General features: G+C 39.8%; 7 protein-coding genes across 10 annotated transcripts; 4 read left to right on the plus strand and 3 right to left on the minus strand.

Moving 5' to 3' along the window:
- The first annotated feature begins 15,592 nt into the window (after nucleotides 1–15,592).
- LOC134226115 (squamous cell carcinoma antigen recognized by T-cells 3-like) lies at nucleotides 15,593–19,814 on the plus strand. The gene is made up of 4 exons (XM_062706681.1): nucleotides 15,593–15,776; nucleotides 15,838–16,043; nucleotides 16,100–18,355; nucleotides 19,436–19,814. The coding sequence occupies exons 1-4, from the start codon at nucleotides 15,738–15,740 to the stop codon at nucleotides 19,587–19,589; spliced, it is 2,655 nt and encodes an 884-aa protein (XP_062562665.1). The 5' UTR covers nucleotides 15,593–15,737; the 3' UTR covers nucleotides 19,590–19,814.
- LOC134226116 (something about silencing protein 10-like) lies at nucleotides 19,726–21,239 on the minus strand. The gene has a single exon (XM_062706682.1). The coding sequence runs from the start codon at nucleotides 21,198–21,200 to the stop codon at nucleotides 19,812–19,814; it is 1,389 nt and encodes a 462-aa protein (XP_062562666.1). The 5' UTR covers nucleotides 21,201–21,239; the 3' UTR covers nucleotides 19,726–19,811.
- A 9,379-nt stretch (nucleotides 21,240–30,618) lies between these two features.
- On the plus strand, nucleotides 30,619–31,938 carry LOC134221616 (transcription initiation factor TFIID subunit 5-like). Its single transcript, XM_062700805.1, has 3 exons — nucleotides 30,619–30,674; nucleotides 30,731–31,303; nucleotides 31,572–31,938. Exons 2-3 carry the CDS (start codon nucleotides 31,053–31,055, stop codon nucleotides 31,936–31,938), a joined length of 618 nt encoding a protein of 205 aa, XP_062556789.1. The 5' UTR covers nucleotides 30,619–30,674; nucleotides 30,731–31,052.
- A 4,834-nt stretch (nucleotides 31,939–36,772) lies between these two features.
- On the minus strand, nucleotides 36,773–39,831 carry LOC134219817 (small ribosomal subunit protein eS24-like). The gene has a single exon (XM_062698681.1). It carries the CDS (start codon nucleotides 39,319–39,321, stop codon nucleotides 38,986–38,988), a length of 336 nt encoding a protein of 111 aa, XP_062554665.1. The 5' UTR covers nucleotides 39,322–39,831; the 3' UTR covers nucleotides 36,773–38,985.
- Nucleotides 39,832–40,276: 445 nt separating this feature from the next.
- Nucleotides 40,277–57,574, plus strand: LOC134226804 (RRP12-like protein). The gene is made up of 7 exons (XM_062707794.1): nucleotides 40,277–40,836; nucleotides 40,958–43,143; nucleotides 55,551–55,710; nucleotides 55,780–56,052; nucleotides 56,116–56,563; nucleotides 56,684–57,221; nucleotides 57,292–57,574. The coding sequence occupies exons 1-7, from the start codon at nucleotides 40,357–40,359 to the stop codon at nucleotides 57,404–57,406; spliced, it is 4,200 nt and encodes a 1,399-aa protein (XP_062563778.1). The 5' UTR covers nucleotides 40,277–40,356; the 3' UTR covers nucleotides 57,407–57,574.
- LOC134226808 (transport and Golgi organization protein 2-like) lies at nucleotides 57,475–238,351 on the minus strand. Of its 4 annotated transcripts, none has more exons than XM_062707803.1 (3): nucleotides 238,196–238,351; nucleotides 69,726–70,426; nucleotides 57,475–57,850 (listed from the first exon to the last, which is right to left on the minus strand). In XM_062707803.1, the coding sequence occupies exons 2-3, from the start codon at nucleotides 70,355–70,357 to the stop codon at nucleotides 57,634–57,636; spliced, it is 849 nt and encodes a 282-aa protein (XP_062563787.1). In that variant the 5' UTR covers nucleotides 70,358–70,426; nucleotides 238,196–238,351; the 3' UTR covers nucleotides 57,475–57,633. The 4 variants fall into 4 exon arrangements, with proteins under 4 accessions (XP_062563787.1, XP_062563788.1, XP_062563789.1 ...); XM_062707804.1 differs by lacking the exon at nucleotides 238,196–238,351 and adding an exon at nucleotides 70,738–70,893; XM_062707805.1 differs by lacking the exon at nucleotides 238,196–238,351 and adding an exon at nucleotides 70,692–70,839.
- On the plus strand, nucleotides 178,877–225,067 carry LOC134226788 (uncharacterized). The gene is made up of 4 exons (XM_062707775.1): nucleotides 178,877–179,303; nucleotides 210,124–210,772; nucleotides 223,899–224,151; nucleotides 224,220–225,067. The coding sequence occupies exons 1-4, from the start codon at nucleotides 179,113–179,115 to the stop codon at nucleotides 224,405–224,407; spliced, it is 1,281 nt and encodes a 426-aa protein (XP_062563759.1). The 5' UTR covers nucleotides 178,877–179,112; the 3' UTR covers nucleotides 224,408–225,067.
- Nucleotides 238,352–288,358: the final 50,007 nt, after the last annotated feature.

Genomic DNA, 288,358 nt, shown 5'->3' on the forward strand with positions numbered 1-288,358 from the left:
AACATATGTCCTTTTTCATTAACAGTAAAGCCATACAAGTACATCCAACAAATCAACATGGAATTTGGAAGCTGTCGCAGGACAGTAGTGAAGGTTTACTTCCCGATGGAGACGGTGGGGATGGGGAATAAATCAAGATCGGACTACGACACTCACGGAATTTCAACCAGAAGCATCACCTACCCATAGGAACTTTTATAACCGGCTGATTGATGCAAATAATGCTAAGTCATAACTTTCGTTCTATTGAAGAGGAAGACGGCAAACTAATTGGTACGTTGGTACCCAACTAATTCATTTTTATTGATTAAATGGAGCAATTTATTAATCACATATATTTTTTACATTCGTTTTCATTTTATTAGTTCCGCCCGGAATGCGATTTCCGTTAGAAGGACGAAAACCGAAGAAAGTTTTTTTTTTCTATAACTCCATTGTTGATTCGGTGAAGTTATAGCAAAACAAATGTTTCTTCAATTGGGTTTCGATTCGATAACGGAAATCGGATTCCGGACGGAATTTGCCATACTTCATCATTATATAAATATGAAAGAAAACACGAAATTCATTTGTTAACAAATGAAGTTCATCTCGATTATACTTTAAAGTCATGCATAAAGCAAGCGAATATGCCAAATAATTCAATTGAATTCGATTTGATTTACACGTTAACATCGTGTGGATGGTATACGAACGGATGATGAGTTTCGAATGATCGATGTCGTAAGTTTTACACATGACATTGATTTGCTTTGACAATTTGCGCAAATGTATGTGTTAAACACACGGTCCTCTCGTGTATTTTTTTTATAGTGTACGCTCATTTTGATTTTAAAGGCACTGTCAGCCAACCTTGCCCGAATAGAAAATATTATAGAAAAACAATACAATTTATTGTAACATACTATCAAAAACAATTATTTGACTATAAATTGTATTATAGATGAAATAATAGAAATACATTACAGTATCGTTACGAATCTTTTAATTAATTGTAAATAAAGTTTTTGCAATGTACATGCGGGGTCTGTTCACAAATTACGTAACGAAAAAATCCGAGTTTCTGACCCCCTCCCCCCCTCCTCGTAACAAAATGTAACATTTTTAGTACCCCCTCCCTCCCCCCATGTAACGCGTAACTGTGAAAATTTTAAAGGCAGATTTTTTTCCCTTCTCTGCAGCGTTTGGGTTTTGGAATTTTTTGAACACTGTTAGAAAAAGGGACGGCACATAATCAAAAATCAAGGATATCAAGAATGCAACTAGTAGAAACGAAAATAGAATTTAGAAAACGAATTGTGATTATAACCGTTTACATAGTTTTGCGAAACTGTGGTGTCGAGAAATACAATATTCGCTTAATTTTTGACGTAGAACTACGTCTGTCTTTTCTATATTGGGGTACACTTTACGATTGCAAAAATTCGAAAAACGTCACGAAAATATGATAGACTTTGATCGTTAATATCTCAGCCGTTTCTGGATGGATTTTCAATTTTCTTGGACCATTCGATCAAGGAAGAGTCAACGCTTCATACCCGATGTACGCTAAAGTCGGTTTTCACGCGGTTTTTTGTACACGAATCACTTTTCAGGTGATTTTTTTTTCACTCGGATTTTGGGATTTCCGCGGTTCGCTTAGACATATTTTGGGATTTACCCCTTTTCTCACGTTATTTTAATTTACGCGGCCCATATCCTCCGCGTATGTATGTATGATAATATTTACAATTCCAAACTTGCTAACAGTTGAGCAATCAGTTTCGGTGAATCAGTCAATCTCGTAAGTGCATCGCAAGCTTCTTCTTCCATAGCACTACATTCCAACTTGAACTTGGCCTGCTTTTCAACTTAGTAATCTTTATAGCCTATTCAGATTGGGCTATTTATGACTTTGTTAAGTGAGAGGGTATCCAATTATTACGAGGTGTTCAGACTGCAGCAAGATAATATATCTTGACGTTTCCATGTTTCCTCATTTGCACGCTAATACAGGGTTGAATTCAAGGAGAGTTTTATAATTTAACTAGCAGAAAATACCCAGCTTTGCCCGGGTGCTGCAAATGTCACAATGAACTTATTTTATTTGCAGCACCGTACTCTAGATCAATGTCCGTGTGTTTATTTTGTTTTTCTCAACAGCTGACCCAAAATTGTGTTCTAATGATTTTTCTACATTTCCCCGTTAAATTCCCCAACTTTTTGTATATACAAACCTTGCGAATCTCAAAACGAATCGATTAGGGAAAAAATCTTGCAAATCGGCCAACCCGTTCGCGAGTTAAATCGTCAGGAAGGAAATCTTAACTCATTTTTATTATATAGATTTGCGAAATCAAGCATTTGTGTGGCGACAATCGAACATTTTTTTCTGAACAAAGTTTCTACGAAAAAAAAATATTTAAAAAAAATGAAAAGGGATTTTCGAAGAATATTTGAAGCTCTCATTAAGGATAATAAGCGAAGCTACATTCATTAGTTGGGTGCGCCGTTCTTCGGGGAATCAGACTATTCCTCAATTTATTTTTAAGTTTAAAAAGTATTTTGATTCTGTACTATGATCGAACGGAGATTTGATAGAAAATTTAGATACTTTTGGGAATTCTCACAAATAAATAAAAAAAGGACGATTTTACCAATTTTCAAGAAATATTATCGAACTAAAATGTATTTCCACCAGTATCTCCAAGTATGAAGGGCAACTCAGCAATTTATTTTTTTTTTTTCAAAAATGGAAACTGAACCATTGCGTTCTACTCGACAATGAATGATACAGCTTCTAACAAAATCGAATCGTGTTAATGTGATATAATTTAAACTGGATTTTGGATGAATTAATGCATTACCAATCCATGTTTTATTTAAGGTTATTCTACTTTATATATACATCCCATTCAAATCGTACAGTTGTCCCACGTGAAAAATGTTGAAATCCAAAGTATATTAAGCCATTCAAGGAGCAGAATTGAAACAATTTATGAAATCAAATATATTCGTTTTACAACCATTCCTACGTTTTAAATTGTCTTCCGCATTGGCCCTTGAACCACAGAGAACAGACGTTGAAGCTGCACTCGTCATGTTGTGATAACTTTTTACTGTTCATTTTAAATAACTTTGGAATGTCGACGTTATCCCGTGCATAATCAGCGCTAGCGTCATCAAAAAATGCCACTGTGCGCTAGTGTCGTTATGCATGCAAGAGCATACCAGCGCCATCGTGTTGTCAAAATGAGATTGTGAGTTGCAATGTCGACGTCGATGGCGTTGAGGTTCGGTGATTTGTTTACACATGTTTTGCAAGAAATTTTGTTCGAGCCTCCATGTCTGTTCTCTGTGCTTGAACTTTGAAAATTTATTCGATTTGTTCTGTTAAATCTAGGTTTAAGTTAAATACTTCATGTTAATTCTAGAGAGCATCTGTTTTTTTAACAATTCATGTTAAATAAGTGGAGAATAAATAATTATCATCATAATTTTTCATCATATAAAATGCTTTCCACAAAACCATCACAATCCGAGTTATTCTTCAGCGCTCAGAAGATTTCCATCTAACATGCATTCGACCCTGCTGCGACAGAAAGAGCATGATTGTCAACTACGAAACGAAATGAAAACAGAGAGAATTTTCTCTCTGGCAAAGAGAGCGTGACGCTTGTCAGTTTTGTTTTGTTGAATTTCTCCCTGCATCCCAGTTAGAACGAAAACTCTCTCGTAATAATTGTTCGTAATAAATTCTCTATGACTCTTTTTAGCGGGCATCTTTTGACAGCGCAAAATGTATCGGTAATATTCGATAAATAATGACATCATAAAGCGTATTTACCCTGAAACGCCAATTATTATGTCATTAATGGCGTAATCTGAATAGGCTATTAAGCATTTATTTGATTATTAACTGAAAGTTTTCTATGTCCGTCATTGCATTAGTATGCATCTTTTGTTACAATACAATAGATACATTGTGACCACGGTGACGGAGTATACGCAAAGTTCGACGCAACTCACATGAAGAAATAATAATTATTATCAATAAACTGTCAAACTTCTTTGTCGCGTCTACTCTGACTTCCTCCATAGGATGACCACCGAACGCCATTGACAGCCCAGGTTTCACGATGGGCTTTTCTGTAATCAGCCACCGGGGGTTAGACTGATCTAGTGGTTGGTGCTTAATCTCTCTTCCAATTTGCGGTGGGAAAAGTAGGTGATAACATGTTCAAATTTTGGAATCAATTGATAATAAACACAAAATTATCATTTTAATATAAACCTCAACAATTACGTTCAATTGAATGTTTGGCATTGCGTGTTTTGATGTTACGTAGGAAAATAAGTTCAAAAGTAGCATTTACCATTGTTTCGAGATACAATTATCGAACGAATCTTACTTTTTAGCGAGTTTTTATCAATTCATAATTTGGATAAGTGGGGGCCCTCCTTAGCCGTGCGGTAAGACGCGCGGCTACAAAGCAAGACCATGCTGAGGGTGGCTGGGTTCGATTCCCGGTGCCGGTCTAGGCAATTTTCGTATTCGAAATTGTCTCGACTTCCCTGGGCATAATAGTATCATCATGTTAGCCTCATGATATACGAATGCAAAAATGGTAGCCTGGCTTAGAAACCTCGCGGTTAATAACTGTGGAAGTGCTTAATGAACACTAAGCTGCGAGGCGGCTCTGTCCCAGTGTGGGGATGTAATGCTAATAATAATAAGAAGAATTTGGATAAGTGGGGCCAAGATCTTTTTATGTACAGGTTATCCGACTTCGTCAGTAGATGGGAATAACCAGCGCGGGGGGGAACATACATTTTCAGTGCAAAACGTAAACAAACGAGCATAAATTCCATACAAAAATCCAAGATGGCTGAGTTGGGGATATTGACAAGTCGGATAACCTGTACATAAAAAGATCTTGAGTGGGGCCCTCCTTAGCCGTGCGGTAAGACGCGCGGCCTCAAAGCAAGGCTGTTGAATCCCAGCAAGGAGAATGAGCCTAACATGACCCGAACTTTAGGGTAACATGTTACCTCATGAGCCTAAAAAAATGATTCACGTTAGGGTAAACCTCGACTAAAATTACGCTATATTGCAACATCGTGTTAGGCGTTTGCTGATATCAAACGTCTGCGTTAGGGTAACATTAGTGTAACCTTACCCTAACGTGAGTCATTTCAGTGAGTCGACCAAAATAGTGTATGTAGTAGTGAGAACATGATTTGTGTTCACTAATACAACAACATTACATGTACATCTTCGATGACAGATCGATGTAAACAATTTAAAAAAATAAAGAAAAAATGTTAAATTCTGCCGATGCCATAAGTGAGAAAAAAAAGTGAAATTGTGAAGTGAAAATATCATGGTCGTCGTTCGCTGTGCCGATAGCATAGAAAAGGGGTTTTCTTCAGCATCATTTGCCACCGGTTTTTGGATTATTTCTATTCTCGAACCGAGGAATAATCCGCCATCGGCATTGGTTGAAATCCGCGAGGAAAATCCGTCGTACGGGAGGACGTCACCTACGACCTGAAACAGCTCGAGGCGGCTTCCACATTTCGGATCCCAAATTACGTCAGGTTCTGGTCGGTATGGAGCATGCCCACACCGCGAAAGGTTGGCATTCGTGGCGTTTTGGTGGAGGACTGGTGGTGGTGGCGAGTGCGTAGTGGTGCCGACGTGACGATCGTTTCACCTGAAGTAAGCGCAACAGGTAGTTATACACTCGTACGGGAGAATGAAAATATATATTGGGCGGATGGGAATGACGAAATAAACATCGAGAACACGCAGATGCGAATATAATTAACCTTTTTATTGTTTTCTCTGTGATGCTCTCACTCCGGTGTATGCAACGGAAATCAAAGTTCGTTTATGTTGGCAGGAGTGGGTAGGCTCGTGCCGTTGACAGCGTAAGTGCTGCCAGAACTGCTGCTAGGATATAACAGCTCTTCCCCGCGAAATAAGCTCCTTTCTAGTCTGTTACAAGTCGAGTCTCCGCGGTGGTTTGATCGTTCGCTGCGATCGTCGCAATCCTTGATCTGCTGGCAAGCTCATTGGATTCGCAGATCCACCAGCTTTGGCTGTTTCATTCGAAATTGACGTTGGCATTTCCGATGGAGGAGCGGAAACAGTCGGATTAGAAGGAAGGGATAAGTCCGCGGAAGTATTGATGTTTTCTTCCGTTGTCGAAGTCGGGGGCATATTTGAAGTTACTGCGATAGCGTTGTCGTAGAAAAATTGACAACCGATCTCTTCGCCGCGTGAAGAAGTCACGTTTATTGGGGAACCCGTTAACCCTGCACCAACGCTACGCAGTTGGTCTATATGGCGCTTCCAGACCCGTCCATCCTTAAGTTGTACCATGTAATTTAACTTACCAAGACGTTCTTTAACAAACCCGAATTCCCATTTGTTTTCGTGGACGTAGTCTCGAATCGCCACTTTGGCACCCACCGTTAGTTTTCTAACTTTAGACTGAACTTCGCTTCTGTTCGGATCGATTGAAGGAATCATTAGGCGTGAGCGGATCTGGCGACCAAAAACTAACATAGACGGAGAATAGCCAGTAGCCGGGTGAATCATTTTGCGGTACGCTAAGAGAATATTGCAAATTTCGCTTTGTACTTCGGAACGATTGCAATTTAAAGATTTCAATTTCAATTTCATTGTCTGTATGAACCTCTCGGCCTGGCCGTTTGTGGCAGGATGATACGGAGCGCTGAATTTGTGGACAATACCGTTTAGTTCCAAAAATGTGGCGAAGTCAGCTGAGGTGAACTGAGGCCCATTGTCACTCACAAAAACTGACGGTAGACCATAAGTACTGAAGAATTCTCTGCATTTGTGGATTGTAGTTTCGGTTGTTGTTTTTGACTGCATATGCCATAGGCCACTTTGAAAACGCATCAATGAGTATCAGATACTAAAAACCCGGGCCAGCGTAGTTCGCATGGATACGCTGAAATGGTTCACTGGGCGTTTCCCAACAGTGGAAAGAAACCTTCGGTGGATTAGCCTTAACAGCCTGACAAGAAGCACAGTCCCTAATTAGACCTTCTATATCCTTATCTATTCCTTCCCACCAGCAGTAACTACGAGCGAGTGATTTGATCCTGGACATACCGAAATGCGTTGAATGAAGTTCGTGAAGAACCTTCATTCTCAACGAAGGTGGTATATATACACAACAATCACGCATTATGCAATCTTTCTGTAAACTGAACTGCTCTTGATCTACACCGAATCTAAATTTACCGTCAACTGCTTTACCTGTTCTAAGAGCTCGTAGTAATTCGCGAACACTATCGTCTGACAGAGTGGCTGTGCTCAACTCATCTACTGTAAGTGGTAGCGTGTGTATAGCATTAATCTCAACAGCATCTGGTTCCTCGATTTCTGACTCGGAGTCAGTGAACGATATTGGTAAGCGAGACATGGCATCCGCATTGAAATGATCTGAAGATCGACGATGACGGATTTTATAGTCGAAAGCTTGCAAAAATGCGGCATAATGCTGCATCCGCATCGCAGACATTGTAGGAAGACCTTTGGATTCCGAGAATATCTGACTGATAGGTTTGTTATCAGTAATAAGGGTAAACTTACGACCATATAAGTATTGGTGGAACTTGCGAATACCAAAAATGATCGAATATGCCTCTTTGTCTATCTGGGAATACTTCTGCTGCGTTCCATTCTGCCGCTCAGTTCCATCAGGGTACTGATGACTGAGTACCGCGCCTACACCGTAAGGTGAGGCATCAGTAGCTAAAATCACCGGAAGCGACGGATCGTAGTGGACTAAGAATCTGTCTGACTGCATTTCCTTTTTAACCAATGCAAATGATTTCTCGCACTCCTGGTTCCAGACAAAAGGAACCTCGTTCTTTAGTAAGTTATTAAGTGGGTAAAGAATCGTACTTAGGTTGGGGAAAAAACGACCGTAGTAAGTGATAAGTCCTACGAAGGATCGAACTTGATCCTTGTTTTTAGGAACCGGTATGTTCTGAATGGCGTAGATCTTATCGCGAAGCTAGTGTATCCCAGCTTTATCTACCATGTAACCGCAATAATCGATACGATTTGAGAAAAATTCGCACTTCTCCCTATTAACGCGTAGATTGTATTTACTTAGCCTTCTAAATACTTCTTCTAGTCTACGCAAGTGCGTTTGGTTATCAGGACCGGTAACGCGAATGTCGTCGATGAAGACGGTAACCCCAGGGATACCCTGAAGTATTTCCTCCATTAACCGCTGAAAATAGCTGGGGCGGAACCGACACCGTACATGAGCCTCCTAGGGCGGAGCAGGCCTCTATGACTGCTCAACGTCAGCAAATCCCTGTCCTCTGGGCGAACCTCCAGTTGCAAATAAGCCTGAGATAAGTCTAACTTAGAGAACGTCTCTCCTCCTGCAACGGTAGCAAACAGTTCTTCAGCAGTGGGAAGCGGATGGTCATCGACAAGCAGATGCGGGTTCAAAGTGATTTTATAATCTCCGCACAACCGTACTCTACCCCCAAAATTTTTTTACTGGAACGACAGGAGTGGCCCACTCCGCATGCTTCACCCTTTCCCAGATGCCTTCACTGACAAACGCGTCGATCTCCTTATCGACTGCGTCGCGCACTGCAAATGGTACTGCTCTGGCCTTCACGTAAACTGGCCTTGAATCTTTTCGAACCGTCAGCGAAGCTTGAATCCCCTCAATTTTACCTACACGTCCTTCGAAAACATATGAAAATTTATTGAGCAAAACTTTTAACGCAGTGGCGGTGGATTGATCATTGCCGCCACAATAGGAAACCGAATGTGTACCGGGTCTAAAAACGCGATTGAAATCCAACTTCAATGCGAGCAACCAATCGCGGCCCAGCAAAGGGTGCCTGCTGGATTCCGCAATGTGCAGGGGCAACGTAAGCTCCTCACCATTTGCAACAACTTTAACCATAATCTTACCGAGTACACCGATATCATTATCGCAGTAGCTTACTAGCCGTGAAGTTGTAGGAAGGATTTTCAAGTCGTAAAAGTATTGTCGTTTGTCTCGTACATTAATAAGGGATGCAGGAGAGCCGGTGTCAACTTTGAATGTTAACTCTTTGTGATTGATCGTCAAATCCAAAAGAAACTTACCAGCAAGACCTCGAACCGCATGTAGATGGAATACGTCCTTAATAACGCAAGGTTCCTCCAAGTGGTGTGCGCCATCGGTGCCCCTCTTCTCCTTGAGCAATTTCTTTCGCCTTCGCCAGGATTAAGTTGCGAACTTCCAGTAACCGCGACTGTATCACACGATTCCGGATGCCAAAGACGAATTGGTTCCTCAGGGCTTTGTCCAGATGATCCTCGAAGTTGCACGTTTGAGCGAGCTTCTCCAAATCCATCAAATAGTCACTCAAAGACTCGTGATCTAGTTGCTTGCGACTGGCGAACTTGAAATTTTCCAGAATTTCTAGTGGATCCGGGCTGAAATGATCCTTTAGAAGTGTTACGATTTCGCCGTAGGTTTTGGTGTGTGGTGCGGCCCTTTTCAGCTTATTACAAAGTACGCCGTATGTGGCACCGCCCATGTAGTGGAGTAGGTAATCGCGTCTGTCGGTTGCCTGAACATGGTAAATCCGAAAAGAAATTTCCAGCCTCTCCAACCATCGGTCGAATTTCAATGTAGCAGGGTTGAATGGCTCAAACGAAAACGTAGCCGGCATGGTAGCAACGCCACCTACGGGATGACTCGTTGAACTATCGACAGTAAGACCAGTTGTACCACCGGTTGGAAGGCCCGTAGCACCGCCGGCCACAGCAGCAGATGGATTCACCATGATGCAGAAAAAAGTCGGCCGAAAACCGTACAGACATCAAAATAATCCGAAAACCACTTACGAATTAAACACAGCTTCACCGAATTACGCGCAGTTTCAAACTTCTCGTCGCCAAATTGTTGTATATTGGGCGGATGGGAATGACGAAATAAACATCGAGAACACGCGAATGCGAATATAATTAACCTTTTTATTGTTTTCTCTGTGATGCTCTCACTCCGGTGTATGCAACGGAAATCAAAGTTAGTTTATGTTGGCAGGAGTGGGTAGGCTCGTGCCGTTGACAGCGTAAGTGCTGCCAGAACTGCTGCTAGGATATAACAAAGACCATACTGAGGGAGACTGGGTTCGATTCCCGGTGCCGGTATATGTGATTTTCGGATTAGAAATTGCCTCGACTTCCCTGGGCATTAAAGTATCATCGTGTTACCCTCATGATATACGAATGCAACAATGGTAACTTGGCTTAGAAACCTCGCAGTTAATAACTGTAGAAGTGCTTAATGCACACTAAGCTGCGAGGGGGTTCTGTCCCATTGTGGGGATCTAATGCCAATATGAAGAAGAAAAAGAAGAAGAATTTGGATAAGTGATGGCTTGAGAGTGTTGTTCAGCCTCGATTATTTGAAAATATTATTTTTATCACCCTTTTCAAATGTTGGTCTAAAAATTTTTATACATTACCAGGGTTCGTAATGTTCACTCAATCTCAGCAGCACAGGATAAACAACGAAAACAGATTCACCCTGGGCTTTAAAAAGGCTTGCTTTGGTCTTATCGAACAGAAAAGTCGAAAACCTGTACATCGCATACAACTACGTAGTTCAACGTCACCTTTGCGTACAACCCGATTGGGCTGCACCTTTGAGTTTTTTACGCATATTAGTCCCGCTATGTCAGCATGCTTGATTTCGATAATGACCAATATACGATAACGATAAACAGCAATTACTTTAATCAGTGATTTAAAAAAATACATTCAAATAAATTTTTATTCGCGTTATGCGTAACATTTGGTAGTACCCACCCTCTCCCCCACCTTTTAGTGTAACAAAGAATAACGCAAGTTGGACCTCCCCCCTCCCCCCAGAAGCGTTACGTAATTTGTGAACAGACCCGCGGGTTAAGTATCGTCAGGAGGGTGAAACGCCTATCATCTGCGGTACAACAGCACTCTACCAAACAACGTTTTTGGTACTACTGTTTTTGGTACCCAGTTTCTGGGAAGTATACTCGAATTCAGCGCTCATTTTGGGTGATTGGGTCGTATTGCGCAGATTCCGCCTTATTAGACTCCTGCGCGAAAATTATTTGCGTGAATATTTTCCCCGTGTCAGACACACAAATGAATTAACACTGTTTGCTGTTTGTCCGAGTAAACAAAAACACGTGTGTCCGATGAATAACAACAACAAAAAACAATTACAAAGATAGCTTGAATGTATTGGTGTGTACGCTGAAAATTCAAAGCAAAAAGAAGTTGCGCCAGAGTCTAAAAATTGATGCAACGGGCAATACGCAGTTTGCTAATTATCTGCGATTAACTCCTCCTGGCGGAAACTTGCAATTGGTTGAAATACATCTAGCCTTTTGTATTGGAAGGCTTCGTTATGTCAAAAGATAGCTCGTCGATACTTCCGAAGTTTTGTTATCATGAATCGAACGAAATTAAAACAAAAACATTGTAGAGTAGAGTGGGGTAAGAGTACGCACTTAGTTTTCAATCGATCATGTGGCCCTTATGAAGCAAGCTTCTGCATATCAAATCAGTGTCGATGATTCATATATGTACTCTTCCTTTATGTTACCCAGTGGAAAAAATATTGAAATTATTGAGATTCGTTTTAGTAGAACCCTTATTGCAAGTCACGTGAAAAACGCACTCTTAACCCATCGGTGGGGTAAAAGTGCGCATCGGGTGGGGTAAAAGAACGCATTTATCCAATCATGTGCTTTAAGTATATTATATATTAGCCGTGATGAACTTATGTCAAACTTTAAAAAATAACGTGATTTTTAAAGAAATAAAAAAAAATATTATATATTAACACAAATAAGAGTTAATAACATTTAATTGATGTTTATTGAGCATATATTAGGGAATATTTAAAGATTACGTAACTCTTAAAGGGGGAGGGGGTCCTAAAAATGTGCACTTCCATACGAAAAACCATTGTTTTTTATATATACAAAAAACTACAGAGATAAAAATATATATCAGGTTTCGCGTGGCGTATACAAAGGCATTTTCCTTAAAGAAAGTCTACCAATCACGTAACGTAAAATTTTGCTATTTCATCACCCCTCCCCCCTATCTTACACTATTTGTATGAATCCTCTAAAACTTATATGGATCGTCACACATCTCACAACCCCTCCCAGCTAAACGCTGCGTAATTTATGGATGTTTCTTTTGATTAAATGAAATTATCATTTAAATGAAATTGTGTTTTCGTACTATGTTTAGGTGTACAACAAGTCCTAATACAATTTCATTATTTCGCTTCAGTGCTTTGTTCGCTAAGTCCTTTCTAACACCAAATTACTTCAACTTATCCTTAAAACTTGTGATAATTTTCGATTTCTGTCCCTTTTTTCTTAGTTGTGGATCTTTACGCTTTGGAAGTAGTCTTATTTCGGCCGGAGATACGGGTTTGACATCAGAACTTGAAGATTCACATGCGTACTCTTGCCCCACCCGTTCCTGCGTACTTTTACCCCACAGTCCCAAAATTTATTCAAGTAATGGTTCTGACTTCTTGGAAAACCAACCGGATTGGTGTTCTGCACCATTAAGTACTCTATACATTAGGTTATCGAAATGGTATAATGTTCACCTGCTTGAACGTATATATATGGTAATGAAATACTAGTTGCCAAAACACAATTATTTTTAGCAAAATGACCAAAAAAATATCTAACTCCATATCTTCCTTGTTGTTATATTCAAATCGTTCACAATTACACATGATAATAGTTGGGGCCCTCCTTAGCCGTGCGGTAAGACGCGTGGCTATAAAGCAAGACCATGCTGAGGGTGGCTGGGTTCGATTCCCGGTGCCGGTCTAGGCAATTTTCGGATTGGAAATTGTCTCGACTTCCCTGGGCATAAAAGTATCATCGTGTTAGCCTCATGATATACGAATGCAAAAATGGTAACTTGGCTTCCCAAGCAACCAGAAGTTCGGATAAGAAGGGCTATTTTGGCTTAATCAGCTCTCATTTTAAGTAATTTTTTGTATGTAACGGAACTTTAAGTGTACTTTAAAGTTCCGTTAACGATGCTTGGAACTTGATGTGAACCATAGTGAACTAATTAGTTCGGTTAAGAGTAAATTTAAGTAAAATCTGAACTTCTGGTTGCTTGGGTTAGAAACCTCGCAGTTAATAACTGTGGAAGTGCTCAATGAACACTAAGCTGCGAGGCGGCTCTGTCCCAGTGTGGAGATGTAATGCCAATAAGAAGAAGAAGAATAGTTGGCCAGTATACCTGTCAAACTGATGCAGTGCTGCTAGTTTATCTTTTTTCATTACTTTAAAAAATCGAAAACGTACTTTTACCCCACACGCACTCTTGCCCCACTCTACTCTAATGTACATATTCACATATGAGTTTTCACAACATTGTAAATTAATGTCCAAGTCGGGTGGTTTAATCCACGGAAATAGGCAAGTAACTTTGATTGGAATGAAAAGCAGACCATGTTCCAGCTGGAATATAGAGCCATTGAATAAGAAGCTTTTCAAGTAACCATCAAGCATTAATTGTTGCATGTAATCAATCACAGATCAGATTATTAAATGCTAATTGCATGAGATCAGTTTTAACGATGTAAAGATGCATTTATTCATCAACTATCAAGCAACGATACATTAGTTCAGCATTACAAATGCAGCGATGCATTACTTATGTTTTATTTCAACATGTCAAAGTAGTGAAGCATTATTTTGGCCGTAAAAGGGCCTTTTTCCACTTTAAGTCAACCTTAATGGCTGGATTATTTGCAAGTATATATATATAGCTTCATGGTTACCTGGGTTCCCTTCGAGAGGCTCCGAAGTCTCCTTTCAAGAGGCTCGGATGCCTACTGTCAAATGGCTCAGAAGGCTCCATTCAAGAGACTCGGAAGCATCTTTTCAAGCGGCTTGGAAGTCTCCTTTCAAGAGGCTTGGAAGCCTCCTTTCAAGAGGCTAGAAAGCATCATTTCAAGAGGCTCGGAAGCCTCTTACAAGCGGCTTGGAAGCCTTTTTTCAAGTGGCTTGGAAGCCTCCTTTCAAGTGACTCGGCAACTTCAACCGGCTCTAAAGCCACCTTTCAAGAGGCGCGGAAGCCGCTTTTCAAGAGGCACGGTAGCCTCCTTTCAAGAGACTCGAAAACCTCCTTTCAAGAAGCTAGAAAGCTTCCTTTGAAGGCGCTCGGAAGACAGCTGTCGCTGAGCATGTGCTCCAGCACTTTTTAATTTGAGGAGCTCGCAATACTTTTTTCAATAGGCTTGGAAGCGTCCTTGCAAAAAAGTATATCTTTTGTACCTCTCCACAAAAATTACCACAAATAAATAAATCTTTCCATTGTCATATGATAATGTGTTATACCAGTGTTTCTTAACCGGTGGGCCGCGAGCCCCTACTTTGTATAGTTATTTTTAGCAGTGTAGTCTTTTCAGGTGGCGCCTACGTCGATTGATTTTTCTTGTTGAAAATTTACTTTTTGCATGTCGACAGCTGGCAGGTCGACAGTATATATACTCGATTAAGTTGAAAACCGGAATACGGGACTAGCGAAGTTGGATCGTTTCTCGTAATCCGCACGTTAAACCTAAACTTTGCTAGTGGAGCGCTAGTCTAATTAGAGCCTAACTAGGGATATTTAATTTTATGTGTCAGTATCCCCTCGCTTATCCGGACCTCGCAGATCCGACGACTCGTTAGTCCGGATCTCGCTAATTCGGAATTTTCCGGATTGAAAAGTATCAACACCCATTTAAACGCATTAGAGTGAAATCAGTAGTGATTTAGTTTCATTCTAAATTTTCGACCACTATTCTAGTTTTAATTTGAAGCAAAATAGAACAAACTTGCTGGTTTCCCCAGCAGTGTTCCATCCATGTTTTTCAAATTTTTAATTTAATGAAATTATTATGTTGCTGGCAACAAAGGCGCCGTAACTGCAAAGTGGATTGATCCGTAGATAAAATGACGCGTTCATACACCAAAACAATTGAAAAATATTGGAATCTCGTGATTCGTGGTTCAAATCTGCAGAAAATAGAACGGAGCGTTATATATTAGTTTTACTTTTTTGACAGTTGACTGCGGTATAAAAAATGAATCTAGAACAGCTGCTGGGAAAATTAATGTTTCTGGGTCATATTCAAACTGACAGCTCCATACGATTTGAATCACTGCTGATTTTACTCTTATGCTGTCAGTTTTCAAATTTGTGCTGTGATTTTGTTTTCGTTCATTTGTATGGATTTGACAGTCGGATTAACGAGAGAAACCTCGATAGTCCGGCCATACACTTGTCGGATCAGCAGGGGTATACTGTAGTATCAAGAGCCCTCTCCCAGATAAATATAATTAATTTTTTACGTGGTTTTCAGGAGATTCATTCTATGGAATAAATTCGATTGGTTTACATTTGCGACCTTGGCCCCAAACAACTGTGTCGATTTTACTTTACGAATTGCCCAAAATTCGACCCTGTCATCTCGATCAAATGACGCAAACCGTTAACGATTCTCTTTTATTGTGCTCTGGTCGTTCGTAGTTTAACTGTCGAAGCAATCCGATCTATTTTTAGCTTTTAGGTTATGTGATTTGCTCCTGTAAAAAAAAACTGCGTCCCTTCGTCCGAGCGCAAAACGATTAGAAGACTATTTTGAACAGTAATCGAGCCACGGGTGGCCAGAATGTCCGACTCCGAAATGAAGGGAATGGAAGACTCCAACGTAAGTAAATATTATAATAAAAGTTACAACATGGATTTTAATCGAATGATCTATATGGAAGGACGAATCCATGGAGGAAGTTGAAGATGATCGTCGGAAGGAGAATGCGGGATCTGAAGAGGAAAGCTCCGGTAGCGATATGGACGATGATGACGACGACGCAGCGGAAGAAGCTCGACAGATGAAACAGTATCTGGAACTGTTGGGAAAGATCCAGGAAGATAAGTACAACTATGACACCTACGTTCAACTGCTGGATATTGCTCAGTAAGTGTTTTTGTTCTAGTATTTTCGGTCGTGTTGTAAAAATCTTTTTTTTTTAGTGAAATGACCGACCTGGACAAAATTCGTCAAAGCGCGGAGATATTCGCAGAAGTGTATCCACTCTCGCCGGAAATATGGATACGCTGGTTGAAAATAGAAGCATCGATGGCGTCATCAGCGGAGCAAATCAAAAAGGTGGATACCCTGTTCCGACGAGCCCTGGACGATTATTTTTCGGTGGATGTGGCTGTGGAATATGCGAATCTGACAGCTAAGGCGGATAAAGATACATCGGAAGCGATTTGGGATGTGCTCATTCCGACCTACGGATTGCACGTGATCAAGGGAAGGACCATCTTCGAAGCGTATCGAGAAGATTATTTGGAGAAGAATGAAGACTCGCCGGAGCGTTTGAATCAATTGGCCCGCATTTATGAGCAGGAACTAAAGATTCCTTTGAAAAATATGGAAGATTCTTACATTGAGTACAAATTGCTTTGCGAGAAGTATAAGGATGTCCTCAAGGACTTGAATCCGGAGAAATTTGAGCGGCGCTATAAGCAGGCAAAAGAGCTTTTGCAAAGGATGCTTCCGTTTGAAGATAAACTGACCCAATTGGAGCCGCATTGTCATCAAGAGCGGGCGGATCTTTTTCGGGAATACATCCGGGAATGTCGCTCTCAACTTGGGGATGATGAAACGCAGGTTCTGTATGAACGCATGGTGACGGAATGCTGCCTGGATCCAACTGTTTGGTGTGACTATTTGAAGTACCTAAATAAGTACCCGCCAGACGATGATGAGGATTCCGCTTCGCCAGTTTTCAGTCAGACTGCGGAGAAATTGGTCAACAGGGCGTTGAGAAATTGTCCTTGGAGTGCGGAGCTATATGTGGAAAAATTGAGGGTATTTGAGCGAGAGAAACGTGACAAAGCTGATGTGCTTAAGATCATGGAAGAAGTCGCAACGGTGGAGTTTCAGGCTCCGGAACCGGCTGTGAAAGTTTGGTTGGAATACTTGACCTATTTGAGAAGGCACGCTAATTTTGAGGACGAGAAGGAACGGGATATATTGAGGTCAAACTTTGAACTGGCATGGAATCAATTGGGAAGAACTTGGGGTGAGTTAGCAGATCCTGACTGCAAAATTCTGCAGTTTTGGGGAAGGCTGGAATATGGCTCGCTGGGCGATCCATTGAAGGGACGAGAATTGTGGCAGAATGTGATGGACAGTTCGGATAATTGTACGCGAGTAGGTCTTTGGATCGAATATGCTGAGTTGGAATCCCGACGAGGCACGGACTCGATACGAAAAGTTTATCGAAAAGCCATTGGAGCAGTTGGATTGAATGATCCGGAAACATTGGCCGCCGCTTGGATGCGATTCGAAAGATGCAACGGCTCTCTCGAACAATTAGCCAGCTGCCAGGAACTGTGCATGGCCACCATACAAGCCTATTACAAAACACTCAGTCATCAGCGATTGCCTAAAGGACGTCGATCGGATCAGAGAAAAGATTCCGATCCCAATGACTCGCCGAAGAAAAAGAACCTCAAGCGATTGTTCGACGAACAGGCACCAACAGACAAAGCAACATTCAAGAAACCGAACATTCCGGTAGGACCAGCGGTCCCGAAAAAAACTGAATCAACTCTTGAAGAAACGGCCAAGCGTATTCGTTTGGATGAACCTAAATCAGCCGACACAACCAACGACGGCAAGCGTCTTTTCTTCAGTAATCTGAGCTTTGATGCCACAGAAGAACAGATCAAAGATACTTTCCCGGAGCTCCAGTTTAAATCGATCGAATTGGTCCATGGTTCCAGTGGAAAGAGTCGAGGCTTTGGCTACGCAGAATTCGAAAGTGAACAAGATGTCAAAAAGGCTTTAAGCTTTGACCGAAGACCTCTTGATGGGCGTCCTGTATTTATCTCGTCTCTGGCCCGAGATAAATCAAGCCGACAGAACAAGTTTAAATATTCGGAAAAGTTCGAACCAAACAAACTTTTTGTAAAGGGACTACCCTTCGAGGCGACAAACGATGATGTTCGAAAATTGTTCGAACCCTACGGCACGCTGAAAGATGTTCGGATTGTTTATTACCGAAGTGGTAAGAGCAAGGGATTAGCCTACGTGGAGTATGAATCGGAGGCAGCGGCCAAAAAAGCTGTTATCCACCTTGACCAGCACGTCATGAACGGGTTCACTATAACGGTGGCTCTTTCTGCTCCTCCGCCGAGGGGTAATCCAACGGCTACGACGGAAGTGGAACATCCTGGTAGCTTGGGTGCTGGTAAACGCCATGTCGTTAAAGGGTAAGTGAAACCACAAATCGATAAGTTTATCTGCCTATTTTGATATTCAACAGCATTGAGGAAGGTGCATTTGTTATACCGTAGAACCATCCGAGTCCCGGAAGGTTAACTGTGAAGTTTGATGCTAGTACAAATTTTCTTATGCGATTTTAATACCAGATTTCCATAGCAGAAAATTTTCCATGCCGAATCCAGTCATATTCAGCATGGTCGGCTTTGTTTTGCTACGGAAGATCCCAATTTTTTTGATTCTTAAAAAATAAAAATAATCTTGAAACGATTATTTTTCTCACCCATCATTCAGTAGCTGTTCCACATAACAGTACGTAATATTATCAATTCGGTGCAAAACCGAATTATAGCCGCTAACAAAGTTGGATTTTTCTCACAATCCATACGTTAAATCTAACTTCGGAAGTGGTGCGCTGTTTTCATTTGGTGATGTGCTATACAGCGCACTACTTCCGAAATTAGGTTTAACGTATGGATTGTGAGAAAAATCCAATTTCGATAGCGACTATAATTCGGTTTTCTACTGAATTTATAATATGATCAGGTTTCTGCCAAACCGCACGAAGCGTTTTTTACTGGCGTGATATTTTGTTTATAAAAGGAAAACGGAAATTATTTCAATATCAATTCATGCATACTCTAGTTGTTGAATATCCTTATATATGAGGTTGAGGGATATTCTATACAATTTGTGATCTTAAATCTAATTCGGCACCAACATTTCAAAAGGGTAAAACTGCTTTTGTAAACACGTCGCTGATGGGCTAATTTGAGCCAACCCACGCAATCCAGCGCCATTGAATGAAAGAAAAAGATTCGCTGCTTCCATCAGTGGTATTGGATTTCGTGTGTGCGCCCAAATTAGCCCACCTGCGACGTGAAAAGTTTTTGTTTACAAAAGCAGTTGTGCCCTTTTGAAATGTTGGTGCCATTTAGCGGAACTCTGGCCTATTGTCATGGATATAAGTTTAGATTTCTATTCAATTCTAAAAAATTGTGTCTATAGGTAGAACAAAATGTCAAAATACAAACAAGCTGTAATATTTTTCTATCCTATTTTTATTCCAGTGACGCCAAATTGAAACTATCGTCAATGATTCCCACAGCACTGCTTAGGAAAAACCCCCCGGGTGGACAATCTGCAAGTGGTGCTGCTCCAGTCGCCACAACCAACAAACCCAAATCCAACGAGGACTTCCGAAAGTTGCTCCTCAAAAAATAACAGGCTAGATCTTGTTTTTGAATGTTCATTGTTTTTCCACAAATGTTTATTATGTTCCTAAGTTTGCGTAACCGTGTTACCGTCATCTGGACGTTTCTTTTCTGCTCTACCGAAAGCACTACCCCGGGTACAACCCTTACACACTACACTATCAACAATAAAGTGTATATTTCGTGAAAATGTTCTAATTCTACAATAAAGAATACAACATTATGCTCACCATTATTTGATTTTGATGCTTCTCTTGATGAACGCCTTGATGCCAGTGGCCTCACCGGCATATCGCGACGTTTCCGTTCGAACAGATCGAACCGCTCCTTTCCTTCGCACCAATGCCTTCTGGAATTTTCGACGGTTCTTAACCCGAATGTTTCGCTGGTCTTTCTTCTTCCGCACGGTAAGACCCTTGTTTTTGGCCATTTGGTAAGTGATCTTGCGTTTGCTATCTCCTTCCACGGCATTCTCTTCTTCAGCCAACTCTTTGTTATCCTCTTGATCCTCTTCCGAATCACTAACATCCAATCGCATCTTCTTTGCCGATGGTACATCCTCTGTTTCTGAAGATGATTCCTCCAATTCATGCTCTTGGTCCGACTGATCTTCCAATTCTTCACCGAGCTCCAAATCTTCTACCATCGCTAACTTCTTTTTTGGTTTCTCCGTCACTGGCACCGGAACATCGTCTTCAAACACCAATTCATCGTCATCAGCGATATGCCCTAAAAGCTTTTCCACCTGTGACTTGATCGATTTCTCATATTTCTGCTCTAACTCCAGCAAGAGTTGCTTCATCTGAACCAACCGTTTGACTACCGGATGATTTTTGACTTTGATTTTCTTCGACTTCAGTAAAAGATAGAAACTAATATTATTGCAATAACTCAATCCGAGCTTATACCGTGTGCTAAGCAGCTCCACAAACGGATGATCCTTGACATCCCTCTCTACCAGGTATTTCAAAACAGGTTCCAACACATCGTGACACTCTTCCAAATTCCGCTCGAAATCCTCCACCAACCCGTCAAACTCCGGTGCTTCCTTTCGGAACAGCTCCCTCTTCTGCCGATCGCTTAGATCCGACAAATCGGCCTTCAGCTTAATCTCCGTCTTTTCCTTTTTTTTCTTTGTCTTTTTCTCCTCACTCGATTCCTGCTCCGGAACGAACATATCCAGCGAAAAGTCCGCATCATTCAGCTCTTTGGCCAACCGTTGCTGAATTTCCTTCGCCTCGATCTCCTCCAGACGGGCCCGTTCCTCCTCCTGGGCCGTCAAACTGTCATAATCCTGATCGACGTAATCCGCCCCGTAGAAGTCCCTTGCCTTGGAACCCCACGCCTTCCGATCTGGCAAATCATCATCGTCCTCCTTGTCCTCAATATCGCTGTCGTGTTCAAACTTCCGGATATCATCGAACTCACCATCGTCGTCGTCATCGTAATTGTCGTCCTCATCGAATCCGAGAACTGCCTCGTCGTCGTCATCGGTCGCGCGACTGGTCCTGTCGGTGCGGAGGTTTTTGAGCAACTTTTTTTCTTGCTCGTCATACTCATTTTCCGACTCGGACATATCGTACCGATCACCCACGTCGTATATACTGATCTTATCCGGCATTTTTTTTAATGAGATAGATCCGCGGAACCGCACTGCTAAATATGAACAAAATATGACAGCAATCACGAATTCACAAATCAACTGAACAGTTTTGAACTTTTTGAGCTATCACACGCACGTGCTTAGTGCTTTGTTTTCATTTTTCATCATTGTTTATTTTTTTTCTTGCTGTACTAGCGTTACCCATCGTTACCTAAAATCCGTTACGTAAGTTACACTGCATCACTCGGGTCGAATCTGTTCAAATAATACATAACGCAAGGGGGGTTTGGGGGTTGTTTAATTTTGACGTATGTCTGTGTTTTCTATATTAGGCTTTCAGCAATCGTGTACGTACACGCACGTTTCACTCACACTTTTACTCGGTTTGTTTGCAATCACGAGCAGCTGTCACGGCAAAATCAAATGGGATTGTTTGCAACCACGAACCCGCGTTCGTGTTGGTGAGAAATGTCGTCGAGACCCTAATTGGGGTACACTTTACGATTGCAAAAATCGAAAAACGTCACGAAAATAAAAAAATATTTTAGTTACTAAATAAAGATTGTCGCTGTCATCGCTGTCCGGCGAGCTGTCCGGAACATCTTTTGCTGGCGAGGATAGGGGAGCTAAGTCAAAGAAGGATAATCCATACGATTTGACAGCTTGGTACCTGTGTGGCGTTGGACAGGCCTATAAACACGAACATAGACCCGCTGAGTGACAGCCTAAAGCGTTAAGCCCCAAACGCAATACAACGGAACGGCGACGGAAACGGCAAATTTGACAGAAAATATATGGGCTAACTGTCAAATTTTCCGTTTCCGTCGCCGTTCCGTTGTATTGCGTTTGGGGCTTTACCCCTTGGCTCTCTCCGCTTCTTCCGCCCGAATAGTCCGAAGATTGCAGGTTCGTGTCCTGTCACGCGCCCGCAAGAAGAATGGTGTTATTGTGGATCGGAATGATCGCAATTCAGCGTGGTGGGACGCCCGCATTCAGTAAATTCTTCCTCTGCGTTGGTGGGACGCCCGCAAGAAGAATGGTGTTATTGTGGATCGGAATGATCACAATTCAGCGTGGTGGGACGCCCGCATTCAGTAGATTCTTCCTCTGCGTTGGTGGGACGCCCGCAAGAAGAATGGTGTTATTGTGGATCGGAATGATCGCAATTCAGCGTGGTGGGACGCCCGCATTCAGTAAATTCTTCCTCTGCGTTGGTGGGACGCCCGCAAGAAGAATGGTGTTATTGTGGATAGGAATGATCACAATTCAGCGTGGTGGGACGCCCGCATTCAGTAGATTCTTCCTCTGCGTTGGTGGGACGCCCGCAAGAAGAATGGTGTTATTGTGGATCGGAATGATCGCAATTCAGCGTGGTGGGACGCCCGCATTCAGTAGATTCTTCCTCTGCGTTGGTGGGACGCCCGCAAGAAGAATGGTGTTATTGTGGATCGAAATGATCGCAATTCAGCGTGGTGGGACGCCCGCATTCAGTAGATTCTTCCTCTGCGTTGGTGGGACGCCCGCAAGAAGAATGGTGTTATTGTGGATCGGAATGATCACAATTATGGTGGAACGTGGTGGAACGCCCGCATTCAGTAGATTCATCCTCTGCGTTGGTGGGACGCCCGCAAGAAGAATGGTGTTATTGTGGATCGGAATGATCACAATTCAGCGTGGTGGAACGCCCGCATTCAGTAGATTCATCCTCTGCGTTGGTGGGACGCCCGCAAGAAGAATGGTGTTATTGTGGATCGGAATGATCACAATTCAGCGTGGTGGAACGCCCGCATTCAGTAGATTCTTCCTCTGCGTTGGTAAGACGCCCGCAAGAAGAATAGTATTACTACAGACCGAAATGGTGAGAGCTCTGTAGTAGAACGTCCGCATGCAAGATTTTAATTTCTCCACAATGGTAGAACGCCCATAAGAATTAAGATTTTATCGTGGATTCGTAAGGTGCTCTTGGAGATTGATTGCATTGGGAAAAGATATCCGCCTATAGTTAAGAACAGTTTATCGATACTATTCCGGATCGGTTTCAAGTTTTTGTTGCTGGTTGTTTGACATTTATAGTTACATATTGAAATAGACGTGTGCTCAAAGAAAGTAAAGGTAGTATTAGTACTGATGATTTTTACTAGAAGCAAAAAAGGGTTATTAAAAATGGTGTACCATTGCGAGTTACCACTGCACGGGAAAGTCTTGAGAATTATTTTCCATATTTAGTTGGGCAACCATAATGATGGTTTATCCATAGTGTTTTTCGATTACGAAATTAGACGCTCGCTGTACAATAATGCGCCGGAAGTGATCGTTTGGTTCAAGATGCCTTTCTATCATTGTGAGAGACTATTCCTATCATTAATAATATGTCGGTAAAGTTTTTTTTCTTTAAACACAGATGCCAGTCGTTATTTTTTTAGAGAAGAGGGGAGATGTGTGGCGTTGGACAGGCCTATAAACACGAACAAGTCTAGTATACTGTTCTTCAGTCACATGACAGATCGTAGCAGCTATCGCATGCAAGAGATACATTCGCGGCTAGTCAATTCTTCCTTCATCACGAGGTCAGTCGCGAGTGCCAGCAATGTAAACATGATGGGTGATTCGAATGTGCGATGTTGAATTGCACATGTACCTCACATGTTTCGGACAGCAGAACAAAGGGAACCGAAGCGACAATCTTTATCTAGTAACTAAAATATCTTTTCGAAAATATGATAGACTTTGACTGTTAATATCTCAGCCGTTTCTCAGTGGATTTTCAATTTTCTTGGACCATTCGATTAAGGAAGAGTCAACGCTACATACCCAATGTACACTGAAGTCGCTTTTTACGCGGGTATTTTCACTGGTACAGTGATCGTTCGCTAATTGGGGCATGACCTCACCCCAACTAGCGAATGCCGTTCGCTAATTGGGGCGTTTTGACAAGCGTCAATGTTGTTTACTTTTTGCATTGAACAAAGGAAAATTTTGCGCGCCAGAAAAAATCGATCCCGCCAAACACGGAAACAAAACGTCAACGCGTTTTTGACATCACATTCTGACGTTCATCTGCTTTTTAATTGGGTTTCACCCCAATTAGCGAACCCCCAAATAAAAAACGCCCCAACTAGAAAAAACCCAATTAGCGAACGTTCACTGTATCGCTTTTTATACGATTTTTTTCACTCGAATCTTGGGATTTGATTCATTCAGACATATTTTGGGATTTTCGCGGTTTTTCACGTTGTTTTAATTTACGCGGTCCATATCCTCCACGAAAAAACCGACTTCAGTGTGTTACAATATTTATGTATGATAATATTTACTATTGAAAACTTGCTAACAGTTTAACATTCGGTTTCGTTGAATCAGTGAATCTCGTACGTGCATCACAATTCGCAGGCTTTTTCTCCCATAGCACTACATTCCAACTGAAACTTGGTCTGCTTTTCAACTTAGTTATCAATTAGCATTTCTTTAGTTATAAATTGAAAGCTCTGCATGAGTATGTGACAAAGTCAATGGAAACACTATGCCCATAGTGTCGAGAACGTTTCCCACTCGAAAACATCCTAGATCAAATCAAGAATCTATCTCGCAATCTCTGGATTCTGCGCCTTTGTTCGCAAGGCTAACAAGGCACATAGTTTTCGGCTGATAAGATTCTATCAATAAATCCAAAAATACACAATTCAGCTCAGCCGAAAGCTAAGTAAAAGTTCATTTAGTCATTGTACTGCCTGAAATTTGATCTATACATTTTCAGCAATACAACTTTCACCTTCACTTTTGCTTCATCAGCAACGGCGCTCAATGAAGTAGGGTTGTGTGAGGTTGTGCCAGTTGTGCCAGGTCGTGTTGGGATCTGACGATCAAACTGGCACAACCTCACACAACCCTACTTCATTGAGCGCCGTTGCTGATGAAGCAAGTGTGTAGGAGCCGGACAATATTAAATACTCATCCTACTTGGTTGACATTGTGTACAAAAATACATTTGAGAGAGTTAGTTCTGAAAATGTATTGCGAGAGATCGGCTGGTACCTGGTGCTGGGAATTTGGTTTCATCAGTACCCGCTAAGTTGCGGTGGACGACGGAGGTCCTTCGTAGCTTAGTAGGGAAAGCACCTGTCATGCGAACTGGGGTCGTGGGATCAAACCCCACCGAAGGGCGGTTACCCTCCAATACCTTTTCCGAACTAAATCTATCACATGTTGTACATATGCATAATCAAGTTTCAGACATAGTAATTAATTTCCACTCCGGGTGGCTTAATACCCGGCATATAGGCAATTAACTTTGAATGTACTGATCTCGAGTGGCGATCTCTCTTCGCTTGTGTGGTCGTGTTGGGATCTGACGACCAAATTGGCACAACCTCACACAACCCTACTTCATTGAGCGCCGTTGCTGATGAAGCAAGTGTGTAGGAGCCGGACAATATTAAATACTCATCCTACTTGGTTGACATTGTGTACAAAAATACATTTGAGAGAGTTAGTTCTGAAAATGTATTGCGAGAGATCGGCTGGTACCTGGTGCTGGGAATTTGGTTTCATCAGTACCCGCTAAGCTGCGGTGGACGACGGAGGTCCTTCGTAGCTTAGTAGGGAAAGCACCTGTCATGCGAACTGGGGTCGTGGGATCAAACCCCACCGAAGGGGCGGTTACCCTCCAATACCTTTTCCGAACTAAATCTATCACATGTTGTACATATGCATAATCAAGTTTCAGACATAGTAATTAATTTCCACTCCGGGTGGCTTAATACCCGGCATATAGGCAATTAACTTTGAATGTACTCATCGTACAACGTTCTATGAAATTTTTCTGTAGCATACCAACTGCCCTTTTTGCAAATCTGGGCTCTATCGAGCAATCAGAACCACCCAAGCAACCAGAAGTTCGGATAAGAAGGACTATTTTGGCTTAATCAGCTCTCATTTTAAGTAATTTTTTGTATGGTGGGAGAGTAAAAGTGAACTTTAAAGTTCCGTTAAGCATACTTGGAACTTGATGTGAACCATAGTGAACCAATTAGTTCGGTTAAGAGTAAATTTAAGTAAAATCTGAACTTCTGCACTGAAAGAAAAATCATTAATAAAAATAAGAAAACCGTTGGTTAAAATAAAAAGTTTCGTTGGTTCTTTTTCGTAGAGAATTGTGTATGTTTGAAATAAAAGTGCGCCAACTTTTACGGCAACCATGGTTTAAAAGCTGCGTATCACTCTGAAATTAAAAGTTTGAATACTCAAACCAAAACTGTTGAACTGTCAAATCTAAATGTTCACACTGTGAAAAATATGAGTGGTATATTGCTTTTTGCATTGAAACTTTTCGTTTCGTCACTGAAACCATTGACACTTGACTTCAGCGACTGCTTCCGCGATAGAGCATTTGTACATTTTATTCACTCATACATCTATATTTCTGTCAAAATATGCATTTGACAACTAAATTTTCAGCTAAAAGCTCTATTTTTTGACACCGGTGCACTCACACAACCAATCAACATCAGTTGTCAAAAAATCAGGAGTACCAACATGACCACTATCTCCTTGTCGCCGAGTCTGGCGCTGAGTGCTCGGCGCGGAAACCAAAAGGTGGGAATAAAATTTTGGGGCTTATGCGCAATATTTATTTTCAATCCCAAATTAATTATTCATTATCCCAAAAAGTACATCCTAAACCCCATCGATTAATTCTTTTCTTCAAAATTAAATTATGTCTTAATGAATAGTATTTCCTTTTTATTGCTGTAATAAATTATTCCGGAGATTATTCCAGTATTTTATCCTGAAATGTGGCCGCTTCGCCAGAACAATGTAGGCAATCATTGGAGTGTGCATCGTAGTCGTCAACATGCACCATTTTTCCGTTAGTTTCGGCCTCCGAAATACGAAGATTATCTGGAAACAGAAAACAGAAATCTTATATTATGATATGCAAAAAATTCGGCCAGCGAACGTAGCACCCTTATTTGTTTGTTTTCGTCATTGAAACACTGGAGTTATTCGTTTTGGTTGGCTGGAATTAGTACCGCGACATCGCAATTTCTTTCTACACAGAAAGAAAAATCATTAATCAAATTAAAAAAATCGTTGGTTAAAATAAAAAGTTTCGTTGGTTCTTTTTCGTAGAGAGTTGCGTGTGTTCAAAACAAAAGTACCCAAACTTTTAATTCACCAATGGTTCAAAAGTTGTTTGCTGCTCCAAAAATAAAAGTTTATACTTTCAAAATAAAATTGTAGCACTGTCAAATAAAAATGGTCACATTATGGAAAATATAGTGCAAATTTTTTAATTCCAGAAAAGCTCACTTCATCCCTCATTCTTGTTTTTTCCCTTCAAAATCTTAAAATAATCAGAGTATACAGTTTCAGCATGTTTATTTCATAACGAGTTGCATAATTTATTAGTTAGCTTTGTTAAAATTGATCAGAGTTAGATCACATTAGATCCTTTGTCAGATTTCCAAACAAAAGGGCCAGAGCCTCGGCCAGAGCATCCGAACAGCTGCTAACCGACTTAAAATAATTCAGCTTTTTGGGGTGCGCTTCGTGCAGATATTTGGTCATTGCGCCATGGATTTCTCTTAGTCAGAAACGCCGAAATAAACAGATTATCTGTAAAAAAAATCTTGCATAAGTATTGATTTACACTACGCCATTGAATCATGGAAATTGGGCGCTTAGATAACTCCGATCTTTAACGTTTAAGATTAAAGGAATTGAAATTGACTTACCTGGAAATCGCCTGATGTCCTTCTTTATTCTTCGGCTCAAGATTTCGTTGAAAGTTACAAAAATAGAATACTAAATATGTACTTTTTATACCCATGACGTGGCTATACTTTGCTCATAGCGAGCGCTGCTGATTTAGTCGCTGTCATATATAGACACTGAAAGGAAAAAAGAGATGAGAAGTGATATTTTCCTTTTCTTGTTGTTAATCGTTTGATATGCTTTAAAAGTTTAACAACTTTCAGGTTGATAGAAAGAACTTTTAATGTTACTTTGGGAATAGGATAAAAACAACTTTTAAATAAAAAGGTAATTTTTAATAAGAATAATTTTACTCTTATTTGTAGGAAAATGAGGCAGCTTTCAAAATAAAAGTGCATAATATTCTATAAAACCATGTTTGTTCTTTGTGTGTACGGATCCCTTTTATGTTCATGTTTTAGCTTACCTTTTGTTCTGGCTCCGATAGATGAGCAATGGCGTGCCCGATGGTCTGACATTTCTGCGGCGTATTATGGGCTGGTCAACAAGCCTGAAATCCAAATGGGACATTTGTGAGGCACTTTTGCTAACTGTTAGCACTCGGCACCACCAGTTTTCCGCAATCGCCAACACCGAACTCTTATTCTACGGTTCTGCAGTCACTCTTGCTTGCTTCGATTGGAAACATATTTCTGTTTTGTTATTGTACGCTATGCGAATGAGAGGAGAGCCAAATCGGCTATCGATTTAGAGCGCACTGTGACTGACACTGAATCAATTAATGGTCAAAAATAATTTTAATCGATGCGAACATATATATTTTCTTGTGAAATAAGTTTTTTTTAAATAAGTATAGCATTTTTAATCCGAATGTATTGATATTTTAACAACAAATTAATAATTTATTAGCTAACTATCGAAATAAATGAGCTGGTTTGGTTTTTAACCACTTCATGTATTCCATAGTGGAACTGAGAGGAGCACTAAGTTTTTTTTTATTTTCTCTTTTTGCTCAATGGTTTATCGGTGATTGATTTGACACTTCTGCAATTTTCAGGTTGAAAGGAAGAACTTTTAAATATAAATAAGGAACAACAAAAAATCAACTTTTAAATAAAAAAATTACTTTTACTAAGATCAGATTCATTTTCATTTTCAAGAAAATAATGTACTTTTCAAGGAGAAAGTACAAAACATTCTTTAAAACCATGTTTGTTTTTTGTGTGTAAGGCTGTGCAGGCTGTCTGCAATGCTAATCTTATTTGCAAATCGCAATAGACCAATGCAAGATCTTAACTTAACCTCACTTATTTGACAGTTCACAGAGCTTGTTTACAGGGTGTTAGAATTAAAATTGATCAGCCGGAAATAAAAATCCGTAATTTTCGCTCAAAATCATATTGACTATTCTAGTGATATGCTTTAATTCCTAAATACCATAAATCAATCACGAAAGACATCAATATTCTTAATTAATCGCAAAGCAGTTTTTCCGGAAGCTGCTCCAGAGACTAAGTCCCTGTAAACAAGCTCTGTGAACTGTCAACCTACGTCATCTTGCACTGGTCTATACAATGTTCTTGATTTCTCGCTTAACTTTTCAAAAGGACCTAAGTAACATTTTTTTCATGAATTCTCGCTTAACTTTTCAAAAGGACCTAAGTAACATTTTTTTCATGAATTAATTTGAGTACATACTGCAATCAAAAGCTTTCATGTTGTTCTGTTGATTGCGCTATTTAAATTAATTCATGAAAAAAATGTTACTTAGGTCCTTTTGAAAAGTTAAGCGAGAATTAATCTGAATAGCGCAATCATCAGAACAACATGAAAGCTTTTGATTGCAATACTCAAATTAATAATTAATTTATTAATTATTCATGAAAAAAATGTTACTTTAGTTCTTTTGAAAAGTTAAGCGAGATTTTATCTGCATCGACAAAAGATATTTTAGTTACTAGATAAAGATTGTCGCTACTGTTCCCTTTGTTCTGCTGTCCGAAACATGTGTGGTACATACCTGTCAAATCGTATGGATTTTCCTTCTTTGACATTTAGCTCCCCTATCCTCGCCAGCAAAAGATGTTCCGGACAGCGACGACAGCGACAATCTTTATCTAGTATTGCAGTTTGCCTTAAAACATGGATTATCGATGCACTTCGATAATCACACTTTTTTATTGCGTGTACACAGTTGCCGAATTCTTTTTCGCGAATCCTACTAAATAATATTATTTTCTGAAGGAAATAATTATGAAAACTGCACAACTGGCAACCTTGGCCATCATTTAGAAGGAGAAAATGCAAGAAGTTGCAAAATGCGAAAATGTCAGAAAAAATGTTCAAAACAAAAGCACGTGGTTCTCACACCGTTTGCTTTCGTCTGACATTTATCGATGTCAAAATCCATTGTAATCGACACCGTCACACTTTTGGTCACAGTTTGGAACCGTCACACTTTCAAACTGTGTTGTTCGATTTAGTGTGAACAGCGCAATAACTAAAATATCCCAGCAACCAATCTGTGAGATGTTAGACACTGGTTAGGGTATGTTATTTATGCTACGGCTCAAAAACATAACCATTTTTATGATTTTATGCTGATTCTAATTTTCTATTCTACTTTGACAGTTCTTTCAATTTTCTCTGCCGGCCGGCATCTGACTACACGAGCGTTAAAAAACAGTTTTCAAGTGTTTGTTTCTCGCGGTTCCTGTTCCCTGATCATCTCAACAGAATTATTAAACACTCAGCAAGGCCACCATCATCAATAAAGTGGTAAGATTTGGTCCGAATAGCTAGGGAAAGTGTGCTAACTTCTGGAATTGTTTTAGCCCTGCAAGAGGCGGAAGCGAACATACGGTGAAGAAGCCGAGCGAGAATGTTTGTTGGTGATTTATTTTCAGCATTTTCAGTAACTCGTGAAAGTGATCCGGATATTTACGAAAATTCGTACATGGCACTCATCTGTACAAACAAACATCTGTTCTCCGACCTGTACGATGGAGTTGCTCGTAGGCCCAGTGTGATGCCACTTCCGGTGTGATGATCGGCGAGGCCAAAACACTCGACAACAAAGTGAAGGTTTAATATGGCTTGTTGAAGGAACCGGATGTTCAGACCCTAGTTCAAACTCCCCCTGAAGAAGATGACGACATGGATCCGAATGCTCCAGATAAGCCTAAAAAGGAGAGGCCAAAAAAGGATCATCTGTTTTCGAAACAATCGAAATCCGATCCCAATGCACCGCCGCAGGATCAAATTCCGTTGCCAAAGTTGAAGGACGTAGACAAGGTGGAAAAGATTAAGGCCCTGAGGGAGACTTCCAAGAGGGTCAATCTGGGACCAGACTGTTTGCCGCCCGTCTGCATGTACACGCTGCTTAACGCGAATTATACAGTAACTTGGTAAGTTTGATTGATGAAAATGTAACATTTTAATTGTTAGATTTTAATCAAGAAGCTATTTGTCCTTTTCGGTTCTGAAATTATTAACAAATTAAAGAAAAGAAAATAGAAATGATAAATTGTTAATCATATGCATTTAAAACATTGAAAATACTCGCCATTTTCGCAGCTGGCCCCCAATTTGATGCATTGTGCTTTTACTGTCAGTACTACTTATTGAAGTACAATTCTGAATCGGTTGATAAAACATTTTTTTTTATCTCAACAGCGCAGAGATATGCGAAGACTCCAGTCTTATTGCCATAGGCTTTTCCGATTCATCCATCAAAGTGTGGTCTCTGTCGCATATCAAGTTGCGAGAGATGAAAACAGCGGACATCTTGAAGGAAATCGATCGCGATGCCGACGATGTGCTGATACGGAAGCTGGATGATCGCAAGGCGGAAACGAGTCCGATGTTATACGGCCACAGTGGTCCCGTGTATCGCACTGCATCCTCGCCGGACCGCACCATGCTTCGGTCATGTTCGGAGGACAGGAGCAAAAGCAATGCGACGAACAGCGTCAGTGCACCGAAGTGGAAAAGTTGGAAAGAATACAAATCCATTCCGGTAAGTGGTGGCTTTGTGAATTGATTGAAGTGGATTGAGATCATGCATTAACCTTATCTACACTGCCTGTAATCGCATATCTGTCCCATGTTTGCTGAGTTTCCTATTTATATGGGACAGATATGCAATTACAGGCAACACTTAGAATTCCTCTGTGATTTACTCCATGATTTCCAAGATTCATTCCTGTGATTTTTTGTGTGTAATTACATGGTATGTTGTCTCAAGCTGGAATTCTTTTTTATTTTCTAGGTTACGCTGTTTGGAACCTGAGAAACCACGATTCTGGCGACGAGCTGACTGACGAAAAAACAGTACCGGAAGTTGGATACACCCTAGATACGCAGGAAAGTTTTAGTTTAGTTAGCAGTTTTGTTGTTGGATGGGAAGGATCTCAGGTCGTTGGACAGAGCGCCATTCTATACGTCTTAAAATGCAATGTGTGTTGCAACCACACATTGGCACAATTTCAGTTGCACAAAACAGTTCTTAACGGTACCAAAGCAAGGATTTTGCACTGGCTGAAGATGACTTGAAGCATCTTGTGCCTTAGATGTTTATTTAGTTTTAATTCAATTCAGTAGGTATAACTTTAATTTAATTTTAATTTAATTTTAATTTAATTTTAATTTAATTTTAATTTAATTTTAATTTAATTTTAATTTAATTTTAATTTAATTTTAATTTAATTTTAATTTAATTTTAATTTAATTTTAATTTAATTTTAATTTAATTTTAATTTAATTTTAATTTAATTTTAATTTAATTTTAATTTAATTTTAATTTAATTTTAATTTAATTTTAATTTAATTTTAATTTAATTTTAATTTAATTTTAATTTAATTTTAATTTAATTTTAATTTAATTTTAATTTAATTTTAATTTAATTTTAATTTAATTTTAATTTAATTTTAATTTAATTTTAATTTAATTTTAATTTAATTTTAATTTAATTTTAATTTAATTTTAATTTAATTTTAATTTAATTTTAATTTAATTTTAATTTAATTTTAATTTAATTTTAATTTAATTTTAATTTAATTTTAATTTAATTTTAATTTAATTTTAATTTAATTTTAATTTAATTTTAATTTAATTTTAATTTAATTTTAATTTAATTTTAATTTAATTTTAATTTAATTTTAATTTAATTTTAATTTAATTTTAATTTAATTTTAATTTAATTTTAATTTAATTTTAATTTAATTTTAATTTAATTTTAATTTAATTTTAATTTAATTTTAATTTAATTTTAATTTAATTTTAATTTAATTTTAATTTAATTTTAATTTAATTTTAATTTAATTTTAATTTAATTTTAATTTAATTTTAATTTAATTTTAATTTAATTTTAATTTAATTTTAATTTAATTTTAATTTAATTTTAATTTAATTTTAATTTAATTTTAATTTAATTTTAATTTAATTTTAATTTAATTTTAATTTAATTTTAATTTAATTTTAATTTAATTTTAATTTAATTTTAATTTAATTTTAATTTAATTTTAATTTAATTTTAATTTAATTTTAATTTAATTTTAATTTAATTTTAATTTAATTTTAATTTAATTTTAATTTAATTTTAATTTAATTTTAATTTAATTTTAATTTAATTTTAATTTAATTTTAATTTAATTTTAATTTAATTTTAATTTAATTTTAATTTAATTTTAATTTAATTTTAATTTAATTTTAATTTAATTTTAATTTAATTTTAATTTAATTTTAATTTAATTTTAATTTAATTTTAATTTAATTTTAATTTAATTTTAATTTAATTTTAATTTAATTTTAATTTAATTTTAATTTAATTTTAATTTAATTTTAATTTAATTTTAATTTAATTTTAATTTAATTTTAATTTAATTTTAATTTAATTTTAATTTAATTTTAATTTAATTTTAATTTAATTTTAATTTAATTTTAATTTAATTTTAATTTAATTTTAATTTAATTTTAATTTAATTTTAATTTAATTTTAATTTAATTTTAATTTAATTTTAATTTAATTTTAATTTAATTTTAATTTAATTTTAATTTAATTTTAATTAATCGACTGCTTTGAGCGTGCTTACAGCGGCACACTAGGAGTTAACTTTCTGAAATCAGTATGGCGAAAGGCATCTAAGGTTCGATTTCTCCAAATTAAGCACTTTAATCGAAAAAATATTTGGTAGGCGTAGTAGCGGACACCATCCCTCATAACCGGTACCAAATAGTTTTTCATGAAAAGTTTCTAATTTTGAGAAAACCAGCGTTAGATGTCTTTCGCCATACAAATTTCAGGCGGTTAACTCTTGCTGGCTATTTTGTGCATATACTATAGCGCCTGGATGTGGCTGCGGCGGGTAAAAAATCAGCCACTGCCAATAATTCATTTAATTTTAATTTAATTTTAATTTAATTTTAATTTAATTTTAATTTAATTTTAATTTAATTTTAATTTAATTTTAATTTAATTTTAATTTAATTTTAATTTAATTTTAATTTAATTTTAATTTAATTTTAATTTAATTTTAATTTAATTTTAATTTAATTTTAATTTAATTTTAATTTAATTTTAATTTAATTTTAATTTAATTTTAATTTAATTTTAATTTAATTTTAATTTAATTTTAATTTAATTTTAATTTAATTTTAATTTAATTTTAATTTAATTTTAATTTAATTTTAATTTAATTTTAATTTAATTTTAATTTAATTTTAATTTAATTTTAATTTAATTTTAATTTAATTTTAATTTAATTTTAATTTAATTTTAATTTAATTTTAATTTAATTTTAATTTAATTTTAATTTAATTTTAATTTCATTTCACAAACAGTTCTGCTGTTGAGATTTCGGTGAAATTTCACAGAAATCTGCGATTTATGCGGTAGCGGTATGGGTTCACGTACATTCATTTCATGCACTAAAAATTCACCGTTTCTCCAGGAATTCCTCCGATATTTTCCTTCCTTAAGGGATTCATCCTAGAGTTCCTTCAGGAATGCCTCCGAAAGTTCCTCCAGGAATTATGGAAGTTCCTCAATGGATTTTTCCATATGTTTTTCCAGAATTCCTTCGGAAGTTTCCCCAGAAATTCATCCAGAAGTTTCTCCAGAAATTCCTTCGCAAGTTTCTCCAGGCATTCCTCCGAAAATTGCTCAAAGAATTCCTCCGGAAGTTCCTCCAGGGAATCAAGGGCTGTTCCTCCAATGGTTCCTCCGAAAGTTCCACTAGGAATTCCTTCGGAAGGTCCTCTAGCAATTCCACCGGAAGTTCCTCTAGGAATTCCTTCGAAAATTCATCTAGGAATTCCTTCACAAGTTCCTGTAGGAATTCCTTCAGAAGTTCCTCTAGGAATTCTTTCAGAAGTTCCTCTAGGAATTCTTTCAGAAGTTCCTCTAGGAATTCTTTCAGAAGTTCCTCTAGGAATTCTTTTGGAAGTTCCTCTAGGAATTCTTCCGGAAGTTTCTCTAGGAATTCCTTCGGAAGATCCTCCTGGAATTCCTTCGAAAGTTCCTCCAGGAATTTCTTCGGAAGTTCCTCTAGGAATTCCCTCGGAATTTCCTCTAGGAATTCCTTCGGAATTGCCTCTAGGAATTCCTTCGGAATTTCCTCTAGGAACTCCTTCGGAAGTTCCTCTAGGAATTCCTTCGGAAGTTCCTCTACACTGACGAAAATCCAATCATATCCACTATGTGTGGCACACATAAATTTTGACTATAGCATTTCCCACATAATGGCTATGTGAATTCGCATAGCATATATGTGGAAACACATATAACCCTCATTAACTAATAACCTTTATGTGGATTCTCATATAGCGGGTGATTATTAACGCACACATAAAATTTATTTGTAATTTTCTTTAGATTTTTGCCAATAAAAATGTGTGGAATTTTATTAGTGTAGGAATTCCTTCCGAAGTTCCTCTAAGAATTCCTTCGAAAGTTCCTCTAGGAATTCCTTCGGAAGTTACTCTCGGAAATCCTTCGGAGGTTCCGATAGGAATTCCTTCTTTCGGAAGTTTTTCCAGGAATTCCTCCGGAAGTTTCTCTAGGAATTTCTTCGGAAGTTTCTCTAGAAATTCCTTCGAAAGTTCCTCTAGGAATTCCTTGGGAAGTACCTCTAGGAATTCTTCCGGAGGTTCTTCTAGGATTTTTTTCTTTCGGAAGTTCCTCCAGGAATTCCTTCGGAAGTTCCTCTAGGAAATCCTTCGGAGGTTCCTCCAAGAATTCCTTCTTTCGGAAGTTCCTCCAGTTCCTCCTTCGGAAGTTTCTCTAGTAATTCCTCCGGAAGTTCCTCTAGGAATTCCTTCACAAGTTCCTCTAGGAATTCCTTCACAAGTTCCTCCAGAAATTCCTCCGGAAATTCCTCTGTGAATTCCCTCGGAATTTCCTCTGTGAATTCCCTCGGAATTTCCGTTAGGAATTCTTTAGGAATTTCCTCTAGGAATTCTTTCGGAAGTTCCTTTAGGAATTCCTTCGGAAGTTCCTCTAGAAATTCCTTCGGAAGCTCCTCCAGGAATTCCTCCGGAAGTTCCTTCCGGAATTCCTCCGGAAGTTCCTCCAGGAATTCCTCCGGAAGTTCCTCCAGGAATTCCTCCGGAAGTTCCTCCAGGAATTCCTCCGGAAGTTCCTCCAGGAATTCCTCCGGAAGTTCCTCCAGGAATTCCTCCGGAAGTTCCTCCAGGAATTGCTTCGAAGTTCTTCTAGAAATTCCTCCGGAAGTTCCTCCAGGAATCCTCCGGAAGTTCCTCCAGGAATCCCTCCGGAAGTTCCTCCAAGAATCCGTCCGAAGCTCCTCCAGGAATTCCTCCGGAAGATCCTCCAGTTTATTTGCCTGGAAGTTCCTCCAGGTAATTCGTCCGGTAGTTTCACTAGAAAATTTCTCCGGAAGTTCCTTCTGGAGGAATTCTCAGTGAAACTCATGGAGGTATTACCTGCGAAACTTCCGAAAGAATTTTCAGAAGATCTCCTGGAAGATCTCTTTGCGGATCTCCTGGCGGGATTTCCAAAGCATGTGATGGAGGAAATTCCAGAGGAGTCACTGGTGGAATTCCTAGAGGAATTCACAGTGGAACTCTTCGAATAATTCTCAGTGAAATTCCGGGTGGAATTTCCAGGGAAACTCCTGGGGGAATTCTAAGTGGAACTCCTGGAGGAGTTCTCAGAATAACTTCTGGAAGAATTCCCAGAAGAACTCCTGGGGGAATTCCCAGCGGATCTTCTGGAGGAATAATCAGAGAAGCTCTTGGAGGAATACCCAGAGGAACCCTGAAGGAATTCCCAGAGAAACTTCCGAAAGAATTTCCAGAGGAACTCTTGTGGAAGTTCCCAGCAGAACTCCTGGAGGAAGAATCAAAGATACTTCAGGAAGAACTCCCAGAAGAACTCTTGGGGGAATTCCAAGTTCCCAGAGTTCCCAGAGAAACTTCCGAACGAATTTCCAGAGGAACTCCTCTGGGAATTCCCAGCGGAACACTTGGAGGAATAATCAGAGAACCTCCTGGAGAAATTCCCAAAGGAACTCCTGTAAGAAACTTCCGATAAATCTCTCAAAATATCACCTGGAAGAATTCCCTTAGGACCTCCTGGCGAAATTCCCAAAGCATCTGGTGGAGAAAATCTTAGAGGAACTTCTGGAAGAATTCCCAGTGGAGTTCCTCGAAGAATTCCCAGTGATACTCCTGGAGGAATTCTTATAGAAATTTTTGAAAGTATTTCCAGGGAACTCCTGGAAGAATAATCAGAGAAACTTCTGGAAAAATTTCCTGAGGAACTCCCAGAGAAATTTCCGAAAGAATTTCAAGAGGAACTCCTAGGGAAATTTCCAGCTGAACTCCTGGTGGAATTCACAGAGAAACTCCTAGGGGAATTCAAAGTGGAACTCCTGGAGGAATTCTCAGAAAAAAGTTCTGGAAGAATACCCAGAGAACCTCCTGGAGGAATTCCCAGAAAAACTTCCGAATGAATTTCCAGAGGAACTCCTGTAAGAATTCCCACCAAAACTCCTGGAGGAATAATTAAGGAAACTTCGGGAAGAATTCCCGCCTGAAGGAATGCCCATAGGAGCTCCTGGTGGAATTCTTCCATTAATATCTAAAGGAAACCCCCAGATAAATTTCTAGAGGTACTCCTAGAATTCCCAAACTAGTTTCTGACTTTGTTTCCCAAACTAGGGAGAATTTCTAGATGAGCTGCTGGCGCAGTGGGTCCCTGAAGAAATTAACTTATTAATTCCTAGATGAATTTACAGAGGAACTCCTGGAAGAAATTGCAGAGGAACTTCTGGAGGAATTCCCAGCTGAATTTTCGGAACAATCCTTAGAGTAACTCATGGAGGAATTTCCAAATAAGCTTCTGGAGCAATTTTCAGGAGGATTAATTATCAGAAGAACTCCTGGAAGAATTCCCAGAAGAGCTCCTGGAGGAATTTCATGAGGAACTTCTCAAATGTGTTTCTGGGAGAATTCATAGATGAGCTGCAGGAGCAGTGGGTCCCCTGGAGAAATTAACATACTCCTAGATGAATTTACAGAGGAACTCCTAGAAGAATTCGCAGAGGAACTTCTGGAGGAATTTCCAGGTGAATTTTCGGAGGAATTCCCAAAGGTACTTCTGGTGGAACTCCTAAAAGAATTCCCAAAGGAATTTCTTAACACTCGAGCTAAGGTCTAGGATTTTTTAGAGTACAACCGGAATTGTGGGATCTTTGCTTGAAGGAACTACCAGAGGTATTTCTGTTTAAATCATGCAAGAAGTTCTTGAAGAGAAAACAATGGAATTGATAAGGGATTTTATAAAGTGATTTGCAGAAGAATTACCGAGAGAATCTCGTAGAATTTCACGATGAAATCTTTATACAAACCTACGAAGAGATTTCTAAATTGATTCCTGAATCATAGAAGCATCCTACAGGAAGACACGATGTAGTCCCAGGAGAATTCAAGGAAGGTTCCTGTAACAATTTCTTGATAAAAATAGAATCATAAATTTAATTTAGATTAAGAGTGTTATATTTCCATTTTTTCCAATTCGACGGAGTGTAAACACAACTCCAAGCAACTCGCTTACTTCTATACTGCTTATCCGACCTTGGCCTTCTTGATATAGCACACCTTCATACGGTTCTTGCGTTCATTGCGGATCATCTTCTTCTCGGCGGCCCGATCGGTGCTTGGGTTCGAACTTCTTGGTATGTAGCAGATCAGCACAAAGCCGGTCGACTCACTATCACAAAGCTGGAATCCGAACACGAACACTACATCGGGAGTGGTTTTATGCATGGCTGCCAACTTGTCACGGATTTCCTTCTTCGGGACCCAAGCCATATCCGGATGCAGGATGTCGGAGATCATATGATTACGACTCAGCAGATGCTTGGTCATGAACCGGCGGATACGGATCGTTGCGATCGACATTTTGGTGCATCTCTTTCTTTTCTCATCACGTTTTCGCGCACGCACTTTTAGCAAACAAATTAATTAATTAAGGAGCACAATGAAAATTAAAATTGAACTTTGAATACACGATTTCAACATAAATTAAATTATTCTTCTAATTATTCAGTTTTATTTGTATCTAGCTGTCATTCGGAGCAGAAATGCACTTGTGTTGGTTAGATTTATTTCGCGCCAATACATGCACTTTTTGCTCGGATGACAGCTAGATGTAAATAAACCAGCATGAAATCCCACCCGAAACTACCCTAACAACTACCTAACCGCCCAAAGCAAAACATATCTAACGTTGATGTAACGTGAGTGTAACAGGTTAGAGGAAATTATGCACCAATCATAAACATACCTAACAAAAGTGTGTCATTCTAGCGTAACTTTAGCCTCACTTTACCCTAACCGTTAGTGAGAATGTTAGTGTAACTATCTAACAGGATAGACGCACATTATGCTCAAGTTAGAGTAACCTTCCTTGCTGGGATCTTTTGCATCGACAATAGGGTTGCTCAAGGGGTTGCTAGTTGGTCGGGCTACCATTCCGTAACGTATGTAACGCATAAATTTGACAGTTTCTGCAATAAATTTTGTTCTTCGTTTCACGAGCACGTTTGTTTTGTTTTGATTTTCAATAGACCAGTGCATGATGACGTAGGTTGACAGTTCACAGAGCTTTTTCACCGGGACTTAGCCTCTGGCGATGCTTCCGATAAAATTGTTTCGTCATTTTATTCGCATGTAGATGTCCTTTGCGATTGATTTCATGCTGAATGCAAAGAATATCATTGAAATATTCGGATCGCAGCAATTTTAAACTAAAAATATGAATTTTAATTTTCTCCTCATCGATTTTTTTTCTAACACCTTGTAAACAAGCTCTGTGAACTGTCAAATAAGTGAGGTTAGATCAAGATCTTGCATTGGTCTATTCGGTAGCCATACAGTTTTTGTCGTACGCCGCATGTGAATTGTCTGTAGTGAAAATTTCAATAAACTGTAAAAATGAGCAAGTTTCGTTCGAAATTGAAGAAGAAAACGGGTGGCAAGCGGTGGTCCCGTGGTCAGGCCTCCACTTCGAATCCGGAAACTAGCAAACATCGCGCGAAAGCTAAGAGCCGTTTTTTCCAGTCGAATCTGAGTTTGGCTCCTCCGGTGCAGCCGGATGGTTCCCCAGCTAGTAAATTAACACTGGAAGCAGTGATGAAACATGAAGCCATCCAGTCGTACAGTGGAACAAGCAAGAAAGTGGATCCGACGGTGAATGAAATTGCTGCCAGCATCCGGTCTTTCAGTATGAACGACGGCATGGAGGGCGATGCAATGACGGAGTCCCAATTAGGGGGTACGTTCAAGACTTTCCAAACGTTCGCGTCAAACTTCAGCGCCTGTAGCAACATGAGCTTTAAGAAATTGCTGAACAATTTCCGAGCAGACTCGCAGGTCCAGAAAGATATGTTAGCGATTTTAGCCGCACTGACCGAGGTATAAACCGTGAAAAGGGAAATTGAACATTACCAGACATTTTGACTAACAAAACTACAGAAACCGTTAATAATTAATTATATTGTGTGAAATTTAAAACGTTTGATAATTTTTCTTTCAGGTGATAAAAGAAAAGGGAGGATCACAGAGCAGCACGGAATACTTTTTGGCCTTGATGGAAACAATCGATGCAACGAAGGAAGAAAATGACACCGTTGCGGCGGTCTCGCTGTTGTCGATGGGAATTAAGTCCGTCCCAGAGGCAGTTTTGAGGAAAAAGTTTTCAGAAACTGGACAATCTCTGTTGAGCTTGCTGGAGCGTTACGCCGACTCGGATAATCAGAATATGGTTCGAAGCATTATTGGATGTTTGTCGGTATTGTTGAGAGCACAGGAATATACCCAGTGGAAGCTGTCTTCGACGTTGAAGTTTTTCGATGCGATTTTGGCATTTGCGATTCATGCCAAACCGAAGATCAGAAAAGCAGCCCAACACGCTGTCGTGGCAGTCATTCACGGAAGCTGCTTCATGCTTCCACCCAAGATGGCGTCGAAAGAAGGCGAACAGGATGATAAAATGGACGACAGTGAGCCCCCGCAACCGTTGGTTAAATGTCATCCAGTTGGTGGGCGGGTAGCCAAGTTTTGCGTCGGACAGTTCAGGCCAGAAAATATTGGAAACAATCAAACATTGGTGTTGCATACCTTGGGATTGCTTCATAATGCTTTGCCAGGATTCTCTAAGGATGATATAAAGCTAGTGGCAGAAAGTCTTTTGTCTATAATGACCGCCACAAATGTATTGATAAGGACCAACTGTTTCCAAACGTTCCATTCCTTGTTCTCTTCAAAAACCGAAAATCTTTCGCCAATGCTTGCAGGGAAGCTGATTGCGGCATTGTATGATTATCGCCCGGACAAGTCGGATTCCAAACAAACTATCGCTTGGCTAACGGTTTTAAAGGAAGGGCATTTGTTCTTGGCAAAATTCAATTTGACCATGTGTAGCAGTGCCCTTCCTCGTTTGGTTGATGTTTGCACTCAAGATTTCTGGGGATCGGATAAAATGGAAGTGGTCTCTGCTGCATCCAATGCGTTGAAGGACATACTCTACGAGTGCATTCAGCCATGTTGCGAGGATGAAGAAGTCGAGAAGCATCGTGTTTCAATAGAAAAAGTGCTTCTATCCATAAGCGAAGTTTTAACATCGTCTCCTTTCGGGCATGCCTCAAACCAAGTCTTGATCATTCTGGCCATTGCGTTCGATATTGCTGGGAAAAACTTTGGCCCGATTCTAGCTCCCGCTTTGAAAACTTTGGGCAATCGTTACGATCCGCAGTCGTCCACACGAATTCAGATCGAACACGCCGTACTCCAAGCAATCGGATCCATGGACACTGGTTTAGTGCTTGACAGCATCCCTCTGACGGATGCATCCGGTAAAATCGATCTTGATCGAACTTGGGTTCTTCCGTTATTACGCGAGGGACTCAATCAATCCCGACTGGAAATTTTCAACAACGTCATCCTAAAACTAGCCTACCAGTGCTATGTCCTCTGGAATAAATTCAAGGAAACCGACAACAAACAGCAAGCCCACATTTTTGAATTATTGTGCTGTCAGCTGTGGGGTCTTTTCCCAGGCTTTTGCCGTCGTCCCAAAGACATCCAAAATTTCCGCCTCATAGCCAAAACGCTAGGAACGGTCCTCAATGAAAACCCGGATTTGCGCTCTCCAATTCTTGACGGCCTAAAAGAACTGATTCCTCACTTGGAGACTGACACCGAAAAACTGGAAGTTGGCAAGTACGCCAAGAATTTCCTCCCGCGTTTGTTTAATATTTACACGACCAAGCCCAAAGGTAGTTACGAGAACGAAGTCCGCCAGGCTGCTTTCGATACCATCAAAGCTTTCCTCTCCGTTACTCCCCAATCGGTTCTGGAGGAGATGCACACCGTCGCGTTGAACGAACTGACCACCAAGGCGCCGGGAACGTTCATGTACGACATGCTTTTTGATGTGGTCGAGCAGCTATCGCTGTACCAATCGTCCGACAAGCTAGACGACATCTACGGGCGGTACATCAGTGTGATTTTGAAGCGCGACAAGTCGCAGGAGACGGTAGCCAAAACCAACGCCAATGTGCGGCGCCAGATGAAAAAAGCTTTCAAGCTACTGAAGGAAGTGCTGGCATCGGAAAATGCCGGTTGTGTGGAATTTATCGAGACCAAGCGGGGTAATATTGAGAAGCTCCTACTCGGAACGCTGCACGCGACATTCGATGGCATCCAGGCACCACGTTTAGCGTAAGTAACTTAGTATAGTATTTAGTTGATAGGTGGCGCGCATTTTTATCAAACACCGCTTTGATCGTAAATCTTTTTAACCTTCTTTAATGGCTCTATATTCCGTCTCGAGCTTGGCTTGCTTTTCAAATTAGTATTCTAATATTGGTTATCAATTCAGTAGAAAACAAAAATAGCTGCCAGCGAAGTTGTATTTTTCTCACAATCTATACGTGAAATCTAATTCCGTAAGTGGTGCGCTGTATAGCGCATCACCAAATGAAAACAGCGCACCACTTTCGAAGTAAGGTTTAGCATACGGATTGTGAGAAAAATCCAACTTCGCTTATCGTTCATTTCGCTTTTTTACTTAATTGATAAATAGCTAATCCACAGTTATTAATTGAAGCTTTTTCCGTTCACGTCTAAACGTCAACAAGGCTAGAGCGATTGTTTATACAAACTTTTCTTTTTTGTGTCTCGAAGTATAATCCTTCTTTTTAATTGGCTTTACATCCCCTACTGGGACATTGCCGCCTCGCAGCTTAGTGTTCATTAAGCACTTCCACAGTTATTGTTATGATGTGTCCATGTGTTATGATATAGAATAAACATTTCGTCAAGTCTGGCAACAGTATGCATCAGCTGGCATAGTTTTAACACCCCATTTTCACCCACCCCAGTTGTAAACAAAATTTATCTATTGCTGCTGCACTTTTCCGTACCAATTGCCTTACTATTACAAACAAGCGATACAGTCATTAATTTTCAAAACATTGTGATGGAGTCTTGAGCCTTAACTGCGAGGTTTCTTAGCCAAATTATCATTTCTGCATTCGTATATCATGAGGCTCACACGATGATACTTTCATGTCCAGGGAAGTCGAGTCAATTTCCAAGCCGAAAATTACCTAGACCGGCACCGGGAATGGAACCCGGGAGCCACCCTCAGCATTGTAGCCACGCATCTTACCGCACGGCTAAGGAGGGCCCCTAAAAGTATAATCCTAAAAACTTTGGTAACCGTACCATAGTCGGTTCGTGTAACGTCGCGAGTTTGGGAAGTGGTACTAATGGGCCACATGCCATAATGATCCGCAAAAATTATGACAAAAGCGAGGTTCGAATAACCTTAACTCAACCAGCGATCAATAATATGATCGAGGGAAATCTGCTACCGACAAATAGCAGACATCAATTCGCATCCCAACCGATGGCCGGTTGTAGTAATGTCAATAATACACTGGTAGCAGTTCCCAATGTGCCAACAGTAAACACATAGGTACGTCTCACTGATGGATGTTGGCAATGTACATTAGTTCGCACGAAACGGGTGCAACACCACAACCCACTGCACGGATTCATTGTCCACCAATATTCGTGCAGAATTCAAACGTGATTGAGATCAACAAGTCTATGGCCTCTCTAGAAGTAGGTAAAAAATACTCGCAGAAGATCATCAAGGATGGAATCCAACTGCAAATTAACGAGAAGGCGAAGTTCGTTGTTGCTGCTCTTAAATCGAAGGAGACAGCACTAGCGATGAGATCTCGATACGAATAGTCCTAGCGATATTTGACTTGAAGGATGTACAAAAGGAACTACAGCGCAAAAACGTCTTTCAGGGGGAAGTGAAAATGCTACACTCAACGAAAAAACGTGATTCCGCTTTACATCTTCTCAAGTTTTGTGGCGCGATAAAACTACAGGATCTACAAAAACAGAAGGGCCTTTCAACGTCATTGTTAGTTATTTTTCTTATTTTTGGCCACGGCATGCGGAAGTGCAACATGCAAGCCAGGTGTGTGAAGTGCGTCGAGTTACATCTCACGAATCAAGGAGCTAGACTTTACGCAGATCAGCGCTGCGTTCCACTATTTCTCTCTTTTACTCTCCCACTAACCTTATACAACGCAAATAGTGACGTCACTATTTGCGTTACATAAGAACAGCGGGAGAGTGATAGAGATAACTAGTGGCACGTAGCACTGATCTGCGCCACCTTAGTAAAATCTACCTCATTGCTCACGAATGATTGCAGCATACCTTCACGCTCAACACTTGACGATCAATCCTCCCGATCGAAGATACGGTGTGCGCACTGCAGCCAGAACCATACATCCAGTTTCAAAGTGAGTAATTCTCGCTGAAACCGGGCCACTATTTGCACGAGGTTCTTAAAAATGCCTAAATTTATATTCTTTCGAAAGCTTTCGGCGTACCATGTTAACCATAAAAATAATGTTCGTTGGTCAGATGGCCCTTCAAAATATAATTTGGTAAATCGTACATAACTTATGATAGAAAAAACATACACCTGAGATTTTCGGACACAATGCACAATATAAGCTAAGCTTTTCATCGATGTATTAATATTCAAAATTGGTGGTTGCAAACTTGGCGGAAAAATAGTTTTCAAAAAGAAATCCAAGATGGCGGTCAAATTCAATATGGCTGCTTATATTTTTATTATTGCAAATTGAGGATACACTCTTCCTCTTTCCAACGATATGCTGATTTCTATGATCGGTTGTAAAATGTTGGAGTTATGACAATTTTGGTAAGTCAAGAATTGACAAAAATCGAGGGGTCCATTAAAATGATTTCGTGTATAACTAACGAGGGGTTCTTCTTTCTGAAGAATTTAACTCGGATCCTCAATATACTCGCCGAAAGCTTTCGAAAGAATATACATTTAGGCATTTTTAAGAACCTCGTGCAAATAGTGGCCCGGTTTCAGCGAGAATTACTCAAGTATGCTCCGCAAGAAAAAAATATATCGACGAGACTGTAACTAAAAAGACACAGATCACACGCTGCAGCCAAATGGCGAGCGCTATGAGACGCACTTTTCGATCTACAGGGGTTAGACAAAAAGGTTGAGATAGGTAAAAATAAGTCGAAATTCAAATCAGTATAATAATCCGATTTTGATAAAACCAGGACCATCAGAAGCGGACACTCTTCTAGTATACAGTCCTGCTGCAAAACCTGAGATTGGTCCTTCATGGCTTTGCGAGACGAAGATTACAGAAACATTTCCAGAATGATAGTGTCCACTGCCACCCTTATAGCAGGTTCCATGGGCCTTCCAGGCGGGGCGTTTTTGGCACCATCTGGAACCATGCATATATGGGTGTCAAAATTCATGTTTTTCCTAGACGATGAATATAGGATCTTTATTAGAGATATATTTTGAGGACTGTAAGACTCTTTGGCCAATTTGTAACTTGTCTCTTGAGCCTCTTCCTATCATGTACTTCGTCTTCGACGTGTTGATGACTAGTCCAATCCGTTTAGCTTCGCTTTTCAGTCTGATGTAGGCTTCCTCCATCCTCTCAAAGTTACGTGCCATGATATCATTGTCGTCGGTGAAACCAAATAACTGGACGGACTTCGTGAAAATCGTACCACTCGTGTCAATCCCTGCCCTTCGTATTACTCCCTCCAAAGCGATGTTGAATAGCAGACACGAAAGAACATGACCAAGCCGTAACCCTCTACGCGTTTCGAAGGGACTCGAGAATGCCCTTGAAACTAGAACTACGCACATCACCCGATCCATCGTCGCCTTGATCAACCGTATCAGTTTATCCGAAAATCCGTTTTCGTGCATTGGCTGCCATAGCTGGTCCCGATCGATTGTATCGTATGCGGCTTTGAAGTTGATAAATAGATGATGTGTGGGCACGTTGTATTCGCGGCATTTCTGCAATACCTGACGTATGGCGAACACCTGGTCTGTGGTAGAGCGTTCACCTATAAATCCCGCCTGGTACTGCCCCACGAACTCCCTTGCAATTGGTGTTAGTAGGCGGCATAAAATTTGGGAGAGTATCTTGTAGGCGGCGTTCAGCAATGTGATTGCGCGGTAGTTGCTACAATTCAGCTTATCGCCCTTTTTGTAGATGGGACACACGACACCTTCCATCCACTCCTGCGGCAGAACCTCATCCTCCCAAACCTCAGCGCTCTAGCCAGTGCCTCACCACCGTGTTTAAACAGCTCTCCTGGTAGTTGGTCAACTCGAGGGGCTTTGTTATTTTTCAGCCGGCCGATCTCCTCCTGAATTTCCTGGAGATTCGGAACCAGAAGTCGCATGTCCTGCGCGCGCGCTCCTAGGTTTATTACCATACCGCCACCGTTGTCTGCCATATCACCATTCAGGTGCTCTTCGTAGTGCTGCCGCTACCTTTGGATCACCTCACGCTCGTTTGTAAGAAGGTTCCCGTTTATGTCCTTACACATATCGAGCTGTGGCACGTGGCCCTTACGTGAACGGTTCAATTTCTCATAGAACTTTCGTGCGTTATTAGCGCGGTACAGTCCCTCCGTCTTTTCACGATCCTCCTGCTGGCGCTTTTTCCTCCGGATAATCGAGTTTTGTCTGTTCCGCACCCGTTTGTATCGTTCCTCGTTCGCCCTCGTGCGGTGTTGCAGCAATCTCGCCCATGCTGCATTCTTCTCCTCAACTAACTGCTCTTATTCGCCGTCATACCAGTCGTTTCTCTGATCCGGAGCCACCGTGCCTAATGCAGCGGTTGCGGTGCTTCCAATGGCGGATCGAATATCTCTCCAGCCATCTTCAAGAGATGCTGCGCCTAGCTGCTCTTCCGTTGGAAGTGTCACTTCCAGCTGCTGCGTAGTCTTGGGCTACTCTACCGTCTTGTAGCCGCCCAATGTTTAGCCGCGGCGGACGACTCCGACGCGTGTTGTACACCGTCGAGAGTTTTGAGCGCAGACATACTGCAACGAGGTAGTGGTCGGATTCAATATTCGCACTGCGGTAAGTGCGTACGTTCGTGATGTCGGAGAAGAATTTACCGTAGATTAGAACGTGGTCGATTTGGTTTTCCGTTACTTGGTTAGGTGATTTCCATGTGGCCTTGTGGATATTCTTGCGGGGAAAGAAAGTGCTTCGGACTACCATTCCGCGGGAGGCTGCAAAGTTTATGCATCGTTGGCCGTAGTCGTTCGATACGGCATGCAGACTATCCGGTCCGATGACCGGTCTATACATTTCCTCCCTTCCTACCTGTGCGTTCATGTCACCGATGACGATTTTAACGTCCCGCAGTGGGCATCCATCGTATGTCTGCTCCAGCTGTGCATAGAACGCTTCTTTCTCGTCGTCGGGTCTCCCTTCGTGTGGGCAGTGCACGTTGATGATGCTATAGTAGAAGATACGGCCTTTTATCCTCAGCTTGCACATCCTTGCGTAGATTGGCGGCCACCCAATCACGCGATGGCGTATCTTGCTAAGCACTATGAAGCCGGTTCCCAGCTCGTTGATGGGGCCACAACTTTGGTAGAAACCACTTGATACCCGCTTTTGCACACTTTCTGTCCTATCCAGCAGATCACCTGCAGCGCTACGACGTCGAAGTTGCGGGGATGTAATTCATCGTAGATTATCCTGTCTGTGGGGACTGAAAATACACCAATTGGCCGATTTACAATGCCGGTGTTGAATGTCCTGTCCACGTCCAGCTCGTCCGATGGTCATGGCTTGCTATGTGCTGATCAACAACCGTTGAAGAATTGTGCATAATGATATCGGTAAACGGGTGAATGAATCCAAATTCATTCAACTGCTAACATGCTAAGGAGTACCCCGGCAAATACACGATGGAGGTATTTTACTCCAACCCCACACTGTCGCAACCTACGAAGCCTAGCGACTTGCAGTTCCATGTTCCAAGCTTCCAATCGTGATCCTTTATTCGTCGCCTTGGTCGTTGCCGATTGTATCGAGTCGTATTATCTTCTATGTCGTTCGTAATGGTTGTTTTTTAAGGCGGCTTATTGGGCCTGCGCAAACCTCCTGTCTCGTCGGAGGGCCGTCGTGTCAGGGCTGTTTAGCGTCCCACCTAACACCAGGACTTGGGCTTGTGCGCTTTGAGCGGCACACGGTCGCTTTGGCGGAGCCTACTTGCGGATACATGCAGCTTTTCATAGAGGTTTAACAGGGCCCACCACATCCTAGGCAGGCGCCACAACTCGCAGATGGCCTGGGGAGGGATCGCCAAGCCCTTGGACATAGTCCCTGCTGCTCCCCAATATTGATGTAGCTATTGTTGCGGAAACATGGCTACACCCACACATGTCAATATATCATCAAAACTACACATGCGTCCGTTTAGACCGGCAACCCGAGGCGATGGCGTTACAATTTTCGTGCTGGTTTCGACGGACAAAGTCGATGCTGCACTAAATACCGCCGAGTACGATGCAGTTCCTGTCGAAGTCGAAATCGAAGTCGAAAATTACTTCTTACAAATATCAGCTCCCTGATCAAACAAAACTTATAATTCGATTAGAAATTTGCGACGAAGACAGTTTTGTCGTTCAAAAGGTCTATCACTGAAAGGAATCGTAGACAATCTTAATTTACGGATTCGAAACGAATGTGCGGCACACAAATTCAAAAACTTTGGAACCACCATTCACAATTCAACAAATGCCAGTTCTAAGTTCTGGAAAATTAGCAAAAATCTTCGAAATAAAATCACATATCAATCCCCTCTTCGTAACGATACTCAACTGGTAGTTACCGATACAGAAAGAGCAGTTTTGGCGGAAAGGTTTGTTCAAGCACACAACAATTAACTGGTTAGTGATCCTGAAACAAATATTGTAGTACGGTGCTAGATGGAAGACCTCGTGAACAATAATATCATCAACATCGACCTTGCTACATACACAAAACCCAGCGACGTCTAGAGATTTATACATCGACTGAAAAAAAGGAAAGCACCAGGACAGGACGGCATGCTGAAGAGGCTACCTCGTAAAGGTCTGGTCTTCCCAACGAAACTTTTTAATTCGTGCATCAAACTAATGCATTTCCCCGACAAATGGAAACACGGAAAAGTAATAGCGAACTACCGTCCAATTAGTCTTTTGAGTAGCTTGAATAAGATTCTTGAGCGACTGATCCTCAACCGCTTGGAACGTCATAGAAGTCAACCCTGTGATCCCCAATGACAATTCGGATTCAAGATTGGTCACTCAACGAATCATGAACTTGCCCGGATTACAAAACTTCTGAAAACAAACAACACGAAAAACAAATCAACTGGCATAATTTTACTGGACGTGGAAAAGGCGTACGATTCTGTTTAACAAGAAGCGATAATTTGCAAATTATACAAAGCTAATTGCCATCTGTACTTAGTGCAGCTAGTTAAATCTTTCCTCCTGGATAGAACTTTCGCCGTGTCTGTCAATGCATTGACAATGGCTGCAAGTCGGAGTCTCACAAAATACCATGCGGCGTTCCTCAAGGTTCTGACCTGAGCCCCACACTCTACAATATATTCACCAGTGACGTGCTAATGGTAGACGGAGTCACCTATGACGATAATGCTTACCTTTCAACCGACGAGGATCCCCAAATCATCACCTGTAAATTTCAGCATGCTCAGGATAAACTTCAAGAATTTCAGCAGAATGGAGAATCAAAACCAATGCTTCGAAAACCCAAGCTATTTTCTTCAGCCGAAACCGCTCGCCAAGATACCTTCCTACAAATGAAATTGCCATCACTTTTTGACATGCACATAATCGAACAATCTCGCTTTACTCGTTGGTCCACCGAAGATCGTCCCTCCAGTTATCCAACAAGCTCCTTCTCGACAAATGTGCGTTCAGACCTGTTCTCACTTAAGGCTACCTTACACATTGGGAAAGTTTTCCGCCGGAATTTGGTATTTATTTTAGGGCGCCGGGATTTTTATTTTCCGTGTCGGAATCCCGAAAACATCGCATATGCAAAAAAGCATGGTGTGAGGCTACCTTTATGGCGGTCCTCAATTTTGAAATATTTATTGTACTTATTTGTAGGTCTAAATTGCCGTTAAGCTTAAACCTGTGGACCAGCCATTTTTGCATTATTACAGCACAATATAAACATTTTGCTATGAAATTCCATCGAGAGAACCTACCTTACAGTCCTATGATTTGATTACATGCATTGGAAATGCTATGGAAAGTAAAATTAGATGATTTTTTACAGCTCTATAAAAAATAAACGCGAGATTGTCCGTTATTGGAATATTTTGGGGGGTCCATAATAGGGAAGAAGAACGTCCCGAAACGGAACATAAAAATCAAATGAAGTGTCAACTATAGGTAAGCAATTTCCTATTATAGACCCCCAGGGGGTCTACTATAGGGCGAATTCAGTCAGACATTAAAATGTTAATTTCAACGAATAACGTCGAGTATTTGCGTGTTTCATGTATGTATCGTGAAGAGGAGATGCAGAGCTTGATATTAGATATCACGCAAAATTGATATTTTGAATATTTCCACTCCTTATGCCAGGAATAGCAAAATTTCGCTACTAGGGTGTCCACTATTGGGCATTTGGGTGAAATGAAAATATGACGAATAATTATGTCCATCAGTGTAGGCTTTAACGAATTATTAGCAAGGGCATTGCCGTACAAGAGAAAGATGATCAAACGTCAGCAAGCTCTATAGACATCTAAGGGTCTGTCTCATTTGGAGAATTAAACTTAAAAGTGACAGTTCAAAAATAAAAACAATCACCCGGTCATAAGTATGGCTGGTGCTACCCAGCAATTCCAATATAGGACATCGATGGAAATGATTCGATATCTGTCGAAAGTAAGTTCCGTGTAGACTGGCAAACTGTTTCGAAAGGAATTATGCAACAGTATCATCAAAAAGGGTTCTACCAGATGACGTGAAGATCGACCATAGGAATTAAGTCCATCATCAAATTGAAGCTTATGTAATGTTTGGAAACTCATTACCTGTTGAATCTTGTTTGGAGGCGATTCCGATGCTGTTAAGACCACCATAGACCACCATGGCTTGCTCTGACCTTTTGATTAAGTTTCTGAATCTTTCACTAAATAATCTTCAAAATTTTAGGCGTTTAATAGGGATCAGCACAAATAGCCGAACCACAGAAGGCCGAAAATGTTTTAGCATACCACAAAAAGCCTAACCACGAAAGGCCGAATGACATAAAAGGCCGAATCTCGAAAAGCCGAATAATACAAAACGCCGAATCATTACAAAAGTGTCAATTTTTCAATCAAGAGAACTAGTAGCAACGATTTAATCAATCTTATTCAGTTGAGGTATTTCACGTGAGTTCAACGTCGAAGTTCAATTTTTCAAAGAAGTTGTAGGTATGACGCTGTTTTCAGGGTCAATTTGAATCCTTATGTATTGCATATTAAATCAATCTTCATTGCAGTAATGGATGGATGAATATAACTGAACACTTCAGACATAAATATTAGGCTTCTGGTTCTTTTTCTTCTATGGCTCTACATTCCAACTGGAACTTGGCCTGTTTTTCAACTTAGTATTCTATAAGCATTTCCTCAGTTATTCTATGCCAGCTTTGCATGAGTATGTCGTGTGGCAAGTATAATGGATATAATGGTAACGGAGTAATCTAAAAGGTCCCTTAATTTCTTCCTTTGTAATGGACAATTGAATCATAACACGTCTGTTTGGTTCGATATGTAGAGGCTAACTATGATATACACCTGATTCTTTTTTTACACGGGGGATGCGTTCCGTGTAAAAAAAGTTTTCAGTCCAAAATTTGGAAATCCGTGTATAAAAAGTTTTATGATTTCTCGAAATCATGCAAAATGGAGCAACTTTGCAAAAATTTTGTGTGGGATTTTTTTTTACACGGCCGTGTAAAAAAAATCCGTGTAAAAACAGAATCGGATGTATTTAATGTCACTAACATATGTTAGTGGCATACTGTGATACAAAACCACAGCCAAACAGACGTAACTCTTAGTGAAAACCAGTTGAAAGTTTCTCGTCATCTAAAGTACTAACGCCATCTGTTGCATAATCTACTCGAATCAATAGTGTTTGACGCCCCACTTCTAAAATCAACGCCTTAGGGCCGATGTCCACGTAGCGGTTTTGAATTTGCGTGCACGCAGCGTCAACGCAATTGCGGTAGGAAGTACCCAACATCAAATACAATCGTGCACACGCACTTGCGTTAACGCGGCGTCGACACGCGTCTCATTTGCGGCGAGCGTTACCGCGAAGTCGCCGCAATTCCCCACAGGAACGCAGCGTGCACGCGAGTATGTTTTTGACATTTCTCTATTCTTTTTCTTTCCAACAAGATTTCTAATGGGAAAATCTGTGATGAAAGAATGTGTCAGAGCAAAATCAAAACAAACAAAAATACTTCGCAAATCGGTGAATTTTGGTTTCGCAAATTGCAACACTTTTCAAATCTAGCTTCTTTAAATAATAGAAATTATAATATACTAGCGGTAAGTGTTTCCTTCAATTCTGTGTTAGTACCAGTCGCGGTCAAAACAGCTATGGAAAGAACTGACAAGCAACCATTCCAGGCTGGTGGATACAGTCAAAGTCAGCGGAAATATGTGCGCAATAGTGTAGTGACGTTAATTGCACTAACTTTATCAGAATAAACTGATTTCCGAACAGACGGTGATGTGACAGTTTTGGACTGAATGACGGAGCAGGCAAAATTCAACCAACAAAGTGCATTCCGCGGGACCCCCTACACCAAGGCAGGTGATACCAGTTCCGCCATGGGAAGGAATATTAAATGTAAGTTTGATACCGATGTTCTTATATCTTAGCTTTTCTATTGCTGATAGATGTACAGTACATGCATGTTTTTAGAAATGTTAATGGAAGGATGTCGTCAAATAATGTGGATGGCAATTGCAAAAAGAAACGAGACCAGACCATCTCATCTGTGGCGAGCCAAAGTAAGAGTCCGGGATCAATGCGGCTCTTCTAGTGTTATGGCCAATGCTACTGAGGTCGGCGATCGTTGCAATGATAATGGAACTTCCCTTCGTTTGGCATTCAGATTGCACTTATTTGGAACAACAACACAATTAGCAACACGCCAATAACCGCTTGTGGTGATGCTTTTTGAGGAGAATTTTGGGTACCTAATTATTAGGTGCGGCTGCTGTATCTGACCAACATATTAAATAAATGGAACAAAAAAATCGTTCCCGAAACGCAACAGATGCCCTATTCAAGACAAGAACAATTGAATGCCTGGTTCCACTATTATTCAAGATTAATCACCCCCTATGAAGTAATAAATTTAAGTTGGAAATAAAGAATAAACAGCATTATGAAATTGTAATCATATTTATTTATTATGATTGTAGAAAATATATTGAAATTAAGTAAAGCAATGCCAAATTTCTGTCTCTGTATTGAAAACGTGTTTTTTAAACAATCGGATTGTGTGACACGATTTCAATTTCACAGCTCTACAATTAATTTCGAAAGTTCAAACTTTACATTTTAAAAGTAATGGGCGACTTTTAAATCAACAGTGAGTTGATTTTTCTACTGTCTACTAAATAGCATTTTTTTTATTTTGGAATAAAACTGAGTTACTTTCTCTAGTTTGTCATCATATAGGTATGTGAAAGCTCATGAAATGTTTTGAATAGCATTACCCTCTAAATCTTGTTTGGGGTTGATGAGATTAAGCTAAATATGAATGAATTCATACAAATCAAAATTAAATTATTATATTTGTAATACATTAAATATTTCACGTTTGATGTCTTTATGTGAATCGAGAACTCGATTCATATTGGAAGAGTATGGAAAATGACAGACTGACAACAGCTGGCAGGCAGATGACATTTGGCGTGACAGATAGGTTTGACGGTAGAAGTTTTGCGGCAAATTACCGCTTGTCGTGTGCATTCCCAGCCTGATTCAACGCCGAGTAACGCTGCGTCAACGCAGCTTGAAAAACCGCTACGTGGACATCGGCCCTTAATTATGTACCTACTACTAAAGCAATTCAACGCGCTCATACAAAGCTTTGAGCATGGCCAGTTATGCATATGCATAACATGTGATAGATTTAGTTCGGAAAAGGTATTGGAGGGTAACCGCCCCTTCGGTGGGCTTTGATCCCACGACCCCAGTACGCTAGACAGGTGCTTTCCCTACTAAGCTACGAAGGAACTCCGTCGTCCTCCGCAGCTTAGCGGGTACTGATGAAACCAAATTCCCAGCACCGGGCCACCAGCCGAACTCTCGCAATACAACTAACCAAGGAACTAACTCTCTCATATGATATGTTTGAACATTTCACCAAATAATACGATGTTCATGATAGCCAGGTTCTGATTTTTGATGAAAAACACGGCGATGCGCGGAATTAGGGCAGGTCACGGTATCAGCTTTATGTAAGATATTTACTGTTTTAGCCTTTCGTGTTCAGCCTTATGAGTTTTTAGCCTTATGTGATTCAGCCTTATGTGAAAGTCCCACTTAAGTATACGTGTTCAAATATATGGAGTTGCATCTATGATATGTTTTCGCAACTCTACAATAATACACTTGGAAGTCACTCGCAAAGAAATATTAATTTGCATTGATTCATTCTCCAGGTGTCTTAAATTGCTCATCGAGAGGAATCCTGAGGTCAAGTTGAATAACAAGATCATCATTCGAACCGTTCCAGAAGCGGTCGCTTCTTACTCAGTAGAAGCTGTCAAGCACGAAAATCTTTCGAATGATCTCATTGAACTGATCGGCAACATGTTCAATGTAAGTAATGATCCCGTCGCCTCATAAAAGATGAATCCTTCGCTAATCAATGGTTTTGACTATCCGCAGAACGAGGGCAAGATTAAAGATTTTGAGAATCTAATCATCGCCGGATTGGTTGGCGATACCACCCTTGTTACCAACACTATCTGGGTGCTAAAGAACGTCCTGCAAACGTTCACCGGTGCGATGACGGTGGATTCACTTCGCTTCATGCTGCAACAAGTTCTGACTATAATGGTCGGAAACAATCGCTCCGAGGTGGATGCCGCAATTAACTACCTGCTACTGTATATTAAGATACTTCCTGTGCCGTTGGTCACAAATGATCTTCCGTTGATCGTAAGTTACTTTTTTGTATTCTAACAATTGTTGAAGCCTTAGTAACATAAATATTTTTTTAAGGCAAAAGCCCTTTCGCAGATGGTGCCAGACACAAAGCGACATTGTCGACTGCTGGTGGGATACACACTGAAGAGACTGTGCAAGCGATTTGGGCCGGAGGAAATTGTCAAGCTAGTACCCGGAAACGATGAAGTCACTCACAAACGATTGAAAAAGATTCGGAAGGAGTTGGCAAGGGCGAAACGAAACAAATTAGCTGATCAGAAGAAAAACAAAAAGAGCACAGGCGATAGTGATGAAGAGGATGACGATGAGGACGATGGATTGGCGGGTCATCTGGAGAAAAAGAGTCTGACGATCGATGATATCCTGGAGGATTCAGAATCGGATTCCGATTCGGGAGTGGAGGACGAAAAGAAAGCTAAGAAGAAGATGAGCACATACATTAGGGAATCACCGGACAACATTGTCGATCTGGCGGATTTGGATGCTATCAGCAAAATTACCAGTAAGTTTTTAATTTCTTTTAATTTTGTTTTTCCTTGGTACATAGCTATTTTGACTAACACGGCAAAAGTCTCTTGTTTGTTGACTACCAATTATAATAATTGATTTGTATCCATTCTAGCGTCTCAACCGATGAACCAATCTCAACCGGGCACATCACAGCCCAAAAAGAAGAAGGATGTTAATCGAGGATTCGCCACAGCTTCGGACGGCCGGTTGATCATCGAAGACATTGAGGATTATTCCGATTCCGACGAGGATCCCGATGACAATGTGGGCTACAAGGACAAAGCCAAAAAACGAGTGTACGATCAAGATGATTCGGACTCGGATGCTGAACGAGAGGATTCCACGGGGGTCGAAGCTGATGGTCCTTCGTCGCGTAAGCGAAAGGCAATGGAAGCGATGAGTGTTCGTTCGGGTATGAGTGCCGGCAGTAGCCGGTACGTGGCCGGTGGAAAGGGTATTCACCGACCGGTGGCAGCCTCGGTCAAGTCCGGGTACAGCAGCAAATCGACCAAGTCGAACAAGAGCGCCAAAACATACGCCTCTACCGGTACCGAGTATAAATCTAAAAAGGCGCAAGGTGATATGCTGAAAAAGGGCAAACATGAGCCATATGCTTATGTGCCTTTGAGCAGGAATTCCCTGAATAGGAGGTAATTTATCAGCTTGAAACGCACATGATTGTGACTTTGACGTTTACCAATTATACTTCGATTTTTACAGAAAACGAGCGAAGAACGCTGGCCAGTTTAAGAGTATTGTGAAGGGAGCTAGGAAGGGCGCAGCAGCTGGATCAAAGAACCGAATGGTTAACAAAGCCGGTTCCAAGCGTAAGTAGGTTTCGAATATGTAACGTCAGAGGTATTTTAACGGGAATCATTAAACAATGTGCTGGTACAAGTACCATTGAGTTCTATTTCTGCTATGTAATAATTGAGCAGTTATATTGAATCTAATTATTGAAGATTATACCGAGTGTAAATACACATTTACTATGTTATCTAGATGAGAAAATTGGTGGTGCTAGTGGTCCGAAAGCCCTTGTTGTTGAGGTATCGTCAAAGGTTAAAATTGTCGCTCCCAGGTGGTTCGTTTCCATTCGCCGTTCGGATCGGCAGTGACCATTGTTTCCTCGATAAAGTCCATTCGGTTTTCGTGGTCGATTAGGATTACGGTTCGGGTGCGGCTACCGTAGCCCGACTCAGGAAAGCGCACGTTAATGCTGGATAGTTTCTCGAAGTACTTGGGCACACGACGGGATAGTTCTGGGTCCGGGAGGTGTCTGTGAAATATAAAACAAATTTGGGTCTTAGTTTTGAAATAGTTTCAAAAATAAACACACTACACGAGCATGGAGACGCATGGTTGCTCAACATGTCCTTTGTATATCAATGACTATTATAGTAAAAAAAATGTTTCTCGGCTTGTTCAAAATCTTTATATGTTAAATAGGATTATTTATTTATTGACTATTGAATGGACAGTGGCAGTGTTCAGTGGGTAACCAGGGATTAAGTTTTAGCATTATTTTTAGAAGTTTTTGTTTCACATGTAATCGTCTAAGATGCGATATTTTGAATATGGTTAAATAAAAATGACAGATACTCGAATTAAAATAATAAAGACGTTGTTGAAGACCCTTGTAGTGAAAATCAATACCAAATTTTTAAAACGACTTATCTGCTTTTTTAAACAAATAATCATGTGTCAATTTTCAAAATCTGACTGCACTCCTACGAATAAATTCGCCTGACGCAGAAGATCTGAGCAGTCTTTGAATCCTTTAAAAAGGAAAGCTTTGGGGTGAAGACTCGACGTTGTAAAGTCTCAAGCCCTATTAACTAGGAACATCGGTTTTCGTAGGGAACAAATGGAGCGGATCGTTCCATGGTAAAATCTTCGCAACGCGAAACGTACAAAATAACGCTGGACTTTTTCGATTCGAGATGCGTGGATTTCCTGGAGGCCCATACTTGGACGTTGTATTAAAAAAGGCTGCTGATAAGCGAGCAGTACCGTGAAGTATCCTAATTTCGCGCACTTAAGATCTGACAAAGTTGAAACGTTCATAGAAAAAAAATGTAATGCCCATTTGGGAACATTTGTTTGTTGAACGTGCACAAATTCAGAGCGTTAATGAATAAAGCTTCCAATGAATGATTAAATTTGTTATGATTAAATCATTCCACTCTATGATTACAGATTATGAATAATGATTTATTCGTTTATGACAATGATTAATGATTATGATTAACGATTAAATTAATTTTTGACAATGATTAACGATTATGATTAATGAATAAAACGTTTGAAGTGTGATTAACGATTACCAATTATGATTAAATGTTGACACAATATGTGTATGATTTATGATTAACGATCGATATGATTATTGATTATAAATAATAAAATTGAATGATTTGCATAGTGATCAAAAAGCAAGTAACCTTTCTTCCAAATTGGGTATAAAAAATATATGATTATGATTAAAGATTAATGAATAAAAGCGATGTATCCAATGATTAAAATCGATGATTAATGAATAAACCCGAAACAATTATGAATATGATTAGTGATTAATTATTACAGTCAAACCTCCATGAGTCGATATTGAAGGGACCATCGACTCATGGAAATATTGAGATGAGGAATATCAAATCTTTGGAAAGCCATTTGAAGGGACCATCACAGTAACCCAGAAAATATTTTTTAATATGGCATAATTTGCTTCCATGAGTCGATATCGAGTCATAGAACATCGACTCATGGAGGTTTGACTGTAAATGCAAAATTCTATGATTAACGATTAGTGAATAATGATTAAATCGTATTTTTTGTATGATTATGATTAATGAATAATGATTAAATAACCCATTATTCATTATTCATGATTGAATCAATGATTAATCACTAATGCTCTGCACAAATTACGTAACGCTTTGAGGGGGGAGGGGGAGTTGGCTAAAGTGTGACGATCCATACAAAATTTTCAGACGTTTCATACAAAAAATGTGACAAAAGGGGAAGGGCGGGTTGAAAATGACCAATTTTTGTGTTACGTAATTATTGGATCTTCCCTTACTGCATCACGTAGTAGAATGATTTTGGGTTCTCAAAAAAATGTTACTTGCAAATTTTGCTGCTACATAAAAAAATGCGGTATGAATCTGAGACCATTGTATGTTCCTTATTTCGCGCATGAAAATAGGATGGTTCCTAATTTCGCGCAAAAATGGTCCTAATTTCGCTCATGTTTGGAATTGAATATCGTTATTGGTTTCATGAAATATAATCAATTGACCAATAGAAGCATGCATCCTTTGGTAAAAATATGCAGATAACGGTATAAGACACCCGTCAGTACCCATTCTTTAGTCGAAATAGTATGCCATATATTTCGACCCTGGTACCACAGACAAACAGACATAACACTCGTCAAATTTCCATCGTTCACTGATTTACTGGTCAATTCAAATATTCATTAGTTGGCCAATCGATCACTAGTGGCGCGCGCATCGGATTTGCTCGAGTTTAACGTTTGCTCACTACCACCATCTGGTTCGCGATTTGCTCAACTAATTGAAATCAACAGATGTCGTTAGTGTTTAAACGACGATGAATTTGATGAGTGAATGTTCAATGTGTTATGTCTGTTTGTCTGTGCTGGTACTTTGCTTAGATTTTAGTTTATGATTTTTAGTTCACACAAGTCATAATTCCTCATTTATCGTTTCTTTCTGTAATATGAACCATATTTCAGGAATGAGGGAATTGTATGAGCAATAATTAGCAGGAGTATTAAAGAAAGTTTTAACTTTCGAGACATCATGTATGAGAGTTTTAAATTCCGCTATCATTCACATAGGACATCTTCAAATATGTGTGTTTACATAAGGCATCTTCAATATTATATACATTATCGAAAAAGCTGCGAAAGTTTTATTCTTGACTTAAGATTAGCATCATTTTTGACATCGGATTCGAAAGCTATTGCAGACACTAACTTAAAGATTTGTCAAGTCAACAATATTCTATGTCGGTGGTTATCCGCCAGAAAATTAGATACAAAGTGTATGAGCTCTTCGGGTTCTATTCAGTGTAAAACAATCGATTCCTGTGCATCATACTGCTTTTGTTTCGTTAGAATGTTGCAAATGAAACTACGAAACAACAATGAACGAAATTAGGCACCCTACTGACTCTCATTGCCTAATTTCGCGCACCAAGCAAAAGTCTAAATAAATACAAAATACACAAAATTTCACATTTTTCAATAGTAATGACGAATAAACATATCCAACAGAACATAATGTATACAAATAGTTTCAAAAAGTAGCCACTTTTGCACTTAGGTCATGTTCTTCGTCTCTGTGCTAAGCACAAGCAAATATGGGTCGATGGGAGGAACAATTTGAAATAATTTTATTTGGTGTACTAAACTAAGTTCGTTTTTCAAATTCTTTCGTGAAAAACATTCAACAACAATATTTTGTAATCCTCCCGATTTTTTAATTTTGACTGGTACCTAAACATTGAAAAAAAAATTATGATGCGCGAAATTAGGGCGGTACAATGTGCTCTATTTCTTACAGGTTCTTATATATAGTATACTATATATATATATATATATACTATTTCTATTAATACTTATAAGTGATGCTCGGAAGAGTATGTAGGGGACCAGGGGGCATTATGAACACCCGGGGCAGATTGGACACCCCCAATATTCTTGTTAATTCAATCATTTGTCTACTTTCAATGCAGAGAACTCTATAATCCTTTCATAAACAACTAATTTATAGCGTAGAAGCCATTGTTTTATTTTCTTAGCGCATAAATTTGACAAAAAAGTTAGAATGTCTTCCAAATGGTTAAAAATTATAAGTTTCACCTCCCATAAAATAAGCTTTACTTTACCACAGAAGATGATTTCTCAATTATTGGTCTTTACAGTGCTCTGGCATGCATTTGTGACAAGTTTCCTTGATTTTTAAAAAATTTCCAACAGTATTTAAATTTGTTCACCTGTTGGGGCAAACTGAACACTCTATATGGAGGTAGAACTGACACCTTAAAAATTAAAAACATAACCTCAAACTCATCGAACTTGGCTTTCATGTCGTGTTATTTTCGTGTTATCATGATGCGGAATTATAAATCGCCATAAAAGTACCAGTACATGACATATATACCACAGAAGCATATAATCATACAAGTCGCTGAAAGTGCAACAAAAAAAGGAAGTGTTTTGTATAGATTTGGCAATCTCGTTGGCAAGTTGATCGGTACAACCCATTGGAAGGATTGGCGATTCCAGTAGGGTGAATAAGAGTATGCATAGATTATGCAATGCTAAGAGTTTGGCGATTGGGAAGGGGTCTTGCAATAAGTGTGAGGATCCATATAAAAACAATCATATGCTTCATACAAAAAGTTCGACATACATGTATGAGGCCGGCTGAAAGTGGCATATTTTTGCGTTACGTAATCAATCTTCTTCTATTCACCATGGAATTAATATAGAAAACGACCATATATGACCTCGCTTAAGAAGAGGGAAATAGATTTTCGGATGTTGATGATCCAAACACAATTTTAGGTGTCTCATACAAAATCATGACAGGAAGATGAACAATTAGGTAATATTTATGTGGGATGATCCATAAAATAGGTTACAATGGCATATAATCACAAGTAAGATAATTTTCTTCATATTTTATAAGGGTGTCCATACTGCCCCATGGGGGTGTCCAATCTACCCCGCTACCTTCCCGAGAGTAGTGAAAAATTAACTATTACAAAATCGTCCTATTTGATTGAAATTGCCTTATTTTCAATACGATTCAAAACAGAACTGGTAGTTAACGAGTAATAGTATCATGTAATTGCTAGAAATCCGAATTATATTCAATTTAAATCACCTAATATTGAATAAAACCTTAGGGTGTCCATATTGCCCCTTGTCCCCCTACTCTGACAGACATGAGCTTTGTGTAAAGGTGAGATTCCTAAATGCCAAACGCAATGGAATAAACGAACCAGTGGCCAGTTCTAACCCAGTTGTTGGCGTTGCGTTAAAACTTTGTAATATTTCTCCATTTTTTTTAATACGTACCTCGTGTTAAATTATCGTACAAAAAAGCGTGTAAAAGAAACCGCGTTAATTCGGAAATCCCTGTAAAAAAATCGTCGAAAAAATTTAAGTCCTTTTGAATGGAAAAGAACAATATATTGATAAGTGAAAAATTACTCAGTCTACATACCTATTTGACTGAAAACTTAAAAACTGAGTATTGCCGAAACGTGTTCGATGAGTAGATGACTTAAATGACTGTAAATCCATGCAATATAAATATTGATGATACGGACTTGATGAGTGCTAGCCGGAAATCGATGTTTGGCGCCATTTTGTAATTCAAGACAGACGACTTGTCCCCAAAAAAAAATTTGAAAATTTTATCCGTTATTTTTTTTTATTTTGTAAATAATAGGGTATGGTGGGGGCACGGCAAGTGCCAGCGAGGGACTCTAAGTGAAACTGTGCACCATGGTCCACCGGAAATAAGGAGGAATGGTCCTCCGGAAATTTAGGGGGTTTGGTGTCAGGCCCTGCAAAACCAGCAAAAAAAAAACTCACGCAACGAACAATCAACAAGAGAGTACGGACCGGAACTATCGCCGAAGACCACTGCGACGAAAAGGGACTAGCGATTGGAAACTAGGTTCGTGGAACTGCAAATCTCTGAACTTCATCGGGAGCACACGCATACTCGCCGATGTGCTCAAGGACCGTGGATTCGGCATCGTAGCGCTGCAGGAGGTTTGTTGGAAGGAATCAATGGTGCGAACGTTTAGAGGTAATCATACCATCTACCAGAGCTGCGGCAACACACATGAGCTGGGAACAGCTTTCATATTGATGGGCGACATGCAAAGGCGCGTGATCGGGTGGTGGCCGATCAACGAGAGAATGTGCAGGTTGAGGATCAAAGGCCGGTTCTTCAACTTCAGCATAATCAACGTCCATAGCCCACACTCCGGAAGCACTGATGATGATAAGGACGCATTCTACGCGCAGCTGGAACGTGAGTACGATAGCTGCCCAAGCCACGACGTCAAAATCATCATAGGAGATTTGAACGCTCAGGTTGGCCAAGAGGAGGAGTTTAGATCGACCATTGGGAAGTTCAGGTTTCGCAGGTTGCGACAGGATGATCTACGATGAATTACATCCCCGCAACTTCGACGTCGTGGCGCTGCAGGAGATTTGCTGGACAGGACAGAAAGTGTGGAAAAGCGGGCATCGAGCGGCTACCTTCTACCAAAGCTGTGGCACCACCAACGAGCTGGGAACCGGCTTCATAGTGCTGGGTAAGATGCGCCAACGCGTGATTGGGTGGCAGCCAATCAACGCAAGGATGTGCAAGCTGAGGATTAAAGGCCGTTTCTTCAACTATAGCATCATCAACGTGCACTGCCCACACGAAGGGAGACCCGACGACGAGAAAGAAGCGTTCTACGCACAGCTGGAGCAGACATACGATGGATGCCCACTGCGGGACGTCAAAATCGTCATCGGTGACATGAACGCACAGGTAGGAAGGGAGGAAATGTATAGACCGGTCATCGGACCGGATAGTCTGCACACCGTATCGAATGACAACGGCCAACGATGCATAAACTTCGCAGCCTCCCGCGGAATGGTAGTCCGAAGCACCTTCTTTCCCCGCAAAAATATCCACAAGGCCACATGGAGATCACCTAACCAAGAAACGGAAAACCAAATCGACCACGTTCTAATCGACGGTAAATTCTTCTCCGACATCACGAACGTCCGCACTTACCGCAGTGCGAATATTGAATCCGACCACTACCTCGTTGCGGTATGCCTGCGCTCAAAACTCTCGACGGTGTACAACACGCGTCGAAGTCGGACGCCGCGGCTTAACATTGGGCGGCTACAAGATGGTAGACTAGCCCAAGAATACGCGCAGCAGCTGGAAGTGGCACTTCCAACGGAAGAGCAGCTAGGCGCAGCGTCTCTTGAAGATGGCTGGAGAGATATTCGATCCGCCATTGGTAGCACCGCAACCGCTGCACTTGGCACGGTGCCCCCGGATCAGAGAAACGACTGGTATGACGGCGAATGTGAGCAGTTAGTGGAAGAGAAGAATGCAGCATGGGCGAGATTGCTGCAACACCGCACGAGGGCGAACGAGGCACGATATAAACAGGCGCGGAACAGACAAAACTCGATTTTCCGGAGGAAAAAGCGCCAGCAGGAAGATCGAGACCGTGAAGAAACGGAGCAACTGTACCGCGCTAATAACACACGAAAGTTCTATGAGAAGTTAAACCGTTCACGTAAGGGTCACGTGCCACAGCCTGATATGTGTAAGGACTTAAACGGGAACCTTCTTACGAACGAGCGTGAGGTGATCCAAAGGTGGCGGCAGCACTACGAAGAACACCTGAATGGCGATGTGGCAGACGAAGATGGCGGTATGGTGATGGACCTGGGAGAACGCGCGCAGGACATAATTCTACCGGCTCCGGATCTCCAGGAAATCCAGGAGGAGATTGGCCGGCTGAAGAACAACAAAGCCCCTGGGGTTGACCAACTACCAGGAGAGCTATTTAAACACGGTGGTGAGGCACTGGCTAGAGCGCTGCACTGGGTCATTACCAAGATTTGGGAGGAGGAAGTTTTGCCGCAGGAGTGGATGGAAGGTGTCGTGTGTCCCATCTACAAAAAGGGCGATAAGCTGGATTGCAGCAACTACCGCGCAATCACATTGCTGAACGCCGCCTACAAGGTACTCTCCCAAATTTTATGCCGTCGACTAGCACCAACTGCAAGGGAGTTCGTGGGGCAGTACCAGGCGGGTTTTATGGGCGAACGCTCCACCACGGACCAGGTGTTCGCCATTCGCCAAGTACTGCAGAAATGCCGCGAATACAACGTGCCCACATCATCTATTCATCGACTTCAAAGCCGCATATGATACAATCGATCAGGACCAGCTATGGCAGCTAATGCACGAACACGGTTTTCCGGATAAACTGACACGGTTGATCAAAGCGACGATGGATCGGGTGATGTGCGTAGTTCGAGTTTCAGGGGCATTCTCGAGTCCTTCGAAACCCGCAGAGGGTTACGGCAAGGTGATGGTCTTTCGTGTTTGCTATTCAACATCGCTTTGGAAGGGTAATACGAAGAGCAGGGATTAACACGAGTGGTACAATTTTCAATAAGTCCGTCCAGCTATTTGGTTTCGCCGACGACATAGATATTATGGCACGTAACTTTGAGAAGATGGAGGAAGCCTACATCAGACTGAAGAGGGAAGCTAAGCGGATCGGACTAGTCATCAACACGTCGAAGACGAAGTACATGATAGGAAGAGGTTCAAGAGAAGACAATGTGAGCCACCCACCGCGAGTTTGCATCGGTGGTGACGAAATCGAGGTGGTAGAAGAATTTGTGTACTTGGGCTCACTGGTGACTGCCGAAAATGACACCAGCAGAGAAATTCGGAGACGCATAGTGGCTGGAAATCGTACGTACTTTGGACTCCGCAAGACGCTCCGATCGAACAGAGTTCGCCGCCGTACCAAACTGACAATCTACAAAACGCTAATTAGACCGGTAGTCCTCTACGGACACGAGACCTGGACGATGCTCGTGGAGGACCAACGCGCACTTGGAGTTTTCGAAAGGAAAGTGCTGCGTACCATCTATGGTGGGGTGCAGATGGCGGACGGTACGTGGAGGAGGCGAATGAACCACGAATTGCATCAGCTGTTGGGAGAACCATCCATCGTTCACACCGCGAAAATCGGAAGACTGCGGTGGGCCGGGCACGTAGCCAGAATGTCGGACAGTAACCCGGTGAAAATGGTTCTCGACAACGATCCGACGGGCACAAGAAGGCGAGGTGCGCAGCGGGCAAGGTGGATCGATCAGGTGGAAGATGACTTGCGGACCCTCCGTAGACTGCGTGGTTGGCGACGTGTAGCCATGGACCGAGCCGAATGGAGAAGACTCTTATATACCGCACAGGCCACTTCGGCCTTAGTCTGATTAAATAATAATAATAATAATAAATAAAATAATAAATTGGGAAGTTCAGCGCACACCGGCTGACGAATGATTTCGCTGCCTCCAAGAATTCGCAGCACCTACTTCCAACACAGCCTTCCGTATCGGTACACCTGGAGATACCCACTGCAGACAGAATCACAAATCGACCACGTTCTGATTGATGGACGGCACTTCTCCGACATTATCGACGTCAGGACATATCGTGGCGCTAACATCGACTCTGACCACTATCTGGTGATGGGTCAACTGCGCCCAAAACTATCCGTCATCAACAATGTTCGGTACCGACGACCGCCACCGAGTGACTGAAGCAATCTGATGTCGCCACTGCATACGCGCAGCATCTCGAGGCAGCGTTGCCGGAAGAGGGTGAGCTTGATGGGGCCCCTCTTGAGGACTGCTGGAATACAGTTAAAGCAGCCATTAACGACGCAGCGGAGATCAACGTCGGGTATATGGGACGAAGTCGACGGAACGATTGGTTCGACGAAGAGTGCAGACAGATTCTGGAGGAGAAGGACGCAGCGCGGGCGGTCGCGCTGCAGCAAAGTACACGGCAAAACGTGAAACGTTATAGACAGAAGCGGAGACAGCAGAACCGCCTTTTTCAGGAGAAGAAACGCCGCCTGGAAGAAGCGGAGTGCGAGGAGATGGAACAGCTGTACCGTTCTCAAGAAACACGCAAGTTCTACCAGAAGTTCAACGCATCCCGCAAAGGCTTCGTTCCGCGAGCCGAAATGTGCCGGGATAAGGATGGGAGCATCTTGACGGACGAACGTGTGGTGATTGAAAGGTGGAAGCAGCACTACGAGGAACATTTGAATGGCGCTGAGAGTACAGGCAGTGAAAGTCAAGTCATCGGAGGAGATGACTACGTCAGTTCAGCGGACGATGGAAGCCAACCAGCCCCCACCTTGAGGGAAGTTAAGGATGCCATCCAATAGCTAAAGATCAATAAAGCAGCTGGTAAGGATGGTATCGGAGCTGAGCTCATCAAGATGGGCCCGGAAAAGCTAGCCACTTGCCTGCACAAATTGATAGTCAGAATCTGGGAAACTGAACAGCTACCGGAGGAGTGGAAGGAAGGGGTTATATGCCCATCTACAAGAAAGGCGACAAGCTGGAGTGTGAGAACTTTCGAGCGATCACTATCCTTAATGTCGCCTACAAAGTGATATCCCAGATCATCTTCCGTCGTCTGTCACCATTAGTGAATGAGTTCGTGGGAAGTTATCAAGCCGGCTTCGTGACGGCCGCTCGACAACGGACCAGATCTGTACTGTACGGCAAATCCTTCAAAAATGCCGTGAATACCAGAATTTCAAGGCGGCATACGACAGTATAGACCGCGTAGAGCTATGGAAAATTATGGACAAGAACAGCTTTCCTGGGAAGCTTACCAGACTGATCAAAGCAACGGTGGATGGTGTGCAAAACTGTGTGAAGATTTCGGGCGAACACTCCAGTTCGTTCGAATCGCGCCGGGGACTAAGACAAGGTGATGGACTTTCGTGCCTGTTGTTCAACATTGCGCTAGAAGGTGTCATGCGGAGAGCCGGGTGAAACAGCCGGGTACGATTTTCAACAGATCCAGTCAATTTATTTGTTTCGCGGATGACATGGACATTGTCGGCCCAACATTTGCAAAGGTGGCAGAACTGTACACCCGCCTGAAACGTGAAGCAACAAAAGTTGGACTGGTGGTGAATGCGTCAAAGACAAAGTACATGCTTGTGGGCGGAACCGAGCGCGATAAGGCCCGCCTGGGAAGCAGTGTTACGATAGACGGGGATACCTTCGAGGTGGTCGAGGAATTCGTCTACCTCGGATCCTTGCTAACGGCTGATAACAATGTCAGGCGTGAAATACAAAGGCGCATCATCTGTGGAAGTCGGGAACACTACGGGCTCCAGAAGAAACTGCGGTCAAAAAAGATTCGCCACCGCACCGAATGTGTCATGTACAAGACGCTAATAAGACCGGTTGTTGAGGAGGACTTGCAAGCACTCGGAGTATTCGAGAGACGGGTGCTTAGGACCATCTTTGGCGGTGTGCAAGAAGACGGTGTGTGGCGGCGAAGAATGAACCATGAGCTCGCCCAGCTCTACGGCGAACCCAGTATCCACAAGGTAGCTAAAGCCGGAAGGGTACGATGGGCAGGACATGTTGCAAGAATGGGTCGCCTAAGGCGAACCCTGAATATCTCAAAACAGAAACATTTTAATTCAACTTTTCAACATGGATCTATAAAAATAGCTCATAATCTGTAAGCCAGAGGTATGAAATAACAAAAACTCCACTTTTTATTCCATTTCGAGTCATTAAAGTAGAAGTCTTTTTTTCTGTCAATCAAAAAATGACGGGGTAAGATGGGTCAAACAGCGGGGCAAGATGGGTCACCTTTAAATACTGCAATTAATAATGTTTTTATTCCCAATATTGAATTACACACAGATAGATAGCTTTATTGCCAATGATTATATTGAATAAAAAATAATTTTTGAGCCTTGGATGAAGAAATGGCTCTACATTCAAAAATGTCTGCAAATTCTTATAAAAAAAGCCGTCTATTGCTTTCTTAAAGACAAAAAATAGACATTTTCAATAAACAAATTAACATCATTATGTCAAAAGTAACCTTAAAATGTAGGTTAACCTTAAAATGTTAAGAAAATTATTTTGAGCTATATTACACGGAGTGTACGACTATCATCGGCACATGTAGGTAGAGATTCAATTGATTTTGCATTAAAAAAATCATTTTCAAGTTATTACTTTGTGCTATGGATTTAATTGATTTACAAGACGTTTTCATAGAAAAACTTAAAAACGGCATTACTTGAAAACCTCATCAACGATTTTTTTTTTTGAAAATTTGTACAGAAGCGTAGAATTATAGTAGGAATCGAATGGCGGCTTCCGATTGGATGATATATTTTTTTCTTCGTAATAACGGTAAATGAAGCACCGTGAACGTCGACTATTCGAAAATTCGTGTAAAAAAACCCTCGCAAAAAACGTGTAAAAACCTGGGTGAATATTTGTTACTTACTTCTCATCACTGCTCAGAAGTTCCAATAGCTCATTAATTAGCTGCTCTTTTGACTCCAACTTCAGTCGTTTATCCACAATATCACCAAACTGTTTGCGTCCGTGTTTAACCTTCTGCAGTGGCACGTCTAATGTACTGTTTCCAAACCCGAGCGGGTTATCCAGCTCACACTGATCGATCTTGCAAGGTGTATTGCTGGTATGAAGTATCGACACGTTTCCACCGTTGTTGCCACCCTTTGTGTCTATTTGCACTGATACCAAATTGAAAGGTCCGTAATTATCATTAGCTAGCAGTTGTTTTGAATATTCCTCATTCGACAACGGCTCTACCAAGTAGTTGGCTACTATTGGTCCTCGCCCCAAAGTAACATTCGGCTTACTCTCACCAGTAACGTTCAACAATGCACCTATTTTTACGATGCCCTCGCGTCCACTGATTGCCAACCAGGTTCCGCCTTCTCGACCCGGTTCCATATCACGTCCACCAATCACAAACGGACTCTCGTCCCAGGGAGCCGCTGCCTTAGCTGGTCTCGTATAGTACTCATCCCTATTGGAGGCCAATATCAGTTTGTATTCGCCCTGCACTGGTACTCCGTTATTGTTCACGTAGATGAATAAAATGCACATCGTTGTTCCCTCGACACCGTGTTTTCTGTGACTGTGTTCACTATTCGAAAATATCGATTCAACCGATAGCTGAAAGTAGAAACAAAGGCGAAAACAAACCAAGACGTGAATAAAAATTTAATCGAAATCAATTTTTGTTTGATATGAAGACGGGTCATTTATTGTGCTACGATTCAAGACTCACTGAACAACGTTGAACTTTGAACTTTGGCACACGCAGTTACACTGAAATGCTGACTGTGCAGCTCTGAGAAACAACTAATAACTGTGTTAGAAAAGTAACAGATTAGCTTCAGATAAATACATTTGAGAGTAAGAAACGTCTGGAGCCTACCTATCAGTCTATCAGTCCATCTCTCTATCTACCGCTGGAATTTTACCTGGTGGCTATGTTTGCTTAACGCAGCGTTAGGTCCGCTTCGGTTCAGCAGCTACGAGTGCTCCCACATGTACCAACGTATCTGCCGTTCAGCACTAACGAACTTTTTGTAATAAGCGTTGCGGCTTCAACTAGCGCTCTTGGCACACTGATAAAGCGTGTTAATGACACAGAAAATAGATAAAAGTTGATATATTTATGCGATGGATTTGTACTGTTGTAGCTCAACTACCGACTCGATTGTGGGTCTAGTCTGGGAACTAGTAAACAGTGTTATGAATTGAATATATCTTCAAATATGCTACCGTGGAAGCACAATATTCGCAGTTGAGCAAATTTTGAAAAGAATCATCACGGATTCACTAAATTTTCTGCATAACAAGCGTTCTACTATTATATAATTTGAACAAATAATGAAACTTAAAAGTATATATACATACTTTAAGTTTATGTCTCAGTTTTAGGGCGGTCACATTAGTATGAAAAAAAAAACTTATTCCAATTGTTTGATGGGTCACCCGCTTATTCCGTTCTATTTGATGCCCCGATGTTCAGGACAAATTTTCAGCCAAATCGGTCATCATTTGGGTGGTGCTAAACTTATCGGCGGCTTTCAGCAAAACATTCTGTATTTATTTTTATAAGAACCGAATGAGTATCATAGTCCTGTTTTTCGTTGTTTTTTCATACATTTTCCCATTTGAACTTCCAATAAGTATAGCACCGTCCAAACCAGGGCGTGAATTAGAACGGAATAAAAGGGCTACCCATTCAAAAATTTGAAAAAGTGATTTTTGAGCCTCCTTATTTTGTAGTCTGTTTTTATGGGGTACTTAGGTTCCTAACTTGACGCACTAATTTTGCCAAGTGCCTTATTTGACGCAGAGTTGTTCCCAATTTGCCGCACTTAAATTTTTTATCAAAACTCGTTAATTATTTGTATACATAATAACAGAGCAAAGGCACTTTGTACGGTGAAAAATAACAAGTTTTTTCATTTTTACAATTTTGAATTTGATTCGTTTTCGATCAAGTTACATGCTATGTGATGGAAGTATTTGTTTGTTTCATGTACCCTGCACATCGAACAAAATGTTTCAATTTAGGTATAAGAATAAAGCCAAAACAAGTATTCATGGAAGAATTATTTTGCCATTTCATTACGTAACCAGCCTACCGTGGTTTGTTGTACTTGTATGCTAAACAATAACATTTTTTTCTTTGGTAATCTGCAATTTTGAATCTATCAACTGGGGAGGAACAAAGAAAGAAACCTGTGCATGAAACCTTGTTGAATAACGTTGAAATTACCGATAGGCAAATGTTACGCGACCGGGAGATATATTAAAATATGAGCTACCGTTCATATACATTTTATCAATCAAGATAACTCTATTACTGTAGTACTGTAGTACACTGACTAAAGCTGATATAAGAATGCTAGACATTGTATGCTACTATTTTATTACGTAACATTATTTGCTTGCATGAAACTCAAAACCAGCATTGAAAAATTGCATAAGGCCGATTCAAATATTTAAAATCTATTTTGTCCCCCCCCTCGGATTTTTTGCCCAAAAATGATATTTTGAGGGGGCAACAAAATAAAATTCGGATAATTTTGAGGATTGTCAAAACATTATCTAACAAATCCGAGGAGTTTTTTTATTTTTTTCATTTTAATATTTATTTTTTATTATCCCCCCCTTGACCTTTCGGAGACCAGTAGGACAAAAAGTTAATTAAATATTTGTAACGGCCTAAATATAAAATCTCGTGTAAAACCGCGTGAAAGAAAAAAACGCATCCAACTCGAAGACAGCGGGCCTTATTACAGATTCACATTTCACATTACAAATTTTACCTTCACTCCACCCTACTCCTCCTTGCGATCACTTCACATTTATTGTTTTTACCATTTTTTCACTGTGAAGTGGAATCTGTAATGCAGCGTACACACCGGTCAAGCAGTTTGGCCAACATTTACTCCACCTCTCGTTTAGTCAAGCATCCACCATGTTCTACCAACAACGGCGCGAACACTCAATTTATTTGACCAACAATTTCATACACGAACGATCGAAGCGCCAGCTTGAACATCAACCATAAAAACTAGAGGCCTGAATAAGAGAAACGCGGATAGGTATGTGCCGCCAATCGAACCGTCAAAAAACAGCAGCCAATCGAGCAGGAGACCTGTCAAGCAGCCAAAATGTTGGCTCAAATACTGAAAACGGCCAAATTCGATTTTATGCCATTTTTCAATTGAATGTATTTTACATTAGTTTGCAATAATATATGTTAGTCATTAATAGATTATGAAATGAAATTCCATTGTTTATTGGATTCTATTGTTATGTGATGTGGTCACATGAAATAGCGGATTGTGAGATTTTATCTACATAAACCATTTCTTCCTTTTCATGTGCTGTTCTTTGATTAAGAAGATTGAATGCAGTGTTGGCAGAGTCATATTTTCTATCCACGTTTCTCTTATTCAGGCCTCTAATAAAAACAATATATGGGGTATTGAGAAGAGTGAAAATGATTAGTGAATCTGGCAACACTGGCTGTATGACTGGAATTATTGGCCCATACATACATATGTACTGAAATGTTGGTTTATATTGTAATAGTTTAAGAGTTGTGATGTTGTTCTGGACCATGGATTAGAAACTAGTTTGTAAGTTGAATTATTTATGCGGAAATATTAATTACTAATGTTAAATAACTAGCTTTGAAGCTTTGCATAATGGACAATGCTGTCGAGGAGGTTTCATTCAAGCCAGAGGAAAATCATCGCAATATGGGGGTTTGTGCGACTTCACTACAAACGCTCAAACATGTTCGGCGAACCTTGACTCTGCCTATGTAGCTCAAACCAAAATCAAACCGCTTTATTTTTTTCAATCGTGCCGCCAACTGTCAAATAAAAGATAGTGATAGTGCTTTACTCCAAGCGATCGTTGTATTTCACCTCAATACAATACATATCACAAGTAATTACCTACCGTAAGGCGTATACAATCTGTTCATAGTAAAAGCACAGATAACAGATATTTAAGCTAGAACAAATTTTATTGAAAATCATGTGTTCGAATTTCGAATTAATATACGTTGGCTTACTACTGCCATCTAGAGATGTCGTAAAATCTCGATTAATCGATTAGTAACTAATCGATTACTCTCGATTCTTGTCGATTATTGAGCATGAGCATGAGCATGAGCATGATTGACCACCCAAGATTGCTACTCCGTTATTGCCAGGCCAGCTGTGATTACACAGAGTATCAACAGATGATATTTGGGACTAATATCATCCTCAATGTGTAAAAACTGGTGACCAAAAATTAAGCAATACCGGCGCCGGCCGTGTCCGAATGCAGGTCAATTGAGGAATGAGTAGGAAAATGTTGACGTAATATTCGCTTTGATGGAAGCCGACGAGTCATCTGCACTTCCTCGAGAAATCACTGGGATATTGGATGTAGAGGGTACTGACTGTAGCCAAGTTCGTTTTGGTAAACGGAATGCCGTGTATAACGTGTAATTAGTTTGAACGCACAAAGCAGAGCAAAGTATCGTGGATCTCGAGATCGTTCTGCACTTCCAAAACACATTCGATCCCGCACTAATTAATTATCTTTCCGACCGCACAAGGCAGAACAAAATATCGCGTATCTCGAGATAGCTCTGCACTTACAATTAAAACACGTTCGATGCCGCACTAATTATTTTACTTTCGAACCGCACATGGCGGAACAAAATAACGCGGATCTCGAGATCGTCCTGTGCTTCCAAAAAACGTTCGATCGCGCACTGGTTATTTATTTTTCCGACCATACAAGGACAAAATAACGCGGATCTCGAGATCGTTCTGCGCATCTAAACGTGTCAAATCGCGCACTACTTGAATTTTTAAGAGTATTGAGATTATTGCCCATCTTGTATCTTCTATTATTAAAATGGAGACTAAATCAAAAATTTCGTAGATCGCACGAGATCTTTTCAAATTGAAACGAGTTTAAAAATCTCATAAATTATTATTTTGAACACCCCTTACTAGGTTTTACTATGGGACTAGCTTTCAAACAATGTGCTAACATTTTGAAACAAAAAAATATATATGGAAATTATGGTTTATGAGTTGGATTGTACTTGAAACATCGCATATGGGTAACAATATACTGGATACATTTTCTATGAAACGCTCGTTAGCTGTAGACTGTAATGAATTAAATGAATTGAGAATACTGCAATTGTGAATGTACTGTAGTGTAATAAAATATTACGCATTCAATTATATTTAGTGTGCAGTAGTGCAGAATGCCGAAAGTTGAGTAAATTGAATGGAGATGAATCAAGTCTAGTAGGGAAAGCACCTGTCTAACCGATCACATGATCCACAGGATGCAGACGATTCCCCTGAGCGAAGAAGGGAAAACGAAGGAGCTACAACACAACATCATCAACAAGAAGCAGAGGAACCTACGGAAAAACGAACTGACAACACTGACACCGATCGATGAACCGCTGAAGAGGGTATCGGTCCCCTATGATCGACACATCACCCACCAGCTACGCCATCGACTGAGGAAATTCGGCATCGATTTAGTATTCTCCAGCAGAAGCAATCAACTGAAGACACTGTTGGGCTCCACAAAGGATAGAGTAGAAACGTTAAATAAGGCCGGGGTTTATCAAATTAACTGTTCACAGTGTGATAAAGTACATGTAGGTCAAACAAAAAGATCGTTAGATGTAAGGCTCAAAGAACATATTGCAGAAGTAAGTAAGGCTAAGAGGGAAACTGATAAGGGATTAAATTATGAGTTTAGGTCTAAGGTAGCTGAACATGTATATCAGGAAAATCATTCAATTACGACATCAAACATTAAAATTTTAAGAAATGTCTCTTCTCCGTGGAAACTTGATGTTGCTGAGAGCTTGGAAATCTACCGACAGGTACAAACGCGGTTGTTGAATAAAGATCAAGGAAATGGTAGCTCCTGGCTCTTCAAGTTTATACCTAAGCATCAAGCGCATCAAGCGAGTAGAAATAAGCACCGTAGTAAGATAAGTACCTGTCCCGTTACGCTGGGATATGGATACTCTGAAGTAGTGCGTAACGGTGTAAATCCAGTCATATCGCCAGGCTCGGTTCAACACTGAAACTGACAATATGACGTCCCTAACCCCGAATCCCAAGGTGTCAGGTGACCCGTGCCGAGGGGATGAATGGCATGGGGGGTGAAACAATTAGCCAGGCAGTTAACGGAGCCTGTAATGCTGGGTAGACACCTTTTTTCGTGGTGCATTACGGAGTAAAATCTACCACACTGTGCTCTAGTTCTTACTATTCTTGTTAATACTTCTAAGTGATGGTCGGAAGAGTATGGAACGACTATAATCTGCTTTTAGATGACCCACCTTTTGCCACTTTTGGATGGAGTCAATGGAGTAAATTATAAAAACGTAACTCAATCTTAGGCTGGTTTTAAAGCCGACGACATGAATCTCAAAGCTCCAGAGCGCTGATTAATTAGGAAAGAAGCAGATACGAATTTGGTGGATCTGCTGAACCCTCTGACTGATTAGAGCTCTGTGTAAAGGTGAAATTCAGAAATGCCAAACGCAATAAAATCAGATCTCTGTACAAAAACGAATCCGGAACTCATAAGAAGACGCAAAAATATGTTTGAACTGCAGTACCGATGCATGGTCAAAATCAGTATTATCCCACTTATTGTTGAGCCGAAACTGATTGAGGGGCGCGCCTTTGAGAGTTGGTATAAGCCGTTTCTGGAAGGGTATAAATAGCGGTACCTTAATCTAAAGAGGCCTTACATTAAGCTTGAGAAAATATCTGAATAAAAAACGACTACTTCATTTCTTCTCAATAGAAATGGAGCAGAAAGACATGCACTAAACAAATGACACGGGTATACTACAAAAGTTCAATGAAATGGACGCAGTGGTTCATCCCGAACAAAAAAAAAGATAAGTACCTAGATAAATTATTATACCTACGCATAGTATAAATAGTGTAAGCTGCGATCATTTTCTTCAAGTCGTGTCAAGTACGAGACACTGAAGACGGCCTTACTTTTGAGGTCGAAATACGTATCTGTCAAGATACAATTAAGTGGTGGAATTCAATGGGATTGTATAAACTCGTCTTATGACAGGTGAAAACATTCCACTAAAAAGCTCAAAATAATTTTCTTATACCAGTAGGCATTTTCTCTGAAATTCTATTGGGAATTTCTTCGTAATTTCTTTTAAGAATTCCTTCGGAAATTCCATCATAAAATCCTTCAAAAATACTGGATTTATCTGGAAATTCCTTTTGGAATTCTTGTTTGCGATGTTACTTATTGAATTTTCGAAAAAAAAATATTTAAAAATAAACAACAAACACTAAAAGAGTTTTAAAGAATTTTTTAAGAAAATTCCGCAGGAATTGCTAAAGAAACTTCCAAAGGAATTCGTCAAGGAGTCTCCGAAGGAGAATGTAGGAATTCGTGGAACAAAATCCGAAAGCATTCCTTAAGCAGTTTCCGTAAGTAATGTGTAAAGGATTTTCTGAAGAATTCCGTAATGAAAATTCTTAATGAATTTTCGGAGAAATTTTGTGGGGAATCTCCAAAGGAATACTCAAATTCCTAATTTCTAAATAATCTTATAGTGTTTTTTAAAAGAAACTTTTCGGAGGAATTATCAAATAAATTTCTTGTTTTATTTCCGAACTAATTTCTGGAGTATTTTTCGAAGGAATTCATAAATTAATGTTTAAACGATACTTACTTCGAATATTCTCAGAAATTCCAGCCTTATTGTAGGCTTTTACAAAACAGTATTAAATAATTTCAAGACAATAAAATTAAATTAAATTTTCGTAATGTTTGAAAATACCTAAAAATACTAAATAATTTGACTAAATACTATGCAGCGAGGCGACAACGCCCCAGTTCTGAGTTACATTAGCTGTGAATAAAAAAATGAGAAGCGCTTTTAACTGATGCTCGTAATATTTGCACAGCAATATTTGCTTTGCTGATGCTGATTAAATAAGTTGATTTAAATAAATAAAAAAATAAATATATAATGTGCAAATAACTAATGTGCAACTTAACTTGAAATTTTTAAACTGCAATAATTTACCTGCACCAATGCCAGATCATTTAAGAATGGCAACGCTTTGGACGTGTATCCAGGCCCCACAAGAGCTTATGAACCACAACAAACCCATTTTGCGAGTCACCTGCAAGTTTAGGTGCACGACTGAATGAGGCCTTGGCTTAACGCATTCCAAAGATCAATTTAACAATTTATGTATTATTAGCTATACTAGATAAAGCCTCATTCAAACTCTCAAACTAATCAACCAATCTATTAATTTATGATTTGAATTTGGGTGCAGGAATCTTCGGCCCTGGGATAGCAATCTCAGTTGCAATGGGAAACTATCCAACAGTGTTTCAAGCGGAGATTTTTGCTATAATGAAATGTGTTAATGTCTGTCTTAAGAGGAATTATAGATATGCAAATATTTGTATTTTCTATGATAGTCAAGCGGCACTGAAAGCATTGAGTAGCTTTAAATGTATGTCAAAACTTGTCTGGGACTGCATTTTTCCATTGCGAAAGGTGTGCCAAGAGAACTCCGTAAATCTATACTGGGTTCCAGGACACTGGGGCATTGGAGGTAATGAAAAGGCAGACGAGCTTGCGAAACGAGGTTCAAATACACAGTTTATTGGCCCAGAACCTTTCTGCGGTATATCATACTGTACCATAAAAATGGAATTAAAATCCTGGGAAGCACAAAGGTTGATGACCAATTGGCTGGTTATCCAAAAGCGTGCTCAATCAAAGAGATTTATAATTCCCAATGTTGAAGTAACCGAAAAGCTCATAGAGCTTAGCAAGAGAGCTCTTTGCACCTTTATTGGCCTAATAACCGGACACTGCCCTAGCAGATATCACTTGAAAAATATTGGCCAGATTCAGAATGATATCTGTCGTTTCTGTAACATGGAATGTTAAACCTCTGAACATCTGCTTTGCAGTTGTGATGCATTGTACAAGGGTAGATCAAAATTTCTAAATAGAGGCTTTAGGCAACCAGGAGATATTTGGACTGCAAATTCTGGAATGGTAGTGGGTTTTATTAACTCAATTATACCGGACTGGGAAAATACGCGTCTTAGGTTCTTTACTTGCGGTAAGACGCGCGGCTACAAAGCAAGACCATGCTGAGGGTGGCTGGGCTCGACTCCCGGTGCCGGTCTAAGCAATTTTCGGTTTGAAAATTGTCTCGACTTCCCTGGGCATAAAAGTATCATCGTGTTAGCCCCATGATATACGAATGCTAAAATGGTAACTTGGCTTAGAAACCTCGCAGTTAATAACTGTGGAAGTGCTTAATGAAGACTAAGCTGCGAGGCGGTAATGTCCCAGTGGGGGATGTAATACCAATGAGGAAGAAGAAGAAGGTTCTTTACTTGACAAATGGTGATCAACCTAGAAGATGCGAACATATAGTTAATAGTAATCAGGGGTATACTACAAAAGTTCAACTCAATAGACGCAGTGGTTCTACGCCACAAAAAAATGAAATTGAATTTTGACGAGAGCCACCTTAACAACATATATGAACTGTCATAAGACTACACCCAGGTTTTTTTTACACGGTTGGAATTCATTAGTTTCTCGGTTAACCCAAACTTTCATAGCTTTTTAAATACCACCTGAATTTTCTTTGATTTTTGGTGAATTTTTTCGTGGGGTTAACTCATTGTTTCATTGACGCTGAAGGTCTTAAACGACTAAAACCAAACCGTGTAAAAGTGTAGTTTAGTACTATTCCAATTAACTCCACCACGCTGGATTTCTTCACAGATACGTATTTCGACCTCAATTATTAGGCCGTTGTCAGTGTCTCGTATTGGCTCGACTCGACTTAAGTTAATTGATTTTTTTTATTGCGATTAGTCATCGGCGTGGCAAAATTATGATCGGCGGCGCGCCGACCCAAAATCGTCGGCGGCGGCGTGGCGCGGCGGCGCACAGGTCTAACCAAATGTGTCATGTACAAAACGCTTATAAGACCGCTAGTCCTCTACACTACGGACATGAATCTTGAACCATGCTCGAAAAGGACTTGCAAGCACTTGGAGTATTCGAGAGACTGGTGCTTAGGTCCATCTTTGGCGGTGTTGAAGAAGACGGGATGTGGCGGCGAAGGATGAATCACGAGTTCGTTCAGTTCTATGGCGAACCCAGCATCCAGAAGGTAGCTAAAGCCGGATGGGTACGATACGACGGACCGGGCATGTTGCAAGAATTCCGGACAGAAACCCTGCAAAGATGGTTTTCGCTTCTGATCCGGCAGGTACAAGACGGTACAATAGTCTGCGTAGATTTAGGGGAATTATTTGATTTTGTTTCAAAGATAGGAGGGATGTTCGATTCGCCATTGGTAGCACGCAACTGCTGCACTATGCACGGTGCACTCGGATTAATGAAACGACTGGTATGACGGCGAATAGGAGCAGTTAGTGTAAGAGAAACATGCAGCATGGGCGAGATTGCTACAGCATTGCGAGGGCGAATGAAGCACCATACAAACGGGCGCGGAACAGACAAAACTAGATTTTTTTTCGGAGGAAAAAGCGCCAGCAGGAAGATCTAGATCGTGGAGAGACGGAGCAACTGCACCGCGCTAATAACGCACGAAAGTTCTATGGGAAGGTAAACCGCTCACATAAGGGCAGCGTGCCACAACCTGATATGTGTAAGGACATAAACTGTTCCGGATCTGACAGGATCCGGAATCTATGGCCCTACAACAAAAATTTCTGTCCACTTAGGACAGTGGCCCACAGTATTTCAGGCGGAAATATATGCAATATTAGAATGCGTGTTATTATGCCTGAGGAGAAAGTATAGATTTGCAAAAATATGTATTTTCTCTGACAGCCAAGCGGCACTTAAGTCGCTTAATAACTACACTTGTAACTCAAAGCTAGTGTGGGAATGCATTCTGGCTTTGAAAACTTATCCATACGCAATCGAGTCTACCTATATTGGATCCCAGGACATACGGGTCTAGAGGGAAACGAGATTGCTGATGAGCTAGCCAGGAATGGATCTAATGAAAGGTTCATTGGCCCTGAGCCCTTCTGCGGGATCTCAGACTGCTCTGTAAAAATGGAACTGAACAAATATATGGTCAGTCAAATCACATCAAACTGGAATGCACTTCCCCATACGAGCCAATCCAAAAGGCTCGTAACGATTAACCCCAAGAAAACCCAATAACTATTAGGTCTCAACAAAAGGGATCTCAACATCTACACCGGTCTAATAACTGGACACTGCCCCTGCAGATACCATCTACAAAAGATCGGAGCAATCCAAACCTCAAATTGCCGCTTCTGTGACGAGGAGAGAGAAACATCAGAACACATCCTCTGCTATTGCAGTGCACTCACCCAACGTAGGTTCAAAGTTCTCAGCAAGCCCTTTTTAGGGCCTGCTGACATATGGATCTTATCCCCCAAGGACGTGGTTGGTTTCATAAAGCTAGTCTCGCCAGAATGGGGGAGTCACATACTGTAACTCAGGATCTCTATTCATCAATAATAGATGGTCTTGAGTTCAGTCGATACCAAGGTATCTCAGTGACAAACATGTTACTGAGATAACTTGCGTATTTCACAGTAAAAGGGTATATCACAATAGTCCTAAAATCTGGACGCAGTGATCTTCACCCGACAAACGAGGAAAAAAAGGACATAAACGGGATTTTTTTGCAAACGAGAGTGAGGTGATCCAACGGTAGCGGCAGCACCACGAAGAGCACCTGAATGGCGATGTGGCTGACAACGGTGGCGGAATGATAATGAAGCTGGGAGCACGCGCGCAGGAGTGGATGGAAGGTGTCGTGTATCCCATCTACAAAAAGGCGATAAGTTGGATTGTAGCAACTGTCGCGCGATCACATTGCTGAACGCCGCATGCAAGGTACTCTCCCAAATGTTATGCCGCCAACTAGCAACAATTGCAAGAGAGTTCGTTGGGCAGTTCCAGGCAGGAATTATGGGTGAACGCTCTACTACGGACCAGGTGTTCGCCGTACGCCATGATATGCCAGAAATGATACAATCGATCAAGACCAGCTATGACAGCTAATGCGCGAACACGGATTTCCGGAAAAACTGAACAACTTGATGTGCGTAGTTCGAGTTTCAGGGGCATTCTCGAGTCCCTTCGAAACGCGCAGAGGGTTACGGCAAGGTGGTGGTCTTTCGTGTCTGCTATTCAACATCGCTTTGGAGCGGGTAATACGAAGGTCTGGGATCGACACAAGTGGTACGATGTTCACGAAGTCCGTCCAGCTATTTGGTTTCGTCGAAGACATTGATATTACGGCACGTAACTTTGAGAAGATGGATGAAACCTACATCAGACTGAATCGAGAAGTAAAGTGGATCGGACTAGTCATCAACACGTCGAAAACGAAGTACATGATAGGAAAACGCTCAAGAGAAGACAATGTAAGCCACCCACAACGAGTTTGTATCGAGGTGGTACAAGAATTTGTGTATTTTGGCTCACTGGAGACCTCCGATAACGATACGAGCAGAGAAATCCGGAGACGCATCATGGCAGGGAATCATACGTACTTCACCGCCGTACCAAACTGACTATCTACAAAACGCTTATTAGACCGGTAGTACTCTACGGACATGAGACCTGGACGATGCTCGTGGAGGACCAACGCGCACTTGGAGTTTTCGAAAGGAAAGTGCTGCGTACCATCTTTGGTGGGGTGCAGATGGCGGACGGTACTTGGAGGAGGCGAATGAACAACGAGTTGCAGGAGCTGCTGGGAGAACCATCCATCGTTTACACCGCGAAAATCGGAAGGCTGCGGGTGATTATGGTACTGACGTCTAGCGGCCCAAGAACGATTGACCTGAAACATTACGTTACATTTGGTTTTGCTCCAAACATCACTGAGTTTACGAGTAAGGTAACATAAATAAAAATAATTTCACGTTTAGCACTGAAAATCAGATCAATTCTATATCTGCAATTTCAAAGTCGCACCATGAGATTGTTATTGTTCCCACTAACCTACATTCCAATATGCTCAAGTGTCATTCACCCGCGACAAAATTCGTACGTCATATCATTCAATCAGCTACTGTTGATATAGTTTTTACACACCCACGAGCTCCGCATGACGTCGCTTATTACCGTGAATTACGTTAGGCTTGAAATATTGCCGATACAGGTAAAAATACGAAATAGCGCGAATATCATTCATTTTCATAACATGAACGTCGCTTCGTGTTTAAACTTTTATCAAAAGTGCAATCTTTTAAATATATACCGATTTCTATTCCTAGTTAAATCTCAATTTTTATAACCCTGAGTTCAGATGAGTTCAAACTCTTCCAGTCGATTCCACCACTTGATTGTAACTTTAACAGATACGTATTTCAACCTCAACATTAAGGTGTCTTGTACTTGACTCGAGACACTAGACACTGAAAACGGCCTTACTGTTGAGGTCGACATACGTATATGTTAAAGTCACAATCAAGTTGTGGAATTAAATGGGATAGTACGAACTTATCTAGTGACATGTGAAGACAATCCACTAAAAGCTCAAAATAATTTTCCTATTACACAGACGTTATTTTAGGCGTTTTGTAAAATTTTACTTCATGATTATCGCAGACTAGAAGTAGGTATCGCATGGCTTTATTTTATTTTTATTGGAGAAGCTTGTCCTAGGCTGGCGCATCTCTAAGCAATACGAATTAATATTAGAAGTCAATTTAGTTAGAAGATGGGAAAGCCATTACTTTGTGTCATAAAATAATAATATAAATAACACTGTGTTTAAGCGATGCATTCCATTGATTTACTAAGGTTTATTTGTGTTTCAATCCCGCATTATAGTTGTAGAGACAATATTTATCCATTACTCAGACGTAATGAAGCAATATAGGCACACGCTCATTTCGGCGAATCACCTGTACAAAATATCATTATCAAACTGGGGCTAATGTCAATAACCGATAACTAGCGCTCGCCGTGGACATTGTTCTGCTGCAATCTTGCAAATGAAAAAAGCAGGGTAAACACACGGTCGTGAAAATTGTCTGATTTTCTAATGTTGCTACCGTGCTAACCGTATGGCCCTACTGCAGTATACTGCAGTATTGTCCTACACTTTGCGTAACAAAATATGCTCTTTGATTTTACACCATCTAAACGTTTATGTAATCTTAATTCAGTAAGGGCAAATTTTTGTCACCTCCGCTTAACTCTTAAGCGGTGCTTATCCATAGGCTTAAACATAGTTTAGCGACTAAGCGGGGGTGAAGAAATCGACCCTAAGTGCAACTAATAGAAGGATATTTAAATGTTCAATATGTCATGTCAAACTGTCAAAAAATGCACGCCAAACCCACACTAGCACGCGCACTGAAAATGCCTTCTTTCTGGTATTGCAGCAACTAGTCCATATTGACACAGCATACAACATGGCTGGTCTAAAAATATGTTTGTTAATCAAAAATTTGTTCTATAAGTAGATATAGACACTTCATATATTTGTTACATTTGGCTTAAATGCCTTCAATATGATTTTTAATAGTTAATTTTTGATCTATATCAGAACTCCAAAATATTTAGCTTCGCTAGGCCAATTAATTGGAATTCATAGTGACAATATGTAATATGTAATCTATCAGATTTAGAATGCTGATAGTTTACCTGCAGTGAGCAATCTGATAAATAATTTTGGATCAGTTTAATAATGTACAGAGGAAAATTAAAATTAATCAATTTTACAATCAAACCTTCATGACAAACACTCTCAAATGCTTTCTCAATATCAAGAAGAGCAACTCCAGTCGAATATCCTTCAGATTTGTTGAGTCGAATTAAATTCGTTACTTTTAATAACTGATGAGTGGTTGAATGCCCATGGCGAAAACCGAATTGCTCATCAGCAAAAATAGCAATTGTCATTAATATGAACCATCATTCTATTTAAAATAATCATTTCAAACATGTTGACCCTTTTTATACTTTTTACAGAAACTAGAGCTTTTCCTGAGTTGATTGATATGTTGATGTCCTGAGATATGGCCGATTCCATGAAATCCGTGAAACCGGTTCCACCAATTGTCACACGCACGCTATTGTTCTCGTAGACAGCGATCTTGCACCCCATGACCATAGTTATACCTTGTTCCAATTATATCATATATTATATATTATTGATACCCATATTCAAATTTCATGGTTTATAAAAGACATTACAATGCAAATATTTTTGTTTGGGAGAATGCTCTAATGTACCCATGGGAAAAATAGGCCAACGAAATCGTTTACACTACATTTTGAACGAATGTTTCTATTGCCTACACAAATAAATTTTGCCACCGATCTTGGCTGTGTAAATCTCGGTTGCAGTTCATTTGACTAAATTAACGTAGGATAACGGCGGCTCCTTTGACTGTCATAATGAATAAACGATTATTTCAGCCGATATATCTGCAGAAGTTTACTAACCAAGCGCTTGGCTGTGAAGATCTCGGTAAAATAATAACATTTTACAATTACTGTTTAACATTAACTATTCAGTACCAAATAGTAAGTAAGAAATAAGAAAGAATATCGCTCAAGCTGTTCTTTTTTTCCTATCCAAATGAAATTCTTCTGAAGTTACTCGAATCCTCCTTACTTCCTCCCGCGACGATGGTGGTCCACCAGTTCCGGTAAAGGAAACTTCCTCCTTGATGGTGCCCCGACTACCGGCGGCTATCGCAGGGGACACTTTCACGCATTACGCTGACTTCGTCTTCGGGTTGCAGAGGTGGTCCGACAGTCACGGTGGTGGATGATGTCCGCACTGGTGGTGCCCTACATACCCGAAGCACTTCCTTCTTCTGTCTTCAGCAGGTTTGCGGTTCGAGTGCCGACAATTCCGGTTGACAGCAGTCTTCGGATTCGCTTGCGTCCTGACGACCCGAGACCAAACTGTGCTGCGTTTCCCTCCAAACCAACGCTTATTCGCTGGTCCCTTCTCCATCGACGCTTCAGCTCTGACAGTATTTGCGTCACGACTCTGCTCACAGCATTCCGCACAGCAGTACCGCGCTCTGCGATGTTGTCCGCCCTTATGGCAGGCATTTTTCTACGTGCCTCCGCAAACCGCGTGGCCACACCGGTGCATATATTGGCAGAAACAACCGTGTCCGAACAGGAACTGTGTAAGATAAAAGTTCACCTCACCATGCTCCCTGTTCACATTGGGGATGAACTGATGAGTCCACCTTCTATTATCCGCATTGTCCCACTCCTGCTGCCACTTCACCATAGAGTCCAGTCTCACCGCCTTCTTCACATTACTGGTATCTCTCCGTTGGTAGCACTCGATATCCTCTGCTAGGGATATCCCTGCCTCCGACAAAATGGTTCGATACGCACTCGCAACTCGAATGACCATTAGACGGAACACGCTATTCTGCTTCCTCCGGTTACGTTTCGTCTTGAACGCAGCTCCCCAGGCTGGAACTCCGTACATTAGTATCGAGGATGATACTGTCGCCAGAAGACGCCTACTGCTGCTTTTCGGACCGCCGACGTTCGGCATGATCCTTGCTAACGCACTGTTGGGTGGGTTGGGTGGTTGTTGAAGATCATCATCAAGATCAGTTATTAATCATCACACCTAGATGTAGGGGTTCCATTTTTCCCGGGAAGCAACTTCCCGGGAAACGGGAAATAAAACGTTAACTTCCCGGGATTTCCCGGGATCCCGGGAAATGAAACAATTATGCGAAACTCAAAATCGTAACGTAAATAATAACTTAGGACAAAAATATACTCTCGACCTCAAGGGATTGATACTTCCTACATTGTACGAAAGTGATTAAAGAGTTGTTGGAAATTTTGAAAAATTGTCTCTGTTTAGTTCGTTATGTGTTACCTTTGTCTGCAAAACGTTCGTTATATCATGAGCATCAGATGGCGAAGTTTCAGCATCTGCTCTCGTTATAGAGTAAGATCTGCTGTGTCCAGATGATTCCTTGATATGGAAGAGAAGACGGCTTTGACAGGATTTGTTCTGTTACTGCCGGAAGGTTTCTAACATCAACTATTCTGGTACTCGTCCGTATATTTTCTTAATGCAAAAAATATTCTGGTCAAGTTTGATTTATAATACGAACCTTGATACGAACCCTTGAGCACATTTCGCCTTTGAATTTGAAGTGTGTAAGCATTAAATGTTTTTTTTTCAAACGCAACACCAGAAACGCATGAAATCTCATAAGTTTGGCAAGTTTTTATTATTAAACTGTTGTAATGACCTTACATTTAGTAAAGACCTAAAACATGTTAACTTTTGTACTCTGACATATCCAGACAGTAAATTTTCAATAGTTCATTATAATTTAGAAAAATAAGACATATATCAAAACAAAAACGAGTGTTCGGAACATGAGTCTGTTTGGAACACGTATCGGGGTTTGAATCAAAAAGTATTGAAAGTCTTAAAAACAAACCTCTGACAATAAACCTACCAAACCCATCACTGCCCTTGCTTAAATATCTGCGACTTGGAGGCAACTTGTCTGCACAATTGAATCACTTTGTTCTTGCTATTGAGAAATATCATCAAATACTAGATTTTTATTTCGACTTCGCCATGCCCGGTGATTGGGCCTACTAAATAAACAAACGACCGATGGAAACAATTTATGCTCTGCTTCGCCTCCCTTCAACACGCATTAGGGTTGAACCGTCCAATACTGTAACATCTACAGATAAAAACTTATTTATAATAGGCAGTAAACTACTTTGAAAGCGAAATATGCTATTAAATAGAAATTGCATTATGGTAACAGTGAGAAGATGTTAGTCAAAAATATAATTGATACTCCCTCATAAAGTTTGCAAAATAGGAAAAGGATTTCCAAATACTTTAACCGTATATCGCAGTCATCTCCAAAAATTGGTAAATACCTTAAAAAATAATTTCCCGGGAAATTCGGGAAGATAAAGTGTGCATCCCGGGAATCGGGAATCCCGGGAAAATTGATTTCCCGGGAAATCGTTTCCGGGAATGGAACCCCTACCTAGATGCCTGAGAGTCTGCATCGACAGGATGCCGATGGTAATTTGCATCCGCTGGATTACTTTGCAGTTGCTGACCAGCATCACTTCCGTTTTGTGGTGAGTCAGCTGCAGCTTGACTCCATTCATCCAGGTTTCTGCTGCGTCGGTCGCATCCGTCACCAGCATTTCCACCTTTCTCCAGCGACTCACCGGTTATCGTTAAGACGACATCATTCGCGAATCCATAAATCTTTACACCTTTGGGCAACTTCAGCATCAGCACCCCGTTGTACATCACATTCCATAACGTCGGGCATAGTATGGACCCTAGTGGAACGCCCACTGTAACCCTGATCGGCTTCTGCCCCGAGTTCGCGTCGTAAACCAGAATCCGATTCAGAAAGTAGCTCCTAATGATCTAACACAGGAAGTTGGGGATTCGCATTCCATGCAACACTGCGGCGATGGCCTCCCAGCTGGCACTATGGAACGCGTTTTTCACGTTAATCGTCACTGCCGCGCAGAACCGTTTTCTGCTACTCTTCTTCTTAGACGCCCTCTATGCATCTTCAATGACTGTCCTGATTGCATCAACAGTCGATCTACCTTTACGGAATCCGAACTGTTTTTCCGATAACCCTCACTCTCCGTGAACTTCTTCTTCTTCTTATTGGCATTACATCCCCACACTGGGACAGAGCCGCCTCGCAGCTTAGTGTTCATTAAGCACTTCCACGCACAGTTATTAACTGCGAGGTTTCTAAGCCAGGTTACCATTTTTGCATTTGTATATCATGAGGCTAGCACGATGATACTTTTATGCCCAGGGAAGTCGAGACAATTTCCAATCCGAAAATTGCCTAGACCGGCACCGGGAATCGAACCCAGCCACCCTCAGCATGGTCTTGCTTTGTAGCCGCGCGTCTTACCGCACGGCTAAGGAGGGCCCCTCCGTGAACTGTGTAAGCCTATTAAGGATAACCCTTTCCAGATGCTTCCCCAGTGTATCCAGCAGACATATGGGCCTATATGATGGTTTCCCTGGTTTCGGTAGCAGCACCAGTTTATTTGTTTTTTCTATGTAAAGTATTTTTTCCACAACCTCATACCATGAAAATGCCCAAGCACTACTCCATTACTAGCAGTTTTCAATAAATATCAACGACTCAATAAAATGTGATTCTAGTTTGATTTTCCATTGGAAATTCTGCGTACTTTCATAAAATCGAGTCGATGAAAACGTAAAAAAAAATTTCGATCATTTAAAAAAACAACTTATTTAAAAAAATATATAACTTTTTTGTCCTTCATTTCTCTATTATGACTCATAGTGCAAAAAGTACATATATACTAGAGTGGGGCGCAGTTGTATGGAAAAACGCAAACTTTATCCGATCAAGTGAGATCAAGGTTTTTCTGAATCGTTTTGGGACCCCAATCAACTATGCAAAATATGGGCTCGATTGGTTGCAACCTCGCATGCCGCATCGCGTTTTAAATTTACATGGAGATTAGTATGGGAAAACGTACTTTTTCACATTTTTGCTCTTAGCGGCTTCAATTTATCGTCAATCACGTAACTCAATACGTTAGCATATAGTCTGAAAGATGCCGAAAGACTTTGCCGAAAAAGGTATGTAGCTGGAAGGTTTACAAAAAATGTTATTTCGTTTCGAAAATTGATTGTTCAAACCATATGCAAAAAATCAATGTTTCTGCCAGCACTACTGGACGACCTATGGTTATCGAAGGGCAAAATCCATCTTCCTTCTTGCTGTATTTTTTTCTTTGTGAAATTATGCAGGATAGCTCCCATTAGCTCAGTTAAATTATTGGTCTACGTAGTTTGGCAGTGCTGGCAGAATAAACTATTTTTTGCATATGGTTTGAACACTCAATCTTCGAAGCGTTATAACTTTTTTCGTGGACGTTCCAGCAATGTGCCTTCTTCGGCAAAGTTTTTCGTCATCCTTTGGGTTATACTTTAACGCAATGTGTTATTTGGTTTACGATGAACTGAAACCTCTAGAAGTAGAAATGCAAAAATATACGTTCTCCCATACTAATTTCCATACAAACTTCAAACGCGATGCGGAAAGCGAGGAAGCAACCAATCGGTCCCTAATTCTGCACAGTTATTCAGGACCCAGAATGGCTTCAAAAAACCGTTGATTTGAGAAAATGACCATGACGCTCCACTCTAATATATACCGCCGGAAATAAGTATAAAGACAAGCATGATTTTCATACATTTTCATAATGATTGAGGATCGATATCTCGATTCGTAGCTATTCGATATGGCTGAAATTTTACTAGGCACCTGTTTTTAACTTGTACTTTCGATCTTTGAGTAAATTGTATACTTCTCTGTTGATTTTGATTCAAAATCTGGAAATAATTATAAAGACACCACTTTTTATTTGGAGCTCCATACAACGGAACTGTTTTTATACATGCATAAATGTAACTATCATTGAATAAGAATTCAAGTCAAGGCTTGTTAGCAGAAAATCAGCCCAATCGAATAGCTAAGAATCGAGATATTGACCTCCCAATATGGCCAAACCGAGCTTGTCTTTATACTTATTTCCACCAGTGTATTGTCTGTTACAACATATCAGAAAATTAAAAAAAAATAAGAACTCGTTTTTGAGAAAATCGATTTTTAAGTTTTATTTTCAATGATTGAGCTTTTTGCCTTTCTCGTACAACAAAGTTGTACCAGAAAGGCTTTCATTTCACTCCCAAAACGTACTTTTTATAGAGCGCTTGTAGACCCATAGTATTATATACCATTTGATTCAGCTCGACAAACTGAGCAAATGTCTGTCTGTCCGTGTGTGTGTGTGTGCGTATGTGTGTGCACATTGAAACATTAGCCAATTTTTCTAGTACTAAACCTGAATCGATTTTGCTACAACAAGTTGCATTCGATGGGGAATGTTTTCTTCTTGTTCACTATTGAGTTTCATAATGATGGCACTTCTCAAAAAATAGTAAATATTCAAAGAGTTATGAGACATCATTATTTCGTAACAAATAAGCTATCGATTTTCTAGGTTATGTTCTACCAAGACACAATTTATTCGAAACCGGCACACTGACAGCATAGAATACACCCCGCTCGGAAACGTCTTCTAGAAATCTCCCGTGATATCTCTGAGACAAAAAAATGAGTCTCCTAGATATTTTTGGTCGATTTCTAGAACCTGTCAGACCTCAAATCCGCCTCAAATGCAACAACCGTTTAAACCGGTGTCTACCTCAAATTTTAGACGAGTAGACCGTTTGAACCGGAAGGGATTTGACATATCGATTCTCATAGATAACGTAGAGATATCTAATAGACAAGGGTGCCACAGTTCTTCTAGATTTTTGCTAGATGTGGTAGAGACATGGGTACCTAGTGATTCTTCTTCTTTTTGTTCTTGTTTGTTTTCGGTTTGTTACCTTTGAAAACTATTTAATCATTTTGTTATACATTTTATTATGATATCTATTTTATTAGCATTTTTTTTACATTATTGCGAGAGCTTTTCACACAGGACTTTAGTTTGAATCCCCGCAGTATTCCCTTAGAAATCTCTACAGGGTTTTTGTAGGACTCCCCACATTATTCCCGTAGGAATCGCCACAGGATTGCCGAAGGAATCCCCAAAGTATTCCCGAAGGAATCTCCACAGGATTCCTCAAAAGATTTCCTAAGGAATCTTTACAGGATTTCCATAGGAATCCCCACAGGATTCCCGAATGAATCCGAGTCCCCACAGCATTCTCTTTCTTCTCAGACAGGATTTTAATGTGCCGGTCGAAGTGTTCAGTGTTCAGCCTTTAGGTTCACATGAATTTCTTCTCCAAATTTTGACATTGCAGCTCCATATGGCGCAATTCAAGCTGTGCTCGGAGCCCTCGTGAGCATTGTCGACAGACAAACAGTTCTCCCGGTTTGTAATGATCTCTAGCATGATCCATTATTGGTTTTCTCCGGAAAAAATGTGGCTACACAGTCAACATGTGTTCTCCGTGTTCACGTGCAAACATGTTGGGCCTGATGGTTCTCCTAGAAGTCCTCAGCATACGGTTTGGTGTGGACGTTAACGTCGACATGAGTTTGGTTCCGCGTGTGTTCGAAGATGGCTCCGCAGCTCGGCAATTCTAATGCCGCATCGCAAATGCTACAATTGCCTCCGTCTTGCGCCGCTCGGCAAGCATATCTGCCGTTAGAACCAGTTCCAGATCGGTCAATCCTCGTTTCGTTATTTAATACTTCCTGCGCCATTGGAAAATAATAAAATTCATATAATTTAATATACTTTTAACATTAAATCCTCAATCCAAAACTATTTTAACTACCTAGGGTGTTTATGTCCTATTATTGTTAATTACACAGCAATGCAGCTAATTAAATTTTACATTCACCGGCGGAAAACGAATTAAATAAAATGGCGATGCAAGAACATGCACGGACGCCGCGGACTACGAACTGACTGAATGAGAATTTTTTTGACAGAACCGCTTCGATTCACAAGAGTGTGGGTAAACACACACACATAAAAAGCTTAAAAGGGAGTTGGATCGAGCCTAAGATGAAAATGAATCTTGACTACGTGGTTTGCATCTTATCCAGGTAGATTCCTGTTCTCTTTTAGATATCCTTCCAAGTGGGACAGCTTACACGGAAGAAAAAACTTCACAAAGAAACATAGAAACCCATTAATGAGTTAAAAAGTACCTATTTTAAGATTTCATGTATACACTGAAAATTCTCGTTTATTTTTTCAAAATGACCTAAGAAACATATTTTCATGAATGAATTTTAATATTGCGATCAACAGACCAATATGATAGCTTTTGATTGCAGTACACAAATTAATTCATGAATAAAAGGTGACATATGTTCTTTTAAAAGTTAAGCGTCATTTCTGCCATTTCTTTTCCCTATGGGCCGATGTGAGCAGTGAGAAGTGAAAAGTGAGACGTGAGAAGTGCGAAGTGAGGAGTGAAAAGTAAGAAGTAAGAAATGAAAATGAGAAATGAAAATCACCAGATGATCCGAAATGAAAACAAAATGTTTTTCCAAATTTAATCTAGACTATCCTTTGAAAAGAGCTGAAATTTTTTGCTAATATTTTCAAATGGATATAATAGAAAAACGACGCATCCCACAAAAAGTGTTGTATGGGTGACCATCGCAAAATCAGTCAAACTTTCTAGTGAAAATATCGGAAACAATCCAAATTGAGCCCTACACTGAAAAAAATCAGTTTAAAAATTTTAAAGTCGATTTGCGAAAAACGCCCTTTTTATTTAAATGAAATTTTGTCTCAAGATAGGTGATTATGTTCCCTACCAACCGTCCATACATCGCAAGCTGGGCACTCTTAAGGAAAAAAGTTTTTCTAACAAAAACTTTTTCTTGTCGGAATTATTTTCAGTGTATTTTCATCTGAAATTAAACCAATGAAAGCCATCGTTATAGAACCCCAAGCAAATCTATTTTTATGATACATTGTCTAATTTAGTCACTAAATATAGTTTGTTTTTAAATTAAGAGTAATATTAAGAAGGGGTTTATATCTTCAAAAAAATATTATATTCCATTATTAGCTTCTTTAGTTGCGACCAGTTACGACCAAAACATTGTACTCTGCCTGACTGTACAGGAATACTTAATATGAGTATATTATGTATACATATGTTAAATCCACCCCTTAAAGACACTGAAAAAATCAATTCCGTCAAGAAAAAGTTTTTGTTAGAAAAATTTTTTCCCTTCAAAGTGCCCAGCTTGCGATGTATGGACGGTTGGTAGGGAACATAATCACCTATCTTGAGACAAAATTTCGTCCAAATCGAAAAGGGCGTTTTTTTTGCAAATCGACTTTTAATTTTTTAAATCGATTTTTTTAGTGTAGGGTTCAATTTAGAGTTTTTCAAAAAGTTTTATCAGAAAGTTTGACTGATTTTGCGATAGTCACCCATACAACACTTTTTGTAGGAAGGGTCGTTTTTCGATTATATCCATTTGAAAAAATCAGTAAAAACAAGTTTGACCCTTTTCAAAAGATAGTCTGAATCAAATTTGAATAAACTAAGTATGCACTTTTCTTTTAACTGCACTTCTTAAATATTGACCAATAAATTTACAAAAAGGCAACTTAAACAATCAGAACACTTGCAAGTTCCCAAAAAGTTCTATTTTGGCTTTACGCATTTTATTACATTTCCCGCATAACTTTTCAAAAGGACCTAAGTACATTTTTTTCATGAATTCTCGCTTAACTTTTCAAAAGGACGTAAGTTCCTATTTTTTCATGAATTAATTTGAATACTGCAATCAATATTGTGATTCTCGAGATATTATAGCATTTTGCTCATTCACCTCTGCCTCGCTTAGTTGTGCGCCGCTAAGGTATTGTGTCATATTATGGTACTTTACTCAATTTAAGTGTAGAATATTACATCACAAATTAAACATAATTGCACTACTAATATCCACTTAAACAATATCCCGAACGCAACACAGGCGAAAGAAAAGCAAAAAACTACTAAACCTCGAACAATTTCACTTAAAAATATCTTTTCGTAAAGGGACGACAATATGCTACATACCTTACAAGCGAATGTGGAAAAGCTTACCGAAAGCTCACATCTATTTGACATTGGTTTATTTACTTTTTGCATGGCGCACAACTCGGCGCATGGGACCCGGCGCGTAACTGGTGAGCCAGTATGCTCATTTTAGAAATGAATCGCAATAGCTTTCATGTTGTTCTGTTGATTGCAGTACTCAAATTAATTCATGAAAAAAATGTTACTTAGGTCCTTTTGATAAATTATGCGAGATCTATAGTACAGCAGAAAGTCCATTGCTGATGAACGTTCATTCCGAACAATACACCGCAGATTGCTGGTTAATTTTTTTTTGACATATACTCTGTCTCGCTCAAACCAACAACGAATAATCTAGCGACTACTTTAACGAACTATTTAAGGAACAGCTACTTTAACCGACCGTGTCCATTGAGCAAGTCTGGAGATTAAAATAACACTTAATAAAGTTTAAAAAACTTAGCAAGTAACCGCACAATATTGAGTAAAACAAATTAAGGGTGTAGCATTTCTGCATGCGGTGAATAAATTTCGCACCGTGTATATAACTGACAGCATGAATGTTTGTGTTGCTTCTTTCGTGCTTTATTGATGATGCTAACCTCTCAAGCAAAGTTTTCCAAAGCTTCAAATGTGGAACACGAAAACTAATGGACGAACACACACGCGCTAGAGACCCGAAGCCGATGACTTCAGCCGCTCGCCTCAACACAGCTGTAAAAGTTTCGTCGTTGGAAATAAAAATCGCATACCTACGTACATGCTTTCTCGTGCGCTCGTTACGTTTGCTGCCATTTTGTTTCATGCTTTGGAAGGAAAGAAGAGGCGTGTCATTAAGGCTAACTGCTTTTTGGTTTGGGTGGTTTGGGTGGAATGATGGTGTAGTTTGGGCATATGGGTGATTTCATACACCTCCTTATTTCCATATTATGCGGCTTTTGACGTAGGACTTACGTCTCTCTTTACTATACCGGGTGTCATTTCAAAATATTCAAATCGACCGCGTTACGCTGTGTTGAAAGATTTTAAACGTTAATAGCGTTCGTCTCAGTGGACGAATTTCTGCGGTAAGCCTCTCAATCGACAGATTTCAAGTATGCCTTCCATGTCCATGCTTGATTAGGACCCGAAAACTTGTTTCAATAGGCATGAAACTGTTTTCAATGAAAAACATTGAGATCAAGGGAACCTATAAATATGGGTACCGCATAATTCTTGCATCATTCCATTACCACGTTCTGATTGGTGCAGACACCAGCGAATGAACAGCCGCTGGGTCTGCCGAGAAGCCATAAAATAGCGCAACGCGATTTTTTCCTTTCATTCTGACCGGGACAAGCGAAGCAACCGCATCATCGATTGAACAGCACTCACACCTTTTAGCAGGGAATGAAGTCTGCACTGACCACTTTTTTCGGCTCGACACTATCGAAGCCACCATCATCAGCCAAAACCTAGCCAGTATAGCAGCAGTCCACCCTACAGACCCGACAAAGCAGCAATGCTGAGCAGATACCGGCAGCAGCAGCAGAGTCGAGCCGAGACCGGCCGGCATCGGTGATGCGCCGAGACAGGCTGAAGAAAAGCCACATGATGCAGCATGTATGTCCAAAAAAACAAACGGTTCTTCAGAGAGCCAATAATAGAAATCAATATCAAAGTTTTCAATACCCTTCGGGATAGAAATTGTACTTGGGTGCCAAATCCAATACTCTAGTGATAAAATTTTATGCGTGATTTTCATAAATAGCGTCAAAACTAACAGTGGATAATGCTTCTGATTTAACCGCGAAGTGGACGAAGGACTTCGTTTGACCATGCCTAAAAAAAAACATAAGATGTCCAAATCTCTCACATAATATTTGGATATTTGAATTAAAAAAAAACACCGGTAACAGCTCAAACATTAATAAACTATCAATCGATTTTACATCAAATGTTGGATTTTTGGCATTGATCATGAAATATCTAGATAAACATTGTTTGATACTGACCGCACACAAAGCGAACGTGACTGAATGATCGTCCCATGTTACCATTTCTAAATCTTATCACCCGAAATCCCATGTCCGGGTGTTTCCTTCCATCTACTACTAACAATGTTGTCTCAGAAAAGAACACGTACTTCTCACCTGAACTGCAATTCTAAGCTCGCTTGCCTGGCTTATTGGCCTGTATCAAGCGAAAAGTCCCGTTAGGAAATAGACGCCAGCAGCGAGCAACAAGCGTAAAAAAGAAGAAGCCCTTCTCGAACGCGTTGATGATGATGACGCTTTGGCTGACAATACAAGATACAACAATACGGAATACAAGACACTGGCTGATTGGCCAATTTTTTTTTTATTTCTTTATTAACGTGACGGCCCACCAATTGGGAAGCAGAGAAGATTCAAAATAAGGTATAAAAGAAAAGTGCATTCGCTCGCAGAGCATTCAGTCTTTTTTATACCACCACTAGAAATTCGCGGTTATTTGAAAAGATCGTTTTCTTACTTTTTGGCCGAAGCAAACAGCCTTTTTCAAGGCTCTAAGAGTTAAAAATAACGTTCTCCTTCAGTCGCTATAGCACGGATTAGGAGGCCCTACATCCCCTGCTGGGCCAACTTGTGGCTTATTTCAGGCAGTCCTTCAGTGGGAAGGTTGCCACTGTCGAGGCTAATATTCCGTGACCGGACAGATACTTCCTGAATTGTTTTTGATGATTCTTGTTCGAGGTAGATTTGATTTTTGTGTCGATTTGATGAGAAGATTTTCCAAGGAATGGTATGCAACGCCGATTATTTATCCAAAATAGTTGATGTGAGAAAGTTGGACATATTATGTATCTGTATCTGTATCATATTATGACATGGTCAAGTCAAGTCCTACGTCCACTTAGCGGTTATGTCACAGACATTACCCATTGTTCGTTTTTTCATTTATATTTATGTGAATTGTTGGTTTCATTTTCACAAATGTAGGGTATCCAATCATGGTTTGAACCAAATGGCGGGTTTCAGATGAGCCGTCCGAACAAAGTTGATTTATTTCATTAAAGGGACATGTTAGAGCTACGATTTGTAGTTTATATGGAAGCTTAGTTCATTATCTTTCTAAAAACATCCTGGGTGCACATATTTATGCGTAGTTTCATTGAGAAAACTTAATAATTACATAACTTTGATTCGTACCATGGTTTGAACTACACTGTTCATGGTTTGAACTAAATTCGTACCATGGTTTGAACTACGGCAGCAGCCAGCAGCTGCTAAATATAATACTAATCACATGCATGAAATGCTGAGGAAATGTATAGAAAAGCAAATTTGTTTTACTATTCATCTTCTCGCTTTAGATTAGTAACTCGAAACGTGTGAAAATCGTCTAAATTATCGATATGGAAATTGCGATTTTTTCATATTAGAAATGTAAACAAAATGCTCCAGCTAGGCGCATGCAGCGCTCCTAGCGGACAGCAGCAGAACATGACTGCATTTACAAGTTCAAACCATGATACGAATTTAGTTCAAACCATGATCAGTTTTTACCTTGTATAAATGTTACTATTTTAACTATTTAAAACTGTTTCTCAATTGTATGATGGTGTCAATTGATTACAGATAAAAATAGCGTTCTATTGATATATTGATCTCACTCCTGTGTCATAAAATGCGTCCTTTACGAGCTTTTTGAAATTATGCCACTGGTGGGGGGGATTTATCGCAAATTCAGGACGTTTTTAAATCGCTTTATTTTATTACTTAAACAATATGTACGAATGTTTAAATAAACTCTATCACTTCCAGACTACCTAAATATGCCATTCATACTGTTTTAGGTTCATTTCCTGCCAATGAGATGGTAATTTCTACTGATTTCAAAATGGTTCAAACCATGATACGCTTTTCACTAGTTCAAACCATGATTGGATACCCTACTTGTACAATTATTACACAAAGGGATGCAAAATCAATGTATGACATACAACTATGTAGTATTATTGAACTTTAATATTACATTGGAGAAAAAACACTACCTGGGAATCAGGAAAGTTGGAAACATATCGAATTTTAATCCATATGTATTTTTCAAAACGCGCCGTTGCGCTAATCATTGTTTTTACTATCGCTAATCATTGTACTACCGCACGATCGCATATTTGTAACATATGCATTTTTTCCTTTCTCGTACAACAAAGTTGTACCGAAAGGCTATATGATTGCTAAAAAACTTGATAGAAGGCCCGAGACCCATAGTGTTATATACCGATCGACTCAGCTCGACAAACTGAGGTGACGTCTGTTTTTTTGTGTGTATGTGTGTATGTGTACAAATTTTGTAGGCACACTTTTAGAACTTAATTATCTTTTCGTTAAGTTCTTTTAGTAGCCATGGCTAGAACACGCGTGAAGCTCCAGAAGCTCCACTGCCACCGCTTCCACACTGATATTCTTCCCTCCCCCTTCATACGGGAGCTTGGCAGAAGGAAGGTCGTGCGATATGTGCCATCACAAATATTGCCCTCCGCTCGCTTTCAAATCGACTTCTATAAAAACATTCTTCATGCCTGCCGTATCCTAACGGAACTATCAATTCTATACTTTCGCCTCTAATGCTATCATGAACATGTACGTCCAAGTTTGGAAGATGATATTAGCATTTCCATATCATTGTAAATCGTTTAACTTCACGTAGAAGTAACACACACGAAATCATTAATTTAGTTAATTTAGAATTATCCGATTTACTCGCAACAAGTTGCATTCGACAGGGAATTGTTTGCTATTGGAGATGGGCCCGATCATTGCTTTTCGGAATTATTGAAAAAACATTGTTTTTCCCCAAAGGTCCCCCTTGAAAATTCAAAGAACAATTTTTTTTGAATGGTGGCAAGGCAAAAATATTAAAAATGATCGAAAAAATGTGATCTATTCCCCCAAAGAGCTTTTTTGACCTTTCTAATGTGATTTTTTCAATATATTTTATAATGCACGAGAAAGGCATCATCACTGCTAGGTGGATTAATCTGGGTTTTTGTATATATTTTCACATAGCCCCAATGATTACCTAAAACATTGCCGAAGACACCAAAATGATCGGACGAGCCGTTTTCATTTTTTAGGTGTTCTAGGTGTTTCTGCTTGAGGCCTTGTCAAAAGTTAGGCTATAGTCAAAATGGCAAACCAATGATGCAAATTATGTTTTTTGATCACAAAGAATATATATGCGAAATTTCAGGGAAATTAAAAAAAAACAAAAATAAATTGACCTTGAATTTCACAGAGAATTGCTCAGTTTGTAAAAATTGTGCTTTATATATTAACGTATTGAGAACGAACTGATAATGCTAATGGATACAAAGACGATGACTGTACAGTACATTGATCGCTGTAATTTGGAAATCATTATTAAGCCTGGTGATAAATTTGTTCCGTAATTCGTCTATGAAATTGACAAACTTAGAACTCATGACTTAACTGTCATAAAAAGAGTTTTCTACTCGACTTCCGTTGAAATATCACTAACTCGTCTTATGACAAATTAAGACGTTTTAATAGAAAAGCCTAATAATTTTTCTTGTCCTCATTATTTCATTTGAATAGAACAGTAATCCTTGACTAACTTTATATTGAATAAAAAATCACTAAGTATTGAAAACGTAACCCATCATGAGGAAGAAAAGAATTTATTGAAAAAAAAAACAAAATTCTTAAAGTTTGTGTTTATTTATGAAAATTTATTCATTTTTTATTCAAAACGCTGCGCAAATATGCATACTATAAAAAAGACAATAGAATTGCAAATGATTGCTTTATTAACATATCAGAAGTAATCACTCACGTACAGTTGCAGTTCAGCTGGTTATCTAAAATTCACAATTTTATGAAAGCAATTCTTGCTTAAACTCGACAGAGTGACAGAAAATATCATCAAAACTTCCTAATCTGATTTATAATCGATAACTAATTGAATATATTGAATTTATTGAAAAAAGTTTTCAAAGCCCTAGTCCATGTTCAATTGTTACCAATTGATATGCGAAAAAATCTATCTCCATCCTTCTATCCAAATTTTCCCGATGCAGAGTTATTATTTTGCCATCGTGGACTGTTGTAGATATTTTGTGAAATTGTAAATAAAACCAGTGAATAGTTCTGGCCCTTTGTTTCAAGTTAAAAAAAAATTAGCTATGTTGTACATAGCTCTCGAATCCCCTATCGGACGTAGACGTGTCGATTCCAAGTTGCGTCGTTACTGGATATCTCCACGGTAATCTCACTGCCCGCCTATGAGTTCTATCACTCCTATCAATGAACACGGTTCATTGACCAGGAAAATCAACGTTACTTAACCATGTAGCCTTGCAGTCGCAAAAATTAAATTATGGAATAGTCATCCCAGTTGAGTCACCTAAACGCGCTTAGAAGAGTCATCGCGAAGTGGCGTGGTGCATCGCACCGCAGAAGCACAGGAAACAGACACCCAAGCTTGTGCAAAAGCTCAATATTGTAAAATACATGTAAAAATATGTAAAATGTATAAACTGCGCTCTGACGAATTGTGAACAAATCCGATCTGGTTACATATGTAACATTTTCCCCTAGCACATTTATCATAGCTGTCCAATTTTAGGGATAACAGTTAATGGGTGGTTCTTCCAAGAGAATTGCACGGTTTATTAAACCTGTTCTGTCTTCCATGATGGACTCCATTGAAGATGTGCCCATCTCTAGTATTATTTTTCAGAGACACGAAGTGCACGCGTCCGTCAGATTATTTTACACTCAATAAATTCGAGTTGAGTGTCTGTTCTCTGTGATAAAAGTTCATTACTCCGGTGGAAACCAGGTTGTTTAGAGTGGTTGCAAATATGCGTTTCCTGCTTGTGTTTGGCCTTGGACGAGTTAGCTGAACTTGAATCGAAAAAATAAATTATTGTGGATGCACTAAAGCGACAGTGGAGTGAAAGGAAAAATAATTGTTTATTGGTTTGGTAGGGGAAATATGTGGAAAATGCACCACACCATTTTCTTAATTAATAACCCCAATTTTGTCGCAAAATTGAAAGCGGCTAAAGCCAATAATCATTTGTATGTGCCCACGCAAAAAATTGGTTAAAATATAACTAATACAAATTTGAAAAAAAAAATGTGGTTTTGGCTCTTTTTTAGGCAATTTTTGATTTCCTTTCCTCAATACTTTTTCATAACATGAGAGAGAGAGAGAGCTTCGCGAGAGAATTCATCCTTTTTGAGGTTTGACTAGCATGAACAGCGAACACGTCTTTTGGTACACAAATAGTATTTTATTAGTTTTACTCAGAATTAGGAGATTTGAAAGAAAAGATTCTTTTCTTTTCTGCAATTTTTATTCCGGTGGCTTGCAGTGGGAAAAAGTTGGGTGAGTTTGTACTGATGCTGCACCAGCAATGCTTGGGTTTAAAATAAGGATTTCAAAGAAGAAAAAAGAACTTGCTCAGACCGCATTGTGCTTTTGTGCTGTGCGGTTCTATTTTCTCTTTTTATTACTACCCGAAGCTATTTTGATTTCAACAGTTCTTCTCAGCGTTATTTGTACCTACTGATCCCGTTACGAACTTTGGACCCGTGCCTTCGTTTTACGTTGGACCCGTTTGCGGAAGTAAAATTCCGACAAGCGGTGGTTACGCTAACTCCAACACCACACCAGTCGGGTACATCTTTGCTTGGTTTCTCATTCCCATTTGACTGACTTGCGGACTTAATGCCATTATCAAGGTCTTTTGCCGAAAGTGCAAGGACAAGTTCATATAAACCGTTTAGATTCTTACCAGGAACACTTATGACCGTTTTCCACTTGGTAGGGCAACTGATCCGATGGTTGTGGTTGTACCAATAGTTGCGGTAGTCCATGTCATGTCAAATCGACGAATTAAACGCAGTAGTCTACATGATCTATCGTTTGCTTGACATATCAACATACTATTCAAAGAAAAACAGCCACGGAATTCATCCAATATAGGTAATTATCATTAAAACACTTTAATATTTTCCGTCTTTGCACCAATAGTTGCGGTAATGCTCCTATAGTTGCGAGTCCCATAGAAAAACAATGGGATTCGCAACTATAGGAACACAAATTAAAAAATACCGCAACTATTGGAACACTGTACCAATAATTGGTGGTTTAATTTTAGAGCACAATTATGAATATTGTTGCGATGGTTTTCCGACTGCAAGAAAAGTAAGTCCAATAGCTTTTGGATACACCCACAAGGTAAGCGAAACAAAATATGTATCAGATTCAAAGCTAAAACAGTGAGGGAAAGTGCTTAGTTCCTCCACTATTGGGTCATTTACCCTAGGCTTTTAAAGAAAATAAATTTAACAATCAAAACTTTATGATTTTATTTTAGGTAACTTATATCCAACATCTCGTACCGCATCGTTTATTATGTTAAGAGATGTGTGATGAGTCTTTGGAAGGACACTCACCCCCTTTAAGGTGAAACTGTCCAGAATCCAAATAATTTTAACCTCGCATTTTTAGAGGCACCAATCTCAACAATGAAGTAACGAATAACGGTCATGTTTTTTTTATTTTAGCTATGCTGCGTCGCAGCAAGCGCAGAATAAAAAGATGAGCTAGACTTTTAGTAAAGTCTTGGGCACTGCACGGACTGCTTTGTCTCATACTTACTGCAAAGAAATCTCGCCTAACTTTTCAAAAGGACCTAAGTAACATTTTTTTCATGAATTAATTTGGATAGCGCAATCAACAGAACAACATGAAAGCTTTTGATTGCAGTACTCAAATTAATTCATGAAAATGTTACTTAGGTCCTTTTGAAAAGTTAAGCGAGAAATTAGAAAACAACAAGGCCAGTAAATGTCAAATTTCATGAAGAACGAAAGAGAAAGATATTCGTCCGTGCAGTGCCCTATACACACTTAAAATAAATCACCGAATTCGGTAAAATTTTACCGAAATCTCAACAGCAGAACTGTTCGGTAAATAATTTAACTGATTTTCGGTGATTTTGACAGTTGAGCAATGGAAAAAATTACAAAAAATCTGTAAAATAAATTACCGAACAGTTCTGCTGTTGAGATTTCGGTAAAATTTACCGAATACGGTGAAATGAGTTAAGTGTGTATTATTGAAAGTGGTGCCCTTGAAAACGCAAGGTCCTTAAGAGCCTCAGAAGCTCCCAGAAGGCTTGGAAGCCCCCAAAATTCCTCAAAGACCAGATACTGCCTATGATCGCATATCAATCCCATCTTTGCTGTGTTTCCTATTCATATGGGACAAATATGCGATTGTGGGCAGTATAGGAAGCTTGACGTATAAACTTAATTTGAATTATAAGCTTCACGGAATAGCGAAAACTTCAGACAACTTTTTGGTGAGGCATATACCCAGTTAGTTTTCTGGTCATATGTCTTAAGTAATGCTTATTTTCATTTACATAAAAAAATAGGGGGTACCTCAATGAAGGTCAATGCTCGAAAGGGATACCTCTTAAGAAAAAAGGTTGAGAACCGCTGCTGCAGACAATGAAATTCATAGGGTTCAGGTCCGACGAACTCACTGGCCGCTCTTAGCTCGAAACAACCCCTGAAAACCCCTTAGTTGATTTTTTTCACCTTTTTGAGCCGGCGTCTATTCCAGTCGTAAGACTCAACCGCTGGAATCAAAATAACGACGTGCCCACGGTCCGAAGACGTTTTGTAGAACTGATTCCTAATACGTATTTTGTATTAAATTATTTTTACTCACTTTTGTAGCAGTTCCCGAGCAGGAGAAATTACCTCATTCTGCCGGTACCTCATTCTGTTATTGATACCTTACTCTGTTATGAATCAGCCTTCAGAAGAGGTAAAATACCATAATACCAAAAATTAATATGCACAATACTTTAGGCATAACATTCTCTATTGTTACAATACCAAACGCATCACAAATTATTATTCGTTTGGTATTGAAATACCCAAGTATGTTATGCCTAAAGTATTCTGCATATTAATTTTTGGTTTTATTTTTTGGTATTATACCTCTTATGCAAAGCTAGTTCATAACAGAGTATGGTATCGAGGTAGCCGCTCCTGCTCGGGTTCATTGTAATAACCACATGAGGTATTTGAGAGTTATTGAATACAAAATGACTATCTCGTTAAGTTGAGTTTCCATCGATTTTCAATCGATGTCCCGTGTAGACGTTTCTGAGCGCAATGAAGGTGTATCCAACTCATTTTGACGTAGGACTTACGTCTCTCTTTACTATACCGGGTGTCATTTCAAAATATTCAAATCGACCGCGTTACGCTGTGTTGAAAGATTTTAAACGTTAATAGCGTTCGTCTCAGTGGACGAATTTCTGCGGTAAGCCCCTCAATCGACAGATTTCAAGTATGCCTTTCATGTCCATGCTTGATTAGACCCGAAAAACTTGTTTCAATAGGCATGAAACTGTTTTCAATGAAAAACATTGAGATCAAGGGAACCTATAAATATGGGTACCGCATAATTCTTGCATCATTCCATTACCACGTTCTGATTGGTGCAGACACCAGCGAATGAACAGCCGCTGGGTCTGCCGAGAAGCCATAAAATAGCGCAACGCGATTTTTTCCTTTCATTCTGACCGGGACAAGCGAAGCAACTGCATCATCGATTGAACAGCACTCACATCTTTTAGCAGGGAATGAAGTCTGCACCGACCGCTTTTTCGGCTCGACACTATCGAAGCCACCATCATCAGCCAAAACCTAGCCAGTATAGCAGCAGTCCACCCTACAGACCCGACAAAGCAGCAATGCTGAGCAGATACCGGCAGCAGCAGCAGAGTCGAGCCGAGACCGGCCGGCATCGGTGATGCGCCGAGACAGGCTGAAGAAAAGCCACATGATGCAGCATGTATGTCCAAAAAACAAACGGTTCTTCAGAGAGCCAATAATAGAAATCAATATCAAAGCTTTCAATACCATTCGGGATAGAAATTGTACTTGGGTGCCAAATCTAATACGCTAGTGATAAAATTTTATGCGTGATTTTCATAAATAGCGTCAAAACTAACAGTGGATAATGCTTCTGATTTAACCGCGAAGTGGACGAAGGACTTCGCTTGACCATGCCTAAAAAAAACAAATCTCTCACATAATATTTGGATATTTGAATTAAAAAAACACCGGTAACAGCTCAAACATTTATAAACTATCAATCGATTTTTCATCAAATGTTGGATTTTTTGGCATTGATCCAGAAATATCTAGATATACATTGTTTGATACTGACCGCACACAAAGCGAACGTGACTGAATGATCGTCCCATGTTACCAATTCTAAATCTTATCACCTGAAATCCCATGTCCGGGTGTTTCCTTCCATCTACTACTAACAATGTTATCTCAGAAAAGAACACGTACTTCTCACCTGAACTGCAATTCTAAGCTCGCTTGCCTGGCTTATTGGCCTGTATCAAGCGGAAAAGAAGAAGCCCTTCTCGAACGCGTTGATGATGATGACGCTTTGGCTGACAAAGAAGCGGGATACAAGACACTGGCTGATTGGCCAACCTTTTTTTATTTCTTTATTAACGTGACGGCCCACCAATTGGGAAGCAGAGAAGATTCAAAATAAGGTATAAAAGAAAAGTGCATTCGCTCGCAGAGCATTCAGTCTTTTTTATACCACCATTAGAAATTCGCGGTTATTTGAAAAGATCGCTTTCTTACTTTTTGGCCGAAGCAAACAGCCTTTTTCAAGGCTCTAAGAGTTAAAAATAACGTTCTCCTTCAGTCGCTATAGCACGGATTAGGAGGCCCTACATCCCCTGCTGGGCCAACTTGTGGCTTATTTCAGGCAGTCCTTCAGTGGGAAGGTTGCCACTGTCGAGGCTAATATTCCGTGACCGGACAGATACTTCCTGAATTGTTTTTGATGATTCTTGTTCGAGGTAGATTTGATTTTTGTGTCGATTTGATGAGAAGATTTTTCCAAGGAATGGTATGCAACGCCGATTATTTATCCAAAATAGTTGATGTGAGAAAGTTGGACATATTATGTATCTGTATCTGTATCATATTATGGCATGGTCAAGTCAAGTCCTACGTCCACTTAGCGGTTATGTCACAGACATTACCCATTGTTCGTTTTTTTTCTAACTTAGTTCCATAATGATTTTTAGATCTGTGATAAAGCATATTCAAAACTGCTTAATATTATGCTGGCCGGTTCAATTCCCATCGATAGGCAGTGGATATTTTTGCATATTCCATAAATATTCTCCTTATAAAACACGTGTTTTCGGTTCGCAGTATAGATAGTAGAATCTATAGATGAGCGAAAGCATGGCTGAGTCGATTTTTTTGCCCGTGCACACGCGCATATGACGTCACAGCCCTTAACGTTTCCATTGAAATCGTGACGTCATGCTCGTTTGGAGACACGTTTGACAGTTCGTTTGGAGACAGTGGATTTATCTTCGCTCATCTATATATTCCACTATCTATAGTTCTCAGTATCGTTTTCCACATAGTAACAAGTAAGAAGAAAGTCGATAACTTAGGTTCGGAAAAATACATATTTCTTCCCACTATTCCACAAGGAAAAGTGACAATTGAGCAGGTTCCAAATTACACAACAGAAGCCTAGAGGTGAAAACTAAAACCAGTGGTATACAAAATTTTCAATTTATAAAAGTTCCATCAAAAACTTAACATTGCCATAATATTTTTAACAGCTTGAAATCAAATCTATAAGAAAAAGACACCAAATAATACCTTAATAATAGACTTACAAACATATCTTTGCTGTCGATTTCAGCATGATATATTCAGGGGACCGTGAGCCACTTAGTCAGTTGGGAATCACTGGTCAAAAAGTCATTTGAGGAGGTTTGGCATAACCCGGATGATATTAACTTACGGAATATGGGAATATGGAACCAGGTTCTCGGAATTCCGCGGAGCATGTCCATTAGAGTGGGGCGTCATGGTCATTTTTTCAAATCAATGGTTTTTCGAAGCCATTCTGGGTCTTGAACAACTGTGCAGAATTTGGGACTGATTGGTTGCTTCCTCGCTTTCCGCATCGCGTTTGAAGTTTGTATGGAAATCAGTATGGGAGAACGTATATTTTTGCATTTCTACTACTAGAGGTTTCAGTTCATCGTTAACCAAGTGGCACATTGCGTTAAAGTATAACCCAAAGGATGCCGAAAAACTTTGCTGAAGAAGGCACGTTGCTGGAACGTCCACGAAAAAACGAACAATGGGTAATGTCTGTGACATAACCGCTAAGTGGACGTAGGACTTGACTTGACCATGTCATAATATGATACAGATACAGATACATAATATGTCCAACTTTCTCACATCAACTATTTTGGATAAATAATCGGCGTTGCATACCATTCCTTGGAAAAATCTTCTCATCAAATCGACACAAAAATCAAATCTACCTCGAACAAGAATCATCAAAAACAATTCAGGAAGTATCTGTCCGGTCACGGAATATTAGCCTCGACAGTGGCAACCTTCCCACTGAAGGACTGCCTGAAATAAGCCACAAGTTGGCCCAGCAGGGGATGTAGGGCCTCCTAATCCGTGCTATAGCGACTGAAGGAGAACGTTATTTTTAACTCTTAGAGCCTTGAAAAAGGCTGTTTGCTTCGGCCAAAAAGTAAGAAAGCGATCTTTTCAAATAACCGCGAATTTCTAATGGTGGTATAAAAAAGACTGAATGCTCTGCGAGCGAATGCACTTTTCTTTTATACCTTATTTTGAATCTTCTCTGCTTCCCAATTGGTGGGCCGTCACGTTAATAAAGAAATAAAAAAAAAAAGGTTGGCCAATCAGCCAGTGTCTTGTATCCCGCTTCTTTGTCAGCCAAAGCGTCATCATCATCAACGCGTTCGAGAAGGGCTTCTTCTTTTTTACGCTTGTTGCTCGCTGCTGGCGTCTATTTCCTAACGGGACTTTTCGCTTGATACAGGCCAATAAGCCAGGCAAGCGAGCTTAGAATTGCAGTTCAGGTGAGAAGTACGTGTTCTTTTCTGAGACAACATTGTTAGTAGTAGATGGAAGGAAACACCCGGACATGGGATTTCGGGTGATAAGATTTAGAAATGGTAACATGGGACGATCATTCAGTCACGTTCGCTTTGTGTGCGGTCAGTATCAAACAATGTATCTAAATGTCATGATCAATGCCAAAAATCCAACATTTGATGTAAAATCGATTGATAGTTTATTAATGTTTGAGCTGTTACCGGTGTTTTTTTTTTAATTCAAATATCCAAATATTATGTGAGAGATTTGGACATCTCATGTTTTTTTTTAGGCATGGTCAAACGAAGTCCTTCGTCCACTTCGCGGTTAAATCAGAAGCATTATCCTCTGTTAGTTTTGACGCTATTTATGAAAATCACGCATAAAATTTTATCACTAGAGCATTGGATTTGGCACACAAGTACAATTTCTATCCCGAAGGGTATTGAAAGCTTTGGTATTGATCTCTATTATTGGCTCTCTGAAGAACCGTTTGTTTTTTTGGACATACATGCTGCATCATGTGGCTTTTCTTCAGCCTGTCTCGGCGCATCACCGATGCCGGCCGGTCTCGGCTCGACTCTGCTGCTGCTGCCGGTATCTGCTCAGCATTGCTGCTTTGTCGGGTCTGTAGGGTGGACTGCTGCTATACTGGCTAGGTTTTGGCTGATGATGGTGGCTTCGATAGTGTCGAGCCGAAAAAGCGGTCGGTGCAGACTTCATTCCCTGCTAAAAGATGTGAGTGCTGTTCAATCGATGATGCGGTTGCTTCGCTTGTCCCGGTCAGAATGAAAGGAAAAAATCGCGTTGCGCTATTTTATGGCTTCGGCAGACCCAGCGTCTGTTCATTCGCTGGTGTCTGCACCAATCAGAACGTGGTAATGGAATGATGCAAGAATTATGCGGTACCCATATTTATAGGTTCCCTTGATCTCAATGTTTTTCATTGAAAACAGTTTCATGCCTATTGAAACAAGTTTTTCGGGTCTAATCAAGCATGGACATGAAAGGCATACTTGAAATCTGTCGATTGAGGGGCTTACCGCAGAAATTCGTCCACTGAGACGAACGCTATTAACGTTTAAAATCTTTCAACACAGCGTAACGCGGTCGATTTGAATATTTTGAAATGACACCCGGTATAGTAAAGAGAGACGTAAGTCCTACGTCAAAAGTTATAACACTTCGAAGATTGAGTGTTCAAACCATATGTAAAAAATCGTTTATTCTGCCAGCACTGCCGAACTACGTGGAGCAATAATTCAACTGAGTGTTATTTCAAAATAATTGATCTTATAGGGCTTTAGAGCTAATGGGAGCTATCCGGAATCATTTCCCAAAGAAAAAAAATCCGACAAGAAGGAAGATGGGTTTTGCCCTTCGATATCCATATGTCGTCCGGTAGTGCTGGCAGAAACATTGATTTCTTGCATATGGTTTGAACAATCAATTTTCGAAACGTAATAACATTTTTTGTAGGCCTTCCAGCTACGTACCTTCTTCGGCAAAGTCTTTCGGCATCTTCCAGACTATATGCTAACGTATTGAGTCACGTGATTGATGATAAATTGAAGCCGCTAAAAGCAAAAATGTAAAAAAGTATGTTTTCCCATACTAATCTCCATGTAAATTTTAAACGCGATGCGGAATGCGAGGTCGTAACCAATCGAGCCCATATTTTGCACAGTTGATTGGGGTCCCAAAACGGTTCAGAAAAACCTTGATCTCACTTGATCGGACGAAGTTTGCGTTTTTCCATACAACTGCGCTCCACTCTAATGTCCATACCCATCCAAGTGCCTTCAAACAAACTTTATTGATCATGATTTGTGAAATCATGAAGTTTGATATGTCGCAAAACGGGTTTCGGGACCCATCGAAAAGTGACCGTTTCCCCGGGGGACCCAGGCTCTCAGCATGCCACGGAGCATGTCCAACCCATCCAAATGCCTCCAAAGAAACTCTGATGATCATGATTTGTAAAATCATGAAGTTTGATATGCCCCAAGATGAGTTTCAAGGCTTGCAGAATGTGTTCCTTCATCCAAAAAAGGTACCCCCTATACCCCGAGCTTATTCCGGAACTATGTGGCCAATCTTATTTCACCTTCAGATATTAAAACTAAGAACCTAATTGACACATTCCAGCGTAACGCGACACCATGAGGAGCCGACTTTCAGCGAGAAATCAGGTCTTTATTCGAAAATTAGCCTCGGGGACATATGATTAAACAGGTGTAAAATTATCCTCACTAAATTTCCTTTCTGATAGAATATTCATTTTGAGATTTTTCGCTTTGAATATGATAAATATAGCGCGCTGCATTTCGTAACGCGACACCATCGCTGAATTGCACTTTTTCGCATTTTGAAATGCAATTGCGTTTTTCAGCTCTGGTATACGGTTTGGAGTCTCGATTTATTCTAAGCATTTCTCGTATACATCAACAGAAATGAGGCTGTGAATTAAAATCGCAGGAAAAAACGGAAATTATAATGAAAATAACTGAATTGATATGAACACCGCCGCGTTACGCTGATCGACAAACAGTCTCCTGCAAATGGTGTCGCGTTACGCAAACGTGTTTATCGTTGATAGAATACGTAATTTCAGCCGATTTCGATGTGACATGTTATATTCGACACAGAATATTATCACATTATCTATCGTTGAATGTAGTTCGAGTTGGTGGTTACGATCTGGAGTTTCAGTTATTAAAGTTTGAGGGACTAACCGGCTCAAATATAGAACTGAACCAATTCCATTCGTATCACATATTCAGTTTTAGAAACAAATTAAATGGTAATGGGTTTTCCTATTTTTATATTAGTCACACCCAAGTATGACCCGGATCGGTTTTTAAGTACGTGGTCAGACGATCGATCCCCCTAGAAGTGAGTTTTTTTACACTGAAAAGTTCTATATTGCCTTTTTTCTACGTTAACCATTTTGAAAGGTGATGATGGCCCAAGAAGCTCAGCAATGTTGAAGAGGAATATTTCTGTCGTTTTTTATTCTACGTTTCTACTGGAACGTTGGCTGTTTTCAACTTTTTATTTATTTCCGAAAAGATTGGAATACGTCTCATGTCTCAACCAATGTTTATCAAAAGAACGTATGCGTCGTGCCCTGAGTGCACTACTTTCAACTACATTTTCAATCTTTACGCTATCATCAACACTACTCAGAAAATAAATACTCAATTTTGAAATAGTGTTTATATCCTGGTGTAAAATAATTGTCTTATTATAGTACATATATTCATTCAGGTCAAAGCCAAGTTCATTAAGATGCCTGATATAATATGTCTTTATTAACGAACCAGCCCAATGCTAGTTCATCTCGATTACCGTTGTTCGAGGTGACATTGGGCCTAGGGGGTAAGATTGGGCCAAAAACGAAAAATGTTTCAACTCCTAATATCTCAGAAACTGTTACGAATTTTGATGAAAACTTCAAACGGTTCGAAAATATATTAAAATTCACGTCTAGGAAATCACAAAACAAATTCCAAGGATTAATTATGCTCGTACCATAATGCTTGGAATTTGAATGTAAAACTATTGATCGAATGAACCCGTATTAAAATAGTGTCAGTAATGCCCAACAAATCTATTACATGACTAAATTTTAGATCGATGGATACCTGGTGATCATGTTTCGATAATCTGTTTGTTGTTTTATCGAATTTTATGAATATTTATTTAGCGGTCTTGCTTTTTCGTAGCAACGAGCAATGCATGCTAAAAAGGGGTGAGATTGGGCCAAGCCTTTGGTTGATTTGCCATACATAGTTGGTAAAAGCCGTAATTTAGGCAATTAGGCAATTATTTTTTTGAACGGTTGAATCGTTGCATCGTCACCGCTGAACTTTATTGTATGCGGCCCAATGTCACCCCCTGCGAGGGGTGAGAATGGGCCAATTTTAAACAACATATAACTTTGAAGAATTTCTCTCATTTATTATTTTTTCCTCACACAGTGGTAAATTTATCGTTCAAGCTTGTACCTAACTAATTACAACTTGATTCCAATATTAACTACTAGAGCTTTGTAACATTTACTTGGAGCATACCACATTTTGGCCCAATGACACCCCCGTAGACGGTAACATAAAATGGATTTTTTTTTAATTTATCACTCAGCAACTCTCTGATAGGCCCTTATTCTTGCATTGGTTTGGTGAATATTTTTGCCTGACGCTATTCATTATATTTTCGACTACCAGTGACCAACACTTAAATTATTTCACCGATATTGACTGTGAAAATCTCTGTTAAAGTTGTTAAGATTAGCAACCCTATAACCAGAGACCGGCGGAGTGAAAAACTGACGAAATGGCAACGTATGAAAATGCATGAAATCGTTTAAACTATCCTGGCAGCACTTGAACTTTTTGCTTGCTGCTTATGGAAGCAAAAAGTAAACAAGTCGAATTGGAACCGCTTTTGACGGTTCGATTGGAAACAAGATGGCGTCTTTGCCGATCTCTTATTCTAGTATTTCTAGTTAAGATGAAATATCGACTAAATTGACGTATGTTCACGGCATCTTCTCTGAGCGCTGACGTTCTCGGCTGTGACGATCTTGGTCAAAGAATAAAAAATGCCGAGCTAGTGAGAGCGAACGAAAGAAAAATTAACTAAAATAATAAAAATCATCAAATTAAATGGAGAAAAGAAAACACGAGTCTTTCGGTTCCTCAAAGCTAAAAATATGTTTAAAAATCAAGATAAAACTTGTATTAAAAACCCAGATTAATCCACCTAGCGTTGGTGGTGCCTTTCTCGCATTTAGTTAAGACACCAACCATATATGGGGTTTATATGGTCCGATGTACCATTTTCTTTATAACTTTTAAACGCAATGACCGATCGTTATGAAATTCAATAGTGATCAACAAGGCTTTGTCCTCTGTCGAATGAAACTTGTTGCGAGAAAATCGGTTAAGGATTTCTATACGAAAAGTTGTCTAATGTTTTTTATAGCTTTTGTGCACACACATACACACACACATACACACACACATACACACACACATACACACGGACAGACAGACATTTGCTCAGCTCGTCGAGTTGAGTCGATTGGCTTCTATAAAAAGTTCGTTTTCGAGGTGAAATGATAGCCTTTCGGTACAACTTAGTTGTACGAGAAAGGCAAAAACATAACTGCGGCTCCGTAACGCTTCACGTGAGATGAGTCTTTCAAATAAACGAACCATTGAAAAAAATATAATCATACTTGGCATCCACAAACAAGTTTGACGGTTCGTGACATGGTAGAAGTAAACCGTGATCGTCAGCAAACTGTTAGTTACGTTTACTCATATGAGTGGCATGGTGATATTGCGTGGAAAAGAGAAAGGATTAAAAAAGCCTCATAATTTATTCGAAAAAAAAAACTTTGTTTCACGTGACTTATTAACGGACGACCCCAAAGGGGTCACCAAACACCAAAAATTTGTAATTTCCCCCCACTCCGTAACATTTTTGTATGGTAACCTATTTTTTGTAGTATGGAGAATTACCAAAATACACACCCCGTTACACCCCCAATTTTGTTACACTATTCATGTACAAGCCCTAATTTACTTTAAAGAAACCATTGTGATACTGTATCAATAAACCGAAAGCATTTTATCCGTTATTACAGAAGCACATTCAATTCGCGTAACGCGACACCATATTTTTGTACCTAGTGTAACTTCATGGAAAATGGTCTGATTTTGGATCTTAATACACGAAAAGAAAGCTCTTGACGAGTACTAAGAGAATCTTGAATATTACTTTTCCAATGTTTGTACGTTTTGTCTAGTATCAATTATACGACTATTTTCGTAACGCGACACCATTTCAATGTCACTGTTTTTAAAGTACACTGGATTTTGTTTTTACACGATTTACATTTTCTCAATTTTCCACTCATCCTAAATGTTTAACGTATATTAATTATCATGTGATTTTTCTTCGATTTATTCTGGATTTTTTGAAACATGTTGCGAAGAGTTTGGTGGCAAATTGAAGTCACACGAGCAAAAACACGAACGAAAAAAAATCGTGTAAAAACAAAATCCTGTGTACAAATATTTCATGTAAACTAAAATTTTCGAGGCAATACAATGTGCACACAAAAAGATCATTAAAAACTGTATTTAATTACGTATTCATAAATACATTTTTACCCAAATAGGTGCGATAGAGCACATTTGTAAAAAAAATGATTCGGGGGTCTTTTTTTATACTAAAAGTCTGCTACTTTGATTGGCTATTAAACAATGTTCCGAAAACATTTTTCAGTGAAAGAAATGTTTTTTTGTTATTCAATATGTATATTTTCCTGTCCTACAGATATTGGATCTTAATTTTTAGTTTGAAGTTTTGGTCCCTTGGTGTAGAAGTGCGTGGATTGTGTCTAATATGTTCATTTGATGGCTGAATCAGCAAAATCGTTCAAGAATTGAGAGAGTTATGATTTATTTAAATAATTTGTTGATGCCTGATAGGTATCAGGGGCGGATAAGGGTTAAGAGAGCATTATTTTCACATTATTATTACGAGGGATTTTGCCACGCCATCGAAGATGGCCTTACGTATCTGTAAAGCAATACAACGTGATGGGATTAATTGGAATAGGGCACTGCACGGACTGCTTTGTCTCTTTCTCGCTGCAAAAAAACGAACAATGGGTAATGTCTGTGACATAACCGCTAAGTGGACGTAGGACTTGACTTGACCATGTCATAATATGATACAGATACAGATACATAATATGTCCAACTTTCTCACATCAACTATTTTGGATAAATAATCGGCGTTGCATACCATTCCTTGGAAAAATCTTCTCATCAAATCGACACAAAAATCAAATCTACCTCGAACAAGAATCATCAAAAACAATTCAGGAAGTATCTGTCCGGTCACGGAATATTAGCCTCGACAGTGGCAACCTTCCCACTGAAGGACTGCCTGAAATAAGCCACAAGTTGGCCCAGCAGGGGATGTAGGGCCTCCTAATCCGTGCTATAGCGACTGAAGGAGAACGTTATTTTTAACTCTTAGAGCCTTGAAAAAGGCTGTTTGCTTCGGCCAAAAAGTAAGAAAGCGATCTTTTCAAATAACCGCGAATTTCTAATGGTGGTATAAAAAAGACTGAATGCTCTGCGAGCGAATGCACTTTTCTTTTATACCTTATTTTGAATCTTCTCTGCTTCCCAATTGGTGGGCCGTCACGTTAATAAAGAAATAAAAAAAAAGGTCAGCCAATCAGCCAATCAGCCAGTGTCTTGTATCCCGCTTCTTTGTCAGCCAAAGCGTCATCATCATCAACGCGTTCGAGAAGGGCTTCTTCTTTTTTACGCTTGTTGCTCGCTGCTGGCGTCTATTTCCTAACGGGACTTTTCGCTTGATACAGGCCAATAAGCCAGGCAAGCGAGCTTAGAATTGCAGTTCAGGTGAGAAGTACGTGTTCTTTTCTGAGACAACATTGTTAGTAGTAGATGGAAGGAAACACCCGGACATGGGATTTCGGGTGATAAGATTTAGAATTGGTAACATGGGACGATCATTCAGTCACGTTCGCTTTGTGTGCGGTCAGTATCAAACAATGTTTATCTAGATATTTCATGATCAATGCCAAAAATCCAACATTTGATGTAAAATCGATTGATAGTTTATTAATGTTTGAGCTGTTACCGGTGTTTTTTTTTAATTCAAATATCCAAATATTATGTGAGAGATTTGGACATCTTATGTTTTTTTTAGGCATGGTCAAACGAAGTCCTTCGTCCACTTCGCGGTTAAATCAGAAGCATTATCCACTGTTAGTTTTGACGCTATTTATGAAAATCACGCATAAAATTTTATCACTAGAGTATTGGATTTGGCACCCAAGTACAATTTCTATCCCGAGTGGTATTGAAAGCTTTGATATTGATTTCTATTATTGGCTCTCTGAAGAACCGTTTGTTTTTTTTGGACATACATGCTGCATCATGTGGCTTTTCTTCAGCCTGTCTCGGCGCATCACCGATGCCGGCCGGTCTCGGCTCGACTCTGCTGCTGCTGCCGGTATCTGCTCAGCATTGCTGCTTTGTCGGGTCTGTAGGGTGGACTGCTGCTATACTGGCTAGGTTTTGGCTGATGATGGTGGCTTCGATAGTGTCGAGCCGAAAAAGCGGTCGGTGCAGACTTCATTCCCTGCTAAAAGATGTGAGTGCTGTTCAATCGATGATGCAGTTGCTTCGCTTGTCCCGGTCAGAATGAAAGGAAAAAATCGCGTTGCGCTATTTTATGGCTTCTCGGCAGACCCAGCGGCTGTTCATTCGCTGGTGTCTGCACCAATCAGAACGTGGTAATGGAATGATGCAAGAATTATGCGGTACCCATATTTATAGGTTCCCTTGATCTCAATGTTTTTCATTGAAAACAGTTTCATGCCTATTGAAACAAGTTTTTCGGGTCTAATCAAGCATGGACATGAAAGGCATACTTGAAATCTGTCGATTGAGGGGCTTACCGCAGAAATTCGTCCACTGAGACTAACGCTATTAACGTTTAAAATCTTTCAACACAGCGTAACGCGGTCGATTTGAATATTTTGAAATGACACCCGGTATAGTAAAGAGAGACGTAAGTCCTACGTCAAAAATTAGAAAACAACAAGGCCAGTAAACGTCAAAATTTATGAGGAACGAAAGAGAAAGAGATGATTCCGTGCAGTGCCCTATAGGGCACTGCACGGAAACATCCCTTTCTTTTTCGTTCCTCATAAACTTTGACGTTTACTGGCCTTGTTGTTTTCATATTTTTTTGCAGCGAGAAAGAGACAAAGTAGTCCGTGCAGTGCCCTATAGTACTAAACTCGTCTTATGATAGTTCATAAATATTGTTAAGGTGGAACTCTTACATGCACAAAGCGCCCACATTCTTATAGGATCTTTCATTGGTGTAGGCAATTCATTCCAATTCGGGGATTTCAAGTAAAGTATCATATAACCTATAATGACAATATTTATTTATTTTTTAAATAAACCAGGCCACTCATTTAATCAGTTTTCTTTGTTTTTTATTTGTGCTAACATGACAGTTGACTTATTTGACAAACCAATTTAGCAAAAATATTTAATCCCTACTGTGAATACTTTTCCAGTTTTTTGTCCAGTATATTTAGTTTTTATTTTGTAAATTAAATTTTGAATAAGATTGACAACACCACTTGGTATATTACCTTGTAAATTCCTCCAGCAAATTGCTTTAGAAATTCTTCCGGAAGTTTCTCTGAAAATTCCTTCCGACTTTCCATTACGGATTTCTTCAGAAAATCCTGTACGACTTTCTTTCGGAAATTCATTATGGAATGCATACGAAAAAAATGTTTCACGAATTCCTACGGAATTTTTTTTACGAATTCCATCGGAAATCCCTTAAGGAATTCCTTCGTAAGTTTATTTAGCAATTCCTCCGGAAATTTCTTAAGGAATTCTTCAAGAAATTCCATTGAGAGTTTATTCAAAAATTGTTTAGCAACTCTTATAATTTTTTAAGCAATGCCTTCGGAAATTTCTTCGAGAAATCCTTCGGAAATTCCTCCTTATGAAATTTCTTCGACAATTATTCCATGAATTTCGACAATTATTCCATGAATTCCATAAATAAATTCTTCCAGATGTCTTCGAAATTTCCCTAAGGAATTTCTTCAGAACTTCTTCCAGCAATTGCTTTAAAACATTCTCTGGGAATTCTTTCAGAGCTTCCTGCAAGAATTCCTTCGTAAATGCCTACATGAGTTCTATTCGAAATTCTTTCAGTAATACCCTTGGAATGTTTTAGTGTTTGTTGTTTTTTTGTTTGTTTTATTCTTCGAAAATTGAATAAGTAACATCATCGGAATGGTGCCCCTCCCTAACCGTGCGGTAAGATGCGTGGCTACAAAGCAAGACCATGCTGAGGGCGACTGGAAATTGCCCAGGTAACCATTAGCACTATATTTCGCCTTTTCAGCTATATAAGGCCATTACAGAGCCAGTAAAAAGTTCGTTAGTTTTGTGCTAACATTATAGTCGCACGTACGGTTTATTTTAATGCTTACGGTTACCTGGGTGTCTCGACTTCCCTGGGCATAAAAGTATCATCGTGCCTCATTATATACAAATGCAAAAATGGTAACTTTTGGCTTAGAAACCTTGCCGTTAATAACTGTACAAGTGCTTAAAGAACACTAAGCTGCGAGGTGAAAATGTCCCATTTAGGGATGTGATGTCAATGAAGAAGTAGAAGAAGAACTCCATCGGAAACTATTTCATTATCTAATTAATTTTCATACGATTTCCTAGAAAAAAAAATCCAAAAAGTTTCTGAAAAAAATTATTAAGGAATCTCGGAGTCTTTTCGAAGAAACTTTTAAAGAAATCCCTTGGTCAATATCCGAAGAAAATCGATTTTTGTTTTGAATATTCAAGAAATTTTTTCGAAGAAATTCTTGGAGGGTTTTGTGCAGAAATTTCCAAATGAATTTTAGAAGGCATTATTGAAAGAGAGCCTGAACTGGTTGGATTTTCGAACTGGTAAAAGAGTTTTTGAAGGTATTTCTAAAAGACTTGCCACAGAAATTACTAAAGGTATTTCCGGAAGAATCTATAAAGGATTTTTGGAAGGAAATTTTGAAAGAATCTCCGGAGAAATTCTCAAAGAAATAATGTAGAACTTCTTAATAGAATTTCAGAGGAAATACCTATTGGTATTTCATAAGTAATTCCTAGATTTCGCCAGAAATTCCTTTAGATTCTTCCCGCAAAATGATTCGCAATTTCCTACAGAAATTCTTCTAGAGATCTGTCCAGGAACTCCCTCGGAAATAGCTTCAAGGAGCTCTACAAAAATTCCTTCGGAAACGAATTCCAGGAAGTATTTCGGATTATTTCGGGTATTCTTTGTAATTTCCTTCAGGAATAAATTCGGAATTTCCCACACGCGTTCCTTTGTTTAGTATTCTTTCGAAAATTCCTTCAGAAATTCTTCTAAAAACTCTTTTGGTTACTATGTCTGAAACTTGATTATGCATATGTACAACACAGTGGCGTAGCCACGGGGGTGGTTTTGGGTATAAAACCCCCCCCCCAAAGACAAAATTTTTGGAAGAATTTTTTTTTTCGAAAAAAAAAAAATGTTCGGAAACCCCCCCCCCCAGACCAATTTTCTGGCTACGCCACTGGTACAACATGTGATAGATTTAGTTCGGAAAAGGTATTGGAGGGTAACCGCCCCTTCGGTGGGGTTTGATCCCACGACCCCAGTTCGCATGACAGGTGCTTTCCCTACTAAGCTACGAAGGACCTCCGTCGTCCACCGCAGCTTAGCGGGTACTGATGAAACCAAATTCCCAGCACCAGGTACATGCCGATCTCTCGCAATACATTTTCAGAACTAACTCTCTCAAATGTATTTTTGTACACATGTCAACCAAGTAGGATGAGTATTTAGTATTGTTCGGCTCCTACACACTTGCTTCATCAGCAACGGCGCTCAATGAAGTAGGGTTGTGTGAGGTGTGGTCGGGTTGGGATCTGACTGGCACATGTACCTGGTGCTGGGAATTTGGTTTCATCAGTACCCGCTAAGCTGCTGTGGACGACGGAGGTCCTTCGTAGCTTAGTAGGGAAAGCACCTGTCATGCGAACTGGGGTCGTGGGATCAAACCCCACCGAAGGGGCGGTTACCCTCCAATACCTTTTCCGAACTAAATCTATCACATGTTGTACATATGCATAATCAAGTTTCAGACATAGTAATTAATTTCCACACCGGGTGGCTTAATACCCGGCATATAGGCAATTAACTTTGAATGTACTGAACTCTTTTGGATTTTTTTTTGCAAAGTTCAAGGACGAAATGTCCTTAAGAAATCCTGAACAAGGGGGGTCCCGTGGCCTAGTGGACTACACATTCGCCTTATAAGCGGTTCGATTCCCAGCCCCCCCAACTACCTTTCGTCAAGTCGCTGAAAGGTGCAATGTGAATAACGACCCTTTGGGGAACGCTCGTGATCACAATCATCGGACAACGACTGACAATGACCCTCTTTACGACACACGAATAATGGCAACCAGACCCCCATAGCAATGAAAAACGGACTCGACAATGCAATGGACTTGAATTGAACCACCGTGCACCTCTGTAACAGCGTCATGGACTTCGATCACGATCACGTCGATAAAGTCGAAAAACAGAAGCATAAAAAAAGGAGAAACGAAATATAATTGATTCTGCGCTACAGTGTTGTAAAGCCAGATGTCGCTTAGAAATACGCTCACGCTGAGCCGTGTGCTGTGTAAATATATTTTTCAAAGTAACTCCTGAAGAAACGTCCGACAGTGTTGGATTTCTCAGAAAATTCCTTTGGACATTCCTTCAAAACTTCGTTCAGAAATTCGGATATACTACTAAAATCATTCGTAAATTCGTTTTGAAACATCTACGGATAATGCTTTAGGAGTTCCTCCAGAAATTGGTTAAGAAATCCTGCAAACATTCTCTAAAATCTCCTTAAGAAAACTTTGGAAATTTGCTTAGGAATTCCTTCGAAAAATAATCAACGATTTTCTTCGGAAGATTCTTTTTTAGAAATTCCTCTAAAGGTTCCTTTGCAAGTTCCTTGACAATTTTCCTGAAATTTCCATAGAAATTCTTTCAAAACTACCTTAAGCAATTTCTAGAGAATTTCTCCGGGTAATCCTTCGAAAATTCCTCCAGTAAATTCAGGAAGCTACCTACAGACACTGACAAAACTAGACCTGTATACATCGTTCGTTCTTCCAGCAGCTTATGAAGCATCGACGCTAAAAGATACAGACTATCAAATTCTCTAAGTATTTGAGTGGAAAATACTATGCTCAATACTTGTCGGTGTGATAAAAAATGGTGAATGGCACAGCCGAATGAATAAAGAGTTTCACCAAGTGTACAAAAATGCAGTTATCGGTAGGCTGATAAAGTAGGGCAGATTACAGTGGGCTGGACATATAGTGCGTATGCCAGAAGAGGGACCTGCAAAAGTCATGTTAAGCAGATAATCTGGAAGAGGACGTGGGCTCCCGGGTAGACCCCGCACTCTCTGACTGTGTACAATCGAGAAAGATGGGCGTGCGACCGGCGTGTAGGGAGATTGGTGACCAGCGGTCCAAGAACGAGCGACCTGGATCAAGACATTACAGTCGGTTTTACTCCGTACAACACGAAGTGTACAACCATCATAGGTATAGGTAAAGGTAACTTTAGGAATACATTTTTGAACATTTCCCTCAGGAATTTCTTCACAACATTCTCCATTTCTTTTGATTTTTTTCGGGATCTCTTCAGAAATTCATTCAAAACTCTTTGAAAATTTCTTCAAAAATTTAATGAAAATTAAAAAATTGATTTTGGGATGCATTTTGGATGAGATGGAGTTTTCTTCGGGAATTCCTTCATTTCCCAAAGCTCTTCCGGAAACTCCTTCAAAAATTTTGCAGGAAATGCTTTCATAATCTTTCCGACATTACTTTAAGGATTCTCTCGAAAAGTGTTATAGAAAATTCACATAGGAATTCCATCGGAAACTAGTTTATTCTTTAATAAATGTTCGAATGAATTCCTGCAGGAATATTGTATGGTTTAACTAAAGGAATTTCTCAAAGAGAACTTGGATGGATTTTAGAAAGAAATTTTCATAGGATTTTACGAAATAATTTGAAATTTCCTAAGAATGCCTGTAGGAATTCCCAAAAAAAAAACTGCTTTCTGCCAGAAATTCTTTCAGGAACTCCATCAAGAACTTTTTTTGCATATTTAACCAAATTTCAGGAAAAATATTCAATTTCGTTGCCCCAGTCTGACTCAGCTAGTATTCATTTTCAGTTATCTTTTGAGCTTTATGCATACAAGAACGGAATAAGCTGTCCATTATGGCTGTCATTAGTGGATTCCATCGTGTATGTATTTCCAAGACGTAGGGGTCACAGCAGGTGAACGAAGTAGCACTGCAATTTCTCTAAAAAATAAATATGCAGCCACTCAAACATTGCCCAATTCTGTATGTAACTCAAATAATAGTACCGTCAACTGGGGGGAAGATGATCATTGAGGTGAAGATGATCATTTGATGTGTCAGTCAAAAGTGCCAAATTTTTTTATGAAACGGTAGTCAACAATATTTTCCGTTCAAGTAATGTTACCGCTAGGTAGAAATCCGAGTTTTTCGATTATAATCATGAAAATGTATTTTGTGGAAGAAAGAGAGAGATAGTCATAAATAACGCTATTTTCGTTTCAAATATTGCCTTCGTAGACTTCTTTACGTAGTAAATTCAACATTCATACAAATAACCTAGTGTATTTTGACTACTAGGTCATAATGATTTTAGTAGAGCTGTCTTGATCAACTTCACCCCAAACCAGATTACTCAAAAAATGTGTGATAATTTAATTTATTTTAGCATTTAGCGAACGCATTTCAGAAAACTAAAGTTGTTGATTATTGCAACGTATAGCAGTACATGTTTTGAAAATATTTGTTTCGATTTAAAATGTAAACACACATTGTTATTGCATGTTTTCTCCTAAAAATGATCATCTTCCCCCCAGTTGACGGTAGTTCGAAATTTTCTGAAATTTAGAAACCCACCAGTATAAAAAAAGAACTGGTTGTATATTAAGAAGTAAAACGACTGGAGTGTATCAAAATCCTGAATTGGAAATAACTTTAAAAAAAATTATTGACAAATTAGTTCTTTGACACCGAAATCTAATTCTCAACATTGCTCAGGGGTCACGACAAGTGAAGCAGGATTTATTGTTAAAATTTGATTCATCAAAATCAGAGAATAACAAAATATTTTAAATGTACTGTTCGATGATCGACAAACGTAGAATTTTTCAATTTTAATACACTGGAGTCGATTTTTATACGAGCGATTCCTATCCCGTGAATCAAAACCGCTTAAATCCAAAATCCGCGTTTTAATTAAGAATCGCTTATGTGAATATATTTCTCAAATCCTGCTTGCATCACTATATTGCATCACTGTGACACAAAACCCCTTCAATTATTCGCTGTTAAAAATCTAATAAAAACACCGAGATTTAGAGCGGATTTGACGTCGCTAAGAATTTGCGAACAGCTTTCGGGCCAAAAATTACTAAGTGGTCTTTTTTTTCCTTCTAATTCCGTTCTTTCAACATGTCCGTAATGAATAAATCATCTCCCGATGGATAAAGCTTCAAATTCTTCAACATTTTTTTTCATTCCGCTACGATGCTCTTAACGAAACCTAGTCAGTAGGTCTCAAAATAGTTGAAAATAGTAACTTTTTCCGATGAAAAGTGACTTTAGCGACTTGAGGTTAAAAAAACCCAGATTAATCCACCTAGCGGTGATGGCGCCTTTCTCGCGCAAAAAGGTAATAAATGTAGCCTTTACGCTTACATTTCGATGATGTATGTTCGAATTTTGACTTTCGGACAATTTCATAGTACTATGAAACTGAACGAAGAGCATACTTACGCCTAAATGCGTGCAACACGAGCATCTTTATAGTACGATGAAACTCTTAATGGGAAGCCACGGATAAAATATTCATAGATGCAAGGCATTTTTCATAACACATTATTGTTCTATGTGACTATGTCTCATCACTATTTTAATATTATCTATTTTTTGCAATTTGCAATTATTATGAAATTCAATAGTGATCAACAGCGTTTTAGTCTCTGTCGGATGCAACTTGTTGCAAGAAAATCGGTTAAGAGTTTCTATGTGAAAATTTGGCTAATGTTTTTTATGGCATTTTGTGCACACACACACGCACACACATACACACACGCACACACGGACAGACAGACATTTGTTCAGCTCATCGAGCTGAGTCGAATGGTATATAACACTATGGGTCTCCGGGACTTCTATCAAAAGTTCGATTTTGGAGTGAAATGATAGCCTTTCGGTACAACTTAGTTGTACGAGAAAGGCAAAAAAAGAGACTTTTTAGTGACTGACCCGCAAAAAGTGACCAAGTCACTAAAAAGTGACCCGTTACTAGGCCTGCATGCACTACATATACTATACCATGTTATAATAATATATTTATGCCTAAATGGCCTAATTGATTGATTGTTGCATTATTGATTAGGGTCCACTAATAGTTATTTTTCCATATTCAATTTTGCTAGGGTTCACGAGGTCTTTATCTTTTTTTGCTAAAAGGGAAAAATCACTTTTGAAAGTTTAATCATCAAACTCATTACATAAAAAATACCTCTATTCATATCTCAAACCATCCTAGAAGCTCCTAAAAACCAAAATCAACGGGAGTTATTCAATGTTGATCATGCAATCGACGAATTTAAAGTTCATTCAAAGACGATTCAATTTTCACTGGATAATGACGTTGCATATTCAAGATTTAAGATACTCTTTATCATTCGTAACCTGAACATAGGCTTACCGTAATCAAACCTGACACCACTGAATTATTAGCAAATTAACTTTGCTGTCCATTAGACAAACTGATGATCCATGATAATAAACACGAAAAGTCTCGAAAGCCCATTCTCTACCTGACACTAAAAAGGGCCATTGAACTCAATCAAGATCAAGTTCTAGGCGTGTTACGTATTGCATGCATTGCTATAAAATTTCCTATCTCATAGAGTGCATCTAATCATAGCGCTATAGTTGCAAGAAGTGAGACACTTGCTTGACAAACGAAGCGACGATGCATATAAACAAGGAAGTCGAACTGTGAGAGTAAATCGACAACGCAACTGTGTCACATTCTCGCATGCACGGTCCACTCACTTTCCCGCCCGTCGTTCTAAACATTCCAATCTTATCCAGTGACAGCCCACCCATTACAATCCCACCAGACAGAGCGGGCCTATTGGCACCGGAAGGGCAAGCTTTATAGGTGTTTGTTTTCTTGTGACGTCGCCATCGCACCCGGCTCCATCGACTTCGCGCCGATGGGAACGGGACCACTGACCTAATCGTTCTGATGCGCACCGACAAGCGCCCGCATCGAGCAGCAATGGAGCGTGGGGCTGCAGTCCCGGCCGGCTTGATGGCTGACGCTATTGCAGCAACGCGCGCCAACACTTCAAGGTTAGTGTGTCACGTGCAGTGGACGCTCTTTTGCGGCACCGCTTCTTCGCTACTCGCTGTCTCCGCACCGGACGACGGTGCACTTCGTAGCGTGGTTCTCGACGCGCATGACATTCTATTTATCTATTGCTATTTAAACAGTTGTGATGGGAATATATATTTTTATTGCTATTAGGTACATATTGATGTAGCCCTATAAGTGGGAACCGCAATCTATAGGTTCGGTCATTCGCTTTTTAGTTATATTTGTTTTAGTTGTATAGATTGACAGATGAAGTGAGAGAGGGCTTACTCAATATTTGAAATTGCTCATCATATTGTAATTACGCGACCAACGTTCGTTGAACCCTAGAGGACTGCACGACCGTAGTTGAACGTAGAAGCCGCTATACTAGAGATATCAATCATCATATCAATAATAGATTGAAATTATTGATCCAACTTTTACTGGTTCACGAAAGTTTTGTTAGGGCTATTGCAGTACTGTTAAAAAGCTTGTTCGATTACCATATTTTTGTATTCTCAGTGAAATTGAAATTAATTAAACGGCTCGCCAAAAATATCTGCACAGTTTTATACAAAGTCCGTCGTAGCCATCCAGATAAGGATGTTTTAACGCAAAATTATAATTGTGTTTTTATTATCTTTATTAAAGCCTGTCCACGTTAAATTTCGGACACTGAGACAATGTCCAACTGATTTGTAGCCATTTTATCTCTATGGACATGAAGGAAAACCCGCTGAAAGAATAACATAAAGCGGAGAGATTCAACTGTCGTGTAAATTGATCTCCTCAGTGGCTTGTGAAAATTCAAAAAAAAAAATCGCATGGGATGATGGGTGTCCGAAATTTAACGTGGACAGGCCTTAGTTCAGGACATCCTCAAGTCATTACCGGGAGAACCTCCACAAAACGAAAATTGTTAGTTTTGTTTTCAAAATATTTATTCGGATTTTCCACAGCAACTATTTTGAAGTTTTCGATAATTTCTTAGGGAATTTCCAAGGAAAATGTTCAGTTTTCCCAAGGAAAATCCTTCAGAATTTACATTTTTTCCAGGAAACTTGTTTTCAATTTCCTCATAAAATTGTTTAGAATATGCGCAGAAAGTTTTTCGGAATATCTGTTATTATTCTAAATTAACTCAGAACATTCTTCGGAATATCAGAGCTTTCATGGAAATTATCTCTAAATTATTAAGTCTGGATTTCAACAATAGAAATCTGGTAAACAAAACAAGAATATTTTTGAAATTGGCGCGCATTTTTTTTTTAATTTTTATGAAAAATTCTTTGGAATTTCCACGGAGTTTTTCGGAAATTCCTCTAAGACTTCATTATTTTCTCGTCAAGTTCTAAAATTTTCACGGAAAACTTTTAGGTATTTGGGCGTATTTTTTTAATTATCTGGAATTGTCCGAATTTCGCGTTAAGCCGAAAGTCATCGAGTAGTCGACTGAAATGGCCTTTCGACAGAAAGGGTCATTTGACAAAAATGCCATTTGGTCGAATGAGTCATACGGTCGCAATTATGTTATTTGCTTGTCCCGCCACATACCCTAAAAAGGTTTGAGCTGGACGAGTTATCATTAAAATAATTAATTAGGATCAATTTATTCAGATTTGCAAACAAATAAAAAGCGATCCGATTATTTCAACAGATATAAACTTAAATATGCAACTTTGCATTACTATACAACAAAAACATACATTTGAAAAATTTACTGCTGATAGCATCTGTAGTGATACATCGAGCTTTCTTATTCTTCTCATTTACATTACATTCCCATAATTGGATAGAGCCGCCTAGCAGCTTATAAGCTCAATAAGCACTTCCACAGTTATTAACTGCGATTTTTCTAAACCAGGTTAACATTTTTGCATTCGTATATCATGAGACTAACACGATGATACTTTTATGCCCAGGGAGGTTGAGACAATTTCCAATCCGAAAATTGCCTAGACCGGCATTGGGAATCGAACCCAGCCACCCTCAGCATGGTCTTGCTTTGTAGCCGCGCGTCTTACCGCACGGCTAAGGAGGGCCCCGAGGGAGGAGGACCATCGAGCTTTACAAAAGGCAATACTTGTGACCTCTCGCACAGATTTCATAAGTTTCTCCGAAACCGTATTGATGTCATCTTATAAGACCACAATCTACAACTCGTAAGCATCATACTTTTCTATGAAGTTCGTACATCACAAAGTTCAAAATTTACGGTACCTCTCCATCTATATCAGAAGTTCTGAGTTCAGTGGCGAGTTAACACTTACGTACCTGACTCCCAATAACACGTTAAACTGAATTTTCAAAATGATGGTTCTCAGCAGTCTTGCATCGGAATTTGGTTCTGTTTTCTGCAACCGATCACAAAATTCTTATAGTTCCAGGGACATTGGTCATCGTTTTGATAATGGACATGGTTCCGGAGATATTCATGGGAGTACTGGGGTAACCTCCGGTAGTAGATACGATCAAGTCTATAAAGTAAGGTACACCGGGCCATGTGAAAATACAGGGTAAGTGGGTACTAATGTTCTAGGAAGATGAAGCAGAACTATAAACGAATTCACCCGACACGAAATTGTTTGGAGTCAAAACCATTTGAGGCACCATACTACTGCTACCGGGAAAATCTGTTACTTTTATTTTTATTCCATGGATTTCCAACTAAATAGTCGTTTCTAAATTGATGTAGATAATGAATATTTTGAGCAATTAAATAATTGAGTGACATCGTAAACGATTTAAAATTTTTAATTAAAGCCAAAATCTGCCATTTTCATTTGCCCTTGACTTTTAACATACATGGGGCAAGTGGGACATATTTGAACAACATTTTCGATAAAGCATTGTTGAATTGTTGAAAAATAACTTCGTCATTCATGTATCATATGGATCTGAATCAGGTGCAGTTCGATTTCGTTTCGTACAGTTATTTACCGCATGAAGAAGAGTAATGGTTATAACTATGCGATATTCTTCCGTTTACAGTGCAAATAATCTATTTGTTCTACAATAAGTCAACAGGATTTGTCTTGGGTTTTGTAATTTTCAAACTTCGCATCAGATTTTCAGATAAATAAAGTGCTTAACACATTTTGTTCTGTTATAAATTAAAAACACTGCGCATCGCCTGAATAAAAACGTTTCTTCTGAAGTATTGATTTATGTAATAATTTGTGTTCTTAAAAGAGAAATATTTAATCATACGAAAAGTGAATAAAGATTTGCTTATCCTTGCCACCTAAAACATTTGGTACAAAAGTAAGCTAATTGCAGGGCTGTTACAACAGTCGCGGATTTCGCGATTTTCGCGTTTTTCGCGAATTTCGCGGATTTGTCGCGGATTTACCCTTCAAGTCGCGAAAATCGCGGTTCCGTCAAACATTATCGCAAAAATCGCGGATTTATAACTACGCTCTCGCGAAAATCGCGATTTCCCTTAATTTAATTTAAGGATCAATTCAACATGTCAATTATGTGGACGTTTGCAAACTCCGTCAAGATCCAAACATGGTATTTGAATAACCTTTCATTAGGCGTATGGATTTTGGTTTAAGTGGACACATAGAAAGTCTGCCGAATTATCAGATCGATCATATTGCATTTCTGGATTACTGAAATGCCGAGAACTATTTATTTTATTGCTTAGAACTTTTGTGCCGCTAATTGTGGAATTACAATTATAATAACTTGCGCTGCATAGAGGGTCGACGATAATGTCGGATCAAACGCAGTAATACTTATTCACACCTGCAACTGCCGGGACGGAACTGATAGCTGATCGAAGCTGTCTTTATTTAGGTGTTTTTATACTTATAATATTAGGTTCAACACCAATGAGGAAAGGACCTTCTAATTCCTCTTAGCAATTTAAATTAGGAGGAAGGGCGGACCAGATGGACCGTCTTGCCAGGCAAACAAGAACTTCGCTAGTTATTTTGAAATAAAATTACTACATTAAAATGATTGTAAGGATAAAGGATAGAGAAAAAACACAAAACACTAATAAAATAGACCAAAATTGCGATTATAAGGTCCAGACGGTTCCGGCTTCTCCCTGAGGACTGGTATCCTGGGTTTCCTGCCAGCTGTATGGCTCCTTTTCTAAGGGTGGTTGGAAATATAATTCATCTGCATCCTCAAGTGTCTTGCAGTAATCTTTTCTTTGTGCGCAATTCTCCGGTGGTATGTTAACTTGCTGCTGAAGGATTTAGGTCTAGGTTGAGAATGTCACATTTTGACCATCCTCCTTGTGAATTGTTCGACCTTTCTTTTTGTGAGAAAGGATCAGATCACCTTTCAATGATTGGGGCGACATTCAGTTGCCCCAATCATTGAAATCACTTTTTGGTAGGCTAGTTTTTGTTCCATTACCCGCGCTTCAAAATTCCTCGCTTTTCTTATATCCACTGAGAGTTCGTTCGTGATTACTTAGTTGTAACAAACTGTCTGACTGAACTTGACTTGAGCCTAGAGACTCCGAACGAATTCTACGATGGATAGCACATACGGCGTTGTAATGCTCACTATACTGCCGCTAACCGCAAGTCGAGCACATCTGTATATGGAGGCCCATTTACAGATGTGCTCGACTTGCGGTTAGCGGCAGTATAGATGGCAAAACGCCTTCGTGTAATACGGCCTACCATGAAGCATACGACCTCTTCTGGGATGTCTAGCGCATGCTATCTTCGCCTGACGCTCTTCTGGCAAATGAACAACGTGTCGAGTCTGCCGTCGTGTATATATCCAATACCCATCCATTATTTCATATGTCTTGACATCATTTTTCAAATCGTGAAGAAATTGTTCTTATCATTTCCTAAATGGTGGATTAATGGAAGTACACAATGCAATGATTGATCAATAAATAGCCTGACGGATTATTGATGCGTCCAAGCCCTTGTGTAAAACGATAGTAGAGATTAGAAGAATACTATGTAGCGTACTAAAAAAGATTAATTCAAATAAAGCCCTTGATCTAACTGGTATTTACCTATGACAACAGGCTATGATCTGCACAACCAATTTATAAAGAAATGCAATGATACAACATCGATTCAAATGAGGGGGTTCCCCCGTTGAATTTCTTTCAGACATAGTTCAACGCTGCACATATATTTTCTGTAGCTCATGATATGGTTGAAGCGTTAACTATGCATTTTTGGATATTACATAAATTAGCGAATGTTCTTTCATTATGTTTTCTATTGACCAATATGCCAATAGATTAAAAGCAAAAATATTGAAAATTTTTAAAATTATAAAACGTGTTTTGAAGTAAGAAATCATATTTTTGTTAGTCGCGGATTTGTTTTTACAGTCGCGGGTTTCAATTTGCTAGTCGCGGATTTCGCGGAACGAAATTCGACTAGTTTGTAACAGCCCTGTAATTGAAAACAAGACAATAGCCAAATAAACAGTAAATCGGCCATTGTCTTGTTTTCATATCTGCTAACATTATAATCCCTTTCTTGTTGCAAAACTAAAGTACGACATGCAGATGCAACCAATCTCCATCCATGATCTAGCAATACTAATGAGCACTAAGCTGCGAGGCGGCTCTGTCCCAGTGTGGGGATGTAATGCCAATAAGAAGAAGAAGAAGAAGAACAAATAAGTGAAATTAAAATTACGTCAACAATATTAGAAACCCATCATCATCATTGAGGCAAACTTATAGATCAATAATGCCCTAATAATTAAGTAAATGAAATAGGTAATTCAAAATATCCGTTTAAAAACAACTTCATCAAGACACACAATTAGTCAATAATAAAAAGTTGATCGAGTCTCCGTTCAAAAGGTGGATTTAACCCTTTATAAGGCAGTGGCAACTATATTGCCACCAACAAATTATATTTTTTTTTCTATTTATTAACAAGAGCTCTACTTATTATTTCCCATGTAGTGGCTTTATTTGCTTCCTAGTAACATACCAGATGAATTTGAGCCATAAAAAAATTGAAATGTCAATTTGAGAACAGTTTTTTTACGAACAGATCGTAAGTTTCGAGTGGAAGAAGGATTTTCATTTATATTTCGTTAAAAAAACGACAAAGATATATTTTTTTCCGTTGGTATTATTTTTTTCAATCTTCTGTGTTAGATTATTACGTGATTAGCGTGAAAAAAGCTTTGCCTTTCTGTATATTTGGTTTTTGAATTTTTGACGAAATTGTGGTCCCCCCTTGGGAACAAAAGCGCAAAAAAAAATTTTCACCTATAATGCATTTTCCGACTAGGACTCTTCACCAAAAAATTCAACGTGCCTTGATTTGACTGGTTTTACGTAAAACCTAATTTTTAAAAATCTTTTACTTATTTTTGTTGTTGCCTGTTTTCCCGCTTGCCGGGCAGTGGCAACTATATTGCCACCAATGTTGTCCCGCTTGACGGGCAGTGGCAACTATATTGCCACCAATTTTTCAATGTTTCTGAACTGTTTAATGTATAACAAAGTTTAATACCATGTTAACATTGTGTCCTATTGTTGTTTTTGTTAATCAATTGTTTAGATTCGTCTGCCTTATAAATGGTTAACGTGTAGAATACATCGTCGCCCAAACTGTGTTAGTATCGCTGCACGTTTGATGTGCGTAGGCATCGAATTGAAAACATTTACTTCATTGAAAAATAATGAATTTTGTGAAGCACTGTTCAAGAAATATAGTGTTCGTACGTCATTCGCGGACTTTTTCGACCAAATGATCAATTTGGCCGAACGATATTTTCGGCGTTCCTGTTTTTAATCGGTATGCCCATTTCGTCTAAGCGACGCATCGTCCCATCGGAAAGCTGTTTGTTCGAATGCCACTTGGCCGATAGCACGTTGAGCCGGAAGTCATCTAGTCGAATTCCATTTGTCCGAAACTTTTTTTCAGCGAAAGCGACATGCAGCCAACTGGTACAACCTCTCACAACCCTACTTCATTGAGCGCCGTTGCTAATGAAGCAAGTGTGTAGGAGCCGGACAATACTAAATACTCATCCTACTTGATGGGCATGTGTACAAAAATACATATGAGAGAATTAGTTCTGAAAATGTATTGCGAGAGTTTGGCTGGTGGCCCGGTGCTGGGAATTTGGTTTCATCAGTACCCGCTAAGCTGCGGAGGACGACGGAGATCCTTCGTAGCTTAGTAGGGAAAGCACCTGTCTAGCGTACTGGGGTCGTGGGATCAAAACCCACCGAAGGGGCGGAGACCTATAGTGTTATATACCGATCGACTCAGCTCGACGAATTGAGGTGATGTCTGTGTGTGCGCGTGTGTGTGTATATGTGTGTATTAGAGTGATTCAAATTTTGACTTTTTTGCTCCCCTATGCTTAAACGATGGCATTTGCCGTTTTAATAATCGTCCTAAATTTTTAGCTGATTTGGATGTAATTTGACTGAGCACAGGCAGTTTGAAGCTTGTATGAAAATTACTAAGAAAACAGTAAATTTGTGAAAAACCGTTCCCCATCATTGCCCATTAAGCTCTAAAAATGTGTGAATACGTTAGCAACATAGGGAATTTAACAAGGGAAAATATCGTCGTTGTTGCTAAACGATTTTATGCTGGCAACAAAAGTTATTATGGAAATACTGAATTGTGGGAAATTCAATTTAACACGTAAAAGAATAACATCAATATCAATAATGAGCATTTCTGTTTTCTTTATAATTTTGCTCACAAAAGTCAGATTGCTTCGCAACAACAACTGACTTTCAGCTTAGCATCTATTCTATGATAACGATGCATTAAATATATTCAAATATATTCTGGACTGCTTCACGAAACGATCCTTTACATAAGCGGCAATTCTCATAGTAATTTTCATATAACCTTCAAACAGCACGTGCACAACCAAATTATATCCAAATCAGCTAAAAATTTGGGAGGACTTTTAAAATAGCAAACACAATCGTTTAAGCATAGGGGAGCGAAAAAGTCGAAATTTGAATCACTCTAGTGTGTATGTGTGTGCACCAAATTACTCTCACTTATTTTTCAGGCACTTATCTTTAACGGATTCTCTCGCAACAAGTTGCATTCGACGCGGAATCTTGTCCCATTGTTTCGTATTGAAAATTGGCGGAATCAGATTATGGGATTCGGAATTATGGCCAAAATACATTTTTTTACAAAAAAAAATCTCACTCATTTTTAGGCACTTACCCTCAGCTCGCAACAAGTTGCATTCGATGTAGAATCCGGTCCCATTATTTCCTGTTGAAAATTGGCCAGATCGGACTATGGGCTCAGAAGTTATGGCCAAAATACTTTTTTCACCAAAAGTGCGTAGAAATTACTCACTCGAAAAAAACGAGAAAGGCACCATCACCGCTAGGTGGATTAATCTGGGTTTTTGTTGAAAATCTTGACTGTGCATATGCATAGCGCATGTTTTCGTAATGGACAAATTGATATTTATTTTGCGAAAAAGAATCCACGTGTCTTGAAGGGACTCGCACCCTCAACCTCCTACTCTCTAGATAGGCGTGATAGCCCCTTACACAACACGACCATGGTCCACTTTGCGGAAAAAAGCCAACAGAATCCCAACCAACCTCGTGGGCTTGATTTTCCTAATCGTCACATATCACTGTTGTACATCCACAGATGGTGTGGGTATATTATTCGGTAAACTCTATAGAAACTCGGAATTCCCACTGAAAATTCTGCGGACTTCTATAAGTTTGAATCAGCGTGAAAATTGTCGGCGGCGGCGCACACCTCTAGGTGAGAGGGTGCTTGGTGGCCTTGTGTCACTGCTTCTGCCTCATAAGCAGGAGATTAAGGGTTTGATCCCTGGCCCTTTCCAATTTCCTATTAGATAATTTCATTAATCATATAACTCAATCTCTTTGCAAATCAAATTCTCATTGCTAGCAAGTATGATTCTAAATATAGAATTGTTATAAAAAGCTGCCTGTTACTTAGTAGCAGTAAATAAAATGTAAAAATAGATTGGTATTCATTTGTACCCGCATACGAATGCTATATACGGTCGCTATGCTCGTGCAGGCCTCATACAAGTAAGAATGTGTGAGGTTGATGTGCGGGTAGCGATGGTATGGTAGACGTGTGCGTGGTATTAGAATCCAACAGCATTCAAATTCTAATTGAAGAAAAATGAATCCCATTAGAATTAACTTTAATACTTTCTCATTACTCTAGTACTTCTAATTCTCATTCATATATTCCTATCCCATAGATCGCATCACTTACCAAAGTGAATCCAGATAATATATCCCTTCATACTAACACAATATCCTATCCTAAGACTATCGTGGAGATGCAGAGGTATACTCGGTCTCTAGTAGCAACGAGAGTTGAACTAATAATCCTTCCTTCCCTTGATGACCGTAAGGACGTGGCCGGCGCCGTAATTGACTTAGTAAAATGCGTTGAATTTCCGAAATTTGCACATTGAGAATGATAGCAAAACCCAAGCTCCATTCAATTGGTTCCCTGTGCAATTTCGCAAGTTCTAGTCAATCACGGAGTAGCAACTACGAATTGTACGGTTATCCTGCTCATGCTCATGCTCAAAAACATATTGAAAAATACTTTATTTCTTTATCAGCACCATTAAAGAAGTTCAAAAGAATCCTCTCCGAGTAATTACTGTGGAATATAACTGTTCCAACGGTGGTAGGTCATTTGGCATAAAGTCGTTTGGCATAACGCCGTTTGGCATAAGGCCGTTTGGCATAAAGGTCGTTTGGCATAATGTCGTTTGGCATAACGGCCGTTTGGCATAATGGCCGTTTGGCATAATGGTCATTTGGCATAATGGTCATTTGGCATAATAGTTGTGTAATCATCAATTTCGAAACTTATGCATAATATGTTAAATTATTTATAATGATTGTCACTTTAACATTATAAAAGATATGTTCTAAATTGATTTTTTCGAATTAAAGTTCAGATTCTATCAAATCACTGCTTGAAGGTACTTTAATTAGACTTTTTATTATCTGCCTATTTCACTTAAAATCTTTTTACCTCTGAGTCAGCAGCAAGATCCTTGTTGCCTAAAACCTAAAACAAACTACAATATATGGAAAGTCGAATAGCAAAATTGTAAGTACAATGAAAAGCAAATGAAGTTATTTCTGCATGACATATATTCATTTTTTTAAAAGCATACTTTGTCGTTCATAAGTCTAAAAAGTATATGCTTCTTTTTTTCAAGTAATGCATTTTTTAGGCATATCACAAGGGAGAATATGTATGGTTCCTATTCTCAATGTATCTAATATTCAGTTCCTGGAATAGAAAGAATAGGAAGATATAGCTCCTTCTTTCAAAGGATGCATTTTCTTGGCGAAGGCAAAGGGAGATTTTATTCATTTGTTCAATTAAGGCATTTGCTCGGTTTAAAGCAAAGAGGGGTATGATCCCTTCTTTTAAAGGATGCATCTCCCCGACAGTTACATCAGAGAAGATATGGCTCCATTTTTCAAAAGATACATTTTCCCGGCAGTTCGCGAAATACGATATGCTTCCTTCTTCCAAATCAGGCATTTGCTCAGTTTAATGCGGGGGAAGATATGATCGCTTCTTTCAGTGAATGGCAGAAGGTCCAGAGAAGGCAAAAGATGATATGGTTCCTTCTTTCAATTCAAGCATTTACTACATAGTTCCTTTATTCAAGGCGTTTGCTCGGTTCAAGGAAAGGAATATATGATCCCTTAATTCAGAAAATGCATCCGCCCGGCAGAAGTCCAGAGAGGAAATAGTGGCTCCACCCCTGTACCCCGAATGCCATTACCCCGGATGGGACAGTACCCCGAGATCCATTACCCCGAAAGTCCATTAGCCCGAATACATTTCGAATCTGTAGTTTTCTCATTTGTAGTTTTCTACTATTACTATTTTTAACACCCACAGGTACCAATGAATCGAAAAATGACAATCTTTTAATAGAATTTATTAAAACAAAGTATATACTACTTAGAGTTACTTAAATAAACGCAATAAAGCTTATGTTTAATAAAAAAAGTTTGAGTTAAATTATCATTCTACGCCATCATTATCTGGAAAAGTTCTATCCTACGAAATGGTGTAAGTGAGGAGATAACACTTTCTTTCTATTAACATAGGTGTACAGTGGAAATAATACCTTCTTTAAATGAACGCATTTGCCCAGTATAAGGCAAACATACGAGATAATACCTTTTTTAGATGAATGCATTTGTTCAATATAAGGCAGACAGAGGAGGAAATGCCTTTTTCAAATTAACGCATTTGCCCGGTTTAAAGCGAACGGATATGATAATGTCTTTTTTATATGGGTAATGTCATAGAGTCGAAATGATTCCTTCTTTCAATCCAGGAATTTGCTTGGTTTAAGAAACGGGAAGATATTTCCCTTCTTTCAAAAGGTGCATTTTCCCGGCAGACGGCAAGAGTCGATATGATTTCTCCCTTCAATTCAGGTATTTACTAAGCCGAGTAAAAGGAAATAATTATCCCTTCTTTTAAAGGAGGCATTTGCCCAGCAGAAGCCAAAGAGAATATGACTTCTTCGTTCAATTCAAGAATTTGGTACGCTCGGTTCAATGCAAGGGGAAATATGATCCTTTCTTAGAAACCATTTGCTCATAAAAGGGAGAAATGGGCAAGTTTTCTTGCTTGCCCTTACGTGAAAAACAAAACAAGCCACCAATGTCAATTTAACTTAATATTGATCTATCTTGCTGGTAGGTGCGTCAACATTTCAAATGGTTCCGTTTTGACAGGAAGCTTTTTTATTCTTAACTTGTCACGCCGTACAATTCCGTTTCCAATTATCATGTATTGCACATATGAAGGAAACCACGTAACTGAATGGCTCAACAAATCTTACTTATCCATTACACAGCTCAAATAACAATTATGCCAAATGACTTTATGCCAAACGACCATTATACCAAACGGCCGTTATGCCAAACGGCTATTATGCCAAATGACTTTATGCCAAACGACATTATGCCAAACGGCATTATGCCAAATGACTTTATGCCAAACGGGGTACAATCGTTCCAACAGCTGTTTTGACGTTAGAGTTTGTTAACATCCTGCGGCTGTCTGGTTCCACCTTTGTTTTCAGCCATCAAGTATAATCTACGCTCGTTCAACATCAGTAGAAAAAGTAAATGTTTTATTGTTCTTTACCTCTTAATGTCCATGCAATTGAAGTGTCAGGTTTGTATTTTGATTTTAAATTAAGCCGAAAATGTCGGTCACACTTTATTCTCCACCAAATAAAAATGCACGGCGAATTGATCCCCCAGAAAATAACTGTGTCCATTCATCGGCCATCAAGTACTATGAATGATACCGCCATAATTTTGTACAGGTTGAGCAGAAGCAATGGTTTTACGGGGATGACTTGTTGGTCATAAGAGTTATGTGACGCTAATGAGCATTGATTTCTGTATCTGCAATATAATAATTGTTTTGATTTTTATTTACAATTATTGTTTTGATTGATTATGTTTTTTCTGTGTTACACTAAAACACATAAACTTCACATGTTTATGCTTAACTAAATGAAAACGCGAATAACATTTTAAAATCAATGTTTTAATTAATATTTTAATTAATTTAAATGAAAAATTCTTATGCACGGTGAATGGGTACCTTCCCACACGGTGAATGGTGCCCTAACATGGCGAAAGGATAATATATCACTGAAAAATTATCTACATCCATCTATCTTGCCAAAAACCGATAGTTTCTGATTTCCATTCGAATTAAAACAATTATTTAAGGTTCGTGAAGGTCTTCAAGAGTAGAATTTTCAATTGAAGTTATTTGGAGAGCTCTAAGATTTGCTAAATTGCCTAAAATGCACGGTGAATGGCGACTTGACGGTAATCAATTTTCACTTGAATTGAAAAATTTTCGATTGAATTTCAAAAAAAAAATTCCGGCGAATTTACGTACTAGGATTTACGTACATCGACTTATTAATTTTTAACCTTGCTAACAGCCATAACTATCAAAGTGAGTTAACTTCAACTTGTTTCGATTTAATTATAACATGGATGCGCTACGAAAACAAAGTGAAATTTAGGATACAGAACGGGTAAAAAATAAAGATGTTGGGTGTTTTCGAAAAATAGTTCCTGAAACTTTTAGTCTTCTGATGCAAAACCATGATGAAGGAGGCTGGGTTCGATTCCTGATTTGATTTAGAAAGTTTTCTCTACTTGGTAGTTTCATCGTGCCAGCAATGCAAAAATAATAACAAAGCTCCGAATTATCGCAATTAATAATATAATGCCAGGGAAAAATTGACAGAACTTTGTAAACCCTACGAGAATTTTGAACTTTTTACTAGTTTAAGAAAATATCTTTAATACACGGAAGCCTGAGTGAAATTTGAAAATTGAATTCTTATCAAAATTCTAGCAATGAAAGACCTACTGCGTAGAAAGAAAACGAAATCAAAAAAAATATTAGTTTTGTGTGCCACAAAATTAGATTAGTTATTTTCTCTGAAGAATTTTTAGTCGTTCTGGAAAAATGAAGAAAAGAAAACATTACATTACTTTTGAAATGTATAAAAAATATGTGCTAAATATTTTCTGACACGCCAGCAAGTTAGAATTCTGAAAAATTGGTCCGTGTCTAGATAAGGTTAGACAGGCCTGTACGTAATTAGTTTACGGCCTCTATGAACTCTGAGGCTGCTATGGACTTTTTGAAAACTGCCAAATATGTCGATGTTTCAATTTTAAAGAAAACACGCGCTGCACTCCTCTCTAATAGTATGTCAAAATGGATGCCGAATTTGTCACAATAAACCTCGTCGGTAGTTCCGTTTTCTTTTGCCCATAAGAACATGATGCATGTTCTAGAACCTGTCCCAAACTTCATAGAACTAGCTCCTGCCAGTTACGGAATAGAAATTATGATTTCATCAACATGTTATGTTGTTTTTGAAAATCAATTTTTCACTATTGATGGACTTTTTCCTAATAGGCAGAGTAAAAGATATTTTAGTTACTAGATAAAGATTGTCGCTGTCGTCGCTGTCCGGAACATCTTTTGCTGGCGAGGATAGGGGAGCTAAATGTCAAAGAAGGAAAATCCATACGATTTGACAGCTTGGTACCCAACATGTTCCGGACAGCAGAACAAAGGGAACCGAAGCGACAATCTTTTTCTAGTAACTAAAATATCTTTTGGCAGAATAGATTTTAACATTGGGTTTTAAACAGCGATTGTAAAATCTCACCAATTCCCTAACCTCAAAAGAACTGTGCTTCATTCAGGACAACAAATGTGCGCTACAGGAAAAAAAATCTGTTCTCTATGATAGTAACGTCATATTAACGAAATAAACTGAATGAAAAGAATAAAAATCGTTAAAATTTTCAAGATCAATCCCAAAGTGAGTATTTTTTTTTTGCAATTATATAATACAACATCCGCCGTTACACATGTTTGTCTCAGGTACCCCCTGAGACAAGCAAAGGTATCCCAGGTTGAGAACCGCTGAAGATAATTAGCAAATAAAACCAGTTGAAAAAAAATGGTTCTACTTTATTGTTACTCGATTTGAGGATAAAATTTATGATAAGGTAAAATATTATTCATCTATGTTTCTTATGTGAATCTCGCAGTTCTTATAAAATGTGTAATCTCATCAAACAATGTAAAATTTGAACATTTTTAGTAATATAATGAAAGTATTATATGTAATTTAGGTGTTGTTGTGCTGATTGATTTGAAATTAATGCATTTGATCGAAAATTATACATTATCACATGATCTAGCAAATGGGGAAACATGGGTCATCATATAAATTATTTTTTTATATTCAATATTCAAAAAAATAGCTTCGAAAATATATACTGGCGCTAATTTGTTTATTAAACATGTATATTTATTGTCCTTAAGAAAGCAAAACACGAACGGATTGTTTTCATAAGAAAATGCAGATATTTTTCAAATATAAGGACATTCTCAAAATCCTTTATCAAAAATAAACCTATCTATCTGTAATTTAATAAATTAAATGAAAACAATTTTGTAGAATGCACAGGTGTCCCATTGCATATTTGTTAAACAGAAAAATACTTTACTTTAATGATATACAGCATACCCACGCTGATCCGACAAATGTATGGCCGGACTATCGGGGTTTCTCTCGTTAATCCGACTGTCAAATCCATTCAAATGAACCAAAACAAAACTGACAGCATAACGGGTTTAAATGGGTGTTGATACTTTTTAATCCGGAAAATTCCGAATTAGCGAGATCCGGACTAACGAGTCGTCGGACTACCGAGGTAATACCGAGGTAATATGAAAAGTGAAATTTCCGTTATTTCATACCCTTGGCCGAGCTATTTTTTATTTGGCCCTTGATTATGAGCTATTTTATTTTTAAAATGTTTTTATTTTGCGGTACTGGGGGTTCGCCTTAGGCCACCCCATTTGTCCCACCCTACCTTTCTTCTTCTTCTTCCTTTTCTATGGCTCTGCATTCTAACTGGAACTTAGCCTGCTGTTCAACTTAGTGTTCTATTAGCATTTCCACAGTTATTAATTGAAAGCTTTCTATGACCCCCAATGCATGAGTTAAGTATCGTGTGTGATAAGAACAATGGATACACTATGCCCAGGGAGTCGAGAATGTTTCCCACCCGAAAACATCCTAGACCGGACCGAGAATCGAACTCGCCATCTCTGGATTAGAATTAATAAGAAAACGCAATTTAGCAACTCTTGAACCCCTTGGTCGATTTCCACAAGTGTTAAGGAGACGACGATAGGGGGCTAGAGATGCTCTTTGAAAAAGAGAGAGAGAGTGTGGGGGAGGGGTATTGTTTAGTTATCGATCAACTCTACCTTTAATCCATGAACAACATAATCATTTCATCGACTGTGCATCGTTATTTCCACAGATCTATTAAAATTATTTAGAAATTTAGGGTCTGACTTATTTGGAGAATTAAACTTAAAAGTGACAGTTCGAAAATTAATCACTCCGCTATAAGAATGGCTGGTGCTACCCAGCAATTCCAATAGGACATCGATGGAAAATGATTGGATATCTGTCAAATCTTGCTCTGCGAGCAGGGTTATTCGATAATTATTGAAATGTCACTTTTAAGTTTAATTTCAGTTTAATTATCCAATTGAGACAGACCCTTAGATTTCAAAACAAAGCACCATTCCCATCATGACTGCTTGTATTGTGACAGGTGACCGGGAGCCCGTTACATTTTCATTTGGTCTCTTGAAAATGAACATGCAGCTGTTTTCGCTTTCACATGAAGATCACGAAAACTACCAGTACTGGTGACATGGAGATGAATTTGGTTTTCATTTCGTGATCATGAAAAGATCTTTCCTAATGTTATTCGAGAATCATGCAGAATGGTTGCCAGAAAAGAATAATTTCAGCCGTTGGAAGTGAAAAGCGCTACTACATAGTTTTACAGCGCTTTTAGTGGAATGTCTTCACTTGTCATAAGACGAGTTCGTAATATCCCATTTAGTTCTACCACTCCTTTCAATCGAATTACACAATTTTAGCATTTTATTAAAGTTGTTTATTATTTCATCTTAGCGAATCCAGCTTACTTAATTTCCAAAATACTCGCAAAAGTACGATTTTATGCTATTTTGCTTAGGCGAGAATTGTCTGGGGTTTCAATAGTAATTTTTCTCTTATTTTCCCGTCGTAGTGCTCTGTTTTTACTGTGCCATTTGAGATATTGCTGTACGATTCAACGGAATCGGATCATCGACCGACCTACTACGGCGATGGCAACGCATATGCGCGGTATTTAGTGCAGCAGTTCGTTGGAAATTTTTGTTTATGATCATAATGGCACTCATTCCGCGAGCTAGCCTGCATCGGCACTAATTCAAATCTTTTAGGGAGGAGCGGGGTGCCGTGCAACTAAACAGAAAAGAATATATGAACGGATGCTATTTCATTGGTGTCCTAACTATGGGAAGGCAAAACAGCCAACCCGAAGAAGCGGACGTAAGATATCCTATTTATCGGGTGAGGTTTATGTTCATTCGGAATTTCAGAATGCGGAGAATCATTCCTTGCGTAGAAAGAAGATTCGATCTTACTCTTATGGTTTGAACCGTGGTAAAAACTGAAAAACCTTGAATGAAACGAGTTTTCGGGATGGTGGTGATTTCGAGGAAATACAGCAAGCAGACGAACCAGGAATTCTTTCCTATGCATTTCAAAAATAATGTAAGCGTTGAACCATATAAATGAGATACAAAGGCCAGTTTTTTTCGTTCTATGCAATTCAAAACTATAAGTTTCTTAATTAAGAATTAACGATATCAACATAAAAAAGAAAAGCAGAAAAAATTAAGCAGATGCTGTCATTCTGACAGCTGTCATTTATTTGCTATAGAAACACGATGTTTTGTGGTTAATATAAGTTAATACTAAACCTCATAGACACCTTTACTTTGTCCTATGAAGAAACCTTTTTTTTCTACTTGAAAATCAACACGAAAGTTTTTTTTACCTTTTTCAAAGGGATGTGCCGAAGCGTAATAGCCTGCGGGGAGAAACTGACCTGCTTATTTAATCGTTGGAACGAAAATCATGATTTTCAGGGTTATAAATAATAAGAATAACTAATTGTAGGCAATGGTTGTACAAGCCCAAAAATGGTGAAGATTAAGACATTCCACGTAAAGAGCTTAAATAATTTTCCCCAAAACATTATCAAATCTTTTGTATTTGCAAAAAATTCACATCTATTACAGTTCTTCATAGCATGAAGTAACTGATGGGTATTATTGCCGAAATAAAATGAGTCTACCCAATTTACAACAATTCAATGCCGAGTCATTGAACGGGCTAAAATCACAAAAACAAACTACGCAAAAAAGCGAAAGGGGTTATGCATGAAACCGGATAGTGAGCTTTGTTGCAACCCATTTTTTATGGCATTTGAACAATTTCGAGCATTACGCTAATTCAGTGCGTTGCTGCTGTTGTCAAATAGGTACCCGATATTCTAAACTCGGAGGTCATCGACCGCCAGATGTGGTGTTCAGGGCAACAAGATCCTAACAAGGCTAAAACTGAGAGAGATTCATCTCGGAGGGGGCCTCCTTTCTTTTATTCATCATAGGCCTTCATTTACATTATTGCTTCTATGCTTTCAGTTGTCTCCACTCCATTCCGTCCAAACTCTGGGCCTGCTCTATAGGCGTATATTGCACAGATTTTTGGCAAATGTCAGCTGCTTGTTTTCGGTAGTGGTTGGTAGGTATTTTGGGAAGGCTGCAAATCAAGCAACCTGTTTTCATATTGTCGACGGCCGTTGACCCTTGGGCGAGATGTTTTCTGCTTGCGCAACGGAATCTATTAGAGACCAAAAGTACTATGCGGAGTCGTGTGCTACGTAAATGTTTATACGCTTCTGCAGTGGACCCTCTGCAGTATTTTTGTTTTTCGGAGGTCTTATTCTCTGCTGCCGGTACAATGACCGCTTTATAAGGCTAGATGTGTATTCACAAAGCAGATGCGGTGTACATCAAAGTCGATCATCGGTCGCGATGCAATCATTTCTAAGTTTGTTGATTGAATCTATGATGTATATCACATTTGATAAGCGTGAATTGATTGTGAGAACCAGCGATCAAACGATCAACGACCTGGTTGCTCCATCCTACTTTAACTATCTATTCAGAGATGGGGGAATTAATATCCTACTAGATATGCATATGGTTAGGTTAGTATTTGGGATGGGACACATTTTTTTGGCAATGTTTCAGAGACTGTTGGTCATGAACTTCTAGTACCCGGTCAAGATGCAACTGTCTCTGGGAGGATGTGAAATAATGATATTTTTTACTCGATTGCTTTATATATACAGTCGGCTCTCTGCATCTCGATGATCTATATCTCGATATACCTCCTTATGTCGATGGTTTCCTCGGTCCCTTTAATTTACATACATTCGAGCATTCTACATCTCGATAACCTCCCTATCTCGATATCTCTCTATCTCGATGTGTTCTGATCATCAGCATGGAAAACCAGTGACAAAAGAGATCGTACGGAAAACGGGTAAACATGTCCCATTGTTTTCTTTTGAAAATTGTACAGGTCTATGGCATAAAAAGTTATAGTCAAAATTCTAACTTCGCATCCTGTATAGAAAATTTCCATTCTTGACACTTATACTCATCCGAGCTGCTCGCAACAAGTTGTGTTCGATGTGAAACTCCACAGTGAGTTAAAAAAATGGGAAAATTAGGACCTGTTCACCTATCAGAGATATTTCAGACTTATGTTATTGGAGGCGACTGGAAATAGCTTTTATGTAGAGAACACTAATCGTTTAATGGTTTTATAAGACTGAAATAGCCAAAATCTGAAATTAATTGACGACAGGAATATTGTTGCTTACAAGGATATGGCTTTCTCAGTCTCTGGGTTGATCAAAACGGCTATATTTTGAGTTGCCAGACGTTTCGGCAGGATGTATTCTGCCTTCTTCAAGGGTATATTATCAGTCAACCGTTTTTCGTTTTACAAAAAATGTCTGCTTTATGGTCTGAGCGATTGTGTATTCGAGTTTTGAGTCGAGCACCCGTAACGTAATTTCTTCAGCGCGAGGAAAGTGGAAAAAGAACGGGCACGAAATTGATAATAAGGAAAAAATCACATTGATCATACTATATATCGGAAAGCCAATGGCAATCAGCAACCCTCATTGAATTTCAACTTGAGGTTAAATAAGAATGCACAGCCAGACATATTTTGACAATTTACGTTTTTTATGTTTATTTAGCATGTCGTTTATATGTTTTTTGTGTGTGGGTTTATACTTAAATTCATTAAGTTTGTAGACTGTTTATAGTCTTGATTGAGATTGTTTATAATCGAATAGACCGCTTACGATAGCCGCACATTTGCACATAACAAGTAAGTAACCTTACATGCAAAAAAAAGTGTTCATGAATTCGTGAACTAACAAGTTCACGGTGTATTTTTCATGAACAACAGCGACGGTTCGGGAACACAGTCACGTTTTCTGGAACGTTCTGGAAAACGTGACTAGTGTTCCCGAATCTTCATGACACCTTCTAGCGCAATGTTGAACAACATGCACGAAAGTCCATCACCTTGTCTTAGTCCCCGGCGCGATTCGAACGAACTGGAGTGTTTGCCCGAAATCTTCAAACAGTTTTGCACACCATCCAGGGAAGCTGTTCTCGTCCATAATTTTCCATAGCTCTACGCCAGGGTACGTTGGGCACGGCCCGCGGGCCGGATGCGGCCCTCGACTCCATTTTTTGTGGCCCGCGGCGCGTAAGAAAAATAAATTCAGATAAGGCCCGCCAGTTTTTCTAGCTAGCTCGGGAAGCTCTTTTTTATTATTAATTATTTAATACGTAAGTTTTAATCAAAGCTTGAAATGTTTCCAATACAGATTGGCACGAGTAGTTTACGTTCACGTTGAGAAAAGGAAGACCGGTTTGCTCAATTTGTTCAGAAAGTTTTGTTATATTGAAAGAATAAAATCTGAATCCAAGCATTCTATGCAATATGATATTTGAGGTACGAAACAAAAGTTGGTAGAACTTCAAAGGTAGGGCGCTCAATCAATTTAAATTTACATTCATTGCTTTAAATTATTGGTACAATGGATTATAGAAACAACAACTCTCTTCACTCAAGAACATACGAAGTCAGAAAATGAAATGATGATGAAATTTTTCCAGGACGGAGAGCTTGTTTGGGAAAGCATTTAGGTTGTTGTTTACAACATCGTAAGTCTCAAGGAAATAGCCTCCTTCAGAAGCATTAGTTTGCGCGGAACACGGTGAAGAGTAAAAGTTCTCGCAGAAGATTTGACAGCTACGTTACGTGTAATTCTCTCGCAAACGATGAAAATGCTGACGTGAAAAACGTGGCATAGAGGTGAGCCAGCCCAGGGCTGCAAGCTTCTCTAATAAAGATAAAAAGAAACGTTGCAAAATTGGCTGTGTTTATAAAAGGAATTGATGGTCATTTTCGAATGACAGAGAAATTGGCAGCTTCGAACCCTATACAGGGAACAACTAACGGGAAACCCTGATGCAGCACCAGCAATCAATGACAGGAAATAACAATGGCGTTGTGACTATTCTAAGCATGGAAAAGCAATAACAAAGATATGGTGATATTCCCTGCCATACTGCATATTCATCAAAAGAATCGATATGCGATAACGATCAATATTCCTCAAGTATTGACGTTTGTTATTAAGACAATCAACTATATCAACTTTAGGGATCTCAACCACAACCAATTATAAATGATGTTGACGGAAATGGCGAATACGATGACTTCCTGTATTATTGCGAAGTTCATTAACTACGCCTTGGTACCATGCTTGAGAGATTTTTTTTCGAAAGGAAAATGGAACTATTTTTACAAGATAAAGGAAAATCACTACTCGAGCTGAATGATCCTCAATAGATGAGTGACTTGGCTTTTCTAGCAGATATCGTCAAACACCTCAATGACTTGAACATGAAGAACTTTGGCACAGTGGGTTGCTGAAATCTGGTACATTTCTCTCATACCGTTGAAAACAGTTCATGCAAGTATGCTGGTAACGAAAGTAACGAGTAACGAAATTCTCATTTTATTCAACACCGTTTACCGATTCTGAATTCTAAAAATTGGCCTGTGGTTTGAAAAGGTTGGGCAGGCCTGCTCTACGTGGTCTATATCTTGAAATCAACGAACAGATGGTGCGTTGGGACCTGGTATTCTCGGCATTTTTGAAGAATTTGCCGTACAGTAAAGATCTGGTCCGTTGTCGAGCGGCCGTCAACGAAGCCGGCTTGATAAACTCACGAACCCACGAACTCATTCACTAATGGTGACAGACGACGGAAGATGATCGGGGATATCACTTTGTAGGCGGCATTAAGGATAGTGAAATTTTTGAATACCTCGATACTGGATAGAGATTTGTTAATATCCGATTAAGCAGCCACCGAGCAATTTTACCAACCATCGCTCATACCGTCTGGAGTAATTTTGAAGAAACGGAACGGATTCTCATTACAAGGGAGCAATTAACCAAAAGTACACAGAAACTGGAGCAACCTACCGAACGGGTGAGTGCCATTGAGAGACTCGGTCCACGAAGTCGTCGTGATCAACATTGGAAGAATGAGCGGCAAGAGTTACATCCAAATGCATTTAGGAATGATCAATACCGCAACAGTTATCGGAGCCGCAGTCGATCTAACTCGCAGCAGAGGTGGAAGAATGTATTGTGTAGCTACTGTAAACAACGCGGGCATGTTAGGAAAATGTGTTTCAAGCTGCAGCGATCACGCCAATCGGTTCGCTTTGTGAATAACGTTGCCGAGGAAGAAAAAGGATACAACTTCAAGCGACAAGATTGTTCAGTAGTCAGTGATTCGGACGAAGACCTGGTTTGTATGTCAATCACTTCTGGATTGCAGGTAAATGTGAATGAACCGGTGTATGTATTCCCAAAAATTAACGGAATGGGGTTTCGCATAGAGGATCAGCCGTTTCGGTTGTGAGTGAGCAAAAATATTTGTCCCATTTCAATGATTTTCCTTTATTGCCATGTAAACGGAAATTATCTGTTGTGAATGGTGCTAGATTAAATATATATGACACAATATATGGCTCAAGACATTTTCTCGACTTTTGTTTTGTTCGGGATGAATTACTGCGTCCATTCCATTGAACTTTTGTAGTATACCCGCGTCGTTTGTTTAGTGCATGGCTTTCTGCTCCATTTCTATTGGAAAGAAATGAAGTAGTCGTTTTTTATTCAGATATTTTTCAAACTTAATGTAATGCCTCTTAAGATTAACGTACCGCTATTTATACCCTTCGAGAGGTGGCAACTCTCAAAGGAGCGCCCCTCAATCAGTTTCGACTCAACAATAAGTGGGGTGATACTGATTTTGACCATGCATCGGTACTGTTGTAGTTCAAACATATTTTTGCTTCTTCTTATGAATTCCGAAATCGATTTTGTACAGAGATATGATTTCGTTGAGTTTGGCATTTAAGAATCTCACCTTTACAAAGAGCTCTAATCAATCAGAGGGTTCAGCAGATCCACCAAATTCGTATCCGCTTCTTTCTTAATTAATCAGCGCTCTGGAGCTTGGAGATTCATGTCGTCGGATTAAAAGCCAGCCTAAGATTGAGTTACGTTTTTAAAATTTACTCCATTGACTGGGCAAAAGCTGGGTCATCTAAAAGCAAATTATAGTCGTTCCATACTCTTCCGACCATCACTCATAAGTATTAATAAGAATAGTAAGAACTAGAGCACAGTGTGGTAGATCTTTCTCCGTAATGCATCACGAAAATGTGTCTACCCAGCATTACAGGCTCCGTTAACTGCCTGGCTAATTGTTTCACCCCCCCTCTTGGGACACCTTGGGATTCGGGGTTAGGGACGTCATATTGTCAGCTACAGTGTTAAGCCGAGCCTGGCGATATGACCGGATTTACACCGTTAAGCACTACTTCTGAGTATCCATATCCCTGCGTAACGGAACTTTCTCGACTTTAGCTGGAAGTCTGTTCTCTCGATCTAGCTGGTGCTTACACCCAATTGGAACTTTTCTGTTCTCTGTTTTCTGTTTTCTGTTTAGCTGATGCTTACACCCAATTGGAACTTTCAGATAGTTCGAAACGATTTATGACAGTGAATACTATTAAGGGTCTCTATACCTATAATCGACTTCCACAAGGAGCTGCGTCTTCGGCAGCAATATTCCAACAGGTCATGGATCAGGTGCTTCAGGGCATTGAGGGGGTTTCATGCTACCTGGATGATGTTTTGATCGCAGGCAAAGATTGGACAGATTGTAAGAATAAGCTTACATTGAAGTAACATTAAAGTGAAACTTAGTAAGTGTAAGTTTTTTGTAGACACGCATGTAATTACCAATGAAGGTTTGTTACCAAATCCGGACAAAGTGGACACAATTGCAAAAGCAAGTCCACCGAAAAACCCAACAGAGTTGAAGGCCTTTTTGGGGCTCATTAATTTTTACGGGAAGTTTATATCAAATTTGTCATTAAAATTAAATTGTTTCTATGCTCTTCTAAAAAAGGACACCAAGTTTATTTGGACTGACCAATGCAACAAAAGATTTGAGGAATGTAAAAAATATCTGCAAACACCTAGTGTTTTAGAGTATTTTGATCCCAAAAAACCTCTCATAGTAGTTACAGACGCATGCAACTATGGATTAGGTGGCGTTTTGGCACATGAAATTGAGGGCCAAGAGAAACCAATATGCTTTACCTCTTTCACCTTAAACGATGCTCAAAGTAAATACCCCATACTCCATTTAGAGGCTCTAGCCGTCGTGAGTTGTGTAAAGAAATTTCACAAGTATTTATACGGCCAACATTTCGTGATCTATACTGATCATAAGCCTTTATTAGGAGTGTTTGGCAAAGAAGGTAAGCATTCTATTTTTGTCACTCGCCTCCAAAGGTTTATAATGGAGTTGTCTATATATAGCTTTGAAATTAAATATCGGCCATCCCGGAACATGGGAAACGCAGATTTCTGCTCCCGTTTCCCTCAACCATGCGCTGTACCAAAGAATCTGGACAAAGAATGTATAAATAGTTTAAACTTTACCGCAGAATTTCCTTTAGATTTCAACATAATAGCAGCGGAAACAGCAAAAGATAAAATGTTATTACAAATTATAGAATATCTTCAAAAAGGCTGGCCAGATAAAGTTGAAAGTGCTTTTAGGGATGCAAAGGCTCAGGCACATGACCTTGAATTGTACTCTGGTTGCCTACTTTTTAAAAATAGAGTAGTAGTGCCGAAATCACTCCATGAAAAATCCCTAAAATTGTTACATTCTAATCATGATGGAACAGACCGGTATTTTGGTTTGGCATAAACACAGATATTGAGCGGTTCGTGAAAAACTGTAATGTTTGTAATCAGACGCTTGTTACACCCACCGACTTGCCGACCGTTCAGCAGATTACATGCGGATTTTTTCTATTTTGGAGAAAAAACCTTTTTGGTTGTCGTTGACAGCTACTCACAAAGTAAAAATTCCCACAAGAAGGAAGATGGGTTTTGCTCTCTGTCAACCACAGGTTGTCCGGTAGTGCTGGCAGAAACATTGATTTTTTGCATGCAGTTTTAACAATATTTGAAGCGTAGTTACATTTTTTGTAGACCTTCCAGCTACGTTCTTTCTTCGGCAAAGCCTTTCACTTGATTGACGATAAATTGAAACCGCTAAGAGCAAAAATGTTAAATAGTACGTTTTCCCATTCCAATCTCCATATAAATTTTAAACGCGATGCGGAAAGCGAGTATGCAACCAATCCAGCACATATTTTGCACAGTTGATTGGGGTCCCAAAACGATTCAGAAAAGCCTTGATCTAACTTGATTGGATCTAGTTTGCGATTTTCCATATAACTGCGCTTCACTCTAATGTATATGCACTACAAATGATTAAAGGTAACAGACCTAGGACCCCACCCCCTTTCTTAATTATTCGGGCCGATTAACACCATGGAAAAATAAAGTCATGTACCAAAAAGTAGACTGAAAATTACATGGCAATAGGATAATTTCTTGGCCAGAACGAAACGAGGTAATAAACTGCATAAAAACGACTTTTTGGAAGATTTAAAAAAGGGGTAGAAGCGACCCCAGTGTATTCGACATGCTCAAATATTGCTATATTTTTTCTATTTATTTCTTAACATTTTCATGAATTTTCCTCATTCTCATATGTTCACATTGATTTCCATACGCTTTGACCCTTTTTATTGAAAGTGTCTATAGTTTAATTTTTTTTTAATATTTTGTTATATTTTTGAATAATTTTGTATATACAATTTAATACATTCCCATATACAGTGGACTCGCAAAAATAAGAAAAAAACAACCGGTGGTGCACCTGTCATAAGATGAGTTTAATACTGTTCTATTTAATTCCACCATGTTGTATTCTTTACAGATACGTATTTCGACCTCAACTGTAAGGCCGTATTCAGTGGTGGTGTTAACTTTGACAGGTCCCACGGCTCAGCATAGGGAGATCATTTTAAAATGCTTATAATAAATTCTAGAAAAAAATTAATTAAAATGTGATTTAGTTTAGCCATTACTGTAATCTGCTAGGGTAACGGTACCAATAGTGGAGGTATTACAGTAATATCCCGATTTTATCACCCCTGGTGAATTTTGTGGTGATAAAACAGGGTATGTGATAAAATTGAAAAAAAAATCCATTTTTTATTTCATTCCACAAATATAAATCATTTTATGCCTTGGAAAGGCCAAATGCGTGAACGATACCCGTTATTTCTTGTCGAAATTGCTTACAGAATATGTCTCAGGTATTTTTGAGAAAAAAACTATTAGGAGATTAACTAAAATATTTTTTCTTTCCAATGTAATGTTTCCGTGGCAGTGTGCTATGGTTTTGTTTCATCTTACCATGACCGTTTCAACTTGCTCTGGTATAACTTGATTTGGCAATCGATTTACGCATCAATATTTCTTTTAAAACCGGCTTTTAAAATGCATCCCCAGATCGAAAACAAAATCTGAACCGTCCATCTGCCGCATCATCAACGCAAATATATGCGCGGTGCTAACGACTGGAGAAAGAAACAAAACCAAAAACATTAGAACCGAGAAAGAGACGCGTAACAGACCCCATTCAGCAGTGGAATATCATCGAAACCACTGCCAAGAGGTGAGGTGAAGAAGCGACAAGAAAAAAAAAACTAGATGACCTTGAACATTACGCCGCTATAAACCACCGGTTAAACAGCTATTCTACATTCACACGCGCTCCGTCCTCCCAACCACGTTGCGGGTTCGAATCAAACGATCTCTCACGAAAGCACACTCTCTCCCCTGTGCATGCTCTTTTCCCAATCATGCGAAAGCAACGCTGCACTGACATATTTATCACTCGGTTCTGCTTTACACACATTTTCATAATAAGTCAGGCTGCTACTCTTCTGCGGTTGACCGCCTGTTGCACGCCAACACGCTGGATTCCTTCGCGTTCCGCTGGAAACACCGCCGAGAGCTTGCGGTCAATGCATATTAAGGGGTACCTAAGCTTAGTTTTGCGTATATTTAAAATACATAACGCTACATACGCACGTTGAATACATTACGTAAGCATTATATACGGCATTTGGCTTCTATAACAAAGAGATTCTGGCTGTAGGGTGACGAAAGGTGTTCTCGCCAGGAGTACCATCCCTGACACAGGCAGAAGCAATGATAGATTTATTGTTGACTGTCCGTTCACTGTCCTATATTGAAAATTAATTATTTGTTAGTTGCACTAACACTTGTTTTCCAGCATAGGGGAAGAGGCTCCAAAACGCCCTCCCGGGGCAAAACGACTTTCAGGTGTTCACTTATATTTAGGGGAAGAGGCCCCAAACACCCCCCCCCCCCTCGGAGGCAAAACGCCTTTTGTGGTTTCCCTCATATTTACCATCATTAAGATGTCCGTAACAAACCTAGATCTAAAATTATGTAGGATAGGCGATAAAAGTTTCAAAATAGTGTATGGGAAGGTCGGAAAAACCGAAAATTTCCACATTTTGAACAAACATTGGCGAGCCAAAACGCCCTAGTGGCACTAACCTACAATGCGTCTCCACGCACTATCTATACCACAATGCTGATTTGCTGACGCGTGGTGCTTTGTTCTCTAGGAGCTGCCAGCTAAAAGGCGTTTTGCCTCATGAGTTTTCCGGCAACAGAATATCATCACTTTTTTGAAATGTGAATATTATCAACATGATTGAGATTTTTTGACAATTTTTGAACGGCATCAACTAGCTATCTTGTTTAACTGATGAATAATGTAAAAATGCCCATGAATAGCGTTACAAATATGACAATAAGGCAGTGTTTGCTTAGCTAGGGCATATTGCCCCCCTTCCCCTACCATGTTTGAGATAGCCTTAATAAAACTAGACGTAAAATTATGTAGGTTACGCGAAAAAAGTGTCAAAATAATAGATAGGAATGTAGGAAAAACTGAAATTTTCCACATTTTGATGAAACATCTAACATTTCGGCGAGACAAAACGCCCTAATGGAACTATCCTACAATGTACTCGCGTCTCCACGCACTGTCTATAACAGAATGCTGATGTGCCGACTCATGGTACGTTGTTCCCTAATATGATTGAGATTTTTCCCATATTAAGGTGATTATAGAATGAAGCCAGAAATCGGCCATTTTGTAAGCCACGTGCTTTTCCAATATTCTTTTCAAGAGCACGAGATGAAAGAACCATAACGCGTACGGGCCTTAAATAATGGTAGATCGTTTGCTTAGTTATGCTGAACAATCATAATTTGAGTTTCGGCTCTGTACGAAAACTATTACGCCAGATTTGGGCTTTTGGAAACGTATGTAGATAAACGTGTGGTGAATTTGAAATTCACCCCGGGTCTCATTCTATAATCATCACCTTAATATGGCATCAGCTAGCTATATTGTTTAACTGTTGCGTGAGGTAGAAACACCCATGAATATCGTTATAGCTAAGGCATAAAAGCCCCTCCTTCCCCTACTCCTGTTTTTAAGGCCAAAAATGCTGGTAAACTTACGTACCTATAACCTGCAGAGATAGGGGAGAGTGAAATGCATTCATGGGGCAAGATGGCCTTACTCATAAAATCACTCATATAATCTTTTGTATGTCATTTCTGAACGTATTCGTTTTCGTTTGGAAAGCGGGCTTGGTAGTCATATGGCTACTGCTTCTGCCTCATACAGGAGGTCGTGGGTTCAATCCCAGGTCCGTTCCATTCTCCTACTTTGTATCTTTCTCTACATTTCACAAGTTCTAGCAATCGCTAGAACTGGAAATGGACTTCCATACCGTTTCCATCTCAATTCCTATACCTTCAACTTGAATATTCTAACCAGTAATCTGCTAGAATTAGAACTGAACTATAAAAAAGAGCTCGTTTCCTACATCTAATTAGAAATTCCATCAGTTGCTTTCTCCTATATATCTCATTGGCAGCTCGTTAACCTGCCTCTCGAACCTAACCAAAAAATTCCAACAAATTCCGCATGAACTCGTGGCAAGTGCAGAGGTATATTCGGCTTGCAGTGGGCGAGTGATTGCATCATCATTTCCTCCCCCTTCCCTACATTGACTTGCATGCTGATGTGGCAGGCGCCAGTATGACCTAACAAATGAGATCACCAGTACTTGTACATTGAAGATGTGTGCTAGTGCCAAGCAAACATCTGTTGGTTCCCTGTGCAAGAACAGCTGATCTGGTCATAATGGAGTAGCAACTACGAGCAGTCAATCAAGCTCAAGCTCAAGCTCATTATCGAGCTGCAGTGGAAAATTGAGCAAAATCTCTTCATCTTCACTTAAAATAAAAAAAATGCTATTTTTTCACATCACCCGTGAGATTTTCGTTCAATCCGACACTACAAACAACCATGCGTTCACCATTATTTCACATTTTTTTCTTCCGTACGGGGATGACTTTTGGTGACTTCCAGGACGATGGAAAGTAGCATAGCCAGAGACACTGATCAGAGAGCAGCGAAACGTACTCGAAAAACGGAAGACTCATGTGTTTGAGCTTGAGATTTAGGATGTTGTCGAAACCTGGAACCATTCATGTTTTTCGATGGTTTGATGCTGGCCAGCAATTCGCCAGGTGAGATCTCCAACTTCTCAGAAAAGTCGTTGGGTGTCAAGTGGATGTTGTAAGCATAGTTGTTGACGGCGATTTTCTGTCCTAGATTGTGCGAGCTGACGAAGTAACGACGTATTTTGGTAAACTTCTCTGCAGGGGTTAAGAAGCGGTCCTTGGAGCCATCAAAAGAAATCAAAGGCGGAATCGATCGAGACTTGGATTTTAGAATTTTGGTTATTTTTCAGAACGGCTTCGCACAGCGGTACATATTGGAGGAATCACTATTTGTAAGGTCCACTATTCTGGCCTGGATGATTTTTGTTAAGCGATTTCAACATGTCTCAAGGGTAGGAAGCCCAGTACGCTGGTACTGCCTTCGGGTGACATTAGAGTGTTGCTTACCTGCTGAGCCGTAGGCACATGTTACTCACGGGTCACCGGAAGCGCCTCTTAGATGGCGTGGAGCTGCTTGTCGATTTCTCAGATGTGCCCTGATCTCGCTGGTAGTCGATGCCGTCTTACACGCATCTTTGGAACCGGCCCAGTCGACCCGATGAAAGTTTCGCCGAGACTGCCAATGCCGTTGAGTTCCTGGCAGACAACCGGATGCGAGATGTGGTCGCTGTTTGTGACGTATGAGTCTATTGTCGAATGGAAGCCAGACCGACTCAGTCGAGTGGGGGAATCTAGGTTTAGGATCGTGTAGTGGCCTTCTTCCATGTCGTTGATCCAGATGATTCCGTTTCGATTGCAGCAACTGTTTCCCCAAGTATGATGCGTGACAATCAGATCGTTGACAATAATATAGGGGAGACTGGGTAGACTTGATCCCCTTTTCTGATTTCCGATGTATCACAACCAAAAATAAATAAACATACGCGATTTGCGCAAGACTCGCTAAGAAATATAGTATTTAACTTTACTGATGTATGACAGTCCTTAAATTATTGTTGTTATTGATACACAATCGATTTTTTGGAGTGCTGTCAAAAATCGACTTTGAAAATATTCGGGGGAAATTGATCCCTCTCCAAGAACTTGCTTTGATAAAATTAGAAAGGTGCCCTCAGATTTTTTAAATATTTTCCCTTCAAAATACGTGGAATTATCGAATCGCTGTGCGTATACATGAACGATTTTTGTTATTGAATTCGACAGCACATGCAATTTTAAAATTTGGGGAGACTTGATCCCCTTTCTATGAGATCTACGCAATAAATATTTTTTCCTGCCAACCCTTCATCAAATCCGTCAAATATACAAAAAATTAGAAGCCTAAGAACAGATTAATATTTTTTTTGAATTTTTGTATGGGTGACTAACGGGGGATCAAGTGTCCCCATATTGAGGCAATAACTTCAAATCCAAATATCCTAAAACTTATCAATAAGCATATTTATGGCTTGTTGCTGTGATAAAACGAAAGACTTTGGTCATTGTTATGAAAAGTTGTTCAAATTTTGTGTGGCCAATAAAAAAAGGGGGATCAAGTCGACCCACCTTCCCCTACTGACCTTGCCTCCGCTTTAGCTTGACGATATCCCTCCAAAGGGCGGCCGATGAACCATCGCCGGCTTTGGTATGAGTTGGGCAGTACGCCGCGATGAGCGTGATTTTGCCGATCGAAATGGTTACTTCGACACCGATGGCCTCTGTGACACTCAGCTGGAAGCATTGGCAGCAAGCCACAGTTGATATTGTAGTGTCGTACGATGCGAATGTCCGGGATGTTGACGTTCACCTCCGGTTTTAGGTGCGTTTCGGTGATGACCGCTACGTCTATTTCTTTGTCGTCAAGGAAATCCTTCTGCCCGATGGTTTTGCTCTTGAGCGAGCAACAATTTTTGATGATGAATATGCCAAGAGTAAAGACCTGGTCAAATCTAAAAAAACCGCGCAGCCGAGTAGCGGAGCTGTGAGTAGATCGGCATCACTTGCTCCTGGTGCAGAGCAGAATCCAGAAGGGAAGATCCATTAATTACGTAACGCAAAAATTGGCCGTTTTCAACCGGGTCCCCACAAATCTTATGTATCAAAACCAATCTTTTTTGTACATTACAAATCCGGCACTGCCACTATGTCACACTTTTTGTATGGAGCATCTACAAATGCGTTTGTAGCATGGATTCATGAAACAACTTCTACCAATTTGATGAGCTACATCGCCGCGTTGTCACGAGAAATTGAAGAACGACGGCAGGTAGATGCAGTATACATAGTCTTCGCAAAAGCCTTCGACACCGTTCCACACATTTTGGGGGTCGATAAAATGAAGCGCCTGGGTTATCCTGAATGGATAACTGATTGGATTTACTCCTACCTAACGTCTCGCAACAATTTGTGGTAGTCAACAACTGCCGTTCTCGGTCGATCTCAATAGCTTCAGGCGTACCTTAAGGCAGTGTGTTGGGACCATTGTTGTTTAACATATTTGTGAACGACTTAAACATGATGATATCCTCGTCTAAACTCTTTTTTGCTGACGACTTCAAATTTTACCGAGTTATCTTCAGCATATCCGATTGTGAAGCTATGCAGGAAGATATCGACAACATGCTTGTATGGTGTGAGAACAACGGCATGCAAGTCAACAATAAAAAATTATCATTTTCAAGGAAAGAAAGTCCCTTGCATCACGAGTACTCCATGGGAAACGTCATACTAAATCGTGCACAATCTACTTGTGATCTAGGAGTAACTATGGACTCTAAGCTCAGGTTCACGGATCACATAGGGATAATAGCTGCTAAAGCCTATTCCACACTAGGGTTCATTCGTCGCCATGCTTCCAGCTTTACCGATACATACGCATTAAAAACGCTTTACTGTTCGCTTGTACGCAGTATCCTCGAATATGCTGCCCCCATATGGTGTCCTTATCAAACAACGCATATACTCGCAATTGAACGGGTGCAAAAAAGTTCATCCGCTTTGCATTGAGGGAACTTCCTTGGAGAAATCCATCAAATCTGCCACCTTACCCGGATCGGTGTCAGCTGATTAAACTGGAGATACTATCAACGAGGCGAATTAACCTGCAGAGAATGTTTATTTTCGACATTTTTACCGGAATCATCGACTGTCCGCCGCTTTTAGAACAAATCGCACTACACGTTCCAAGCAGACGACTTCGTCACTCCCCGCTTTTGGCTATTCCTTACCACAGAACAAATTATGGCTTCAATAACCCATTTGATTCATGTCTACGAGCATTCAACGATGTGGCAGACTTATTTGATTTCAACGTGTCAAGAGATGTTTTTAGAAATAGAATTAGAGAAATAAGATAAGCTAATTTTAATACTTCAGTCTGTACGCAAATGTCGAAGACGGTGTAAATAAATAAATAAAACTAGTTAGTACTATTCCATTTAATTCCACCATTTGATTGTTCAATTTTGACTTCAATGATTCGTACATTCACGGCTGTCGAGGAACTCCACGATTTTGATGTGTCTTCTAATTGTTTCATGTGCAGATTGATTCACGCAGAAAGATCCACGTGCATATAGATTGAAATTTTTAATTCATGTAGACAACAGTCAGATGAATATAGTTACCAAATAAATAAAGAAATAAAGAAATTTAATTATTATTTTACAGATACGTATTTCAACTCCAACAGTAACGCCGTCTTCAGTGTTTCGTACTTGACTCAAGTGGTGGAATTAAATGGGTTAGTACTAACTCGTCTTATGGCAAGTGAAGATATTCCACAAGAAGATCTAAATAATTTTCTTATTAAAATAATTGCTTGCTAAATGCTGGCTGTCCATATGCTAAGACAAGACAAAACAAAAGACGATCTATTTGCTTGCTAAATTTCTTTTGTTCACAACGTAATAATATATTTTGAAAGATCAATGGACAGTGCTGCGAAACGTTGTCTCTTGACTAAAGTGTCTATTGTCGTAGTAAATTCTATACAAACTTCAAACGGCTTGTGCTCTGTTCAATTACAATCAACTCTAAAAAATTTGAATGACTATTGAAATAGCAAATGTTATCGTTTAAGCAAAGTCAAATATATTAGCAGTGTGTGATTTGATTGATGGAATCGCGGTAGCTTTATTCATCTGTTATGCTTGTTCAAATATGTAGTTGTTTCGGTTCAGCTTTTCACTTCAAATATCAGTAGGGTTAAGACAGGCATTTTCGTCTGTTCGTCATAGCCTCGAAAACCGATAAAAGAGACACTTTTTTGCCAAACTCATCCTTACTAAATCGTAAACTCAGGAGAAACGTTCTGCTATAGTGGAGTTCTAGCAAATGGACGTTGTTTTCGTTGGTTTTAGCCCCTACGACGATGGACGGAAATACCTGCCGTGTCCCTACCAACATTGTCTATTGCTGGCAAGAATAGTGTGTTACAGTTTAGTTCGAGCACAAAACATGAGAACTTGAAACTCTTCATAGGTAGAATCGTTTTGATTTGAAAGTGATGAACCATGCTGATTTCCAATACTTCTTCTTCTTCTTCTTCTTCTTCTTCTTCTTCTTCTTCTTCTTCTTCTTCTTCTTCTTCTTCTTCTTCTTCTTATTGGCATGACATCCCCACAGTGGGACAGAGCCGCCTCGCAGCTTAGTGTTCATTCAGCACTTCCACAGTTATTAACTGCGAGGTTTCTAAGCCAAGTTACCATTTTTGCATTCGTATATCATGAGGCTAACACGATGATACTTTTATGCCCAGGGAAGTTGAGACAATTTCCAATCCGAAAATTGCCTAGACCTGCACCGGGAATCAAACCTCAGCATGGTCTTGCTTTGTAGCCGCGCGTCTTACCGCACGGCTAAGGAGGGCACCAATACTATGAGTTTTTATATGCTCTAGAAAAGTTTTCAGCATGATTACATGATAGACAAACACAAAATCCCAACAATAAAATTCATGTGAAAAAAAAACTAAAATTGGTAGAATCTCGGATGCCAGGAGCAGATTTTGGAAGTAAGACACTTCAATCTAATAATCAGAAAAAAGAATTTTTATGGTTATTGTGAACAAAAAAATCCGCATTTGTAAGGTTTCAATTAGAAACAGAAACTAAAACGTTAAAAAAGCAGCTTATCGCAACTTTTCGCAAAAAGTAATTAATAGAAAGCTATTGCTTTCAGCTTTGTAATGAGCATAGAATCATTATGGTCACTCATAGACGCCTATACTTTCGGAGCACTTCAAACAAAAAAATGTGAGTATTTTTATTAAATTTGTATATAAAGTTAACTTAAGTTGAGTTCTGTCACCTATATTTAACATAGGCATACTATTTAAGACCCTGATAATGCAGTCTTGAAATAATATTGGGGTTAGGGATGTAATTGAAGTCGTACGATGCTCATCTAAACGCTTTGTCAAACAGCGTTTTAATTGTAAATCAACACTCACTTTCAATTAAAAATGATGTAACAAAGTCAAAACTCAACAGAACTTCTTCAAATTTTCGATTTTTGAGGTTTTGGCTGCCTTCGAACCATCCACGTTAACTTTCACCTACTCAGTGACTGAGTAAAATTGTATTGCCATCTCTTTTCTTCCCACGGAAATTTTACTCTTTTTCCGTCAAAAGCAGGACAACTCAAAACTATGAGTAATCCTGCTTTTGACGGAAATTGAGTAAAATTTCCGTGGGAAGAAAAGAAATGGCAATACAATTTTACTCAGTCACTGAGTAGGTGAAAGTTAGAATGTTGTGCGACGAGGGGAACACGAAAAAACCGACGATGAAAACTCGAAAATAATGCGCGAGCAAAAGGCACGACCGATGTACAGCTGGCTCGAACTGGATTGACCATTATTTCATATGCAATTGGGTCATTTTACAGCAACATTTTAAAACATATTTTAGATGTGTCAGTAAGCCTTGTTGTTTTGAATCGGAAATTACATATTGTGAAATGCAGAGTCTATTATATATAGAGTTGCGCAAAGAGTGAAGCCAAATCTACACTGAACCAAAGCTTCCGCACGAAAATGACTGATTAGTGTGTTGCTCCCGCCCCTTAACGAATGTCATTCACTACCCGAATGATTTGCATTCGGTCCTTTTCGGTATCGGATGACACGCATCTGAATGAACATCATTCGATGACTAAATGATTTGTCGGATGGAATATGGATGATTAGTCAATCGGAAATGAAATGGTAGGAACATGATAAATAAATGCATTGTGTTTAGAATCCGAAAGAAAATTAGCAATGAATGAATTGGAAAAAATAAATAAAATTACTGTTTTACGAATTCATGTTATTTATTCTAAAAATAAGACCAAATAACCTAAAAACAATTGTATATCTTGTCTGATATGGACGTCCACCTAGCGGCAGCGGTTTCGTATTCCAGCATCGGAAAGGCGGGTAAGACCTGCTGCCAAACAATATATGACACTCGGAACATACATAAATTCCCGCTGCTACGGATCTGTCCATCGAGGAAAAGGTTCAGATTTCCAATCCAGCGGTGAAGAAAAGGTGGGCAAGAGGAATTGCCAAGCATTGTACGGGACATGAGCATTGCAACGAATTTGCTGCGATTCCGGATTATAGTACAACGTATAGGTAGATAAACGTTTGCGGCACGGAACAACCGTAAACTTTGCTACGGCAATTATTGAAGTTTTCGCCTACTACAGGAATGTTTCGCGAGGAAGTTGGACCATCTGACAATTCCTAGAAAAATAAAACGATTCAATATTATTCAATTGATTAAATCAATTAATGTTTTTAAAAATCAATTAATTTTTATTTATACTCACTTTATCTGACGCGCAGAAATTTTGGGAGAATATCTTCTTATATTTAAAATAAAACCTGTGTACCGAATTTCCAACGATTTTTTTCAGCGTCCGATCTGCTGTATAATTGTTTTCAAAATGGTGAATATCTTCTATAGCGCTATTGATGGCACCACCAATATACGAAAAAAATCATTCAAATTGAATGACAATCATAGTGGGGCAAGCTCAAACCATTTTTCATTCCCGCCTAAGCGTATGATCTGATGAATAGCGTGCTATATGAAAGGCAAATGAAAATATGTTTACAAATCAAAACACAGTCATCCCATCAGGAGATGATTCTCTTTCGATTACACGCAAGCGAATCATATGGTTATTTTTGTCATATGATAACCAGTGGAGGCCTTCTAGAGATAGCTAGGGTGACAAATCTTTCATTGCAAGGATGATGAGTGGGTTCAGTGTACCTATTGAACTGCCAATCGAGCAAAGTAGGGTAAAGTGCCCAATAGTGGACCCCCAACCAATAGTGGACACTCCAACCATTTTTGCATTATTACTGCACAATGTCAACATTTTGCTATGAAATTCTATCGGGAGAACCTACTTTACAGTCCTATGATTTGATGACATGCATTGGAAATGCTATGGAAAGTAAAATTAGATGATTTTTTACCATTCTATAAAAAATAATCACGAGAGTGTCCATTAAAGGAATATTTTGGGGGGTCCATAATAGGGAAGAAGAACGCCCCGAAACGGGACATGAAAATCAAATGAAGTGACGACTATAGGGAAGCAATTTCCTATTATGGACCCCCAGGGGGTCTACTATAGGGCGAATTCGGTGAGACTTTAAAATGTTAATTTTAACGAATAACGTCGTGTATTTGGGTGTTTTATTTATGTGTCGTAAAGAGGGGATGTAGAGCTTGTTTTTAGATATCAAGCAGAGTTAATATGTTGAAAATTTCTAAGGCTTATGACAGGAAGAGCAAAATTCCGTTACTAGGGGGTTCACTATTGGGCATTTTACCCTAAACAAATGCTTGTTGGTAAGGTGGAAGTATTGTTATCGCCTAATGATTATTATGATAAATTAAAATGCACGAATTAAAATGTATTCAATTGGTTCTAGAAACAGCTTCAAAAAACTTCAGTACACCCCCCCATATAAAGTAGCAACAAGAAACTCATGTCTTTGCACTCTGTGGGTGACTTGGTTATTGAATTAAAAAGCTTTAGAAGTGAACACTCCCGTGAAATCACTTGAAGGGTTGAACAAAAAGTTGCCAACATAATAACAAGAACATAATTCAGAATAAGTGTAAGAAGATCCTCTTGCGCAACTCTACACACCCGTTTCAAATCACTCAGAGACTGAGTGAAATTGTATTGCCGTCTCTTTTTTTACCACGGAAAAGTTTTTTTTCGTAAAAATGGAACTACTCAAAATTTTGTTTTGTTAGTGACAAAAGAGTAATACAGCAGGAAACGACGGGAAGAATGGTTAGGGAACCTTCTTCACTGTACAGTTCCTGCCTGATGGTATATGTTAGCAACCTGGATTGCAAGATTTCCAAAATCAAATCAACAACCTTCCAACTGGTGATCCGATAGGCCTTCCTCAGGCAAATCACGTTCAAGTGCGTTCAAACACTGATGACGGCCCGGGAGCCCGTCAGCACAGAGCTGCGCACCAAATTCTGTAGATACACCAGCGTGTACTATCTGGAGAACGAGCACGTCCCGGAACTGAAGGACTTTATCGGTGATCACGGTGAGGTGCCGCATGTTGAAAGGATGGCGTTCATCTGGATGGACAGCCGACAATTTACCGCTGCCTTTCTCCAACAGGCTGACAATGGCCTCCGGATGGGAATGTCCCCGGGGAACCTGTGCTAAAGAGGTACTGTTTGAGCTTCTCAATTTGGCACCAAATTATCGAGTTTCGTGTTATGAAACATAAAATTGCTTGCAAATATGTGCTTTGATGATCCCAACTGTATTTGCTATATTGTATATGCCATTTCTGGGCAAATTTATCCCTCGAGCGGTCATCGGAAAGCCCTCTGGAAGATCCGGAACTTCCGTAAAATTGGCCAATTCTAAAAGTTCATCCCAAGGCTTCGCAATTTTTTGATAACCATTCATTTTGGCAAATTGTGGGTGCAATCAATAGTTAAAGCCCTCTGTGACCTACAAATGTCCCAGAAACGGTCCTCCGGAAGATCCGGAACATCCGTAAAACGGCCAATTCCAAAAGTTTATCCTAGAGCTTCGCGATTTTTTTTTAAACCATTCATTCTGGCGAATTGTGGGTGAAGGTAAAGTCTTCTGTGACCTCCAAATTTCCCAGAAACGTTCCTCCGGAAGATCCGTAACATCCGTAAAAGTGGCCAATTCTAAAAGTTCATCCCAGAGCTTCGCAATTTTTTGATAACCATTCATTCTAGCAAATTGTGGGCGCAATCAATAGTTAAAGCCTTCTGTGACCTACAAATGTCCCAGAAACGGTCCGTAAAATGGCCAATTCCAAAAGTTCACCCTAGAGTTTCGGGATTTTTCGAAAACCATTCATTCTGGCAAATTGTGGGTGCAATCAATAGTAAATGTCTTATGTGACCTACAAATGCCCCAGAAATGGTTCTTCGGAACATCCGCAAAATGGCCAATTCCAAAAGTTCAACCCAGAGTTTCGTGATTTTTTCGTAAGCATCCATTCTGACAAATTGTACGTGCAATAAATAGTGAACGTCTTCAGTGACCCCTAAATGTCTCCGAAACGGTCCTTCGGTAGATCTGGAACATTTACGGATGGACAATTCCAAAAGTTCGTCCCAGAGCTTTGCATTTTTTTTTCATAATAATATATTCTGGCGAATTACGGATGCAATCAATAATGAAAATCTTCTGTGACCTCCAAAATGCCACAAAAACGGTCCTCCAGAAGATCCGGAACATCCGTGAAAGTGGCCATTCCAAAAGTTCAACCCAGAACATAGCAATTTTTTCGTAACCATCCATTCTGGTGAATTGTGGGTGCAATCAATAGTGAAAGTCTTCTGTGGTCTACAAATGTCGTAGAAACAATCCTTCGGAAGATCTGAAACATCCGTAAAAGTGGACAATTCCAAAACTTCAGCACAGTGATTTTTTTCGTAACCTTTCATTCTGGCAAATTAATAGGGAAAGTCTTCTGTGACCTCCAAGTTCTTAAGAAATGGTCCTCCGAAAGATTCAGTTCATTCGTAAAAGTGCTCAATTCAAAAATAATATCTCAGAGCATCGAAATTTTTTTGTAACCACCTATCCTGGCGAATTGTGTTTGCAATCAATAATAAAAGTTTTCGGTACTGTACGGTAATGGTACTCTGGAAGATCCGGAACATCCGTGAATGTGGCCAATTCGAAAAAGAATTCACGGAGGAACTTCCGAACACTTCGTTGAGAATTTCTGGAGAAACTCCCGGAAGAAGTTTGGTGGAGCTCCCGGAGCAGCTCCCCGAGGAATTACTTGATGAACTTCTGGAGATATTTGCGGAAGAACTCTCAGAGTTCTCAGAAGAACTTCTAGAGGAATGCCTTTAGGAACTTTCCGAGGGATTACTTGATGAACTTCCGAAGGGATTACCGGAGGAACTTCTAAACAAACTTCCGGAGGAAGTTCTTGAATAACTTCCAGAGGAGCTTCTGGAGAAGCTTCGGAGGAATTCAACGAGGAACGCCACCACGCTGCCGTCGCTGGCTAATGATGATCTGTTACGCTAACTGTTGGATTTGGCGTCTTTTACGGATGTTCCGGATTTTATGAAGGAATTTTTATTATTGATAAGAAAATTATTTTGAGCTATCAGTGGAATGTCATTACTTGTCATCAGACGAGTTTGTACAATTCCATTTGATTCCACCAATTGATTTGATTCCACTATGTGTTTTGCAGATACGTATTTCGACCTTAACAGTAAGGCCGTCTTCAGTATCTCGTACTTGACTCGACTTTTATTATTGTCATTGCATATCACGGAGGATTTTCGCTATTGATTGCGTACATAATTCACCCATATGAATGAAAACGAAAATTAGCAAAGCTGTGGGATGAACTTTTGGAATTGACCATTTTCACTGAAATTCCTGATCTCCCAGAGGACGATTTTGTGCACATTCAGACGTCCTAGAAAATTCCAACTAGGGGAGACTGGATTGACTTGATCCCATTCTCTGATTTCCGATGTATCACAACCAAGAATAAATAAACATACGCGATTTCTACACAGACTCTCTAAGAATTATCGAAATTTTATTTTTACATACTGTTTGGGCTAATCACAATAATTTTACACCTAAATCATAAACTTACAACTATGAACTACCCAAAATTGAATTAAACAATAAATTATACTCTACAATAGCCATAACACAGAATTGTACCCTACATCACATACAGTAGATTTGAAAGTGCTCTAAACCCCTACAGCATATGGAATGAATACATTCAAAGCACACTGGCCGATGGTCAGCAGATAGCAGAGCAGCGAACAATAGGATAGGCAGTTAAAATATTACCATTATTGAGTAGGAGAGAGTAGTAATAAACCATCCTCGAAACGTACCTGACGTGTTCGTATCGGTCGTGCATATCCCGAAATCCGTAGGTTATCACCGGTAGCGCGAACTTAGTGCATATGGAGGTGACATTACCCAGTCCTTTCCAGGCAGAAAGACGGGAATGCGCATAGAATCTACATAGTGTAGCCTCGTTCTGGCCACTCTTTTGGACGAAAGGAGGGAGAAGTGGTACAAGTGGATCTCTATCCGGCACAAAGGTCGACAACAAGAAAGTGTTTCGTGTAAGTGGTTGCATGCGATCTCGCGATCAGAGGCTTCAGGCCGTAAAGTAAGCCTTCACAACCGTCATTCCAGGCAGCCGCCTGAACATTGGTCCTTCGAACCGGGTGTGAAGGACATTCCGAAGGTCGAAGAAAGTGGTGACCACGTTAAGCACGAAAACTCCGGTACAGTGTAAAAGTGAACTGTTCGTCTTTATATGCGGTTACAAGGCATACCAAGCCAAGAAAAACGGTGTATTGTTTGGGCAAGTTTGGGAACAATCGTAAATTGTGGGCTTTGTTGTTGCCAAACGGTGAATGTACTCAACCAACGCCACGCCGGCGTACCCAAGCTATAGTGTTGTACGGGCAACCGCGTGTTCGCAGTTTACAAAAGACAAAGTGTAGTTTCGTGGCAATTGGCATCCAGTGGGCCGAATTGAAAAGGATATTTTGTATTGTGTCGGTTTCGTTTCGAACAGAAGATCCACGTTTTATTGCGAGAGTGAATAGTTCGGTCACTCGGATAGTGACTTCGCTCAAGTATGGCCACCAGGAAGCTGAAAGATAAAAAACTTAAAGACAAGCTGGTTGCCCGCCGGTCGTTAGATTCGTCGCTCGAAACCATTGAAGCGTTCGTGGAAAATTATGAGGAGGAACGTGATTTCCTGCAAGCCGGTTTGGTTAGATCTGGTTGATCAAGTTTATCGCGATTTTGTGAAAATTCAAGGAGATCTGGAAAAGCTTGATTGCGGTGACGCACCGCTTGTGAAACATCTCCAAGAAAGACGAGATTTCGACTCCCGGTTCTGTGCTGCAAAGGGCTGGTTGATGAATAGACGAGTAGTGGATATGAACGCGACGATCAGCAACGCTGGAAATACTGCTCCGGCGCCATCTAATTTCTTGCGGCTCTAAACACTTGCGGCTCCCGAAAATTGACTTGCCAAAGTTTGACGGGGATTACTCAAGATGGTTAAGTTTTCGAGATACATTCAGATCGATGGTACATGATGTGACTGACATTCCACTGGTGGCAAAACTTCAGTTTTTGCTGCAGTCATTAGAAGGTGAAGCGCGTAAGCCCTACGAAACGGTGGACATCGAAGCTGGAAACTACATCACCACCTGGGAAGCCCTTCTAAAACGCTATGATGATAAACAGTTTCTTAAAAAACAGCTGTACCGGACATTGCATGACCTCCCACCAATCCGTAAAGAATCTGCCCAGGATCTCCACAGCCTCGTTGATGAATTTCAACGCATCGTGAAGGCCTTGTCAAAGCTGGGAGAATCAGTGGAGACATGGGATACCCCGCTGGTTTGCATGTTGTCGTACAAAATTGACCCAGCAACCCTCCGAGCTTGGGAAGAGCATGCAGCTGGTGAAAACGAAATTGGATATGACGCGTGCATTGAGTTTTATACCAACGGGTGCGCATTCTGCAAACAGTGTCTTCCGAAATTCAACATCGATCTCAAACTGTGTCGGCCAAGATAGCCGGCCCTCAATTGTTGAAGAAATCCTGTTCATCAAGAGCGGTTGTCAATACCGCAACTTCGTCGAATGCTCGTCCCAATTCTCCTACGTGCATCGTGTGCTCCGAGAAACATTTGTTGTTTCAGTGTCCGTCATTCCAAGGGATGGCTGTCAGTCAACGTCGAGAACTTATCTCCCAGAAGCGACTTTGTTGGAATTGCTTCAAATCTTCTCACGTTGCTCGAAATTGTGATTCGAAGCACACTTGCCGCCATTGCCATGAGCGGCACCATTCGTTGCTACACCAAGCACACATCCAAAATAAGCCTATTTCCAATCCTGTAGTGCAGCAAACCAGTCAAGCTACCGTGCATCAAGACAATCCGAACGGATCGGGGAATCCGTCAATGGAAATAAGTGTTCCAGCTCATCGAAGTGCACCTAGCACTGTTTTCCTCGCCACGGTTGTACTTTGGATCAAAGATCGCTTCGGAAAACTGCACTCCGCCCGAGCTTTGATCGATTCCGCCTCACAATCGAATTTCATGTCGAAGAAACCGCCGTCTCTGCCTGCGATCCGGAAGAATTAGCATTCCTAACACTGGTATTGGTGAAGCTACTGTGACGGTTACACAATCTGTAGTGTCTACCATCCTTTCGAAGAACGAAGAATTTGCCAATGAGCTGGAATTCCTGGTCCTTCCAAAACCAACAGCAACTCTCCCATCTACAAACGTGGATGTGTCTTCCTGGAAAATTCCCTCGAACGTGGATCTAGCAGATCCTGCTTTTAACGTGTGGGGCCCTATAGACCTATTGCTGGGTGTCGAACTTGTTCATGAATACTTGAAAAATGGACGAATATTTCTTGGTGAAGGATCGCCAGTATTGTTTGAGACAGTCTTTGGATGGGCTGTTATTGGTCGCTGGTACGGATCCACGGTACCCTGCTCGCCAGTTTGTCACACCGCCATCACTCAACGTAACTTGGAGATTATTCTAGACAAATTTTGGGAATTGGAAGCAGTACAGCCAAGCCCACTCTACACTGCTGAAGAAAACTTCCAAAGACGAATGATCCAGTTATCTGCCTTGGTGAATCAAGAAGCATCGCCGAAAAACGTCTATTTAGTCTCGAACGTCGACTGCAAAGAGAAGATGCAGCTAAGGCTGCATATCATGAATTTATGGATGAGTACCTGCGACTTGGGCATATGCGGAAGATAGCTGATACACCAAATGAAACTCTCCACCACTGCTACTTGCCACACCATGCGGTGTTTAAAACTACAAGCACCACGACCAAAACTCGTGTCGTGTTTGACGCCTCCTGCCGTACTGCATCCGGTTACTCACTCAACGATACTCTTCTTGTGGGTCCGGTAGTGCAGGACGATCTCCTGTCCATAGTTTTGCGTTTTCGAACCAAACCTGTAGCACTCGTTGCGGACATTGAAAAAATGTACCGCCAAATAAAGGTCCATCCTGAAGATCAACGATTGCAACGCATTCTTTGGCGGCAGAACATATCAGACCCCATCTCCACTTTTGAGCTACAGACGGTTACTTACGGAACTGCTTCCGCTCCGTATTTAGCCACTCGTACCATCAAACAGCTTGCCAAGGACGAAGGTGCAAGATTTCCGTTGGCAAAGACTGCAGTTCTTGAAGATTTTTATGTCGACGATTTCATAAGCGGCACCAAAGACGTTGCAACGGCCGTTCAAGTACGCCGGCAAATCAGTGACATGTTTAGTGCTGCGGGATTCCCACTTCGAAAATGGGCGTCGAATGCACCAGAAGTATTGGCTGAGATACCTGAGGTTGATCGCGGGGTTCAGCCATTCTACGACCTCACCGATAACCAATCAGTTACTACTCTTGGACTAGTCTGGGAACCATGCCCCGACATCCTACGGTTCAACATCTTAGTTCCACTTCCGGCGGCCGTACTTACACGACGAATTGTTTTATCCTACATCGCTCAAATATTTGACCCGCTAGGCCTGATAGGGCCTGTTATATCCGCTGCCAAGCAATACATGCAGCGCCTGTGGGCGCTATCTTCAAGCGACGGAAATTCATATTCTTGGGATCAACCACTTCCCGAGAACCTACAGCAAGAGTGGAAGGCTTTCCACTCCACCCTCAATCGGTGGCCGGAACAATCTGTCTCCAGCTGCACTTTTTCTCAGATGCTTCTGAGAAAGCCTATGGCGCGTGCGTCTATATGCGCTCCGAAGATAACAACCGCAATGTGTGTATCAAACTGCTGGCAGCCAAATCGAAGGTTGCTCCTCTGAAGACTCGGCACAGTATAGCCCGCCTAGAACTCTGCGGGGCGATTCTCTCTACCCAGCTGTATGCCAGAGTAATTGCATCGCTCAAAATCAAAACCAATGTGTTTTTCTGGGTAGATTCCATGACAGTGCTTCAATGGCTTAAATCACCACCATCGTGCTGGAAAACTTTTGTCGGGAACCGTGTATCCAAGGTTCAAGAAGCAACAATTGGCTGTCCCTGGAACCACGTTCCAGGAAAGGAAAATCCGGCTGACGACATATCTCGTGGTCTCACGCCGGTCGAACTTCTTCAACGTGAACGCTGGTGGACAGGACCTTCTTGGCTAAAGTTGGACAAGGATCATTGGCCGAATCAACCCGTTGATGCTTCATCTTCTTCTGAAGCGTTCATCGATGAACGCAAATTATGTATGGTGTCCCATACACCACCAAGCGACCCGTTGTGCGAGCTACTATTCAATCGTTACTCTTCTTATACCCGACTGCGACGAACCGTGGCGTACATTCTTCGCTACAGAGGAGCTATCCATGCAGCTGCAGCCAGATCTCATCCAAGCGGGGCATGTGCGGCGTCAACTAGGTCTTCACATGTATTATCATCATACTTGACCGCCGCTGAGCTGCATAACGCAGAACTTTGTTTGTGTCGGCTTGCTCAACGTCAAGTGTTCCCGATGGAGCTAAAGGCTCTGGAAAGTAAGCAAACTGTCGACAAATCATCGCCCATGAAATGGATCAAGCCGGAAATCTCCAAGGATGGTCTCATTCGTGTTGGTGGCCGGATTCGATATTCTGGCGCTCCCGAAGCAGTTAAGCATCCTATCATTATCAACAGCAAGCACCGGTTGGCACATTTGTTAGCCGATTATTACCATCGAACCCTCTTGCATGCCGGGCCACAGCTGATGATGAACACCATAAGACAAAAGTTTTGGCTGCTTGGCGGAAGAAATCTACTTCGTCAAGTATACCAGCAGTGTCATACTTGCTTCCGTAGGAACCCTATCCTCCTTCAACAAGAAACAGCTGACTTACCATGCTCTCGAGTAACCCCATCTCGACCATTTACCGTTTGTGGGGTCGATTACTGCGGCCCATTTTACCTACGAGGAGCACATCGTCGAGCCAGAGCCACTAAAGCATACATTGCAGTATTCGTGTGTTTTTCGACAAGGGCTGTTCATCTGGAACTTGTCGGGGATCTTTCGACTGCAGCATTCCTGGCTACCCTCAAACGTTTTGTCGCGCGGCGTGGCAAGGTTTGCGAGATCCATTCCGACAATGCCTCCAACTACAAGGGCGCCGCAAACGAACTACACGAGCTCTACACGCTGCTGAAAACTGATGATAGTAGCCGCAAATTAATCTTCGATTGGTGCGCGAACACCGAAATTGTTTGGAAATTTATACCGCCACGCGCCTCTCACTTCGGCGGATTGTGGGAGGCGGCGGTTAAATCTGCTAAGAATCATCTCCTCAAAGAAGTTGGCAATATGATCGTTTCTCAAGAAGAAATGCTGACACTAATAGCGCAGGTTGAAATGTGCCTTAATTCTAGGCCCATCACCGAACTATCCAGCGATCCTTCAGCTATCGAAGCCCTAACGCCGGGCCACTTTTTAGTTGGGACAAACTTGCAAGCCGTTCCCGAACCTGATTACAAAAACATTCCCGACAATAGACTGAATCGATGGCAGTTGGTCTCCAAAATGTTACAATCGATATGGAAACGATGGAATACCGAGTACCTTCAACAGCTCCAAGGTCGCTCAACTAAGGGGATCAAACCGTCCGTTAGTGTCCAGCTAGACCGACTTGCTATTATCAAGGACGACAACCTTCCTCCCGCCCAGTGGACTCTTGGTCGCATTACGAAGGTTCATCCTAGTCCGGATGGTATCGTAAGGGTAGTCTCGTTGCGAACAGCAGCGTCCAACAATGTTGTACGTCCGGTGGTGAAAATCGCTCTTCTTCCGATATTATCTGGTAGTATTAAAGAATAAGTAACTGTTGAATTCAAACCTATCTCATTCATAATAGGCCATTAGTCCTACTTATCATTCTTACCAGATTGCTATACAAATCAGTTAAATATACTTAGTATGAAAAATTGTATTAAATAATTAAAATAGACAAACTATTTTAAGGTGGCCGGATTGTTTGGGCTAATCACAATAATTTTATACTTAAATCATAAACTTATAACTATGAACTACCTAAAATTGAATTAAACAATAAATTGAACTCTACAATAGCCATAACACAGAATTGTACCCTACATCACATACAGTAGATTTGAAAGTGCTCTAAAATCCTTCAAAATGGAATGAATACATTCAAAGCACACTGGCCGATGGTCAGCAGATAGCAGAGCAGCGAACAATAGGATAGGCAGTTAAAATATTACCATTATTGAGTAGGAGAGAGTAGTAATAAACCATCCTCGAAACGTACCTGACGTGTTCGTATCGGTCGTGCATATCCCGAAATCCGTTGGTTATCACCGGTAGCGCGAACTTAGTGCATATGGAGGTGACATTACCCAGTCCTTTCCAGGCAGAGAGACGGAAATGCGCATAGAATCTACATAGTGTAGCCTCGTTCTGGCCACTCTTTTGGACGAAAAGAGGGAGAAGTGGTACAAGTGGATCTCTATCCGGCACAAAGGTCGACAACAAGAAAGTGTTTCGTGTAAGTGGTTGCATGCGATCTCGCGATCAGAGGCTTCAGGCCGTAAAGTAAGCCTTCACAACCGTCATTCCAGGCAGCCGCCTGATCACATACCTTCTCGGCTACTTCGACATAAAACATTATTTTTAACCAACCAATGCTGAACAAATTACGCCGAATTTGGGCCTCTCAACCGAATGATGGCTGTTTACAATCAGCACTGCAAAACTATTGACTTAACAATGTATCGGCATAACAACAGACAATATTTTCAAAGAACAAACATTACAAATTCAGCAATATAAATTCAAAATCAAAATTATACATCTCTTTACTAAAAAAAAACTATTATTTAATCATACTATAGCATTACAAAAACAAATATGTATATATGTGCTAGTTTACGTTGGCTGACGACATAAAATAAATAAACTAATGGGGGATCAAGTGTCCTCATATTGAGGCAATAACTTCAAATCCGAATATTCTAAAACTTGGATGGAATGTTGACATTGTCATCAGTACAGATCATTAAGCATATTTATGGCTTTGTGGTGTGAAAAAACGAAAGCATTTCGTCATTGTTATGAAAAGTTGTTCAAATTTTGCGTGGCCAATAAACAAATCTTTGTGAAAGTCAAAACACACAAACCGGCCTGCAGAATGAATAAGGTTTGTCAATCCAGAAAACAACTCACCACATAAAGGTTATTTGTCTAGAGGATCTATACTTAAAAATACGCTAAAGCTATGTCCATTTAGAATCCGGAATCATTTATTGTATTGCAGCGGCACGAAAAGTGACCGCTGCAAGAATTCTTTTACAGCAGTTTGTCTTCCTAGGCGCCCACTTGCTGTGGTATAAATTTCACGATGTTTCGTGCAGCGAGTTTTTTAGTTAGTCATCACTAACTTCTAGAATTCATACTTTTAGCGGATGTCCCAAATTTCCCGGAGAACCGGAACCGTTAACAATGTGAATGTTATTGTCTAAAAAATCGAATGTGATTAACTTTTGGTAGGTCACAGAGGACTTTCACTATTTACACCACATTTAATTCACCATTACTACGTGAATGCTAACAAAAGTGCTCAAGTCTGGGATCACATTTTAGGATTAACCTATTTTACGGATGTTTCGGGCTTCTTGAGAACCGTATTGTGGTCATTTCGGGCCACAATAGACTTTCACTATTGATTGCATAATCCATTCGATGATATAAACAGTTTCGAGAATTTGCTTTGAGATGAACTTTTGGATTTGGCCACTTTTACGAATGTTTCGGATTTCCTGGAGGGCCGTTTGTGGTCATCTCAGAATACTTAAACAATTTATTGCGTACACAATGTGCCCATATGGATAGTTACGAATAAAATAGCAATGCTCTGGAATGATTTTATGGTATCTGCTCCCTTCGGGAGCATTTCCGGGTCGCAGAAGACTTGCACAATTGATTGCACAGGCGATTCGCTTATGAATGAATTGCGAAGCTCTGAGATGTATTTTTGAAATTGGCCACTATTACGTATGGTCCGGATCTTTCGGATGACCGTTTTGGTAGCTTTTTGGGATTACTGAAAACTTTCACTACTGATTGCATCCATTATTCGTCAGGATGGATGATTACGAAATAATGCAAACCTCTGAGATTACCTTTCGGAATTGATTATTTTCACGGATGTTCCAAAAAAAACACAAAGTTAAACTTTTAGTATTGGCCATTTTACGGATGTTCCGGATCTTCCGAAGGACCGTTTCTGGGACATTTTGGGGTCACAGAAGACTTTAACTGTTTGTTGCACCCACAATTTTCCAGAATGAATGGTTGTCAAAAAATCGCGAAGCTCTGGGATGAACTTTTGGAATTGACCATTTTACGGATGTTCCGGATCTTCCGGAGAACCATTTCTGGGGCATTTGGAACACATTCACTATTGATTGCACCCACAATTTGCCAAAATGAATAGTTACGAAAAAAATCGTGGAGCTCTGGGATTAACTTTTAGAATTGACCAATTTTACGGATGTTCCGGATCTTTCGGAGGACCGCTTCTGGGACATTTAGGGGTCACAGAAGACTTTAACTGTTTGTTGCACCCACAATTTGTCAGAATGAATGGTTATCAAAAAATCGCTAAGCACTAGGATAAACTTTCGGATTTGGCCGTTCTACGGATGTTCCGGATCTTCCGGAGGACCGATTTCTGAGACATTTGAGGGTCACAGAAGGTTTTAACTATTGATTGTCCCCACAATCTGCCAGAATAAATGGTTATCAAAAAATCGCGAAGCTCTGGGATGAACTTTTAGAATTGGCCAGTTTTACGGATGTCCCGGATCTTCCGGAGGACCGTTTCTGGGATAATTGTAGGTCACAGAAGACTTTACCTATTGATTGCACCCACAATTTGCCAGAATGAATCATTACGAAAAAATCGCGGAGCTCTAGAATAAACTTTTGGAATTGGCCGTTTTACGGATGTTCCGGATCTTCCGGAGTACCGTTTCTGGGACATTTGTAGGTCACAGAGGGCTTTAACTATTGATTGCACCCACAATTTGCCAGAATGAATCATTACGCGGAGCTCTAGGATAAACTTTTGGAATTGGCCGTTTTACGGATGTTCCGGATTTTCCGGAGGACCGTTTCTGGGACATTTGTACCCTAGCAGCACACATATTTCACATAGGTTACTGCAACTCATATGCGACCGGATTCAGTCACAATTAAGTTGCTGCAACCATTTTTGTCTGGCTTGTGCTGCTCGGGTAGGTCACAGAAGGCTTTAACTATTGATAGGCCCCACAATTTGCCAGAATGAATGGTTATCAAAAAATCGCGAAGCTCTGGGATGAACTTTTAGAATTGGCCAATTTAACGGAAGTTCCGGATCTTCCAGAGGGCTTTCCGATGACCGCTCGAGGGATAAATTTTCCCAGAAATGGCATATACAATATAGCAAATACAGTTGGGATCATCAGAGCACATATTTGCAAGCAACTCGATAATTTGGTGCTAAATTGAGAAGCTCAAACAGTACCTCTTTAGCACAGGTTCCCCGGGGACTAGAGTGGTCAATTTGGACCAATCACCCCGTGGGCTTGTTATTGGAACCTACAGCTTTCGTTTGATGCCTAAAGATCGAAAATCGGTTGAAATTTGAGTTTTTGTGATCGAGATGAAATCTTGGGTCCAAATGGACCCCAATGCACAATGTGTAACTTTTTTCTAAGGCATTAGGAAGGTTAAGGTAACAAATGAATCATTGTAAGTATATAAAAAAATAATAAGGAGAAAATCACGAACTCCCCTGCTCCCCCTTAGCTGCCGACTGATTTTTTAGTCAGTTATGCATGATTTTAAGTTAAATTTTTTAACTGAGGTTGCCACAAAAAATATTTTAATAAATAGGGGAACTGTTCCGATCTCCATCTCACTGGATGTTGCCGTTGTGGGAGGGTTTGGTATTAGTCGACTCTTTCAGCAGATATGAAAAACAAGCACATTGTCTTAAGTCAGCTACAAAGCTAAAAAATAAAGTTTATTAAACGAAATCAGCTACAAACATTTAAAACTTACAAATTCGGTGGCAGATTATAGAAACAAATAATTTATTATTAATTGTCGACTGGAATTGAAGTTGCTTATGGATGTGGCTTTCTCAGTCTGAGGATAATCAAAACGGCTAGATTTTGAAATTACCCGACCTTTCGGCCGAAATAGCCGTTTAGTATCGTACAGTGTTGTAGTGTTTTTTCGTATATTATCATAATTAATGTTTTTTAATGTGTATAATTGTAGCATACAAGAAGCCCAAAACATGAAACAGGCATTAATTCGCGAACGAAAAACGGTTGACAAATAATTTCCCTTGAAAAAGGCCAAATACATTCGGCCGAAACGTCGGGTAATTTCAAAATCTAGCCGTTTTGATTATCCTCAGACTGAGAAAGCCACATCCATAAGCAGAAACAAATAATTTCTACTCTGTGTGCACCTCCTCACTAGCAGTTGATCACTACTTTCTGCTCTTCTGTTTTACTTAGGGTTGTCAAAGTTTAATACGGTTATGAGTGTTCAAATTATGGATGCGCATTATACGCAACACTGGACATAATATATTATATTCATCTTATAGCGAAACAAAGAAATACGGCACCAATTTCGTCGTTTCTTTCGTATACCTTTATATTTATCATTTATCATATACCTTTCCATTGCTGGATATGATAAACTTGCTTGATGGGATAAACATCAGAGCCATGCGATGAAATCCAGGAGCAGTTCCCCTTTGTCTTAGGCCTCTTCGAGTGGAAAAAACGTACTGGACAGCTAGGGATTTTTATTCTGAGATTTGAAGATTTGAAATGAAGCCATGGAATCATAAATGACAGATACCAGATTCATGAATTATTTATCTACTTTCATGACCTTAGTTCATGGCTCATTCATGAATTATGATTCTGTTTTCGTAACTTTGGCTCATGGTTCCGGAGTGCATGGTTCTTGGTATCAAGACTTAGTTTGTCACTTTTCGTCATCACGTAACGCCAAGATTGCGTTACAGCAAAAAAAGTTATGATTTCATGACCTTTTTTCATGGTGTATTTTCATAACATAAGAAACACACATTTTTGTCGAAGTCATGACTCATGCCACTTTTTAGTTCCAGATTTTTTCCCGTGCAGAGGACAGAACTACTGTGGTCTACGAGAGGAGACGGGAGGATTTAAAAGGGAAAACTATGGTCTATAAAAGAGAAAACTATGTTAAAACTTTGATCATTCAAATCGGAATTTGCGTCGGCAACAATCATGTTCATATATATAGAAAATATTGACGAAAAATTGTATAAAAAGTTTTTATATTCAGGGGAACTGTTCCGTTTTCCATCTCACTGAACATATACTCAACTCATTGCAAAACAAAGAAATACAGCACCAATCTCGTCGCTTCTTTTTGCTAACATGCGGGCTCACTGCTGAAAAAATCACAAAAATAAGAAACAAATTAAATTCCTTTCCATTGCTTTGTTTTTGATGGGATGAACATGGGAGCACTGTGATAAAGTGCCGAAAAGTTCCTTTACATAGTGATTAGTCCGCCAAGAGTCGTCAAAAGCCGCTGAAGGCTTTAATTTCCGCGAGCTGCGTCTTACATCTAGCAGAAATGCGCATCAACGATATCAACACGTGGTTGTTTCTGAATATGAGAACTCTCTTTTCAAACATTTGCCTCATGTGCGCAAAATTCAATCGAGAGCGGGAGAGATGCTCTTTCCGACAAATACAAACGCACCATATGCTTTTTTATATACCTTTGGAAGCAATAAAATAACGCCCCAATCTCTTCACACCCGAACCAGACCCAAAACCACCCGGTGGAGACGCTTGATCGTCGGTACCGTCCGCTGAGCTTTAGCCTACGAGGAGCATCACACCGCACCGGCTGCCGTCGCTCCGATTCACGGTCTGCTCTCGCGCGAGACGGTGTGCGGTTTGTTGTTTACCAGAAACCGCGCGGCGCGCGTCGTGCCCTCATACCTAACAATATTAAATATCGGCGAATTCGTGCGATTTCTGCCAGTAGAGCAGCGCAAGTCGTCTGAGTCCTGTCGTGTTGGGGTTCCGCACCACACCGGTAGTGTATTGTATCTTACTCGAGCCAGTGATACTTATTGGTTGATTCGAACACACAAGCATTTGAGAACTTAGTGTTGAGCTGTTGGGTTGTGAAACGCGCAATATGTCAGTGTTACCGAAAAGCGTCGCGGAAGCCATCAAGGAGTATGCGCTCTCCCAGGGGATTAAGAATCCGAAGTTCGATATTTCTAGTGGGTCTCGGAATGGGGACAGCTATTCAGGGGACGTGTATAGGATTGCGGTTTCATCGGACGAAAAGGATGTGGAAGACTGCCGCAACAATAATAGCGACGGGTGAGTTGAGTATTGGTTCTATTCCGGTGGATTCTAATGCAGTTGTGTTATAAGAAACATGTGATGTGCATCTTCCAGCCAGGGAAAACGTGCGTGAACTTCATCGATGGTTAGCCTTATCGGTTATTTGTTTTTTTTTTATTTAAAGGTCTGTTCTACGAATCCCAAAAATTGATAACAAAATCGAAGATATGAAAGGTAGTGCCATTCAACATTTAGTCGATACGACGATGACTTGTTCTCAAACGAACGGGGTGAACATTAGCACTAAGAAACAGGTTGTGAATCATGAACGGGTTCTAAGCGCCACACGTATCGGCCATTCGACACGCCGGCAGCTTGACTGCATACCGGCAAATGCAAATCTAATGCGATTTGAGATGGAACCTAGTCGTTCGGTCGATATATTGCAGTGCCGTGCGGGAGCGTCTGGTGCATTTAGTTAGGTTTGACATACCAGCCAAATACATAAATATTCGTTATCAAATAATTTAATCCGCTGGAATTCTAGAGCGCGAAATCGTCAATAACTGGTTTGAAATATAAATTCAGCGAACCGTATTGTGATCTGTGATTAATATAAGTGAGAATGAACCGGAATTATAAAATCGAATGGACTTCGATTCAATACTCATTATATTTATTTACGTGTAAAAACAATATTTGAGGTGTTTTGACATTTGGTGAATCAGCCCTAGCTAACAGTGCGGTTTTCATCCTTCTTCTTCTTCTTCTTATTGGCATTACATCCCCACACTGGGACAGAGCCGCCTCGCAGCTTAGTGTTCACTACGCACTTCCACAGTTATTAACTGCGAGGTTTCTAAGCCAGGTTACCATTTTTGCATTCGTATATCATGAGGCTAGCCACGATGATACTTTTATGCCCAGGGAAGTCGAGACTCTTTCCAATCCGAAAATTGCCTGGACCGACACCGGGAATCGAACCCAGCCACCCTCAGCATGGTCTTGCTTTGTAGCCGCGCATCTTACCGCACGGCTAAGGAGGGCGGTTTTCATCCATCTTCTTCTTCTTATTGGCATTACGTCCCCACACTGGGACAGAGCCGCCTCGCAGCTTAGTGTTCATTAAGCACTTCCACAGTTATTAACTGCGAGGTTTCTAAGCCAGGTTACCATTTTTGCATTCGTATATCATGAGGCTAACACGATGATACTTTTATGCCCAGGGAAGTCGAGACAATTTCCAATCCGAAAATTGCCTAGACCGGCACCCGGAATCGAACCCAGCCACCCTCAGCATGGTCTTGCTTTGTAGCCGCGCGTCTTACCACACGGCTAAGGAGGGCCCCATCCATATTCTCAATTAAGACTGCATTTTCACCAAAGTTAGAAATAGCAAAGAATTTTCCTAAAATAATATGAATTTTTGATCATGAATTTGGAATACATACACAAAAATCTCATTTTGGCCAGATATGTGCAGTTTCTCAAACAAGTGATTCAATTGTTGAAAACTTTTCTAAAAAACAGACTTCTGATACATGCATGGTAAAAAATACCTGTCCAGCTTCGAGATAGCTGATTAATGCTAGACAATATTGTCTTCACATCAACGAATAAAAATAATCAGTCTGGAATTTTGCACAATGTACTTTTTATCTCGCATATCTTTTTTTATAATGTTCAATGAGTTCAGTAACGATACATTTATATGTACATCTAAGATTTCACGATTTTGAATCCACTATTATTATTTATTACCATTAAAATTATTTGATTTTTTTAAAGGTTGCTTTTTGAATCCTAAGATTCGGCACCAACATTTCAAAAGAGCGAAACAGTTTTTGTAAACAAAAGCTTCTCCCAACGCTGGTGGGCTAATTTGTACCCACCAACGCAGGGAAAGAGCTTTTGTATACCAATCTGATATTACAGGGTGGCCACTCAATATCCATTTTTGAATTCCCGGTTTTCCCGGTTCAAATTTTGGAACTTTCCCTGATGAAATGAGTCGATAAAAGAAAATTCTCGGTTATTTTCCGTTTTTTCCAAGTTCTATCTGATTCCCGGTTAATTCCTGATTCTCCCGGTTTTCCCGCTTTAGTGACCACCCTGAATATTATAATTAGCCTCGATTTTTCTTATTCTATATAAATAAAAAAATACATACATCGAAAAAAAGACATTCAACGGTTCGAAAAAGCCTTACGTTTTTATCACATCAATAGCAGATCCATCGCACTTCGTTTCGCTTAAAGTTGATTAGTTCTAGGGTTATGCAGAAATTTTGTTTTTTTTTTTGTTTAGGAGGCCCCCAGAAGGGGGAGGGGTTTCGATCCACCACAGAAGCTATGAAATGCAAGCTGATGGTTAACGGCGCTACGGTTGAGCGGTAACAATAAGCATGCCGCCTCTTTTTTCAGTATGCCTGACTGGGAATCCAACATTTAAGATCTCGACAATGATTTCGACGAATCATGATGAGTCATCGGTAATTGTAACTGAGATTTCAACCGCCAGTATTTCGGTTCCCCGAAGCTAACCCATACAATAGGAATAAAGAATTGTTTTAAACAAAATCAGTATATACAAAAATCAAATTAATAAAACCGAGATCTCAATAAAATAACTTTATAGAAATTCCAAGAAATATTGTCGTTTCGGCATTCTTTTTTATCCCAATATCTCGGCTGATAGCCTTTTGGCGAAAATTTTCGCTGAGGTTGGCAAAATAATTTAAATGTATAATGTATTTTTCGGGTTTTTATACTGTTTATTCAAACTGTTAGAACTACGAACATAGGCTGACCATAAGTACCATATTTATGGGACAGTTCCGTTTTCAGGTCTTATTGTACTGTCCCATCTTAGTGATGAACTAAAATAATAAAAAAAAAATCATTTTAATAGAGTAAGAGGTGATCCAACCTAGGGCTGAAAACCTCTCAAATAAAGTCAAAAAAAATAATAGGGTATCTGTTCCTATATCAATGACAATAAGGCAATGCGCATATGAAATGCATTGATTTCTTACCCAATAATTAAGAAACATGAGAATAATTATGCTCGGCTCACGTAATTTTTAATTGAAAACAATTTGGTAACTTCAAAAATGAAATTATTATCACATTATAGAAGTATTTAGCTAAAAACATCATTACCGCCATGCACCTATTTCAATAACATTTAAAAACAACCGTCTAAGACGAGTTAAGTACTCTCCATTTAATTCCACCAATTATTTTCGATATCTATGCAGATACGTATTTCGACCACAACTGTGTGGTCGTCTTCAGTGTCTCGTACTTGAATCGACTTAGTCGACTTATAATAAAAGTCCTTTCTAATTTTATCTTTTGATAATTTGATTCTTGTGAATAAAAAACATTACTTAAACAAAATCTTGAAAAATATTCCAAACATTCAAGAATGTGATCCATCCATTATTGTGTACATACGATGTGAAAAATTGTAATTAAATTGATTTTTATTTGGTTCATCGACGGTTGGGATTAATATACGGGCTGTTATTAATATGGGAACAGATACCCGTTTTGAAAAAAAAATATACTCTCTCGTCGTAACATCCTCACATCCTCAATTTGCCCGTTTTTCATTTATTTCGAAAAGTTTCAAAATATTATTCAAATAAACTTAATCAGAGAACTAAACCACTGACAAACAAACGTAACAGGTTAAACAATTTTCTGAAAAATCCATTGCTCAACTCCATCTTACGAGCATGTTACACTAACAATGTTTTCAATGACATTGTCACCATGAGGCGCTAGAGTGAAATGTCAAACTCGAAGGATCTAGTTGTGAAACGCACAATCAATCAAATTTAAATTGATCGTTGAAGTCATGGTCAGGGATTGAATCCTAAAGAGAATGAACAAATCTCTCACTCATTATCTATGTATACATATACGATATGTAGCATATCGCGAGAGACTTTTTTCACAAGCTATCATGATAGAGAACTGATTCGGAATGCTATACCCCATGATAAATTTCTTTTAGAAAGCTCCAAATGATGGGGAGCACTGGCTCTGATGATGCATTTCAACTTGTTTTACACAGCTGTGCAGTAACCAACACGAAATAAGAGAAAACAAAGCGAGAATCACCATTTTTCTGTGGGGGCTTCCTGTCCGATTCTGTTTTTTCGCACTTGTATACAAGTTTGATAAATTTGTTATCATGGCTTGTTATGATTCGGAACCTATTGAGAGTGATTTCTGCAAACCCTGGTCATGGTCGATGGTAATTCCTCTAGTGTTTCGTCTGTTTGTCTGTGACTAAACGTTTATAAAATGAAGTGGAGAGATATAGGTACATTTTAATTTTTGAAAACGTTTCATTTTCCATTATTCATTTTGGATTTTTTGAAGAAGGTCTCTCAAATTTACTTTTCAATCTCGCTTTCCACGCTAGCCATAATGGCGGTTGCTATAAAAACTTTGACAATAACTGCTTCCCGACACTGAACTGGAATTTTCATCTAAGCAAGCAACGATGTTCTTGGTTACCAATGACAGTCTAAAGTTTATTATTTTTTGTCAACAGGGAAAAATTCCTGAAGAAAATTTGTTCATCTTTACGATTTAATACGAATTAAATAATTATTTAAAGTTTTTACTAATATGTTATTTTATTTCAGGCAAAATACGGTCATTCGAATAAATGTTATAAGCTTCATTATGTTTTTTAATTGCTATGTACGGTTGGTGATACGTGCGAGCTTTTCTATCCGGTCAAGAGGAGAAAGAAATGGTTCAAGCTAGTTCATGCTCGGAAGGCATCGTAGCGCATTCTCCTTTTCTACTACCAATTCCATCGATATACTGTCGGTCTTTTGGCTATTCACTTTTTAATGGATTGCAAATTATATTTAATAATTATTCGGCGAAACATTTACAACTGAAAATAATCGTATTCCTCGAAACTATTTATTTTATTGTTTCCGTAAATGACACGAGCAAGACCTTCGAAACCTGATCCAAAAATAATTCATTAATATGTAGCTTAACATACTCCTGTTCCGAAACTAGCAAAATGTATCCACAGATATTAGATATTTGGGCTAGACCTACTATACTGCCTTCTACTGAACTGATTGCAGAAGCATACCTCTAACTGCTTAGCAAACGACAAAGATTGATTATAATATTTGAGGTGCATTTTACACAACGATCGTTACATCTCTCCGAATGATTACCAATTGCATTCCTAATGTTCTAAACATTTGAAACGACGATTCTGGATGTTTGAAATGATCGGATTCCAGCACATATATCGGTTATCTGTGATATAATGAACCCATTAACATAATTTTGAAGAAGTTCTGCTGAATTTTTGAGCACATAAAATCTCTCGAACATTTTTCTAACTGTTGAGCAAAAATATGTTTGAATATACTATCATCCGTATCATGATTGGACGAACACAGCATTCCAGTCATTCGAATTCGTTCGAATTGTCTATTTTAACGTTAACGACAAAGCAAATTTATAACCGTACCAACGAGCATTTAAACGTAAAAAATAATACGCACAATAGAAAAAGTTCGTACGCGTTACCAGTGGATTCCTAACGCTTTATTGACAACCATATTCCTAGTCATTGAAGAAAACTTAAAAATGGGAAACTGAGCCGATGTTAAGGATGAATATATGAATGAAATTGAGAATGTACCTCAGCCACGTAGGAGCAGAATGCGCATCATTTCAGATTCCGTTGATTAGGTGTTGCTCCAGAGTGAGATCCAGAATACAAATTTGGGCCACATCGAAGTTCAGTAAAGCCCGGCTTACCACATCTCTTGCTATCTAAGCATCACTTCCATTACATTCATTGAAAGTGTCAAACCAAATTTACAATGTGGACAATCAGTTCCTCGTTCCAGAGAATTCATAATGACGGTTATTAAGTATCTGAAATAAAATTAATATTAGAAAATACACAGGGAGCAGAAGTATTTTAACAAAAAAACCAAACGATTTCATCTGCAAGTTGTTGACAGAAAATAACAGACTTTGAGCTGCCATTGGTAACGAAAGATGTCATCACTTGCTTGGATGAAAATTTCAGTTCAGTGTTTGGAAGCAGTTAATGTCAAAAAATGTATAGCATCCGCCATTATGGCAAGAGTGGAAAGCTGGATATCATATTTTCCAATCATTTGATTTCGAAACTTTACGAGTGATTGAAAGTCTTTCTGAATAATTTGAAATGTTTTTAAATCGTTCACAGTAACAAAACGACCACATGAAAAAAAAATACAAAAACAATATAAAAATTAATAAATTATCTAAATTCTAGTCTAGTCAAAAATTGAAAAATATGGTTGTTTTTGTTGTTCTTTTCTTTTTGAGATTCTTGTTATTCTTATCCAGCAATTCCTTCGTCCCGTTTTTTCATCGAAGTGATCTGGTCATTATTATTATTATTGCGATCCATACATCGGCAGCGTCAAACAACATGCAATGTTGTGGCCCTACTGCTTCCGATCGCGATTCCGACTAACGAAGTAAAACAATGTCTTTCAACCACTTACAGACGCTTTTAATTGGCAGGACTAGTATGTGGCTCCTCTGGAAATGGATCAGCTGAAAATGGAGACGGTTCTTTCTTCAGTCCGCAATAAACGCAGTGCTGATAACGCATTTGACTATCAGCTTCAAATTGGCGAGATCCGACAACGCATTGCTGGGATCCAGCGGCTGGAAAAGAGGCTCGAACGAGGAATCAAAATAGACAGACTAGAAGATTTAGCTGTGAAGAGATCTTTCGTTGAAGATCTTGGAACTCGAATAGGGGATATTCTAGAAAGTGGCACCCAGTGTTGTAAAATGTCATTTGCATTCTTTTTCATAATTTTCCCAGAACTTTTTTCAGTAGTTAACTATCAACTATCAAGTATGGCGAACTTATAGCGCTTAAATGTGGCTACAACTTTGTCTAACAAGAAATTGCTGTAAATATGTAATCTGGGGCGTGGGAGGCAAAATGTCATTCAAATGACATTATGTCAAATGACACGTGACATTTTGGAGAGATTTCACTCTAGCCTCAGATGTTATATTTAGAGTAATGTACCTTTGGACAAAAATATAGCACTACTCAAGCGTTATGCGTGCATCTAAAATTGGCTTCAGAAGAAAGTTATGAACAAATTAGTCAAATGACATGCAGATGACATTTTACAAGCCTGGTGGCACCACGGTGCGCCGGTAGACCGTTATAAAAATGTCCAACAAAACCAAGTACAGGGCTCAATTCTTGGTGTAATTCTGCACCTCTGGACCAATTTATTAAAAAATCCCTAGGATGAATCTTGATTTGAAGTTTTCAATTAGGAAATTTCAAAAAAATCTATATATTATAATTCAATAATATCCCCAAAATACCTTCAAAACCGTCCAAAAAGTGGTGCAAGTTGTTTTCAACCAGTTTGCATTTGTTGCCTTTATTACAATTATAAATTTTTACAACTGATTAAGCTCACCAAACTGACTTAGGTATGTTTTTTGTATGGCTTGAAGCCGTTTATCTTCAAGAATGCTACCTCTCGTTCAGAACCATTCATGAATTCACGTGCAGGCTGCAGATTCTTTGTTGAATGCCATTCAGATAAAAGTTTGTATTTTTTTATTGTATTCACAAATGTATTCGAGCATCAGAAGTAAAGATTGGAGTACGGAAAAAATCGATGAAAAAAAAACCAACAGCTTAAAGATTTGTCCAAAGTAGTGTAGTTGTTTAGCATTATATAACAGGTTAGATCTTCGTCAGATGCTGTAACAATTGAATTGACGGAGCTTTATCATATTCTGAGATTTCCCCGCAAAAGGATCATCGGACTGGTAATGACTCCAAAGATGGCGGTAAGGAAAAGCTACGATTTTCAAGAGTGAGCTCGGCATATAGAATGAGATCTCGAGAACCAAGGAAAACATCAGGAAAAATGCACAAGAGAAAGAAAGAATTTTACAAGCTTTCTGCATATTCTTTTAAGTTTTCGGTTACGACGAAGATAAAATATTCAATTTTTGAACTTTTAAAAACACTTTAATAAAGAAACAAAATGAACCTTTGATTATCTCCGCCACTACATATCTAGTTCGGAATTGTTAATACGATTTTAAAGTTGCTCGAGAAGTGCCATGTTGAGTAAATTTATGGGTGAACCAAGTACAAGTGAGGCATTAACAAATTGCATAGAGTCCACTAGAATCCCGATCTTTCGGATTCTACTCACTCTACTTACTCACTCTGCTTAAACATTAACAATTTTCTAATTAATATTTCAATCAGCAGGTTCTGACTGATTTCAAAAAAGTGTACGCAAGATACAGTTATTTGAAACTCGAGCATGGTTTTGAGGGAGCAATTGATAGCTTTTCTAGCAGCTGGAAAAAGGCGCAGCTTCCATTTACTTCAAAGTACCATATATTGAATTATCATGTTTCAGAGTTCTGTAGATGTACCGGAATAGGTTTTGGCTTACATATCAAACATGCTTTTTCTAGTCCGTTGATTAGAACTTTGACGAGATTTGGCAGCAAAGATCGGTTAATAAGTGTTGTAATCGAGTACAACAGCTTCTAACTACTATTATTCTACACGAACTCTGGTCTTACTTCTCTCCATTATGAACATAAACACTAAATTAAAATTAATGTATCCCTTCCATTCTATTAAACAATGAAAGCAACACTTATACTAAACTCGAGCTAGTTAGCCATACAAAAACATGCTTAAGTCAATTTGGTAAGATAAGTCAGTTGTAAATATTTATGGTTCTAATAACGACAACGCGTGCTTAGGGCCATCTTTGGCGTTGTGCAAGAGAATGGTGTGTGGCGGCAAAGGATAAAACAAGAGCTCGCCCGGCTCTACGGCGAACCTAGTCCCCAGATGGTAGCTAAAGCTGGAAGGGTACGATGGGCAGGGCATATTTCAAGAATGCCGGACAACCCGGAGCAACCCTGCAAAGCTGGTGGTTACTTCCGACCGGCAGGTACAAGAAAAATTGGAGGACATCTGATATTTTTGAATTCTTATATGGATTCTTTTGAAATTTATTGAAGATGTCTCGAAATTCCTTTTTTTAATTTTTTTTATTTAAATTTTTTAATTTTTTTTAAATTGGTTCAGAGGTGCAGAATTACCACAGGAATCGGACCCTGTACTTGGTTTTGATGGACATTTTTGTTTTATAATAACGGTCTACCGGGGCACCGTATGCTTTTATCGAAACCGGCGAGAGCAACTTGAGCGAGCTGCGCACTCAGAAATATGGAATACACGGAATACAGATGTTACCTGACAGAAGATTGAGGTGCGTAGAGAGGCAAAGGCTAAGGAACGGGAAGAATCAGAGGAGTAAAGGACGAGCCCCGTCAACAGTTTGTATCTCTGTAAGTGGGCATCGGGCGCTGCTGAAGACAGGACAGGCGGGTATGGTTGGACTTCCTGACCTGTGAAAGAAGGATGGCTGCAGCAACTGTAGATGATTGCCTCTATTAGTCACTGACTTGGACAGTTGAGATGTTGGTTCGAGCACTTCGAACGGCTACTTAAAGTTTTATCCAGTGTTCTTCACCTATGCTGTCTGCGAATGTTGTAACAACTATTATGCAATATTTTGCCCCGCTTCGCATCATTCTGGAGCAGGTCAACAAGTTTAAAGAATCCCTTTATTTGCTATTCATTGACTACGGAATGGATTTATGTTGTTTGAATCACGAAAATCTGCGTGATGCCCAGGGATGCACCAGATTTTCAGATAGGGTTGGAGCTTTATCTGACCCCATTCGAATAGTAGCTGATGTGAGGCAAGGATGCATTTCATATTCACCGTTACTTCTCAGCATAATCGATAAGTTCTTGGTGGGTGCGATTGATTGTGTGCCATACCTTGTGCTGCTTTGGCAGTTTATTGTTGTGGAACATCTATACGACTCTAATTCTGCTAAACGTCGAACACAATTTACGTAATATTTTGAAGGGAAGGGTTATGTTTCATCGTTGCGCCTAATACAAGATGAAAATAATCTACCATACAAAAAGCGTTACTAAGTGAGAGGGAAAGAGGGTTCAAAGTTCACTAACACGACATTACTTCATAATTGAAGCGGATTATACATTTGACCATAATGTATTGGATGTATAGGGCATATATATATGCAGAATAACTCTTTTTCATACATATTATTATTTTAAATTAAAATCTAATGAAATGATGCTATTTGAAGTTCAAAAAGTTCTACTCAGCGACGTTAGTCCTCTAATGGCCAAGACCGCCAAGTTCTTGATGTTGATCAATAATATAAACTTCAATGCATGTTTAAATGACGTTTAAAGTCAATTTTCAAAAAACATTGAAAATTGAGTAATAATTTGTTCTTCCGTGTTTTTGCTCGTATACCTTTGAAGTGAGAAATATTAGAAATTTGGTATTTTTCTACAACTAACCTTATTCAATAGAAAGTTATAGTGGTGAAAATTACACTTTAAAATATTTATTCAACTAGTTACACGGAAAATAAAAAAGTAGCCCTGAGTAAGTCAGCATTGAATTTTCTTCTTCCATGGCTGTACATTCCAACTGTAACTTTCCTCAGTTATTAATTGAAAAGCTTTTCTATGCCCGCCATTGCATGAATATGTATCTTGTGTGGCAAGTACAATGGATACACTATGCCCAGGGTGTCGAGAAAGTTTCCAACCCGAAAACATCTCGCCATCTCCGGATTGGCAATCCTACGCCTTTGCTCGCAAAGCTACTGGAGACCCCTCAGCATTGAATAGGTATTTTTAACCTCTAAATATGTCGAAAAATCATTGAAGATTAATCGATTCAAGAAATCATTTGATAAAAAAAATTGAAAAACAAAATTTAAAAAAAATCAAAATGGATATGGAAATGGATAAAATAGCGAATTAAAAATTTTGTAATGCCCAAACTATGTTTAGATCGATTTTGAGGGAAAACAAATAATTGGGTTGTAGAGGGTTAACACAAGAAGCTAATGGTACTATTTTGATCATTTTAGAAAATTTGTGTTGCGTCCATTTGTCTGTGACTTGAATTAACTATTTAAACCCTTACATATGACCATTAGGATTATATTCACCATCAAACAGGCTTATTACCATAAAGTGACCAAATTTCGTTAGTTTTGTAGAGTATTTATGACAAAAATCGAAGCACCATTTATAGTAGAATACATACTTTTGGCCAAAATACATCCTTTTTATATCAGCGGCGTGCCAGATTTTTCATTTTATTGATTTTCTCGCGAAAAACTGGGCCGCATTCTGCGTTGAAAGCAACCTGTTTTGAGCAAATCGGATAATGCTAATAACTATAGATAGTGGATTCTATGGATGAGTGAAAGCATGGTTGGGTATGTATTTTTTTACCGTGCGCCAGGTGAAAATGATCCCACATCCCTTATTTTTTTAAATCGTGACGACCCGCTTGACAGTTCTTTTGGCGACATAGGATTTATTTCCGATCAACTATATTTCTATAACTATACTTACTAGCAAGTATAATAGTATAGTACCAAAAAATGTGTTTTACACACACATACACACATACAGACATCACCTCACTTCGTCGAGCTGATTTGATTGGTATATAACACTAGGGATCTCCGACCCTCCTAGCAAAAGTTCGGTTTTGGAGTGGTACTACAGCCTTTCCGTACACATAAAATACGAGAAAGGAAAAAACTACTAATTTAACATCGTTAAGGATTATGAAAAAAAAGAGAGGCCGGAATATGAAACGCATTGTCGATGATGATGTTGCAGATGTGTGATAACAACCAGCAGCCGCGCAACACTCGTTCAAAACTGACCTATACTAAGTGGCAAAAAGTTTCTCCCGAACCGGAGTCGATACAAAAAAGGAACGCACATAACACTGACTGACTGACTCGTCCAGCTGATTCGGGTTTATTGGCCTTTGTCCGCCCCGCCGTTCTCTCAGTTCCGACCGCCAACGGCCAGCATCGTTTGGTTTCTTCATTCGCAAAATTTGGTGTTTGTTCCGTTTCGCATGACAGCAATGTTATTGTTATATTTATACTCGACATTTTTGACTCATTCTCCGGAAGTGTCTATAATTTCATCTGATATGCGTTTTGTTTTATCAATTAATTTTATGAATTATGAAGTATAATTCATAATACTTGATGCAAATTCAGATAATTATAGAAAATATTCACCCAACCAACAGATGGCTGATTTATATACAGTTTTGCATAAGATCCTCACAGAAACTGTTTAATAATTCGGGATATACAATTTTGAAAGATTTTAATACAACCGTTGTAATAAAATCTGGCAATTTTGTGTTATTTTAATACATTATTTGTATAAAAAGCTTACATTTTTTGTATAAAAAACCTTGCAGAATTTTATATGTCAAGATTTTATACAATTCTCGCTTAACTTTCTAAAAGCTGCTACGTAACATTTTTTTTATGATTTAATTTGAATATTGCAATCAACATACCAATATGAATGCTTTGATTGCAGTACTCAAATTATTTCATGAAATGTTACTTAGGTCATTTTGAAAAGTTTGGACCAATTTGCAAGACTTTCTCACTAATCGATTCGTCTTGGGATCTTATATATACTAATAGTTGGTGAACGTCAAGTTGAAAAATGTTCCAAATTTAACGTTTTCATGAGTTCTGTGAAATATGAAAATATGACTAGCATTACGAAATTTGATAATCATACTTCCATCCGACAAGCGCCTGATAGATAGGCATCTTGACTTTCAATGTGTTTTCATTTATTTTTTGTTTCTCAACTCAACTCAACTTTACACACTCAAACGCAGTGGGTAGTTAAGTAGTTTTCTATCCGATTCAAATACTGGAATCTGAAAATATTTGTATGCATCTATGATTAAGAAAGGGTCCGGAATCTCACTGTAGGTGTATTAATCTGAGTTTTTTTTCTGTGTGATGTAGAAACTTCCAATCTCCAAATTAGTCATACATAGAGCAACAACTTTACTAAACCTTAGTGTGCAATAATAACTTGCTTCAAACTTATTATTCCTCGACACATTTAACAGCGCAAAAATGCCAACTCCATGACATATTCACTGGGGGTTCAACCTTTGCCAAAATTGAAGTAAACATCGTAACCTGTAATGTGCCGAATCGATTCGGCTGTTGAAGAGTGTTGGTGCTCGAGAGCATTACTCGTCAGGCAGTGTCACACAGTGGCGCAAGAACTCGTTTCCAGCAACCAAAACGTTGGCCCTTGGTGATGAAATCTAGCACTTTTTTCTGCTACCTCTTTTGTTTATTTGCATTTTATATTACACAAATTTCATAGAATTCAAGCAAATGCTATTGTGTTTCGTATCCTGGCGCCTCATTCACAGTATAAAATCCTCATTAATCCACTAAGCAGTGATGGCGCCTTTCTCGTGCATATACAAAAACATAGTACTTTAGCTATAACTTTTGATCCCGTTGTGCGATCTGGCCCATTTTCAATAGGAAACAATTGACCTTTCCCGTCAAAAATTTCGGTTTTAGTTTTCGATTTTTAAAATAGTTTAAATAATTTACTCTTCAAGAGTGTTATAAAACCAGCATAAAACCAAAATGTTACTAGGGATGGGAAATTGTTTTATACTGTTCTTGTTTGTTTTATAAACTGAACATGAACATTGAGTTTTTTATGGATTCATCTCAAAAGAGCGATCATTTTTTGGATAAATATTTTAATGTCAATGCTGTGAACTACATACTGGCCTGTTTCACGCATAACAAATTTTAAGTTTGCTGGGGCAAAACCAAATGTTGAACAATGAGCCTCTTATCCGGAGCTACGAGCGCGAAGATTTTGTTTACCCCAATTTTCGCAACTTTTGCCGTGATTCCAAGCAGTATATTATAAAAGCTCTAGGAAACTACTTTACTTACATGGTCCGAAACGTCAGAAGATAACTTTATGTTTTATGTTAATGCAAATTATTAGCCCAGTAACAATATAGATATAAATTTTATAAAAAAAACCCAGATTAATCCACCTACAGTGAGATTTTGACCCTTCCTTAGTTAAAAAGATTTTTTTTCCAGACTAGTATTTAAGACGAGATAAAACTACTCAGCTCCCCACGGCGATTTACCGTGAAAGTGACAAAATAATTGCCTACCCAAAGGCGGTGTCTTGGGTTGAATGATAACTTAACGAATGATAACGTACTGTACTTCATGCTGCCTATCTATAAGGCGCTCGTCGGATTGAATAACTATTGTGACATGGTTAGCAACTATCGTAACGCTGGTTGCATATATTGTATTCGTAATTTTCAGAGACCTCGATATTAATTAATCCAGAACTAACTAAATCAGTCATTGATCTGAGCGAAACTCAATAGCGTTCAATAATAACATATATTTCACCTTATGGATGCCTAATTTGGTAAAACTAAACTTGTTCAATACCTTAAAAATGAGCGAAATTTTTATGGTAGTAAATTTCAGAATTTGCACACATACGCACACATACATGCATACAAGTGATCTATTAGTGTCTCAAAACATGCTCACATTTGCTATCTAGCTTCTACTGAAGAAATTTTTGAAATCCTTTCAATTTTACGTTTTTGCTTTTCTGAGAAGATTTTTTGTACATGCTTCTATATGTTCCTCAATAACAATCATTTGTTTCTTTGAAACAAATCAGAAAAATAGGCATAATTCCATATCATATCATTTGTTATAATTATATTTTCAATGTCAAAGTGAATTTGTTTCAAATACCATACATTTTATTTAATAATTAACGAGATTTCTTGATAGATTAATACGTAACACACCTGCGTAACGCATACAAAGTGAAATTATAGACACTTCCGAAGGAAGGGTCAAAAATCGGGTTGTCGTATCCGAACGGCAATTTTGAACCACATGAAATTGAACCACAATTTTGAAATGATGCTCAGTTCACTCGTTTTGGTTTACTGGAATCACCAGCACCCCAAAATACCAGGATGATCTTTCGAAGGTTTTTCCCAGCAAAAACCGTACTCTGGCCCAGTTTGATCCTACTCACTGGCTTTTTATGCATCCGCCCCGCAGTTCGTTCGTTGGCTTTTTGGGTTACTTAATCTGTACGTGCATACGTGATGACCAGATGACCAGACGGCGGACTGGGATATCGACGACTATAAAACAAAAACAAAAAACAGCAGAGCATATACAAAAAAAAACTAAAGACTTCGACTGGCAAGAGAAAGGGTGGTCATTGAACCTGGGTGCACCTTATTCCGCCATCACCGTAGAGCCACACGGCCATCGTCGTCGCAGCCGTGGTCCAAATTTTAATAAGCCCAAATTTGGATTGGAACTGATTGTCTGCAGTAAATCGGTGATTACTGACCGGGCAGTTCTTCGTCGTCCGGTCATAGCATTATTGTGCGTACGTAAATAATTGGCGAAAGGAGTGTGTGCAGACTGCAGGTGTGTTCACTTTCATTTTCGCACAGTAACACGGTTGTATTATATATTTGGACAATTTAATTTTAAGCTTCTAACAATGATCGTATTCTTCCATAAGAGATAAGATTGGATTCTATTGAATTTTCTGCTTTTTTCAAATTATCTTATTGTCTTCAAAAAATGGTCTGATCGACCACAATTTCCTTGTAACCAGGTATCAAATTATAGAGTATATACACTTGGTAACCTCTTTGAAGCTATTATTAGAGTAAAAATAAACCTGGAGCTTACCCCGTAATAAACTACCCCGTAAAAAAGTGCACACAAAAGAAAACCCGGCGGGAAGCATTCTATGCACAACTAGATAATAGGTACATATGCAGGATGCTTACAGCGAGACAGAAAAACGTTATCAGCGATATGCATATTGGGGAAGGATTGTTCAAACCGCTGATTGGGATGAATAGACTGCACATATGATAACAATTTTCGATGTGTGTTTCGATGCAGAATGTTCGGGCCTTCCTTAGCCGTGCGGTAAGATGCGCGGCTACAAAGCAAGACTATACTAGTGAAGGTGGTTGAGTTTGATTCCCGATCTGGTCTAGAACATTTTCTCAGCATAAAACTGTCATCGTGTTAGTCTTCTCATGATCAGGGAATCAATTTGTCTTTGATGCGCATGGGAAATAACCTCATAGAAATCCTCCCTAGTAACATTTTGGATTTATGCTGGTTTTATAACACTCTTGAAGAGTAAATTATGGACTTCAAGAGCGTTATAAAACTCAAAATGTTACTTTGGCTCCTTCTCTTCAGTACGATCAACCGATGATAGTCCCGACAAAGTAGAGTGATTAATCGACTTATTAAATTTTATTATTGAGAGAACCAGCTCAAATCAATAGATTGATATTGATAAATAATCAGACGAAATATGGTGACATATCGAATTATTAAATTTTATCATGGAGCGAATCAAATTGACTATAGATTGATCGGTTCGGAAAATAATGCAATCAGATAATATAGGGTGTTGAATCGGTTCAATATTTACATTTAATCATGGATCAGATCAGACTACATCTGTAAATTGATTGTTGTGGAAAATGATAAAATAAGACGAATCAGCGTGCGGTTGGTCAGGTTGGATCCCGCCAAGGGCGCCAGTCTTTAGAAGGCGCCGAAATCAAGGATTACGCTACAAGAAAAAGACAAATTTATTTAGTTTAGGGTGAGTACAATGGTAGAGATATGTTAAATAATTTAGAGCAAGCAAAAAATATTGCTTTATTTCCACATCAACATGTTATATGGATTTGTTTTAGTTTTGACTGCTATTCCGATTTTTCAAGCAGCTCCAAAACCGGCTGTTCGGCTGTTCGGCCACATTGAGAGTTGACGTAAAGTCAATGTCAACTTCTCTCCCCGAACAGCCAAGATAGCTGTGTGGTGTCGACAGCCAGTTATCTGGCTGAGAATAACGCTACGGATTGCCTGTTCCGGTGGTAGAAGTCCACCATTCAGGTGACCCCAAATTCTTGGAGTGATGCTTACCGTGCCTACGTATGAATGGTTAGGGGGGGGGGTCTAAAAAGAACCTAACCGCTAACGGAGCCTGTAAAGCACCAGGGCACCCTTCACAGTATCTAGTCCTTACTGCGCTAACCGGAGCTATGGCGTAGTTGACTTTTTGCTTCTCCGAAATAATCGGCTACTCTTATTCAATCAACTTGAGGTTAAATTAGGGTGGGATTATGAGCATGTTTTTATTTAGTTTTTCAACAAATTGTCACCTATATGGATTCGCTTTATGCGTTATACACATTGTACTCTGTGTTTCGTCTTCGACTTTCTTGATAAGATACCAATTTGGTTTCATCGTTGCTGTTCATATTAATGCTGAAGTTGTGGAGTGCATTATCTTAATTTGCAATGGCTTCAGTTAAGATAGCTCAAATCAATCTTCAGCATAAAAGAACAGCAACGATTAATCTTTGTAGACTCATGCAAAATGGCAAATCCCAAGTGGCTTTGGTGCAGGAACCCTATTTTCGCAAGGGTAGCTTCTACCTAGGTAACCTACCCAAGTAACATTTAAAGTTTTATAACGTGAAGACTATAATTTACTCTTCTAGAGTTCAATAAAACTACCATAAAACCAAAATGTTACTAGGGTAGTGAACCCGGTTTTTGCTGCTTTCAGTAAAGAAATGGCAAACTCTCGATCAATGCCGCGTGCATGTGTGCTTGTTAACAATGCTATTGTTGCTACACTTATCTCTGAACTAACAACCAGAGATGTATGTGCTGTCACAATTGATGCAACTGGCGGAACCCCCGTCAGGAAATACGTCTATTGTTCGGTTTATCTACCACATGATGAACCATCCCCTACGGATGCTTTCAAACGAGTTGTCATATATTGCACTTCAAAAGGCCTTCCGCTAATTGTCGGCAGTGATGCTAATGCTCATCACATCATCTGGGGTAGCTCGGATATCAATCTGAGAGGCTCCAGCTTGATGGAATACTTAAGTAGTACCGAACTTAGTTTACTTAACATAGGCAATCGCCCAACCTTTATGGTATCTAATAGAGCAGAAGTGTTAGACATAACCCTTTGCTCCAATAGAATCAGTCACGAATTGACGAATTGGCATGTGTCAGATGAGGAATCGATATCTGACCATCGCTACATCTACTTTGATCATTTGAATGCTACTTCGCAGACCTTGCGTTTTAGAAATCCCCGTTCAACAAACTGGGATCTTTACACAGAGTTGCTCTCTACCATATTTCATGGATATCTACCTTCAATAGAAACTCCTACCGACTTGGATGATGCAGTTGATACTACAACGTTGCACATCGTGGAAGCTTTCCAAGAAGCTTGCCCTTTACGTTCTGTAAAAACCTCAAGAGGAACCCCTTGGTGGAATTCCGATTTGGCTAAGCTAAGGAAGCAGTGCAGAAGGAGTTGGAACAGACGCCATTCAGCAGGGACGGATTCTTTCAAGTTGGCTCGCAAAGCTTACAAGAAGGCTCTACGATCTGCTGAACGATCCGGCTGGAAAAACCTTTGTGCAAATGTTTCCAATTTGAGTGAAGCCAGTCGATTGAATAAAATTCTTGCGAGATCCAAGGATTTCCAAGTTGGCGAAATTCGCAAGCCAAATGGCGACTACACTTCTTCTGATGAAGAATCGTTAGAGCACTTATTTGATACGCACTTCCCTGGATGTGTCGATATAACATCTTCGGATGATCCTGATGTCTTTTCATGTAGCTATGGGTCTTGGGCTCAAGCACGTAGAATCATAACTACTGAATCAATTCAATGGGCACTTAACAGTTTTGCTCCCTACAAATCTCCAGGGGAGGATGGGATTTATCCCGTTCTACTTCAGAGAGGTTTTGAACACATCAAACATGTTTTGAAAAAATATATATGTATATTCCCATATCCTGGCGGGATGTCACTGTAAAGTTTATCCCAAAAGGAGGACGTGCTTCGTATGAAGAAGCGAAGAGTTTTAGACCCATCAGTCTGACCTCATTTCTTCTGAAATGCTTAGAACGTATTATCGATCATCACATTCGTGATGACTGTTTGGCAAACATGCCTCTTCATGTTAATCAACATGCTTACCAATCTGGAAAGTCCACCGTGACTCTTCTACACAAGGTTGTGTACGATATCGAGAAAGCATTCGCTCAAAAGCAATCGTGCTTGGGTGCTTTCTTAGATATTGAAGGTGCTTTCGACAACGTGTCTTTCGATGCAATATTGGAAGCCGCACGTTGTCATGGGCTACCTAATATTATTACCAAATGGATTCACCAGATGCTTAAAACCGACATCTCTACTCGACATTACGTCAAGCAGCGATTAGGAAATTAAGTGTCTGCGGATGCCCTAAAGGGGGAGTATTATCTCCACTTTTGTGGAATCTCGTTGCAGATACGCTATTGAGGTTACTCAATAATGGCGGTTTTCCTACCTATGGATTTGCCGACGACTATCTTACATTGATAGTGGGTTTGTGCATTACTACCTTATTCGACCTGATGCAAAATGCTCTTCAGGTAGTTGAAAGTTGGTGTCGCCAATATGGCCTTTCGGTCAATCCGAATAAAACATCTATTGTTCTTTTCACGGAAAAACGTAACCGTAATGGTATTCGTCCATTACATCTTTTTGGTTCTGAAATCAATGTAACTGATCAAGTAAAGTATGTGGGTCTAATTTTGGATTCAAAGCTTTCCTGGACTCCTAACATTGAGTTCAGAATCAAAAAGGCGTGTATGGCTTTCGGCCAATGCCGACGAACCTTTGGTAAAACTTGGGGTCTTAAACCCAAATATATCAAATGGATTTACACAACAGTTGTACGACCAATTTTGGCTTATGGATGTCTTGTGTGGTGGCAAAAGGGGAAGTGAGGACAATTCAGTCTAAATTAGGCCATCTTCAAAGGATGTGCCTAATGGCAATGACTGGTGCGTTCTCTTCAACTCCCACGGCTGCTCTCGAAGTTCTCTTCGACGTGGCCCCACTACACATACATCTCAAACAAGAAGCATTTTCTTGTACTTACCGACTATGGGTACTCGGTTTTATGGAAGAGAATCCTGTAAACCGCAGTTCTACACACACTTCGTTGTTACCGCTTATGGTTAATTGGGACAAAATTTTCCTTGCTCCAAGTGATCTCACACACGTTAGTAGTTTTCTTTATAGGACATTTTCAACACAATTCCCCTCGCGGGATGAGTGGACATCTGGCTATTTGGAGAGAAGTATGTCGGACAGCATTGTTTGTTACACTGACGGCTCCCTCCTCGAAGGTAGAGCAGGTGCAGGCGTCTATTCGCGTGAGCTGAGATTGGAACAGTCACACTCAGTGGGTACACACTGCACTGTCTTTCAAGCCGAAATTTTTGCCATCATGTGTGGAGTGCAATCTGCACTGCAGCAACGCATTATGGGCAAAGTAATATACTTCTGTTCAGATAGCCAAGCAGCTATTAAAGCTCTCGCCTCGGCCAACTCAAGGTCGAAGTTAGTAATAGCATGTCGAACTCAAATTGAGGAACTGAATTCAGTAAATACTTTACACCTTATATGGGTACCTGGCCATTCTTCCATAGCTGGAAACGAATTGGCTGATGAGTTAGCTCGTAATGGAGCATCGCATGACTTTATTGGTCCTGAGCCAGCTATTCCAATATCCAAGTGTTGGGTGAAGCTTTTGATCAACTCTTGGGCTGTCACTCAGCACAAATGGCATTGGAGTAGTCTGGATTCATGTCATCAAACAAAATTGTACATCCGGGAGCCATCTCCGGTAGTAGCAAGCTATTTAGCTAATCTGTCTAAACAGAATTGCAGTGTCTTAGTCAAGGCCTTGACAGGTCACTGCCGACTGAACTATCACATGGCAAATATTCAACGCGTTGAATCATCTGTTTGTGATAGTTGTGAATCCGATTATGGAACTTCTTATCATCTAATATGTAACTGCCCAGTCTATGCACAATTGCGCTTCCAAATATTTGGTGAACACTTACTTAGTGAAATTGACTTCAGAAACCTGAACCTTCAGAGTATTTTGTTGTTCATAACCCGTTGTGGTAAGGAGCTATAAGCTCTTGTACGTTAATGCGTTGTATGCCCTCTTCAAGGGCCCTTTTCCAAACATTCCCTTTGTTCTCCCATCCACATTCCTTTCCTTTTGTTCACTTCCTTTTCCGTCAGGTGTGTGATGAAAAAGGCTGTGAAGGCGATGGCACAAATCTCCCAAATTGAGGTGAACGTGCCCCTGGAGCCGACGTTCTGATACCTGATAGATTGATCGGTTCGGAAAATAATGCAATCAGATAATATAGGGTGTTGAATCGGTTCAATATTTACATTTAATCATGGATCAGATCAGACTACATCTGTAAATTGATTGGTGTGGAAAATGATAAAATAAGACGAATCAGCGTGCGGTTGGTCAGGTTGGACCCCGCCAAGGGCGCCAGTCTTTAGAAGGCGCCGAAATCAAGGATTACGCTACAAGAAAAAGAAGTTTAGGGTGAGTACAATGGTAGAGATATGTTAAATAATTTAGAGCAAGCAAAAAATATTGCTTTATTTCCACATCAACATGTTATATGGATTTGTTTTAGTTTTGACTGCTATTCCGATTTTCCAAGCAGTTCCAAAACCGGTTACAATAATAAAGAATAAAGAACAAAGAAAACAAAAATATATTATTGAACAAGTTATTTGAAAATCATGGATTTTGATTACCAACATTTTGTGAATCGGATTATTTCAAATTTTAGCTATTACATATTAGGGCCACCGAGGGATTTCCAGAACCATAATGTTTGATAGCAGTGACCTGCAGTGACTATTCGCGAAATGAAGAACGTATTGAAGCAGTGCAGCAAACGTTTTTTGTGGATTTTTCTTTTCTTCTCATTATAATCAAATGTAGATTGGTCCTGAGGTAGACGGCAACTCCGACCATTGAACAACCCAATGCATAGTTGAATTTTATCGACACAAATATGTACAGGAAGTGCCTTCAAACTATCAGCAGACACAGTCCTGAGTTAAATTTTCCTTGATCCGAGTAGATCTGTTGGCGATTCCGATCATCAACCAATCTACACACCATACAGTTATTGACCCATTAGTTACTTCAAACCGTCGACCAAGCCATACTAGATTTGATATTTTTTCTTGTTTCGTCCGATAGCGATTTGAACATCAATCACCCAACCCACGTTAGAGTTTGATTTAATTTGTCCTAACTGGCTGAATTTTACTTAATCCAAACAGGTTCAAATGGCAACTCCCGGCCATCAACAAACCCACTCCAAAAAAATGGTTTTCCTTGATTCGACTAGACCCGATAGAAACTCTGACCTTCAAATATCTCAACCCAGCCAGAGTGAAATTTTATTAACCCAGTTAGGTCCAGAAGTGGTTTCAAATCACCGTTAGACCCACTCCAGAATTGGATTTTCCTTGACCTGAATAGGTTCGATAACGATTCCGATTATCGACCGATGCATTTCAGAGCTGGTTTTCATTGACCCAACTAGACCCAGCAGTCCGTAGGCTCTGAAAAAAACCTTTACATTTTTATTGAACTTCCAACTCGGCTCCAACACGGCTCAAAAATCTCAAAAAACATTCTGCAATTCAGATGAACTTCAGAAACAAAGGTTCTTGTTCTCTTCGCAGTATTGAATGATATTTAAAGCATCTTTGAACCACTAAACCTTCTAATCTTATTATTGGTGCATTTCAAATTGTCTCTCAATGTGAAATTTTTGCATTTTTATATTTACAGTATGGTCCATAAAAAAATGCGAAAATTTGAAAATTATAGTTACGTAGTTTTATAATTGAGAGACTATGTTACATAGTAACAATTTTTTTCATCAAAACATTCACTAGATACAAATGTTTTTTTCATGATACGTTTGCTTACACACATATATATGAATAGTAGAAATAACCCTTTAATGTACAAAAACAAAAGTTAAAAAATATTTTCGCATTTTTTTATGGACCATACTGTATTTGTAAGAGAGGGGCGCCAAATCATGGTTTCGCTAAGGGCGCTAGCAGTTCACGCTACGGCTCTGAAGTAGGGTGTTAAACCGGTTTATTTAATTTTATTATTTAGCAAATCTGACTAAATCTATAATTGTTCGGTTTTGAAAATCATGAAAGTTTAATTGGTCTATAAAATCGGGTGGCATGTCTAGACACTTTGTGATCGAGTGTGGACGTCTCAAGCTTCACGATTCTTTAAGAAAAAGTAGTAATTGTGAAGTTATCTGGAGGGTATTTGCTCCGCTCAATCAAATCGCGTAATAACTTAGAACGTCGCTTAGAACACTAAATCCCCTGAGTAACTAACTTTTAGATTCTGCACCCTGGATTGTGGGATAGTATCATATCTCGGAAGTTTGGTATGCGAATCTTATTCCTTTGTATACCTACCCGAGTTTTTCATCGCGGAAAATACAAAAAATTTGACACCGTTTAAAATACCTACAAGGGAAACAAAATGATCGCATTTTTGTAGCAATCGACAAAAGTAGGCATGGGAGAAATGGAACAATAAAGTTTGTGATATACGTAAGAATGAAAAACTCAATGATTTTCTAAAAATTACCAAAAATTGCACAAACACTTTATCCAGTTGGGATCTCCGGTAGAAACATTTCCATCAGGTTACTTAATATTTAAATGCAAACTAACCTCGAAAAAATTTTCACACAGCACATGGCGTACAGGCAACAAAGCTTTCTTAGTGTTACGGTTTTGCGATCACTTTTCTTAATTTTACAAAACAACTTGGTAGTTTTTTCGAGTTTTTTGGATCAAGCTTTCTTAATTCACCTGGTCAGCTGGAAGAACTAACAATTCGGAGATGATTCATGTCATGAGCTTATCTCAAAATCGGCAAAAATGCAAATGTTACAAATATGCGATCGTGGGCAGTTTATTAACCACTTACTACCAGATAATCATTCTCCGGGATGTTCCGAAATGTGTCATGATCTAAAAATCTTACAAATATGATCTGATTTACTTAATTAAATATCAAATACTCACTCTGCTTTACTCTATGTTCATAAACACAGTGGCCCGATTTCGTCCGTTCAATAATCAGACGATCAAAATAAGCAACAAATACACAATCAATCGATTATTTTCCCGATGAAATAGGCAACCGATTACTCGCGACTTAATCGTACGATAAATCTGGCGACGGAAATATGTAGCCTACGACAATCGGCGTCGTCGTCGTTCAAAAATAGGTCGATTTGGTAGGGGAAGTGTTTTTTTTTTTTTGAGAGAACCAATGACAAAGCTTTGTTTTTGTCAAAGATAAGATCCGAAAGACAATTTTGTTGTCTAAATTTTCATCGCTTTAATTTGCATTATACCTAACTACAGTAAATTTCGGTTTTACGCTATAATAGTTTCTGCTTTTATATAAATATTCGAGAATCTAATTATGATTACAAAATTAGCATCGTATTCACGGAAATATCAGAGCATGCAATTCAAATGAGTCTTGTGGTATTTCGTTTGGGTTCTGGCTTGTTGCGTGGTGCGTTTGTCAGTAACAAACTCAAACGACAAAGAGTATACTGTTAGGCGTTGCTCGATTATTGATTCCCTGCTCATGATGTACCTACCTATACCTATGATAGTCGTACACTCCGTGTTGTCAGGAGCCAAACCAAATGTAATGTCTTGCTTTCAGGGTTGCCACATTTAAATCTGTATTTTTGCTTCAGAAAATCTTTTTATCCGTATCTCAAGTCCAAAAATAAAATCTGCATTTCAAATCTGTATTCATATGAGTCATATCAAAATTGTTTTTGCCTTTCTCATATACTAAGTATACGTAAAGGCTATATGTTCGCTCCAAAAATGAACTTTTTATAGGAGGCCCGGAGACCCATAGTGTTATATACCAATTGACTCAGTTCGACGAATTGAGGTGATGTCTGTGTTCATGTGTTTTTTTTAACGAAGGTAATGGAAATCTGCAACCAGACACCTGGGGAGGCGAACCCAGGTAGTGTGGGGATGGGATCACCACTCCCGATCCACTAAAACCAACTCCTTCCTCTCCAGTCATTCCCCCGGCCCGCAATTAAGCAATACTTCGGAGGATAGCTATTGGGCATTATGCCCCCTACATGACGTACACAAGTGCACCAATGCGCCTCGACTCTCCTACACTCCCCATGCAACACATTTGCACAAGACACACTGGCACCACATGTGCTCCAACACTCACCTGCCTATGCCGCTTGAATGATTCCAAGAATCTTACAGGTACCCCATGCCGCCATCTCACAACATAGACAGTCCTCATTCAGTATGATGTTCACCCCGTCCTGCAGTAGGGTGGCACCACTTGTCTACCAAGCCGGAGCGACCCTAGGTTGGTGGCTCCTATGCCGCTCCTACCTCAGCTATGAGGCAGACCCTTTCATGTCTCCAATTTCTGAGGTGCCGCAGAAGCATCAACCCCCCGACACTCCTGCCAGTCATAGCGAGACTTTCGTGTCCCCTACTTCTGAGGTGCCGCAGAGGTATCTGCCCCCCGACACTCCTGCCAGGCCTCACCAGACTTCAGTCATTCTAACACTACCGACCATGCGTACCATGCGAGACTTACTTGTGTGCTCACCCATACACTCGGTCCCTCACTCTGTGGAGGTATTACGAGTAATACCCCCAACTCCCATTCGCTTGCACCACATGTGCACCACTTGGGGGTGTGTGGGTACCACCCACTGCCACCCGCTTGCCGCCGAAGCAGCCCTCACTCTGTGGAACCTCCACAGGCTCCGTCAACGACCTGGCTAATTGTTTCACCCCCTAGGTCATTCGTCCCCTCGGCACGGGTCGCCTGACACCTTGGGATTCGGGGTTAGGGACGCCATGTTGTCATCTTCAGTGTTGTACTGAGCCTGATGATATGGCCGGATTTACACCGTTACGCACTACTTCCAAGTATCCATATCCCAACGTAACGGGTATGTGTGCATGTGTGTGTGTCTGTGCGCACCCAAGTACCAAAATGAAGCAAAAATGTCACTCATTTTTCGGGCACTTAACCAATTTGCTCGCAACAAGTTGCATTCGACGCAGAATTCTGTCCCATTGTTTCCTATTGAAAATTGGCCAGATCGAACTATGGGATCGAAAGTTATGGTCAAAATCCTTTATTACGGAATAATCCCGTAAAAAATTGTCACTCATTTTTCGGGAACTTATCCTCAACCGATTTGCTCGCAACAAGTTGTATTCGACGCAGAATCCTGTTTCATTGTTTTCTATTGAAAATTGGCCAGATCGATCGGATCGGAAACACTTTTTTATGGAACCATCGCGTAAAAATTTGTCACTCATTTTTCGGGCACTTATCCTCAACCGATTTGCTTGCAACAAGTTGCATTCGACACAGACTTCTATCCCATTGTTTCCTATTGAAAATTGGCTACATTGGACCATGGGCACGAAAGTAATGAATAAAATACATTTTTTTAGAATGTTGTGAAAACTCATATGTGAATATGTACGTTATGTGGAAGATATTGATTTGGGAAATGTATTGGAGGTGACCACTTTCCCTTCGATGGGACTCGAACCCATGACCCTACAGTACACTAGACTGGTGCTTTAACCAACTAAGCTACGAAGAACCTCCGTCGGCCTTCGCAACCTAGCGGCTACTGAACGAGATCGAGATTACCAAATTGGACGCATAGTCAAATCACTCGCAATCCATTTCTCAAGCCAACACTTCCACATGTGTATAGTACACGTTCACATTAGAGGAGCGTGAGAATTTAGAATGCCTGGCGGCTGTACACATTCTTCATCAGCAACTGTACTGATCAAGTGAGGTTGTGTAAGCTATTTGCCAGTCGATCGTCAAGCTCAGACCCGACCGCATTTTTTAATTTGATAATTCACGAATGAAATCTGTTAAGGGTCTCTTCTAGCCATGTTCACAAAAGCTTTTTTGGGCTAATATTCAGCCACACTAAAAAGAAGCACTGATAAGGCCATTACAAATACAGTGATATCCCGTTTTTATCACCCCCATGTTGAATTTTGGGGTGCTAAAATAGGAAATGTGACAAAATCGAAACAAAAAAAAATCGATTTTTTAATTTGTTTCACAAATATGAATCAGTTTATGCCTTGGGAAGGCAAAATACGTGAACGGAACTCATATTTTTTTTGTCGAAAAGGCTTACAAAAATGATTCATAATAAACTACAGTCGGTGAAAGTTATTTCATGAAAATCATTGTTGTTTGCGGTGTTATTTAAAAAAATAAAAAGAACGACAAAAATTTTAAAAAATTTTGAGGTGGCAAAATCGGGTCGAAATCGTGATAAAATCGGGACGTGACAAAATTGGGTCGAAAAAGTGATAAGATCGGGGGTAGACAAAATCGGGGAGTGACAAAATCGGGTCAATACTGTATTACATAAAAATTATGTTCACAGTGTACAGGAGCAATCATCCAGAGGTCCAAAAAATCGGCGGCTTTTTCAGATTCGTGCTGAAGCCATTGCATTTTAAATTTATCCAGAAAAAATCAAATGCAGTGCAACATAGTAGCCTGAATTTGTGTGTGCTATCTTTCGTGCCACGAGCAGCAATGTTGCCTGTTGATGAGCTACGCAATTGGCTTCGCAAAACCACGGTATAGACTAAATTCGATTACTAATTATTGGAATGATTAATTAAGATGCGGTTTTCGCTGAGTGAAAGTTTTTGTCTTTGAAAGTTTTTAAGTATTCCTTTTAGCTATATAGGTTTTCTTTTAAACTGCGCTTAATGGGGAAGCGTCATTAACAGTATAATGAAAAATAAATTTCCCCATACTAACTTGCATGCAAACTTAAAACGGCTTGTGCTAAATCAGTTTTAATCCAAATGAGCTCAAATTTTCAGAGGACACTCAGAACATGTTAAAGAAACAGATTAGAGCTTTGGAGCAAATTCGATTGTTTGAACCACCCTAATATAGGATATAGGAGCTATGGGATGAAATGCCGAACCGTTCCCCTAGTTTGTCACAATTCCTCATCCATATCAAGAATGTTTGGTTTTCTAAAATGTGATGATTACGATTACGAGCTTTATAACTTGACATAACAATCAACTACAATAAAATGTGTGAGTTTTGACATCAAGATACTCCTTATCAAGTAATAAAGCTTGTAGTCTTAATGAGATCTCAAAATAGTGTTAAATGCATTCTCAATACTTTGCAAGTACTGTGGATTTTGTTCAGATTTAGAAACAATAAGTAACTTAAATATAACACTATTTTTGGCTTCTAATGTATCAAAAAATGAACGACTTTTGATTTGATAATCCTTTGTTGTTGTTAGACCATTGTTGATCATCCTTCTCGAAAACTGCTTCGAAATTCGCCGACAAATGCCTCCGCAAATGGACGCAGTTTGCTTAACAGAATTCGGTACATTACCTTGTACGCGGCATTTCATGTGTTATACCTCATTGATTAGCACAATCGAGTCTGTGCCCTTTCTTGTAGATAGGACATATGAGGCCATCAATCCAGCTCAAAGGTATTTCTTCTCCTTCCCAAATTATTTCAATCACTTGGTGAATTTGTTTCGTTTGTTTTCAACTTTGAGAATTTCGCCCGGGATTCCGACCTCCCCAGCGGCCTTGCCGTTCTTTAACTCTCATGATATACAAATGCATAAATGGTAACATGGCTTAGAAACTACCCGTTGCTGAGCGGTTCTATTTTCTCTATGCTGAAAGAAGTTCTTAATACTACCTTAGGTTATTTAAATTTCAGCAATACTTCTTAGCGATAATTGTACCTACTGATTCCGTTACGATCTTTGCTTGGACCTTTTGTTTTACGTTGGACCCGTTTGTGGAAGTGAAATTCCGACAAGCGGTGGTAATCCTGCAAGGACACCATTCTGGGAAAAAACCTCTTGGAAGGTCTTGTCTCTACCTACGCTCAGAAATAAATATTAATAAAAACAAGAGGAAGGAAGGAGGAATTCCTGAATTATTTTTTATTACATTTTAATGCGCTAATTGTGGGACAATCATAAATTCAATATCTGGGAATGCCCTTCACGCAAAAAAGCTTAGAATTCCCGTGCAAAGTATACCACTACAAAGACGTTTATTAGTATGTTACCGCCTCATAATAAAAAGGTTACTAGTTCCTATGTGGCGTATTGGCCAGACAACTTGGCCAGACATTTTATTTTTTGCGACCTCATGGCCTCTACCGGTCTCTATCGGTTTGGGAACATTCTCCCTACAATAATGCGTTTTGGTAGAACCCCGGCGATATATCCACACATTGAATAGTATTGATATTGACCATGCAAGTTTAACGGATCAAAAGGAGCCTATCAGTATCGGGAGTCAGAGCTCATTCTCACTTCTTATCCAACGTAAAAAATTGTGTGACTGAATAAGACAAAGCTACATTGGTTATGAGATCGCTTGGAGTTACTGACAAGGAAATTGTAAATGTCGTAAAACTGGCGACGAAATGGAAATCATGCGTCGAGTTAGAATACATCTCGTTCAAGGTAGTGTTGGATGGAAAATGGAGATCTGCTGCATTCTGCAATTCTACTCGGTCAGATGTAATCAAAAACGGCGAATTCATCGATCGACCTAGGAATACATGGTACCCGTGCAGTTGAATAGCTTAGAATATTGTACGAACGTTACTTTTACTTTCAGTTATTTTTAGTTGATTGTTAATTTTAAGTTAGTTTGTAATGCTGTTTTCAATTGTATTGACATTTGAAATTTTGTTTGAAATTGTTTCCTTTATTTTATGTTAGATAGTTAGATAGTTGAGGTTCGGATCAAGATAGAATATTTCAAGCTTAGAATTGGTTTTAAAAGCAGTAAATAGAGAGTGCAAAAAGTTACTTAAAACTGCAAACTTCGTTCCACGTCAAGTTCGACCTGACCCTAACGCGAACCAAGTAGGTCCATCAGTGGAAACCAGGTCATACATGTGCCACATTCGCGTCATGCAAGTAAGCACAATCCACCAAAATGCGGAAGTGCATTGTAGTTCGGGTGCTCTGTACTGACGGAATTCATTCAACACCACGGCAAATACGTTCGATTCCCAAGAGTGGTGCTCTGAAGCTATTGAGTTACAAAACAGAGCGCTCGTACAACACAACCGAAAACAATAAACGCGATCGAGTTTCGGAAGAACGCCACCGGTAAAACTGTCCACCGCAGCAATTCGGCAACCTGACAAACGCCAACAGCGCTGAAAATTGCGAACAGCCCTTGCCATGGGCAGCGATTTTAACAAGTTTTGCTGATTACGTATTAGTAGGGTAGGTGCTTCCGTGATTACGGCATATTTACATTTCAATTGGCGAAGGTGAACACTCATTGTCAACGACGAAAGTTCAATGAACTGACTGGGATTTAAAACCCGTCGGCTTTATGGCATGTAAAAAGTCATCTCACATTAATTTAGTTAAGATGTTACACTCTTATTTTTGATTACCTAATGTCGGCTAAAATATCTCGAGTTTCCACAGCCATGTGATAACACAACTGCTTGAATTTTTACCCTACTCAAGTTTTTTGCGCGAGCAAATTTAGTCACCTTCGCATGTGGCCACTTATCGAATTGTATGATCAGCGCTTTATCGATGTAGCAAACCACGTTTCCGCAGATGCTATTACATTTTTTTCGATACAAATAATATGTTTATATTTTAATCCATTTTGTTTTTGTCCCACTGTCCTTCCCTAGTACCCTCGCCGAGCTCGCAAAGGTCATCAGCGTCATTGCGAAGGTGGCACCCACAAGCCCACTACGAAGGAGTCTCTACAACAGCTCGGCTCACTTTCAACGTGAGAAGTACATATTCGACATCGTGCTGCCGACGTTCGAAAAGTTTCAGGAAACACGTGGCCTCAAACCGTCGCGTATGTTCAACCACTATCCGACGGTAATCGCTTCGGATTGTTCCGACGGGCAAGAATTTGTGCTGCAGAATGATCTCACAGCGCAGGGTTTCAAAAACTTTCAACGCACGGAACCCCTGGACTACAGCAATGTTCTGCGAGTTCTGACCGAGCTGGCAGAGTTTCATGCGATATCGTTCGCTATGAAAGACCAGGCGCCGGAAATTTTCGCGAAAATTGTCAGCCAGCTGAGGGAAACCATTTTTGTGGCACCACTGCATGGTTCATTCGAGGGGTTTTTGAAGCGACAGGTGGACTACGCGATGCGAACGCTGGAGCACAGTCCGGCTAAGGGTGATGAAGCAGTTTCCAAGAGGTTGCTCCGATTTCGCGACGAGTACGGGCCGTCGATGGTGGACTGTGTCGATAATAAGGACGATGTGGTAGTCTGCCATGGCGATTGCTGGATCAGCAACTTGTTGTACAGACATAAGGTAAGACATGGCAATCTGACATGACGTAACTGTAGAAGTGTTTAAACACGAATAGAAAATAAGACATTATCATCATGGCAGCTAATCTTCATTTTAGTGCATGCAATACTCTCCAGTGGTAATTTGTATCCAGTTTTTGTCTGCGTTAGTAACAAGTTAACCTGTCATAAGACGAGTTTAAACAATCCCATTGAATTCCACCACTTAATTGTATCCTGACAGATACGTATTTCGACCTCAACAGTAAGGCCGTCTGAACACTGAAGACGGCCTTACTGTTGAGGTCGAAATACGTATCTGTCAGGATACAATTAAGTGGTGGAATTCAATGGGATTGTTTAAACTCGTCTTATGACAGGTGAGAACATTCCACTAAAAAGCTCAAAATAATTTTCTTAAAGCCTAGTACGCAGATCTCAAGGAAAAAGGTCAAGGAAAATTTGATCAAATTACCAAAGTAATTTTGATAGTTGATAAAATTAGTCAATAAAGTAGGCGAAAAAAATCATGTTTTGTGTTGTCACCGAGCAGGTAGGTAACTGTAAATAATAGCTACAACTTTTTTTTTCTAAAAAAAAACATCTCTTGTAGCAATGTCGGATAAAAATCATTACGAGGACTTCTGAAGAAACACGGACGTGTATTCCTCCTCGCTCAAGCTAATAAATGATTATTTCCGTGCAAGTCAGCGGAAGAATTCCTGCCACTTCCTCCATATTTTTAGCTGTTTGCTGCATCCCATTCTGCCTACCTGTCAACGATTAGGTACCCGAATGAGTTACGTTCAGTTTCGGCGGCCTGGTCCACCGAATTCCATCATCGGCGGAATTCATCGCTCTCCTACCTACCAAACTTTGCTTTCTAAACGTAAGGGGCCCCACACACGTTCCGACATGTTGTACAACTTTGACTCCACCCTCAGGAAATTTGGCTCGGTCGGAGTAAAGTCGGACCGTCTGTGGGCAAGTTGTACGACTGCTGAACAGTACAACTTGCCCACAGACGGTCCGACTTTACTCCGACCGAACCAAATATCCTGGGGGCGGAGTCAAAATTGTACAACATGTCGGAACGTGTATGGGGCCCCTAAGAGTCCATCAAATGAATCACTGAATCAATGTCGTCTTGATTTTCGCAGACGGGACGATAATTCTAGTACTGTTTGCTGAAAACGCAGCCCCAGATGCTTGAGTTTCGTTGCATCCAGCGCTTTTTAGGCGAGCCATTAACCTTGCATTCTTGTTCGAGTCATTCAAAGGATTAGGCCACCGAAAGGGGTTTGAAAATTGATTCTTTCGTTTTAAATGATAGATCATAAACTGAAGTATCCGAGACAATTGGTTTCATATAGGATAACACTTTCTCTGCAATATTTTGAGGTAGGTGTAAAACATGGAATTTATCGTTCGTCACGTTTTTCTGAAAACCGTGTTTTTCAGATCGGAGGAATTGAATTCATATGAAACCAAGGAGCAGTAACTCTACTTTTTTCAAGAAAAGAATTAGACTTCTGCGCCTAATGAAATTTTATCAGCTGCGGCGTAATGATGAATCATTTTCAGCCAGTGGAGGAGGCCTAGCGGTGTCATGCAGTTGAAGATCGGCGGCGTGGATCGGCGTGAACTTATTTAATAGCTTATAAATTCTCCGGAAGCAATTCCGGAAGACCAACTAATAATCCCTTTGGAAGTTCCTCCAGGATTTCGTCCAGAAATTCCTTCATGAATTCGTCCCGAAAGTTCCTTCAAAAAATCCTACCGAATAAATACATCCAGGAAGTCTATTGGAGAATTCACCCGTAATTACACAGAAAATTCCTTAACGAATTTATCCAAAAATTCAATATATTCCAGGAACTGAATTATAGAATCTTTTGGGAACTCCTTAGGATATTCGAATAGTGTTTTCTGGATGAGTTCGTGGAGAAATTTTGGGAGATATAGCTTGAAAAATGTCAATTCTGAGAGAAATTCTGGAGCAGGCGTTTGCGGGGGGATTCTTGGAAAACAAAAATCCGAAGGAAATTCTGGAAAAATACCTGGGGCAATTTCCGTTAGAATTACCGGAATGTGGGTTGAGAATTTCTTTGAGAAATTCATGGGGGAACTTTTTAAGGAACTTTCTGAGCGATTTATATTGGAGGTTTTTTGATTCCTGGCTGATTTCTTGGAGGAGTTCCTGGAGGAACTTTCCAATAAACTCTTGAAGGGAACTTTTCGAGGAGTTCTTGGAAGAATTTCTAAACGAATTTCTGGAAGAACATCCTAAGGGATTTTTGGAAGAAATCTCGGAGGATTTCGTAGAAGAACTTCTAGATGAATTCCTACAAGAACTTTTGGAGGAATTCCTGAAGAAAGTTTCCAAGGAATTCCTGGAAGTTGGCTAGTGGGTTTTGACTGTGAAATTTGTAATTGCTTTTCCCCGATTAGCCCGGATCGAAACGTTGGCGATGAATAAAAATTGAGCACACAATTATCCTGGAAATTCTTCCGAAAGAATTCCTGGTTGATCTCGAGAAATTCCTAGAGGACATTTTAGAAGGGTTCTCGGAATATCTTCCGTAAAAAGGTCTAACTTCTAACTTCTGGAGCAACTCCTGGAACAACATTCTGAATGATAACTTTCAAAACAATAACTGGTAGAGGACTTCTGGAGGAATGCCTGAAGGAACTTCCCGAAAAAAAATCTATAGAAACTTTCCGAGGAATTCCGGGAAGAACCTTTGGAAGAAAACGTACCAGAGCTTATGGAGGATTTCCCAGAAGAATTCGGGGGAATAACTGGTCGATCTACTAGAAGAACTCTTTAAGGGACTTCCAAGGAAATTTCTGAAGGAACCTCGAATGAACTTCCCAAGAGACTTTCATTGGAATATTTATAGCAAATTTCAAAGCAAATCCTGAAGGAACTATGTGAGAAATTTCTTCGGGATTCTAGTCAGAACTTAATCCTTAAGGAATAATTTTCTCCGGAAGATGCTTTAGGTATTCCTTCTGAAATTCCAATAGGAATTCGACCGGAGGCTCATTCAGGACTTCCTATGGTAGTTCCCTCATGAATTACCCTTGAAGTTCCTTCAGCAATTCCTTCGGAAGTTTCATCAAGAAAACTTCGGTAATTGTTTCAAGAATTCCTTCAAAAGTTCCGTTCCTCAGGAAGTTCTATCAGGGATCAGGATCAGGGAAATTCCATCAGGGATTCCTCCAGCGGTTCCTTCAGGAATTCCCGAGTAGGTTCCTTCAGAAATTCCTCTGAAAAATCCTTCAGAAATTCATCCAGAAGTTCCATTAGAAATTCTTCTGGAAGTTCCTTCAGGAATTCCTCCAGAAGTTCCTTTAGAAATTCCTCCGGAAGTTCCTTTAAGAATTCCTCCGGAAATTCCTTTATGAATTCCTCCGGAAGTTCCTTTATGAATTCCTCCCGAAGTTCCTTTGATAATTCCTCCGGAAGTTCCTTTAGGAATTCCTCCGAAAGTTCCTTTAGGAATTCCTCCGGAAGTTCCTTTAGGAATTCCTCCGGAAGTTCCTCTAGGAATTCCTCCAGGAATTCCTTCGGAAGTTCTTTAGTAATTCCTCTGGAAGTTTCTTTAGGAATTCCTTCGGAAGTTCCTTTAGGAATTCCTTCGGAAGTTCCTTTAGGAATTCCTTCGGAAGTTCCTTTAGGAATTCCTTCGGAAGTTCCTTTAGGAATTCCTTCGGAAGTTCCTTTAGGAATTCCTCCGGAGGTGCTTTTAGGAATTCCTCTGGAAGTTCCTTTAGGAATGCCTCCGGAAGTTCCTTTAGGAATTCCTCCGGAATTTCCTTTAGGAATTTCTCCGGAAGTTCCTTTTAGGAATTCCTCCGGAAGTTCCTTTTAGGAATTCCTCCGGAAGTTCCTTTTAGGAATTCCTCCGGAAGTTCCTTTAGGAATTCCTCCGGAAGTTCCTTTAGGAATTCCTCCGGAAGTTCCTTTAGGAATTCCTCCGGAAGTTCCTTTAGGAATTCCTCCGAAGTTCCTTTAGGAATTCCTCCGGAAGTTCCTTTAGGAATTCCTCCGGAAGTTCCTTTAGGAATTCCTCCGGAAGTTCCTTTAGGAATTCCTCCGGAAGTTCCTTTAGGAATTCCTCCGGAAGTTCCTTTAGGAATTCCTCCGGAAGTTCCTTTTAGGAATTCCTCCGGAAGTTCCTTCAGAAATTCCTCCGGAAGTTCCTTCAGGTATTCCTCGGGAAGTTCCTTCAGGAATTCCTCCGGAAGTTCCCGCAGGAATTCCTCCGGAAGCTCCTTCAGGAATTCCTCCTGAAGTTCCTTCAGGAATTCTTCCGGAAGTTCCTTTAGAAATTTTTCTGGAAGTTCTTTCAGGAATTCCTCCAGAAGTTCCTTAAGAAATTACTCCGGAAGTTCCTTCAGGAGTTCCTCCGGAAGTTCCTTTAAGAATTCCTCCGGAAGTTCCTACCGAAGTTCCTTTAGGAATTCCTACGGAAGTTCCTTTAGGAATTCCTCCGGAGGTATTTTTTTTTAATTTCTCCGGAAGTTTTTCCAGAAATTCGTTTGAAAGTTGCACCTAGAATTCCTCCGGAAGTTCCTTTAGGAGTTCCTCCGGAAGTTTCTTTATGAATTCTTCCGGAAGTTCCTTTAGAAATTCCTCCGGAAGTTGCTTCAGGAATTCCTCCGGAAATTCCTTCATGAATTCTTCCGGAAGTTACTTTAGAAATTCCTCTGGAAGTTCCTTCAGGAATTCCTCCAGAAGTTCCTTTAGAAATAACTCTGGAAGCTCCTTCAGGAGTTCCTCCGGAAGTTCCTTTAAGAATTCCTCTAGAAGTTCCTTTAGGAATTCCTCCGGAAGTTCCTTTAGGAATTCCTCCGGAAGATCCTTTAGGAATTCCTCCGGAAGTTTATCCAGAAATTCGTTTGGAAGTTGCACCTAGAATTCCTCCGGAAGTTCCTTTAGGAGTTCCTCCGGAAGTTTCTTTATGAATTCTTCCGAAAGTTCCTTTAGGAATTCCTACTAAAGTTTCACCTAGAATTCCTCCAGAAGTTCCTCCAGGAATTCCGATGTACTTCTTGGAGGAACTTTCGAAAGAATTCTTGGAATAACTAGATAAGGAATTTCTGGATAAACTGTCGTAGGAATTCCTGGAGGAACTTCCGAAGGAATTCCTGGAGGAACTTCCGAAGGAATTCCTGGAGGAACTTCCGAAGGAATTCCTGGAGAAACTTCCGAAGGAATTCCTGGAGGATTTTCCGAAGGAATTCCTGGAGGAACTTCCGAAGGAATTCCTGGAGGAACTTCCGAAGGAATTCCTGGAGGAACTTCCGAAGGAATTCCTGGAGGAACTTCCGAAGGAATTCCTGGAGGAACTTCCGAAGGAATTCCTGGAGGAACTTCCGAAGGAATTCCTGGAGGAACTTCCGAAGGAATTCCTGGAGGAGCATCCAAAGACAGAATAAGGGTTCCTTTAGGAATTCCTCCGGAAGTTTCTCCAGGAATTCGTTTGGAAGTTGCACCTAGAATTCCTCCGGAAGTTCCTTTAGGAATTCCTCCGGAGGTTCCTTTAGGGATTCCTCCGGAAGTTTCTTCAGGAATTCGTTTGGAAGTTGCACCTAGAATTCCTCCGGAAGTTCCTTTAGCAATTCCTCCGGAAGTTCCTTAAGGAATTCCTCCGGAGGTTCCTTTAGGAATTCCTCCGGAAGTTTCTTCAGGAATTCGTTTGGAAGTTGCACCTAGAATTCCTCCGGAAGTTCCTTTATGAATTCCTTCGGAAGTTCCTTTGAGAATTCCTCCGGAAGTTCCTTTAGGAATTCCTCCCAAAGTTTCACCTGGAATTCCTCCGGAAGTTCCTCCAGGAATTCCGATGTAATTCTTGGAGGAACTTTTGAAAGAATTCTTGGAATAATAGGTAAGGAATTCCTGGAGAAACTTTCGTAGGAATTCCTGGAACTACTTCCGAAGGAATTCCTGGGTGAACTTCCGAAGGAATTCCTGGAGGAACTTCCGAAGAAATTTCTGGAGAAACTTCCGAAGGAATTCCTGGAGGAACTTTAGAAGGAATTCCTGGAGAAACTTCAGAAGGAATTCCTGGAGGAACTTTAGAAGGAATTCCTGGAGAAACTTCCGAAGAAATTCCTGGAGGAACTTCCGAAGGAATTCCTGGAGGAACATCCGAAGGAATTCCTGGAGAAACTTCCGAAGGAATTCCTGGAGGAATTTCCGAAGGAATTGCTGGAGGAATTTCCGAAGGAATTGCTGGAGGAACTTCCGAAAGAATTCCTGGAAGAACTTCCAAAGGAATTTCTGGAAAAACTTCCGAAGGAATTCCTGGAGAAACTTCCGAAGGAATTCCTGGAGGATTCTTCGAAGGAATTCCTGGAGGAACTTCCGAAGGAATTCCTGGAGGAACTTCCGAAGGAATTCCTGGAGGAACTTCCGAAGGAATTCCTGGAGGAGCTTCCGAAGACAGAATAAGGATTCCTTTAGGAATTCCTCCGGAAGTTTCTCCAGGAATTCGTTTGGAAGTTGCACCTAGAATTCCTCCGGAAGTTCCTTTAGGAATTCCTCCGGAGGTTCCTTTAGGAATTCCTCCGGAAGTTTCTTCAGGAATTCGTTTGGAAGTTGCACCTAGAATTCCTCCGGAAGTTCCTTTAGGAATTCCTCCGGAAGTTCCTTTAGGAATTCCTCCGGAGGTTCCTTTAGGAATTCCTTCGGAAGTTTTTCAGGAATTCGTTTGGAAGTTGCACCTAGAATTCCTCCGGAAGTTCCTCTATGAATTCCTTCGGAAGTTCCTTTGAGAATTCCTCCGGAAATTCCTTTAGGAATTTCTCCCAAAGTTTCACCTAGAATTCCTCCGGAAGTTCCTCCAGGAATTCCGATGTAATTCTTGGAGGAACTTTTGAAAGAATTCTTGGAATAATAGGTAAGGAATTCCTGGAGAAACTTTCGTAGGAATTCCTGGAACTACTTCCGAAGGAATTCCTGGGTGAACTTCCGAAGGAATTCCTGGAGGAACTTCCGAAGGAATTCCTGGAGGAACTTCCGAAGGAATTCCTGGAGAAACTTCCGAAGGAATTCCTGGAGGAACTTTAGAAGGAATTCCTGGAGAAACTTCCGAAGAAATTTCTGGAGGAACTTCCGAAGGAATTCCTGGAGGATCTTCCGAAGGAATTCCTGGAGGAATTGCTGGAGGAACTTCCGAAGGAATTCCTGGAAGAACTTCCAAAGGAATTCCTGGAAAAACTTCCGAATGAATTCCTGGAGGAACTTCCGAAGACAGAATAAGGATTACTTGGAGGAATTCCTGGAGAAGCTGCCGGAGGAATTCCTGGCAAATTCTCGAAGAAATTCTTGGAGGAAATTTCGAATAAATTCTTGGAATGAGCTTCTTGAGGAATTCCTGAAAGTTTGCGAAGGAATTACTGGAGGAACTTGCAGAGAAATTCCTGGGGGAACTCCTGGAGGAACTGCCGAAGGAATTATTGTAGGAACTTCCATATGACATTCTAGAGGAATTTCTGAAAAAAAGGAACTCCTGAAGGAATTCTTGGAGGAACTTGCGCAGGAGTACCTGAAATTTCAGGATGAACATCCCGTGGAAACCAGGAAGAAAGCTCTGGAGGAATTTCTGGAGAAACTTGCGGAGGAATTTTAGGAAGAACTTCTGGAGGAATTTCTTGAGGAACTTTCTAAAGAAAGAATATGTTTTTATTGGAAGGAAATAAGTACAACACAACGGATAGCTTCTGGAAGAATTTCTTTACGAACTTCTGGAGGAACTATCGAAAGAAATTGTGGAGGACCTTTTTGGAGGAATACCTGGAGGAGCTTTCGGATTTGCTTCTTTTTTAAGTGTTTTTTAAAGAAGAACTTCTGGACGGATCATGACATCAACTAACATTATCCCTATAGGGATGTAACAGTATGCTGTTCTGATATATTTAAAGCAGTCAATCCATCAACTAGTAATCAATTAAAATTTTATTTTAATGTATTTGAAATTAAATTAAATTGTCTCTAAAAATAATTGAAATCTTTTTTAAAAACTTCAAACGTCAAATAAAACCTGTCCAGCAAATGCGTTTTGCAACAGCGGCAACGATGCTGATTTTTTTAGTAGAAACCATCGACATACCACTTGCCGTTCCGTTGACGCACTCCATTGCGTTTCCCCCTAAAAAAAGTGTACCAATAAAGCATTCTTAATTTATTCGTATATTTTATATTTGTTTTAATTTATCATCTATTTAACAACATTACAATCTATTTTTAACTGAATCATAGCAAATTACTCTAAGTTGACGCAATTGTATTTATTTTACGTCTCGTATGAGGTGAGGCGTTTTGAATGCAGCGAGAATTGTCGATACCTCCCATTTAAATTACATGGTTTTCTCACGTGAGACGTTTCGAAGTCGAAAATTCTCGACTCACTCGAGACGCAGAATAAGCACAAATGCACGCACTCCTACTTATTGAATCTATTTGGATTATTTGGCAGGGTAAATTCAGGACATGACATACCATGCATATTTCGTGTACCGTCATCGGGGGTGACAATGGGTCAAGGGGGTGAGAATGGGTCATCGCTCTCACCAACAATCTGGAGGTCGGATAACAAAATCGTGACTCATTCTCACCCCCATTTGACCCATTGTCACCCTCGACGACAGCACTTGGAAGAATGAAATAGATCCTGTTGAGTGGTCTCTAACTTCCTGCCAAGCAACTTTCATCCTTACATCCTCATGGTGCCTTTGGGGACTTTTGTTGATAGCGAAGGGGGGTTCCGTAACTCCGGAGTTGCAAATCTGATCGTGCTCATAGCAGCGTCTGTTAAGTCGGTCCTCTTGTTAGGTCGACTGAACATTTTCCTGCAAAGCTGTGAACTATGGTTCTTCAAAAAATCAGTCGGTTGGTGTCATACCTTGCTAGCTAGCATTAAAAATCAAGCAACGAATAATCAAGAGAGAATACGGATCGGAACACAGCGAATATTAGGGTCTAGTGATTGAAGGCTCGATACGTGCAACTGCAAATCCCTCAACTTCATTAAGTGGAAAGCACATTGGACGATGTACTTGAAGATTCCGGATTCAACATCGTAATGCTGCAAGAAGTGTGTTGAAAGGGATCAATTGTGCGAACATTTAAAGGTAATCATACCATTTATCATAGCTATTACAACACACACCAGCTGGAAGCTTCCATTAGTGATAGTTGATATGAACATTGTGGAAGTGCTGCTAAAGTGCACCTAAAACGCAGGTACGATAGGTGTTGAAGCAACGGCATCAAAATCTTCATAACGCACTCAAAATTTCAGGTTGGCCAGGAGGTGGAGCTTTAATCGACTGTTGAAAATCCTGGGCCAACGGTTCACGAACAAGGACTGCCTAATTGGTATTAGCACTTTCATGGCCAGCACCTAAATTCAACATGGTACCGTCATCAGAAGATCATCACATCCTGAAAAATTAAATTTGCAATGAATCACAATCAAAAACAAAAGCAGTTTGAAAAAAAAACTTGACAAAACGTCACTTTACTTGCGGAATAATGCATCAGTGCATTATTCCGCAAGGCAAGGCGTCAGTCGGTGTTTTCTTCACTGCAATACGCCTGCTATTGCCGAATTATTCCTTTTCCTTGCCAGCTCCGTACTGCTCAAGGAATTTCAGTAGAGGAATCATTCCTTGACCATTCCTTGTCCTATCAATTTGCCCAGTACTTTTGAAGTCCATACCACCCTTAACAAGTTAACGCCCCGGCAGACGCTGCACAGTGACGGAAAGCCGGACAAAACCTCAAATTTTTTTTCGTGATTTTCGTGAGGCCCATATTTTTTTTTATTTAGCATATGTATTGAATGAGCTAGTTCCAAAATTTTTTGGTAGAAGCTTGTAAATTAAATTTTTGGTGTCTTGTTGAAGTCCATTCCGTAAAGTGTCTCCCGAACAAATATGTATGGGAAAATAAAATTTGGCTAAACTTTTTTGGGAAAGATTCGAAAAGATCTGGTATTATGTAGGGGAAAGTATGGCTTTGGTAGGTTTTGTTCTATTATTATCAGGGGGTTTTTGTTGACCAAATTAGATGAAATTTGGTCACAATATTCTTTGATATGCAAAGAATGTTTAGGCCAAATTTGAGCATAACTAGTTATAGAAAACCCCCTGACAATAATAGAACAAAACCTGCCAAAGCCGTCATTCCCCCTAATATGTACATAATATGCATGACGATCAGTAAATCGAAGACATTTGAATCCTGCCAGCACAGTGTATGAAGGACTGTGGAACAAAAGATCAAAAACACAAAACGTCGACTGATGAAAATAAAACAAAAACATCAATGTAATCTATCTAATCGCGACGAAATATTGAATAAGATGTTAAGAATATGCTTCTAAAGCTAAAAATCTTCGTTGCAATAGGCCTCCTTCTATTGCGTCGGAAGTTTCGTTTCGAAAGACACTAAAGCCTCCTTCTAAGTGTCTCGAAAGCCAAGGTGCCCGTAAGCCTCGTTTCGAAAAACTCAGAAGCCTCCTTCCAAGATGCTTGGAAGCCCCCTTTCAAGAGGCTCGGAAGCCTCCTTTCAAGAGGCTCGGAAGCCTCCTTTCAAGAGGCTCGGAAGCCTCCTTTCAAGAGGCTCGGAAGCCTCCTTTCAAGAGGCTCGGAAGCCTCCTTTCAAGAGGCCTGGAAGCCTCCTTTCAAGAGGCCTGGAAGCCTCCTTCCAAGAGGCTCAGGCCTCCTTTCAAGAGGCTCGGAAGCCTCCTTTCAAGAGGCTCAGAAGCCTCCTTTCAAGAGGCTCAGAAGCCTCCTTTCAAGAGGCCTCAGCCTCCTTTCAAGAGGCTCAAGCCTCCTTTCAAGAGGCCTGGAAGCCTCCTTTCAAGAGGCTCAGAAGCCTCCTTTCAAGAGGCTCAGAGCCTCCTTTCAAGAGGCCCGGAAGCCTCCTTCAAGAGGCCTGGAAGCCTCTTTCAAGAGGCTCAGAGCCTCCTTTCAAGAGGCTCAGAAGCCTCCTTTCAAGAGGCTCAGAAGCCTCCTTTCAAGCAGCTCAGCCTCCTTTCAAGAAGCCTGGAAGCCTCCTTTCAAGAGGCCCGGAAGCCTCCTTTCAAGAGGCCTGGAAGCCTCCTTCAAGAGGCCCAGAGCCTCCTTTCAAGAGGCTCAGGAAGCCTCCTTTCAAGAGGCTCAGAAGCCTCCTTTCAAGAGGCCCGGAAGCCTCCTTTCAAGAGGCTCCAGGAAGCCTCCTTTCAAGAGGCCTGGAAGCCTCCTTTCAAGAGGCCTCAGCCTCCTTCAAGAGGCCCGGAAGCCTCCTTTCAAGAGGCTCAAGCCTCCTTCAAGAGGCTCAAGCCTCCTTTCAAGAGGCCTGGAAGCCTCCTTTCAAGAGGCTCAAGCCTCCTTCAAGAGGCCTGGAAGCCTCCTTCAAGAGGCCTGGAAGCCTCCTTCAAGAGGCCTGGAAGCCTCCTTTCAAGAGGCTCAGAAGCCTCCTTTCAGAGGCTCAGAAGCCTCCTTTCAAGAGGCTCAGAGCCTCCTTTCAAGAGGCTCAGGAAGCCTCCTTTCAAGAGGCTCAGAAGCCTCCTTTCAAGAGGCTCAAGCCTCCTTTCAAGAGGCTCAGAAGCCTCCTTTCAAGAGGCCTGGAAGCCTCTTTCAAGAGGCCTGGAAGCCTCCTTTCAAGAGGCCTGGAAGCCTCCTTTCAAGAGGCTCAAGCCTCCTTTCAAGAGGCTCAGGAAGCCTCCTTTCAAGAGGCTCAGAGCCTCCTTTCAAGAGGCCTGGAAGCCTCCTTTCAAGAGGCTCTGGAAGCCTCCTTTCAAGAGGCTCAAGCCTCCTTTCAAGAGGCTCAGGAAGCCTCTTTTCAAGAGGCCTGGAAGCCTCCTTCAAGAGGCTCAGAAGCCTCCTTTCAAGATGCTTGGAAGCCTCATATCTAGAAACTCGGAAGCCTCCTTTCAAGATGCTCACAAGCCTCCTTTCAAGATGAAGCCACCTTCCAAGAGGCTCGGAAGCCTCCTTTCAAGAGGCCTGGAAGCCTCCTTTCAAGAGGCTCTGGAAGCCTCCTTTCAAGAGGCCTGGAAGCCTCCTTCAAGAGGCCTGGAAGCCTCCTTTCAAGAGGCCTCAAGCCTCCTTTCAAGAGGCTGGAAGCCTCCTTTAAGAGGCCTGGAAGCCTCCTTTCAAGAGGCTCGGAAGCCTCCTTTCAAGAGGCTCGGAAGCCTCCTTTCAAGAGGCTCGGAAGCTTCCTTTCAAGAGGCTCGGAAGCCTCCTTTCAAGAGGCTCGAAAGCCTCCTTTCTAGAGGCTTGAAAGCCTCCTTTCAAGAGGCTCGTCGAAAGCCTTTTTACAACATGTTCAGAAATCTATTTTCAAGATGCACGGAAGCATTTTTTATTATTTCAAAAAACTTGGAAGCTTCCTTGCAAGAGGCTGAGAAGATTCCTTTCAAGATGCTCAGAAGCCTCCATTTAAAAGACTCGGAAGCCTTTTTTTTAAGAGGCCAGAAGTCTCCAAGAGACCTTAAAGTCTTGTATGAAGCTTGATATATAAACATCATTTTAATTGGAAAGTTTTACGGAACATATCCCGTCAGTTAGAGTTACGCTTATTTTAATTTACATCGAAAAAAAATAGAGGGTACCTCAATAAATGCAAAAGTTCGAAGGGGTACCTTTCAAGACAAAGGTTGAGAACCGCTTGAGAACCGCTGTTCTAGACCCTATCGCCTGGGCTTGCGGAAGCCCTTGTATAACATAAAGTATGTCGGATAATCATTTTAAGCTCAAAATGAATTTAACGTTTCAAAATTACTCTGTGGTGAAGTTTTAAACGCAATCTCATATTTTGTCCGGGATTTGTATGAAGGCTCGCCACTGTGCGCTGTCTTGCATAGAAATTATTTGAATAATTTCCATAGGTATAGAATACGCGTCTAATAAACGTTTCACTAAGGGTACTAGCACTGCAGCCCTGGTCCTTTTAAAACTCGCATAACGATTTGTTTAAGAAATTGCATATTGGATATTTTTTTCCTTTAATCAAATATTTTATTCGTCGTTGGTTGGTGACAAATGTGACAAATCTTCCTTTCGAACGTGCATTAGCACTCTTTTGTTGACAAATAATGTATGTATAAACATATTTTTCTCCAAACTAAATTATATTTCAATTCCAGGACATAAACCAGCCCAAGGAGTTGCGCTTCCTGGATTGGCAGGTCACACGTTGCGGTACACCGGTTATCGATCTGTCCTACTTCATTTTCTGCTGCACTGATACCGGCCTTCGCAAGCGACTGCCCGAGTTGCTGCACAAGTATCACACCGCATTGGTCGAGCGAATCGATGAGCTTGGAAGCGACGGTCATCGGCTGTTCCCCTTCGACACGTTGCAACTGCATCTGCAAAAGTTTGCCCGTTTCGGTTTCGGTGGGTGAAGCACCATGCGTCCGCTTTCGCCATGAAGATCGGTTTTAATCGAATTGATACAATTCTAGGAATGGCCCTCATGACTCTCCATTCCACGTGCTGCGTGGAGAAGGATCTTCCCGATGTGTCCGCCGCGCTGGAATCCTCAGAACTGAGCGATTTGGACAAATATGCCAAAGATTTGCTGTACAATCCGGCCTACATCGAAAGAATGACCGGTGTCTGTCGGGATATGGTTCAGTTGGGTTATCTGTAGGATTTCTGATAAACTAGTTCACTAAACGTACAATCAATGATCAATTTGTTTGACAATCATGGATTCAAAAAAAAATCGAGGTTATCGTAGGAAAGTACTTAGTCAGTATTTTATAGGTTTTAAAGAATAATGACAGTATTTTGTTGTAAGATTCCGTGAAGTTGAATCAGACGTTCAAAATAAATGCACAATATCAAATGGTTATCAAATAAAATCAAAATAAACAAGGCATCTAATGCAGGGATACTAGAGTTAGCAATGTTACAAACAAACAAATAGAAGGCAAAAATAATAAATTACGAATCGTAATTGGCACAGTAAAATCATCACATTCTAGTGATCTGTACAATTGGAAAACCAGAAAGCAATTAGTATTAAAGTTTTATCTGAATATATAAGTAAACTGTAAGCACAATTCATTTAGTACTAAGATGTCGCACCACTCCAAATTACCTTAAGGATACTCAAAATTGTGGGATTGATTCGGTGCATTCAGCCAAACTATTGAAGATTTCACTAGTGTTAAATGAACAAAATGAAAGAAATACGTACACGATCAAGCCTAAAATATTTCACTCCACCGATGGATGTTCAACTAATAAGAAGGGTTTACTATTTTAGATTATAAGATGTAAGATAAATAAATAAGATTTAACGTAAGTCAATGTCCTTGCTTGCACATGTATCACAATCTGTCAATCATTGTTGTAACGGAATTCGTTTTACTGCGTTATGCTGCGGGGCCCACGCCTTTGAAGACCCTATTCGCTGTAATTTGTGTTTTCACTTCACGGGAAACGTCATTGTCATCTGTTACAAGCGTTTTAAGGTGATCAAATTCTTCAAGAACTTCAAAACACATCCTCATCAATCATTACCTTGGTAGAAAATGATTAAATATATCTACGAAAGATTTAAAGGAAGAACATTTTATACTCAACCCTCTTTTCTGAAAGAACGAAAATCTTGCCAATAGAAATTATTTTTTCGTTCTGTCGTTTTTACCTTTTACTCATTGTGTCAACATGAGGTAAATCTATCAACACACGGTGTAGTAACTTACACCAACCCCACACACTTATGGTGACGGCACGAAAAGGCATGAAAAATATAGAAAATAATTGGAGCCAATCCACTTTTCGCGGCAATCGAAGTGAGAGAAAATTTGTTAGGTATCACTCTTAACACTGTTTTCTTTCCCGCGAATCGATTTCTCGTCGAAAACTTGCGAGGGTGAGCATCCTTTGCTCCTGAGATTGAGTAAGATCTATGAACCCTGATCCTCGCCGTTTCTCTCTTCAGTAGAACAAAAGCCTTCAATGCTGCCATGGGTTCGATTCCAATTGGGTCCATGTCGTCTACAAAGTCATGCCTTTTGATGAATGTTCCATTGTCCTGGACTCCAGATCTCCTAACCGCACCATTGAGTGCGATGTTCAACAGCAAGTTTAAAGGTTCCCTCAAACACACGCGACAAGACAGTCGCGACGCGATTCTATCGCTTTGCGACAGCGATTCCGTCGCCGTTGGTATGGAAGCATAAATGGAACATTGCCTGCAGCGACCCAACGATTGAATCGCGGCGACTAGTTGTCGCCGTCGCGGCGATGAAATCAAAGCAGGAGTAGCTTAGCAAACTCGGTTTGCCAACAGCGGGCTGAAGCTGATGATCATTGGGCACAAATTTCCTGTCATTGTCTTTCAAGTGATAGTATTCACCCATGCATTTATATAGGGCCGTCGCATTCACACAGCAGCGAGTGAACTGAATAGACTGTCACTGCGGGCTGCGTGTGCAATGAGAAGTGAGGTCTTTTGTTTACTTTATCTTTGATTGTTGCTGCTAACCATTTTCAGTTTTCACTGCTAGAAGTGAGTGTGGAGAGGCAATGGTATCAATATCCAACAAATTTCAGTCACTGAGATTGAGAATTCGCACCACTGGGTCAGATGCGTGACGGATTTTAAGCAGTGGCGCGCCGATGCAGGTGTCGGCGGCGGTGGCGCACACCTCTAGGAGGAATTGAATTCAAAATAAATCAAATTGATTGGCTTTGAGATTTGGTTTCAGAAGCTATGGACAGAGGATTAAGTTTTATTTTGTTTCAAAATGATTTTTGTTCTGTTGGATTTTGTTCAGTTTGATTTTGTTATGTTTGAAACTCGAATTTTACTGTAATGTTTACATACCGTCGTCGGGGGTGACAATGGGTCAAATGGAGGTGAGAATGGGTCACTGTTTCAACTACTTAGAATGCTTGTAGAATAGATTAAATGTATCTGAGGGCAAGAAAACTAAAATATATACGAGACCTTTCTGAACGATTTTGCCCTACGACCTCCAGGCTACCGATGAGAGCGATGACCCATTCTCACCCCCAGACCCATTGTCACCCCCGATGGCGGTACTGAAATGGATTTGAATAGCTGAATTGCTTGAAACGTGGTTGATTTCCATATACTTCCAATCACATATGATATTTTGTTAAATTTTTGAAAAAGTCTAGACTTGAAGGGGGAAGGGTTTCTAAAAAGTCTATAAAAATCTATTAGGGGGGAGGGGGTGAAAATGTGAAATTTCGACAGCCCCTTACATCAAACAATGAATTATTAGCAGTGGCTGGTTTTCAACTCGCCGCTGCCACATCCAGGCGCTATCGTATATGCCCAAAATAGCCAGCATGAGTTAACCTCCAGAAATGTGTATAGCGAAAAACATCTAACGCGGGTTTTCTCAATATTAGGAACTTTTCATGAAAAACTATTTGGTACCGGTTATGTAGGAAGGTGTCCTCTACTACGCCTACCAAATATTTTTTCGATAAAGGTGCCTAATTCTGCGTTGGGGCCCTCCTTAGCCGTGCGGTAAGATGCGCGGCTACAAAGCAAGACCATGCTGAGGGTGGCTGGGTTCGATTCCCGGTGCCGGTCTAGACAATTTTCGGATTGGAAATTGTTTCGACTTCCCTGGGCATAAAAGTATCATCGTGTTAGCCTCATGATATACGAATGCAGAAATGGTAACTTGGCTTAGAAACCTCGCAGTTAATAACTGTGGAAGTGCTGAATGAACACTAAGCTGCGAGGCGGCAATGTCCCAGTGGGGGATGTAATGCCAATGAAGAAGAAGAAGAGAGAGTACCTAATTCTGAGAAATCGAACCTTAGATGCCTTTCGCCATACTGATTTTAGAAAGTTTACTCCTAGTGTGCCGCTGTAAGCACGCTCAAAGCAGGCGATTCATTGTAAACTAAAATACGCCGCTCCAAAATTACGAGGTAACAATGCTAGAAAGAGACAAAAGATAGGAAAAATAACATGGTGTGTAGTGCTTCCCCGAGTCATCTTAACTTGACCAGAGCGTGTCAACCGGTGAACAGTAAGCCATGACTCGGCCTCTTCTTGCCAGATCTCCATGGCGTGCATATGTACGTACCCACGGAGACCTGCCGTCATCGCATTTCGCTTCGTCCATTTGGGGCAACACATTTAGGCAATCCTGCCAGGTTATTCTTTAGATCCTAACGCTGATTGAAAAAGGTGAGTTGAAATCTAGTGGTTAATGTACTGATGGTTTAAAAAATCTCAAGGCAAGGTGGTCTGTAATGCGTCTGAAAGACCGCTGGAAAATAGATTGTGGTTTGGAAAAGAGTTCCGGCATTAGATCCTCTTCCCTTTTGCCTTGGAACCCTCGCAGCATAGCCTTGGGCAGCTTTGTGCTGGGGAGGTCATTAGTGTAAAAGTCCTACTGTGCACCTTGACGAATTCTTCGTTGCATTTCAGGCATTTTGCAGTCACTTGGCAAATTTTCCGATGCAGTGAAGGATTGTAAAAATGCCCCCTTATCTTAACCCCTCACAAAACTAGCATGACGATTCTTAACTTTCTAAAGAATCTTTGATTTGATTAAAAACTAACCTGGGACAAAACGCGCTAGCAAGTGATGAACTTCAAGCACAGATAAAATCAAGCTAAAAAACGCGTTAGTGGTGAACGAATGGTTGTTTATTGAGTTAAAAGAACGGTGCAAATAAGGTTTTTTTTATTATTATAAGAACTGCATCTATATAATTTTATGTGCTGAACTTTAGAACGAGAAAAGCGGAAAATAATTGAAAAAACTTTTTCCGACAGCGCGAGCGAAAACTAAGCCGTCTGTTTTGCAGTATCACATCAACTTTTCTCTATCCATTCCTTAACCCAAGTAACATTTTACGTTGTATCATATTCTTTTGGAAATTATATAGGAAGTTCATTTTTAAGACTAACATTACATGAGAACTACATGACAATTTCTTGAAAATCGCTTCAAGAGTAAGATATGATCAAGTGGACCATTCTTGAGAACGTCTTCAAAGCAAGCACAAGAATGGTATTCTTCTTCTTCTTCTTACTGGCATTACATCCCCACACTGGGACAGAGCCGCCTCGCAGCTTAGTGTTCATTCAGCACTTCCACAGTTATTAACTGCGAGGTTTCTAAGCCAAGTTACCATTTTTGCATTCGTATATCATGAGGCTAACACGATGATACTTTTATGCCCAGGGAAGTCGAGACAATTTCCAATCCGAAAATTGCCTAGACCGGCACCGGGAATCGAACCCAGCCACCTTCGGCATGGTCTTGCTTTGTAGCCGCGCATCTTACCGCACGGCTAAGGAGGGCCCCCAAGAATGGTATTAAGACTACTATAAAACCGCTGTCGAAAAGGAGACATTATATTTTCCGAGAAGCCAGCTGTTATTGTTTTGAAGACGAAGGGAAAATGACGAAATGAACTAATGAAAAATATGCAACACACAATCATGGGCATGGAAACAAAACAATGTTTAATCACTGTAAAATAGAATGTCCCAGAATTCGTCCGCATGCATGAAATTTAAGTATTTCTGGTGAAAACAGGTAAAGAAAGTAGAATATGTAAGCGTGCCATTAAAACATTGGTATCTGCGGCAACATTAAATATCGGACAATATTAAACCATTAGGTTTTTACTTATCGAATGAAAATATGATGAAGGAAAGCAATCATTGTAAAACTATTCACATGTACAAAACCTTGTTATAAAAGTGTAATTCGAAAAACGTTAATAAAAAGTTATTTATTCAAAACAAGATTCAGAAGCAGTACAAAGTGAAATAGAAATTGTCGCAGATTGCATGCAAAATCATTTTTCTCCAAGTCATAATTTTATTAAATAGGCCATTACGTATTTATTTCCATCTGAGATTCAATAGTTCATGAATGTTCGAATGTTCTCGTGCAATTCCATTATAAACCAATTGACAATATCGCAGATTTGTGTAGGTTATTCATAAGATAAGGTTAAGAACAAAATATATCATGAATGGTTTCAAAATAGGTTTTATGTTACTCTTCAAGATAACCATAAGTATTTGACGTTTATGACTTTTTTGCACTATTTACAATGGTTTTGAAGCTAGCTACAAGCGCATAATCTACTAATCTTGCAGCATAGATCTAGGCTGAGATAAAACCGTAAAAAACATCAATAAATGCACCAAGTCTTGAAAATGTTATTTGGGAACTAACATGAATTCGGACACGGCCGGCACAAGTATTATTTTATTTGAGGTCTTTAATTATTACTCACTAGCAGACCCGACGAACTTTGTTTCGCCTAAAATTGATTTATTCTCTGATTAGTTCTCGAGTTAAGCAGAAATGTGTGTTCCATTTGTATGGGAGCCCCCCTTTACAAAAGGGGGAGGGGTCTCAAACCATCTTAAGAACCTTTTTTTATATAATTGCGTTTATTTGAAGGCTCAAGCGCCAGTAGGCATAACGGAGCCGCTTTTCTTTTGAAATATTTTTACAATTTCATAAACTTCATTTTAATTCTAGTGTTAAGTTGTTGGGAGCCGAAAAACTCGCGGCTTGGTCGAGGTTAAAGAGTACATGATAGAAAAAAAAATAGGAAAGGATAGGGCCTAGGGCATGCTATTGTGGAGTTTTCGCTCATGATTGACGTTGCATGGACATTGGACGAACTGAAAAGATACAATAAAACGTATTTTTCCGAGCGGAGAGGGGAGGGGGGGGGGGGTTGCAAGGTTGACGTTTTCAAATAGCTGACAAGGGGATTAGACGAAGACATTGATACGTTTCAAACACTTGTATATGAGAATCATGTAGGCCAGGTCAAGGTTACCCAGTACGTCTCTAATGTTTTCCTTGTCTGGTTTCCTTTGGGCCCGGAGGGATGTACGTAAATCGGACCTGGCAGCTCCGTATTCGGGGTATTCCCAGACAACGTGGTTGATGTCTTGATAACCAACACCGCAACCGCAGCGATTGCTGTCCGCGAGCCCTATTCGAAAGGAATGCGCGTTTAGTGAGTAGTGATTGGACATTTCCCGTGACATTACTTTAATAAAGTCTCGACTAAGGTCCAATCCCTTGAACCAAGGTTTGTTCGTTACCTGAGGAAGAATAGAATGTAACCATCTACCCAAATCTCCTTCATCCCATTTTTGTTTCCAACTGAGCAAGACCTGTTGACGGACAATTGTGAAAAATTCATTGAAGGCGATTTGACGCTCATAAATTACACCTTCCATAGCGGCCACCTTGGCAAGTGAATCCGCTCTCTCATTACCCGGAATAAAGCAATGTGAAGGGACCCATACCAGGGTGATAGTGTATAAGCGATTCGATAGAGCACTCAATATAAATCGTATTTCGCGCAGGAAATACGGTGAGTGCTGTACCGGCCTCATTGAACGAATAGCCTCTATTGAGCTGAGACTATCCGTAAAAATGAAGTATTGATCAGAGGGAAGAGAGGCGATTCGCTCTAATGCATAGTGTATAGCCGCTAGTTCTGCGACATATACGGAACAAGGATTTCGAAGTCTACGAGCGGCGCTATGAAAATCATTGAAGACACCGAAACCAGTGGATTCATTTGTTTTTGACCCGTCGGTGAAAAACCTTTTATCGCTACTGACGTGGCTATACTTGCTTGCAAAAATTTTAGGTATGCTCTCCAATCGGAGATGATCTTGAATTCCATGGATTTCTTGCCTCATGGTTAGATCAAAAACTACAGTAGAATTGGAAGAGTCTAGGAAGCAACAACGATTGGGAACATTCAAATGAGGAGCAATTTCCAGGCTCATATACCAGTAGTACAGTGTCATAAATTTTGTTTGGAAGTTTCGTTCGAGTAGCTTCTCGAGATTTTCAATGACCAAAGGATTTAACACCTCACAACGAATGAGGAGCCTCAACGACAGTTCCGCGAAACGATCCGATAAAGGAAGTACTCCCGCAAGTACCTCTAAGCTCATTGTATGAGTCGAGTTCATACAGCCTAACGCTATACGAAGACAACGGTATTGAATCCGTTGTAGTTTTATCATGTGTGTTTTCGCGGCGGATTGAAAGCAAAAGCTACCATATTCAGATCAGATCTTCCGGGTGGGCTCTCCACCATGTTCCGGTAATTGTACGCATGAAGTTGATTCGTTGTTGGCATTTCTGATACAGATGTCTAATGTGCATTCCCCAGGTGCCTTTCGAGTCGAACCAGACCCCTAAATATTTATGGGAAATGCCTTGAGCGATTCTCTTACCCCTGATGTGAAGCTCTAATTCGGGTGGCTTATGCTTCCTAGAAAAGACAATCAGCTCAGTTTTCTCCGGAGAGAATTCGATACCTAGCTGAATAGCCCAAGTAGACAAATTGTCTAAAGTATCTTGCAATGGTCCTTGCATATCGCCCGCCCCTGTTCCTGTGTAGGAGACAACGGCGTCATCCGCAAGCTGTCTTAACGAGCAATTTTCCATGAGGCATTCATCGATGCCTCTAACGTAAAAATTATAAAGAAGGGGGCTTAAACATGAGCCCTGGGGGAGACCCATGTAACTAATTCTAGAAGTTGTTGAGTTTCCATGAGAAAAGCTCATATGTTTCGCAGACAACAAGTTGTAGTAAGCAACGCAAGACAGTCGTTCGTCCCCTTGCCTCTGCGGAATCCAAATTGAGTATCTGATAGAAAGCCATTTAATTCAACCCATCTGTCGAGCCGATTGAGAATCATCTTCTCTAATAGCTTCCGTATACACGACAACATCGCGATTGGACGGTACGAACTATAATCGGACACGGGTTTCTCCGGCTTTTTTATGGCAATCACTCTCACCTGTCTCCATTCAACTGGAACAGTGTTGTTCTCCAGGAGTTGATTATATAAGTTCAACAAACGCCTCTTCGCGACGTCTGGGAGGTTGTTAAGCAGGTTGAACTTAATTCCATCCATTCCTGGGGCAGAATTATTACAAGAAAGGAGAGCAAGCGAGAACTCGACCATCATAAAAGGGTTATCCATTCCAGTTCGACCGAGGCCAACGTCACGCACGATTATTTGACCTGGAACGGAATCCGGGCACACTTTTTTGGCGAAAGCGAAGATCCATCGAGGAGAACTTTCCCTATCTTCGTTAACCGACGACGCGTTTCGCATTCTCCTCCCGACAGTCCAAAGAGTTGACATCGACGTTTCCCGTGATAGCCCATTAACGAAATGGCGCCAGTAACCGCGTTTCTTAGCATTCACAAGGCTCTAGAATTTGCGTTCAAGAGAAATATATCGGTCGTAATTATCCCGTGCACCGCGCTTTCTATAATCCTTGAACGCGTCGGATTTTTCTCGATAAACTCTAGTGCACTTGTCATCCCACCAGAGGGGAGAGGTTGGACGATGACGCGCTTTGAAACTCGGTATATGTCGACGCTGTGACTGAAGCGCGCTGTTGTGGATCAAACCGGCGAGAAATCGGTATTCTTCCAACGGAGGAAGTACATCGACCAATTGTTCACCATCGATGATCGCCTCAGCATATTTGCCCCAGTCAATGTGCTTCGTGAGGTCATATGCATTGTCGATCTGATGGTTCTTACGCGATCCATTGGTAATTGAGATTTCGATAGGCAAGTGATCACTACCATGGGGATCTTGAATTGCTTTCCACGTACAATCCAATGTTAGTGAAATCGAACAGATTGAGAGGTCAATTCTACTTTCGAGTCCTGAAGGCGCCACACGTGTTGCTTCTCCGTTATTTAAATATGTCATATTGAAGTTGTCACACATGTCATAAATCAAGGAAGAGCGGTTGTCATCGGTAAGTTCCCCCAGGCTGTACCGTGTGAGTTGAAATCTCCTAGGATCAACCGCGGCTCCGGCATAGCTGAGCAAATGGCCGTGAGACCTCTGTGCCGCACCGTCGCATTCGGTGGTATGTACACAGAAGCTATGCTGAAGCTTTTACCTCGTATGGTGACATGACATGCGACTACTTCAGTGCCTATCATCGAGGGAAGATCTATTCTGTAAAAGGAGTGGAGCTTGTTGATCTGAAGTTAGCCATGTTTCACTGACAGTAAATGCATCACAACCGGTGCTGTGAACTAAATACTTAAACGCTGCTAAATTTTTGATGATACTCCTACAATTCCACTGTAGTATCGTGACCATATCCCCGACCTCGTTGGTTGTATTAGCCATCAAAGGATATGATCGAATCAAGAATAGGCCACTTCGAACTCAGTTGCTTCAAAAAAGGTTTCAGTAAAGGAATCATCATATTAATGATGTTTCTTGTTGCGGGTGAAAGCTCCAATAGGTTGAAGATGAAATTCACAATCCCAGAAAGCGACATTTTATTTGATGCTTCAGCTTGTGGTTGCTGAGATTCGCATTGACCACATTGTTTTTCCTGCTTTCTGGGCAAAAAATTTGAACAACTGGGGTTTTTGATGTTCCAGGAAGTGACGGAAAATCATTAGCCACAAATTTGAACCCTGGAGGAGAAACTTTCTTGGGTTTTCCGCTACTTGCTAATTTTTCAGGGGAGGGTCGGAAAACCTGTTGATCGACAGAAACTTTTTGAGATACGTGTTGGCGTAGAAGCTTTGATCTCATACGCTTTCTCTTTGATCCTGTTTCGACAACAGTGTACTCTTCACCATCCCCAAAGTCAATGCCTTGATCATCTTGAGGTAGGGAAGAGAAGATGGTAGTATTGGTGATATATTGGGTTGATGGTACAGCGGCTGGGGCGATCTTCTTCAGCATTTCTGCGTAAGTTCGCCTCGACCGCTGTTGGAGAGAGCGGATTTGATGTTTTCCCCGCTCTATGTACCGCGGGCATGCAGAGAGATCATGCGGAGCATCGCCACAGCAAGTACATTTGGGATCCTTACTGCAGGGACCCTCAGCATGTTGTTCGCCACATTTGTTGCAGCGTGGCTTGTTACAGCAGTATTTTTCGGTGTGTCCAATTTGTTGGCACCTGTTGCAGTGCATGACCGTCGGTACATAGAGACGGACAGGTAAACGAAGCTTTCCTATTAGCAAGAAGTCAGGCAGAGCTGAGCCAGAAAAGGTCACTCGAAATGAATCTGATGGTTTTTTCGTGCCATCTGGTGACACAAAGTTCATTTGCCTCACATCAAGGATCTGAACTGCTAGAACCGCTCGGTTTTTAAATCCACCAGTGCCAGCCTTGATGTCATCGCTTGTCAAAAACGGTTCGGTGACCACTCCTGCAACCTTAACTTCGTGACTTAGTATGTAAACATGGTATTCCATGCGAAAGAGCTCGCAGGCAGCAATTTTATTTGCTTGATCACGATCACTAACTGTGACCCGTAATTTGTTGCGACTCGGTGAATTCACTTCCTCAATGCCTCGAAACGACTTTGCCAGGTCCTTTTCAATTTGTAATTTATTCAAAGGTTTGCTTTTGGGCCGAAAGAAAACCAGGAAGAGACCCTTAGATCCGGGGGATAAGCCTTAAGACAGGGAGTTGCCGGGGAGAGGAGCCAGGAAGAAACAAATGTTCTTGGTTAGCATTGGTATCAACGATTGCACTAGTATCCATTAGTACTGTAGATACTGAGGTACAGATACCTGAAGATGGATTTGCTAATTCAGACGTCTTGTCTTTGTTTTGGCCTCCGGCAACACAAAAAGGGACCAATCAATTTTCATATGATGGGGAATCTATCTCATCGTCATCTGGAATCACAAATTCTGAGTCCTCGCCGTTATCGTTTCCTTTCCATAAAGCGTGTGGATCATCCACCGCAACTTTGTAAGAAAATAGGGGGACAAACAGTACTGGATGAAAATAACGCTCGAAAAACAAGTTATGTAGATTTCAGTGATCTTTTAGGGAGATTAATCTTATTTTATGAAGGGAATGGAAACTAGATCTTTTATAACTTAAAGTTCTACAAAATATAAATAAAAAAACGCTAATGATATTTATAAGGGAATATGTTGTATCTTATTATTATAGAAAAAAATAGAGAGAAATAGAAACAAAATGATCAAAAAATAATCTTCAACTTTTGTGGTAAAAGCCACTAACGGGAGGCCTATCGACAGACAGCAGCAGAATGTAGGAGAAATAAGCAGATCGAAATTTTACCTCACTCTGCGAACGAACAGATCGATGCGATGCTAGGTAGCCGACAGGCGATAGGCGATCTTCAATGCTAGTGTACCGTTGTGCCTCTTGTATAGGTAGACAGCAGACACAGGGCGATGGTATGGTATCTGCTTTGATGCTGATGATAATGTTTCCAATGGAATTCAGCTGTAGGATGATTTCAGCCGGGCCTTGCTGTAGGCTGAAACCGTCTCGGAACAGTCGCACCGGAGGACTCAGCCAGGGTACGCTGCTTCCCAGTCCCGGGTTGCACTACTGGTGAAAAAAACCGGTGTAAAACGACCCTTTTTAGGGAAAAAAAAATACGTGGCAAAATCACACTGCACAGGGATAACAACGGCAAACGATCCGATTGTCTCGAACGTAGGACGGGGAATGATCAAGAACCTTCCCCGACCCCAAAAACCTCTGCATGTAAATTTTCACGCCGATCGGTTCAGTAGTTTCCGAGTCTATAAGGGTCAGACAGACAGAAATTCATTTTTATGTATATAGATAGAGAATAATTTTAGTCCCAAAAATTTAAGCAACATAAAAAATAGTTATATACCCTATGTACAACCAAATAAGCTTTTATTTGAAAGTTATGTGCAGAGCTTTATAGCAGGAAAGCTCTCTCTTTGTGGGATACACGCTAAAAATCAATAACATAGTAATGTACACACTTTACACAAAACGGGAAAAAATAATCGCTGGGACTACGCATAAACAAAAAATGGCTCGTTTGGTTCTACAATAACTCGTATCCAAATACATATAAATGCATTGCATTTATTATAAAAGCATGTGAATGGTGAAGCAAACAAATCTCTCTCGTATTGAGGACAATCGCACGCTTAATCGGCTAATAAATTTCACAAGAAATTTGTTTCACTGAATTTGGCATGTTTTAGTTTGTTATATTTTTCCCCAACTGTTTCGGAAGTATGGATTTCAAAAGGACACTGAAGTCGGTGTTTACGCGTAAAAAACGATCTGTCACTATTGTTTTGCAGAAACAGATTTCTGTCCATTATTCCGCAAGTAAAAATGATATTTCGCCCATACCTAAGCAGCTGTCAAATTTACTCTAGCAATTCGATTTTTTTCTTAATTTTTTTTCTTATGAACAACATACTATGCTTAGCGGTAAAACCAATCTACACAGGACTAAGTCATGCTAAAGATTCGTGTCTCGTCGTTTTCCGTCAAACAGTTCAGCTATTATATAAAGATACATAGCACATGTGTTGGTAGACCATTTCTATAATTCATGAAAATTGTTTAGTTTAGTGGAAAAACTTCAGTGAAGTTTCACAATGCTGTATTCCTTAAAATTTTCGTGAAATATAAGACGCACAAAAAATTTTTACAAAAATAAAAAATACAATTACCATTTTTCAAATTTAAGCTCACAAATCACTATTTTTAGGGCCCGTTTTGAAAGTCTTATATTATCATGTGCACAAGGCTGGATTAAGGGGGGGGGGGCGTTGAGGTTGTTCGAGGCCCCGGGCTCCCACAAAACGTTATGTACCAAAACCAACTAGTATTACCAATTGCTTACAATTTTGGGTACATTTAGGAACCCCAATGATTTACCCCGGGCCCCAAGTCTAAATTCGACCCTGCATGTGTACTAAATAAATATAATGTGGAGCTATTTTTATGCTCGCTATAAATGAGCCACTGGATAATGAGTCCCACGTATAAATGTGTTGTGTGAATAAGGACGTAAGTCCAAAAATAGAGTGCGAGTCCTTTTTCCTTATTCCTTATGTTGTACAGAAAGTTTTACTTCAGGAATCGTATAAAATATCATGCTGAAGTGGATAAATTAGTGGTTTCCAATCCAAGTGTAAAGCTGCGGGTATGTTTGCGAATCATCATCCTACATGGCGAGTTTTAAAAGCCATCCAGCCTTATCGCGCGAGGACAAATTCACGACTAAGTCATTTTCTGTGTCAATACTAGCCATATAGCCAAACAAGTTATTCCATCTGTCTGTTTGACCCTGACATGATGTGTTTACGCCATCAATGCTCGCTTCTCGGTTGCATAAAAATACGCATGCAGCCATGTAGGTAGACTAATGCACGATATCAAGTATAGGACATAAGAAAGCTCCAACAGCTCACGCAAGTACATCGCAAGTGCAGTCAAGAGATAGTTATCGACTTGATATCGAAATGAATCGTTTTGCACAAGACACAACCTTGGCACAGTAGATTATCATCACCTCCCACTTCTCGCCATAACCACAAATATGCTGTATGCTTTATGCTATCTTACTCATATGCAAACTATTAAAAAAATGTACTTACACATTCGATGAGGCGATATTGAGGTGATGTTCAATATCAAGCAGCACACTGCACTAATTTGATGACAACAAAAACACACTTCTACACCATCAGCCCGCAGGGAAATGAAACTTACTGCGCTGCGAATGTAAGGAGAGCTAAACCGGGCAAACAGCCGGTCCGGTTGGTTTCGTTGGCTTTGTTTTGCTTTCCGTCAGACACTCTCCGGTCAGATGCAACCAGCCCCCCATATCAGTAGGGAGGGACACTACCACAATCGCAGTGCACTCCCCCTCGTAATCTCTTGTACACGAACAAAGCGTATGCTGCTCTATATGTGGGGTTGTGTATATAAAATTATGATCTCATAGCCGCTCATCGTCATTTCACCAGTGTGAATGACCGATTTGGATTGGTGTTGTGCTGCTATTATCAGCCCGGTTTGTTGGTTGTTGATGATTAGGTTATTTTTTAGAACTGTATGCGCATCGTTATTCCTGCCAGATGAAAAAGCATAGTCAAGATCGTTTATCAATTTCTCTACGATACTAGGCATCCTTTCTCAAAGTAGTGTTTGGTCCATAACTTTGGCCCTGGTTGATCTTATGTCGACATTTGCATAGCAATCGAAAGCTAAACTTATAACCTTACTACTTGCAAAGAAATTAATATGATTTCATCGATTTAGAAAAAAAATATTGACAATTTAGAAAATTTGACATTTGACAAAATGTGACAATATCCAACATTTTCATTTCGTGGTTCGGTTGTGGGCACCCTTGAAAACTTAGCTAAAAATAAAGAAGCATAAATAAAAACCACCCATATTTAAAGACAAGGAATAGTTTATTCATTCTAAAAGCCAGAAGACGCTAAAAAAACTCAAATCAATTCACCTAGCAGTGATGACGCCTCCCTCGGTGCATTAAGGAGGATGATGAAAAAAATCACATAAGAAAGGTCTAAAATAGCACTTTAGGTAAATGGGTTTTAATTTTTCATTGATTTACGTTTTATTGGTATGCATCACAGTCAAAAAAATCCTGATTAATTACCCTAGCAGCAATAGTGCCTTTCTCGTTCATTTCAAAAAATAATATTTTGGCCATAAATATTGATCCCATAGTCCGATCTGATCAATTTTCTCTAGGAAACAATGGGAAAGCATTCCCCGTCGAATGTAACTTGTTGCAAGCAAATCGGTTAACGCTTTGTTCCAAAAAGTGTGTGTATAATGACTAGACATGCTCAAAGAACAAAAATATTAAATAAACTCATTATTTCGAACAATTATGTCAAACTAATTATAAAAACTGCCTTAAAACGTTATTAAAAATAAGTTAAGGGACAAGTAAAACGATATCGAATGATTTATCAATAAAATGAGGGTGCCCATAACCGAACCAATAAAGTGCCCACAACCGAATTTCGCAGCCTTTTTTGGAACGAGAAGAAAAAAAAATTCGCGCTAAAGTTTTGATGGCAATCGACATTGGGCCTCAAAATAGATTAAATTTACTGTGTAAATACGCATTAGAACTCACTTTTTGAATTAAATCCTTTAATTTATGACACTTTGAAAAAGGCCAAAAAAAAACTTTCGTGTTGTTTTTCTTGTGCGAATATGATTAGCTTATCGACTAGTCACTATTCTTCGCATATATCTATTAAAATAACATAGAAATTTTAATTTAAAAATAAGGCACAACATCCTTTCATGACTGCCTTTTATGCGAAATTGATCAAAGAACCCACGATTCTGTAATTTGGTCGCCTGAAATAGAAAAAGGCGATTTGCTCTCTGTCTTATATGACGATCACGACCTTTTCCAGTACTGCACTAGCCTGGTACTGCCCCACCAACTCTCTTGCAATTGGTGTTTCGGCGGCATAAAATTTGGGAGAGTACTTTGTAGGCGGCGTTTAGCAATGTGATTGCGCGGTAGTTGCTACAATCCAGCTTATCGCCCTTTTTGTAGGTGGGACACACGACACCTTCCATCCACTCCTGCGGCAGAACCTCATCCTCCCAAACCTTGGTAATCACCCAGTGCAGTGCTCAGCCAGTGCCTCACCACCGTGTTTGAACAGCTCTCCTGGTAGTTGGTCAACTCCAGGGGCTTTGTTGTTTTTCAGCTGGCCGATTTCCTCCTGGATTTCCTGGAGATTCGAAGCCGGAAGTTGCATGTCCCTCGCGCGTGCTCCTAGGTTCATTTCCATACCGCCACCGTTGTCCGCCACATCGCCATTCAGGTGCTCTCCGTAGTGCTCCGGATCAGAGAAACAACTGGTATGACGGCGAATGTGAGCAGTTGGTTGAGGAGAAGAAGGCAGCATGGGTAAGATTGCTGCAACTCAGCACGAGGGTGAACGAGGCACGATACACGATAGGAAAAAGCGCCAGCAGGATGATCGAGACCGTGAAGAGACGGAGCAACTGTACCGCGATAATAACGCACGAAAGTTCTATGAGAAGTTAAACCGTTCAGGTAACGGCCACGTGCCACAGCCCACATAAACGGGAACCTTCTTACAAACGAGCGTGAGGTGATCCAAAGGTGGCGGCAGCTCTACGAAGAGCACCTGAATGTCGATGTGGCAGACAACAGTGGGGTATGGTAATGAACTTAGGAACACGCACATAGGACATGCAACTTCCGGTTCCGAATCTCCAGGAAATCCAGGAGGAGATCGGCCGGCTGAAACACAACAAAGCCCCTGGAGTTGACCAACTACTAGGAGAGCTGTTTAGATACGTTGGTGATGCACTGGCCAGAGCGCTGCACTGGGTAATTACCAAGATTTGGGAAGATGAGGTTCTGCCGCAGGAGTGGATGAAAGGTATCGTGTGCCCCATCTACAAAAAGGGCGATAAGCTGGATTGTAGCAACTATGCCGCATATTATACAATCGATCGGGACCACCTATGGCAGCTAATGCATGGAAACGGATCTTCGGATAAACTAACACGGTTGATCAAGGCGACGATGGATCGGGTGATGTGCGTAGTTCGAGTTTCATGGGCATTCTCGAGTCCCTTCGAAACGCATTGCTTTGGAAGGGGTAATACGCAGAGCAGGGATTAAGACGAGTGGTACAATTTTCAATAAGTCCGTCCAGCTATTTGGCTTCGCCGACGACATTGATATCATGGCATGCAACTTTGAGAGGATGGAGGAAGCCTACATCAGACTGAAAAATGAAGCTAAACGGATTGGACTAGTCACCAACACGTCGAAGACGAAGTACATGATAGGAAGAGGCTCAAGAGAGGTCAATGTAAGCCACCCACCACGAGTTGGTGGTGACGAAATCGAGGTGGTTGAAGAATTCGTGTACTTGGTCTCACTGGTGACCGCCAATAACGATACCAGCAGAGAAATTCGGTGACGCATCATGGCAGGAAATCGTACGTACTTTGGACTCCGAAAAACGCTCCGATCGAATAGAGTTCGCCGCTGTACCAAACTGACGGACGATGCTCGTGGAGGACCAATGCGCACTGGGAGTTTTCGAAAGGAAAGTGCTGTGTACCATCTATGGTGGCATGCAGATGGCGGACGGTACGTGGAGGACGCGAATGAACCACGAGTTGCATCAGCTGTTGGGAGAACCATCCATCGTTCACACCGCGAAAATCGGAAGACTGCGGTAGGCCGAGCACGTATCCAGAATGTCGGGCTGTAATCCGGTGAAAATGGTTCTCGACAACGATCCGACGGGAACAAGAAGGCGAGGTGCACAGCGGGCAAGCTGGATCGATCAGGTGGAGGACGATTTGCGGACCCTCCGCAGACTGCGTGGTTGGCGAAGTGCAACCATGGACCGAGCTGAATGGAGGCCACTCCGGCCTTAGTCTGGTAATAAATAAATAAAATGTTAATCGATATTTCATGTACCACTAAAGTGTTATGGCATGCAAATTATATACATTTTTTCTTTCGCCTCGACATAACAATTATTCGACAAATGCTGTTCAAACCTTATTTTCATACAAAATTGTCATGTTTAGGTACACAACCTCAATTTCTAGCGATAAGGTTGAGGACATTTTCAGCATCCCAGCCTAAAATGATCTAAATTTTTCAATTAATGATTGTTTCTTGTATGCTTGTTTACTAGAAAGGCACGATTGTCCTCAATCTAATCACTAGAAATCAAGATTTTGATTCTCAAACATGATCAATTTGTTCGAAAATCAGCGAATGCGTTATAATTATCTCCGTATGTTGTTACGTAACGATTTAAAACCTCACACCCGTAACGGTGCACAGTGCTTCGAACGTATGGAGCTACGGGACAAAAATCATAACTTACATTCTACATGTTTTAACTCAATGGTGTCTTTGGGAAAATGGTTGTAAACAAGTTTTTCCACCGTCTAAGACGAGTTTAGTACTTTCCATTTAATTCCACCAATTATTTTGATATCTTTGCAGAAACGTATTTCGACCACAACTGTGTGGTCGTCTTGAGTGTCTCGTACTTGACTCGACTTGAGTTTTTCTACTATTTGCATTATTGACCTATGTTAAATTGATAATTGCATAAGTGGCGTAAACGCCAAATATCAAAACATATAATATGCTTCGTATAATCGAGATCCATTTGGAAAATCGTCACTTATGATAAAAACTACTATTTGCGTAATTGACCTATGTTGAACACATAATCGCATAAATGCCGTAAACGCCAGATTTTACGATATGCCTCAAAGAATCAAGATCTTTTTACGAAAAATATGAGGTATGATAACAGTTTCTATTACAACAATTGACCAATTTCCAAATGACCATCTCATAAGTGACGTAAACGCCAGCTTTCATGTTTTGTACTATAGAATCAGGATATCCTTACAAATGATGTGTAGGATTGTTTTTAACCACGGTGTAAGAAATCATTGGAAGTTCGTTTATTTGGTAGGCTCAAGCGTGTATAACACTTTACGGAGCCATGGTTCTTTGTGATATGTACAATCAATATCATTTTATTATGAAGTTAGTAACAGAGGGGTAGAAGCCAGCGTACTCATAGTGACTCGAGGTTGGGTTTACAATGTTTAAGGATGGACGGGGATTAGGATTCAGGAATCAGGGAATAATGGAATTTCAGCAGCTCATCTGGTCACTTGGCGTCAGAGACGATGTGGCGTGTCGTCGTGCTCGAGGAATGGTTCGACTGGGAGCATCTTCTGGATGGCCATAGAATGTAGGATGTTGAACATGGCCGCGGATTTGACCAGAGGATAGTGATAAGAAAATTATGTTGAGCTTTTTAGTGGAATGTTTTCACCTGTTATAAGACGAGTTTAAACAATCCCATTGAATTCCACCACTTAATTGTATCTTGACAGATACGTATTTCGACCTCAACAGTAAGGCCGTCTTCAGTGTCTCGTACTTGACTCGACTTGGTCGACTTAAGTCGAGTCAAGTACGAGACACTGAAGACGGCCTTACTGTTGAGGTCGAAATACGTATCTGTCAAGATACAATTAAGTGGTGGAATTCAATGGGATTGTTTAAACTCGTCTTATGACAGGTGCAGAGGATAGTGTTGTTTTTAATGTCGATAGTTTTTAATGGAACTAGAGCCACGACAAGCAGGCTCTCATCTGAGCACTCAGCCTCCTAAAATTTTTGTGTGTAGGTGCTATGTCCTGAGATTCCATCAAAACCCCATTTGGATACAAGTTTTACCGTCCTTGAGCTCTCTACCGTTGCTGCATAATGCGAGGTACAATTCATTAGGTCTTGCAAATCAACCTCAGCGGACGTTTCAGACGCGGAAACATGTTTAGGAATATTTTTTTCCTTTTCTTTTTTCAACCTGTTAAGGCTAGGAAGCAGATTTGCATGTACCTCGTTCAAAGTACTTCGAAGCAGATTATACTTTCTTGGTTTTATTTGAACATTCCTGAAACAGTTTTTGAGGTCTTCCCTTCGCGATGTTGAATGAAGACTCGCCAATTCCTTCAATATTTGTATTCGGATTGCGAGGAAAAAAATACCAACGAAGACAATCAGCGAGAGTTTTGCTTCTCGAATTTCTCGGATGATCGAAAGCTCTTTGACCATTTTCGATCAATTTTCAAACAAAAGAATTTGAAAAACTGCTTTAGTTCTTTCTCAAGTTCCTCGGAGAAATCATCTGGGTTATATAAATCAGACAGAAACTTCAACACATGAGCTTTTCGTTGGGACGGATCAACGGAAAGCCACTGTTTGTATATATCCATGTTATAGAGCGCAAGAGTATCACCTAGAAAATCGTTAACAATTATTTATAGAGCAAATAAGAGCAGCTGGAATCACTTCCATTCTCTTAAGAATACTATAAGTGTGCTAGTGTGATTTTCAGAGATGTGTTTTGATGTACTTTTTAAAAAAAAAAGCTGTTTGAAGTTGTGGATTATTTCTTCTTATATAACTTCATGCCCATGACTTTGAAGCTTTACTTATCACAATGATTAAAATATGTCTAACTGAAACACATTGAATTGGATTTTACTTACTTGATTTTACGCTTTCCATATCGATTTTCACAGTGAAAGGTACCATTCGAAAACTTAGGCAACGAAAAAGATGATTCGACTAAATACGAGAGTCGATTTTTCCATTTTTGTCCAAGGGACAAAGCCCGAGCAACACGAGTCAGACAAAAATGGTTGCAACTACTTTTTTGTGACTGAATCTGGTCACATATGAGTTGCAGATACATATGTGGAACATGTGTGCTGCTAGGGAGCACTCTGCGGTGTCAGGCCATTTGGTCCTTCTTCCTTCTTCCTTCGGTTGCTAGATTTTCTAACATTTATGTATTAGAATCTACCAAAACTTGTAGAGGAACTGGGCATATGCGAAATTGCTAGATTCTTATACAAGTACTGTATAAGAATCTAACAATTTTGTAAGTCTTTCTGCCAATATTTTTTAGAGAGCTTACATTTTTTGCATGAGAATCTAACCATTTCGCATATGCATAGATCTTATACAGGTTTTGGTAGATTCTTATAAAGAATTCTTAGCAAATCTAACATCCGTCGGTTGAGTGTACACAATATTGCGTTACAAATTGTTACGGTTTGTCTAGAGTATAGGAGGGTTTGTTCAGCTCTGTTACGGGTATCATTTATGATAATGAATTAATATTAAAAACAAAATTACTAAACAAATTTAAATTTGACAGTATTGTTATGTACTACGTAGAAAGTTAAGGTAGAGTTTACTAAAAAGACCAATTTATATTTTTTGTGAAATTTTAGGAAGACGTTATGCGTCACATATGGGAGTGGGTGGGTATAAAGGACATGTTACATACAAGTCACAGAGGGGTGGGTGGGGGCTCAAATCTGTGTTTTTTGTGTTATGAAATGAGTGGATGAGCCCTAATTATTTTAATTATCGACCGCACTACATAACTGAATGCGGACTTTCTGCTTAATTTACTCACCCGCACAATGCAGAACAAAATTTCGGTGACCGGCCGATCGTTTGGCTTTCCACACAAAGCAAAACTAAATTTCGATGACGACTGGCCGATCGCTCTGCTTACTGGAGAAACACGATTCTCGGCTTTGGGACATTTCGTTAATTGACATTTAGTCGAATGACATTTCATCGAGTTCAGTCGAAGGGACATTTGGTCGAATGGACGTTTAATCAAAAGTACAGCATTGGTTTTCTTATTCTTTTCATGGATACTCTTTCTTTCACTCAATATTTATACAATAATTAGTTCAGTATAAAATTCACTTCAAATCATCGCTTGTTGATGCCTATTGGTTGGAAACTTAATGTCTAATTGACGTAATCGATTTCTGACTAAGTGTGGTTCGACGAAACATCATTCGACTAAATGTCTTTTGACTAGTCAATTAGAGGGGTTTGCCTAAGTCAATATCCTGTCGAGAATATTCACCGTTTTCCTATTACTAATTCTTGTTATGAATTCATGATTCTTCTGGTAATATTGGAGCATTTATTAGGTGACTTTTTTTTAACAAACCCCGCAATAAATAATTACTATAAAAACTAAAGCTCCTTTTTTAAATATCTATTCGACGGAACGTCATTCGACTAATGTAGACCCGATCAAGAATGCATAACAAAATTATAACAAGGGGAGTTATTTATTTCAGAAAAATATTGTAACAAAATGTGTTATAAATTTTGCTGGTTAGTTGTTAAAATAACAAAAATTATATCAAAAATACCTCTAGCCATAACACAATTAAAACAGAGGTTGATACCTTCATATCAACATTATAACAAACGTTGATATAATGTTTCTGTACAAAAATCTACTTTCAAGGTAATTGCCTACATCACGGATAGAAATCCTGGTACGCTACCACGCCGGATTTCCATCGATAATGTAGGCAATTAACTTTGTTCCAGCTATGTATTAATATCGAGCGGGTACAAGTTATACTGAAGGTGTTTCCCACTGATTTTTTTTCGAATGTGTACAAAAAATGTGGGCAATTATTTTGTGAAAATATACATAACTCATGTTATTATAATTTTGATATGAAATAAAACTGGCCGAAGACACATTTTTATCGAATTATCTAATTATAACACACGTTGTTTTAAATAACAACAATTGATAGAATTGAGTTATAATTTTGTTATGCATTTCTGATCGGGGAGGAGGAGGTTCGGTTGTGGGCACCTCTACGTATCTTTTGACAGATAACAGATGCTGTCATTCTGACAACCGTTATTAGTTTGCTATTGTAACATGATGCTTTGTGCTCAATATCAAACCGGATGGGGATCTCTACTTTGAACTAGGGACAAATCAATTTTTTTTACAAAAAAAAAACAACACGAAAGTTTTTTTGGCCTTTTTTAAAGTGTCATAAATTGAAGTGATTTAATTCAAAAAGTGAATTACAATGCATATGTATAGAGTGAATTTAATATATTTTGAGGCTCAATGACGATTAAAATTTTAGCGCGAAATTTTTTTTCTTTATTTTCCAAAAAGGCTGCGAAATTCGGTTCTGCGCACCCTTATTGGTTCGGTTATGGGCACCCTTATTTTATTGACTAATCATTCAATATCGTTTTAGATGTCCCCTAACTTATTTCAAATGACGTTTTTATGCAGTTTTTATAATTATTTAGACATAATTAATTGAAATAATGAGTTTAATTCATATTTTTGTTCTTTGGGTATGTCTAGTTATTATATCCACACTTTTTGGAACAAATCGTTAACTGATTTGCTTGCAACAAGTTTCATTCGACGGGGAAGCCTGTCCCATTGTTTCCTTTTGAAAATTTGTCAGATGAGACTATGGAATCAAAATTTATGACCAAAATATTAATTTTTGTTATGAACGAGAAAGGCACTATTACCGCTAGGGTGATTAATCAGGATTTTTTTTACTGTGAGGTATATCAATAAAACGTAAACCAATGAAAAATTGAGACCCATTTTCCTAAAGTGCTATTTTAGACTTCCTATGTGATTTTTTTCAATATCTTCCCTAATGCACGGTTGGAGGCATCATCACTGCTAGGTGGATTGATCTGATTTTTTAGTGCCTACTGACTATAAAATGAATAAATTATTCCTTTTCTTTAAATCTGGGTGGTTTCTATTCATGCTTGTTTATTTTTAGCTGAGTTTTCAAGGGTGCCCACAACCGAACCCCCAAATTGTAATGTCCAAAAATTTCAAATTTGTAAAATTGTCAATATTTTGTGCCGTCCAACAGCAAATAACTGTTTTTCGATGTTGCTGCATATAATCTTCAAACTGCATACAATCTTCAAACGAGTTTAGCATCGCCCAAACGTTGACCGATTTAGCTGAAGTTTTGTCCAGAACATCAGGGCATCAAATAGAATCAAATAAGAGGGCGGCCCATCACAAAATTTGAAAAAGTGTTTTTTAAGCCACCTTATTATTCATTCAAAAATCCGTTTTCGACCCAATGTCCATTCGACCAAATGTCAATTCAACGTAGTGTTTTTCGACTAAATGTCTTACATCTCTAGTCCATTCGACGGAATGTCCTGTCGACCAAATGTCTTTCAACGAAAAGGTGTTAATCATTTTTATAATCATTTCAACCCATATTTCAGTTTCAGCTGGTACAATAAGGAAAACGGTTTATCCCGAACAACAATTCTTAGATTATAAGATACAGGGGTTAGGCAAAATGATTGAGATAGGCAAAATTTGGCCCAAATTCAAATCCTTATAACTTTTTGAAAAATTGATGAAATTGGACAAAACCGGAAGCATTCGACGGCAAAATTTAGTCAAGATTTAGGAACATGTGCGGTCACGAATACTGGCCACCGGACACCGGAGATGTTCCGGATTTTTGGAGGCCATGTCAAAAACACATTTTTTCTGCCGCTCGTATTTTTGTGTGGTTTAAAGTTACACCGATAAACACTATTTTCCTAGAAACTAGATTTTATTGAAAATTGAATGCGGGCTGTTGCGCTAAGATCCGTTGAAAATATCCGAGATATGGCCATTTCAGTGAACCTGGTTCCGGATACTATGGTCAATTATGTATATCCTTCCAATCACGTATATATTATCCGGTACCATATCAATATTGATATCAAACTTCAAGATTTTTCATGGAGATGCTTCAGGAAGCATATGCAGGACGATCAGTTGCCCTGACCACTCTGTGGTAGGTTCCAGGTGCCCCGGGGGAAGTGGCCAATTTGAAAAACGTTCAGAACCCTATCAATATGGGTATCAAACTTCAAGATTTTTCATGGAGATGCTTTAGGATGCATATTCAGGATGGTCAGTTGCTCTGACCACTTTGTAGTAGGTTCAAGGTGCCCCGGGGGAAGTGGCCAATTTGAAAACGTTCAGAACCCTATCAATATGGGTATCAAACTTCAAGATTTTTCATGGATATGCTTAAGGAAGCATATTTAGGACGATCAGTTGCCCTGACCACTTTGTGGTAGGTTCCAGGTGCCCCGGGGGAAGTGGCCAATTTGAAAAACGTTCAGAAACCTATCAATATGGGTATCAAACTTCAAGATTTTTCATGGAGATGCTTTAGGAAGCATATTCAGGATGGTCAGTTGCCCTGACCACTCTGTGGTAGGTTCCAGGTGCCCGGGGGAAGTGGCCAATTAGAAAAACGTTCAGAACCCTATCAATATGGGTATCAAACTTCAAGATTTTTCTTGGAGATGCTTCAGGAAGCATATTCAGGACGATCAGTTGCCCTGACCACTCTATGGTAGGTTCCAGGTGCCCCGGGGAAGTGGTCAATTTGAAAAACGTACATAACCGTATCAATATGGGTATCAAACTTCAAGATTTTTCATGAAGATGCTTTAGGAAGCGTATTCAGGATGATCAGTTGCTCTGACCACTCTGTAGTAGGTTCCAGATGCCCCGGGGGAAGTGGCCAATTTGAAAAACATTCAGAACCCTATCAATATGGGTATCAAACCTCAAGATTTTTCGAGGTGCTACATTTAAATGCATTTTAGAACCAGCAGCTGTCATGACCACTCTGTAGTAGGTTCCAGGTGTCCTGGGGAAGTGGCCAATTTGCAAAATGTTCGAAACGATATCAAAATGAGCATCAAAGTTCAAGGTTTTTCATGGAGATGCTTTTGGACTCTCCTGTCGAATAGAGTTCGCCGCAGCACGAAGTTGACCATCTACAAAACACTCATTAGGCTGGTCTGCCTCTATGGTCACGAAAGTTGGGTGTTGCTGGCGAAGGACCAACGCGCCCTTGGAGTTTCCGAATAGAAGGTGTTGCGGACTATTTATGGTGGGGTGCAGATGGAATACAATGGAGGTGGTGATGGAGGTCAATGAACCACGAGTTGTACCTGTTAGGAGAACTACCCACACGGTACAATTTTGGCGGTTACGATGGGCCGGGCAAGAAGCCAGAATGTCAGACGATAACCCGATTGAGATGATGCTTCGATAATAATCCAACCGGTACAAGAAGAAGAGGCGTGCAGCGGTCACGGTGGATCGACCAAGTGTAACGCGACCTGCGGATCTTTCGCAAAAATGAAAAACAGACGTCATATTCAGGATTTGTCATCATATCAACAAATACCTTGTCTTTCAAAACAATTTGATAATCGGCAGGCTTCACTTTGCCCTTAAGTGCCATAATAGGACCATGGCCATGTCAAGAAATAGCACCCCACACAATTGCTAAGACATGCTTGCGACCTGCTGCCATTGATGGCAGGCCATCTTACACTTGGTCGATCCACCGTGACCGCATCGCGCCTCTTCTTCTTGTACCGGTCGGATCATTATCGAGCACCATCTCAATCGGGTTGTCGTCTGACATTCTGGCTACATGCCCGGCCAACCGTAACCGCCAAAATTGTACCATGTGGTAGTTCTCCTAACAGTTACAACTCGTGGTTCATTGGCCTCCACCACCACCTCCATTGGCTTCCATCTGCACCCCACCATAAACAGTCCGAAACACCTTCCATCCGGAAACTCCAAGGGTGCGTTGGTCCTTCGCCAGCAACATCCAACTTTCGTGGCCTTAGAGGCCGACCAGTCTAATGAGCGTTTTGTAGATGGTCAACTTCGTGCGGCGGCGAACTCTATTCGACAGGAGAGTCCAAAAGCATCTCCATGCAAAACCTTGAACTTTGATAATGAGTATTGAGTATTTGATATGGTTTCGAACATTTTGCAAATTGGCCACTTCCTCAAGACACCTGGAACCTACTACTAGTGGTCATGACAGCTGCTGGTTCTAAAATGCATTAAGAAGTATCACCTCGAAAAATTTTGAAGTTTGATACCCATATTGATAGGGTTCTGAACGTTTTTCAAATTGGCCACTTCCCCCGGGGCACCTGGAACCTACTACAGAGTGGTCAGGGCAACTGATCGTCCTGAATATGCTTCCTGAAGCATCTCCATGAAAAATGTTGAAGTTTGATACCCATATTGATAGGGTTCTGAACGTTTTTCAAATTGGCCGCTTCCCCCGGGGCACCTGGAACCTACTACAGAGTGGTCAGGGCAACTGATCGTCCTGAATATGCTTCCTGAAGCATCTTCATAAATAATCTTGAAGTTTGATACCCATATTGATAGGGTTCTGAACGTTTTTCAAATTGGCCACTTCCCCCGGGGCACCTGGAACCTACTACAGAGTGGTCAGAGCAACTGATCATCCTGAATATGCTTCCTGAAGCATCTTCATGAAAAATCTTGAAGTTTGATACCCATATTGATAGGGTGCTGAACGTTTTTCAAATTGGCCACTTCTCCCGGGGCACCTGGAACCTACTACAGAGTGGTCAGGGCAACTGATCGTCCTGCATATGCTTCCTGAAGCATCTCCATGAAAAATCTTGAAGTTTGATATCAATATTGATATGGTACCGGATAATATATACGTGATTGGAAGGATATACATAATTGACCATAGTATCCGGAACCAGGTTCACTGAAATGGCCATATCTCGGATATTTTTCAACGGATCTTAGCGCAACAGCCCGCATTCAATTTTCAATAAAATCTAGTTTCTAGGAAAATAGTGTTTATCGGTGTAACTTTAAACCACACAAAAATACGAGCGGCAGAAAAAATGTGTTTTTGACATGGCCTCCGAAAATCCGGAACATCTCCGGTGTCCGGTGGCCAGTATTCGTGACCGCACATGTTCCTAAATCTTGACTAAATTTGCCGTCGAATGCTTCCGGTTTTGTCCAATTTCATCAATTTTTCAAAAAGTTATAAGGATTTGAATTTGGGCCAAATTTTGCCTATCTCAATCATTTTGCCTAACCCCTGTATCTACTTGTTGGTTTTCACTCTTTCTAAACCGATTTTTCTTCAGCCAAACGTTTACTTTTTATAGAGTTTACATACTAGAGTAACGTTTCATCAGTCAGTCAAACATTCTACATCTGCTGCTATCATGCTTACCTTTCCTCGGCTACCAATATGCTGGAAAAATTGTTGTGAAAAAAGTGCATCGCGTTCATGAGTATGAATTATCAAGGTACATCGTTTAGATGTGACACTCACAAACGACTTTGTCAACTTGTCCAATAATAGTTGTGTATGTGTTTTCATCCAGAATTGCTGCTGCTTCTTTGAGGCTTGGACCAAAAGTGGTCCATCTTGCCTATCCAGAATTGCTTTGAATGTAAACTTTAACTTTAGGAATGCACTTTGTTTCGAGTTGTTCGAAAAGCGATTTTGAAAACCAACTTGAGGATTTTTAATAAGGAATTGTAGTTTGAGTAATGGTATTTTCCAATCATTGTAAACCTAGTGATAGTCAGCGCTCCATTATACGGTAGACACCAACAAAGAGATTTTACTCAATCTAAGGAACAAATCTAATGGTACTTTACCACAACGATCACAGCCATTCACAAACCGAACGGATGGTGTCAGAGCTGGTGATAGTCACATGTCCACGCCAGAAAATTTTCGCATTTTTGTACTCAGCACTCGCTCTCTGACTTGCTCTTCCATTCTCTCGCTCTCATTCAACAATCGGCCGACTACCATGCGTTCACCGTCATACCGTGCAGCTAAATGGGACCGTACCCGGATGTTGGCAGTATTGGTTAATCTTCAGAGAGGCGCGCCTATATGGGCACCTTCTTCTTTATGTTGGCATAACGTTTTTGCTGGAGTATAACCCAATTTCAGATTAGAGTAAAATTGTGTTATTTGCATTTGAATTCTGACATTAGACATTCGAGCTTATAAAAATGGTGAATTGATTGCAATACGAATGAAATAGTATGTATGAAAATGTTTGAAAGGTTATGATTATGAACCCATAACCTTCTCCACATGATCCCACCTAGTTGGTGAAATGTAGAATAAGTTAAGAAGGGTCCATCTGTTCACCCTCAATGCCGGTTACAATTTTATTACTGTTTGCCGCTCACATGGCTCGTCTGTGCACAGAAACACTCACAGGGCAGAACAGCCGATTCTCACCCATATGTGCAAAATAACGGACGTGACCGTCCATCCTCCATATAGAAGAAGGTTTTGAAAGCGTCGGGTCGCGCCACAGTCAGTGTCAGTGCTGCCGATGTGTCATCGCATTTGTGGGCTTCGCCACTTGCAGAAACCACTTTTGCCCAGAGCAGGTCTAGACGGTTTTACCTTTTCTAGAAGCTTGATGTGACGTTCAGTTGCAGTCGATTTTGCTGATTTAGCAAGTATCTCAAGGCGAAAAGGCAGGCGATTTTAGTCAAGGCTATTCTGATGCTTAAATATGATGTGAATTTGATAGTGGTTTTTTTCAGTGTATGAAAGTCTAAAGTTTTTTCTTCTGCATGAATATTTCAGATAAGTATTTTTGAACTTTGAATAACCGGAATTGAAAAATCGTTCTGAAATATTTAAACTGTGTTTTGCGCAAGTGGTAGTGTAAATATCAACCCTAGTGTACATTTTCAACCGATTTTCTTCTAAAAATAGTAAGTACCGCCACAATTACTCATAAAATTATCAATAGCTGTTGCATTTTATTGCATTCGTTAAAAAGTAAAGCAACATACATAAAGTATGTGCACACTGAGGCGACAATTTCATTTATTCAGGAAAAATATATACAATTACTTCTACACAGTTTTTTTCTGTGCTTCGAAATGTGGAACTGTTTGCACACTGTTACGGTTAGCAACGCTCTACGTGACGATTCTGAGATCGACTGCGTTCCGGAGTCCGGACTCGAGAGGGAACAGATATACCGTCGCGGCGCATTCGTGAGAGCGGAAAGAGATGAAACGTATGATGCGGCGTATGATTTTTGGCTGTGTCGAAAAATGCAAGAGTGTGTGTTCACAACATGATCCCAAAACATATGCAATGAAAGAAGTTCTAGATGTGTTTGTGTAGCGAGGAATCAAAATTCTTTGTGTTCCTTGATGCATTTTCAACAAATAATGTATAACTTCTTGAAATTTATAAATTACATATATTTATAACATATTAAAATTTAACATTTTATCAAAACGAAAATCAGATAGGAATCACAATGGGAAACATTATTATTGTTTTTTCATGAGTTTCCAAATAAATATTCTTAAAAAAATTATGCTCTTTACTTTAAATGAAATAATAAATATATGTTTTACTTCACTTTCAAGATGATAAGCTTCATTTCACGGTTTTCTTGTAGTTATCAACTACTAGAATTTTCACATTTATGAAAACAAAAATGCTTGAACAAAGTCAACACATTTGCTTCGAATATTTAATGAGAGTCGTAGAATTCTCTCACATAACATTTAATGCTCTCTTTCGGCATTACTAGCTTCCCACATGTTGTTGAAGCACGCACGTGTGAGTGAGCAGTGCAAGAAGAAAACGCAAAGAAACCCTATCGGTTACTGTTTTTGTTTTGTGCAATATTTAGCTTCTGTTTCACGTGTTCAATCAAAATCACCTGCGAGAGCGATGTGAGAGATCAAAATACACGCGTATATGTGTTCTCATTTTGCTTGAGCATTTCTTTCTCTCAATCTCTGAGACCACCATGCATATGATTGGCCTCGACCGGCTAATGCTTCCCAGTGCGCAGTAACATAACTTTTTCATTGTTGCATTCGGGAAATCGTTTTTCAATTTTTCAAAATTTGTAACAACATTTTTGCTTCAATTTTAACAAAAGGCCATTTCGATTATTGGCGATTTTTGATTTTCTTTTAGAAATAAGCATAATAAGAGCATGATCGCTGCCATGTAAAACGACACAAACCAAGCCAAACGTTAAATCGATTGCACCCTACCAGAACTAAGTTAAAATGTGACAGTAAATTCTATATACATAAAAATCAATTTCTGTCTGTCTGACCCTTATAGACTCGGAAGCTACAGAACCGATCGGCGTGAAAATTTACATGCAGAGAGTTTTGGGGCCGGGGAAGGTTCTTAACTTGGTTCGGTTAAACACCAATTTCTTCATAACTCGAGAATTAATCAAGCAAACGGAACAAAATCTGGCATGTGGAGGTTTTGAAAGGGAAGATATATTTATGTGGTGGTTCGAAATCCCTCCCCTTCTGGAAAGGGGGGGATTTACATACAAATGAAGCATAACGTTCTGCATAACTCGAGAACTAATCTGAAAGAAAAATCCATTTTAAGCGAAACGAAGTTCGTCGGGTCTGCTAGTTTTCAAATAAAAATCTGAAATTGCCATGAATTGAAATGAATGTAGCAATTTTAATGTGCAAATGAAAAACAAACAGAGAATATTGATAAATATCGTATTTAAAAAAATGTTAATTGTCTAAGTAATACATAGCAGATTCTTGGAAACGCATTTTTTTTTTCATAGAAATAATGAAGTCATTTTTAAAAAATCTTTTGACTAGATATTTATCACAAGTTTTTATTTATTCAGAAAAACATGTTTTTTTCCATGTAGAGTTTTGACTATTGCTTTCTCGTACAAGTAAAGAATTATTTCAATACCAGTCAGCTCTTCCTTTTTCCTTTTTAGTTGCTTTCTTCTTTTCTCCCTCTCTCTTCTTTCTTTCTTCTTTTTTTCCTTCTCCCTTCCTTTTTAATTTTTACTTTTTCCTTCTTTCTTCATTCTTTTTTTCAATTTTCAATTTTCAATTTTCAATTTTCAATTTTCAATTTTCAATTTTCAATTTTCAATTTTCAATTTTCAATTTTCAATTTTCAATTTTCAATTTTCAATTTTCAATTTTCAATTTTCAATTTTCAATTTTCAATTTTCAATTTTCAATTTTCAATTTTCAATGAATTATTGGCAGTGGCTGATTTGCTACTCGCCGCTATCACATCAAGGCGCTATAGTATATGCGCAAAATAGCCAGCATGAGTTAACCACCAGGAATTTGTATGGCGAAAGACATCTAACGCGGGTTTTCTCAACAGTAGGAGCTTTTCACGAAAAACTATTTGGTACCAGTTATGCAGTAAGGTGTCCGCTACTACGCCTACCAAATATTTTTTCGATTAAATTGCCTATTTTCGAAATATTAAACATTAGATGCCTTTCGCCATACTGATTTACCAAAGTTAACTCTTAGTGTGCCGCTGTAAGCACGCTCAAAGCAGGCGATTCATTTTCAATTTTCAATTTTCAAATGTCAATTTTCAATTTTCAATTTTCAATTTTCAATTTTCAATTTTCAATTTTCAATTTTCAATTTTCAATTTTCAATTTTCAATTTTCAATTTTCAATTTTCAATTTTCAATTTTCAATTTTCAATTTTCAATTTTCAATTTTCAATTTTCAATTTTCAATTTTCAATTTTCAATTTTCAATTTTCAATTTTCAATTTTCAATTTTCAATTTTCAATTTTCAATTTTCAATTTTCAATTTTCAATTTTCAATTTTCAATTTTCAATTTTCAATTTTCAATTTTCAATTTTCAATTTTCAATTTTCTATTTTCTATTTTCTATTTTCAATTTCCAATTTTCATTTTTCATTTTTCATTTTTCATTTATCTTTTTTTCATTTTTCATTTTTCATTTTTCATTTTTCATTTTTCATTTTTCATTTTTCATTTTTCATTTTTCATTTTTCATTTTTCATTTTTCATTTTTCTTTTTTCATTTTTCATTTTTCATTTTTCATTTTTCATTTTTCATTTTTCATTTTTCATTTTTCATTTTTCATTTTTCATTTTTCATTTTTCATTTTTCATTTTTCATTTTTCATTTTTCATTTTTCATTTTTCATTTTTCATTTTTCATTTTTCATTTTTCATTTTTCATTTTCCATTTTTCATTTTTATTTCTCGCTTTCTCCTCTCTCACATTTCACTGTTTACTTCTCACTTCTCACTAATCGCTTCCCTCTTTCTCTCTTCTTACTTCTAACTTCTTACATTTCTCGTTTCACTTTTCCCTTCTCATTTCTCACTTTTCGTTTCTCACTTCTTACTTCTATCTTTTCACTTCTCACATCTCACTTAAAATTTCGTCACTTCCCACGCTTTAATCACGTCTACTCACTTCTCGCATTTCATGGTTTACAATCATTTGTCCGAATGCAATTAGGCAAAAAGGTTAATTTGGCCGAACGCTTTTTTACCGAATAGTTAACATTAGTTTCCGTATAAAGTGAGATGTTCGAAGTGCATAGTGAAAAGTAAGAACTGAGAAGAGAGAAATGAGATGTTCGAAGTGAGTTAGATGTGAGTACTGGGAAATGAAAAAGAGTACCGAGTTAGTGAGTGTGATTACTTCCCACTTCTCACTTATTATTTTTCATTTCTCACTTGTCACTACTCACTTCTTACTTTTCACTTCTTGCTTCTTATTTTTCATATCTCACTTTTCACTTCTCTCTTATTATTTTTCATTGCTCACTTGTCACTACTCACATCTCACTTTTCACCTTTACTTCTTACTTTTCATATCTCACTTTTCACTTCACACTTCTCATTTCGCACTTCTCACTTTTCATTACTCACTCTCACTTCTCACTTTGCACTTTTAACTTCTTACTTTTTACTTCTCACTTTTCACTTCTCACTTATTACTTCTCGTTTTTCATTTCTCACGTAATTCTTATTTCTCACTTCCCACTTTTCTCCTCTAACGTACTTCTTACTTCTCACTTCTCCCTTCACATTCGGTATTCGTTAAAATGCCCTACGGTGTATATCACGCATATGAAATGTTTATAATAACATCGAACCAGCGATTCCTTAATCCCTAAATCCTTAAATTCTTAAATCCTTAATGCTTTGATTCCTTCATTCCTTAATTCCTTTATTCTTTTATATCTTAACTCCTTAATTCCTTAATTCCTTAATTCCCTGATTCCTTAACTCCTTAATTCCTTAATTCCTAAATTCCTTAACTCCTTAATTCCTTAATTCCTTAATTCCTTAAGTCCTTAATTCCTTAATTCCTTAATTCCTTAATTTCTCAAATCAATAATTTCTTAATTCCTTAATTCCTTAATTCCTTAATTCCTTAATTCCTTAATTCCTTAATTCCTTAATTCCTTAATTCCTTAATTCCTTAATTCCTTAATTCCTTAATTCCTTAATTCCTTAATTCCTTAATTCCTTAATTCCTTAATTCCTTAATTCTTTATTCCTTATTCCTTATTCCTTATTCCTTATTCCCTAGTTCCAATTCCCTAGGTCCTTAATTCCCTTAATTCCTTAATTCCTTAATTCTTAATTCCTTAATTCCTTAATTCCTTAATTCCTCAGTTCCTCAATTCATTCCTTCAGTTCCTTGGTTCGTAATTCCTTAATTCCTTAATTCCTTAATTCCTTAATTCCTTAATTCCTTAATTCCTTAATTCCTTAATTCCTTAATTCCTTAACTCTTTAATTTCTTAATTCCTCAATTCCTTAATTCCTTAATTCCTTAATTCCTTAATTCCTTAATTCCTTAATTCCTTAATTCCTTAATTCCTTAATTCCATCATTCCTTAATTCCTTAATTTCTTAATTCCTTAATTCCTTAATTTCTCAATTCAATAATTTCTTAATTCCTTAATTCCTTAATTCCTTAATTCCTTAATTCCTTAATTCCTTAATTTCTCAATTCAATAATTTCTTAATTCCTTAATTCCTTAATTCCTTAATTCCTTAATTCCTTAATTCCTTAATTCCTTAATTCCTTAATTCCTTAATTCCTTAATTCCTTAATTCCTTAATTCTTTAATTCCTTAATTCCTTAATTCCTTAATTCCTTAATCCCTAATTCCTTAATTCCTTAATTCCTTAATTCCTTAATTCCTTAATTCCTTAATTCCTTAATTCCTTAACTCTTTAATTTCTTAATTCCTTAATTCCTTAATTCCTTAATTCCTTAATTCCTTAATTCCTTAATTCCTTAATTCCTTAATTCCTTAATTCCTTAATTCCTTAATTCCATCATTCCTTAATTCCTTAATTTCTTAATTCCTTAATTCCTTAATTCCTCACGTGCCGTAAGTTAAAAGATTTTTTGAAAATATTGTCACTTAAAAATAAACATATTAGAAGGCACTCATAGAAACCCAAAGAACTAAGTGGTTTTTTTGCATCTTCAACATTTGGATTCAACAAGTGTTCCAAACCAGGTCATCCAAGAATTCCCTACATGCCAACCAAGACCTTAAGATCTACACACATAACCAAAGGGCTGATATCTCTTTTAAAAACTGGTTCGTGTCCTGTTTGAACCATAAAACCAAATTGGATATGTGTTCAATAATTGTTCAGTTTCAAGACACCAAGGAATTACCTGGAGTATAGGCCTTAAGATCTACACGCATAACCAAAGGGCTGTTATCTCTTTTTTTAAATGGTTCATGTCCTATTCGATCAAGTAAACCAAATTGGATACGCCTTCAATAGTTGTTCCTTTCCAGTTCCTCCAAAAATTCCCTGGAGTATTAACCTTGAAGTCTACACGCATAACCAAAGGTCCGTTGGTCAATGGTTCATCCTCTTTTTGTTCCGTACGCCTGGAAACGCCTTCAATAACCGTTCCGTTCCAGGTCATACAAATATTCCCTGAAGTATGGATCTTACGTTCTACACGCGTACTCTTTTAACAATAGTTTCTACCGTTTATGATTCAAAGAGTCATCCAAGAATTCTTTGGAGTCCATGACTTAAGTACTACACGTATAATAACAACCCTAGCACCACAATTCAAACCGATTGGGTGCATTAACTCATATATGTATTACACAAACTTATTTACAACATGTATGCTGCTCGGGAAATATCCAATAACTTTTTTAACAATGGTTGATGCCCTCGTGATCCATAGAAAAAAAAAATGAATACACCTTCAACTATTGTTGCCTCCCAGTTCAACGAAGAATTACCTGAAGTATAGGTTTTTATCTCCTAGAGAGCTGTTAGCAGTTTTTGATTGTTTATTCTGATTGCGATCCATGAAACTGAAACGGGTGAGCGCCTTTATTCTTTTTCAGTTCATTCAAAAATTCACTTCAATTCACAGTTTAGGCAAAGATTAATTAGTCTTTGGTTCAGACCTTGATGTCGTCACGCGTACCCAAAGGGCTGTGATATTTTTTGTAAAAGGTTCATACCCGTAGTAACCTATAGAACCAAATTGGATATGCATTAAACAAGAAATCAAAACTACTTAATTCAAATAATCACTAAAAGCACGTTAAATTCCTCAAATAAGAAAATAGATTTCGTTACGCGAATATTGACCTTAAGGCCTGAACTCCAGTTCTTGAAATTCTTTGATGGCCGTGAATAGAATATCCATTCAAGTCATATCCAATTTGGTTCAAATGATCACTAAGAGCATGTTGCATTTCCGAAAGGAGCAAATCGATTTTTCGTTTCACGTATTGACCTTAAGGCTTGTACTCCAGTTTTTGAAATTCACGGATGGCCTGACATAGAACATGCATTCAATTCGTATCCAATTCGGTACAAATGATCTCTAACAGCAGTTTTGATTTCTAAAAGGAGCAAACAGATCTTTCGTAACGCGTATTGACCTTCAGGGGTACTCCAGTTCTTGGAATTCTTGGATGGCTTGGAATGGAACAAATGTTGAAGGCATGTCCTATTTGATAAAATAATCGCAAGGAATATTGATGTTTGGACAACTGGGAGCATATACCATATCAAAAACTCCTATAGATGCTAGTTTACGCGTGGAGGCCTGAAAGCCAGGGAGCTCTTGGAAGCCCCAGAACGTTGGATAATAATATATCCAATCTAAGATTGCTATGATTATGTATCGTATTTAAAATTGTCCAAAGATCAATGAATTAAGTGAAAAACTAGTAATTTAAGCGAAAATTCTTTTTCGTCATATTCTTTTTACGTCTCCCAATAAGAGCGGTGAGTGTACCTCAATTCCTCATTTTTCAAATTTCTTATTCCTTAATACCCTAATTTTTATATTTCTCAATTCCATAATTCCTTAATTCCTTAGCATTAACGCAAATAATATGAAAAAAATATGATAATGTAAAATTTAATTTTAAAAAGCCAGAGCTCAGCAGTTACAACGAATATTATCCGAAAAGCAAGCTCGATGGGTTCACGTGAGGAGTCTATACGCCCCATCTAGGGAAGATTATGATGACGATGATCGGAAGCGACGCGTGTTGTTGTCGAGTGAATGGAAACATATCACACCAATGCCAGACGATGATGGTATGCGTTTTCATGCTGCTACTCTTTGCTAAAGTTGGTTCAAATCTGAATGCAAATCTGTTCTGAAACTTTAGGATGTGTACTTATAATCTGTACATTTTTGTGTTTGTGTTTGCTGTGCGCATTTATACTTGATGTTGCGAACTCCGTTTACTGATGCTGTACTTATGATCCGAGATAAACTTGAAATATTTCGGAGTTCATAATTGATGTAGCTAAACATTTTATGATACTAAATTAATTGACTTATGTCCCAGTCCGATCAACATATATTTGAATTGTAGAATTGTTCTGAGAAATTGTTTTCATACTATACCATTTTTGAAAATAATTGAATGCCTCCAGCATGAGTCAACTATGGAAATACGAATTTTCCAATTCTTTGCAAAAATGTTATTCACTATTTATTTTCCCTTTCACCAGAAATGTTAAATACCAGCATGTTCCGGTGAAGGATATCCTTCTCGCCATATTGCTGTCATTCAAAACGCACCAAGCAAAGGCACAATGATGGGGATATTTATGCTACACGTATATGCTCGTCGCCATGTTCAGGGGGATGCGTTGCACAGAAACCCGTTTCCCAATATGTACACATAGAGCAAGTCCCGCACTTCGTACTCATCGCCGGCCAACGTATCGCAATTTGTGTGTGGCGAGCCAATGTGAAGGTTGATGGTTTTAGTTCGGCAAAATTTCATTCCGTTGAGTTTCGATTCAGTTCATTGCAATTATGCTAGTAGATTGAACCAGAATTCAAAATTCTGCCAAATAATGTATAATTGTTTATCGCTATGTATACCAATCTTGTAAAGTTTTGAATAGCTCTGATTACTGTATAATTAAAACAGATTTCGTATGTAATTCACTGTTATATTGCTTTTTGGGGTTGATTTTACCATTCGTAGCTCAGTACATATCGAAGAGTATGAAAATTGGCATATCAGAAATGACGCACACTGCTACGATATGGTGCAGTATGCGCTTGCAACCCCTCTCAGATACATCATCGGACTTGACGAGCTTATGACTGTGCAGCTCCCTACCCTGATATCCCCTTGTTTCAACCCATGATGATTGTATATCACCACGACTTCCGTTTTGTGGTGTGCTAACACAATCCTCCTTGAGTTGAACCAGTCCTCCACTCTGCTAATCGCACTTGTAATCGCAGTATCTTCAGCGATCTCTAGCACTACGTCATCCGCGAACCTGTCTGTTTTTACACCGGGTGGGAGATTCAAACGAAATATACCATGATATTCTACAGTACCGGACCGAGGATCGATACAAATATTTCAAACGAACTCTGACCATTATTGGTGTCGGTTAACAATATTCTGTTCTGACACTAGCTTTTCATAATACTGCACAGGCAATAAAAAAAGACAGAATAACCGTCTTCGACCATAGATCGCACAGACTGAACACTTAACATCTATTTAGCATTCGACGACGGACAGGACATTTACTCAACACCCAGTGGAGAATTTCCCTTACCAGAGCGGGAATCGAACCCACACTCCACAGCACATGCACTGCACATGACTATCAGGCTATTTCTCAGCGGGTAAGCTTTTGATCCATTGCACACGTAAACGGCTATCCGGTACAGGATAAGCAGCGAAGCGAGGAGAGAAAGCCGGGGAGCTACTACTACAAACCGGACGCGGAAGATCGCCCACTTCGACGGTAGCTTCAGCAAAGCTATAGGCCTGGAAGAAAACACGGGAAGTTAAACCGCTCATAAACGCCATCAAAGAGAGTAAGAAAGCCTGCTTTGACAGACTGTGCCAGAGCGCCAATTTGAATTCACGAGGAGACGCCTATCGGACTGAAGACGATAATCGAGGTACTAGCCGACAGAAGCGATGGTAGGAGCAAACGACGAAAAGATAGCTAGGATAGATGAGCCTATGACGATGGCAAAGTTCCTCGACCCGAGTAAAGCACCTGATCCGGACGGAATCCCGAACAAAGCTTTCAAGACATAAGGACAAATCCGGACATGTTAAGGTTAGCCATGCAGAGGTGCCTGGACAAACGGATATTCCCGGATATATGAAAGATACTGCGTTTGGTTCTGTTACCGAAACCCATCAATATATCTAATGGACACTGTATGGGAAGCTACTTCTGAGAAGATTATCCTGAAAAGGCTGAACGTGGATGAGGCGGGACGATTGTCAAGCGAGCTATTCGGCTTTTAGAGAGGACGTTCTACTCTGGGTGTTATTAAATCGGTGGTTGACACTGCAGAGGTCGAGGTCGACGAATGCAAGCGGCACGGTATTCTTTACTGTGCAGTAATACTACTCGACATGCGGAATGCGTTCAACAGTGTGTGCTGGAAGAAGATCGTGAACTCGTTGCTTCGGCTGGGAGTTCCGGTAGGGCTATACAAGATTCTGGGAAGCTACTTTCAGAATGGAGTATTGATCTACGATACAGAGGAAGGCTTGACTAGCGCTCCTACCACAGTGGTGTGTTTCAGGGATTATTCCTGGGTCCACTGCTGTGAAACGTGGTGTACGAAGGCGTGATGAGGTTGAAGTTCCCGCCAAGGGACAAGTTTGTGAGATTCGCCGATTGCGTAATGATAGTCGTGTACAGAGAGTTCATCGAGGAAGTGGAAATAACTACAGCCTATTCGATCTGTGTAGTCGACGAATGGTTGCGCAGCAAGAAGCCAAAGTTGATCGACGATAAGTTGAGCTTCAAAAGTTATGTCGACTACGTCTGCAAGCGCGCGTCGACGGCGATAGCGGCAATATCAAGGATGATAGCGAACAGCTCTAGACTGTGCTCCAACAAGCGCAGGCTGGTGGCAATCATGGCGATTTCAATACTGCGGTAAGATCTAGTCTTGGTGTCGGCATTGAGCGCATACTGCAACGCCCAGAAGCTATAGAGTACTCATAGGCTGATGTGTGAATATTCATCTCGAATAGTTTTGTAACAGATGATTTGGGCACCCCTATTGGTATAATTCTACTTTGAATCCAATTCTGTTTTATTAGTGTACGAGTGATCGCTGTACACCTATACTTATCATTAGTTAGCGTTTCTTTGTAAAAACATAAGAATAGTAGTGATCAAGACAATTGAAATTGCGTTCAACCAAAAATATATGAATACGAACCCATATTGTAATCTGCAACACTATTGAATAGGAAGCGTATAAAAGTCCAAAGTGACAGTTAGAAAGAGTTAGTCTTAGTCAGTCTTTGAGAGTAGTTAAAACTCAGCCGCCACATATCATGTGGCTAAACAACAGCAACAGTTAGTCCAAGAGTACAAGCACAGAGAAACAGACGTCTCACTCAACACATGTTCCATCGTTCAGCTTTTTAACGGTGGATTCAATTTTCTGTAGGTGGTCGATCGGCCACCGATGGCGCTTCCATCGGTTTTGTTTGTGTTTGACGTTTGCTCACTACCGCCATCTGGTTGCCGCTTGACCACCCATAGGGTATTTAGCATTGGGCGATAATGTTTTCATGACGATGATTTTGATTGCATTTTGTTCTAAGTGAGACGTCTGTTTATCTGTGGTACAAGTGTACAAGTGTACAAGTAGAATATCGATAATAAACCGTGAAAAGCAAGAATGTATTACTTTAGTGACTTCAAGATGAAGAACCCTTCCGTTTCGATTTGCCCTAGCCAAACCAGCATCCCCGACTTGAGCTCCTGGCGCTAACATTGGTCCTTCGAGAACCGGATGGCAACGGCAAATAGTGGAAAAGTGAAACGGAATTGAACATGAACATTGAAACATTGAACTATCAACTGCGAAAACATCGATTATGTATGGCAAATGCTCCCATTGCTAGTACGTATGTGAAAGTGAATCCAAGACTGCCACATACTACGATCACAATTCATGTGGAAAGAGAAGCAGTAGACAAAAGAAAGTGCCAAACCGCGTGGAGTGACTGTTGACGAGTGAACAAAATTGGTCGCAAAAAATTGGCTCCATCTCATGCAAAATGGATTCGCGAAAGGCAGAAGTTTACTGCTACGAAAAAAGTGTTGAAGCTTCGTTTCCATCTCCAATCCGTCGCGTATTTTTGTTAGTGCGCCTACTGAAGGAAGAAATTAGTCGCCCGAGATCATATTCGCGAGAAGAATTATTGTTGATCGCAGAACGGTGTGAAAACCATCGCAGAAGCTTCCAAGATGTCTGTGCATTATTCCGTGTACTAGTTGTCGCTAGTAAAAGCAAATTTTTTCTATGTTTGGTCATCGGTAGCAATGGAAATTTATGACCGGCTGCAAGTGACATCGAAAGCCGAAAACGACGAAGGAAAAGTTGATTGTTCCGCTACCAGCTTTGAATTAGTGAGATTCCGATCCGCTAGTGTACCGAGCAGCAGTGACGAAAATCTGGAACGAAGAGCGCCCTCAAAGTGCACCGACAAGAAATCGGAGGAAATTCGTTGTGTTTTGTGTAGCGGCCATCATGATTTGCAAGGTTGCAAAGGGTTTTCGTCGTCATCTGTTCCAGAGAAGCGGCGTCTTATGAAGCTTTATGGATTGTGCTACTTATGTCTACAGTCAGGACACTCTAAGGCGGAATGCAAGAGCTCCAGTTCTTGTGACAAATGTGGTAATCGTCATGCCACAATAATCCATGATGCAGTGAAGATCATCGAACAGTGTGCGGAGTTGAATCGTCGTCATCCATGTGTTTGCTGTGGTGGAAAGCATCCACTGAATCAGTGCGACGATTTCGGGAAGCTTTCTCCGATGGAACGTATGGCATTCGTCAAGAAGCAAAAGATGTGCGTGAATTGCCTTCACGCTGGTCATCGCGAAGCGGAATGTGAGAATCCTTGGAGCTGTCGCCATTGCGCATTGCGGCATCATTCTCTGCTTCACCGAGCTTTGCGACCAGAAGTGCGATACAATTAACCATTGTTGAAGTTCATTGAACTATTTTTGTTGAAGACATATGGATTCGGTTCTTTTGTTTGAAGAAATACATGCTTTGTTTTTCTACCATTAATAATTTGTATCGCTTTGAAACAACATCCTTGGGTTTGGGAATAAAACAACTTGGAAAACTCGACGGCTACTACAGCGCAGTAATGGTCGTTCTTGATTGGATATTTCTTGGAATCATTCTACCGTTTTCACTAGCGAAAACATTTTTGATCACTTCATTACTCGACCTTCCAAGCACTCTATTGTCATCGGAGTGCTAAGAAACCTGTCGGCACAGCATGGGTTGAAATTACAAAACTTGCACGAGAGGCAAGGCATTTTCTTTTGGGCGTTTACAAAGGAAATTGTTTTCAGTGGTCTTCAAGCTAGAAGACTAGGCTTCACATATCCATGTGAAGATACCGCAAAACGCATTGATGAGTATGAAGTGAGGTGCACCTAAGCACAATAAAGCCGCCATAGAAATCATCAAAGGATTTCATGGTACCATATGATTCGACCAATCGGTCGAGACCAAGGATGATTCCACAAGAATCCAGAACAAGCCAACGAACCCATACCAGCAACGTCAGCTTTATGAATCCATCGATAACCGTCATAGGATGCCAAAATAACAATTGATTCGACAAACCGGTCGAGACCAAGAATGTTGCCTCAAGCACAAGCCAACGAACCCATTCCAGTAGCGTCAACTTCACAAGTATCCAGGACAAGTGAACGAGCCAGAACCATCAATGTCAACCTTTTGAAGCCATCGACAACCAATTGATTCGACTAACCGGTCGAGACCAAGGAAGTTTCCAGTACAAGCCAACGAACCTTTACCAACCAGCAGCATGGCCTTATTGAAGCCATAGAAAATCATCGTTGAAATTTATGACACCATTCGAGTTGGCCAGCCGACCCACGCCAAAGTGGATTCCGTGATTATCCAGAGTATCAACAGTACACAGTTCAGCATTTAAACATCTACGAGGACCAAGACGAATTTTGAATCGAGCTTCATCGCAACGGCAGATGGAGAATCATCATCATGTGGAGTAGCACCAAGGCAGTTACTACGATGGAATCTTTCTTTCCGATCCACGACATAAGTGCAGCCAGAAGTATTGATGACATAGGAAGTCATGTAAGCCAATAATGTAATATGAAACAATTTGTATTAATCAACCATAGTATACCAGAAGTGTTGTAGAGAAAAGAGAAGTCAGGTACACTATAACCGAGCCACAAATAGAAAATTATTGTTGGAATATTTCAATATTCCAAGGCGGGGTGTATGTTAATGCCTTTATTGGTGAATATTCATCTCGAATAGTTTTGTAACAGATGATTTGGGCACCCCTATTGATATAATTCTACTTTGAATCCAATTCTGTTTTATTAGTGTACGAGTGATCGCTGTACACCTATACTGCCGCTAACCGCAAGTCGAGCACATCTGTATATGGGCGTCCATATACAGATGTGCTCGACTTGCGGTTAGCGGCAGTATACTTATCATTAGTTAGCGTTTCTTTGTAAAAACATAAGAATAGTAGTGATCAAGACAATTGAAATTGCGTTCAACCAAAAATATATGAATACGAACCCATATTGTAATCTGCAACACTATTGAATAGGAAGCGTATAAAAGTCCAAAGTGACAGTTAGAAAGAGTTAGTCTTAGTCAGTCTTTGAGAGTAGTTAAAACTCAGCCGCCACATATCATGTGGCTAAACAACAGCAACAGTTAGTCCAAGAGTTTAAGTGTACAAGTGTACAAGTAGAATATCGATAATAAACCGTGAAAAGCAAGAATGTATTACTTTAGTGACTTCAAGATGAAGAACCCTTCCGTTTCGATTTGCCCTAGCCAAACCAGCATCCCCGACTTGAGCTCCTGGCGCTAACAGTGTCAGAGAGTCATAAACGCATATCTCACCGTATTTCACGTTGCAGCATGTGTACTCGCGAGCACGATGCCTATAAAACTAGTGTGGAAGGGAGACGAGGAGTGCTACGCCCTCAGAGACACCGGTAATACCCGAAGGAAAATCAAGGCAGCAACGGTACCCAATGGGGTGAGAGAACTCGACCAAGGGCAGGAGAACTCATATCCCAAGCAGCACAATTTGTTTCACTACTGAACATTTCACTGCGTTGCAGCTATTCGGAAAGAAACAATCTTTGCGTATGTGCCATCAAATATAACTCTCTTGCAATCTAAAAAGCGCAAGAGGTGGAGCCTACGGAAACATCCTTCGATTGCAGTAAAATTGCAAAAATGTTGCAAAATACTACAGCGGAAAAAAATAAAATAAAAATATAAAACTGGATTCGATTCATAGATCTTGTGATTGATAGTCCTTCACTCTACCACAGCACCATACAACACTTCGAAGGGACTGCATGTTGACTCACCATAAAACCGTACGATTATGAAGTTTTGTACTGGGGTTTTCTGTTACTTCAGCGGTTCTCAACCTTTTTCTTGAGAGGTACCCCTTCAAACTTAATTGAGGTACCCCCTCTTGAAGTAGGCTTCCAAGCCATTTGAAAGTACAATTCAAAGCCTCTTGCATGGAGCTTCTGAACCTCTTGAAAGAAGGCCTCTGCATCTCTTTATAAGCGGCTTCTAAGCATCTTGTAGAGAGACTTTCGATCCTCTCGAAAGGCGGCCTTCGAGCCACTTAAAATGTTAAAATAAGGCCTCTTTAGCATCTTGAAAGGATGCTTCTGAACCTTTTGAACGTAGAATTCCGAGCTTTTTGAAGGGAGGCTTCCGAGCCTCTTGAAAGGAGGCCTCCGAGCCTCTTGAAAGGAGGCCTCCGATCCTCTTGAAAGGAGGCTTCCGAGCCTCTTGAAAGGATGCTTCCGAGCCTCTTGAAAGGAGGCTTCCGAGCCTATTGAAAGGAGGCTTCCGAGCCTCTTGAAAGGAGGCTTCCGAGCCTCTTGAAAGGAGGCTGAGCCTCTTGAAAGGAGGCTTGAGGCCTCTTGAAAGGAGGCTTCTGAGCCTCTTGAAAGGAGGCTTCTGAGCCTCTTGAAAGGAGGCTTCTGAGCCTCTTGAAAGGAGGCGTCTGAGCCTCTTGAAAGGAGGCTTCTGAGCCTCTTGAAATGATGATTCTGAGCCTCTTGAAATGATGATTCTGAGCCTTTTGAATGCAGGCTTATGAGCCTTTTGAATGCAGGCTTATGAGCCTCACGAAAGGAGGCTTCTGAGCCTCTTGAAAGGAGGCTTCTGAGCCTCATAAAAGGAGGCTTCTGAGCCTCTTGAAAGGAGGCTTCTGAGCCTCTTGAAAGGAGGCTACTGAGCCTCTTGAAAGAAGGCTTCTGAGCCTCTTGAAAGGAGGCTTCTGAGCCTCTTGAAAGGAGGCTTCTGAGCCTCTTGAAAGGAGGCTTCTGAGCCTCTTGAAAGGAGGCTTCTGAGCCTCTTGAAAGGAGGCTGAGGCCTCTTGAAAGGAGGCTTCTGAGCCTCTTGAAAGGAGGCTTCTGAGCCTCTTGAAAGGAGGCTTCCTGAGCCTCTTGAAAGGAGGCTTCCGAGGCCTCTTGAAAGGAGGCTTCTGAGCCTCTTGAAAGGAGGCTTCTGAGCCTCTTGAAAGGAGGCTTCTGAGCCTCTTGAAAGGAGGCTTCTGAGCCTCTTGAAAGGAGGCTGAGCCTCTTGAAAGGAGGCTTCTGAGCCTCTTGAAAGGAGGCCTGAGCCTCTTGAAAGGAGGCCTGAGCCTCTTGAAAGGAGGCCTTGAGGCCTCTTGAAAGGATGCTTCCGGGCCTCTTGAAAGGAGGCTTCTGAGCCTCTTGAAAGGAGGCTTCTGAGCCTTTTGAAATGAGGCTTCTGAGCCTCTTGAAAGGAGGCTTCTGAGCCTCTTGAAAGGAGGCTTCTGGACCTCTTGAGCGGCGGCTTCTGAGCCTGTTGAGAGGAGGCTTCCGAGCCTCTTGAAAGGAGGCTTCCGAGCCTCTTGAAAGGAGGCTTCTGAGCCTCATGAAAGGAGGCTTCTGAGCCTCTTGAAAGGAGGCTTCTGAGCCTCTTGAAAGGAGGCTTCTGAGCCTCTTGAAAGGAGGCTTCTGAGCCTCTTGAAAGAAGGCTTCTGAGCCTCTTGAAAGGAGGCTTCCGAGCCTCTTGAAAGGAGGCTTCCGAGCCTCTTGAAAGGAGGCTTCCGAGCCTCTTGAAAGGAGGCTTCCGAGCCTCTTGAAAGGAGGCTTCCGAGCCTCTTGAAAGGAGGCTTCCGAGCCTCTTGAAAGGAGGCTTCCGAGCCTCTTGAAAGGAGGCTTCCGAGCCTCTTGAAAGGAGGCTTCCGAGCCTCTTGAAATAAAAATACAGAATTATCAAAACTTAAATAATAAGTTTCAATTGGAATTTAATACGTCCGCCATTACGCATTTTTGTCCGAGGTACCCCCTAGGGCCAGCGAAGGTACCCCAGGGGTACATGTACCCCAAGTTGAGAACCGCTGTGTTACTTGATGGCACCATCACCGGAAAAAATTTTGTGTTGTCAAAACGTTGAACGATGCTAAATTAAAGATGAAGACACACTCAACTTATCTGCAACTTAATTTAAACAAACAAATAAATTTTGAAAGACGCATTGAAGTTACATGATAAAAAATATGCAACTTAATGATTTTGTTTCGTGTTTGCAACATAAAGTACAGAATTCTTTGGTTGTTTGTTTCCAAATGGCAAACACCTACTGCATTGCAATGTTAATAAAACATTGCCACTTCCCAGTTTCAGAAAAACACAATGTTTCATTTCCGTTCAAGTGGCGTCGCAATATTCTACCCATCTGACTTCTTGGGTGGTTTAAAATTCGAGGTGTTCCATCATAAACAAAACAGATAAGTTGCAGAATTAATAACACTCCGGTTCATTGCTGTTACGACAATGTTTCTGATATGTTGCAAAACACTTTGAGCTCAGTTGAGCAGTATTTTATTTTTGACAGTTCCCTGCATGTTCCGTATAAGGTACAATGAAGTTACAAATGACTTTGTTGTTTATGTAGTGCACTTGTAGCAGAATCTCCAAATAGAATTGTTGGAGTGATGGTTATAATAGAAGGTTGCAAATCTCAAGGTCCATGGTTCGATTCCCGGTTGGTTTTTGTGTTTTTATTTTCATTGTAGCCGCAAGATGTTGCAAATAGGCTCCACCTCTTGCGCTTTTTGTGTCACAAAGGAGTTCCAAATACGACTCGTTGTGCATAAGTAAGTCACACCACAGTTGTTGTTACTCACTGAGAAACAAGAGGTGTTGCTTGGGTAGGTGGTACCTGCACATGTTCAGACATAAGGCTTCTCCCGCCGGTCCGCCGGAGCACATCCTGTTCACGTGTCCCCGGTTCGAAGCGGAGAGGAGTGCGGTGTAGGAGGCATGCGGAATGGACACTACCTCCGATAACATCGTCAGAAGATTGTTCCAGACCGCAGAACAGTGGAGTGATGTCGCATCCCAGCAGCATGCCGCTATTGCGGAGAGTGGATCATAAGTACACCACCGCGTAAGATAAATGTCGATAATGAATGAGAACGCCAGACCCAACTACCAACATCACAACTGTTGAGAGCTTGCGATGAGCGCGTAGCTGTAGATCGTGGCACCACGGCCAGTTAAGGAGGAGCTCCCGCTTCCGGGGAACTTCTCGTCGGAGTGTGGTTGATCCGCCGTTGAAGACTATCCAAGTCGTCACCCATTGGCAATTCCCCGTCGGAGTAGGATTGATCCACCACCCCAGTGGACTATCCGAGTAGTCCACGATCAAGCATGTTAAGAAAGAAGTCGACTGGCTCAAGTGCATGCGCAATCGATTGATCGGAATAGGCTAGGTCCACCGCCGGGGATCAGTTATGGCACACGAATGTACAGCTTCGGGTCGTCGGAGCACCATTGCAGTGGAAGCTATCTTGACCCGGATTCTCTGGTCCAACCTCGGCCGCCTCCGGTTACCCGTTGAAATGTAAAAGTGCGTAGGACTTGAGCTGATCTATAAATATGCTGACCAGGTGAAAGAGTAGTGTTGGTAATGTAAGCCGGATGCTCGTCGGCGGTATCGGGGGAGCTTCCGCCGCAAGGGGACTCTTCATCGCAGTAGGATAGATCCACCGCCGCAGCCTACCTGAGTAGCTTGCAAGTACGTTGAGAGCTTAATGGTTCAAAAATATGTGGTGCTGAATGGCACAGGGAAAAGATAAAGGGCTCAAGGCTTTGGTGTGCTTGGTGTACGGATTATGGTGCCAAAGGGCTCAGAAGTTAATCAGAACACCGAAGAGACGCACCGTGAAGCGTGTCGTTTTGGGAAGAGTACATTTAGTACTGCCTATCCCTCAGAAATTATACTGGATGGTAGTTCCGGGAGAATTATGATTAAGGCCCATGGTTGGTTTGGTGAGTAGGGCCAGTTACAGCTGGAGGATTCCCAGTCTATTTCGGTGAGACCTGGTGGTCATGCTGATGCTGCCATGGGCATGTGACGCTACCAAGCCGAAGAAGAAGCGACCGCGGGATTGCAGATCACTGGTTTATTGGTGGAGTGAGCAAATTGTACCCCTTCACGCAACCTATCTCAGGACTAGAAGAAGATTGCAAAGGGCTCGCATGGCAGACATGATGGAGGAGCCCATCGAGGTATTTAAAACGGCGAAGTTGACGGTGGCCATATTTCAGCGTATACCTAACGGATTTTTGACCTGCGGCCGGCATTGGTCAGCATATTAGTTCTAGTTTCTGGGGAAAGCATAAAACACGATGGAAGTAAACGTCACAAAAACATGACAAGCAGAAGAAAAAATGTATTTTTAACATAGCCTCGGAAAACCTGGAACATCTCCGGTGAGCAAGAACCAATCTCATGGGGACAGTATACTAGAAGAGTTGCTGCGTCCGATGGTCTCAATTTTATCAAAATCGGATTATTCTACGCAAAGTTATGTTGATTTGAACTTCGACAAAATGTTGCCTATCTTAACCTTTTTGCCTAACCCCTGTAGATCGTAAAGCATATCATATCATAACATATCTAGATCATGAATCATGCGCATGGCCTCTAAGGGCCTGTATAGGCACCGTGGGTTACTATTATCTTTGTATCGAGACCATTTGGCTTGGTAGACTAATTCATCTGAACTCCAGAATGATTTGGAGAACTTCGAACATTCGGTTTGGACATATCTAGATTGTAAATATATTGTCTTTGAATTGAGCCCAGTTGACATGGTATTTTAATAGTTCTGACCTCCAATATGATTTGGAGAATTTAGAACATCCGGTTCGAGACATATCTTGATTGATCGTAAATCATGCGCATTGCCTCTAAGGGCCTGAATAGACACCATGGGTTGCTATTGGCTTTGTAGCACAGTTGACTAGGTAGACCGTAGGTAGATCGTAAATCATGAACATGGCTTCTAAGGGCCTATATGGGTTGCCATTGTCTTCACATTGAGCCCAGTTTACTTAGCATTTCAATTGGTCAGAACTCCAGAATGGAGAACATAGAACATCCGATTTGAATACATCTAGATCGTAAAGGGGCCCTCCTTAGCCGTGTGGTAAGATGCGCGGCTACAAAGCAAGACCATGCTGAGGGTGGCTGGGTTCGATTCCCGGTGCCGGTCTAGACAATTTTCGGATTGGAAATTGTCTCGACTTCCCTGGGCATAAAAGTATCATCGTGTTAGCCTCATGATATACGAATGCAAAAATAGTAACTTGGTTTAGAAACCTTGCAGCTGATAACTGTGGAAGTGCTTAATGAACACTAAGGACTGTTCAGTTTATTGAGAGGACACTTTCACATGACGATATAAAACAGACAGATTGGTCAATTTTGATAGAGTTTGCTTTATCGTATATTTTAATACACTGTCAATCAACTGTAATTTTTGAAAAGTGGTAAACCATTTCAAATCCAACAAAATGGCACCTACACAGAAAAAAATAATGAAATCTAAGAAACGCGTAAAAAATAAAGACGTGGAAAATTAAACTATTTTGGGCGTACATGGATATTTTCCAACAAGTACACCCTAAATGTATGCAATTTCTATGGCATTATGTCAGTTTCTAAAGTATACATCATATAAAAAATGACATAATGCAATGGAAATTGCATACATTCAGGCGATAAAATCGTTTAAATTTACGCTCTTTTTGGCATTCCCTTTATGTGCATTACTTTCGTGTAAATTTCAACAACTTTTTCTATCTGTGTATTGTCAAAGCTTCTCGAATTTCGCATAAACATAAATTTCCCAACACATTTTTTTATAAGCTAAATTGACAGTTGTAATAAAAAATGTAAATCGGGATGTCAACAAAACCATTAAGAATATGAGTAAGAAACACACTGTCATTGATTTGTCGATATCCAGAAACATTAGAGCCTGTGGCAGTCCAAAAACGGAATATAAACGGTTTTAGCTGTTGAAAATCCAACAAATTGAGATTGTTATAAATATCGCAAACTTTTGAGTTAGAATTGTTTCGTTGATAATTGGATTTCATGTCTAGAAGGTCTGATGATATATTCAACGAAACAAAACAGATTTCTAGAAAGATTTATGGTTTCAAAAACATCGACAATACAACGTGTCCTCTTTATAAACTGAACAGTCCTTAAGCTGCGAGGCGGCTCTGTCCCAGTGTGGAGATGTAATGCCAATAAGAAAAAGAAGAAGATCGTAAATCATGCACATACCCTTACGGGCCTATATGGGCCCCATGTGTTGCTATTGGTTTCGTACCAAGCGTAATTTACCTGGTAGACCAAGGCTCTGAAATCCAGAATGGTTTGGAGAAGCTAGAAAATCTGTAGAAATATTGTCTACATTCATTATTTGTCATCTCTGAAATAGTATTGAGTAGGGTAAGGGAGGTATTTTGGACCACTTTAGGAGATGGCCAAACAATTTTTCGAATAAAAGTTGGATTTTGTAATAATACTTGATCAATCCCCTAAGCAACTAAACAGTGGTGAATGCTAGGTAGGATTTGTAGGTAAAAATGTTGTAAATCCCACCGAAAGAACCAAACTATCATAAATTCTGAAGATATGTAAGATTTAATTTTGGACCACCTGTTTTTATTTTGGACCACCTGTTGAACATATTTTGGACCACTCGAACAATTTTGTATTGCTTGCAAGGTTATCTTACTGTTAGATCAAGCTAGTGATCTCCACAATTTTCGGCGTTTATCCTTAAAGTCCTTGTTAAGCAATACATTTTTATAACCACTTTAAAGCTTAGAACAATATCTACCAGCTAAGGGTATTGAAGCTATTATCAATTTCAGTACCACTCGGTGCAGCATCATCAAAGCAAAACAAACGTTCTGTCCATAGCCGTGATTTTATGCACCTGGTTACTCCTACCCTGCCATATTTTTTTTGTTTTGTTCCATTTATGTTATTGATAGTAGTGGGTTGCCCAGTTCTTAATTGCTCCTTGCACGTTCTTTTCCAAACGATCGTAAGGAAATAATGAAAACAGTTACATGTTGGTTAAATGGACATTTTCCTAGGGGTTACATCAATGAACGGTAGTTTATAAATGCGGTATGAACAGTAATTTATGAATGGTTTGATACTAGAGAAACAAATGATTGGTAAAAACAAAAGTTTAAGAGATATTGAACTAAAAATAAAGGTATGTCGAAAATATGTTCGGTTCAATGAAAAATGAACCTATTTTCGACATGCCTCAGAATACTGTTTTTAAACTCACAATGTTTTGCTCGAGATATGAAACTGCTTCAATTAGGTTTTAATAAGTCAACAACACCATTCACATGTTTTAAATCTATGTACAAATGAACTTACAGCTTTTGAAAGTTGACTTAAATTTTACAATGGCGTCTTGGTTTTGGTCTAATCCAGCCGGAATGGTTAAATGCGTGACAATATTTTTTCAAAATTGCTATATTTTATAAGAAACAAATGTAGGAGATACCTTATGGATAGTTTCTTTTTGCAATAAAGTTGAAATGTTGAATGCTTTATTTAGTTTTGTGTGATATAAATGCAAAATCCAGCTAGGTGGTCCAAAATATAAGCCCGGTCCAAAATACAGCCGTTACCCTACATTTTTGAGACATAATAATAATACAATCGTTCATGTGCGATATTTGTGTCCTTATAATTTTCTGTCCTGTCAAATTTTCGTCCTTATAAAAGTGGCCAACGGACGATTCTTTCTTCGACGATTACAGGATGTAGGTGTGCCCGATCAACAATTTGAGGTCAGTTTCGATTATTTTGAGTATATGTATGAACTTGTGGTTTTGGCTGAGAAATGCCTGAGATATTGCTATGTCAAATCCGGGTCAATATGACCTGAACACCGTAATTGTGAGTTTTTTTAGGGATTTTCATCTGAATCAATCACTTTCAGCTGGCGTAGGTTTTTCATAGATCCAGTCCATTCCTGTGAGGTAGAAATGCTATCCCGAATTTTCCCGGGGCAAACAACTCCTCACCGTACACAGACACCAGGTTCCTACACAGACGGATATGCCCGGTACTGACAACACGTGCCCTTCCGTATACTGCCTCCTATCACTGTCTCGTGTACTCTCATTCAGCTCCACCGCAGTTCAGCCGATTTGCGTCCAATCGAACAGCCGGACAATGTCACCCACCGAGCCACCGAGGAGATATAGCATGCGAAGAGAGGCAACCACATATAAGCAAGACCGGAGTCCCACGTGATCCAAACGAAACAGGCCGCCCGGTACCGCCATCGCCAGTCTGTCGCACATTATTGAAACCAGCTACGAAGCTGTTGATACCATCTCCGCTGGTGTGTTGAGCAAGCGTTCCGCCGGCTCTCGCGGAATAACGACGCTCGTTGATATGGTGAACACGTTGTCTGCGCTTGTCTGAGTTGTTATTGCAGCAACGTGGACGTCGGAACCGGGAGGGGGGCTGCCTTGTTTTGGAACCGGGGCCTCGAAACTTGCAAGCCATGGCCATCAGTATGAGTGCAACACTCGCTGCCTGATGACGATAGTGGAAAAATGCGACCCACGGCCAAAACAGGTATTGAGCGGAATCCAAGTGATTTTTCTATACTTGTTTCTTATACCTTACCTACTTGACATCATTCGGTGTTTTTGCTGCGCTTTCCTTCTCGCTGTTTGCGTCTTGCTTGGTATTTTAAATGGTGTGGAAGAGTTGTTTACTGTTCTTCATTTGTACATATCAAGCGTGTAATTGAAACGGTTGGTAAAGTAGTTTTCCCTTCACAGACTCAATTATTTATCAATTATGTATTCTTATAGCTTCTTTTATGTGGTCAAGTAACATTTGAGGTCTAAAAAACGGAGTTATAATACGTACACATCGCTCAACCACTGGCACTGTTTTGTAATATTTATCAGTGGCGTAACAGAAAAATCAGTTATATATAATTTCCAATTTTCTACAAATCTTTTGAATGAATGCGTTTTAATTTTATGTTCTATTCTAAAATTTAATCGTTTGGTCGTTTAGTTAGGTCCAAAGCAATGTTTTGTACCGAATCCTTTTCTTTGGTAATGGATTCTATGAGCATCCTAATGGAAAATAAAAAGCAGATCTACAACTTTACATTCTATTTTTTCCACTATTCGAAATGTTCGAAAAGATCCGTATTTTGACTTTAATTTGAAAACTGCTTCAGTTTCCTCTGCGCAGAAAACGCGTATTTTTTAAACGTATTTTTCGACACGAACTCATATTGAATAGTGGAAGTAATATGAAGAAAATTTGTAGATTTTACATTTATAGATGATTAAATAATTTTAATAAATTCGCGCCGTCAGTGAACAATTCCGTAGCATTTCTTTATTCTGACGCTCCTAAACTCACGATTCCTCCCAATCCATAGAAAGCTCCATACATTCTCAGAACCTTAAACCGTCCCTATAGCCCCAAACACGGCTGATTTAGCGCACAGCTCCAACATTCAACCCAGCTACCAAGCACCAATACACACAGCTCATTCGCTCTCCTCGAGCCAAACAAGTTCCAGCTCAGCTGAGTGAGACTGGAAACCCTTCTGCTAGTCGCCGGCATAACCAGTCCTATCCACTTCACACCACCCACTTTCGGAATCGTGCGAGTATCGTCGCATCACATCGTTCCACTGGCTTCCATTTCTTTTTTGCAAATTCGTCTGGGGCCCCCAACTCCCATGTTAGCGGATATCATCATCAGTCATCACCCCAAATAAAAACAAAACCAACTGAGCGTATGAGTGATGGTTTCATTTTTGCTAGGGTTTCGGCAGATATTTCCGCACCGGGTTCAATCCCCGTCATAGGCTTCAAGACTATGTTGCTTTGTAACATTGTGTTTTTTATTTTTTGCTAGAACTCCACCGTATCAGAATATGCCCCAAGTGCCAACGAACTGCCACGAGTGGAGTGAGAATGTTGCATTCATTCGCGCCTTTGACTGAAATACCCGGCTACCCTAGACGGAAATAACTACCTTCCAAGAATTATGATGCTTTTTGAATATGCCAAGTATAATACTATCTACAAATGCATTCTTAATTCCTCTCAACATGATATTGAAGATATGTATAAATGCTATATGAGGATACGTCTCCTTCTGGCTAGGTATACTGCTAAGTATACTCGGAATATGGTTTTGAATTGACTGCCCATTGTAGCAGCAAATTACAGGGTTGCATGTAAAGCTGCAAGAAAATCTGTCCCTAGGGTATTCGAAGACTTCATGAGAAAACTGAATAGCATCACAATTAGTAGGAACATGGAGAAGATCAATTTGAGTGGTTGGTAACCATATTCCCGTCCTTAGTTTGTATGGTTTTGAGGAATAAAAAACTGTTCCCGTGTCCAACATTCACATTGTAAGTGTATCTAGGTTGATAGTAATGTACAAATCATAAAAAATGTGATTGAGTAAGAAAGGTGGAGGTCGTGAGTCACTGAAATCCATACGAATGGGACTGAATTCCGCCTCGTATGCAACTTGTTGCGACCAGATTTTTTTAAGTGCCGACTTGAAAGATGTCCATCCTGGGCGATTGCCCGCTACTGTTTAATGTTGACCAACTTCTTTTATTACTTTGTGATAAGACTACGCCGGCATGAGCCCCTGGATTTGCATTTAGTGCCGCGGACAGGGTTTGAATCCAAAGGAGAATAAGAAAATCTCTCACTTATCATGTCTGTATACTCAATAAGTAGCTTACCGTGAGAGACGTTTTTCGGTAGCTGTTACGATAATGCATTGATTCGGGGGGCTACAACCCATGATAAGTTTCTTTCAATAAGCCCCAATTGCGGGGGGCACCGGTTTTGATGATGCATTTCAACTTGTTTTACACAGCTGTGCGATGGTCCCCAACATAAAATGACCAAAGCGTTTTATCAAACCCCCTCGGTGGGGGGCGCCTAACCGAATCAAGTTTCTTCCAATATTATACAAGTGCAATAGTTTTGTTTTCATGGCTTGTTATGATTCGAAGAGGTTTTTGCTTTTCTTTTATCGTTGTTCGTTATCTATTGAGAGCGATTTCTGCAATCCCTGGCCGCGGAATAGTCGCATCGATTTTCTCCTTGGTCCGAGCTAGGGTCACTTTGCAAAATAATTTGAGAATGGCATACAGCAACATAATGCCTCCCCTGTTTCCGCATACAGTCGGGTCAGCCATATTAGGCACCATCACTAAGGTACCCTGCATCCAGTCAGCAGAGAAGGATATTGCGGAATGATCGATGCAACATTGACCGGATGTATATCAGCTTTTAGCATCGTGGCTGATATGGCCGTTTGAATTTTTGGCAATGACGCGTATAACACGCATGGCCCTAGGTGGTCATGTCGAGATAGTGGTTCTTCAGCTGTAGAGGTGTGCGCCGCCGCGCCACGCCGCCGCCGACAGTTTTTGGCACGCCACCGCCGCCGACAATTTTACATCGGCGCGCCGCCGTTTTGATATTTGTCGCCGCTGATCTATAATTTTCCACGCCGATTCAAATTCAAAGAAATCAGCAGAATTTCCCGATGATTTCCACTGATTTTTTTTCGTAAAACTACCAACGATTACTTAAAAAAAAACTAAGAAGAACTTCGAGTCCAAATTCCAAAGGAATTCCCGTTGAAATGCAAAGAATTCCTCGTTGAAATAGAATTTTCGAACAGAGAAGGGTCGTTTGGCAGAAGGTCATTTGGCCGAAAACCAAATGTGGTTTTGCCAAATATGAAACCGTTTAGCCGAAGCCCATCTAGCCTAAAGTTTTTTCGCCGAAAATGTCATTTGGATGAAAGCTACATACGGTCGAAAATGTCGTTCGGCCGAACAGTTTGGCTGAAATAATCCGTTGGTCGAATAGCTCAATTGGCCGAAATGATCGTTTAACAGAAAGAACCATTTGACCGAAACGGATATCCGGCCAAAAGTGTCTGAGTGTTTTACAGAAAGGTCATTTTCGTGCCAAATGGCTCTTTCTGCAGAACAACCATTTCTTCCAAACGGCATTTTCAGCTAAATGATTTACTCGGCGAAACCACATTTTCAGCCAAACGATCACTTCTACCAAACGGCAGTTTCAGTTTACTAGGGCAAACAACTTTGTTGGTCACATTACGAGTTCAGCTGTCGCTTCCCGACTAGAAGAGCATAACTAAAACTTAACACAATTTTAACATATTGTGATCTTTATAACTTATTTTGATACAATTTTGTTCTTGGTAGCCATTATCTTTCAAATGTTGTAACAGGATTTTAGCATAATAAGATTTAAAAAATGCTTAATACCGAATTGCCCAACAGTAAGCAATTAAAATAGATGTAGCAAAGTCTACTGCCATAGATATCACAAACGCTGATATAATTTGAAAAAGTTGTCTAATTTGTAATGTTCTTAGTTTCATGTTCTTCAAAAATATTCTTGTTCAGAAAAAAACTAATATTTCTAAATGTTGATCACAATCTGGAGAACTGTCACAACCTGTAACTGCACAGTAAACAATGTATTTTGTATCTGATTCTGTTATAAGTTTCTAACATATTTTGTTATTTGTTATTTTTTTGTTTTGTTATTTTTTTGATAAAATTGTAACAAAATTTGATAGTTTTTTGTTTCGAGTAGTGTAATTTTTGATAGAAATTTAGATATTTTAACAACATCCTGCACCATATTTCTAACAACTTTTGTTATAAAAATTTTGTATAACATAATAACATATTGTGATATAATTTTGATATGAGCTTCTAGTCGGGTTTCTACCAAATTATATTTTTGGTCAAACCATTTTGGACAAACGCTCAGTTCAATTCCCAATAGAATTCGGTTTACCATGTTATTCGGCCAAGAGGAATTCGAACAAATTGGTTTTCGTCGAATTACATCTGGCCGAAAATGTCATTTAGCCGAAATGGTCATACGATCAAAAAAGTCGTTTGGCCAATTAGGTCATTTAGCATAGCATAGCTATACAATGCCCAATTGAGCAATCTACTGTATATTGCCACAAATTGGTACTTGGTATTAGTGTTTTTTCTTATACAGTAGGGGAGGAGGTTCGGTTGTGGGCACCCTTTTGTGTTTGGTCCATAACTTTGGCCCTGGTTGATCTTATGTCGACATTTGCATAGCAATCGAAAGCTAAACTTATAACCTTACTGCTAGCAAAGAAATTAATATAATTTCATCGATTTAGAAAAAAAATATTGACAATTTAGAAAATTTGACATTTTTGGACATTTTCATTTCGTGGTTCGGTTGTGGGCACCCTTGAAAACTTAACTAAAAATAAAGAAGCATGAATAAACCACCCAGATTTAAAGACAAGGAATAGTTTATTCATTCTAAAAGCCAGGAGACGCTAAGAAAACTCAAATCTATTCACCTAGCATTGATGATGCATCCCTTGGTGCATTAAGGAGGATGTTGAAAAAAATCACATAAGAAAGGTCTAAAATAGCACTTTAGGTAAATGGGTTTTAATTTTTCATTGATTTACGTTTTATTGGTATGCATCACAGTCAAAAAAATCCTGATTAATCACCCTAGCGGCAATAGTGCCTTTCTCGCTCATTTCAAAAAATAATATTTTGGCCATAAATTTTGATCCCATAGTCCGATCTGACCAATTTTCAATAGGAAACAATGGGAAAGCATTCCCCGTCGAATGCAACTTGTTGCAAGCAAATCGGTAAACGCTTTGTTCCAAAAAGTGTGTGTATAATGACTAGACATGCCCAAAGAATAAAAATATTAAATAAACTCATTATTTCGAACAATTATGTCAAACTAATTATAAAAAGTGCCTTAAAACGTTATTAAAAATAAGTTAAGGGACAAGTAAAACGATATTGAATGATTTACAAATAAAATGAGGGTGCCCATAACCGAACCAATAAAGGTGCCCACAACCGAATTTCGCAGCCTTTTTGGAACGAGAAGAAAAAAAAATCGCGCTAAAATTTTGATGGCAATCGACATTGGGCCTCAGAATAGATTAAATTTACTGTGTAAATACGCATTAGAACTCACTTTTTGAATTAAATCCTTTAATTTATGACACTTTGAAAAAGGCCAAAAAAACTTTCGTGTTGTTTTTCTTGTACGAAAAATTTATTTGTTTCTAGTTCAAAGTAGAGATGCCCATCCGGTTTGATATTGAGCACAAAACATCATGCTATTATAGCAAACAAATGACGGTTGTCAGAATGACAGCATCTCTTATCTGTCAAAAGATAGATAGGGGTGCCCATAACCGAACGGTGCCCACAACCGAACCTCCTCCCCTAGCAGTTATATACCTGGCCACGTCCATACAATCACTGACATCTACTAGTAAAGATGCAGGGAATCCATACTACCTTCATAGATGTTTCGGGAAGGAAAATTTGGGTTAGTGGGTAAAGTGAATAATAGGGAGCTCTATTTGACAATATAAAGCGATTATCAATACATAATATTATATGCTGAAAAATTATTAAAAATATTCATTAATTTACTTACAAACCATCCAAAGTAGAACAAAGTAACCCGGATCTTGCAAATGTTTCACAACATATACCGTTTTGACTCAAATCCCGAACATGACTCATATTCCGAACACTGGTGTTTTAGCGCCCTAAAACCAAAACTCTCATTGGTTTTCCGCACTGAGGGTCAAGATTACAAACGAATTCAAGCTCCAGTTGAAAAAATTTTACGAAAAAATTCAAAAAGGCCCTTGTCATAAGACGAGTTTATACAATCCCATTGAATTCCACCACTTAATAGTATCTTGACAGATACGTATTTCGACCTCAACAGTAAGGCCGTCTTCAGTGTCTCGTACTTAACTCGACTTGACGACGACTCGACAAGTCGAGTCAAGTACGAGACACTGAAGACGGTCTTACTGTTGAGGTCGAAATACGTATCTGTCAAGATACTATTAAGTGGTGGAATTCAATGGGATTGTATAAACTCGTCTTATGACAAGTGAAGACATTCCACTAAAAAGCTCAAAATAATTTTCTTATTAAAAAGGCCATTAAAAAGCGAGTGTTTGGAATATGAGTCATGTTCGGAATTTGAGTCAAAACGGTACAAAACACGTTCTATCGCACACTTTTTCACCGAACGCTAAAAATAGAACCACAAACTTGGATTTCGATAATGTTCTGCGTCCTACCTAAAACACGTCCAATCGCGCATCAATTAATTTACTCACTAAATCGCGAAACCCTACAAAACAGGCACTGATTGATTTTCATTTCGTCCGTACAAAACAACAAAATAGGACCGCCCGAACTATATGCTTATTGTCAGATTCTGTAGATGTGATACACTGCGCGGCTGTAGTAATGGCCCCAAATGGGTACTTGCACAAAACTTCACGCGGAAAATCACTGTCAAAAGATACGACCGCGCCAAATGGTACGCCGCAATGCTATTTACCCAGAAGAATCAAGTAAACCTTTCCTGAATGGTACGCCGCGTGTAATTTTGAGAAAATCAGACAATACTTAGCAGAAACACGACAAAACAGGCACTCTCGGTTGGCCATATTATTTGACCGAAAATATCGTACTCCGAAATAGTCTTTTGGCCGAACAGGGCCGAACAGGAGATAAAAGAACAGGTAACAATATTAAATATTTGCACCGAAATATCATTTGAATATCAAGATATGCTATGGATAAGAACATACTAATGGCACATGATATTGATCACTTCTTACAAATAGCATAACTTGATCTCCTCATTTTAGTGCAAAATATCGATATTGTCGTCTGATCTTTTATCTCTTATATCAATCATGTCCATATCTCATTTTGCTATCTAATCAACATTTGATATTATTCAGCTATTTTCGTCTACCCGGGAAGGGTTGAAACAAAGACTAATTGTTGAAAGGCCATTTAGTCGTATGATCCATTCCACCAAATGGACCTTTCTGCCAAACGGCATATTTAGCTGGCTGACTTATTCGGCCAAACGACCATTTCGGCCAAACAACCTGTTAGAGACAATGGCTTTTCCGACCGATTGTCGCTTTGACCAAATTAAATTTTTGATCAAACCGTTTTTCATGTAATAAACGTTTCGCCCGAAATGTCGTAAAAGTTTCCGCGCATTTTCCGCAGTATTTTCTATGAATATTTAGAAAAATATCCAACAGAAATTCCGAAAAACTTTCCGTTGATATTCTGGAAATTTTCCCAAAGAAATTTAGGTCGATTTCTTGCAGAAATTCTGAAGAATTTCTCACGAATAATTTTCCTTGCGGATTTCAAAGAGATTCCAAAGAAATTACAGATTCTCGAAATTACAAAGCAGTTGTTCCCGTGAATAATTGGAAAATATTTTTCGAATGAATATTTTGGAAAAACTGTGAGACTTTTCCGGTTAATGTATTGACGATACGAAAAAAAAACTTTTGAAAAATAAATGTAATAAATAAAGCCAAGCCGATTCACGCCGCCGCCGCCGACGATTTGTAGACCGGCGCACACCTCTATTCAGCTGGCACTTGACAAGTTGTTTAAAGTACTCGAATCAGCGTTTTAGCTGGTCAGTAAGGTCGGTCAGTAGCTTTACCGTGGTCAGTCGCGTCTGTTACAGATGTCGTCACATTCATATTCGCCCCCGCTTAGGCGTTGTCAGATATCGTAGAAAAGGTGAATGTTCCCGATTGCTGTGCCCAGAGAGTCCGATCATACTCACATATGCCATTGACACAAGCGTCACTCCCTTCCTGAAAACCAAGTATCGCTGACGGGCTGAGACTGTGGCTTCTGTGATTTTGTATCGCTCTACCGTGGCTTTGTTTTCCTTAACTCGTCTATCCAAGTCTCATAATTGAACGGCAACGAACGCATTCTTAATGGCAGTCCAATGGCCTTCCACGCTGCTATTTTCCGGAATATCTGCTGCACGAGTCTCCAGTTCTTCAATAAAGGATCTTTGGGGCTAGCAACAAACCGCGTGGTCATGCATGGGGCCCCCAGTCAACACTGGATCGTATATAATGTCACATAAGATGCTAAAGTGAAGGCTATATAGGTACTTCCCCATGCAATATGGGCGTATATCGCCTACATATTAGCATCGATTTTGTGTTGACTGGGGAAAAGGGGGCCCTACGGCTTGGAAAATGACCACAATAAACTGCACCCCATGCTATTTGACGGCCGAGCTACGTGGTTTTATTATTTTAATGTCTGCCCTTGATCGCATATTCGTAACATTTGCAGTTTGGTTGATTTCGTAAATCGTTTGACAATTTTCTCCACAAGCTCAATAATTTCCAGCTTACCGTAGATAAGCAAGAGAGTAAAGCCTATTTCACTGTTGTTAGATTAGATACAGTAAATTGATTGATACAAAATGAACAAAAATGCGACTGTTACAAATATGCGATCATGGGCAGATGTGTGATCAAACAAAAAGTTCTCTTTAATCATATTTAGTAGATGTTAAAAAATACACATCATTTAATTACTGAAGGCAAAAACAAGGTTTACCAATCTTTTATCAGGTGTAGACATGTTCCCTTGTTGGTAAATCATTGAGAGCGGCATTTGAATAATTTTGCTGGGCCGTGAAAGCAAATTTAGCAGGAGGCGTGCTTTTAAGAGAAAATGTTCTAAACATCGACCGGAAATCTCATGAATCTCTCTTAAATTTCCCTATTCTTCTGGACTTCCACAAAACATTCTTCCGAGCGATGCTGGTCGTTAGGCCGAATGACAAGTAAGCAGTGAGAAGTGAGTAAGCGACGAGAAGTGAGAAGTATGAAGTGGGAAAAGTGATGTGAGCTGTGAAAAGTGAGAAGTGAGAGGCGAGAACTGAGAAGGGAGAAACGAGAAGTAAGAAGTGAGAAAAGCCCCACTAGGAAGTAAATAGCGAGAAATAAGGAATGTGAAGTGAGAAATGAGATGCAAGAATTGAGTTAGAAGTGAGAAGTGGGTAGTATGATATGAGAAGTGAGAAGAGAGAAACGAAAAGTGAGATATTAGAAGTGAAAAGTGAGAAATGAGAAGAAAGATGAGTGAAACAAGAAGAAAAAAGAAAAACTCAAAGGTGCAGCCCAATCGGGTTGTACGCAAAGGTGACGTAGGACTACGTAGCTATACGAAATGGAGGGTATTTTTAATCATAATTTGTGTAAATTTATTAGAATTGTGCAAACTGCTCGGAAGTCAACCGAATCAAGAAACTGAAAGTAGCTCCCAGTTGGATGAACCAGCCATGGAAAAGGAACGACGCATCGGTCGTATCGCCACTGAAGCCACTCGCCTATCTTTCAGTGGATATCATCAGAATCCTAGAAGACATTATGCTCAAAAATGTCCGGAATAAAGGAAAAATAAGCAGAATCGGAGGTGGCGCGAAACCACAAACACAAATATATTAATTTGCAACGTTCGATTTCCGCACACGATAGAAGCGTACATGCAACGTTTTCTATAGCGCTGGTGGCATGAACGGGACTTCAAGAATAGATTACAAACAGTCCTTTTCAGTCCAAGAAGAGGTTTTGACCGTTGGGAAAATTGTTTACCCAGACAAACAGAAAGAAAGCTGCTTTTCGGCGCGCGCGAGCCATTTCGATCGGGATTCCGCAGACAACGGACCCGTTCAGAGAATGACAAATTCTAAGAATCCTATTAAATTTTCTCGCAAGATTCTGAATTGGATTATGAGATCAATCGTAAATAGCGAATTTGATAGCGCGTCGGAGGGAGATGATGTAGCGGATTTTAATGAATTGGATCTCTAAAAGCAACCAAGCTACCACGCCAAACCCAATGCCACCGAAACAGTCCATTTTCGCAATTAACTCTTCCTTTTCGTAAAATGTTGGTCCTGAGAAGAACCAATTTTCTTTTCCCAATTCCCATTCCAAACACTAACTGCATCCAATCGCTTGTGTAAATTTGCAGGATTGCCACACTGCCACCTACTTCGTGCTGCTGTGTCCGCTTCGTTGCATCGAATGTCGGACCGCCTTCTGTGAAATTCCGATCAAAATGGCTCGCGCGCGCCGAACAGCAGCTTTCTTGTATTTAATAAATTAAACCCGTAAGCCCCGCCCCTTTGTGAGCTGATATGGTGTAAATATAATGTGCATTCATAACGATTAATGAAGGGGCGGGGCTAATGGAATCACTTCAAAAGATATAAGAAAACTGCTTTTCGGCCCGCGCGAGCCATTTCGATCGGGTTTCCACAGTCAACGGACCGTTCGGAGAATTATGAATTCAAAGAATCCAATGAAACTTTCTCGAAAGATTCTGAATTTGGTTATGAGATGTTGTTTATCTAAGATCCGTATTGTTGCGAGGAATGACAACAGAAATTTTACTCAAGACGAAGTTTCTCCATATTACAAACATTATTTCTTGACATCTGTCTGACCAAGCGACGTTCACTAATGGGTAGTTGCTGTAGGTAGAAAGTTTTCACAAAGGTAGCGTCTTCATGGATTTTATACAAAAGAAAGTTGACCCGAAATAGGGTAAATCACTACTTGGGCCTATGGACCCGGTTCCCGGCTCATTGCACAGAAAACTAATGATTTAAACTGTTTGGAAGTCGTAGATTTATGGTTGATAATTTTAAAAAAGTCTCCCATTTATTTTTCACAATACTCAATATTTTTC

This window comes from Armigeres subalbatus, chromosome 3 (assembly GCF_024139115.2).
Source record: "Armigeres subalbatus isolate Guangzhou_Male chromosome 3, GZ_Asu_2, whole genome shotgun sequence".
In the NCBI taxonomy this organism is placed as follows: Eukaryota; Metazoa; Arthropoda; class Insecta; order Diptera; family Culicidae; genus Armigeres; species Armigeres subalbatus.

Excerpts from the sequence above, each read along its gene's own strand:
- LOC134226115 (XM_062706681.1), top strand. The coding sequence starts at position 15,738 with ATGTCCGACTCCGAAATGAAGGGAATGGAAGACTCCAAC. Across the intron at positions 15,777-15,837 it reads AGGGAATGGAAGACTCCAAC|GACGAATCCATGGAGGAAGT; the intron begins GTAAGTAAATAT and ends TCTATATGGAAG. Across the intron at positions 18,356-19,435 it reads AAACGCCATGTCGTTAAAGG|TGACGCCAAATTGAAACTAT; the intron begins GTAAGTGAAACC and ends TTTTTATTCCAG.
- LOC134226116 (XM_062706682.1), bottom strand. The coding sequence starts at position 21,200 with ATGCCGGATAAGATCAGTATATACGACGTGGGTGATCGGTACGATATG.
- LOC134221616 (XM_062700805.1), top strand. The coding sequence starts at position 31,053 with ATGGATCCGAATGCTCCAGATAAGCCTAAAAAGGAGAGGCCAAAAAAG. Across the intron at positions 31,304-31,571 it reads GCGAATTATACAGTAACTTG|CGCAGAGATATGCGAAGACT; the intron begins GTAAGTTTGATT and ends TTATCTCAACAG.
- LOC134219817 (XM_062698681.1), bottom strand. The coding sequence starts at position 39,321 with ATGTCGATCGCAACGATCCGTATCCGCCGGTTCATGACCAAGCATCTG.
- LOC134226804 (XM_062707794.1), top strand. The coding sequence starts at position 40,357 with ATGAGCAAGTTTCGTTCGAAATTGAAGAAGAAAACGGGTGGCAAGCGG. Across the intron at positions 40,837-40,957 it reads TTTTAGCCGCACTGACCGAG|GTGATAAAAGAAAAGGGAGG; the intron begins GTATAAACCGTG and ends TTTTTCTTTCAG. Across the intron at positions 56,053-56,115 it reads CAAATGATCTTCCGTTGATC|GCAAAAGCCCTTTCGCAGAT; the intron begins GTAAGTTACTTT and ends TATTTTTTTAAG.
- LOC134226808 (XM_062707803.1), bottom strand. The coding sequence starts at position 70,357 with ATGTGCATTTTATTCATCTACGTGAACAATAACGGAGTACCAGTGCAG. Across the intron at positions 57,851-69,725 it reads CTTCTGAGCAGTGATGAGAA|ACACCTCCCGGACCCAGAAC; the intron begins GTAAGTAACAAA and ends TATATTTCACAG.
- LOC134226788 (XM_062707775.1), top strand. The coding sequence starts at position 179,113 with ATGTCAGTGTTACCGAAAAGCGTCGCGGAAGCCATCAAGGAGTATGCG. Across the intron at positions 179,304-210,123 it reads CGCAACAATAATAGCGACGG|TACCCTCGCCGAGCTCGCAA; the intron begins GTGAGTTGAGTA and ends GTCCTTCCCTAG. Across the intron at positions 210,773-223,898 it reads ACTTGTTGTACAGACATAAG|GACATAAACCAGCCCAAGGA; the intron begins GTAAGACATGGC and ends TTTCAATTCCAG.